This window comes from Heterodontus francisci, chromosome 4 (genome assembly GCF_036365525.1).
Source record: "Heterodontus francisci isolate sHetFra1 chromosome 4, sHetFra1.hap1, whole genome shotgun sequence".
Classification (NCBI taxonomy): Eukaryota; Metazoa; Chordata; class Chondrichthyes; order Heterodontiformes; family Heterodontidae; genus Heterodontus; species Heterodontus francisci.
This window is the reverse complement of record NC_090374.1, coordinates 172,668,052-172,911,844: the sequence shown is the minus strand read 5'-3', so window position 1 is coordinate 172,911,844 and position 243,793 is coordinate 172,668,052. Positions and strand designations below refer to the sequence as shown.

At 43.2% G+C, this 243,793-nt stretch overlaps 2 protein-coding genes across 5 annotated transcripts; one reads left to right on the top strand and one right to left on the bottom strand.

Moving 5' to 3' along the window:
- Window positions 1-305: 305 nt before the first annotated feature.
- megf10 (multiple EGF-like-domains 10) lies at window positions 306-169,789 on the bottom strand. Of its 2 annotated transcripts, none has more exons than XM_068030545.1 (25): window positions 169,484-169,789; window positions 132,505-132,638; window positions 127,713-127,814; window positions 125,593-125,693; window positions 111,058-111,150; window positions 64,422-64,668; window positions 63,447-63,567; window positions 61,132-61,268; window positions 53,781-53,993; window positions 45,661-45,835; window positions 44,750-44,870; window positions 41,593-41,756; window positions 38,473-38,575; window positions 33,398-33,544; window positions 31,812-31,946; window positions 30,396-30,524; window positions 27,128-27,256; window positions 22,006-22,134; window positions 13,469-13,597; window positions 11,374-11,610; window positions 7,972-8,099; window positions 5,724-5,850; window positions 4,282-4,329; window positions 3,382-3,588; window positions 306-1,909 (listed from the first exon to the last, which is right to left on the bottom strand). In XM_068030545.1, the coding sequence occupies exons 2-25, from the start codon at window positions 132,618-132,620 to the stop codon at window positions 1,749-1,751; spliced, it is 3,399 nt and encodes a 1,132-aa protein (XP_067886646.1). In that variant the 5' UTR covers window positions 132,621-132,638; window positions 169,484-169,789; the 3' UTR covers window positions 306-1,748. The 2 variants fall into 2 exon arrangements, with proteins under 2 accessions (XP_067886646.1, XP_067886648.1); XM_068030547.1 differs by lacking the exon at window positions 169,484-169,789 and adding an exon at window positions 157,116-157,135.
- Window positions 169,790-212,996: 43,207 nt separating this feature from the next.
- On the top strand, window positions 212,997-225,915 carry c4h5orf63 (chromosome 4 C5orf63 homolog). Of its 3 annotated transcripts, none has more exons than XM_068028936.1 (4): window positions 212,997-213,420; window positions 215,504-215,630; window positions 217,028-217,084; window positions 223,961-225,914. In XM_068028936.1, exons 1-4 carry the CDS (start codon window positions 213,362-213,364, stop codon window positions 224,138-224,140), a joined length of 423 nt encoding a protein of 140 aa, XP_067885037.1. In that variant the 5' UTR covers window positions 212,997-213,361; the 3' UTR covers window positions 224,141-225,914. The 3 variants fall into 3 exon arrangements, with proteins under 3 accessions (XP_067885037.1, XP_067885038.1, XP_067885039.1); XM_068028937.1 differs by lacking the exon at window positions 212,997-213,420 and adding an exon at window positions 213,612-213,858 and having other exon boundaries at window positions 223,961-225,915; XM_068028938.1 differs by lacking the exon at window positions 212,997-213,420 and adding an exon at window positions 213,876-214,159 and having other exon boundaries at window positions 223,961-225,915.
- Window positions 225,916-243,793: the final 17,878 nt, after the last annotated feature.

Genomic DNA, 243,793 nt, shown 5'->3' with positions numbered 1-243,793 from the left:
TATGGATACAGGAGAAATGCAAACTCTTTTGCTGGGGAAAGGTATAGCATTTCCACCAGGGAGCACACTGAATGCTAAAGTTTTAGTTCATGGTATTGGCAGGGAATATATACTCCTATACAAGGAGTGCACAAAGTTAACATACAAGTGCAGCAGGCTATTCGGAAGGCAAATGGCATGTTGGCCTTTATTGTATGGCTGATCTGTACCCTCATTAAATAAAAATGAAATGGCTGAGCCAAGTGGGTTAATTGTCCATAGAGACTTAGACTGAATACTCTTTCAAGAATAATTTTTATTGGAAAGCTGGTGGCAAACACTCTATACGTAAAAAGTAGCAGATACAAACCTTAAAGAGCAGAAGAGGGATGAAAACATTTAGTACTGGTTTTCATTTGGGGTAAATGAATAAGAATAATACACTTCAATTTTATTTATGATTTAAACTGATAGAAAAAAAGAACATAAATAACATGAGAAAAAGGTTATCATTCAGGTAAAAGAAGTGGTCTTTGTGGGGCAGTATCTTTAATATGTCACAATGCAATATACGGCTACAGTGCAACAGCACTTACAAATTAATGTTACAGACGGGCCAGGATCTTCCACTGTACAGTTTTTTTATTTATTTAGAGATACAGCACTGAAACAAGTCCATTAAACAAGTTACCACTTGTCAGTCAGTTTAACCTGGTTTTACACCTATGTACAATTTATTATACAATAACAAGACTAATAATACTGGCTCAGAAAGCTGAGGCAGGGTCCTAACAACAAACAAAAAATACTCTCTTGTAATGATGAAACCAATGTACAGAAACATTAATCTGAACAGAGAATTAAATGTAAAAACAAGAGCAAAGATCATAAGTAACACATTTTGTAATGCAGACAGTTATTAAAGGAACAAACTCACTGCTTTCTTTACAAATTTATTTGTGATGCACAAGACCAGCTTAAGCACAGCATCAGTTTTATTTTACAAAAAGCTCGCAGATAGGAACAGCAAATGGCTGCGGCTGCACAGATTCAAAGGCATGTGGGATCTGGCTACAACGTGATGGAAATCTCCGTTCAAGAACTGCATTAAACTCCGTTTAATCACTGAACTTTAAGGATTCATCAATTACTTGTGCCATTTGTTGTCATCACTTGCAATCATCGTTTGATTGTTTTTCTTCACACTTTTTCCTCAGTTAAGCCAAATTCTAGGCAAAATATAAAGAACTAAAATATTTCTAAGCCACCTACTTCAAGAAATGATCAATATGTACCATTAAATGTTAGTAATGTATGGAATGATTTAAAAAAAAAACTTGTGGGATTTAAGGAATTACATGGTGGACACGTTTAGAAGGACCTTCTTTCTGGAAAGCACTGGACAATTAAATTAATCTCTGACAATTTTTTTCACAATGTGAATGCCACAGTTTAATATTTAGCCTTGAATGCCCAAATAATTCCCTGTGTCAGTATACCCGACACTGGATTTAATGTCAGTCCTCAAAGACACCTTGGAATAATAAAACAAAAGAAGGACTTTTAAAAAGGGGGAATCGCTTTAGTTGTGTGGTGGCCTCCAAAATTTCCCCATTCTTTATCTGCAACTCGGCTGAGCTCTGGAGTTAAATCATCATCTAAGCACGGCCGGAAGAGGTGGCAAGACATTGGTCAGTGTTCTTCTGACATCTCCCGAGAGAGCTGTTCAACCGTGACCGTCCATAAGTAGTAAATTAGTACCATTTAACTCATTCATTGTCATCCATTTTCTGTGATGGTGAAGGACTGTTTCGGACTGGAAGCAAGTCGTAATGGCACGGAATGTGACTGTTCTTGGGCAGATCGTATGGGTCCTGACCCAAGGATGCGTTGTTGCAGTACATCCCTTGGATGATGCTTACAGTTGGTTCTACAATACAAGAGCATTGTATTTAATCGCTATGTGTATTAAATCTTACCCTCAGCATACATGCTACAGTATAGAAAGTCACACCATTCTCCTTATAGCAGAGAAGGCTAAGAGGAGATTTTATGAAGGTGTTTAAAATCATGAAGGGTTTAGATAGAGAGAAACTGTTTCTAATGGTTTAAGAGTCAGTAACCAAAGGGCACAGATTTAAAGAACCAGAGGCGACTTTGGGGAAAAACTTTTTTTTATGCAACAAGTGGTTAGGATGTGGAATGCACTGCCTGTAAAGGTGGTGGAAACAGATTCAATAGTAGCTTTCAAAAGGGAATTTGGTAAATACATGGAAGAAAAAAATGCAGGGATATGGAGTAGAGCAGGGGAGTGGAACTAAATGGATAGCTCTTTGAAAGAGCCGGCACAGACTTAATGGCTTGAATGGTCTCCTTCTGTGCTGTATTATTCTATAATTTAGAATCATACATCACAGAGGGAGACCATCTTGAGCACATCCCCAAATTTAATTGCTCCACCATTGACGGCCATGCCTTCAGCTGCTTGGGCCTATGCTCTGCAATTCTCTCCGTAAACCTCTCTCTCCTTCTGTAAGATGCTCGTCAAATCCTACCTCTTTGACCAAGCTTTTGGTCATCTATCCTAATATTTACTTACAGAATTTTGTCTGATAATGCTTCTGTGATCCACCTTGGGACATTTATCTGATCCACATTCAATGTTTTCCAGATTAAAGATGCTATATAAATGCAAGTTGTTGCTGTTTTTGTTGTTGGAAAGCTCCTGATCAGTTTTTTAAAAACTCTCTTCCATTTTCCCCAATTAATACTACTTTCGGTACCTGTCTGTCATAGCAACTGTGGTGCTGTTCTGTACTCTGCGTCTTGACACTTCACCCAACAATAAAAAAGTGCACATACTGTAAGAATGTAGCTGTGTGCTTACATTGTCTTAATACAGGATGAAGACAGAACAGGTAATGTCGGCAGAATTGGTTTAAATGGTATGATGCAAATCTTATCACAATGACAACTGTTTTAACACTGGAGAGGAATGAAACTACAGACAATGGAACAGGATATTGACCAGGATGCAGCTCTTATGGTTGTGTGTGTTTATCAATCTGTTTGATGACTTAAAGGCCATAAAATGTCCAACAAAGAGAACCTTAGCAAGAACTAGACAATGTATGCTTATTTTAAAAATGGTATAAAGAGGGATACAAAGCTTCACTCAGTTAGGAATTTTAGCATGTTCAAGGAGAGGTACCAAGAAAGGCCTGGATAGGCATTGCTCACTATTCCCACGGGTTCTTTACACGTCAGTATCTATAGGAATGCGCGAACTGTTCTGCATGTAGTCTTACGATGAATGGTTAATTTGAAAGATAAATGTAGTTAATTGTCAGACATATTTCACAAAGCTGTTACTAAAAGGATGAGGATTATCCAAACACCTACCAACTTCATAAACATTTTTATTGGCTGAAGTGGAGCTTCCAATCTCAGCATACGGTGAATCCCTGCGAGCTGGGGACTTCATCTCAACGTAACCGCACTCTGAGTTTTTGCATGTAAGAACTGGAGGATCCTTGATCGTGGCATATGGATTCTCAGTGCTGTTGAGTGAGCAGGTGCTGGCACTACAGCCTGAACTCTTCACCAAATCTGTGAAATTAAAAATAAATAATTCATCAAAATCAAAAAGCAGGTTGAATTTAAGAATACATCTGACGGCCACAATTTAATTCGGATGGCATGCCACTTGTGGACAATCAGCTGCATAGGGAAAGCACATTAACTCTTTAACTGCTGGCAGCTCCACAGAATTCTTGTGTTCCTTGGGCTGTACAGTTTCTTAGGATTGTAGCTCGTACACCCTGTAATGTTGAGACATCCTCCCATAACATTACAGCAATAATTCCACTCAAATGTCAAGAATAGCTTTATTCTATTCGCATTACTTTGCTAAAATAAAAATTATTTTTAAATATAACACTCAAAATGTTTATGCGGTCTCATTTTTCCCAACTCCTTTTCTCCACTTTCCCTCTTCAATTTTTGGTATTTTATACACAATTTCTCAATATCCCAGACTTAAGATTTTCCGCAACTTATTTTGCTTATTCTTTTAAACCTATATGGAATGATCCAGTACAGAAGGAAAGAGTGCATTTAGCCCACTGTGCCTGTGCTGATTCTTTGAACGAGCTATCCAATTACTCCCATTTTCTCCTATTGTGCGATTAGGCAAGCTAGCTATTTCAGAAGTACTCTCGCCTAATGCCCAGCAGAGTTTATCATAGTTGGAATCTGAAAGGATGAAAGCTTTGAGAGCAGAGAACACATTTAAAAATGTACCTTTGAGAGATTTTCCAACATATCCTCTGTCAATACCGAAAGCGCCACCTGTAAGCAAATAAAAGCACAATATGTTTATGGGCACTAATTACTTAGCAGCTGAGGTAGAATATGGATCATCTGGAGTAACTGCCTTCATTTCTGGGCACCGCACCTCTGCCACGATATATTGGCCTTGGAGGGGGTGCAGCGCAGATTCACCAGAATGTTACTGGGCAAAAGGATTAAATTATGAGGACAGGCTGCACAGAGTAGGCTTCTTTTTCCTTGAGGATAGGAGATTAAGGGGTAATCTAATCAAGGTGTTTAAGGTGATTAAAGGGTAGAGAGAAAATATTTTCTCTGGTGGGAGAGTCCAGAACAAGGCGGCATAACCTTAAAATTAGAGCCAGGCCGTTCAGGGGTGATGTCAGGAAGCACTTCTTCACAAAAAATGTAGTGGAAATCTGGAACCCTCTCCCCAAAAGCTGTTGAGGTTGGGGGTCAATTGAAAATTTCAGAAGGGAGAATGATAGATTTTTGCTAGGTAAGGACTTAATGGTTACAAAACCAAAGATGGGTAAATGGAGTTAAGACACAGGTCAGCCATGAGCTAATTGAATGGCAGAACAAAGAAAGAGCTAAATGGTCTCCTCTCATTCCTATGTAACAGCTTGATATCAGATTATGTCTCGACGAAGGAGATCTCATTGTGATCGCTGTAAATGTTAGAATCAGGAAAAATTCCAAGCTTATTGGGAAGCCTGCTCCAACCTGCCAACCTTTGGGTTTTACAGAGGTGGGACAAGGGGCAGGCAGCCAATCCACTCCCAGGAGGTGGGTTTAAATATGGTAATGAGGCTGGCAGCCACTGATTTAACCTGCTTTACAGGCTGCTCTATTTCCCAGGCCTAATTAAATCCGGCAGCTGAATGGAGACGCTGTCAGCTTCAGGGAGAAGGCAAGTTCCTTTACAGCACTGCTTGTGGGTCTGGAGGAACAAAAGTGCTTCTCGCTGGGCACCCGAGCTACCCCACCATCAGAACCCTCCAATCCCCCACACAAAGACCCCTGTGGTTGGGAATTGGACTCCCAACCCCCCCGCCCCCCCCCCCCACCCCCACCCATCTACCTAGAAACGGGGTCAGGGATCCAATGTACTCCATCCTGCACCCTGCTCTAGAGTCCTCTTACCCAAATGGAATCCAAGCTGTCAATCAGGAGGACTTCCAGGCGGGGAATGCATCAGAGCTAAAGGTTGCCCATGATGGAAAATTCCATAGCATATGGGGAAAGCCAGACTTCTGGGTTTCCTGTCCAAAATCTGCTTCTCCCCTGCCTACATAACTCGCCCCTGTTAATATCCAATCTGTTCTTCCCCAACCAAATCTGAGAGTCATTACATGCACCATTCATTTCCTTCCTGCTTACATTAGCAAAGAAATACTTAAAAATCAGAATACCTAAATCATTCGGGTAGCCACTTTGCTTCCAATCTGCAGGGAGCGTTGCTGTGTAGTCCATAACTGGACCTTGCTTTCCTTGACTCTTGAGATTTTTGATGTTCACAAATAGTTGATTGTTTTTTGTCTGTTGATTTGAAAATGAGTAATTACAATAGGTCAGCAGAAGAATTTATTCTGATCTTAATATCATTCACTATTAAGTTATCGTTTCAATAGCCACAGAGACTACACATCTATTTGCCATTTTTTGTTGAGTTTGTGGCTTTAAATTGCATGGATTATTTGATGATGGATGGAGGGGGCAGGTCCCTTGTGTCCAGGCCATAATTAGCATTGCAATCTGCAGCCTACCATGTGCGCACTCACTGAAGGTGCTCGAAGCTTCTTCGCATTTATTAAAAGGAGGAAGTAAAGAACTTACATTTAAATAGCACCTTTCATGTCCTCAGGATATCCCAAAGCGCTTTACAATCAATTACAGTGGCGCAGTGGTTAGCACCACAGCCTCGTAGCTCCAGGGACCCGGGTTCAATTCTGGGTACTGCCTGTGCGGAGTTTGCAAGTTCTCCCTGTGACCATGTGGGTTTCCACCGGGTGCTCTGGTTTCCTCCCACCACCAAAGACTTGCAGGTGATAGGTAAATTGGCCATTGTAAATTGCCCCTAGTGTAGGTAGGTGGTAGGGAATATGGGATTACTGCAGGGTTAGTATAAATGGATGGTTCTTGATCGGCACAGACTCGGTGGGCCGAAGGGCCTATTTCAGTGTTGTATCTCTAAATAAAAATAAATAAAATAAAATAATTGCTTTTGGAACATGGTCACTGCTGTGGGAAATGCAGCAGCCAATTTTCGCACAGCAAGCTCCCACAAACAACAATGTGATAATGACCAGATGATCTGTTTTTAAGTGATATTGATTGAGGGATAAATATTGGCACAGAACACCAGGGAGAAGTGCCTTGCTCTTCTTCAAAATAGTGCAATGAGATCTTTTATGCCCGTCTGAGAGGGCAGACAGGGCCTTGGTTTAATGTCTCATCCAAAAAGACAGCACCTCCAACAGTGCAGCACACCCTCAGTACTGCACTTAGAGTATCAGCCGAGATACTGTGCTCAGGTGTCTGGAGTGGGGCTTGAACCCACAACCTTCTGACTCAGAGGTAAGTGAGCATGTTAGCTAGTGAGGCGCAGCTGACTCCAAAGTAAGATGCTGGAGTCCCCAAATCCAGTGACTTGTGCTCCTATTGAACTGAGGGTTGCTTAAAATGTAGTAAGTTAGATGTGCCTATTGCCAGGATCAGCTGAGACTGATGCAGCTGAAGAAACTTACAAAAAAAGTCATGGGTCTACAGATATTGATTTTCTACCTGTTTAAATACAGACAGGAAAGGTCCCTCTAGTCCATCAAGCTTGCCCCATACAATTGTGATACCATCACCGAAAACCTTCAGTATAAAGCTATGAAGTAAACTTTCTGAATCTATGCTGGCTGTAACCATCGTTAACTTCTCGACATTTTGGAAACTGATCAGCTTAACATTGTCATAACAAGTCAGATAACACCGAGGTTTTTTTTTTAGTGATAACAGGAGCATTGCCCCATGTTATCCGATTGGGGAAGACCAACGTGAGGGGTCAAAAATATAAGATAGACACTAATAAAGCCAATAGAAAATTCAGGAGAAACTTCTTTACTCAGAGGGTGGAGCAAATGTGGAACTCGCTACCACAGGGAGTGGGTGAGGCAAATAACATAGATACATTTAAGGGGAAGCTAAATAAACAAATGAGGGAGAAAGGAGTAGAAGGATATGTTGATAGGGTGAAATGAATAGCGGTGACAGAAAGCTTGTGTGGAGCACAAACACCAGCATGGATAAGTTAGGGTGAATGGTCTATTTCTGTGCTGTAAACTATAGAATGATACAGCACTGGAAGCCATTCGACCCATTGTACCTGTGGTAGCTCTTTGGTACAACTATCCAATTAGTCCCACTCCTGTGCTCTTTTGCCATAAATACTATGAACCTCTCTGTAACACGCAATGCTCGTACTGCTACTAAAAAGTTGATTACTGTTTAAACAGGCCTGTTTCTTTGAGGCCACAAAGCCTTAGTTACTCTCATTTCTGCGGCTAATTGCTATTGGCAGATTGACAATTGTTAGGAATTGTTAGTAGCTGTCACCCAATTGTAACTGAAACCGCGACTATTATAACTTAGTTTACGGTGAATATATCTTACCTTTCCAGATGTGCTCCGTTGACAGTTGCTGGTGTGAGGTGGACTCCCACATTGCGCTAAAGTGTGGTAGCTTGGGTTGGAGAAATAATGACTGTTTCCATTCCCAGTATTACCTTGTGGTATATTCTCTATAGAAAGACAGTCAATAAGAGTCAGAAAGTACCCTCACGTTTGTAATTCTGCTTATAACCTGTTCTCTGAATCGACTAAGAGTATGAATTAGACCATTTTGATGTGCTACCCTCAGACCGCAAAAGAGCAACAACTTGCATTTTTATAGCACTTTTAACACAGTAAAATGTCCCAAAGCATCTCACAGAAGTGATTATCAAAACAAAATTTGACACCAAGCCACATAAAGAGATATTGGAACAGGTGACCAGCAGCTTGATCAAATGGGTAAGTTTTAAGGAGCATCTAAAAAGCAGTAGAGTGATGTATAGAGTTTTAGGGAGAGAGTTCCAGAGTTTAGGGCCACGTCAGCTGAAGACCACGACCAGTAACGGTAGAGTGATGAAAATCGGGGATGAGCAAGAGGCCAGAATTGGAGGACTGAGGAGATCTTGGGGGCTGAAGGAGGATTTAGAAATGAAATGAAATACAACTTGATGCGACATTAATGCTTTGTGCATCAGAAAATTCTATCTGAGGAGACAATGAGCTGAATATTACGAGCTCTCTAACGTGGGGGTCGTGACGGGGGTGGGGCCCAGAAAATTCTTCCGGGAGAGGCCCGCCTTGACCCCTGACACTGAGAAGGCCCTGCCGCATGGTGGCAGAGCCTTAATTTGTGCAGTAAAATTAATTCAAATGAACTTACCTGGACTGGGCTTCCGTCCCATACCAATATTCCGGCTGGAGGCCGGAAGTCCCGCACCTTTAGATCCCCGTTTGGGGAGCCCAGGCGGGACACTGGTGGGGTGGTGGGGGAAGAGTGAAATTTTCAGGGCGGGAGGGGGGTGAATGGGAAAAACACTTTGTATTGGCTGACGAGATGGTGGGAAGGGGTTGAAGGACAAAGGTCATGAGGTTGGTCGGTGTGGGGGGTGGGGTGGGGGAGTTCAGGTTGAGAATAAAGTTTATTTTGGTTCGGTGGCCCAAAAACAAACATTGGGGGGTGGGGGGCAGTGGGAAAGGGCCCTCCAGCGTTTACTTAATTTTTTAAAGACCATGTACAATAACGTTCTTGTAAAAATTCAAATTTCTTCTTAGGGTTTGAAGCCCTTTAAAAAAGGCTCCGGTGCCTGTGCATTGCCGGGGATGGAGCGGCTGCCCTCTCGATGTCATCGGGGGTGGCCATCCCGCCCCCCTCCATTTAAATGAGCCACCATGCGGGGTTCATCGGCGCAGGCGGACCGCCAACTTCTAAGCACCGTCGCAATTTGCATTTATTTCTAAGCCTCTCTTCAAATAGAACTTTCTGATGCGCCAGTACATTTATGTTGTAGTAAGTCATATTTAAGTCTTCCTCCATCCCTACAATCCTCCAAGATCTCTGTGCTCCCCATCAATTCCCACTCTGAAATGAATTAGCTGATCTCAGGGGGACTGTATATGGCCTCAGTGCCCCTGGATTAGGAAGACAAAAAATGACTGTGGTCATCTTCATCCACAATGCCAGCTGCAAGCACCCATACCTTATTTTTGTTTCTTTCTTATTTTTATTATAATTATTTCCTACATTACAACAGTGACTAACTTCAAAAGTGCTTCACTGGCTATAAAGTGCTTTGGGATGTCCGGAGGTTGTGAAAGGCGCTATAGAAATGCAAGTCATTCTTTCTTTCACCTGGATAGGGTCAGGCTGAGGTGTGATGCCCCCTATTTTGTAGAGGAGATTGAGTAGAATTGGCACCACAATGATGGACTTCAGTTTTGTGGAGAGACTGGAGAAGCTGGGATTGTTCTCCTTGGAGCAAAGAAGCTTAAGGGGAGATTTAACAGAGGTGTTCAAAATCATGAAGGCTTTTGATTGAGTAAATAAGGAGAAACTGTTTCCACTGGCAGCAGGGTCGATAACCAGAAGACACAGATTTAAGGTAATTGGCAAAAGAACCAGATGTGAGATGAGGAGGACTTTATTATAATGCAGTCAGTTATGATGATCTGGAATGCGCTGTCTGAAAGGGCAGTGGAAGCAATGGTAACTTTCAAAAGGGAATTGGATAAAAATTAGATAAATACTAGATAAGGAAAAACAGTGTTGGGCTATGGGGAAAAAGGAGGGAGAGGGACTAATTGAATAGCTCTTTCAAAGAGCTGGCACAGGTACGATAGGCCGATTGGTCTCCTTCTGTGCTGTAAGATTCTATAATATTAAACAGACTGCCAATGGGAAGTGGTACATTAATGACAGGGAGTTAACTGTAACAGTTTATAAAGTCTCTGAATTGTTTTGTTGCTTTGCTATTACAAAACAGATATCCATCATCACTAGTTAAGTGTACTACATCACTGTCAATAAAGAAAAACTTGCATTTCTATAGCATCTTTCACAGCCCCAGGACATCCCACAGTACTTTATAGCCAATGAAGTACTTTTGAAGTTTAGTAGGAAACATGGCAGCCAATTTGTGCACAGTAAGCTCCCACAAACAACAATGTGATAATGACAAGGTAACCTGTTTTTAGTGGTGTTTAGGGAGAGATAAATATTGGTCAGAAGATCTGATGAAACGTCAGCGACCTGAAACGCTAACTTTCTTTCTCTCTCCTGATGCTGCCAGACCTGCTGAGTATTTGCAGCACTTTCAGTTTTTATTTCAAATTTTCAGCATCCGCAGTATTTTGCTTTCAGTTCTGGACATCACACATCAAGGAGGATATATTGGTCTCAGAGGGAGTGCAGCACAGACTCATCAGTATGATTCCTGGATGACGAGGGTTAAATTATGAGGACATGTTGTATAGACTCAGTTTGCATTCCTTTGAGTCGAGAAGATTAAGGGGTGATGTAATCGAGGTGTTTAAGATGCTTAAAGCATTTGATAGGGTAGCTAGAGAGAAACTATTTCCTTTGGTGGAGAGTCCAGAACAAGGGGGCAGAACCTTAAAATTTAGAGCCAGGCCGTTCAGGGGTGACATCAGGAAGCACTTCTTCACACAAAGGGTAGTGGAAATCTAGAACTCTCTCCCTCAAAAAGCTGTTGAGGCTGGGGCTCAGTAGAAAATTTCAGAAAGAGATTAATAGATTTTTTTGGGGGTAAGGGTATTAAGAGATCTGGAACCAAGGCAGGTAGATTAAGACACAGATCAGCCATAATCTAATTGAATTACTGAACAGGCTTGAGGGGCTGAATGGGTGACTGCTGTTGCCTATGTAATAACATTTTTCTGCTCTATAATGAACATTAATGGTTGATTAGGATTTGGCACAGGAGCTTAGCACTGGGAATTTCTCACCTGAAATGGAATAATCCGCATTCATGACTCTGAGTGCAGGTGAGTAGGTCACGGCCGCCATGTTGGTCTCTTTCCCCTTTTGTTTCCGGCGGTACATTATAAAGAGCACGAGCAGGAAAAGGACAATCAGAAGAAGGATGACAATCCCCACCGCAGCTCCAATCTGATGGGAGTCGACAGGAATGGCAGTGCTGGTCCGACTAAGGCTATTGAGATTGCCCACAATTATAACACCAGCTGGAAAACATGACGCGAAAAAGATTGTAAAATGACACAGTATTATCAGCAGAGCAGTAGGCCCAACCACTGCTGGATTGAGTTTCCAGCAACTAAGGCAGGGATCAAATAGGAATTTTCCAAAATATTTTTTGCCTGATTATACGGTTCACTATAACTGCAGGCAGAGAGAACATTGGGCAAAGTAACAATTTGGGGGTGGGGTGCATGACTAGCAGCAGCCACTGCCTCCGCTCAGTAAAGGCAGATGGAACTTCCAACGTTGGGGTCCTTAATGCTGGAAAAGGTCCGCAGCTGTCCACTTAACTGCCTAATTGACACATAATGCAAAAGGCTTTCCCCAAAGGAGGCTAGGTGGGGCACTTGCTGGCTTTCCAGCCGGTGGCTGAGATCCCCATCGCCCACATAAAATTCCCTCCATTGTTTCCCTCACAGAATGGATTTGAAAGTCGTGGACGTCGTTGGCCAAGCCAGTATTTATTGCCCATCCCTAATTGCCCTCAAGAAGGTGATGTTGAGCCACCTTCTTGAACCGTTGCAGTCCATGTGATGTAGGTACACACACAGTGCTGTTAGGAATGGAGTTCAAGATTTTTGATGCAGAGACAGTGAAGGAATGGCGATATAGTTCCAAGTCAGAATGGTGTGTGGCTTGGAGAGGAAAATGCACGTGGTGGTGTTCCCATGCATCTGCTGCTTGTCCTTCTAGATGGTAGACCTAATACCAAAATAGGAGATGTAGTTAATTCTTTAGAAGACCAAAGGAAGATGCAAGGGGAATGTCAAGATGATGCAAGAATGGGGTTAACAAGTGGCAAATAGAATTCAATGTCAATAAGTGTGAGATGATGCATTTTGGTAAATAGAACATCAGTAGACTCGGTAGTGCTGTTGCAGGGCAGTTGGATTTGGGGAAATACAGGACCACAGGACATTAAAAGCAGTACCAGGGGTTGATAATAAAAACAGAATGCTGGAAAAACTCAGCAGGTCTGGCAGCATTTGTTGAGAGAGAAGCAGAGTTAACATTTCAGGTCAGTGATCTTTCATCAGAACACAGGGGTTGATCAGGTCATTTAAAAAAGCTGATGGAGTTCAAAGTTTAGAATATCGAAGCCAAATGAAAATGATGAGCCTTTACAAAACAATAAGACCTCAGTTAGAGCATTGTGCATTGGGCTCCACACTATAGTAAAGATACTGAGCCTTTAGAAAGGGCTCAATAAAGATTTACGTGGATGCTGCCTGTTGGGAGGAAATAGAAATATGGAGAAATACTTAAACATTTGGGTTTTCTTCATTAGCAAACATGAATTATGTGGCAATCTGACTGAAGTGAAACATGAAAGGATAGAATCAGACCATTTCAAACAGGTGAGGGGTCAAGAAAGATACATGATTAAATGCAAGAGATTAGGAACCGAGGGATGGGGAAACTTCTTCACACAGAGAGTCATGTGGCTGTGGGATTCACTTCCGGGGTTACTGCCTGAGGGAGAAAATATTTCAACATTCAGGATTAGGCTGGACAGGCAGATGAACGGAAAGGGGTTGAAGGGATTTGGGAACAGGGCAGGGAAATGTGATTGGAATTATCTGCTCACATGGAGGGTAAAGGCTGACACTGACTGGATGGGCCGAATGGCCCGTAACTTCTATGGAGAACTCCTCTTCCAAAAAGCAGTCTTTTGGATTATACTGAAACCTATTTATTAATACACATGCAGGGATTAAGAGTTCAATCCTGAACATTGTGTTTTTTTTTAAACTGTAAAGATTCAGTGATCTTTAAGGTTTAAGAAGGCAAGCAAGATTGGGAAAAGGTGCAAAGCTACTGCACTGGGAGTGGACATCTTACCTTGGTCACATTTTGAACCCTTCCATCCTGGGCTGCAATAACAGGTGCCTTTAATATGGTCACATGTTGAGTTGTTCAGACAGTCACACACCTGTCGACAGCCATAACCATAGGTCCCTGATAGACATCCTGCAAAACATTGACATCAGGGTCTGTCAGATAGGACACACCAAACATTCCTGGGAGTCTCCAAGTCTCTATAATTGGTCACACAGGATCCATTCAACATTATTCAAGAAACTAAAATACCTCTTACTTATCTAATGCATAGTTTACAAGAGCTTTTGTTGAGTGAGCTTCTACGGTTTTGTTGGAAAAAGGATTTGTATTTCTATAGTATCTTTCACGACCTCAAGCCATCTCAAAGTGTTTTACAGCCAATGATGTATTTTTGCAGTGTAGTCACTGCTGTAATGTAGGAAACGTGGCAGTCAATTTGCACACAGCAAGATCTCACTGTTCTAGTGATGTTGATTGAGGGATAAATATTGGCCAGAATGCCAGGGAGAACTCCTCTGCTCTTCAAAATACTCGTTGGCTGTGGAATCTTTTACATTCACTGGAAAGAGCAGACAGGGCCTCAGTTTAACATGTCCTCAGTTTAACATGTCACCTTCAAGATGGCACCTCTGACAGTGAAGCATTCCATTGGTACTGCACACAGAGCATCAGCCTAGAGTTTGTGTGCAAGTCCCCCTTCTGACTCAGGGCAAGAGTACTATCCACTGAGCTACAGCTTGACAAATGCTGCATTAGTGAAATGACTGCATGGTTGCATTCAAAGATGTGATCCTTATAAAGCTGGAAAACAAAATTTTGCAGTAACATATCTTTCGTAATACTGAACTACTACAGTGATCCTCAAGTTAATCCCTTTTAACTAATTCTTGTGCCTTGCTGTAAATTTATTTTAAAACTGTGCAAAAAAATATTGGGGCTGATTTTCTTCTCTGGTTGTGCCTTACATGTGCAGTTTGCTGGATATAACAGAGCAAGAAATTTGGCGGCGATCTGTCCTGCAGAAAATTTCTCACTGAATCTTTTACATTTACAGATTAAGAGCCAGTAACTTTGCGTGCCCATTATGTAATGGGAGTGAAATCCTGCCTGCAACAGAGAGCAAAGTCAGCATTGGTTTACAAAAGGGAAATCATGGTTAACAAATCTGCTGGAGTTTTTTGAGGATGTAACTAGTAGAATAGATGAGGGAGAACCAGTGGATGTGGCGTATATGGATTTTCAGAAGGCTTTTGATAAGGTCCCACATAAGAGGCTAGTGTGCAAAATTAAAGCACATGGGGTTGGGGGTAATATACTGGCATGGACTGAGAATTGGTTGACAGACAGTAGGAATAAACGGATCTTTTTCCAGGTGGCAGGCAGTTACTAGTGGGGTACCGCAGGGATCAGTGCTTGGGCCCCAGCTATTCACAATACATATTAATGACTTGGGTGAAGGAACTAAATACAAAATTTCCAAGTTTGCAGATGACACAAGGCTGGGGGGGAATGTGAGCTGTGAGAAGGATACAAAGAGGCTCCAATGTGATTTGGACAAGTTGGGTGAGTGAAAAAATGCATGGCAGATGCAGTATAATGTGGATAAGTGTGAGGTTATCCACTTTGGTTGTAAAAACAGAAAGGTAGATTATCTGAAGGGTGATAGATTGGGAAAGGGGGAGGTGCAATGAGACCTGGGTGTCCTTGTACACCAGTCGCTGAATGCAAGCACTCAGGTGCAGCAAGCAGTTAGGAAGGCGAATGGTATGTTGGCCTTCATTGCAAGAGGATTTGAATACAGGAGCAAGGATGTCTTACTGCAGTTATACAGAGCCTTGGTGAGACCACATCTGGAGTATTGTGTGCAGTTTGGTCTCCTTATCTGAGGAAGGATGCTCTTGCCATGGAAGGAGTGCAAAGAAGATTTACTACGCTGATTCCTGGGATGGCAGGATTGAAGAGAGATTGGGTCAACTAGGCCTATATTCACTAGAGTTTAGAAGAATGAGAAGGGATCTCATAGAAACCTATAAAATTCTAACAAGATTAGACAGGCTAGATGCAGGGAGGATGTTCCCGATGGCTGGGGAATCCAGAACCAGGGGTCACAGTCTCAGGATATGGGGTATGCCATTTAGAACTGAGATGAGGAGAAATTTCTTCACAGTGTGGTGAACCTGTGGAATCTTCTACCACAGGAGGCAGTGGAGGCCAAGTTATTAAATATATTCAAGAAGGAGATAAATATAATTCTTAATACCAAAAGGTTCAAGGGATATGGGGAGAAAGCGGGAACAGGGTACTGAATTGGACGATCAGCCATGATCTTTTTTGAATGGCGGAGCAGGCCCGAAGGGCCAAATGGCCTACTCCTGCTCCTATTTTCTATGTTTCTATGTGAGACTCATTAAGAGTATTTTCAATACCACACTACTTTCCTCCATCACTGGCAGGGCGACACAGTGGCGCAGTGGTTAGCACTGCAGCCTCACAGCTCCAGCAACCCGGGTTCGGTTCTGGGTACTGCCTGTGCGGAGTTTGCAAGTTCTCCCTGTAACCGTGTGAGTTTACGCCGGGTGCTCTGGTTTCCTCCCACAGCCAAAGACTTGCAGGTGATAGGTAAATTGGCCATTGTAAATTGCCCTTAGTGTAGGTAGGTGGTAGGAGAATGGTGGGGATGTGGTAGGGAATATGGGATTAATGTAGGATTAGTATTAGTGGGTGGTTGATGGTTGGCACGGACTCGGTGGACTGAAGGGCCTGTTTTAGTGCTGGATGACTCTTCCTGCCTCTCTATGCTGAGAGCTGCCATTGCCCTAAGCTCTGAAACCCCCTCTCGACACCTCTCCGTGTCTCTACACCTCTCTGTCCTCCTTTCACACACTCCTTAAAATCTACCTCTTTGACCAAGCTTTTGGCCACCTTCCCGAATAACTCCTTATGAGGCTTAGTGCGAAATTTTGTTTGATAATCGCTCCTGTGAAGCACATTGGGATGTTTTACTATGTTAAAGGTGTTATATAAATAAAAGTTATTGTTGTTACTGTTGTTGTACCCATCCAAATCTGCATTTGAAACTGTGAATAATTTTTGCTATCAGCGTATTAACACTGTGGCAATATTTATACCAGTTAAAGGAAAGATTTGCAGGGTTATGGGGAAAAAGCAGGGGTGTGGTACTAATTGGATAGCTCTGCCAAAGAGCCAGCGCAGGCACAATGGGCCAAATGGTCTCCTTCTGTGCTGTATGATTCTATGATTCCAATTCTTAGCCAGCCCCATTCCATCAATGGTCTGATTAAAACTGCAGTTGAATCTATCACCACTAGCTGGAGCAGCAATACTAGGGCAGCAAGGACTGAACATTCAGTAATAAAGCAGCTGCCTTCAGCAGCTAATTCTTCCACTCATAAAAGGCATCATTTGATGGGCACAGAACTCCATGAGTTCCTCACATTTAGAGTTCGAGGTGTAGATGGAAATGTAGTGAAGAGGCGACCAAGGAGACATCAGTGAGTGGGGATTCACTGCTCATATTGCAGTCTGTTCTACATTGGAGAGATCAAACGCAGATTGGGTGCTCACTTTGTGGAACACCTCCGTTCAGTCTGCAAGTGTGACTCCGAGCTTCCAGTCGCTTGTCATTTTAATTCGCCACTCCACTGCCACTCTGACCTCTCTGTCCTCGACCCCCTACATCGTTCCAATGAACCTCAAAGGAAGCTTGAGGAACTGCACCTCATCTTTCCATCAGGAACTTTCCAGCCTTCTGGACTCAACATTGAGTTCAACAATTTCAGATCATAACCTCTGCTCCCAGTTTTTCCAGACAGCAGGGGCCTGGAAATAGTTCTGCTGTTAAATCTCCTCTAGACCCATCTTTTGTTCATTTACTTGTCCCATTATCACCCCCTTTTGACTTGAACCATCATCCCTTCTGTCATTTAATCTCTCCTGCCTTCCAACCGTTCACTGACCTCCTCTTTTGTTCTTCACACCCTCCACTCCAATCCACCAACAATTGCCTGACCTTCCCCTGTCTTTGTACTCGTTTAAAAACTGTTAAAATAGCTAACTTCTTTCAGTTCTGATGAAAGGTCATCGACCTGAAAAGTTAACTCTGCTTTTCTCTCCACAGATGCTGCCTGACCTGCTGAGTATTTCCAGAATTTAATGTTTTTATATCAGATTTCCAGAATCCACAGTATTTTGCTTCTTTAAAATTCATTCATGGAATGTGGACATCTCTGGCAAGGGCAGCATTTATTGCTCTTCACTAATCAACCTTTTTGTGGTAATGGTGATGGACAATGCTTCTGAAAACACCATACAACTCTCTCTGCTTAAGTGCAGGTTCATATCCAGATGATTTTGGAAGAAACAGAAGCCTAAGGGAAGTGGATTCTGCCTCAAGAAGAGGAGCAGGGTGGAGGACAGAGAGAGGGGTGGGGGGAGGGGAGACAGACAGAGAGAGTGGGGGGGAAGACAGAGAGAGAGAGGGGGGCGGGGAAGACAGAGAGAGAGAGAGAGAGAGAGAGGGGGGAAGACAGAGAGAGAGAGGGGGGGAAGACAGAGAGAGAGGGAGAGAGGGAGGCAGACAGAAAGAGAGAGGGGGGAAGACAGAGAGAGGGGGGGGAAGACAGAGAGAGGGGGGGAAGACAGAGAGAGGGGGGGAAGACAGAGAGAGAGAGAGGGGGGGGGGAAGACAGAGAGGGGGGGGGGAAGACACAGAGAGAGAGAGGGAGGGAGACAGAAAGAGAGAGGGGGGAAGACAGAGAGAGAGTGAGGGGGGGAAGACAGAGAGAGAGAGAGGGGGGCGGGGAAGACAGAGAGAGAGAGGGGGGGGAAGACAGAGAGAGAGGGGGGGAAGACAGAGAGAGAGAGGGGGGGAAGACAGAGAGAGAGGGAGAGAGGGAGAGAGAGAAAGAGAGAGGGGGAAGACAGAGAGAGCGAGGGGGGGGGGGAAGACAGAGAGAGAGGGGGGTGGGAAAGACAGAGAGAGAGAGGGGGGGGAAGACAGAGAGAGAGAGAGAGAGGGAGGGAGACAGAAAGTGAGAGGGGGGAAGATAGAGAGGGGGGGAGAGAGAGAGAGAGGGGGAGACAGAGAGGGGGGGGGAAACAGAGAGAGGGGGGACAGAGAGAGGGGGGAGAGAGAGGGGGAGGAGACAGAGAGAGAGGGGGGGAGACAGAGAGAGGAGGGGGGAGGAGACAGAGAGTGGGGGGAGACAGAGAGTGGGGGGAGACAGAGAGTGGGGGGGGGGAGACAGAGAGAGAGGGGGGAGACAGAGAGAGAGGGGGGAAGACAGAGAGAGGGGGAGACAGAGAGAGGGGGGGAGAGAGAGAGAGGGGGGGGAGACAGAGAGAGGGGGGGAGACAGAGAGAGGGGGGAAGACAGAGAGAGAGGGGGGAAGACAGAGAGAGAGGGGGGAAGACAGAGAAGGGGGGAAGACAGAGAGGGGGGGGGAAGACAGAGAGGGGGGGAAGACAGAGAGGGGGGGGAAGACAGAGAGGGGGGGAAGACAGAGGGGGGGGGAAGACAGAGAGGGGGGGAAGACAGAGGGAGGGGGGACGACAGAGGGAGGGGGGGAAGACAGAGAGAGGGGGGAAGACAGAGAGAGTGGGGGAAAGACAGAGAGAGTGGGGGAAAGACAGAGAGAGTGGGGGGGGAAGACAGAGAGAGTGGGGGGGGAAGGCAGAGAGAGAGGGGTGGGAGACAGAGGGATGGGGTAGAGAGAGAGGGGGGGAGAGAGAGAGGGGGGCAGAGAGAAAGGGGGGAGAGAGAAGGGGGGAGAGAGAAAGGGGGGGAGAGAGAAAGGGGGGAGAGAGAGAAAGGGGGGAGAGAGAGAAAGGGGGGAGAGAGAAAGGGGGGGAGATGGAGGGGGAAGAGAGAGGGGAGGGGAAGACAGAGAGAGAGAGGGGGAGAAGACAGAGAGAGAGAGAGGGGGGGAGAGAGAGAGAGAGAGGGTGGGCAGAGAGAGAAAGCAGGGGAGAGAGAGAGAAAGTGGGGCACGGGGTGGGGGGGAGACACAGAGAGCAAGAACACTGCACCGGGGGTGGGGAGGAACGCCGCACGGGGGGAGGAACAACACACGGGAGGGAGGAACAACACACGGGGGGGAGGAACAACATACGGGGTGGGGGGGGAGGAACAACACATGGGGGGGGAGGAACAACACACGGGGGAGAGGAACAACACACGGGGGAGAGGAGGAACAACACACGGGGTGGGGGGGGAGGAACAACACACGGGGTGGGGGGGGAGGAACAACACACGGGGTGGGGGGGGAGGAACAACACATGGGGGGGGAGGAACAACACACGGGGGAGAGGAACAACACATGTGGGGGGGGGAGGAACAACACACGGGGGAGAGGAAGAACACACGGTAGGGAGGAACCACACACGGGGGAGAGGAACAACACATGGGGGAGAGGAACAACACACGGGGGGGAAGGAGGAACAACACACAGGAGAGAGGAACAACACAACACACGGGGGAGAGGAACAACACACGGGGGGAAGGAGGAACAACACACGGGGGGGAGGAACAACACATGTGGGAGAGGAACAACACATGTGGGAGAGGAACAACACAGGGGGGGGGAAGGAGGAACAACACACAGGAGAGAGGAACAACACAACACACGGGGGAGAGGAACAACACATGGGGAGGAGGAACAACACATGTGGGAGAGGAACAACACAGGGGGGGGGAAGGAGGAACAACACACAGGAGAGAGGAACAACACAACACACAGGAGAGAGGAACAACACAACACACGGGGGAGAGGAACAACACATGGGGAGGAGGAACAACACATGGGGGAGAGGAACAACACACGGGGGGGAAGGAACAACACACGGGGGGGAAGGAACAACACACGGGGGGGAAGGAACAACACACGGGGGGGGAAGGAACAACACACGGGGGGGAGGAACAACACACTGGGGGGGAGGAACAACACACTGGGGGGGAGGAACAACACACTGGGGGGGAGGAACAACACACGGGGGGGGAAGAAACAACACACGGGGGGAAGGAGGAACAACACACGAGGGAGAGGAACAACACATGGGGGGGGGAGGAACAACACACTGGGGGGAGGAACAACACACGGGGTGGGGGAAGGAACAACACACGGGGGAGAGGAACAACACACGGGGGGGAGGAAATGCTGGAAATGCTCAGCAGGTCTGGCAGCATCTGTGGAGAGAAAACCAGAGTCAACATTTCAGGTCAATGTCTATTCTGATGAAAGGTCATTGACCTGAAACGTGAACTCTGTTTTCTCTCTCCACAGATGCTGCCAGACCTGCTGAGCATTTCCAGCATTTCCTGTTTTTATTTCAGATTCCCAGCATCTGCAGTATTTTATTTTTATTTTTGGGTTAGTGTTCAGATTGGTTCCAGGGATTTAGTTGTTTTAGCAAAATATACAGTAATCTAAAGGCTTAATGTACAAGGAGCTGAGTTTAGTTCACATAAAAGTGAGGTTGCTCTTGATATTATGCACAATGAGCTCTCTATATTTAGAGTGCTGTGGATTGCATGATTCAAAATTGATTACTCAAAGATTTTTTAACCTTAAGTGATTAAGTCATGTCAGTACCACACACATGGACATATATTACCAGATTTTTTTTTAAGATGTGTCCTGTATCTTTGGGTATTAGAAGGAGGAATAACTTTTATATAGCACCTTTTATGACCTCAGGACATCTCAAAGTGCTTTACAGCCAATGAAATACTTTTGAAGTGTAGTCACTGTTGTAAATGTAGGAGGCACAGCTGTCAATTTGTGCACAGCAAGCTCCCACAAACAGCAATCTGATAATGGCCAGATTGTGTATTTTTTTAAAGTGACGTTAACAGATAAATACTGACCAGGATAGGAGAACCCTCCTGCACTTCTTCGAAATAGTGCTGTGGAATCTTTTACGTCCACCTGAGAGGGCAGACGGGGCCTCAGTTTAACATCTCATCCAAACGATGGCATCCCTGAAATTGCAGCACCCTCTCAGTACTGCACAGGGAATTTCAACTTAGATTGTGTGCTCAAGTTTCTGGAATGCAGCTTGCACCCACAACCTTCCGACACAGAGGCAAAAGTGCTACCTGCTGAGTCACAGCTGCCACTGAGTAAGATATTCGCCCCTCTCAATATTTAACTTCTTTTTCAACTTAATAATTGTAATTCTCCACAAATTTCTGATAATGAATGTTGTAAACCAGAGAGAAGAACCAAAAAACATACGAGTACTTTTTGTTTAGCAAGAGCACTGGGGCCATGAAGCTCATTGCTCTTTGCTAAGTGATAGCCCCCAACAATCGTTTGTTCACAAAGCATCTCTCAATTCCCCCTTTTTCTTTTCCAAAAGGTAACTCATGACACAAGATGATGATCCCCGCATGGAATCATAGAATGATACTGCACAGCAGGGGGCCATTCAGCCCATTGCATCTGTACCTTTTTTTCCACTCAAATGTTTTCACCCTTTTCTGCTTTTGGTGCAGATCTCGCCATTTTTCCACTTACTTTGTTGACAGTGTTTGCCCATGAATCCGATGCGACAGGTGCACAGCCCTGAGATGTGGTCACAGTCCGCTCCATTCTGACACTGGCACAGTTCGCCACAGTCCTTCCCATAATAACCTAACGGGCACCCTGCAGTCACAAAAGAAAAACAACATGAAACCGCTGACAAAAATAATTCCAAATTGAATCTGGTGCATAGATAACAAGCCACAATTTGCTGTCAAAGTAATCACAAGGCTAATGATGCTCATGGGGGCAGAAGCATGCTTAAATGTGAAGATCCTAAAGTTGCTGTCCGTGTTCTGCAATTCCGCCATTAGCTTCACAAAAACGGCATCCTGCCCTCAGAGACCCCAGTTTCTTTGAGGAAGTTGCTGAATTTTCCCATTAATTGCCCATTAAACATGCCACAGAAAGTTAAGTCGTCATTACAAGCATAAATACCCTTTTAATAACGGGATAAGATTACTGCCAATCTATCTCTCTGGCACTGAGAATTAACCATTACAAATATGGAGTCTCATTTCTTCAGGTTTTAATTGTTGTTAGAGATACTAACAATGTAACATTGATTTTTTTTTACTTTTCCTTTCTGTCTCTTTTTTTCTCTCCCTTAATCCAATCTTTCTCTCTTTATTTCCCTTTCTGTACCTGATTTGACATTGAATTCACCCACTCTTTTTTACACTTCCTTCTCAGTTCTTACGCTATTAATTTCCCAATTCCACAATCTGACTGGTTAAGGAGATGCCCTGTTGGTTGCCCTGTTCACTCAGGTTCCAGATGCTTGGTTACCATGGCTGCGGTGATATCAGCTGCACTTTCAGCAACTTAGTGGGGAAAAATGTTTTGAGCTGAAGGGTGCAGGAGCAGCTCTAACAGCAGACACCATTAGATGCCGTTATATAATAAATCTGGCCCAATGTAAGTTGTATGTTACTGTATTATTTACAACCACCTTCAGCTATTAACACCAAACAAAATCCATCTCCTGCCTGGTTATGTGGCAGATTATCAGTTCTACTCTGACCACAACAGGGAGCCTATGATCCTTTTCAAACTTCAGGCTGCTCACATATTTCTTTCACTCTAACAGCTTGAAAAAAGTAAACATGACTTTATTTCTCCACATTAATAGCCAATACCACAAGCTCCAAGGCCTGGTTGTGGCCTGGTTCAGCTGAAGTAAATAAACCAAAAGAAAGATGTGTATTTCTATAGCACCTTTCACAACCCAATACATCTTAGAATGCTTTACAGCCAATGGAGTACTTTTGAAGTGTAGTTACTATTGTAATGTAGAACACATGGCAGCCAATTTGCATACAGCAAGATCCCACAAACCTCAATGTTGCAAATAATCTTTTTTAGGTGATTGAGGGACGAACAGGACACTGGGGAGAACTCCCCTGCTGTTCAAAATAGTGGCCATGGGACCTTTTACATCTGTCTGAGGGGGCAAACAGGGCCTAGGTTTAACATGTCATCTGAAAGGCAGCACTTCTAAAAGTGCAGCGCTCCCTCAGTACTGCACTGGAACTGTCAGTCTAGACTTTGCGCTTAGGCTGTCCGAGGATGACTTTCTTCCACTCCAGGGTTGTGGGTCCTTAGGTGACTGAATAGTCCAATTCTGGATCCACACACTCTGCCACAGGTGGGGCAGGTGGTGGTTGATGAGATGAGTGAATGGGATGCTCGAATTTCCGAACGCTCCTTCCACTGTTTGCACCTGGTCGCTGTCTGGGCATGTCGACGTTGCTCGAACTGGCTGGCACTGTCACGGATGCTTCTTCTCCATTTTGGGCAGTCTCAGGCAAGAGATTCCCACAAAGTAGTGGAGATGTCACATTTTTCAGGGAGGCTTTAAGGACATCCTTGTAGTGTTTCCTATGCCCTCCTGGTAGCCTCTTACTGTGACAAAGCTCAGAGTAGAAAGCTTGCTTTGGGAGTCTTGTCTCAGGTGTGTGGACGATGTGGTCCGCCCAGCGTACCTGACTAGCCATGACCAGTGTCTTGATACTGGGGATGTCGGCCTGAGAGAGGACACTGATATTGGAGTTCCTGTACTGCCACTGAATTTGCAGGATCTTGCGGAGGCACAGCTAGAGCATGGCTACCCGATGGGACCCGCGACGTGTGTTGGGTTCAGGTTTGGGTTCAGGTCAGGTTGCTCGTCTGGGTCCGGCATTCGGGCTTGGGTCGGGTCGGGTCGGACACACTCTATCACCACCTCCGGTAAGTGGCTCCAATGTTAATGTACTTTTTGGACTAGAAAAGGTTGTTTAGTTAGTTTTTTTAAGCTTGTGCAGATAAGTAACAAAGTGAAAAATGGAAGGTAGGTTAACTGATGGTCGGGTCAGGTCAGGTCAGGTCGGGCACGGGACAAAATGAAAGGACTCAGGCCGGGTCGGACTCGGGTGAGGTTTCATTTGCAGACCCGAGCCGGCCTTTAGACACCGCTGGTGATACCTCTCCAGGGCTTTGAGATGTCTGCTGTACAGTGTCCATGTTTCCAACGCATACAGGAGGAGACATAACACTGCAGCCCTGTAGACCATGAGATTGGTGCCAGATTTGAGATCTTTGTCGTGAAACACTTTTTTTCTCAGATGACCGAAGGCAGTGCCGGCACACTGGAGGCGATGCTGAGTTTCGTTGCGATGTCTGCCCTTGCTGAGAGGAGGCTCCCAAGGTATGAGAAATAATCTATATTGTCCAGTGGTTTGCTGTGGACCTTGAAAGTCAGGGGGCAGTGTTGCGCTGTGGGAGTAGGCTGGTAGAGGACCTTTGTCTTCTGGATGTTTAGCTTAAGGCACATTCTTTCATGCATCTGTGAATGCATCAATGAGGGCTTGAAGCTCCGCCTCTGAGTGTGTGCATACACAAGTGTCGTCAGCGTACTGCAGCTTGATGACAGAGTTTGGGGTGACCTTAGTTCTGGACTGGAGGTGATGTAGTTGAAATAGTTTCCTGCTCATTCGATAGCGTAGATCTACTCCGGCGAAAGTGCTACCCACTGAGCCACAGCTCACAGCTGAATGATGAGGTCAGATGCTTCTCAAGTTCATGGCTACTACCATAGTGTTCATGCACTGTTATCTCTGAGAGACCATCACAGTCATGGGCTCAGCTAAATTATCACAGAGGGTTTCATACAATGGAAGCAGTGTTTAAAGGTGAGCACAGAAATCACAAAGAGAGTAAGGAAAACCATGCCACATGATAAGGATCGACAGAAGAGATAATGAATTCAGCACAGATTTTTTTCTCATAAATAAAACAAAAATATCTTTGTCCTTGATCCTGGAGTCTTACTGTGTCACATATCACCCAAATCCAAAATGATAAACACTTAATCTGTTTCATAGTGCACTTCCAACTTAAAATCTGGAAGGGAAAAAGGAAGGGAAGGGAAGGGAAAAAGGAAGGGAAGGGAAGGGAAAAAGGAAGGGAAGGGAAGGGGAAAAAGGAAGGGAAGGGAAGGGAAAAAGGAAGGGAAGGGAAGGGGAAAAAGGAAGGGAAGGGAAGGGAAAAAGGAAGGGAAGGGAAGGGAAGGGAGTTGTGTTCATACAGTCTCTTTCACGACATTTGGATGTCCCAGTGTTTGCCTTGGCTTCTCTTCTAGAGAGCGCAGGGGTAGGATATGCAACTCATGATGTGGGCATTCCCCTTCAAATGCAATGACTTGCCATTGACCTCACACACTCCCACAAGGTCTCCAGCAGGTGCAATCTCAGCGCAATGGCCTGGATTGTGGGCTGTAGATTTCCAGGCCTCTTATCTTCCCCTGGCACAGCCACATAGACTCAGAGGAGTTTAACCAGAGTCTCACGCTGCCCCACTAGACATGCCTTACATAAGATGCAAGTTCTGCTAGTTTTTTTAAATCAAGCATTCAGTTAAATCCTCTACCTGTCCCCTGGAAATACTTCCCTTTATTTGGAATACTTGTTGTTAAGGCTAAACAAAAGCACCAGTCTGCAGAGCTCAATATATCAGAATGCCTGAAACATATTGACTGTTTCTGCCTGAAATAAACGAAGCATTTAAGACGCGATGGAGGAACTGGACACGGGACCAGGAGGAGGCCATTCAGCCCCTTGAGCCTGTTTTGCCACTCAACTATGGCTGATCTGCATCTTAACTCCGTCTACTTGCCTTTCTTCCGTAACCCTTAATTCCCCTGCCTATCAGGGAGAGGATTTACTAAAATATTTGAATAAATATTAAGTGATACTCGCTACAAGCAGCAACTTTGAAATTAATACTAATGAAATGGATAATCGATTAATTTTTTTGGGCCAGTTTAAAAGGTGAATGTTTTAAGTGTACTGCATAAAACCTTCTTTTTTAACTCCACTTGAGACAGCAATTAAAGGGCTGTGTTACATTATTGACAAAGGGAGCCGATACTGGAAACGCTCAGGTCAGCTAGCGGCTGGTGGGAGATCAAACAAGTCCTTACTCTGATGAAGGGTCAGTGACCTGAAACACTGGGTGGAATTTTATGCACTCTCCTGAGGCGGGTGGAACATAAAATTGGGTGGGATGGTGGTGAGGAGGGACGTTGCCACCATTCTGCCTCCACCGAAATTTAGACCAGGGCGGGAAGGCGCTTAGTGCCTGAACGCGGGACCTGGCATTGGGAAGGGGTGGGCCCGCTGAGGGCCACCCCCCTACCCTTGCTGCCGACCCACGCCCCCTCGAGGCCCCTCCTGCCCTGATGCACTTTAAGCCCGGTTTCAGCGCCCTGCCTTGTTGTCTGGTCGTTGCAGCTACAGTAAAGGTCACCACCTCCAAAGTGGCGCTGCAGCTACTGGCCTCTGATTGGCCAGCAGCTCTGCAAGGCCACGACTTCCGGTGATGGGGTCCTAAGTCCTATGGAAAGATCACCCCTGTCCAGTGCCTGATTGGCACTAAATTCGGCAGGCCTTCCATAGAAGAGGAGGCACATGGATCTCAGCATCACTTTCCCCCGACAAGACCCTCCCACCGCGAGCATAAAATTCTCCCCGTTAACTCTGCTTCTCTCCACAGATGCTGCCAGATTTGCTATTTCCTGTATTTTCTGTTTTTATTTCAGATTTCCAGCATCAGCAGTATTTTGCTTTTGTTTCCTTACTCTGCGTGCAGTACAGTCCAGTCCAGCCCGGCGTGCACTTGCATTCCCCGTCGTAAGCACTACAATGGGCTCCGTTGTGACAGTTGCAGGTGTGGATACAGTTTGGTCCCCAATATCCAGGTGGACAGGCTGAAGAAACAAATAGAAAGACCGGAGTCATCATCATCATCATCCACCTCAACTAATATTAACTGCATCTCAATTTCCCTGTGAAACTTCCTATAAGAACATAAGGGACAGCGGCTGGAGTAGGCCATGCAGCCTCTTGAGCCTGCTCCACAAGTCAATAAAATTATAGCTGATCCTACCTCAACTCCACTTTCCTGCCCGATCTCCATATCCCTTGATTCCCTTAGAATCCCAAAATCTATCAATCTCAGTCTTGAATATACTCAATGTGTGAGCATTCACAGCTCTCTGGGGTAGGGAATTCCAAAGATTCACAATCCTTTGAGTGAAGAAATTTGTTCTCAGCTCAGTCCTAAATTCTGATGCCTTATCCTGCGACTTTAGCCCCTAGTTCTAGACTCTCCAGCCAGGGGAAGCATCTTCTCAGCATCTACCCCCTCAAGCCCTCCTTTACACATTTCAAATTTTTTAAAGCTCCAGTGAACATAGGCCCATTCTACTCAATCTCTCAACATGTTTAAAGAGACACTTTTGTTTGCAAGACATAGCATTTTCCAAGAATTTTGATTAGTTGTAATTTTAGAATATTAACTGGGATGTGTTGCCTGAAAGGGTGGCAGAAGCAGATTCAATAGTAACTTTAAAAAAGGATCTGGATAAATATTTGGAAAGGAAAAGTTTGCAGGGCTACAGGGAAAGAGCAATGGGGGTGGGACTAATTATGTAGCTCTTTCAAAGAGCCAGCACAGGCAGGATGGGTCAAATGGCCTCTTTCTCTGCTGTAAGATTCTATAATTCTGTACAAATTTTCGTTGCTGATTTTTAATACTTAAATAGAGAATAGGCTTGAAGACACCGCACCAGCAATGAGAGGAAACTACTTCAGTGTCATTAGGTACAGTTATTAATCCAGGGGATTTCAGTGATTAAGGTCATTTTAATTGCAACTGTTCATTTAGTTTCTTTGATTTGTTGTTTCTCAGTCATTTTCCCTGGATATCTCATCAGCATCATTTATCAACAAAAAATTACACTATTCATAGGGTCATACAGCACAGGAGGAGGCCATTCGTCCCATCATGCTTGTGCTGATTCTTTGAAAGAACAATCCAATTAGTCCCACTCCCCCTGCACTTTCCCCATAGTGCTGCAAAATTTTCCCTTCAGGTAATGCATTCCTGTGTAAAAACATTCTTCTCCTCACTCAACTGGTTCCTTTGCCAATTGTCTTAAACCTACGTCCTTTAGTTACTGACCCTCCTACCTGTGAAAACAGTTTCTCCTTATCCACAAAACCCTTCAGAATTCTGAACACCTCTACTAAACCTCCTCTTTACCTTCTCTGCTGTCAGGAGAAGGACCCCAACTTCTCCATAGAACCATAGAAAAATTATTGCACAGAAGGAGGCCATTCAGCCCGTCATGTCCGTGCTGGCTGATAAAACTAGCCGCCCAATCTAATTCCACCTACCAGCACCTGGTCCATAGCCTTGCAGGTTACAGCACTTCAGGTGCATGTCCAGGTACCTTTTAAAAGAATTGAGGGTTTCTGCCTCCACCACCATTCCTGGAAGTGAATTCCAGAAACACCCCACCCTCTGGGTGAAAACGTTTTTCATGTCCCCTCTAATCCTTCTACCAATCACCTTAAATCTGTGCTGCCTGGTAATTGATCTCTCTGCTAGGGGAAACAGATCCTTCCTGTCTACTCTATCTAGGCCCCTCATAATTTAGTACACCTCAGTTAAGTCACCCTCAGCCTCCTCTTTCCAACCAAAACAACCCAAGCCTATCCAATCTTTCTTCATAGCTGCAACTTTCAGGCCCTGGCAACATTCTTGTAAATCTCCTCTGTACTCTCTCCAGAGCAATTATGTCGTTCCTGTAATGTAGCGACCAGAACTGTACGCAAGACTCCAGCTGTGGCCTAACCAGCATTTTATACAGTTCCAGCATTACATCCCTGATTTAGTATTCTATACCTCAGACAATAAAGGAAAGCATTCCCTATGCCTTCTTCACCACTCTATTTACCTGTCCTGCCACCTTTTGGGACCTGTGGACATGCACTCCAAGGTGTCTCACTTCTTCTACCCCTCTCAATGTCCTCCCATTTATAGTGCATTCCCTCGCTTTATTTGCCCTCCCCAAGTGCATTACCTCACACTTCTCTGGATTGAATTCCATTTGCCACTTTTCCGCCCACTCTTCCAAGCCATTGACATTATTCTGGAGTCGACAGCTATCCTCTTCACTATCAACTATACGGCCAATTTTTGTGTAATCTGCAAATTTCCCAATCATGCCTCCCACATTTAAGTGCAAATCATTAATATATACCACAAACAGCAAGGGACTCAACACTGAGCCTTGTGGAATGCCACTGGAAACAGCTTTCCATTTGCAAAAACACCCGTCGACTATTACCCTTTGTTTCCTGTCACTGAGCCAATTTTGGATCCAACCTGTCACATTCCCCTGTATCCCATGGGCTTTCATTTTACTGACCAGTCTGCCATGCGGGACCTTGTCAAACGTCTTATTAAAGTCCATGTAGACCACATCCACTGCACTACCCTCATCAATCCTCCTTGTTACTTCCTCAAAGAATTCAATTCAGTCAGTAAGACATGACCTTCCCTTAACAAATCCATGCTGACTATCCTGATCAATCCATGCCTTTCTAAGTGGCAGTTTATTCTGTTTCTCAAAATTGATTCTATTAATTTACCCACCACCGAGGTCAGACTGACCGGCCTATAATTATTTGCCTATCCCTCGCACCCTTTTTAAACAATGGTACAACATTCGCTCCAGTTTCTCCATATTACTGAAGTCCTTCATCCCTAGTACCATTCTAGTAAATCTGTGCTCCCTCTCCAAGCCTTGACATCCTTCCGAAAGTGTGGTGCCTATAATTGGGTTAACCAGTGGTTTATATAGGATTTGTTTGTATCAATGAAGTAATGTAACAATTAAAAATTCATTGGATTTACAGAGTGCTTGACTTTATGTGAATAAAAGTTCATACAACAATAAATCAATTCGGGGGAGGACTGACTTTTTTTTAATCCCACTTGAACAATAACTTTTTAAGAAATCCACAGGAAATGTCTAAGAAAGAACTGTTGATATTTACATTGGGAACAGTCACTTCCAATCCACCCTGGGTAGCACTGACAGGACCCATCGATGGGATTGCACGTTCCATTGTTTGTGCATGTGCAGAATCCAGCACAACTCTTCCCAAAACGACCGCTGGGACACACTGTAAAACAGAACTGTGAACTTTAGGCTCAGTGTGTGAAAGAAAAATAAACCAAAAACAAAATGGCAGAAGGAGTCATGGTTTTGATTAAGTCGTACTTGCTTATTTAATGTCTGAGAACTAATGTCAATGTGTGCAAAAACATCAACAATGATTTTAAGGGAGATTTGCAAATCATAGAATAAATATATAATCCTATCCCAATCTTTTAATTTTCTTTGTAGATTCCAGGTTAACCAAGCAGTAACTGTCCCTCACTCAGGCTCATTATCTAAAAATAACATTGTCAGTAAATTAATTAGAGAAAATAAGATGCAAACCATGGTTTTTTTAATTCTTTTCAGGTTGCCTATAGTAACGGCGCAAGTCTCAGCCAGAATGGAAATGATTGGGTAACTCTCCTGCCCCCACTCCGGACTCTTGTCAATCACACCTGAAGGGCTGAATTTCATACAGGAGGCCTGGCTCCCAGCGTCAAGCCGAAAAGTCAGGGGGAACCCTGCCTCTGCATTTTTTCTGACCCCTAGTGCGATCCTCCGGTCTTTTGGGGTCAAAGTTTAAGGAGGCGGGATCCCACTTAACTCAATCGCAGGGCCGGCAGCTCAGCAGTATCGGCAGCACCTCCAGAAGTGGTGGCCACTGCTGGTACTGCAGATGCCTTGGATCAGGCCCAGCACTGGAACCTCAGACAAGAGGTAACTGAGGCGGGGTTGCTGGGGCCAGTCCAGAAGGCCCCGGCAGGTGGGGGGTGACGTGGTGGGCGTGCAGTCCAGGGAGAGGGGGATCCCAGGGGGTGAATTGGTTCCCAGTGGGAGTCCTCTGTGTGCCACGAATTGCCCACAAAGGAGGGATGCCCCATCCCCCCACAAAGCCCACAGGGAGGGCGCCTCATTTCCCTTGGCAGCCCCCTCCCCACCCCCCGCTGCTGGTCTGATCCCAGCAGTGGAGGGAAGAAGCCCTCAAATGGCCGTTAATAGGCAACTTAAGGGACTCAATTGGCCTCTAGGTGGGAAGGCCGATGTCGGCCTACCCCGCCCCCGGGAGAATCGGAACCGGCAATCTCAGCGTCGGGTCCCATGGTGGCCATTGCCACTCTAATTCACCAGCCCATCCCCCCACCCACCCACAAAATCCACTATCAGATGAATAACATCCAGGCTGGAGTGTTACAAGTGTTAATAATAAAACTTACTTCTTTTGCATTCTCATTTAACACAAATCAAATGTGGAACTCAACACAAATGGAGACCCGAAAACTTCCAGCACAGGTTTGAAACAGAAAGCTACCTTCATTGCAGAGCGCTCCTGTGAAACCAGGTAGGCAGTCACACTGGCCAGTGACGTGATGACAAGGCCCATTACTGTGTACACAGTGAGGACAGGCCTGACTGCAACGGTGCCCATAAAATCCAGGTGAACAGACTGCAATGGAAATATTATTGATCAAATCCAATCAAGTCAATGGTGTTCAAAATTGCAACATTTTAAATTTAAGACAATAAGAAAACAACACTGAATTTAGCCAATTTGAAGACGCTCCTTAAAACCTGCCTCTTTTACCAACTTTTTGGTCACCTGCCCTAGAAAATCTGCATATGTGGCTCGGTGTCAAATTTTGACAGATAATACTCCTGCGAAGCACCTTGGGGAGTTTTACTATGTTAAAGGTGCTATATAAATCCAAGTTGTTGTTGTATCGGCAATCCTACCAGTGGAAACAGTTTCCCCTTATTTATCAAAATCTTTCATGATTTTGAACGCATCTATCAAATCTCCCCTTGCCCTTCTTCCACCAGCTTACTATCTACGGCCCTGATCCCTGCCCTGGTTTTGGGTTTAGTTACCAAGCCACTGGGACCCTCACCTCAGGGTCAGGTGAAGAAAATTGCATAAGTTCCTTGCCATAGGGCACATGGGCCCACAATCCTGGCCCCATAAGATTTAAATACTTGTTTTAAAAGTTTCCCCAAATACCAATATGCTGCTTTTCCGAAAACTGATTGGTTGTTTTCGGGAAACCAGCCTTTCAAAATTTGACCTGCGCCCCTCCTGTCCCACCGCAGTCAAGTGACACTGCAGTCCAGGAATATACAGGAGCCCCTTGTGCCCAAAACTACATGGGCACAAGTGGCAAGAAGCATATTGCAAGACAGGAGGACTGTGGGGAAAAAGCAGGGGAGTAAAGGTGGAACGAATGGGATTCCTCTAGTCAAAGAGCCAGCCCAGGCACAATGGGTCAAATGGTCTCCTTCTGTGTTTTAGGATTCTATGGCCTGGATATAAACATGCGGGTTGTAAAGGTGGGGCGGGGGGGTTTATGGTGTTGGTGGGCCGGAGTTTTGAATGGACAACCCATCCATTGCATGTGTCTTTTGTCCTTGACAGGTTCCCTGCCTGGATGTCAGCCTGATTGACTGCCTTGGCTCCTTGATGATGGGGCAACTTTGGGGGCCGGGGGAAGCACTCCTGCACTTCTTGGCCCACAAGCAGTGCTGTAAAGGCACTTACCTTTTCTCCAAAGCTTTCCTTGCCTCCCTTCAACTGTTGGATTTCACTGGCCTGAGAAACTCGGTTGCGCACTGTAAAACCCGCAAAGCAGGTTAAATCAGTGGATGCCAGCCTGATTAACACAATTCAATTGCCAACCCACCTCCTGGCAGTGGTTTGGCTGCCTGCCCCTTATCCTGCCTCCATTAAACCCGGAATTTGGCGGGTTGGGGTCAGTTCTGAGATTTTTTAAATTTTGACGTCTCATGCGACCCCTATCTGCCCACTTTTGGGGGTTAAAATTCAGCCCTATGATTCTGAGTACAGATAACTCATTGCTGAAGTACAGAAATTATATCTGGTCCAGAGATTGATGCATTTCTTACTCCGTTGGCAGGTGGTGCCTCTGTATCCTGGTGCACACTCACAGGCTCCATCATCAGGTGAGCAGGAAGCTCCATTCTTGCAATTGCATGGCAGTGTACAGTTTGGACCCCATCGTCCTTCCGTACACACGCTATCACAGTGCATGCCTGAATACAGACGAAAAGAAATCACCGTCAATAAGAGCAACATCAACATTCAACAATTACAGGGCATTTGTTTGATCAATACGAAGCCACTAATGTTATTCAGTTTATTATACTGCTAAGAGTTTCTCCTTCACCAAAACAACAACAACAACAACTTGCATTAAATAGCATCTTTAACATAACAGAATGTCCCAAAGCACTTCATAGGAGCATAATCGGACAAAATTTGACACCAAGTCACATAAGGAGATATTCGGGCAGTTGGCCAAAAGCCTGGTCAAAGAGGTAGGTTTTTAAGGAGTGTCTTGAAGGAGGAGTAAGAAGTGGAGGGGTTTAGGGAGGGAATTTCAGAGCTTAAGGCTGAGGCTGCCGAAGGCCAACGATGGAGCGATTCAAATCTCAAGGCCTCCCTTCCCACCTCGTCCATGGCCCCCTCAGCTCCCTATGTAAGGAGGCTGAATCTTGAGAAGTGTTTTAGAAAAAGAAACTTACATTCCTTCAGGGATCTAGGGCCACTTCCCTTATCTGGACCACACTAGGTGGGGTCCACATCAGGCTATGTGGAGGGTCGTTCATCTGCCTCACTGGGTGTACAATGCTTCCCAGACAGAATTAGCTTTGACAGCGCCACTGAGTCAGGTACACCTATCATGTTCTCATGCTATTTGCCCCACCAATGGCAGCAGTACCTTCCTCTACCTAGAACCTAAGCTATGAAATTCCCTGCCTAAACCTCTCTGCCTCTTTCTCCTCCTTTAAAAGGCTACTTAAAACCTACATCTTTGACCAAGCCTTTGGGAACCTGTCCTAATATCTCCTTATGTAGCTCGGTGTCAAATTTTGTTTGATAAACACTCCTGTGAGGCAGCTTTGAATGTTTTACTATGTTAAAGGTGCTATATAAATACAAGTTGTTGTAGTAACGGGGTTTTGACCCTCATGAGGAAAGCGGTAAACTTCAGGAAACAGTATAACCGCTTCTCCATTCTTTTCTCTAGTCTCCCAGTGGAGTTACAGCAGGAACACCCGAAGAATTTCCACCCATCCTCTCGATGTTAGCTGAACATTAATACTACTCGAGTTGCTGTTTCAGATTGAGAGCTTGACTAAACGCCTTCGTTCATGGTGCTCTCAGTCCATTAATGCAAGAATGCATCAGAGTCAACAAAGGATTAACAGTTCCAAATAAAACTCTTGGAAATAACAGGCAAAAGGAAAACATCTTCTGGTCACGTTAGGGATGGGAACTGAGGAACAGGAGGAGGTCATTCAGCTCCTTGAGCCTGTTCCGCCAATCAACACGACCCTGGCAAGATTGCTGTGCCAGACAAGGCTTTCTGAGTTTTGTTTTTGGAGTTAAGCAGAAAGTTTTCAAATGAATTGCTCATGGATAAGTGTTGATCATCAAACACTACATCAAGAAGGGAAGTACAGGGAAACGGGGCATCTATCTCAGAAAATTGATAAGTTCTGTTTACAGGTGTCATTACAAAACAATAAAAATTAATTTAATAAACCAGAGAGACAAATTATCCAGGACCACACAAGCAGATGTGTCACATAACTCTGTGGCATATTAATGAAACAGAAAATTTTATGCAACGAAAACAATCTTGTCTTTTTTTCTGGTAGCACCAACCAGTGAATGTCTCTTTTTAAATGGAATGCCAGTAAACATCCATCGCAGAGTTTAGACCTTATTGTGTCTACTTGCCTTACAATTGGGCCTGTCTTGTTAGTGAATGAATCATTTGGCCAGAGCTGATGAGAAAGCTGACTGGATCTCACAGAAAGTACGCTGCATTATGTAACAGCGTAAATAAAGCAAATTAGTGAAGCATAATTTTTAAACGGCAGAAAGTTATTTTTAAAAAAATAATGGTTTGCCTTAATTGTGTGAATAACTGTCTTCTTTCAAACAAAAATAAATGAATATATAAATTTTTCTCTTCAGCTGAAGAAAGAAGATCCTTTTGTAGAATCCTTGCATCTGTTGTGATGTTCAGAAGTAGTACGATGATGGAATGGAATGCCAATGAAAAGTACAAAGAACTCTTTGAGACTCTTCCAAGTTGCTAGGCAATTGCATAGTGGACACGATAAACTGCAGCTAGGCAGCGCTCTTAAAAAAAAAATGCACATTAATTTCATGCCCGATGCTTTACACGTGGGGCTCTTAAGTTTAATTCAGCATTCATCTGAAGCCGTAGTGACATGGCATGGGTCAAAGGTCCTATTGTGCAATTGCAGACAACCTCCATTTTCAGTATTTTGAAACCAATCTGTTAACTAATATTATATGGTGTGATGCAAACCTAGAAGTACTTTTAAATCACCAACAAAATTGAAATATATTCCAGATTATTTCTGAAAGTTTGAACTAGCTGGGGCTCTATTCTCTTAGGAAAGAGAAGAGATGACCTAACAGAGGTCTTTAATATTATGAAAGGGTTTGATAGACGTAGAGATGTTCCCACTTGTTGGGTAGACCAGAACTGGGGACCATAAATATAAAATAGTCACTAATAAATCCAATAGGGAATTCAGGAGACACTTCTTTACCCAGAGAGTGCTGTGAATGTGGAACTCACTACCATATGGATTGGTTGAGGCGAATAGCATAGATATATTTAAGGAAAAACTAGATAAACACATGAGGGAGAAATGAATGGAAGGATATGCTGGGAGGATGAAATGAAGCAAGGTGGGAAGAGGCTCATATGGAGCATAAGCACTGTCATGGATCAGTTGGGCTGAATGGCCTGTTTGTATGCTGTAAATACTATGCTATCATATATCTAAACAATGTTGTACAATGTAGAAACTGTCTTTTTTTTGTTAAAACAGGTCATTACAATATTGCACTTTTACAAACAGCTTAATAACTTAGTACACACTGAACATTTAATCCAATAAATCCTACACCCGACATCTCTTTCTTAAGGCGAAGGGAGTTACTTTTATCCCTTAAAATAAAATTATTTTCTTCAGGAAAGTAATAGATTTGGATTGTAGCCCACACTTAAGACAAAAGGCCATTTAGAATAACTATAGCCCTTGCCAAATGATTCCTTCACAGGCATTAAACAGTAAAACTAAACTGAATGCTGTTATAGTGCTGGAAAGCGATCTTTTTCCCTTCCCTATATAATTAGATTGGAATCAATTATGCACTTAGTCAACCTATTCTGCCATTAGCAGGAACAAGAAATGGACAGATTACTCATAATTAGGTTGAATGTTCATCAATGAACAGGGAGTGATGGAGATATTGGGCAGGTGTGGCCTATCAGTGCCTCACTACCCTGACTGTGATTTCCCTCCCTTCACACCCCCATCCACACTACAGTTAGACAATCCGGACATGCGCCCACACGGCAATGGCAGTGAAGGGTTGGGGGAGGCGCAGGGTCTGGGGCCTGAATTCAATTCCCCTCCTTTCAACTTACCATTGCTTTCTGGGGCTGCCAAGTAGAAGATTGTGGTAGACCCCAGGAAGGGATGGACAAGGGTCTTCAAAACTCCCCTGCAAAGGGAGAAAGAGGCTTTGCGGAGGCTCCAAACCTTTACCTGTTGAAGGCCTCACTCATCTGAGGTCTTCAGCGTAACTGGTCTGATCTTTGGGCTACTTTTGCCCTGATTTTGAAGTACCCTGCCGCCTCTTCTGGTGCTGCAGCAGTCACCCTCTGTGCAACTGCTGGGATTTCTTTATAGACGCTCTCCTGGGCAGCCTTCCTCCTGCTGGTGGAAACCCAGCCAGGAGCCTACCCTGCATAGTACATGACCTCTGACTCCAGGAAAAGTGGCTCGGGTTGGTGCGGATCCGGAGAGGTGGGAGAGAGCCTGTTCACACTGGAATTCTGCTCTGAAGAGGAGGCCTGAGACTGGACTCAGGATTCCTGTTAAAATCTTTCCTGATCTTCTGATCTTTGTAAGTTGAGCCACAGACTAGAACCAGGAATCCCCTCCCCCACCCCCCCAACTCCAACCCCGTATTCACCAGTCAGTTGGTTGGTAGCCCTGCTCCTTTTGGGGAATCAGTTCACCTATTCTCTGCCAGATTTCCTCATCCAGGCCTCATTTTCAGCCTTTCCAACAGAAGTCCACAGGAGTCAGAGTGGGAGTAAAGTAGATACATCACAAAATCACATATAAAAAGGTGCAATATGACTCTTTTTCATGGCATTCAAGTCAATTCTTTCATGATATTTTTCATTTATAAACTTTTACTTGTGTTCTTTGTTCCGCACCTGTCCCTCTGCATTATTTTAACACAGCACCGTGCACTCTGAGTACCACAAACTTCAACTTGCATTTATATAGTGACTTCTGGGTTGTAAAACACCCCAAGGCACTTCATGGGAACAATCACCAAGCAAAATTTGACACCGAGCCATATAAGGCAATGTTAGGGCAGGTGGGCAAAAGCTTGGTCGAAGAGGTCGGTTTTAAGGGGCATCTTAAAAGAGGGGAGAGAGAGAGAGATGTAGAGGTTTAAGAAGGGAATTCTAGAGTTTGGGGCCTAGAAAATACTTGATGACCATACCTAATGGATGTAGGGAAGACGTTTCTACTTGCTGGGGAGATGAAAAATACAGGCCATCGCTATAAGAGAGCCACCAATAATTTAAACAATGAATTTAGGTGAAACGTCTATACCCAGAGAGTGGTGAGAATGTGGAACTCCCTAACACATGAAGTAGTAGAGACAAATAGTGGAGATGCATTTAAGTGGAAGCTAAAAAAGGACATTAGTGAGAAAGGAATAGAAGGATATGCTCATGGGGTGAGATGAAGAGGAATGGGAGGAGGCTTGTGTGGAACATAAACACTAGCATGGACCAGTTGAGCCGAATGACCTGTTTCTGTGCTGCAAATTCAATGTAATTCAATTCTTACATTAAAATTGGAGAAAAAATGCAACAGACCTGTCCACCCAGCAAGACAGCGGCAATAACCAGTGGTGGCATGACATCCATCAGCGTGACTGCAGTCACAACGCTCACTGCAGTTCATTCCATAGGAACCATCCTGGCAACCAAAAATACGTACACCCTCATGATTATGTTACAAGTTGCAAAGATAAACAACGAGGATATACATGTCACAGCCAACTGTGTTAACATTAGAGCTAGGCTGTTCGGGGGGGATGTCAGGAAGCACATCTTCACACAAAGGGGAATGGAAATCTGGAACTCTCTCCCCCCAGCCTCAACAGCTTTTTGGGGAACAATTGCAAAATTTAAGATTGGATTGATAGATTTTTGTTAAGCAAGGGTATTACAGGTTATGGAACCAAGGCGGGTAGATGGAGTTAAGATATAGATCAACCATGATCTAACTGAATGGTGGAACAGGCTCAAGGGGCAGAATGTCCTCCTCCTGTTCCTATGATCCATACAAATTAACCAAAATCTTGAGCACTTTAGGTTACTACTGCTAGATAAATAAGAAACCTAGCACCATATTTCACCATCAGGCTTCAATGCATCTCCTCATCTTTTGCCCTTTGTGATGAACCAGGTCAGGCCACACAGCCTGGGCTCCTGTTGAAAGCATGAGTGAATGATTGCAGGTTCATAGCTTGTGCCAAAGCCACTTGTAGCCAGCACTAAAAAGCAAGCAGAGGTTGAATCCCTGCTCACCCCCCAAAAAAATGTTTCCTGTTGTCTCCGTGTTAGATGTCCCTGATCTAGGTCGGCAGCTTAGATTCCAGAAGATGACCACTAGTGTCAACATCAGCAGGTCTGAGGCCCAACTAGCCCATACACTTAACCTGACAACACATCCTAAATTACAGGGATTGAAGTACCAACTAATTCCCAGGCCACTGTGTCAAAAGATGGACTGACGGTGTCTGCACCAATTGTTACACTTATGGGCCTTGGCTAGCAGAGAAAAAAAGAGTGGCCTTTGAGCCAATCAGAGGGATGACTTTCTTGACTGTGGAACTCATGACTCAAAAGAGATGCATATTAAAAATAAAAGAACATGATTTTGGGCTCCCTAGCACAGCTGGTGCTAGCGCGTGTGTGCCAACAGTATGAGGAAAGGTCTGATTGTGGCGTCTATCCATTCCAGCTGATTTGATGTATGTTTCACAAACGTGGTCTGTGCAGGTCCACAGAACGTCTGTGTTAATCACTCCCAGCTGAATATGTGCTCTTCAAAGAGCCAGGCATCCAACTTCTAGGTGAGGTGCTTTTGACTTACCTCTGCTGTGGAAGTACCGTGACTTGTTTTTTTTTTGGACGTTTTGTGTTGAGCTGCTGCATACATTCAGGAAGGTGAGAAAATCTGGTGACACGACTCTGCACAAGGTACGGGGGCTGTAGTTGCAGGGCCTCCATACCACTGAGTTTTTGAGAGCACTTCTCCTACCTCCACCTCAGCCAGGAACAATGCCTGAGGTGACTCAAATTCAACAAGAGGATGGTGACAGAACTGTGACACCTCCTTCAACCCAACCTGGAGCCTCACATCAGGGTGAGGACGTTGCTGCCAGTGGCCGCTAAGTGGCATGAAACTTCTATGCATCTGGATCTTTCCAATTGACAGCGTGCCATGTATCCATGCCATGTGCGAGGACAAGCGATTTCATCATCTCTCTAAGCAGAGAGAAGCAGGATGAGTGGGCATGTGGCTTTACCAGGATAAAGGAATTCCCAATGGTGCAGGAGGCCATCGATTGCTCACATGAGGCTCTGCAGGCTCCCCACATTAACAGGGAGCAGTACAGGAACCACAAGGGCCACCAAACCATCAATGTGCAGTTGGTGCTCAACCATGTGTGTTGATGAATCCTGTCAGCAGCCACAATGAGGTAGTCTGCCGTATTCGTGCTTCCAAGAAAAAACAGAGGATGGCTGCTCAGAGACAAAGACTACCTTCAGTACAAATTGCTGATGAGCCCCCCCACCTCCACATGATCACACAAGGACAATGAACATACAACAATAGCCATGGAGCCACCAGGATATCGTGGATCAGTGTCCTGAAGCAATGCTTCCTATGTCTAGACTGTTCGGCCAGTTGGGGGTGGAGCCCTCCAGCACACGCTGGAACGTGTGTCCAAGTTTGTGGTGGTCTGTTGCACCCTCCATAATATTGCCATCATGAGGGCATAGCTATTGCCACCAAGCATCCAGAAGCTATCGCAGGAAGAGGAGGAGAAAGACGAAGAACAATCAGGGAAGATGTATCCTGGGACCCTTTCACTCCGAACAGGCTGTCCGACAACAGTGCCTGCTAAAACTCCAGTTCCCCTAGGACAACTTCCCTTTACAACCATGGATCCACCATTCCTCACCGTAATACCCATCCATGACACCACCCATCTCAAGTCCCACTGGCCAACATTCGACAATAAAAGCCACCAACGTAAACCTTTCTATTAAACTTTATCCAACAATACATCCAATTATACAAACAAAACTGAACTAATCCCTTGCGCATTTCCTTAGTGTCCGTCTTCCACGTGCCTTTGCCTGTCCCAGTGCTCCTACTTAGTGATACCCCCAGGTTCTACACCATGGCTGGTGGAAGGCTGCTGATTTTCACTGGGGGAGGCTGCAAATGGCCTTAGAGGATGCCCTTGAGCAGCTCTGGGCCCCAAGGGCCCAGATTGGAATTGCACCACCTCAGCATGGGCTGGCTGGCTGAGGGGCAACAACAAGTGGCAGAAAACGAGCTGAGCCGAATTCGTCCCCCAAAGTGTTTGTCTACTTTTTAATGAAAATAAGTTACAGACGGGTTAGAATGTAAAATTAATAGTTAGAAGCAAACTAAAAGATAAAATAGAGTAGAAAGATAATCAACAATTTTTAAGCGTATGCTTTCGTAGAATCGAGTTGCACTTATCCAAATTTTTCCTTGTTAGTATTCCTACAACCAGCATTAATTTTGAATTTAATAAAATTAAAGCTTTATTTGCCAACAAATCTCCAATGTAAAGCAATGTTTTATATGAACTTCGTAGCCATATCTCTAAATATACAGGTTTGTTGCAGAAGATTAATGGAATAATGTGTTACTGACAAACACTCTACCTGGCATGGATCTGCACACTTATCCCCTCGCCATCCTGATAAACAAGTGCAGGTCCCGTCCAGGGTGTTACAGGCTCCTCCATTGGCACAGCGACAAGTTAAGTTACAGCCAAGACCCCATCTACCACGAGGGCAGGGAATCGAACAATCGACTCCGTGCCAACCTGCGAAGGTCAAGACAATAATGATTTACACAGTAACACGGCAACCACACACCTGGGATATCAATGTAAATCAATGCAGTACAACAAATATATTTGACTCGTATGATGTGTTCATGACAGTTGTAGTAATATCCGGAAGAATTTATCCCTCATCAGCTCTCTGAAAATAAATCATCTCCTTTCTCCTCCTTCCCGCTCCAGCAGCAACAACTAGCATTTATATAGCGCCTTTAATATAGGAAAATGACCCAAAGTGTTTCACAGAAGGGCAAACAAAATTTGGCACCAAACCACATAAGGAGATATTAGGGCAGGTGACCAAAAGCTTGGTCAAAGAGGTAGGTTTAAAGGGGCGTTTTAAAGGAGGAGAGAGAGGCGGAGAGGTTTAGGGAGGGAATTCCAGAACTTAGGGCACAGGCAGTCAAAGAAAGACACTCAAACTACAGATATCTGCTATATATTTTAAACATATTGAATGCAACTTAGGAAATCTGAGGCAAAAAATTATAACACATCGATGGAAGTAAATATGAACTAATGTGGTTCAGTTTAATGAAGTTTCCTTTGTGGTTGCTCGGTCAAAATCCTGGAATTTCCTATTGTTGGAGCACCATCGCCACATGGACTGCAGCTCTCCAAGAGGAAGGTTCACCACCACTTGTTCAAGGGGCAACTAGGGTTGGGCAATAAATGCCAACTTTGCTAACAACATCCACATCCCAAGAATGATTCAAGAAATTTATAAAATAGTTTGAAGCAGAGTGCGAATGGATAGGGGTAAACTGGAGTCACAAACAACCAAACAAGGATTTGGTGCAAGTTTAGGCCAGGGTGTTTGCCAGGGAATTTTTTTCTTGATGCATATTTTCTCCAGTTACTGAAGAAGAACCTCAATGACTGCAGGTCAACTTAGGGTTTTGACAGAGTAAATAGGTAGAGAATGCTTTCACTGGCAGGACAGTCGATTAGCAGAGAACACAGATTTAAGATGACTGGCAAATGAACGAGGCTGGGTGATGAGAAGAAATGTTTTTAAGCAGTGAGTTGTGATCTAGAATGCACTGCCTGAAAAGGTGGTGGAAAGAGATTCAATAATAACTTTCAAAAGAGAATTGGATAAATACTTGAAAAGGAGAAATTCGTAGGGCTGTGGAGAACGAACAGGTGAGTGGGACTAATTGATAGCTCTTTCAAAGAGCTGGCACATGCACAATGGGCTGAATGGCCTTCTGTGCTGTATGATTCTATAAATCTGATACTGTATTTTCAATATTGAACTAGAATCTCTCTCCTCTGCTGTGGTATGTGCTATTTTAGCTTTGATTATCTTCGTGGGTTTATGGCAGACTGCCAGAGGCAGCTGTGAAAAAGCATTTTTCCTGCTTCCCCAATTCTCACGAATTTTAACGTTTTGTTTTGATTGGGAAGACAAGTATGCACTCAGAATAGATGGCTTTTTCCCCATAGCCCTACAAATTTTCCCTTTTCAAGTATTTATCCAATTCCCTTTTGAAAGTTATTGTTGAACCTGCTTCCACTGCCCTTTCAGGCAGCACATTCCAGATCACAACAGCTCGCCGCGTAAAAAAAAAAATCTCTTGAATATCAGGTGAGCACAGGATTGAGTTTGACAGTGAAGCCTCCGCCCTTCCCCATTAAAAAGCTGACTGATACTAACTGTCTGGGCTAATGCAGTGAAATTATAAAAGGAGTGCTCGGGGCATTACTCATCACCTATAAGAGGGTTTTGAATAAAATGAATGAAAATGAATTTCTCTGACATGGTTTAACTATATTTAAAAAAACAATAGAGTTCCTTTTCCATAATCTATTTACCAACAGCTCTATTTACATGCAGACTTGGAAGCTGTAATGTGACGCCCACATATCAATGTCAGGGCACCACAATAGCAGCATACTCGCACCAGTTTTCCATACCTACTATCCCAGTATCAGCAAACATCAAATGCTACCCTTGTATGAAACTGGAATTTTCTTTAAAATGCATCAGTTGTCTCCTGGGAACAGGAACAATAGTGAGACGACATGATTTGATTTCTTCACACCCACTCCCATTTGCACGGCAAGTTTTTAAGCATCAATACTTTTAACTACTTTAGTGAGACACTGGATACCAAGTGTACAGTGTTAATGTTCTTTCAAGGGTCAATAATGGTCTCAATCATTTCCAGCACTTGCTAGCCCACACTGGCTCCTGGTTTGCCAAAGCGCCAATTTTAAAACTCTCATCCTTGTTTTCAAATCCCTTCACTCCACCACTGGTAGCCATGCCTTCAGCTTCCTGGGTCCTAAGCTCTGGAATTCCCTCCCTAAATCTCTGCACCTCTCTCCCTTCCTTAAAGAGGCTCCTTAAAACCTACCTCTTTGTTCAAGGTTTTGGTCATCGGTCCCAATATCTCCTCATGTGGCTGGGTGTCAAATTGTGTTTGATAATCGCTCCTGTGAAGGGCCTTGGGAATTTTTACGACATTAAAGTTGCTATATAAATGCAAGTTAGGATGGAAGCTGGTGCCTGTAATATTGACTGTCCTTTTAAAATGGTAAAGAAATAGAGCCTGACAAAACATATTTTCAAATCCTTCCATGGCCTTGCTATCTCTGTAACCTCCTCCAGCCCCACAACCCTCCGAGATCTCTGTGCTTCTCCAATTCTGGCCCCTTGTGCATCCCCGATTTTAATTGCTCCACCATTGATGGCCACGCCTGCAACTGTCTGGGTCCCAAGCTCTGGAATACCCTCCATACACCGCTCTGCCTCACTTTCCTACTTTAAGACACTCCTTAAAACCTACTTCTTTGCCAAGCTTTTGGTCATCTGACCTAATATCTCATATGGATCAGCGTCATATTTTGTTTTATAATGCTCTTATGAAGTGCCTTAGGACATTTTATTATGTTAAAGATGCTATATTCATACGAGTTGTTGTTATTGTTGTTGTATTTCTGTCCTATGCATTGCGGAGCTTCCTTACCTGCTTTACAGGTGCATGAGCCATCTATAGGCGAGCAGACTGCTTCATTTTTGCAGTCACAGATAGAGGAACAGTTGACTCCATTAGTACCAACAGGACAAGGAATTGAGCAATCAGATCCCTGTGAAACAATTGAAATGGAATGCTAGTTAAGGGTTTAAAGAAGTAAAGAGATTCTAAAATTGGGGGACAATGGAAGATATTCTGGAATTAGATATTAATTATCAGCAGAGAAAGAAATGAATTGCTTCAAATCACTCTTCTGCAAAAAAAATCTCTTAAAGAGACAAATATCAGGAAAGGGTGGGGTGCTTTTCTCCGGAAAATGGAAGGCTGAAGGCAGCCCTGATAGAGGTCTTTTAAATTATGAAAGGGTTTGATAGGATAGATGTAGAGAAGATGTTTCCACTTGTGGGAGAGACCAAAACCAGGGGCCAAAAATATAAGATAGTCACTAATAAATCCAACAAGGAATTCAGGAGAAACTTCTTCACGCAGAGAGTGGTGAGAATATGGAAGTTGCTACACAGGGAGGGGTTGGGTGAATAGTATAGATACATTTAAAGGGAAGCTAGATTAGTACATGAGGGAGAAAGTACTAGAAGAATATGGTGAAAGGGTGAGATGAAGAGGCGTGGGAGGAGGCTCATGTGATGCATAAACACTAGCATAGAACAGCTGGGCTGAATGGCCTGTTTCTGTGCACTCAGCAGGCCTAACAGATAGCAGATGTGGGTAATTTTGTAGCATGCTTTTCTGGGATGAAGAAAGCTGTCAACATTGAGGATGTTTATTGGAGGAAAAAAAAGGTAAAGGAAACTGATCGGTTAAATGTCTGTCAAACATTCTATAATTTAAAGGAAAGAAAAAGTCTCAAACAATTTCTTAGCAGAGTAAACAAGTCCTGTTACCTTATATCCTGGGGCACAGATGCATTTGCCAGTTACACTGTCACAGTCAGCCCCATTTTGGCAGCTGCAGATTTGATGACAAGATATACCATAAAATCCAGGGGCACATGTCTCATTGCAATACAGTCCAGACCATCCGGGTTTGCATGTACACTCGCCAGACATGGGGTGACAGCTGTTGAAAGAGGATAAAAGGGGTCTCAGTTTCTTGCAGCATAATTACAGCCTTATGAGCACAACTGTTCTACTTAAAACACTGACTCTAGTTTTTGTTTCCTGTAATTCTCTGCTCGTGGTACTCATTTCAACAGAGAGGGACTATCGTTTTCACTTTTTCTTAAACAAGCCATTACAAAGCCCCAAAGCGAGCTCACTCAGTCAGACGTGAAGTAATACATGCCAAGAAGGTTCGGGGCTCAACGCTCTGTGCTGAATTACCTCATCTCAGCTAAGGTTCTATCACTGTAACCTCCTCCAACCCTACAACCCTCCAAGATCTCTGCGTTCCTTCAATTCCGGCCTCTTGCTCATCCCTGAATTCCTTCATCCCCTCCATTAGCGGCTGTGCCCTCAGGTATCTAGCCCCTAAGCTCTAGAATTCCTTCCCTGAACCTCTCCAACTCTCTCTCTCTCTCCTCTTATGATATTCCTTAAAACCTACCTTTTTGACTATGAGAGCATAAGAAATAGGTGCAGGAATAGCCAAGGCTGCCATTTGTGGCTGCTCCACCATTCAATGAGATCATGGCTGATTCTCTATGAAATTTCCACTTTCATGTCCTATTCCATTTCCTTTGATTCCCTTAGTGTCCAAAACATTCTGTTAGTCCCTGCCCCCACCAAAAAAAAGATTGTGGTCTTCCTGTCCTAATATTTCCTTAATGGGCTTGGTGTCAAATTTTTGTCTGATTATGCTCCTGTGAAGTGCCGTGGGATATTAAAGGTGCTATATAAATGCAAGTTGTTGCTGTTGTGGTAGGAATGCTACAATTCAATCTCAGCATCCATTAATTAGGGAGGGGTGAGGATAAAATGGGATTGGCTGCGATGCCAGGGTTAGACAATGTGCCCACACCCAATCTCCAGGCTTACGCAAGAATAATGGGCACCTTGTCACTGTAATGATGGCACTGCTGAAGGGGTCAGAGAGGAATTCTCCCAAGTATTTTTCTCATTCATTGGCCCTGCCTCTTCCAGGAGTGGGGAGGGTGGGGAGAAAATGTTTAGTCAGGATGGTCAATGTGGGACAGACTTGATGGACGGCTGGACATTTCCTGCCCGCCTATTACATATGTCATAACAAAGATCAAATATGGGGAAAAAAATGTGACTTAACCATACAACATTAAAGTTCGAACACTTCAGACATTCTTACAAAATATGCTATTATAATAGAATTGTCAGCCAGACCATTTTAAGTATCTTCACTAAAATAACAGACAAAGTGAATTTCATTTGAGTGCATTGCTACTATCAGACAGTACAACTTGTCCCCACAGATTCTTCCTGGTACAGTAAAGCTTCTGTTTGAAGCTAGTCAGATATGATGAAATAGGATATTTCCCACTCAAGGAAGAGAGTATTTAAGGATCAGGATCTCAAACCCGAGAATAAGATTATCGTTTACTGGACACCAGTGATCCCTGTGCTCCTATATGCTTCAGAGACTTGGACAACCTACAGCAGGCACCTCAAAGCACTGGAGAAGTACCACCAGAGGTGCCTCTGCAAGATCCTCCAAATCCAATGGCAAGAAAGGCTGTCCAATAGCAGTGTCCTCTCCCAAGCCAACCTGCCCAGCACCAGGGCGTTAATCATCCAAAGCCAGCTCTGCTGGGCGGGACATGTCATTCACATGTCTGACACCAGGTTCTCAAAGCAGCCGTTCTACTCAGAACTTGGTCGTGGCAGGAGACTCTCAGGAGCACAGCGGAAACACTTTAGAAATGTCCTCAAAGCATCCCTGAAGAGATCAAACTTCCCCGGCGACTCATGGGAGTTCCTGGCTCGTGACCATCCTAGACGGAGAAAGCTCATTCGGGAAGGCACCGTACACCTCCAGGGACTTCATTCAGAGCATGCACAGGCAAAGTCAGTTGGAGTGCAGACTACACATCTACCTGACCCCTCAAGCACCACCTGCCCCTCATGTGGAAGAGTCTGCAGATCACACATTGGACTAATCAGCCACCTCAGAACCCATCGAACTGGGGTGGAAGCAAGTCATCCTCGATCCTGAGGTACTGCATAAGAAATGGGCTATTCTTCACACAATTCGACCCAATAATTATTTCCCCAAAACTAAGAATGAACAAGCTGGTTCCATGAACCACCACTGCCACTGGTGAGCATCACTCAGGAGAGAAAGAAAAAGAGAGAGAAAGAGAGCAAGAGAGAGAGCAAGAGAGAGAGCAAGAGAGAGAGAGCGAGAGAGACAACATCCCAGGAAATCTTGCAAGCTCACCCTGTTTTTATTTTAAATCCAACGTCTAAAATCACCAGCCCTAAGCCCACAATTTTCCAGCTGCATCCGTCCCTTCGCAAACCAGGTCTTGATATGTGGGTATGTCCAAAGCATGTATGTGTATATCATGTGCATGTGCCAAACATGCCACATGCCGCAAGCACATTACTAATGCCATGCAAGGGCATCTTGGAAGCAAAAATAAAGACTGAGCTGGGATTGAGGAGAATTCCAGGTCGGATTTGGAAGAGAATGGGTCATTTCTCATCTGCCAAACCAAAGAAGATACAAATTTATTTAGGAAATTGGTTAAAAACCTATCTTATTGATTGTTACACAAAGACTTGATTTCCTGCCTCCACATTTTTTTGTTTACTGTCTTTTTTTCTCTTTTTTTCAGCCACTTCTTCCCTCCCCTCACACTCCCCACTTCCTCCCCGCACCCCCGCCCCCACAGCCTTTGGCAAGCTTCAGAAAGCAATTTAAAAGCTTTTACAAAGGTTGAAATAATGCTTGTCCCATATGTAGCCACCATTTAAGTATTGCCTGCAGCATTTCACTTTGATTGCTCATGCAATTTTCTCCCTTCACCCTCATATTTTTGATAAGCACTCAGTTCTAGGTCCATTTTGCACTGGGATCTTGCCATGCATGGCTAATTAGGGCCAAACTAAAGGAAAATCGGATAATAGTTCACTAGACTTGTTCCTGGAATGAGGGGATCACTCGCTGAGGAAAGATTGAGTAGAATGGGCCTGGAGTTTAGAAGAATGAGGGGTGAACTCATTGAAACATATAAAGCTCTGAAGGGGCATGACAGGGTAGATGTTGAGAAAATGTATCCCCTGGCTGGACAATCTAGAACACAGGGTCACAGTGTTATGAGTGCTTTCACTGTTTTTTTTTGAGGACTTGGGTTTTAAAACTGAAAAGGATTCCATAGATGCTGGACTTCGTGTTTTTGTGTTAAAATAGGTCATCGGAAAGCCTTTTGGACTTGGTTTGAAAACAAACAATTACCGGAAGAATCAAGGAGTGCTAAAAACAAACCATTACTGAAAGTCACCTGCCTTCAGATAATTACCCACTAGGGGTTTTTTAACTTGGGAAAGATGTTTACAGAAAAGTGACGGGTCAAGGTTTATCGGATCAGGAGGCTTGACTCTAGAGATGCTTTTGGTTTCACTTTGGACAGGCAGTTGGGATATGGGCAATAGTTTGAAAAGGAGTAAATGAATCAACCTGCCAAGAACAAACCCCAACTCATCCTGTTCCAGCTCTTTCAAATGCCTGCCAGTTTTTCCATCTCTTTAAGAAGCCCTGAGAAGCAAGTGTAAGAAACAGACTGAAACTGTTGTCATATTTCTCCTGGAAAGCCTGTCCAAACTGATCTTCAAGGTCACCTGAAAAGAATTGTTCTCGGAAGATCCCAGTGACAGCCGTCTATGCGTATTTGGGACACGAAACCAAAACAAAGGAAATCTGACATCTTTCCACATCTCTTTTTTCTTCAAGAATTAGCAAGTATTTGGCCAAAGTACTTTTCTTTGTTTTTTTGTAATAGAGCTCTAAAGAGTAAATCTCTATTTTTTTCAGTTAACCGGTGTGTGTGTGTGTGTGTGTGTGTGTGTGTGTGTGTGTGTGTGTGTGTGCGCGTGCGTGCGTGCGTGTGTGTGTGTGTGTGTGTGTGTGTGTGAGGGTTAAGGTAAAAAGGGAACTTTTATATTTCAATCTGTATATTCAATGCTTTGCTTAGTCACTGGTTAAGACTTGTGTTATAATAAATTGATAATTTTGTTGTTTATTGAAGAAATCTGGTTGGTGTATTTTATTCTTGGATAAAAATAGAGTCTATGATTGACCGTATTGCTAACTGGGGAAAAAAATTAAATATATGTTGTGACCTGTGGAGAAGTGGAACTAGAAAAAGAGTGCACTCCTCCCACCTCGGTTGTAACAAAAGTCTCAGAATTAGGGGTCGGCAATTTAGGACTGAGACGAGGAGAAATTTCTTCACCCAAATGGTTGTCAATCTTTGGAATTCCTTACCCAGAGCACTGTAGATGCTCAGTCGCTCAGTATATTCAAGACAGAGATCAGTAGACTTTTGGGCACTAAGGGAATTAAGTGATATGGGACTGGTGAGGGAAGGTGTAATTTAGGTAGAAGATCAGCCATGGGCCAAATGTCCTACTCCAGCTCCTATTTCTTATGTTCTTAGGCAAGACAGTCACTAAGCGTAATGGGCTCCACCAATGGGGCTATAAAAATAACTGGTAGTTAATTAACTGGAGGCTTGAGATCAAGGGCAGAATTTGTTCAGGAGCTCATCATCAAACTAGTAATTGGAAAAGACAGTGCAGCCGTCCCATGAGAGGTCATTTTTCTCAAAGGTTATGCTACCTGTTCAATGGGCATCTGTTCCCACCTGAAACACCTGTTTTATCAAAGACCACAGCTGTTTTAATCCTCTCAAATAAGCACTTCATTCGGAGGGGGGTGGAGAGAAAGCAAGCATATCAACTGGAAAGCCTGCCACAACCATGGGCTGTAACAAATTGATGTCCAGGATGTGTTTCAGTATGCAAGGCTAGGCCTGACAGTAGTGAATGAATTTACCATGCCTCAATTTACATTTATGACACAGTTACTTTGCTGTTCAAATGATACTGATAGGGTCTAAGCACATTTAGAAACATTTCAATCTTCACTTGTGAAAGTAGTTGCCTTATGCGCTATTGTTCCCTTGAAGAATACGTTTCACGCAGTAACCGACAGGGAGAAAGAGTGCTTTGAAGTTATTCAAGATTGATTTGACATCCTCTGAGAGCTTCCAGATTCACAGACTTTATCCTGTTTGATAAACAAGATTTGTACAGAGCTTCAGTGAAACTCGGCTGCTAAATACTGATTTTTATTATCTGAAATGGAAAATATAATATTTTGTACAGGTGGAAATGAGCACAATCATTTGTTGGCTCACATACATTCATAAATGCACACGTGTAAGTGCGTATCTTATATAGAGAGAGACACAGACAGACTGAAAGACAAGGCAGATGGAAACAGTGAAAGAGACTGGTAGAGAGACAAGGAGACAGACAGTGAGAGAGGCAAAGAGAAAGAGACAGACAGATACTGAGAGGCAAAGAGACAGAGAGAGAGAAACAGAGACAGATGGCTGAATTTTACGCTGCCTCAGCAGGTCGGATGGTGACGTGGGGGCAGCGTAAAATTGAGCAGGAGGCTCTGGGAGGCCTACCCACCCCGTTTCCGCCTCCACTCAAGTTTACAGCGTCGGGCGGGGGGTGCGAAATGGCCCGCCTGCCCGAGACCAATCAAGGCCCGTAAGTGGCCACTTAACGGCCACTTAAGGGCCCTTGCCCGCCGCCACAGGTATTTTACCTGTGGCAAGCGGGCGTGCTAGGGACGTGAAAGGCTGTCCAGTGGTAGCTGCCGGCCTTTCCACGCCCCGGTGGGTGGGAAGCATGGCAGTCAGGCACAGGTTGTCCGCTTGAGGGCCGCCCCCATCTCCCAACCCACCCCCGGGACCTGAGACACCCCCCTCCCCGCAAACGACCACTCCAGCCTCACCAGGGAAGGATCGATCCCCTGGTGAGGCAACCCCACCTTACCTTCCCTCCAGGCTCCCTGGCGTCAGCTGGGCTGCAGTCCCAGCACTGGCCACTGCTCCCGGTGGCGCTACTGGGACTAACAGCTGTCGGCTCACTGATTGGCTGGCCAAGAGGCGGGACCTCTTCCCTCAATTGCGTGGAAGTCCCGCCTCGGAACAATTAAAGCCCGGGAACCCGTAAAATGCGGGATGGATCCCTGGGCTAGGCGGAAGCGGGTTCGCCACCGATTGTTACGTCGGTGTCGAATTCCCGTCTGCCTAAGGTAAAATCCAGCCCAGAGTGAGACAGGCAGACTAACAGTGAGAGATAGACAGAAACAGACAGAGAAACAGAGACAGACAGGCAGAGAAATAGTGATAGACACAGACTTCCAGTGAGAGACAGAGAGAGAAGCTGACAGAGAGACAACAGTGAGTGAGAGAGAGAGAGAGACAGGGAGCCAGAGAGAGAGAAACAGGCAGTGAGAGAGAAGCAGAGAGTGATAACTAAATTAAAATTGTGCAGCTCAAGTGACATTGTCATTGGGTCTGGCCACAGTTTACAGCACTCAGTCATGATGTCACTGAATCAGGACCTCATAACATCAATCGTAGAATAAGAATAATAAAGCACAGAGTGTTTCACAAGGTGGGTAATTTTAGCTGAATCCCTGCTTCGGGATACTGACTAGAATAAATGCAATCCTGGTTTTATAGCCTTCTTGATTTTACTCTCATTGAAGTCACTAGGGAGTATTATTAGCCGGGTATAAAACCGGGATTCCACCCAATCCTGCGAGTTTCCCACACAGCAAGTTAGGTTTAAACTATCCCCAGAGAGTCTGCTTCTCAGCTGCCTCTTATCAGCACCTTCCAAAGCACTAACAGGACAAAAAGGAGGAAATAGACAGACACTAATAAGCATGGCTACCTGATTTTGCAACATTTAAAATGAATTGCTAGTACAGTGGGGTGCACTTTCCTTTTAATAACAAATATGCAAAACATAATTTTTAGAAATTTTTACAAATATCCTGACAGAGGCAAGTAGCTTAGTAAATATTTCTATAAAGGTGCAGCTTAACAAAGCATATTGTAATGGTTCAAGTTCTTCCATGTGACGCAGGGTAAGGGGTGGGGCGGGTGGAAAGAGATTAAATGGAGAAATTGGGTCGAAGGGCCTGTTTCTGTGTTGAAAATTCTATGTAATTCTATCTTCTATACTCACACAGAGCAGAAATATCAGATGGATGAAGGACTTCAGTTACATGGAAAGATTGGAGCAGCTGGGGCTGTTCCCCTTAGACAAGATTAAGAGGAGATTTGATAGAGGTGTTCAAAATCATGAGAGGTCTGGAGAGAGTAGATAGAGAGAAACTGTTCCCATTGGCATAAGGATCGAAAACTAGCGGACACTGATTTAGGGTGACATAGAACCAAAGGCGACATAAGGATAAACTTTTTTACACAGCGAGTGGTTAGGATCTGGAATGCACTACCTGAGAGTATTTGAGGCAGATTCAATTGAGGCTTTCAAAAGCGAATTGGATTATTATCTGAGGAGAAAAAATTTGCAGGGCTACGGGAAAAAGGCAGGGGAGTGGGACTAGTTGAGTGGCTCTTGCGGATAGCATGGACATGACGGACTGAATGGCCTCCTTTTTGCTGTAACCATTTTATGAACCTATAAATGTGGGCAACATTGGTTTGTTGCTTATAAAATGGTCCCATTAGCCATGGTTAAAAATAAAAAGAACAAAACAACCAAACAAACTTACACCACATACAGCAGGATGAACAATACCGGATTTCTGCTTCAGTTAGAGGCAGAGTTAATGCTAGGTTATACCAAACACATTAAATAAAATATGCGCAGAAAAGGGAAAGCAGTTCTTGTACTTTTTTTGGGCATATTTCAATGATAAAATGAATACAATTAACATAGGAGTGACATGTCTATGACCAAGCTCATACTGTAGACATTTGCAAGTGTTATTTTCACACTTTAACCATTGGGTGGTTTCTTGTCCACTCACTGCTTACCTCATTGTGGTTTGTGGATGGCAGGGGCAGCGCCTGTCACACTTTATTCCGTAGACTCTATCTGGACACATTCGAACCTCGCAGGAATCCCCTGTGAAGCCAGGTTCACAGAGGCACGTGCCGTTGATGTGGTAACACTTGCCTCCATTAAAGCAGCTACATCTCCTAGCACAGTTTTCTCCATATGTACCAAAGGAGCATTGATCCTGACACCTTGCAGAAAGTAACACACCATTGGTAAAACAAAATTACAAGCAATGGCAGATTTTTACATCAAGATGGAATTACAAGGAATTTACTACACAGAAACAGGCCATTTAGCACAACTGGTCTATGCTGCTGATTTATGCTCCACACGAGCCTCCTCCCTCCCATCAGCATAACCTTCTATTCCTTTCTCCCTTGTGTAGTTATCTAGTTTCCCCTTAAACGCATCTTTGCTATTCACCACTCTCTAGGTAAAGAAGTTTCTTCTGAATTCCTGATTGGAATGGCCAGCTTCTGTGCTGGAAATACGATGTAAAATTTTTTCCAATTAGAGAATGATGTTCTGAAAACAGAGTCAAAATTTTGGGAACCCATGAGTCTACATTTGGCATCTCAGGCTGATATACACTATTTTTTGAAATAAACTGATCTATTAAAAAAAAAACCAAAACTGGTAACTTCTGTTTGAGTATTTACAAGCGGCAGGGTAAAATGACTGTCACTCAAAATATAGCCTGGACATGATCACAACACAATGATGCATTTGTCTGTTGGCGACTTATTTTGTCCAAGGCTCAAAATTTGGACAAAGCCTACTCTATTCCTGTCGTGAATTGAGAAAAACTCTGTGACATTGAATAAATGATCATCAATGCCATTGAACTGACCCTTTGCTACCGAGGCACAGTTTTGGACAATTTAACAGTGGATTGATGGATTCTTAATATCTGAAATATAATGTGGAAAAATGTGAGGTTATCCACTTTGGTAGGAGGAACAGATGTGCAGAGTATTTCTTAAAGAGTAAGATATTAGAAAGTGTAGATGTACAAAGGGACCTGGGTGTCCTTGTTAATAAGTCACTGAAAGCCTACATGCAGGTGCAGCAAGCAGTGAGGAAGGCTAATGGCATGTTCGCCTTTATTGCAAGAGGATTTGAGTACAGGAGTAGCGAAGTCTTGCTTCAATTGTATAGAATCTTGGTTAGACCTCACCTGGAGTACTGTGTGCAGTTTTGGTCCCCTTACCTTAGGAAGGATATTATTGCCATAGAGGAAGTGCAACAAAGGTTCACCAGACATGTTACCAGGATGGCAGAACTGTCCTATGAAGAGAGATTGGGAAACGGGGCCTATATTCACTAGAGTTTCAAAGAATGAGAGGTGATCTCATTGAAATCTACAAAATGTTTAAAAGGGATGGACAGGATAAATGCAGGTAAGAGTTTCCCCTGGTTGGGGAGTCTAGAACCAAGGGACACAATTTCAAAATAATGGGGAAGCCACTTAGGACAGAGATGAGGAGAAATTTCTTTACTCAGAGGATTGTGAATCTGTAGAATTCTCTAACCCAGAGGGCTGTGGAAGCTCAGTCATTGAATATGTTTAAAGCAGAGATTGACAGATTTCTAAATACCAATGATATAAAGAGATAAAGGGATAGTGTGGGAAAAAGGCATTGAAGTGGATAATCAGACATGATCATATTGAAAGGCTGAGCAGGCTCGATGGGCTGAATGGTCTACTCCTGTTCCTAGGTTTTATGTACTGTCTCTGAAAGCACGAACGTGTTAATGTTTCAATGCAATCTTCCATTAAATTTCTTAAACAGAAACATTTCTCAAAAAGCAAATTAGACTGCAAATGTTTGTTGTCATTAATTCCTTGTCCTCTTGCTCCTAATGACTTTTATCCATAAAAAAAAGTTTTTAAATTTCGATCTTCAACATAATATTCAAAAGACAGGTCAAGGGCAAAACTTTGTTTTTTCTAATACGGCAAATGTGACCTTATGATATGTGAGTCTGAGATCAGTTATTTTATATGGTCATTGGCCTAAATCAAATATATAATGAAAATAAATAAATTGGAGATTCACAACTAAAGGTCTTCATTTCAAGTGTAACAAAGAATTAAAAACATCATCAGATATGCTTGCTCTGTTCAATGGATTAGCTATGTCGGGTGTACTTGGTTGATTGGTAATTTTACAATGTGTACCTATCAAGCAGCAAGGAGAAAGATTTCATGGCTGAAGGTTTCATTCTGCTACATGAGGTGAAATAAATTTGGGTAAATGGTGTCTCCTTAACCAAATGGATCAATTCAATTTGCAGCACAAAGCTCTGTCTAAACTGTACCCAGCTGTAAGATTCAGCATTGCAGCCCAACAAGCGACTAATGAGAGAGAGAGTATTACTTGCATTTCTATTGCGCCTTTTACATCCTTAGGATGTCCCAAAGCGTTTTACAGTCAATGAAGTACTTTTTGAAGTGTACTTACTGTTGTAATTCAGGGAACGCAGCAGCCGATTTGCGCACAGCAAAATCCCACAAACAGCAATGTGATAATGACCAGATAATCTGTTTTAGTGATGCTGGTTGAGGGATAAATATTGGCCAAGACACAGGGGAGAACGACCCTGCTCTTCTTCAAAATACTGCTCTGGGATCTTTCATGTCCACATGAGGCCTTCATTTAATACCTCATCCAAAAGGTAGCAACTCTGACAGTGCAGCACACCCTCAGCATTGCCACTGGAATATCAGCCTCACTTACATACTCAAGTCTCAGGAGGGGCACTTGAATCCACAACCTTCTGACTCAGAGGGGAAAGTGCTACCCAATGAGCCATCACTGACACAAAGGTCTCACTTAAATTTTATAAACCCAGCAATCCCAGTAGCAGCATTGACGCAACACGACCACAACACACATGGACGGTTGTACAGCTGAGTTTCAGCAGTCCATCATTCAAAGCCACAATGTTTGAATCATTTAATCATGAATCACCACATTAAAAGGGGTAAATAGAAAGTATTTTTGCCTTTAAATAACCCAAACTTCTTTTTTTGCTCCAAAATGTAATTTTAGTTGAGTCATATGGAACTAATTGAACCCAAATGTTCGTCCAACATCTGCTCTCTGAAAAGAAACAAAATATTCGACTAACACTAAATACAGTAAGAACACAAAAACAAAATGCATTGAGAACTGCGTGCCTCACAACAAGGACTGCAGCTGCTCAGGAAAGCAGCCCACTGCCAACGCCTCAGGGTGAATAGCGATCGGCAATGCAAGTGAACTTGACAATGGCACCCACATACTGAATAAATTAGATAAAAGCATTTGTGCTAAATTAAATATCAAAAGCTTACTTCTTATGCAACTTGAAAGAAAGCTCAGAGTTTCTCCTGCTCCAACACCATAACTCAGGAAGTGTGGCGGAAACCATGTTTGTGCACGAGTTTAAAATTCTTATCCTTGTGTTCAAAGCCCTCCATGGCCTTGGCCCCTCCCTATCTCTGTAACCTCTTCCAAACCTACAACCTTCTGAGATCTCTGAGTTTCTCCAATTCTGACCTCCTGTGCATCCCCCGATTTCCATTGCTCTACCATTGGCTGTCATACCTTCAACTGCCTCAGCTCTAAACCCTGGAGGTCCTTCCCTAAACCTCTCCATCTCTCCTCCTTTAAAGCGCTCCTTAAAACCTACCTCAGTGACCAAGCTTTGTCATCTGTTCTACTCTCTTCTTAAATGGCTCGATGTCAAATTTTGTTTGATAATCACCCATGTGAAGCATTTTGGAATGTTTTCCTGCATTAATGGCCTGATTTTAACTCTAAGTGAACGGTTTTTAAATAAGTTAAAATCAGGCCTAACAGTGCTATATAAATGCAAGTTGTTGTTGCTACTGTCCTGCTTATGCTTTAGAAGGTGCTTATCAGAAAGAGCTTAGGAGCAGACATTCTGTATAAAACTCTCCCTTGACTGATGCTATCAAGTTATGAAGAGTTTTGATAAAGCAAATAAGGAGAAACTGTTTCCACTGGCAAGAGGGTCGGCAACCAGAGGACATATATTTAAGGTAATTGGCAAAAGAACCAAAGGGGAGATCAGGAAAATTTATTAAAGGTGCCATATAAATCTAAGTTACTGTAGTTATTGTAGCATGATTTAACTCCAACAGTTTTGAAGAATTATTGACCCATTCCATGAGTCAACGCAGATGTATCTTGTAGCCAGTGATAAATTACACAGAAATGACAGCAGGGAGTATTCCTAATAACTACACTGCAGGCTAGAACCTTTTAGATGTAAAAAGCTGAATCTGTTACACTGGGGGCATGTTCTAAGGCTGAGCCACCTAGCTGCATCTACTTCCCCATTAAGTTCGCATCAGTCACTCAAGACTAAAAGGACTAAGGCATGCACTCTCCACTGGTAAATTAGCAATTTCAAACCTGCAAATGTTGCCTAAGTGCATGTTCAACAGCTTAACCAGTGGCCCAGCAGCATTATTGCAGACATGTTAGTGCTAACATTAAGCTTGAGCTGTAATACATCTGGTCTCATAGAGATCAGTGCTGCTTTCCCGTGAGCATGCTAAAGAGTAGACTTTTTGGCTCTTGCTTAATGTATTCTCTGGGTCATTGGATCTCCTTGTTTATAGCTGTATATTGATGATCCAAATATTTCTTGGAGTGGGGCATTTCGCTGCGTACCCCATTAGTTAGACTTTTGCCCGCACCCTTCAGTTTGAACAAGTTTTTGTGCCATAACTTGCTGGGAGTGTGAGTTGATAACAGTGTGATGAGGGCAGTGGGGCATCTGGGACCTTAGTGAATGACTGGACTAACAGTCTATCTCTTTAACCAATGAGATTTAAGGAATGAGAAAGAAACAGAAAGAAAGAAATCACATTTCTATAGCGCCTTTAATAACCTCAGGATGACCCAAAGCGCTTTACAGCCAGTGAAGGACTGTTGTAATGTAGGAAACACGACAGCCAATTTGTGCACAGCAAGATCCCACAAACAGCAACAGCTAGATTATTTATTTTTGTGACGTTGATTGAGGGATAAATATTGGCCAGGACACCAGGGAGAACTCCCTGGTCTTCTTCAAAGTAGCATCACAGGATCTTTTACAGCCACTTGAGAGAGCAGACAGGGCCTTCATTTAATGAGCTGAATTTTATCAGCGCACCGCGCTCTGCAGCAGTGAAAGCAGCGGCCTTCTGACATGGAAGTGCCGCCACACAGCCCCTACGATATTACGCGCGGGGGCTGATTTAAATAGAGGGGGCAGAGCGGCTGCTCCTGATGAAGTAAAGGGGGCAGTCGCCACATCCCCGGCAACGGTAACCCGCGCCACCATGCCGGCACCATTTTTAAAGGACTTCGATGCCCTTAGATGAAATTTTAATAAAAGGGAAATTGGTTAAAACCTCATTTAAACATTTTCTTGGAGGCCCTTTCAACCCACCCCCATATCTATTTTAGGGTCAGCGACCCTGAATTAACTTTATTGAAATTGCAAACGCTCCCCCCACCAGCCTCGTCACTTTTGCCCTTCAACCTCTTCCCACCATCCCCACAGCTAATAAAAAACGCTTTGCATGCTTCCCCCCGCCCTGATAATTTTAGACCTCCCCACCAGTTTCTCGCCTCGGAACTCTGTACGTACGGAGGTCCAAAGGCGCACAAGTTGTGATCGGCGGCTGTTAAAATCGGTGTGGGAGGGCTGCCACCAGCAGGTAAGGTCATGAGCATGTTAATTTTTGTGATTTCCATATTTTAATGAAGGCCCTGCCGCTTGGTGGCAGGGGGGCGGCACTGAGATCTCACTGCCGCCGCTAATATCCAGCGGGGCCTTCTCGGCGTCGTGGGTTGAGGCGGGCCGCTCCTGCTAGCATTTTATAGGCCTCCCCGCCACGACATCAAGGGGCTAATAAAATTCAGACCAATGTCTCATCTGAAGGATAGCACCTCTGACAGGCAGCATTCCTCAGCGTAGATTTTGGTGCTCAAGTCCTGGAGTGGAACTTAAACACACAACCTTCTTACTGAGCAACAAGAGTACTCAAGAGTACTTAATAATGCACTGTGCCACAGTTAAAACTGCAGGGAAATAACTGAGAAGGAAATGGGGTGAATTGGAGTCAAATCAGGGATAGATAAAGAGAAATAAAGAGAGGGAAAGAAAGATTGGATTAAGAGAGAGAGATAAAAAAGACGCAGAATGGAAAAATAAGAACACATTTAAAAATGTAAAATGTAAAATTTTTAAAATCTCTAACAATTTACTAACTGCAGGAATGAGACACCACAGTTTAAACTGTTCCCTTTCTGGGCCGGAGAGGTTGAGCAGCACTGTAGAAACATAACTCTCTTCATTTTAAAAGGTATCTACACTGTTTAATTACCAGCCCTAACTTTCAGTGGCGGGTTTAATGGGTAATTAATGCACAAATGCAGCAACATCTTGATACTCATGGTGAGGCTGAGGGCGAGCTGCTGTCCATGCGAGGTTAATGGTGGAGTAGCGCAAATCATCCAGCAACTTGTAGTGACTCGCAATTCTCAGGGAATCTCTCCCTTGTCACAAGTTGCAGAACCATTTATACATTAATAACAGTGAGCGCCATTAAACTCACTGTTATTTTGCCAGAAAATTCTGGCCCAATGTCTTTTCATGAGTCGTATCATTATTACAAGTATGAAAGTGGAATTGTTATTCCCTGAAATTTAACACTATAATTAGAGTTATGCGCCTGATGGAAATACATACCAAAACAGAAGTAAGCCTGTTACTTTAGAAGGATCAACTTCAAACCAGTTAATCGGACTTAGTAACTGAACCTATTTTGAAGCTGGTCAGCAATTCTGTATGTTATTATGCCTATGTTACCCCTTCAAAAACATACAGCAACAACAACCTGCATTTCTTTAGCACTTTTAACATAGTAAAACCTCCCAAGGTGCTTCATAGGAGTGATTATCAGCCATAATTTGACACCGAGCCACGTAGGGAGATATTAGGACAGGTGACCAAAACCTTGGTCAACGAGTTAGGTTTTAAGTAGCATCTTACAGGAGGAGAGAGATGCAGGGAGGTTTAGGGAAGGAATTCCAGAGCTTAGGGCCCAGGCAGGTGAAGGCACGGCCACCAATGGTGGACTGATAGAAATCGGGAATGTGCAAGAGGCCAGAATTGGAGGAGTGCAGAGATTTTGCAGGGTTGTAGGGATGGATGAGGTTAAAGTGGTGATCGGGGTGAGACCATGGAGGGGTTTAAACAATATGAAGATGTATGAAATTGAATGCCACATTACAATACTATGTTGATAGGTTCCATTACCTCTCTCCTGTGTAGCCAGCTCCACACTGACACTGACCCGTGGCCGAGTCACACTGTCCACCATTGTGACACTGGCATTCCTGTGAGCAGTTGATTCCATATCTTCCTTCAGGACAAGGCTGGCCACACACTGTTCCCTTTAAAAGTTAAGTATTTCAGTCAATCATTTGTTTTTTTTTCAATCATTAAACTTAGATAATTTTTCAAATCCGTCTCAATGATAGAAGCAACTTAAGATGTCCAGATCTGCCTTGAGCTCAAGGGTGAGAACACTGTTTGAGAGAGGGCCAACCATTTTGTTTAAGCAGAAACAAAACGGGCTTTGAGGTCACATTTAACTGTTGCCCCCTTCCGACTATTACTGTAATTAGGAGGATTGCATCACAAAGGCAAATGCATGGCTTGTCAACGTAATACATGTAACACAGATTTGAGGGTGAATATCCTAATAGGCTGCACTGCTGATAGGCAAAAGTAGGAAAACAAGTTGGTAAAATTACCTCATGTAAAAAAGACATTGGTCAGACAAAATACAACTTGGAAATATCTGCAGTACACGTGGAAAAGCAAGGAGTCACTTTGGCTGTCCTCCTGCTTTTGATAATCCAGTCATCAGAACCTGTATTATTTAGTATTCTTAAACCCTGTAACTTCAAAGCACGATATTATTAGAGTTACATTTGACAGGTGATATCTCTTCTCTCTAATATTCAATACTCGGTACCTACAGTGAAATCATACTAATTTCCAAGCCAATATATTTATAAATTTATTAAGTCTAATAGAAACACATTTTTACAACAGTGGTGCAGTGGTTAGCACCGCAGCCTCACAGCTCCAGCGACCTGGGTTCAGTTCTGGGTACTGCCTGTGCAGAGTTTGCAAGTTCTCCCCGTGACCGCGTGGGTTACCGCCGGGTGCTCCAGTTTCCTCCCACAGCCAAAGACCTGCAGGTTGATAGGTAAATTGGCCATTGTAAATTGCCTCTAGTGTAGGTAGGTGGTAGGGGAATGGTAGGGATGTGGTAGGGAATATAGGATTAATGTAGGATTAGTATAAATTGTTGGTTGGCACAGACTCGGTGGGCCGAAGGGCCTGTTTCAGTGCTGTATCTCCAAATAAATAAATAAATAGAAATTTTTGAAAAAACTACCAACTGGATTTCATGAAGACTGGGAGAGAATTGAAAACAGAAGTTATGTTAAACCTGTACTCCAACTGTGGTTAGACCACATTTGGTGCATTGTGCACAGTTCTGGTCTCCATATTAGAAAAAGGATATCGAGGCACTGTGAAGGTGCAAAAAAGATTCACAAGCATTATAACAGTAGTGAGAGGATTATACTTATCAGGAAAAGATGAACAGCTGGGTCTCTTTTCTTTAGAACAGAGAAGACTGAGGAATGACCTGATTGAGGTCTTATAAAGGGGAACAACAGGGTAAACGTAGAGAAGATGTTTCCACTTGTGAGCAGCGGGGGGGGGGGGGGGGGGGGTGGTGCGGGGGGAGTGTGGCAGCGGTGGTGAGGAGTGCGGGAAGACACCAAAACCTGGGGCCATAAATATAAATAGTCATTAATAAATCCAATTCAGGAAAAACTTCTTCACCCAGAAAGTGGTGCAAAAGTAGAACTTGCTACCACAGGGAGTGCTTGAGGTGAATAACAGATACATTTAGGGAACGCTCGATAAACACATGCAGGAGAAAGGAATAGAAGGATATGCTGATATGAAGTAAGGTGGGAGGAGGCTTGTGTGGAGCATAAACAATGGCATAGGATTCTGTGCTGTAGACTTGATATAAAAAGCAAAATACCATTTGCCAAGCATAAACACTACTGATGCAAAGTGGGAAAAGTTTGCACGCTGCACATCTTCAAACTGAAACACCTGCCTTCAAACAGAGTTACCATTCCAGGAATAAATATAGAGTTATAGAGTTATTATGACACAGAAGGTGGCCATTTGGCACAGATCGAGTCCATGCCCCTCTCTTGTGAGAGGTTTTCAAAGTAAAAGCTTTAATAAAGGTGTTAAAAGATGCAAGTAGCAATTCAATGTTATGAAATAGGTATTTTTTTTCAATTTTCAACATTTCCAACAAATTGACTGGCTTATCACCAAGAAGTGACAGGCAACTGATTACATAGAGAAATAGCATTATAAAAAGTTTACATGGGCAGATTCAACTTTAAACGTTGACCTGGAAGCATTACCAAAAATTGCATGACAACAGAAAGTAATGCTTATGCACATGAATTGTGCATATAGACACAAGACTGTTAATAATCAGAGTATATATAGATATAGATTACCATCCATCCAGCAGGGCACGAGCATTCGCCAGTTACGTGGTGACATACTCCGCCATTTTGGCAGGGGCATCGCTCTTCACACTGAGGTCCATGTTTGCCTGGTGGACACAGATCTTCACAACTAGAAAACCAAGCAAAATACAGAAAAATTAATAGACGCATATTAGAACAAAGGAAGTATGTACATTTCTATAGCGCCTTTCATGAACTCTGGACATCCCAAAGCGCTTTACAGCCATTGAAGTACTTTCTGAAGTGTTGTCACTGTTATAATATGGGAAACACAACATCTATTTTTTTTTATTCGTTCATGGAATCTGAGCTGAGAAGGCCAACATTTGTTACTCATCCCTAGTGGCCCTTGAGAATGTGGTGGTGAGCTGCCTTCCTGAACTGCTGCAGTTCATCTGGTGTAAGTACACCCACAATACTGTTAGGGAGGGAGTTCCAGGATTTTGAGCCAGCAACAGTGAAGGAATGGCGATATAGTTCAAAGTCAGGATGGTGTGTGAATTAGAGGGAAACTTGCAGGCGGTGATGTTCCCAGGAGTCTGCTGCCCTTGTCCTTCTAGGTGGTAGAGGTCACAGGTTAGGAAGGTGCTGTTGAAGAAGGCTTAGCGAGTTGTAGAATTAAACATTATTCACTCTCTGGGGCTATATATCCAGGATTATTATTGATATTATAGTTCCCATTTGATGCTACTGTGCCCTACCTACCTACAGCAGCAGACCCAAGTGAGTCACATTCATTTTCAGTAAGTATCATTCCAAATACTATTTATTCTGAATTGTAGATAAGCTGTAAACACACAGCAATATAGAAGAGTCAGGAATTGCATGCAACACTGTTGCTGTCACCCAAGAAAGCAGAAATTTGGAGCTTTTACTGTACAGACATTTTTTTAAATAATAATTACAAACAAAGTTTTTGCCTCACAGAAAATAAATTAAGTGTCTGTTGGAGTCTGTACTCACAATGCACCAGTGTATCCTGGTGGGCATTTACATTCACCAGTCATATGATCACAGGTTGCCCCGTTTTGACACAGGCATTTTAAATGACATCCATTCCCATACGTTCCGGCATTGCAGATCTCCTCACATCGCCAACCTTTGTACCCTGGAGTGCAGAAGCAGGCTCCAGTGATGGGATTACACAGAGCTCCATTCTTGCACTGACAACGGTTGTTACAATGAGGGCCCCAACGGTTACTGTCACATGCTGCAATAGATAAAAATGAGAGAGTGCTCTGTTACACTAGAGTTAGGAAGGCAACAGAAATTTTCAAAGACTTTGCACATAATCTATTTACATAGATGCGGTGAAACTGTAAGAATAAAATCACTGAGTTATTATCAACATGGCATATCAAATTAAGACTTGGTGTACTCATTATCACCAACTCAATTTTTCTATTAAAATACAAGATGACATTAACTTTTTTTTTTAAAGTGAACAGTAATAATGTAACTAGTGCAGTGAGAGATATTCTAATCAGAAAGAAAGGATTTACCTTTATATAAGGACATAAAAACATAAGAAATAGAATCAGGAGTACACCAGATACCCTTTTGTGCCTGCTCCGCCATTCGATATGATCATGACTTATCTTGGGCTTCAACTCCACTTTCCCACCCACTCCCCATAATCCCTCAATTCCCTGAGCGATCAAATTCTATCTATCTCAGTCTTAAATATACTCAACGATGGAGCATCCACAATCCTCTGGGGTAGAGAATTCCAAAAATTCACAACCCTTCGAGTGAAGAAATTTCTCCTCATCTCAATCCTAAATGATTGGCCCTTAACTGGAGGATTTGCCTCCATGTTCTAGATTTCCCAGTCAGGGAAACAACCTTTCAGTGTCTACCTTGTCAAGCCTCTTCAGAATCTTGCCTGTCTCGATAAGCTCAGCTCTTATTCTTCTAAACGCCAGAGAGTATAGGCCCAATTTACTCAACCTCTCATCATAGGACAATCCCGCTCATCAGGAGCCAATCTAGTGAACCTTCCATGACCTCAGGACATTCCAAAGCATTTTACAGCCAATGAAGTACCTTTGAAGTGTGGTCACTGTTGTAATGTAGGAAACGTGGCAGCCAATTTGCACACATCTATGATCTAGCTCTAAGCCACGAGGACTCTCATGGCAGATTGTCTCATAATGAAAGCATGATGGCAGCTTCCCGGATATCTATCACTTATTATATAGAATCCATAGCACAGCAATAGGCCATTCAGGCCAATAGGCCTATGCCAATGTTTATACTCCATACGAGTCATTCACATGCAGAAGAAGAGAATTGTAAACATCACTAGGATATGCAAACCAAGAAGGTGTACGATGCACACTAGCTAAAGAATAATAGAACAAAAGCCTTTCCTAATCAGAAATTTGAGAGGGTTGATTATCAGGGTGACTTTGAGTGCCAAATGAGTTTTATTAATTATTCCCTGCACTTTTGGAAACCCTGTCAGTCCAAGCGCTGTATGGCTACTTCAGTTTGTCTGCTTCTAATGGAAGGAAGTGCATTGCACAGCCCTCCTGAATAGAGTTCAGTGAGCTCAACAGTATTGAGAGGCCACCTAACCAATGTGGCAAAGGTCACTAGATGCTGCCGGGAAGGATTCAGATGCATAGATATTCAAGGTAGTGATTGTGTGCACTATTACAAACAATGCAGTTCTCCTCGTGAAAGAGGGTTGCAGGTCCTCAGTCAAAGGTTTTTGCTGCCAGGGGAAATGCAGCCTTATGAGACACCAACAGTCAAAAAGGCTTCAGTAAAACACCGGGAGAGGTGGGCGCTTCCTATGCAGCTTGGGGGATCGAGACGGTGTCTCAACATTGGAGAGATAAGTATAAAATTAAAAATCAGAGGAGCCAAGCAGGCAGGTCCCTCCGGATAGCCCAATGGGGCCACAGGGGCAGCCTTCCCTGCCCACGGTTCTCTCTTTGGGGCACAGGGCCTACAGCTCTGATGGCGCACCCCCCCCCCCCGCAGGGAAGCCACCCACGAAGTAGGTGTCCTCTCCAAGAGGCGGGGGAATCAGTCCACCATGGGAAAAATGCCAGAGGCTCTGGAAAACTATCCCCAATAGGGGCATTAATCATTCAATTGGGCAGCCAATCAACATCCAGTCCCACAACTGGGAAACTTCCCTGACAGCAGGAATACATCAGGGAACAATTTCAACATGGCTCCCTATTTTCCTGGCACCCACCTTCCATCCCTACCTCCTCCACCTCCAAGACCCTGTCGCAGGACCAGGAAAATCCTGCCCATTAGTTGTGATGCCTCATTCGAACACCCTCCAGATCATCACCTCCTCTTCACAGCACAAGAATAAGCTATTCCCATTGTGTAATGAATGGCTGAAAACCTCCTTGTTGCTGCTCCCCATTCTGCCACCACAACTTTTCCGTAGAAACGGGAACAGCTCTGATGCAATTCCTGACCCATGTCAGCAGTTTAAAGCAGCACTTTGAGCAGAGTGAAGTGAAACCAGCAGCAAAAGCCCTGAATGAACCTCCAGACAGAAAAGAGATCGAATATGATGACAACGTATAACCAAGCTTCAGCAATAGATATGGCCTCCTCAGTATGGTAGGCTCCTTACTGATGCTTGTGCCCATTGTACAGTGGTGGTAATTATTTAGGGTGCAAATTGGGTCAAATGGATTGTATGTGGGGGCAGGGGTGACTGCTAGTCACATTATTTACTAGGTCAATCAGATCTTAAGAGATATTGGGGTTTTTTGGACAGCGTAACTCAAGTGCAGATACTTTGCATCACATTTGAGGCAGCTGCCTTCAAGAACCCATTTCACTCTGCTCACTGTCCCAAAATTGGTGGCAATTTGAAGGGAAGTCCTGACCCAGGAACATCCTAACCAGTCTGTCATGCTACATTTGGTGTTCTACCCCACTGCCAATGTGACACTAGTTATCAACATCACAACAGCAAGGATGATAATTACAACTGTATCTTTCTGACATTATGCATTTCAAAACTATTTCTTAATCTCTGACCTACATTGGCTCCCTGTCAAGCAATGTCTTGATTTTAAAATTTTCATCCTTGTTTTCAAATCCCTCTATGGCCTCGTCCCTCCCTATCTCTGTAATCTTTTCAGCCCCACACCCTGTGAGATTCCTGCGTTCATCTAATTCTGGCCTCTTGTGTGTGCACAATTTGAATCACACCACTGTTGGTGGCCACGCCTTCAGTTGCCTGAGCCACAAGCTCCAGAGTACCCTCCCTACACCTCTCCACCTCACTTTCCTCCTTTTAAGACACTCCTTAAAACCTATTCTTTAACCAAGCTTTTGGTCATCTGACCTAATATCTCCTTTTGTGGCTCAGTGCCAGATTTTGTTGCACAATGCCCCTGTGAAGCACCTTGGGACATTTTATTAGGTTAAAGGTGCTATATAAGTTGTTGTTGTTTCAATTAAATTCACAGCTAAAAGTGGAGCACAATCTCTCGTTGTCCTATGCTGACGTAATAATCATGAGCTGAAGATCATGTGGCCAAAGACTTACGTAACATAGGCATTTTTTGATTTAATTATAATCTGCTTGTGATCACTCGGATCCTCAAGACTCACTTCAATTGTCTCAGTAGAACAGCTCCTAAGGGTAAATTAGTTTGGACAGAGAAGAAACCGGTTTTCCTATATTTCTTCAGTTGGTTAAAAGCCTTGGATATACCTTCAGGATAAAAATTATTCATCATATGAGACCATGTTGACTGCACAGATGACATTTCTCAAGATGTAATCGACATCTTCCTCGGTATTTTGTTTGACTGCAGTCTGAATGCAATCCAATTAAGACTGGATATTCTGTGGAGGCATTCCCTAGGGGGGTTTTCCACTGATAAACCTCTTGTTTCCCTCACATAGACACAAATTATATAAATTTAAGACAGAAAGCACAGGCAGGGCAAACCAACCACCATGAAACAAGGGCCTGGAGTTTCTGCTGGGGGCACATTGGAAAACTGCACCTAGAATGCGCACGACGCTTACCGAGTGATGCCCAGGTTTCCTCACAAGTTCATTAGCATAAGTCTGAACCGATTTAGATCCCTACAGCAGCAGAGCTGAACCGTGGCTTCAAGTCACTACTGGTCAGGTGATTAACCCTGGAATCATGTGATCAAGGGTGCTTGCGCTTCCAGGAATCTGGGCACAATGTGCAGAATGCACCCAAGCGGGTACAATCGACAGAAGCGCACCTTTGCGCCCTGGGGTAGTGGCCAGCTTTGTGGGCAGGGGCGTGTTCAGGTGAAGGAAATGTGAAACTAGCGTAAAAGACTGCAGATACTTGGGCATAGAGTAGTTATAACACGACACACCTACGCTTAAAATTTCATGATCTTTGGCTTGATTTGATTTGACTCCACCCAGATTAAGCTGGTTATCTGGGTAGGAGTCATGTTCAAAACTCTAGACCATGAAATTTTCTATATACAGAAGAACATCATTAGATTCAGAAAACCTGTGACCTACTGCAGCTCTGCAGTAATTATTCTATAGATAAAATACATACCAAATAAAAACAGAAATCCTAAAATACATTTTCCCCTATTCCCAGAATGCTGGTGTCACTGGCAAGGCTAATATTTATTGCCCATCCCTTGAGAAGTGGGTGGTGAGCCGTCTTCTTGAACCATTTTGGTCCATCTGGTATGGGTACACCCACAGTGTTGTTAGGGAGGGAGTTCCAGGATTTTGACCCAGTGACAGTGAAGGAGTGACAATATATTTCTATGTCAGGATGGTGTGTGGCTTAGAGGGAAACTTGCAGGTGATGGTGTTCCCATGCATTTTCTGTCCTTGTTATTCTGGGTGATAGAGGTTGTGGATTTGGAAGGTGCTGTCAAAGGAGCCTTGGTGTGTTGCTGCAGTGCATCTTGTAGATAATACACACTGCATCCACTGTGCGCCTGTAGTGGCGGGAGTGAATGTTTAAAGTGGTGGATGGGGGAAGCAATCAAAAAGCCTGGCATATGAGCTAAATGCTTGGATAAAGATATTTTATATAACTGCAAACTTCTAAGAACTTAACACCAATTGCTTGGTTCAGAAAAATGTTATAGACAAACAAGGGTCAGAACCAACCAAAGGCATAAAGCATTCCCTAGTCATTTTAATAATATTATTGGAACTCAGGTGGAACACAGGGTTAGCTTAAGAATCAGAGTCGATAAGAAAATGATGTGCTCTTATTCTATATTCAGCAACACCAAGTCCTGTTAGTTAGGGATTTACAGGATTTTGACCCAGTGACAATGAAGGAACGGGTGATATATGCCCAAGTTTGGTTGGCATGTGACTTGGAGGGGTTTTGATAGTTTTGCAATGGTCATCATGAATGATTCCAACTCACTCTGGATACAGATGATATCCTTTCAAACAACACTGCTCAATGGTAACATCCCACAACCATTGATCTGAATGGGAGTCACATTGACTTTTACAAATCCTAAATGTTAATTTGACTTACCAATAGATGTAAACAGACTAGGCTGGCATGATGGATATTTCCACGAATGACAAAGCCTTCTCAAGCAAAGCGCTAGGAGATGCATGTATTTTAAATGGTACCTCGAGTCTCTCAAACAATAAAGCAGTCCATTGAGTTTACAGCATGATAATCTATCCTATTTTTCATTCACAACACATCACAGTAGACTTGTGAATCATCCTTTAATAGCTATCAGCTGGGTGGAGTGGTTTATTAAGCTATCCTTGGGTTCATTTTTAGCATGAGCATTCTTGGAAAAAATATAAAACATATTTTTGACTTCTGACCCAAAGGGTCAGTGCTGCAGCCGCATAAGAGAGGAAGGTTAGTATAGAATGAAAAGAGAAGGGTTTGTGTGTGTAAAAGATGATTAAATGGACATATACATCCCTTCAGTGGTTAACAAATGGGGAGCTTATCAGTGGACAAGCTGGGCTGGGTATACTGCTCGTCTCATGACCGTTTTAAAATACAAATCTTATCCATTGTAATGATTTGAGTGGGTTTCCTGTGCTGCAGTAAAAATCTTTATTTGCTGTTAAGCAATCATCCTGGGAGTCTAACTGACTGAGAAATGTATTAGAGATGGCTGGGTGTCATCGTTGGTGTGTGTATCATTTATCCCTGTGAAATCTAGCCAATTCGCCACATTTTAGACTTAAATAAGGCTCATGGCATCCCTTTCATTACTCTAAGAATGGATGCCTCTAAGATTATCTTTGTCCTTTAACCTCTCTTATTCCCTGTCGTGGGAGCATAGCAACAGGAGATGGCCCTTGAGCCTGTTCCGACATTCAGTTAGATAATGACTGATAACTATCTGAACTCCATCTACCCACCTTGGTTCCGTAATCCTTAATACTCATGACTAACTAAAATCTATCAATTTCAGTTTTGAAATTTTTAACTGACACCTCCCCTCCGCCCCCGCCCCCCCCGCTGCCCGTCTCAACAGCTTTTTGGAGAAGACAGTCCCATATTTCCAATACCCTTTGTGTGAAGAAATGCTTCCTGACATCACCCTGAATGGCCTAGCTCTAATTTTAAGGTCATGCCCCTTTCTTCTGGACTCCCCCACCAGAGGAACTAACTCTCTCTATCTATCCTATCAACTCTTTTGATCATCTCTATCAGATCGCACCTTAATCTTCTAAACTCAAGAAAACTACCTTCAATCATAAGGTCAGAAGTGGGGATGTTCGTTGAAGATTGCACAATGTTCAGCACCATTCGTGACTCCTCAGATACTGAAGCAGTCCATGTAGAAATGCAGCAAGACCTGGACAATATCCAGGCTTAGGCTGATAAGTGGCAAGTAACATACGCGCCACACAAGTGCCAGGCAATGACCATCTCCAACAAGAGAATCTAACCATCTCCCCTTGACATTCAATGGCATTACCATCGCTGAATCCCCCACTATCAACATCCTAGGGGCTACCATTGACCAGAAACTGAACTGGAGTAGCCATATAAATACCGTGGCTATAAGAGCAGGTCAGAGGCTAGGAATCCTGAGGCGAGTAACTCACCTCCTGACTCCCCAAAGCCTGTCCACCATCTACAAGGCACAAGTCAGGAGTGTGATGGAATACTCTCCACTTGCCTGGATGGGTGCAGCTCCAACAACACTCAAGAAGCTTGACACCATCCAGGACAAAGCAGCCCGCTTGATTGGCACCCCATCTACAAACATTCACTCCCTCCACCGCCGACGCACAGTGGCAGCAGTGTGTACCATCTACAAGATGCACTGCAGCTATGCACCAAGGCTCCTTAGACAGCACCTTCCAAACCCGCGACCTCTACCAACTAGAAGGACAAGGGCAGCAAATGCATGAAAACACCACCGCCTGCAAGTTCCCCTCCAAGTCTCACACCATCCTGACTTGGAACTATATCGCCGCTCCTTCACTGTCGCTGGGTCAAGATCCTGGAACTCCCTTCCTAACAGCACTGTGGGTGTACCTACCCCAAATGGACTGCAGCGGTTCAAGAAGGCAGCTCACCACCACCTTCTCAAGGGCAATTAGGGATGGGCAATAAATGCTGGCCGAGCCACATCCCTGAATGAATAAAAAAAAATACAAGCCTAGTCTATGTAATCTGCACTCAATTTAAGCCTTTTAGCTCTGGTATCATTCTGGTCCATCTGTGCTGCAACCCTCCTAAACCAGAAGTCCTTCCTGAGGTGCAGTGCCCAGAACTGAATGTAGTACTCCATGTAGGATCTGACCAGAGCTTTATACAACATGTACATTGTTGTGTAGAACCCTGTTCAGGCCACACTTAGAATACTGTCTCAGTTCTAGTCTCCATACTATAAAAAGGAGATAGAAGCACAGGAGAAAGTGCAAAAAGATTTACAAGGATGCTTTTTTTCATTCATTCCTGAGATGTGGGCATCACTGGCTAGGCCAGCATTTATTGCCCATCCCTAACTGGTTAAGAGTCAGCCACATTGCTGTGGGTCTGGAGTCACATCTAGGCCAGACCAGGTAAGGACAGCAGATTTCTTTCTCTAAAGGATATTCGTAAACCAGATGGGTTTTACAATAATTGACAATGGTTTCATGGTCACCATTAGACTAACTCTTTAATTCCAGATTTAATACTTGAATTCAAATTTCACCATCTGCCAAGGTGGGACTCCAACTCATGCCCCGAAAGCACTAGCCTGGGCTTCTGGATTACTAGCCCAGTCACATTACCACTCAGCCACCACCTCCCCATGCTACAGGAACTGAGAAATTGCAGCTATCAGGAGGGATTGAACAGGTTGGGACACTTTTCAGAAAAGCGAACACTTAGAGGTGACCTGATAGAGGTCTTTAAAATTATGAATGGGTTGGGCAGGGTAGATGTGGAGTGAATGTTTCCACTTGTGGGAGAATCCAATACTAGGGGCCATAACTACAAGATAGTTACTAATAAATTCAATAGGGAAATAAAGAGCAATTCCTTTACCCAGAGACTGGTTAGAATGTGGAATGCACCAAGACAAGAGGTGGTTGAGAGAAATAGCTTAGATGCTTTCAAAAAAGAAACTAGATGAGCACATGAGAGAAAAGGGAATAGATAGATATGCTGAAAGGCTGAGATGTGGTAGATGGAATGAGAGGAGATGTGAGGAGTACAAATGCCAGCACAGACTAGTTGGGCTGAATGGCCTATTTTTGAGCTGTATATTCTATGTACTTCTATGTAATCTTGTGAATATGTGGCAGCTGCATCAAGATTGATGCCTGGATTTCTTATTTTTTTTTGTTTTCAGTGAGCAAGGCTTCCGACCTGTTGTGTGGACTTGCAAAATTACAAACTGTAAACTTTATGAAAAGTTCATTGTCATCATATATATGGAAAAGGATTTAAGGTAAGTAAAAAGTGCATTATTAATCATTTTGTATGATTTAGATTCTGGAATCAAGTTTACTTTGAAGAGAAATTCCTTAACTAAGTTTTAAAACCTTTTTTCGGCAACTCAGACAATGGAGTCATCAAAATCACGAATGGTATTCATACAGTAAATAAGGAGAAACTGTTTCCACTAGCAGGAGGGTCAGTAACCAGAGGACACAGATTTAAGATAATTGGCAAAAGAACCAGAGGAGAAGATGAGGAGATTTTTTTTTATTTTACACAGCGAGTTGTTGTGATCTGGAATGCGCTGTCTGAAAGGGCAGTGGAAGCAGATTCAATAGTAGCTTTCAAAAGGGGAATTGAATAATTGCTTGAAAGGAGGAATGTACAGGGCGATGAAAAAAGAGCAGGGGGAGTGGGGCTAATTGGATAGCTCTTTCAAAGAGGCGGCACAGGCACAAAGGGCCAAATGGCCTCCTTCTGTGTTGTATCATTCTCTGATCACCTCGAACCTGGTTTGATAACTTATTTATTTAATAAAAGTGCAGAGAAATTTTAGCAGGATCAGTATTGTCACAAAATGATTCAAAGGGATAGTGTTAAATGTTAGCCTCACACAGAGAAACTGTAACTCTTGACCTCAAAAAGAAAAACAGCTGTAAAGAATCCCTTTGAGTTCATCACCATCATCATATTACAAATCACCAGCTGTTGTTCAGAGACACTGATGTTACTGAAATTTCAAGTAACCTTTATGGAAAGGGAAGGAACTTTCTCAATCTCTTGTGGCATTGGCCAGCTTTAGTCTTAATGTGAAGTGCCGTTAAAAGGATGAGGCTGCATGTGCATGTGTGATTCAATCGCATTTAAATGTCATACATAGAGTCATAGAGAGATACAGCACTGAAACAGTCCTTCATTTTACATTTTCATTAGAAACAGATTGTTCCCAGTGATAGAGGGTATTTTGTTTTCTAAATATATATTCTGGGCATGTGGGCATCACTAGCAAGGCCAGCATTTATAGCCCAATCCCTAGTTGCCCTTGAGAACCTTCCTGAACTGCTGCAATTCGTGTGATGAAGGTGCTCCCAGACAGCTTTTAGGGAAGGAGCTCCAGGATTTTGACCCAGTGATGATGATCGAACAGGAAATATAGTTCCAAGTCAGGATGGGCTCTGGTTTGGAGGGAAACTCGCAGATGGTGGTGTTCCCACGTGCCTACTGCCCTTGGCCTTCTGAATGGTAGAGTTTGCGAATTTGGAAGGTGCTGTCAAAGAAGCCTTGGTGCGTTGCTGCAGTGCATTGTAGATGGTACACACTGCAGCCATGGTATGCATGTGGTGGAGTGGATGAATGTTTAAAGTGGTGGATGGGCTGCCAATCAAAAAGCTTGGCTAAATGCTTGGAGGAAGACATTTTATGTAACTGTAAAGATTTCCACGAACTTAAACAATGGTTAATTAAAAAGTGTTACAGACAAAAAAAATTCAGACCCAACCAAAGGCATAAGCATTCCCTCGTCATTCTGCAACCGAGACAATGTTGAAAGAGGAGGTAAGTCAGAGACTAGAGTGGTTTAAAATTGATAATGATGAAGTATTAGATAGGCTGTCTGTACTTAAAGTGGATAAAGCACCAGGACCAGATGAGATACATCCAAGGATACTGAGGGAAGTAAGGGTGGAAATCACAAAGGCACTGGCCATATCTTTCAGTCTGCCTTAGATTCAGGGACTGGAGAATTGCAAACGTTACACCCTTGTTCAAAAAAAGGTGTAAAGATAAGCCCAGCAACTACAGGCCAGTCAGTGTAACTTCGGTGGTGGGAAAACTTGTAGAAAAAGTAATTCGGGACAAAATCAATAGTCACATGGACAAATGCGAGTTAATTAAGGAAAGCCAGCATGGATTTCTTAAGCGAAAATCATGTTTAACTAACTTGGAGTTTTTTGAGGAGGTAACAGAGAGGGTTGATGAGGGCAATGCTGTTGATGTGGTGTACATGGACTTTCAAAAGGTGTTTGATACAGTGCCACACAACAGACTTGTGAGCAAACTTGTAGCTCATGGAATAAAAGGGACAGTAACAACATGGATACGAAATTGGCTGAGTGACAGGAAACAAAGAGTAGCGGTTAATGGATGTTTTTCAGGCTGAAGGAAGGTTTGTAGTGGAGTTCCCCAGGGATTAGTGTTGGGACCCTTGCTTTTCTTGATATATATTAATGACCCAGACCTTGGTGTACAGGGCACAATTTCAAAGTTTGCAGATGATACGAAACTTCAAAGCATTGTGAACTAAGAGGAGGATAGTCTAAAAGTTCAAAAGGACATAGACAAGTTGGTGGAATAGGCAGACAGGTGACAGATGAGGTTCAATGCAGAGAAATGTGAAGTGATTCATTTTGGTAGGAAGAACATAGAAAGACAATATAGAATAAAAGGATACAATTCTAAAGGATGTGCAGGAGCAGTCGGACCTGGGTGTACATGTGTCTAAATCATTGAAGGTGGCAGGACAGGTTGAGAGAGCTGTTAATAAAGCATACAGTACACAGTGTCCTGGGCTTTATTAATAGGGTTGTGACCTGTCAAAATGAAACATTAATTTCGTCATATGGAACATTATTTTTAAACTGTTACTGGACATTGGACAAACATTTAAAAAGACCACAGAACAGTGGCTGAAAACATGGCTGCACATTTGCATTCTAAAAGAAAGTTGCATGGAGAGACAATGGGAGTACGCTCTGATTCAATTAGCCAGATAGGTTTTGTCAATAGTGATGATCAAAAGACAGTGAGAGTCATTGACTGCGTAAGAGCCAGCATTCCACCGCCGCCCCCACCCCCCCACCCCGACCCCACTGAGAGTGTCAGGTAAGCTTGGAGGAATCCAAAAACCTCGCAGGAGAGACTGTTTCAAAGAGGGAGCTAGTCACATGACTAACCCGCTGGCCAACCTGGGGCTTTTTGAATTGTGCCTGACACAGAAAGGAAGAAACTGCAATTGAACTTCAAGGGGGAAGGTCTCCCTCTCTCTGTCTCTCTCTCTCTCTCACGCAAAGTTTCAGGGACCCACTGAAGTAACTTAAGCCTCAAGACAGAAGACCAGTGAAACAAGTTTGAAAGTGTGTACTGGGCCCCAATGAGAACTGCAAGATTTAACTTCAATCAAAGACTTTACATCCAACCCAAAACCAGTAACTGAACTCCATCTATTACTTCAAACCTTTCCCCTTTAATTATTTCTCCTCCTCTGTCTCTATTTGCATCTGTGTTTATCGCGTATGCATGCTAGCATGGCCGTGTCACATATTTTTTTAGTAGTTTTAACTGAATTAGAGTCTTAAGGTTAATAAACGTACACTTTTCTTGTTTAAATCTGAGAACACCTGCCTGGTTGAATTCTTTGTAATTACAATTAGAGAGCAGTGAGCAAGGAGTCACTGAGGGGAAGCTAAAAGCACTTTTAAAAGTTAAACCCAGTTACGGCCAAACCAGGAAAAGGCCGAAAGGGGAGCCCTAGACACCTTCCTCACCTGATCATAACAGGGCATAGAGTACAAGAGCAAGGAAGTTATGTTAAACTTGGAGAAGACACTAGTTTGGCCTCAGCTGGAGTACTGCGTCCAGTTTTTGGCACCGCACTTTAGGAAAGATGTGAGGGCATTGAAGAGAGTATAGAAAAGATTCACGAGAATGGTTTCAGGGATGAGGAATTTCAGTTATGAAGATAGATTGGAGAAGTTAGGACTGTTTAACTTTGGAGAAGAGAAAGCTGAGAGGTGATTTGATAGAGGTATTCAAAATCATGAGGGGTCTGGACATAAGAACATAAGAAATAGGAGGAGTAGGCCATTCAGCCCCTCAAGCCTGCCCCGCCATTCAATAAGATCATGGCTGATCTGTCCCAGGCCTCAACTCCTCTTTCGGACCTGCTCCGCATAACCCTCGGATCCCCGAGATTTCAAAAATCTATCTACCTCCTCCTTAAATACATTTAATGACCCAGCCTCCACAACTCTCTGAGGTACAGAATTCCAGAGATTCACCACCCTCGGAGAAAAGAAATTCCTTTGCATCTCAGTTTTAAATGTGTGGCCCCTTATTCTATAACTATGTCCGCTAGTTCAAGATTCCCCCACCAGTGGAAACATATTCTCAACATCTACCCTGTCAAGCCCCCTCTTCGAATCTTATATGTTTCACTAAGATCACCTCTCATTCTTCTGAACTCCAATGAGTAAAGGCCTAACCTGTTTAGCTATTCTTGATAAGACAACTCTTTCATCCCAGGAACCAGCTTAGTGAACCTTTTCTGAACTGCCTCCAATGTTAGTATTTCCTTCCTTAAATACGGGGACCAAAACTGTACGCAGTACTCCAGGTGTGGCCTCACCGACACCCTGTACAATTGTAACAAGACTTCCTTATTTCTAAGCTCTAACCCCCTCGCAATAAAGGCCAAAATTCCATTTGGGACCAAGATTCCATTTGGACAGAGTAGATAGAGAGAAACTGTTCTCACTCGTGAAAGGATCGGGAATGAGAGGGCACAGATTTAAAGTATTTGGTAAGAGAAGCAAAAATGGCAGAAGGAAAAGCTTTTTCACGCAGCAAGTGGTTAAGGTCTGGAATACACTACCTGAGAACATGGTGGAGGCAGATTCAATTGAAGCATTCAAAAGGGAATTGGACAGTTATATGAATGGGAAGATGTTCAGGGTTATGGGCACAAGGCAAGGGAATGGAACTGAGGGAATTGCTCTTTCAGAGAGCCAGTGCGGACACGATGAACCAAATGGCCTTCTTCTGCACTGTAATGATTCTGTGATTTTAATAATATTCTTGGAACTCAAGTACAGCACAGGGTTAACCCAAAGAGAGTTGATAAGAAAATTATGTGCTTTCATTCTATATTCAGCGGCATCAAAACTCCCTGTAATTATGTGCCATGAATGTCATTAAAATGCTTCCACACCCCAAGCAACATGTTTTGAAAATTAACCTCCACCGATCTCATAATAGCAACTGCATCCCCACCATAAATCAAATTAATAGTCTGTGCCTTATGCTGATTGTGAACTCTTGATTTAAGTTTATTCAAAATTATTTATTTTTAATCATCACTAAAGGTTACAGCAAAAATAGTCTATTATAACTACAACTTTATTTAGGGTTTGCAAAACCTTTTCCATCTGCATCAATTTCCTTCCCTCTCAAACATGTCAACAACAACAACTACTTGTATTAATGTGGCACCTTTAACATAGTATGACGTCCCAAGGCACTTCACAGGAGTGATTCTGAAATAAAGTTTGACACCGAGCCACATTAGGAGATATTAGGACAGGTGACCAAACTCTTAGTCAAAGAGGTGGGTTTTAAGGAGAAGAGAAAGGTAGGGAGGCAGAGAGGTTTAGGGCCCAGGTAGCTAAAGGCGCAGCCACCAATGGTGGAGTGATGAACATCAGGGATGCCCAAGAGGCCAGAATTAGAGGAGTTCAGAGATCGAGGCAGGTTGTAGGGCTGGAGGAGGTTACAGAGATAAGCCAAGGGAGAGGGGGTGGTAGCGCTGTGGCCATGGAGGGATTTGAAAACAAGAACTGGAATTTTAAAACAGGCATTGCTCAAAAATGGAGTGACTGTGAGATTACAACATTCGATAAATCCACACTCAAGATAGTATCTAGATGGATGAAATGATTTCCATAAAAGCAATACTTTGAGCTGCATTATAGTTCAGCAACAAATCCTCTTTGGAATATTTTTCCAAGTTCCCTACTTATCAGAGATAATTCTGCAACTCAGGCAGTAAGTCTGCTTGATAATATTAAATAAACAAAAATAGTTTACACATTTCAAAAATACTTAAAGGATAAATAGGATCTTTTATGATCACCCACGAGAGCAGATGGGGCCTTGGTTTAACATCTCATCAGAAAGACAGCACCTCTGACAATGCAACCCTCTCTGGATTTTGTGCTCAAATCTCTGAAGTGCGGCTTAGAACGTACAATCTTCGGACTCAGAGGTAAGAATGCGACCACCTGAGCCACAGCTGACACTTTGGGCTTGATTTTTCTAACCCATTCAAAACCCATCCACTTGCACAGAGTTAAAATCTGACCCAATTCCTTCAATTAGCATCAAAATTTTGTTTTTTTTTAATAATGTTTTCCTGAAAGCTCAAATGAGCATCACAAGTACATTAGGCCTTCTACTTCAAGAGGTAATGGAAAAATACTAGAATAATCTTGACAAAGGGAAGAATTACAGCAGTCTGTGGCTGTGTGTCAAGTGAGAGTTTCATAATCAATGCAATGTTATTTGCTTTGCAGAGTTTAACAGGGAGATCCAACAAGTTCCATTTATTCCCTGAAATGTTTCTGTCTGCGAATGGCGAATGCTTATGACACTTCAAGGATTATGATACCTTGGAGACTCACTGAAAAGCATAGCAGGTGGCTTGTCGGCCACATAGTCGCGCAGATTAAAATCCAATTTGGAAAGGAATTCATTTCTTCAATGCACTTCATTGTGCCCCTCAGAACATTGGCATTATTCTACCTCTGGTGCAGTCCATTGTCTTATAGTCATTTCCAAACCAAAAACTTCAAAAATGAAACTGAAATGTATCTGGTTCACGCAACAGATGAACTTGCATTTTTTTTTTAAAGTTACATTTTTGCTTAAATTTTTTTGGAAACAGATTTTGTTTTGCCAGAAACACACAATAGATTAAGTCAGTCCTTCTGGAGAGCGCGGATAATTAATGTTTTGGGCTTGCTCAGAACTGAAAACCGAGAAAGGATCGCGCATATTAATAGGATTAGTAAAAAGGGGGAATGAAGTGGGGGAGAAAAAGCAGAGAACAGTTACCAGTGAAACTATGTTTTCACAAAGTACAAGATTATCTCAGTCAAGTAACAGAAAGAAAATTTAAAGAAAACAAAGGCATTGGAAGATGGGCATATGAACGGCGAGGAGCAGCGACAGTCTGAGGGAAAAGTGAGAAGATGTGAGATATGGAAAATACAGAAAACCTCCCGATTAGGTTTGAAGTAAAAGCATGTTTGAAAATTAAGCTGAAGGTGATGGCGAAGCACAGCAGGAAATCAGCTCTGAAAATAGAAAGATCAGGCTAATACTGAGGGTTCAGTAACATCCCACACTCCTCTCCCTCCCCCACAATAATTTTCACACGCAACCGCCTTTCTCAGTTAAAGTCTCTGGAGCAGACAGCCAGATTTAGTTACCATCTCATTAGCCAGCCAGTCTGAGGGTAATTTACAAATTAAATACCACAGAAACAGGCCATTCAACCCAACAGCTCTATGCTGTGTTTATGCTCCACACAGGCCTCCTCCACCCGACTGATATAACCCTCTATTCCTGTCTCCCTCATGCGTTTATCAAGATTCCCCTGAATTGCATCTATGCTATTCACCTCAACCACTCCCTGTGGTAGTGAGTTCCACATTCTCACACTTTCTGGGTAAAGAAGTTATAGAATTTAATGATCGTTGTATTTACTGCTTTTCTATTTGCAGGACATGATTTTACTAACCATGTGATCCTCATTCAAATTAAATGTCTTAACATAAAATCAATACAATAGCCAAAGTGTGCCCTGCGATGACCGAAGGTCAATAAATATTCATCTGGTATCTTCTGTAAGAAGCACAAGGGCTGCCTTTCAGCTGGCTCATGTACCAGCACAGTCCATGTCCTGTGATCTTCAGTCCTCATGTTTAGTGACAAGATGGAGATTCAATGCAAAACAGTAAAAGGTAATCACAAAACAGTGAGAGTTCCTCTTAACACACAAAAATGGCAGGGCAGGAAAAGTCCAGTGAGTTCATCAAGCCTGTCCCACATCCCACGATGGCTACAGCATCTTGACTAAATACGCCCTACTCCGCCTGAGCATGTAATCTTTTGGGAGAGGCAAAAAAAAAGAAACCCAGGTCTAATAAGTACAACTACTTATGCAATTTGACACCAAGCCATGAAAGGAGATATTAGAGCAGGTGACCAAAAGTTTGGTTGAAGAGGTAGGTTTTAAGGCAAGAACTAGTCCAGCTCCCAAGCTATATAATGGGAATTTTCCATTGTTATATGTGCAGTCAACTGTACCAGAAATTAAATTGTCCTTTGCCATGTGAAGGCTTCCGTCCTTTATAAATATCTGACTCTCCTTTTGCGCAAAGTCACTGCCTGTTTTGGTTCAGCCCTGTCCCGACCTTTTCTCTCTCCATCCATTCAAGATCAGGGATAGGCACCGATATGTGGCCCCATAGACATCTGACAAAATTATTGACTTAGCCACAGACATGGAGGCAATTAAAGTGTATATAAATTGTAGAGCAAATCTAATGCCATGAAAACACAGTCCGATTTAAAACACATTTCTCCCTCTGAAGGAGCCAAGCATACAAACATCAATGGAGAGCAGCACAACTGTATTAGCTAACTAGCTAGCAAGGAAAATAGTATGCAATGCCAAAACAAATTACTTTTGTTGACAGAACAGACCATGTCACGGAGTGGTAGATAGAACTTATCGGATGACCTCTATCGAGTCACACTATGTCAGGAGTGCATCTTCTTCTTTGGCCTCCTTATCTCGAAGGACAATGGGTAAGCTCCTGGAGGTGGTCAGTGGTGTGTGGAGCAGCGCCTGGAGTGGCTATAAAGGCCAATTCTAGAGTGACAGGCTCTTCCACAGGTGCTGCAGAAAAATTTGTTTGTCGGGGCTGTTACACAGTTGGCTCTCCCCTTGCGCTTCTGTCTTTTTTCCTGCCAACTGCTAAGTCTCTTCGACTCGTCACACTTTAGCCCCGCCTTTATGACTGCCCGCCAGCTCTGGCGAACGCTGGCAACTGACTCCCACGACTTGTGTCACAGGATTTCATGTCGCGTTTGCAGACGTCTTTAAAGCGGAGACGTGGACAGCCGGTGGGTCTGATACCAGTGGCGAGCTCGCTGTACAATGTGTCTTTGGGGATCCTGCCATCTTCCATGCGGCTCACATGGCCAAGCCATCTCAAGTGCCGCTGACTCAGTAGTGTGTATAAGCTGGGGATGTTGGCCGCCTCGAGGACTTCTGTGTTGGAGATATGGTCCTGCCACCTGATGCCAAGTATTCTCCGGAGGCAGCGAAGATAGAATAAATTGAGACGTCGCTCTTGGCTGACATACGTTGTCCAGGCCTCGCTGCCATAGAGCAAGGTACTGAGGACACAGGCTTGATACATCGGACCTTTGTGTTCCGTGTCAGTGCGCCATTTTCCCACATTCTCTTGGCCAGTCTGGACATAGCAGTGGAAGCCTTTCCCATGCGCTTGTTGATTTCTGCATCTAGAGACAGGTTACTGGTGATAGTTGAGCCTAGGTAGGTGAACTCTTGAACCACTTCCAGAGCGTGGTCGCCAATATTGATGGATAGAGCATTCCTGACATCCTGCCCCATGATGTTCATTTTCTTGAGGCTGATGGTAAGGCCAAATTCATTGCAGGCAGCCGCAAACCTGGCGATGAGACTCTGCAGGCAATCTTCAGTGTGAGATGTTAAAGCAGCATCGTCAGCAAAGAGAAGTTCCCTGATGAGGACTTTCCGTACTTTGGTCTTCGCTCTTAGACGGGCAAGGTTGAACAACCTGCCCGCTGATCTTGTGTGGAGGAAAATTCCTTCTTCAGAAGACTTGAACGCATGTGAAAGCAGCAGGGAGAAGAAAATCCCAAAAAGTGTGGGTGCGAGAACACAGCTCTGTTTCACGCTACTCAGGATAGGAAAGTGGTCTGATGAGGAGCCACCATGTTGAATTGAGCCTTTCATATTGTCATGGAATGAGGTGATGATACTTAATAGCTTTGGTGGGCATCCAATCTTTTCTAGTAGTCTGAAGAGACCATGTCTGCTGACGAGGTCAAAGGCTTTGGTGAGATCAATGAAAGCAACGTAGAGGGGCATCTGTTGTTCGCGGCATTTCTCCTGTATCTGACGAAGGGAGAACAGCATGTCAACGGTCGATCTCTCTGCACGAAAGCCACACTGTGCCTCAGGGTAGACGTGCTCGGCCAGCTTCTGGAGCCTGTTTAGAGCGACTCGAGCAAAGACTTTCCCCACTATGCTGAGCAGGGAGATTCCACAGCAGTTGTTGCAGTCACCGCGGTCACCTTTGTTTTTATAGAGGGTGATGATATTGGCATCGCGCATGTCCTGAGGTACTGCTCCCTTGTCCCAGCACAGGCATAGCAGTTCATGTAGTGCTGAGAGTATAGCAGGCTTGGCACTGTCGATTATTTCAGGGGTAAAGCTGTCCTTCCCAGGGGCTTTTCCGCTGGCTAGAGAATCAATGGCATCACTGAGTTCCGATTTGGTTGGCTGTATGTCCAGCTCATCCATGACTGGTAGAGGCTGGGCTGCATTGAGGGCAGTCTCAGTGACAACATTCTCCCTGGAGTACAGTTCTAGGTACTGCTCAACCCAGCAGTCCATTTGTTTGCGTTGGTCAGTGATTATGTCCCCTGATTTAGATTTGAGGGGGGCGATCTTCTTGATGGTCGGCCCAAGAGCTCTCTTAATGCCATCATAGATTCCTCTGATGTTTCCGGTGTCTGAGGCCAGCTGAATATGACTGCATAGGTGTTTCCAGTAGTCGTTTGTGCAGCGCCTGGCTGTTCTTTGTGCAGTGCTTCTGGCTGCTTTAAGTGCTACGGATGTTAACTCGCTGGGGGCTTTCTTGCAGTTCAACAGTGCAATGCGCTTAGTGGCTATGACAGGTTCCAGCTCTTCATTACGAGATTGAAACCAGTCTGCATTTCTCTTCGCACTTTTGCCGTAGGTGATCAAAGCCGACTCACAGATGGCGTCTCTGATGTGGGCCCACTTGGTCTCAGCATCCCCTGTGGGAGTGTTTTGAAGGGCTGTTACAAGCGAATTTAGAAATTTTTGTAACAGCTGTGGATGAGAAATTCTGCTCGTGTTGATGCGCGGGTGGCCCTTCTGCTTGGAATGATGCAACTTCTTTGGTCTGATTCTAACATTGCTGCACACCGGGGAGTGGTCAGTGTCGCAGTCTGCACTGTGTAAGCTGCGTGTGATTTGAACACTGTTTAAGGCGGCTCGCCTTGTGACAATGAGGTCTAGCTGGTGCCAACGACGCGATCTTGGGTGCCTCCATGAAACCTGGTGACAGGGTTTAGTGTGAAAGAACGAGTTGGTGATGCAAAGGTTATGATAGGTACACAACTCAAGCAGTCTCTGCCCGTTCGCATTCATCCTTCCAACGCCATAGCACCCAAGGCAGGAGGGCCATGAGTCATGGTCGGCCCCAACCCTGGCATTAAAGTCCCCCAGCAGGAATCGGTGTTCGGTGTTGGGGATGCTGCTAATGATGTTATGGAGTTCCTCGTAGAACTGATCTTTAGCTTCAGGTGGGGAGCAGAGTGTTGGTGCATAGATGCTGAGTAGGTATACTGGACCAGAGGTGGTGAGCAGTCGGATGGACAGTATGCGTTCCGAGCCATTTGAGGGAGGTTCTATCATGCTGAGCAAGGAGTTTCTGATGGCGAAGCCCACTCCATGCTGTCTTGGTTCTTCAGGATCCCTGCCCTGCCAGAAGAAGGTGTAGTCTTGCTCTGCTGGAGAGCCACTCGCGGGGAGGCGTGTCTCCTGAAGTGCTGCAATGTCTACATTGAGTCTACGGAGCTCGTTGTTAATGATGGCGGTCTTCCGAGAATCGTTGATTTGTGTAAGGTCTTCCGACAGGCCAGGACACATAGTTCTGACGTTCCAGCTTGCTAAGTGAAGGGCTGGTAACGTCTTTCCTTTTTTCATGTTGTTTGGTGCGGTGTTTCAGTCCACTTTTCGGGCAATGACCCTGAGCTCCAAGCACCCATTGAAGCAGGTAGACTGTGGCGGGACAGAACCTTATTGACCGGGGGCTGCCCGGTTTGAGGCGGGCGGTAGCTGTCCACTGAGGTGCGATGACCTCTCCCACCGACAAAGGCAACCCGTGGCGCCCAGTTTCTAAGCCAATTTAGCTGGATTTATAACCCGTAACTGCTGCCTTCCGTGATGTTTCAGTCGCTGTGAGGCAACTATGGAGTGACCTCTCCATGGCGCATGCCTGGGCGAATTTATGGAGGTTGAGAGTTGCCCAGTCATCAAAACCCCCTCTCGGCCTTTCTGGTGGGGTCCAAAGGAGTGCAGAGCACGACGTTTGGCACCGGTATAAATAACAAAGAAGGATAAAGAAAAATTACAGCACAGGAACAGGCCCTTCGGCTCTCCAAGCCTACGCCGATCCAAATCCTCTATCTAAACATGTCGCCTATTTTCTAAGGGTCTGTATCTCTTTACTTCCTGCCCATTCATGTATCTGTCTAGATACATCTTAAAAGACGCTATCGTGCCCACGTCTACCACCTCCACTGGCAATGCGTTCCAGGCACCCACCACCCTCTGCGTAAAGAACTTTCCACGCATATCCCCCCTAAACTTTTCCCCTTTCACTTTGAACTCGTGTCCCCTTGTAATTGAATCCCCCACTCTGGGAAAAAGCTTCTTGCTATCCACCCTGTCTATACCTCTCATGATTTTGTACACCTCAATCAGGTCCCCCCTCAACCTCCATCTTTCTAATGAAAATAATCCTAATCTACTCAACCTCTCTTCATAGCTAGCACCCTCCATACCAGGCAACATCCTGGTGAACCTCCTCTGCACCCTCTCCAAAGCATCCACATCCTTTTGGTAATGTGGCGACCAGAACTGCACGCAGTATTCCAAATGTGGCCGAACCAAAGTCCTATACAACTGTAACATGACCTGCCAACTCTTGTACTCAATACCCCGTCCAATGAAGGAAAGCATGCCGTATGCCTTCTTGACCACTCTATTGACCTGCGTTGCCACCTTCAGGGAACAATGGACCTGAACACCCAAATCTCTCTGTACATCAGTTTTCCCCAGGACTTTTCCATTTACTGTATAGTTCACTCTTGAATTGGGTCTTCTAAAATGCATCACCTCGCATTTGCCCTGATTGAACTCCATCTGCCATTTCTCTGCCCAACTCTCCAGTCTATCTATATTCTGCTGTATTCTCTGACAGTCCCCTTCACTATCTGCTACTCCACCAATCTTAGTGTCGTCTGCAAACTTGCTAATCAGACCACCTATACTTTCCTCCAAATCATTTATGTATATCACAAACAACAGTGGTCCCAGCACGGATCCCTGTGGAACACCACTGGTCACACATCTCCATTCTGAGAAACTCCCTTCCACTGCTACTCTCTGTCTCCTGTTGCCCAGCCAGTTCTTTATCCATCTAGCTAGTACACCTTGGACCCCATGCGCCTTCACTTTCTCCATCAGCCTACCATGGGGAACCTTATCAAACGCCTTACTGAAGTCCATGTATACGACATCCACAGCCCTTCCCTCATCAATCAACTTTGTCACTTCCTCAAAGAATTCTATTAAGTTGGTAAGACATGACCTTCCCTGCACAAAACCATGTTGCCTATCACTGATAAGCCCATTTTCTTCCAAATGGGAATAGATCCTATCCCTCAGTATCTTCTTCAGCAGTTTCCCTACCACTGACGTCAGGCTCACCGGTCTATAATTACCTGGATTATCCCTGCTACCCTTCTTAAACAAGGGGACAACATTAGCAATTCTCCAGTCCTCCGGGACCTCACCCGTGTTTAAGGATGTTGCAAAGATATCTGTTAAAGCCCCAGCTATTTCCTCTCTCGCTTCCCACAGTAACCTGGTATATATTCCATCCGGACCTGGGGACTTGTCCACCTTAATGCCTTTTAGACTACCCAACACTTCCTCCCTCCTTATGCCGACTTGACCTAGAGTAATCAAACATCTGTCCCTAACCTCAACATCCGTCATGTTCCTCTCCTCGGTGAATACCGATGCAAAGTACTCGTTTAGAATCTCACCCATTTTCTCTGACTCCACGCATAACTTTCCTCCTTTGTCCTTGAGTGGGCCAATCCTTTCTCTAGTTACCCTCTTACTCCTTATATATGAATAAAAGGCTTTGGGATTTTCCTTAACCCTGTTTGCTAAAGATATTTCATGACCCCTTTTAGCCCTCTTAATTCCTCGTTTCAGATTGCGCCTACAATCCCGATATTCTTTCAAAGCTTCGTCTTTCTTCAGCCACCTAGACCTTATGTATGCTTCCTTTTTCCTCTTAGCTAGACTCACAATTTCACCTGTCATCCATGGTTCCCTAATCTTGCCATTTCTATCCCTCATTTTCACAGGAACATGTCTCTCCTGCACGCTAATCAACCTCTCTTTAAAAGCTTCCCACATATCAAATGTGGATTTACCTTCAAACAGCTGCTCCCAATCTACATTCCCCAGCTCCTGCCGAATTTTGGCCTTCCCCCAATTTAGCACTCTTCCTTTAGGACCACTCTCGTCTTTGTCCATGAGTATTCTAAAACTTACGGAATTGTGATCACTATTCCCAAAGTAGTCCCCTACTGAAACGTCAACCACCTGGCCCGGCTCATTCTCCAACACCAGGTCCAGTCTGGCCCCTTCCCGAGTAGAACTATTTACATACTGCTCGAGAAAACCCTCCTGGATGCTCCTTACAAATTCTGCTCCATCTAGACCTCTAACACTAAGTGAATCCCAGTCAATGTTGGGAAAATTAAAATCTCCTATCACCACCACCCTGTTGCTCCTACATCTTTCCATAATCTGTTTATATATTTGTACCTTTATCTCACGCTCGCTGTTGGGAGGCCTGTAGTACAGCCCCAACATTGTTACCGCACCCTTCCTATTTCTGAGTTCTGCCCATATTACCTCACAGCTCGAGTCCTCCATAGTGCCTTCCTTCAGCACAGCTGTGATATCCTCTTTGACCAGTAATGCAACTCCTCCACCCTTTTTACCTCCCTCTCTATCCCGCCTGAAGCATCGGTATCCTGGGACATTTAGTTGCCAATCATGCCCTTCCCTTAACCAAGTCTCAGTAATAGCAATAACATCATACTCCCAGGTACTAATCCAAGCCCTAAGTTCATCTGCCTTACCTACTACACTTATTGCATTAAAACAAATACACCTCAGACCACCAGTCCCTTTGGACCAGTCCCTTTGGTATGGCTGCAGGAACTGCCAGATGGTGCGAGGGGGGGGGCTGGGACAGGTTTGTGAGGGGGTGAGCTGAGAGGGTGGAGCAGGGAAGGGGAAGGGGGGGGTGGAAGTGGGAGGGGAAGGTGGGAGAAGCGGGTGCAGGTAATAAGCCATTTCCTCAGTTCCCACCATCGACGTCCGGAAAGCTCATCCGCGTCCTTCGGGAGGTGAAGCATCTTTTGACACAATTACAAAGGTGATTATATTCACTAAGGGTTTTTTGATGTGGTTTATATAAAGGCATACAGCATTGCCGACAGTGTGCTGCAGATGCTCTCCGAGCCATCTCCCGCGGGCACTTTGAAGTTGCGGCCGAGGAGCCGTTCGTGGATTTTTGGGTGTTTGGGCCACCTTTTCGCAAGGCTTCCCTGGGGACCCGCTGCTCCTTCTTCTCTTCAATGGACTTACCGCACGCCGTGGCCGCGGACACTCTGGACGGTGAAGACAGCAGGATCGGAGATCAAAGTATCACCAGCTGTACTTTGCAGTTTCGTCCGGATCAATTTCGTTGAGAAAGCAAAGAGCAGGTGTGGCTGGGGGAGGGCAGTGGGCCCAGGTAACATGAACTATCTGTTCGCTTTTAGTTAGGGCTAAAATGAACTGATTTAAAGCGCCAGGGGAGTTTAAACAGTTTAAGAGGGTAGATTGGGGGAGTAAACACTAAGAATGGGAGCAGATGGCCATGGATAGAGTTGAACAGCAAGGGAGCTTCCGAGGGAGCTTACAGCCCAGGAGCCATCTTGTAACTATGTCAGGAGTGCATATTCATCCAGTAAACCATGAAACTCAAGGAGAGGATTGTTATTGTGGTTATTGAGGTGAGGCAGTAGATAAATCAGAAATAGGAAGATGAACTATTTCTCACACTGCTGTTGTCACAAGACAATTTAACCCATAATGGTCAATGTTTGTGCAACTTTTCCAACTGCTTGTTGTATGTGTCTGAAGACAGGATAGCCAACAAAATGGCAGTGATCTCCAAATCAGGAGAATTTTATCGGTTGGAACAGATAGTACTTCAGAAGAGTCCTGTAAAACAGGAAAGCAGAGTGGGACAGGAAGCGACAGAAAGATTAACGGTAGGTAGTCACGACTAGTTTATTCATCTTGACAGACTGTTAAACTAGGTCCTGGATTCTAAAATACAGAAACAACAGAATGTCTCAAGGACAAAATGTCATTTGCTCACCAATGCTAGTAACAAAATTAGATAAACATAATTATAAAGAGCACCCTTCGGTTCCTCCAATAAAGTGATCCTCTTACATTTGCTTATGTCTATATCTCAGTCTATCACTGTAGATTCCGATTCAGCTCTGACAAGATAATTAACAAAAAGGTTTTTTGCTAAAAGTTGAGTAGTTATTCTGCATGTATTATTCAATTACAAACTGTTTAGTCACTATCTGTAAGACTGTACTCCAGACTAATCAATTTATGTCCAAGACAAATCTCTTACCATTAGCAAAGGTGCACTTTTGACTTAATGTAATTATATGATACAAACAATTTTCAAATGACTTTGGCCACTCAGGTTATCTGCCCTCAAATTGGATAGTAAATGATGCACATTGCAGTTACTGAACTTTGACATACTTGTAAAACTTGTCCTTTAATCCAATTAGCAGCAAAAAAAATCAGTTATTGACTGTTTCCAACATGGTCATTGAAACAAATTTTTACTATGTCTTCCCTGACGGTTTTTAAAACTGCAAATGCAGGATGGATTTTGTTAAGGAATCATAAACAGTTCATTATAGATTAAGGTTTATTAAAGCTATCCATTACATTGTATTTATTAACGACTATATATGGGTCAGAAGCATCCTGTTTTCACCAATATCACCATTACACCGCACTCTTGTATTCATGAGGAACTTATAGTGCTGACTTCTGGAGATTCCTTGTATTTTCCTGCCTGTTTTCCCCTCAATACAAGTTCTGAAACAATGTGATTCCAAATGGATAGTAACAGAATTTTGACATTTATATAGAAGTAAAAGTCCAGTAACTTCCAACATGTAATTGAGCTGGTGTCCCAAGTGAAAGTAATGTGTGCCAGAGCGTAGAAATGGAGACATTTTGCTATTTTAAAATGAGTTTGCATAACACAAACCTTTAACCTTGTGTTTTAAAACAACCTAGCTGCTGGGTTATTTTAAAACAAGGTTAAAGGCTTGGAGCTGGGGTGTACAACCTTTTTATATAGGGGGGGGGCACAGTTTTTGACTTACATAGGGGATCAGTGAGACAATTTCAGAAAGGTAAAGGCATTAAAAATTTATCTTGCTATTACTCAAAACAACAAACGTGCATTTTTGTGAAGAAGCTTTAAATGCGAAGACTAATTTATTGATTTACTTTCGTGTTACTACTTTGGACATTGATTTAGTGAGATACCTGGCATTTTCTTTGCTTGCACAAGTAGTCAATGTCTGCCTGTATACTTCTTGTAGCGATGCGGAGTATTCCGGATAGATGTCTATCTGTCAGAAGTGATCTTGATTGCTCTCTCTCCCACCTCTCTCTCTCTCTCTCTATGATCCCTTCCCTCTCCCTCTCCCTCTCCCCCCCACACTCACTTGCCCTCCCCCTCTGTTCCCCCACACTCGCCCTCCCTCCCCCCCACACTCACTCTCCCTCCCTGTCCCCTCCACTCACTCTCCCTCCTCCCACTCACTCTCCCTCCCCCCCACTCACTCTGTCCCTCCCCCACACTCCCTCCACAACTCACTCCCTCTCACCCCACACTCCCTCCCTCCTCCCCCACACTCCCTCCCTCCTCCCCCACCCACACTTTCACTCTCACTCTCCCCCCCCCACACTCTCACTCTCCCTCCCCTCCCCCACACTCTCTCTCTCCCTCCCCTCCACCACACTCTCTCTCTCTCCCTCCCCTTCACCACACTCTCTCTCTCCCTCCCCTCCCCCACACTCTCTCACTCTCCCTCCAGCCCCCACACACTCTCACTCTCCCTCCAGCCCCCACACTCTCTCACTCTCCCTCCAGCCCCCACACTCTCTCACTCTCCCTCCAGCCCCCCACTCACTCTCTCCCTCCACACCCCCCTCACTCTCTCCTCCTCTCTCTCTCTCTCTCTCTCTCTCCCACCCCCACCAACCCCCCACCCTATCCCTCTTTCTCTCTGACAGTTGCTGAGAGCGGGAACGGTGGTTCTGAATTTCAAATACGATCGGGATTTTCCGGCGGACTTTCAACAAAACAAGGAACCCGCCAGAAAACCCTGAATCTGTCCCAAGTTCATAAACTGCTGTTCCTGCTCCCAGCACCTGTCAGCTGTGAATATTGAAAGGGTTGTTAATGAGCATTAGATAAAGATCTGAGCTTGGAAATTCCAAATCAGCTGTGAAACTGACAGTGCGATTTTCTAAAGCCGGTCTGGTCGAAAAGAAGAAGCCAATGGGAAATTTCTCATTTCTGAAATTACCAGTCAAGGACCTCAAATTTTTTACCACAGACACTGGTGTCCAAGTGTGGACATGATGCCGACCCCTGGTCAGGATCAATCCTATTGGCAATAATTAGAGTGACTGCACCGGGTGAGTTAATCATAACTTTGTATGAGAATTAACTTGAAAAATAGAAATAAATTCAGTGGACATGTGCTTGAAGGTGACACAGGTCAGATACAGGGCTACAATGCATAAAGAGAAAGGAAGACTTGCATTTCTATAGCGCCTTTCGCAACCTCAGGACATCCCAAAGTGTTTTCCGGCTAATTAAAATAAATTTGAAGTGCAGTCACTTTTGTAATGTAGGAAACGCAGCAGCCAATTTGAGCAAAGCAAGATCCCACAAACAGCAATGAGATAATGACCAGATAATCTGTTTTAGTGATGTTGATTGAGAGATAAATATTGGCCACAACACCAGGGTGAACGCCTTTCCTCTTCTTCAAAACAGTGGCAGTGGGATCTTTTATGTCCACCTGAGAGGGCAGACGGTGCCTCGGTCTAAAGTCTCATCCAAAAAGACAGCGCCTCTGACAGTGCAGCACTCCCTCAGTATTGCACTGGGAGTATCAGCCTTGCCTTGTATGCTCAAGTTTTTGAAATGAGACTTGAACCCACAACCTTCTGACTCAGAAGTACGAGTGCTACACCCTGAGCCACAGCTAATATCCTCATGCCAAATAATTATACCTTGACAGAACTGTAAACCTCAGATCATTTTGCTTCCCTGAATTGTAAAAAGATGCAGACCAAAATATGTATTTTGTATTCATGTTAAATTCTATTTCTTTTCACTTAAATTATAGCTTTACAATCATTATCTGCAAGCATTCAGCATATTGATTGGTGGACATTAAAATCAGTCAACAACAAAAAAAATAGTTTCAGAAAGGGTGAAAATGTGTTCATGGAAGGAAAGAAGGCAGGCAGTAAAAGTCAGACAGTAAAAGATTCGTCCTCAAAACTGCATAATTTATCCCAATAGATTTCAAACATTGAATATATGGTTTCTCATGCCCTGTATTATCACAGTGTTACAACCAGGTGAGAATGTGTCCAGGGGTCTTTTGCTGTCTTCACCTGGTCCTATTGTGACAGGGTTTTAATTTTAAACATATTGTGTTTTGAGCTCCCCTTTTTGTGAATCCTTGTTCACAGTTTTCAATTATAAGGCAAAGAAATGAGCACACCAGGTTTTAAGAAAAAATGAAATTTATTAAACCTACTTAAACTCTAATACGGTTCATGCCTACGGATATACGACGCGCTCAAGCTAGCAAGCACACGCGATATCCACATGCAGATAGAGACAGAAAAGATAGGATGGAACAGTTCGAGGCAATATCTTGTTAAGGTGCTTCGAGCTCATGGTTTATTCCTTTTGTAAGCAGTCGCTTTTGTCGGGGCCCTGTGTTCTTCTTAAACCTTGATCACGTAGACTATCTGTCTGGGTTTCACGTGTTTTCACAAGATTCACTTCTGTGGGAAGGAGATGGGAGCAGGCAGACAGGAGAGGCTGTATTGCTTGCTTCAGTTCCAGGTGCACGCGGCGTTTTGAGTTTGAATCCTTTGTTGGAAATTCAAATCACAACAGCCAGCTAATCATGTGACTAAAACTGGCCTGACCACTTCTTCTGCGGATTGCGGAAGCAACGACTGGGTCCCTTTTGTTCCAACATTCTAGTACTATGCAAATGTCCTTCCAGCCAGGGGCTTGCAATTTTAAGTTTTAGAGTTCATGTGGTGAAATAATGTGTGCCTCAGTCTTGGTAGGTGGGGGGCTTGCCTGACAATAGCAAAAATCTGTCTATCAGTGCCCACTATTTCGGCTTACTGGGTGGCTGGTGAAACTGAACCAAGCAATCAACACTGTGGTTGAATAGTAGCTAAAGTAATATATGCCACTTTATCTGCAGGGAATGACATTAAGCTCTTGCTCTCATCTTTCTCTCCCTCTGTCCCTCCCTGTGTGCCTCCATCTCCCTCTCTCCCTATTCTTCACTTTCAAAGGATATATACATGAATTATTCATTTCTGTATTCATGGCTGCAAGAAGTTCTCTGCAAAATAAAAAAAGGTGCACTTCCAGAAATAGAAAGTACTTCAACTGGCTACCTATTTGTTTTGAGACATTGAGATTGCCTGATCCCTTATTATATTGAGAACAATGCCAGCGCACAGACACCCCTGCCCTGCAAATTGCACGCAAAGGCTCTCAATCTCTCACTGACCGGCATGTCACCTGTGTCCTAAATGCTCCTTCATTATCCTGGGTCATTACACACACTCCAGATCATGCTGGATTTTTGCTACATACAATAGGATGTTACTCTCCCCAAAAGTGTCACTTCCTCAGTACTGCATTGAAGTCCACGTGGTATTAAACCTACAGTTGCAGTAACCAACTCACTCCTGTGCTCTGATCAGAAAAAAGTTGTGATATGTTGTGAAATTACCCCAGGCATCTGTTTTGATTCCACAATGTCAATATCTGTCTGAAAGCTTGAGTGATCACTTTAAATCTGAGATCGACAGATTGGCTTGCTCAGGGAATAAAAGGATATGGAGCCACATTGCGTGGATGGAGTTAAGATACCGATCAGCCATGATCTCATTAAATGGCGGAACAAGCACGAGGGCCTGAATGGCCTTCTCCTGTCCCTATGTTCCGAAATAGTAAAATATTCAACCACGCCAAGCTAATAGCACTTTGAATGTCAGCTGATGTAGTAACATGTTGCTATTCTGTACACAATTCTTTCAAAAGGTGCTGCCATTATCTTTATGGAATACCACTGGTCAGCTCTTTGTTCTCACAAAGATGTGCTGTAGGACAGAAATATTATTGATGGACGTGACATCAGCGGGAACATCTGCCAAAGACACCCACATATGTTACCAGAGTGAGGGGCATTTTCCAATCAAAAAGCAGAGACTTGCATTTATACAGTATCTTGAATAACCTCAGGATGTCTCAAAACACTTCACAGCCAATGAAGTACTCTCAAAGTGTAGTCACTGTTGTAATGTAGGAAATGCAGCAGCCAATTTGCTTACAGCAAGCTCCCACAAACTGCAATGTGATAATAACCGGATTATCTGTTCCTGTGATTTTGGTCTAGGAATAAATATTGGGCAGGGCACTGGGGAGAACTCCCCTGATCTTCTTCGAAATACTGACCGTGGAACATTTTATGTCCACCGAAGAGCGCAGACGAGGCTTCAATTTAACGCCTCCTCCAAATGACAGCACCTCAGAACAGTTATGGTTTCTGCAATCTCCTGCCCCACTTGATCCATTAGCTTAAGATTCCCTAATGTCTATATGCTGGCTCTGTCCCTTTTGGATCTCCTTCTGCACCTTCCTTGTAGTTTAGTTTAGTTTAGTTTAGAGATACAGCACTGAAACAGGCCCTTCGGCCCACCGAGTCTGTGCCGACCATCAACCGCCCATTTATACTAATCCTACACGAATCCCATATTCCAATAACATCCCCACCGGTCCCTATATATTTCCCTACCACCTACCTATACTAGGGGCAATTTATAATGGCCAATTAACCTATCAACCTGCAAGTCTTTGGCATGTGGGAGGAAACCGGAGCACCCGGAGGAAACCCACGCAGACACAGGGAGAACTTGCAAACTCCGCACAGGCAGTACCCAGAATCGAACCCGGGTCCCTGGAGCTGTGAGGCTGCAGTGCTAACCACTGCGCCACTGTGCCGCCCACTTGTACTGCTGTTAACTCTTGAGTAGCCTTCATTAACGCAGCATGTGGTTAATGTAAATGTAATGCTAATTGGCAAAAGGAACCCAGGGGTAGATATTCAAAATTATGAAGGGTTTTGATAGAGTAGATAGGGAGAAACTGTTTCCAGTGCCAGGAAGGTTGGTAACCAGAGTTAAGGTCATTGGCAAAAGAGCCAGAGGGTAGGTGAGGAGAATTTTTTTTTTACGCAGTAAGTTATGATGAACTGGAATACTCTGCCTGAAAAGGTGATGGAAGCAGATTCAATAGTAACTTTCAAAAGGGAATTGGATAAATACTTGAAAAGCAAAAATTTGCAGGGCTATGGGGAAAGAGTAGTGGGGGTGTGGGACTAACTGGATAGCTCTTTCAAAGAGCCAGCACAGACACAATGGGTCAAATGGCCTCTTTTTGTGCTTGTAAGATTCTATGATTCTATAAAGTCATCATAGAAGTCTAATTAATTGCTGCTCGATGAGCAAAACTTCGTTAGTGCTGGATCAGTGCGTTGAGGTGCATTAGACCTGGGAAAAAGCTGCCAGTTATTTGTGACAGAAATCACACATGCCAAATGGAAAAAAATATGAATTTCATTGTATGAAACTCTGTTTGAGAACTTTTTACCGGACATTTCAAATAACTTTTAAAAAAGCAGAACTGAACAGCTGAAAGTGGCCATGCACATTTGCATTTGAGAAGACAAAGGCTGGCTGAGACACAGAGGTAAATTACCTAGTCTAGCTGGAACAATGGGGGTGTTCATTGATTCATTTAGCGAGATTGGTTTTGTCAATAGTGGTGATCAAAAGATGTTGACACCCTTTGACTTTGGAAGAGCCAAACACTGCCACCCGCCCCGCCATCTGAACAGCCTTGAATTTCAAAGATCCTTCCAGAAGTTGCTGTTTCAAACAAAGAGATGGTCACATGACATACTTGCTGTTATAACACACATTTTGAATTGTGCTTCAGAGTATTCCCTGGCTCGGGTATAAAGGTAAAACCTGACCTGGCCCGAGCCCGAGCCCTTTAATTTTCTTTCGCGCCCCACCTGATCCGATACGAATCTCCTTCATCTGTTCCGGCAGCAGGCCATCCCTGCAGATAGAGTTGCGGGAAATCATGGATAAGCCTGATCCCATGACTTCCCAGAAGCAGTGTCCAGCCCAGCCCGACCTCAGCCCAAATGATGGACTCGGAATTTCAACCCGACCTGAACCTGACACGTAGTCGGGTCTAGTCAGGTTCGTGTCGGGTAGCCAGGCTTTACCTCAGACAGTGAAAAGAGACTGGAACTGAACTCCAAGGAAAAGCATCTCTCTCTCTGTCTCTCTCTCCAGAGAAGACCCAGGGAAGCCACGGTGGCAGCTACTAAGCCTCAAGACTACAGAACTTTACAGATGACCAAGACGACAGATAAAACCTCTCTTTGGACTTTGGGAACCAAAGAAGCAAGCCTGGAATTCTGCACGTGGCCCCAGCGAGGACTCCAAGACTTTAACTATGATTAAGGACATTGCAGCAATATTTGAATTCCTTTTATTACAGACTTTACTTCAATCTCCCAACTCTTTCTTACCCTCTGTATCTATTTGTGTGTGTGTGTGTGTGTGTGTTGCCTCTCGAATGCATGTGAGCATGGATGTGTTGCATATTTTAGTAACTTTAACCGGTTTAGAGTGATAAGGTTAATAAACTTACATCTTCCTTGTTTAAACCCGAGAAGACCAGTCTGTTTGGTTCATTTGTAATTATATTCGAGGAACAGTGAGCAAGGACTCACTGAAGGACGAAGCTAAAAATCACTGTTAAAAAGATAAACTCTGTTAGGGCCAAACCAGAGAAGGGGTGAGAAGGGAGCCCGAGACCCCTTACTCACCTGGTCGTAACATATTCCAATAGCACAAATTCACATGAGGGGAAATACTATGAAATTGCATGCCGGGTTTGTAACCTAGCCTGCCAGGAGCACCTAATCAGGAAGCCAGGCTAATGTTTCCCATGACTTTCTATCCATTAGAATAATGCATGCTGGCTAGAAAATCAGAAAGGGGAAATACTCAAATTCACAATATGCGCTCCCAAAAATAAGAAAAGACTTGCATTTCTGTGGCACCTTTCAGAACCTCAGATGTTCCAAAACACTTTAAAATCAATGAAATACTTCAGAAGTGTAGTCATCGTTGTAATGTATGGCACCCAAAATGAGCACAGCAAGATCCCTCAAACAGAAAAGTTGTGGGTTCCAGTCCCACTCCAGAGACTGGAAAGACAAAACTCCAAGCTGACACACCCAGTGCAGTACTGAGGGACTGCTGCACTGTTGAAGGTGTCGTCTTTCTGATGAGACATTCAACTGAGGTCCCATCTGCCCTCTCAGGTGGATAACCCGTTTTTCAGTAATGTTGGTTGAAGGATAAATATTGGCCAGGAAACCAGTGACAGCGCCCCTGCTCTTCTTCAAATAATGTCATGGGATCTTTTACACCCACCTCAGAGAGCAGACAGGATTCATTTAACGTCTAAAAGATTGTAACTTCCAACAGTGCAGCACTCCCTCAGTTCCGCACTGGGCGTACCAGCCTGAAGTTTTGCGCTCAAGTCTCATTCCAGAGACCTGAACCCACAACCTTCATGACTCAGAAGGCAAACATGCTACTAACTGAGCCCCACCTGACAACTAAAGACCCAATCACCAAAGCTCCACACCAGGAGGGAAATTTCATTAAATTAATATATCAGAGAAAGACATATCTGTTCCTGAATCCACAAGCAAAGTCAGGCTATTTACTTGGCATTGCTGGATGTCAATATTTATAAAGCTTCGACATTTTGGATTAACACATTTGCCTATGTCAAAAAAAACTTCAACTCTTAACTTAATTATTTGATATGGGGCAAAATTGTATTCCTTCTGCCTCTAGGTTTGAGTTATCTTGGTTGTGCTGTAGCAGTATTAGTGCCATGTTTATGCAGCAAGATATTTTAATCACTCCAATTATCAACACAGGAGGAGGATTTCTATGTATTCAATAATCTAATTTCCAAGACCATATTAATCGCTATAAAATATATTGTTGGCCAATAATTCATGGGTATGGGAGAGGAAAATTACTGTATAATGAATGGAGCCAAAGTCATTTCACTATTTTCTTAATGCTACAAAACCAACTGGGACACTTTGAAGGCACAGAAGAGGGTCTATACTTCATTTTCCATGCTTGCCTTTCCAAATATTAAAAAGAAACACAGTCATGGAAACTATGGCACTCAGCTGGGCAGAAGTCCCAAACTTGTATTTATGTTTAGAGAGCTGCAGGATTAGAGAAATGGGCCTCTCGTTTCTGGTCGACACTGTGACCTAGATTTTGTCAACTAGCATTCTTCAATAATCTTTCAGCATTTTAATGTCAATGAGAAGATTTAGTGGATCAGCATTAATTTGAGGGTTTTCTTATTGATCTGGAACAGCAAGGGCTCAAAAGGGCTGCTGAACTACAGATTTAGCAAAATCTCACAACTCAATTTAGTTGAAACAAAACAAAACTGCTTAGTAGTGGCAACTGTAGCTGCATGGGTAGCAATTCTGCTTGCAGTGCCTAGAAGGTTGTGGGTTCAAATCTCACTCCAGGGACTCAAAGAATTATTTCCTAATTTTGCTCCGGAATGGCCTGGTTCTGATTTTAAGATGATGTCCTCTTGTCCTAGGTTCCCTTATCAGTGGAAAAGGTTTCTCTCTAATTTCATCAAGTCATCGTTTGCAGGACTTTCACTGACCCATCTCCTCTGGAGAACTTCCCTTCAAAGCCTCCAACCCTGAACAGCCCGCTTCTACCTCCTTCCCAAAATCCACAAACAGGACTGGCCTGGTAGACTTATCATTTCAGTCCAACTGAACTGATTTCTGCTTAACTCAACATTTTTTTCTCCCCTTGTCCAGTTTCTTCCCACTTACATCCGTGACTCTTCCGATGCCCTCTGTCCCTTTCAGTTTCCAGTTTCCTGGCCCTAACCATCTCCTTTTCACCAAGGACGTCCAATCACTCTACACCTCCATCCCCCACCATGACAGTCTGAAGGCTCTCTGCTTTTTCCTTAAACAGAGATCCAACCAGTCCCCATCCACCACCAACCTCCTCCGCCTGGCTGAACTTGTTCTCACACTGAACAACATTTCCTTCAGCTCCACTCACTTATCATAGAATCACAGAATGGTTACAAAACAGAAGGCCGCCATTCGGCCCACTGTATCTATGCCGGCCCTCTGCAAGAGAAACTCACCTAGTCCCACTCTCCCACCTTATCCCCATACCCCTGCATTTTTTTTCTCTTCAGATATTTATCTAAGTCCCTTTTAAAAGCCATGACTGAATCTGCTTCCACCACACTCTCAGGCAGTACATTTCAGATCTTAACCACTCGCTGCATAAAAAATTTCCTCCTCATGTCACCATTGCTTCTTTTTCTAATCACCTTAAAGTGTTGTCCTCTGGTTCTCAATCCTTCTGCAAATGTGAACAGTTTCTCCCCATCTACTCTGTCCAGAGCCTTCAGGACTTTGAACAATCTTGATCAAATCTCCTCAATTTTCTCTTCTCCAAGGAGCCCTAGCTTCTCCAATCGATCCATGTAACTTAAGTTCCTCATGTCTGGAACCTTTCTCGTAAATCTTTTCTGTAACCTCTCCAATACCTTCACATCCTTCCTAAATTGTGGTGCCCAGAACTGGACACAATATGCCAGTTGAGGCCAAACCAACATTTTATACAGTTTTATCATAACTTCGTTGCTTTTGTACACTATGCCCTTGTTTATAAAATCCAGGATCCTATATGCTTTCTCAATCTGCCATGCAACTTTCAATGATTTGTGCACATATACCCCCAGATTCCTCTTCGTATTGTACCCTTTATTTTATATTGCCTTCCTCGTTCTTCATACCAAAATGAATCACTTCAAACTTCTCTGCGTTAAATTTCATCTTTCATTTGTCCACCCATAACACCAGCCTGTCTATGCCCTTTTGAAGTTTATCACCGTCGTCCTCGCAGTTCCAAGTTTTGCACCATCCGCAACTTTTGAATTGTGCCCTGTACACCCAAGTGTAGGTCATTAAACCCCTCTATACACCTTCCTCCAGTCCAAAAAACAACGGCTCACCATTATTCTCTTTTTTTGACACTCAGCCAATTTCATATCCATGCTGCTACTGTCCTTTTTATTCCATGGGCTTTAACTTTTCTGACAAGCCTGTTATGCGGCACTTTATCAAACGTCTGTTGGAAGTCCAATGTTACGAACAGGTGAGAAAGAGGTCTAGGGTTCCTTTTCAGCCTTCACCTGGTCTTACTGTAACAGGGTTTAATTTTAAACACACCATGTTTTTAGCTCCCCCTTGGTGAATCCTTGTTCACCACTTTCCAATTATAAAGCAAAGAAATCAATACACGCACAGATTTTCTTAGGTTTAAGGAAGAAAGATTGAAATTTATTAAACTTAAATTTAAACTCTAATTCAGTTAATGCCTACGAATACATGACACGCCCATGCTAGCATGCATACATGATGCACACACGCAAATAGGGACAGAAAAGAGAAGAAAAATAAAAAAGTGGAAAAGTTTGAGCCAATTTCTGAAGAGGTTTTTTTGTTACTGTGCTTCGAGCTCACTGTAGAGTCCTTGATTGTAGGTAGGTCTTGCTTTTCGTTGGGGCCCGATATTCTTCTTAAAGCTTGTTCAATGTAGCAGACTTTTCTCTCTTGATTCATCGCTCTTCAGTGGGTATTGGAGTTCCGTGAGAAAGAGATGGGAGCAGACAGACAGGAGAGGAGGTCTTCTTCAGTCCAGGAGCATTCACCTTTCTGCAGACTCTCAGTTCAAACTGTATAATTCAGAAAAAAACCCAGACTGCCAAGCAGGTTAATCATGTGACTAACTGGCTTGACCACGTATGTTTGTGGATTGTATTGGAGCAGGAGATAGCTCTTTTGTTCCAAATGCTGTCTGTTAATATGCAAAATTGTCCTCTCAGCCAGGGGCCTGGCAACCCCTTGTCACAGGCCTTCTCTTCTTCCCAGCAACAATTTGAAATTTAATGTCCATGTGGCAAAATTAATGTGCCTCATTCTTGGCAGGTGGGTGCCTGCATGACACCATGTACATCACATCAATCGTATTACCCTCATCAACCATCTCTGTTATTTTATCCAAAAAAAAACTCAGGCAAGTTGGTTAAATACAATTTACCCCTCAACAAATCCATGCTGGCTTTCCATTTGGCCAGTGACTGTTCACTTTGTCCCAAAGTATTGACTGTAAAAGCTTTCCCACCATTGAGGTTAAACTGACTGGCCTGTAGTTGCTGGGCTTGTAGTTTTTTTTTGATGAGATGTGCAACATTTGCAATTCTCCAGTCCTCTAACACCACCCCTGTACCTAAGGAGGATTGGAAGATTTATAGACAGTGCCTCTGCAATCTCCACACTTACTTCCCACAGTATCCTTGGATGCATCTCATCGAGTCCTGGGGGCTTATCAACTTTAAGTACAGTCAGCCTATCTAATGCTTCCTCTTTATTAATTTTTAGCCCATCCATGTCACAACTGCCTCCTCTTTCACTATGATTTTGGCAGCATTTTCTTCTTTGGTAAAGAAGAAATGCAAAGTACTCATTAGGACCTCAGCCCTGTGTAAGTCCCCTTTTAGTTTGCTCATCAGCCCCAGTCCTCCTTTTACCAACCTTTTACCAATTATATGCCGATCGAAGACTTTTGGATCCCCTTTTATGTTAGGTGTCAGTTTCTTCTCATACTCTCTTTGCTTCTCTGATTTGTTTTTCACTTCACCTCTGAACTTTCAATATTTAGCCTGGTTCTCTTAATCCATCTGACATCTGTCACATACACCCTTTTTCAAGTTCATCTTACTCTCTATCTCTTTCGTCAGAGAGTTCTGGATTTCTTTAACCAAACATCATCTCTCGTGGGAATGTACCATGACTGTACCTAAATTACCTCCCATTTAAAGGCAGCTCATAGTTTAGTTATAGTATTGTCTGCCAATCTTTGATTCCAATTTAACTGGGCCAGATTCGTTCTCATCCTTGAAACTGGCCCTCACCCAATTAATTATTTTTACTCTGGATTGCTCCTTGTCCTTTTCCATAGCCAACCTAATTCTTATGATACTATGACCCCCTAAATGTTCCTCTACTGACATTTGATCCACATGACCCACCTCATTCCCCAGAACTAGATCCAACAATGCCTCTTTCCTCGTAGGACTGCAAACATACTGATGTAGCAAATTATCCTGAACACACTCTAGAAACTCATGCCCTTCTCTTTTTTTTTAATTTGTTCGTGGGATGTGGGAGTTGCTGGCTAGGCCTGTATTTATTGCTCACCCCAAGTTTCCCTTGGGAATGTGGTGGTGAATTGTCTTCTTGAACTGCTGCAATTCTTGGGGTGTAGGTACACCCACAGTGCTATTAGGGAAGGGAGTTCCAGGATTTTGACCCAGTGACAGTGAAGGAACAGCGGTATAGTTCCAAATCAGGATGGTATGTGGCTTGGAGAGGAACTTGCAGGTGGTGGTGTTCCCATGCATCTACTGCCCTTGTCCTTCTAGGTGGTAGAGGTCGCAAGTTTGTAAGGTGCTGTCTAAGGAGCCTTGGTGAGTTGCTGCAGTGCACCTTGTTGATGGTACACACTGCTGCCACTGTGTGTCGGTGGTGAAGGAATCGAATGTTGAAGGTAGAGGATGGGGTACCAATCAAGCGGGCTGCTTTGCCCTGGATGGTATCGAGCTTCTTGAGTGTTGTTGGAGCGGCACCCATCCAGGCAAGTGGGGAATATTCCATCACATTCCTGACTTGTACCTTCTGGATGGTGGACAGGCAGTGGAGAGTCAGGAGGTGAGTTAGTCGCCACAGGATTCCTAGCCTCTGACCTGCTTTTGTAGCCATGGTATTTATATGGCTACTCCAGTTCAGTTTCTTGTCAATGGTAACCCCTAGGATGTTGATTGTGGGAGATTAAGCGATGGTAATGCCATTGAATGTCAAGGGGAGATGATTAGATTCTCTCTTGTTTGAGATGGTCATTGCCTGGCACTTAAGTGGCAAGTAACATTCGTGCCACACATCAGCATAAGCCTGGACATTGTCCAGGTCTTGCTGTATGTCTACACAGACTGCTTCAGTTTCTGAGGAGTCGCGAATGGTGCTGAACATTGTGCAATCATCAGCGAACATCCCCATTTCTGACCTCATGATTGAAGGAAGTTCATTGATGAAGCAGCAGAAGATGGTTGGGTCCAGGACACTACCCTGAGGAACTCTTGCAATGATGTCCTAGGACTGAGATGATTGACCTCCAACAACCACAACCATCTTCCTCTGCGCTAAATATGACTCCAACCAGTGCAGTGTTTTCTCCCTGATTCCCATTGACTCCAGTTTTGCTAAGGCTCCTTGATGCCATACTCAGTCAAATGCTGCCTTGATGTCAAGGGCAGTCACTGTCACCTCACCTCACCCTGCCCTTTATACTATTCCAATCGCATTATGTTCAGATAATTAGAGTCCTCCATTGTAACCATTCCATAATTCCTGAACCTCTCTGCAATTTCCGTGAAAATCTGTTCCTTTACATCTTTCCCACTAGTTGGTAGCCTGTAGAATACAACCAGCAATGTTATAGTACGTCTATTGTTTCTTAGTTCTAACCAAATAGATTCTGTCCTTGATCCCTCTCGAACATTTTCTCTCTCCAGCACTATAACTTTCTCCTTAATCAAGACTGCTACCTCTCCTTTTTTTCCCTTCCCTATCTTTCCTGAACAACTTGTATCCAAGAATATTTAATACCCAGTCCTCCCCTTTTTTGTGCCAGGTCTCCGTTATTGCCACGACATGGCTTTCTGCACCTCACCAACCTTATTTATCACACTTCGCACATTCACATCCATGCACAGTAAAACCTAATTTAGACCTTATTACATTCCCTCTTACTCTGAACCCACCTAATACCTTATTATTTCCTACTCTAGTGCCTTCTGTCTCTCCTAATTCTCTGTGCACCTGGTTTTTCTCTAATATTACCTCCTGGTTCCCACACCCTTGCCAAATTAGTTTAAATTCTCCCCAATAGCCTCGCAAATTGTTCCTGGCTCTGTTCGGGTGCAACCCATCCGGCTTCTACAGTCCAATCTCCCCAGAACCAGTCCCAATGCCCCAGGAATCTCTCCAGTCACATATTCATCTATTCTATCCTATTTCTATACTCACTTGTGTGTGGTACTGGAAGTAATCTGGAGATTACTACCTTTGAGGTCCTGTTTGCTAGTTTCTTTCCTAGCTCCATAAACTCTGCCTTCAGGACCTTATCCCTCTTTCTACCTATGTCCCAATATAGACTATGAGCGATGGCTGTTCACTCTTCTCCACCTCAAGAATGCTCTGCTGCCGCTCAGTAACATCCTTGACATCAAAGGTTACTATGTAAAATAAGAGTTCATGGTTATGGGGGTAACACATTAGCATGGATAGAGGATTGGTTAGCTGACAGGAAACAGAGAGTAAGGATAAATGGGTTATTTTCGGGTTGGCAGGATGTGACTAGTGGAGTGCCACAGGGATCAGTGCTGGGGCCTTAACTATTTACAATTTACATCAATGACTTGGATGAAGGAACAGAATGTTTGGTAGCTAAATTTGCAGATGACACAAAGATAGGTAGGAAGGTAAGTTGTCAAGAGGAGGTAAAGAACCTACAAAGGGATATGGATAGGTTAAGTGAGTGTGGGAAAGTGTGGATGTCCATTTTGGCAGGAATAGAAAAGCAGAATATTATTTAAATGGAGAGAGACTGCAGAACTCTGCACAGTGGCGCAGTGGTTAGCACCGCAGCCTCACAGCTCCAGCGACCCAGGTTCAGTTCTGGGTACTGCCTGTGCGGAGTTTGCAAGTTCTCCCCGTGACCGCGTGGGTTTCCGCCGGGTGCTCCGGTTTCCTCCCACAGCCAACGACTTGCAGGTTGATAGGTAAATTGGCCATTTGAAATTGCCCCTAGTGTAGGTAGGTGGTAGGGGAATGGTGGGGATGTGGTAGGGAATATGGGGTTAATGTAGGATTAGTATAAATGGGTGGTTGTTGGTCGGTACAGACTCGGTGGGCCAAAGGGCCTGTTTCAGTTCTGTACCTATAAATAAATAAATAAAATAATAAAATAAAAATAAATAAATAAATACAGAGGGATCTGGGTATCCTGGTACATGAATCATAAAAAGTTAATATGCAGGTGCAGCAAATGATTAGGGAAGGCAAATAGAATGTTGTCATTTATTGCAAGGGGAATGGAATATAAAAGTCAGGAAGATTTGCTACAGCTGTTCGGGACCTTGGTGAAACCGTATCTGGAGTACTGTGTACAGCTTTGGTCCCCTTACTTAAGAAAGGATAAAATTGCATTCGAAGCAGTTCAGCACTGGTTCATTCGACTGATTTCTGGGATGAGAGGGTCATCTTATGAGGAAAGGTTGAATAGGTTGGGCCTGTACCCATTGGAGTTTAGAAGGATGAGAGATGATCTCATTGAAACATATAAGATCCTGAGGGGTCTTGACAGGGTGGATGCTGAAAGGACGTTTTCACTTATGGGCGAGACTAGAACTCGGGACACAGTTTAAAAATAAGGGGTCTCCCATTTAAGAAATGTTTTCTCTCAGAAGGCCATTAGTCTGTGCAATTAGCTTCCTCAGAGAGCAGTAGAGGCTGGGTCATTGAATGTATTCCAGGCTGAGTTAGATAGATTCTGGATAGACCAAGGGAGTCAAGTGTTATGAAGGGGCAGACAGAAAAGTGCAGTTGAGGCCACATTCAGATCAGCCATGATCGTAACAAATGGCTGAGCAGGCCGGAGGGGCTGAATAGTCTACTCCTGCTCCGAATTCGTATGTTTGTATGTTGATCCTGGCACCAGGGAGGTAACATACCATCCTGGATGCACGTCTGCAGCCACAGAAACACCTGGCTGTTCCCCTAACTATTGAATCCCCTATCATATTGCTTTACCAGTCTTCCTCCTGCCCCACATGGACCAGACTCTGGCTGCACCCCAGAGGAACCAACACTCACCAGCATTCAGAATGGAATTCTGGTTGGCGAGAGAGCAAGATGCACTCAGAGGATTCCTGCACTACCTGCCTGGTCTTCATTGACTGCCTGGCAGTCACCCATTCCCTCTCTTCCTGCATACCCTTAAGCTGCAGGGTTATAAACGCGCTATCCATGAAACCTTTAACCTTGCGGGTGTAGCACAGTGACTCCAGCTGCTGCTCAAGCCCTGAAACCCAACACTCAAGCTGCTGCAGCTGGCTACACTTCCTGCACATGTGGTTATCCAGGACATGAGAAGCGTGTCCTCCAAATAAAAGATGCTGCTTTGGGTACCCACATGGGTCTTAGCTATGCCTGCCTTTTTGGAGGATATGTGGAACATTCTTTGTTCCAGTCCTACTCGTCCCCTCTTTCACCTCTTTTTCCAGTATATTGATGATTGTATCGGTGCTGCTTCCTGCTCTTGCCGCTGAACTGGAAATTTTCATCGGTTTTTCTTCCGATTTCCACCCTTCTCTCACTTTCACATGGTCCATCTCGGACTCTTTCCTTCCCTTACTCGACTTCTCTGTCTCCATTTCTTGGGAGAAACGATAAACCAATATTCACTATAAGCCCACTGACTCCCACAGCTACTTTGATTACATTTCTTCACACCCTGCTTCCTCAAAGGACTCTATTCCATTCTCCCAGTTTCTTTGCCTCTGTCGCATCTGTTCGGACTAGCAATTCAGATAGGTCTTTCTTTTTCCTCAACTGAGGATTCCTCACACCGCGGTTGACAGTGCCATTGATCTTGCCTGTTCTATTTTATGCGCTTTTGCTCTCACCCCTTCCCCTCCCTCCCAGAATGACAACAGGGCTCCCCCTTGTCCTCACCTTCCACACCACCAGCCTCCGTATTCAATTTATCATCCTCTGCCATTTCCGCCACCTCCAGTGTGATGTCACTACCAAACACATCTTCCCCTCCCCTTTGAGCATTCTGAAAGGACTGTTCCCTCTGCAACACCCTGGTGCACTCCTCAGTCACCCACAACATCCTGTCCCTTTCCACACCAGTGCAGGAGATGCAACACCTGCCCTTTTACCTCCTCTCTTCTCACTGTCCAAGGCCTCAAACAATCCTTCCTGATGAAACAGTTATTGACATGTACTTCTTCCGGTTTAGTGTACTGTATTCACTGCTCACAATGTGGTCTGTACATGTGGAAGTCCAAATGCAGACTGGATGACTGCTTTGCGGAACATCTCCATTCAGCCCGCAAGTGTGACCCTGAGCTTACAGTCACCTGGCTTTTCAGTTCTCCAACCTGCTCCTGCGCTGACATTTCTGTCCTTGGCCTCCTACAGTTGTTTCAATGAAGCTCAATGCAAGCTTGAGGAACAGCATCTCACCTTTCAACCAGGGTACTTCACAGCCATCTGGACTCAACATTGAGTTCAATAATTTTAGATCATAACCTCTGCCCCCATTTTGTTTTGTATTTCATTGTTCGTTTGTTTTTTTTTCTCTCATTTCTCTCTTATTTCCTTTATTTTGCATTTGGGTGGCTTGCACCATGAAACCTTTCATCATTTAATCTTTCCTGCCCTCCACCCTATCACAGACCTTCCCTCTTGTTTTTTTTTCCCACCCCTCCCCCCTTTCACTTGCTCACAGCCTATTACATTTCTAACTTTTCCCAGTTCCAATGATAGGTCACAAACCTGAAACATTAACTCTGTTTCTCTCCCCATAGCTGCTGCCAGACCTGCTGTGTATTTCCAACACTTTATGCTTTTATTTCTCTCTAATTTACCCCATCAATTCCTTTTAAAATCCTAAAAAAAAACCTCAATCAAATCACTCTTTTACATTGTATATCCCAGGGAATGCAGCCCTTATTTACGTGATCTCTCTTCATAATCTAACCCTTGGAGCCCTTCTAACATTGAGGATAGTAGCATCGTGGTAATGTTACTGGACTAGTAATCCAGAGGCCCAGACTAATGCTCCAAAGACAGGGTGCTGGTCTCATTAATAATGATCATGAAACTACCGGTTGTGGCAAAAACCCAACTGGTTCACTGATGTCCTTCAGAGGGAGAATTCTGCTATCCATAACTGGTCTGGCCTACACATGACTCCAGATCCACAGTAATGTGGTTGTCTCTTAACTGCCCTCTGAAATGGCCAAGCAAGTCACTCAGTTATATCATACCATTTTCAGAAAAGCACTGTGGGTGTACTTACACCTTCAGTAGTTCAAGAAAGAGGCTCACCACCATGTTCTCCAGGGTAATTAGGGATGGGCAATAAATGCTGGCTTTGCCAGCAACGATCACATCCCAAAAACAATTGAAAGTAATTCTGGTGAATCCAGGCTGCACTCCTTCCAAGGCCAATATACCCTTTGTCAGGTGCGGTGCCCAGAACTGTACACAATATTCCAGATGTAGTCTAACCAGGGCTTTGCATAGCTCTCACAAAGCTTCCTCCCTTTTATATTCTAGTCCTCTAGCTATGGTGTAACATTCCATTTGTCTTTTTGATTATTTCTTGAATCTGACCACCACATTTTCATGATCCATGTACATGGACCCCTAAATCTCTATGGGCCTTCACTCTTCCTAGCCTTTCAGCATTTAGATAACACTTCATCTATCCTTTGTTGTTCCAAAATAGATGATCTCACACTGACCTGCACTGAAATCCATCTGCCATAGTTTTACCCACTCACTTAGTCTACAATGTCCCTTTGTAATTCTATGTTCCTGTTTCCATTCCAGCACATTCTGCTAAAATCAGAAGCTATTGTAAACCCTGGCGATGAAAGACTTGACCTCGGAGTGAAAAACCTACTGTGGCATCTCTGTAAATAGGTGAGTGCCTGAAAACATCTGGATTTTGGTTGGATAAAGGGAACATCTGTTTTTGATTCAAATCAGAAATAAAATGCTAGATATATCTGAATCACACCAAGAGGCATCAAAGCAAGATTCATTGCATTTTTTTTGCAGCAGAAAACCATGTGACATCTACAGTCCAAGTATCTATACTGCTATATAGAAATTCAAAGTCTACTCTAAACCAATCTGCAGGGCTATGCAGTTATAAGGAAAAACAATGGTCCTTTCATTTACTCTGGCTACAATATTATGACAAATGAAAATTGGAAGGAGAAAGTCCAATGACTTTTCCCACTGTTAATATCCAGTAAGTGCTAACACGTTGGTGGCACATTGCCGCGTACAGCTAGATTATACATTGGCTTAGATCTTGCTGGAGTGGGGCATCTTGCTGTGAGCTCCATTAGTTCAATTTTTCCCTTTATCCTTCAGCTTGAACATGTTTTATCCTGTATCTTGCTGGGAGTGTGAGCTGATAACAGCAGGACAAGAGTAACAGAGGTCTGGGACTTCAGTGGGACCAACAGTCTATCTCCTCAGCCGATGAGATTTAAGGACTGAGAAGGAAACAGAGGAATGACAGAGAAGGAATTTGGGTGAATTTGAGTCAAATCAGGTGGAGAAAGAGAAATAAAGAGAGGGAAAGAAAGCTTGGATTAAGAGAGAGAGAGAAAAACAAAGAAAAAGGAAAACAAAAATGTATAATTTGACATTTTTAAAATCTTCAAGAACAATTTACCACCTGAAGGAATGAGACTCCACAGCTTAAATTGTTCCCTTTCTGGGTCACAGAGGCTGATTGGTATTGCATTAACAATTATTACATTGTTAAAAAGGTGCTTACAGTATTAATTACCAGCTCTGACTTAGTGTTGTGAGTTTAATGGGCAATTAATGTGCAAATCCAACAAGTTCTTAAAAATAACAGAGAGGCTGAGGGCGAGATGCTGTTTGTGTGAAGGAAACAGCAGAGAGGAGTAAATCCACCAGCAAGTTCTGGAGATTCACAACTCATGGCATAACGCTTCATCCCCTGAACTCACTGGGCGATTAGCAATTAATAACAGCTTCTGTTACTAACAAGCCATTAATTTTCCAGCATGTATCCAGCCCATTATTGACTAGCTCCTCTTTTTATTAAATACTTCTACACTGCAAAAACAAATATCAGACTTACATTGTGCATCGAAAGAAACTTGTATAAAATTGGCTATCATAACAGGCAGAGTATGAGGAGAAAAAAAAAGACGAGATGGACGTGAGCAGGTGAGATCTTACCACTGGAACAGTTTAGGCCTCCCCAGCCCGGTTCACACTGACAGGTGTTGGGAGCAACGCATCTTCCATGGACACATTTCTCAGCACAGTGAGCTGTTTGTGAGGATCAAGTGACAAGAAGGAAAAAAAAGGAGAGAAAATTAAAGTTAACAACTTGTAATAACAGCTGCTGCAAATCAGCTCAGATATGCTTTGCTGCACAAAAACACCTACTGTTCCTCAAAGCACAACATGCATTTGCGAATTGAAAACTGCAGCGGCCTCCCATAATTTACTTTTCAACATAAAAGGTCTCAACTAAAAGGGATTTTCATCCCAAAATCTTAGTACAAATGCAGTTATTCAGTAAGGTCTGCTTAAGATACTTACATTTTTAATACGAGAGAGAGAGAGAGAGAAAGAGAGAGAGAAAAATGGGAAAGAGAAAAAGAGAAAGGAAGAAAGAGAAAGAACTTGCAGGGCTATGGGGATTGAGCAGGGGAATGGGGCTGACTGGATAGCTCTGTGGAGAGCCAGCATGGAATCGATGGGCAGAATGACCTCCTTCTGTGCTGTAAATGACTATGACTCTGAGACTCTAAGACTTTCATTTACAAAGTACTCTTCATGACCTCTGGACATCCCAAAGTGCCCTATGGACAATGAAGTACTTTTTGAAGTGTGGTCACTGTTGTAATGCAAGAAACAGCACAAATTTTACACAGCAAGCTCCCACAAACATCAATGTGTTAATGAACAGATAATCTGTATTTTTTGTGATGTTGATTGAAGGATAAATATTGGCCAGGACTGCAGGAAGAATGCTCCTGCTCTTCTTCAAAACAGTGTCTGTCGGATCTTTAACATCCACCTGAGAGGGCAGATGGGGTCTCAGTTTAACATCTTATCCAAAGGACTGCACACCTCTGACAGTGCAGCACTGGAGTGTCAGCCTGGATTTTGTGCTTAAATCTCTGGAGTGGAAACTGAGACCACAACTTTCTGATCTAGAGCTTAGAGTGCTACCCACAGAACCACAGATGACACTGTAAAAATGACAATGTCAACATCAGCTCTTTGCCCCGATTCTTGCCAAAGAGAGAACAGTTGGCAGACAGGGTAAATTCATGGCTCGAAAATAAAAGCAAAATACTGTAAATACTGTAAATCTGAAATAAAAACAAAAAGTGCTGGAAATACACAGCAGGTCTGGCAGCATCTGTGCAGAGAAAATCAGAGTTAACGTTTTAGGTCTGTGACCTTTCATCGGAACTGACAAAGGTGAGAAATATAATAGGCTTTGTGCAAGCAAGTGGGGGGTTTGGGTTGACGGGGCGGTGGATGAAGAACAAAAGGGGAGGTCCGTGACTGGGATGAGGGCAGGAGAGATTAAATGACAAAGATGTCATGGAATAAAAGGCAAAGGGAGTGGGAACAGCCGTAAAAGAGGGAATGTTGATGGCAAAATGATAAACAGCTCTGTCCAAAAGCAAAAACTTGAAAAAAAAAAGTTTATGACTAGTGCATGGTTAAAAAAAAAGCAATTGAAATGGCAGTGATGATCTGAAGTTGTTGATCTCAATGTTGAGTCAAGAGGGCTGGAAAGTGCCTAATCGGAAAGTATCGTAATCATGACTGCCACTTTGATTGATCATAAGCTGGTTTATATGTTTTTGCTTTTGAACAAAGCTGTTCATCATTCTGCCCTTAACACTCTCTCTGGACAAAAGCTTTGTCTTTCACAATGGCTATTACATCTCCCTTTGCCTTTTGTTCCATGACATCTTCATCATTTAATCTCTCCTGCCCTCTGCCCTATTACAGATCTTCCCTTTTTTCTTCTTTCACCTCCTCCCACCGCCCCCCCCCCCCCCCCTTTTCACTTGCTCTTAACCTATTACATTTCTAATCTTTGTCATTTCTGATGAAAGGCCACAGACCTGAAACAGTTTGCTCTCCACAGATGCTGCCAGACCTGCTGAGTATTTCCACTGCTTTCTGGTGTTATTTAAGATCGTGGCTCTGTTATATCACCGTGAAAATTCTGCTGTCAATTCTTGCAATAAAATACAACTTCAAATAGATTACATTCGGAAGACAATTTTTCACGGGCAAACTCAATTTGGCCAGAATATCTTCACAAAAACAGTTTTAGTTTCTGGAATTGTGCCTTAAAAGGTTTGTAAAAAAATAAACTAAATTTGAGTTAAATGCTGCAAGGTTTATTACAATGCTTAAAAATTTCACAGCACCAAACACAAACAATGAAAAACAACATATTCTTAGGGATTAATTTTAAAACACTTTGAATTGAATAGTGAGTGGAGGTGCTGAGTTCCAAATATACAAAGTCATTCACTTAATTCATTTGTTAATGAAATCCTGGTTGAAATGTTGATCTCAGTTTTAACACTTCGTGATCACTGATCTCTTTCAAAATGAATATTGGAACCACTTGTAGCTGAAAATAGGATTTCAAGTTATTCAGTAGGGTCTCCACATAACAAGATTTTTCTCCAGTTTACTGCTTTTTGTTGAGTGGTGCTAGAACAATGGAGTAAGAAAGATGGGGCAGGGAGAGACCTACTATTGAATCCCATCCACTAAATCATTCATTGGATATTTCCTCCCACCCCAAGCAAGCTCAACTGTCTCTACTTGACTCCCCCATGATATCAAAATGACAGTGACAGCTTGAGGGTGAGAAAAGCAGCTACTCCTTAGGAAGGATATACTGGCCCTGAGGGAGTGCAGCGTAGATTTACCAGAATGATACTAGGGCTCCAATGGTTAAATACAAGCTAGGATTGTATTCCTTGGAATATATGGGTTAAGAGGTGATTTGATTGAGGTTTTCAAGACATTAAGGGGAACAGATAGGGTAGATAGAGAGAAACTTTTACCACTGGTTGGGAAGTCTAGGACCGTGAGGCATGGTCTAAAAATTAGAGCCAGACCTTACATGAGTGAAATAAGGAAACACTTCTGCGAAGGGTGGTAGAAGTTTGGAAATCTCCTCTGCAAACAGCAACTGATGCAAGATCAATTGCTAATGTTAAAACTGAGATTGATAATACCTTTGGTCAACAAAAATCTAAGGGATTTGGGACAAGGGTATGGATATGGAGTTAGGGTGCAGATTAGCCATTATCTCATTGAATGCTGGAACAGACTTGAGGGACTAAATGTGCCCCCATGTTCCTTCGACCACGGCTCAGTGGGTAGCACTCTTGCCTCTGAGTCAGATAGTTTGTGTGAATTCAAGTCCCACTTCAGCACAAAATCCCAGCTGACACTCCGAGTGCAGTACGAAGGGAGTGCTGCACTGTGGAGATGCCATGTTTTGAATGAGATGTTAAACCGAGGTCCCATCTGCTTTGTCAAGGGGGTGTAAAAGATCTCAAAGCACTATTTTGAAGAAGGGCAGGGGAGTTTTTCCCAGGAAAATCTAAAAACAGATTCTTCTTCTTCTTTGGCTTCCTTGTCTCGGGAGACAATGGGTAAGCGCCTGCAGGTGGTCAGTGGTTTGTGAAGCAGCGCCTGGAGTGGCTATAGAGGCCAATTCTAGAGTGACAGACTCTTCCACAGGTGCTGCAGATAAAATTGGTTGTCAGGGCTGTTACACAGTTGGCTCTCTCCTTGCGCTTTTTTCCTGCCAACTGCTAAGTCTCTTCGACTCGCCACACTTTAGCCCCGTCTTTATGGCTGCCTGCCAGCTCTGGCAATCACTGGCAACTGACTCCCACAACTTGTGATCAATGTCACAGGACTTCATGTCACGTTTGCAGACGTCTTTAAAGCGGAGACTTGGACAGCCGGTGGGTCTGGTACCTGTGACGAGCTCGCTGTACAATGTGTCCTTGGGGATCCTGCCATCTTCCATGCGGCTCACATGGCCAAGCCATCTCAGGCACCGCTGGCTTAGTAGGGTGTATATGCTGAGGATGTTGGCCACCTCGAGGACTTCTGTGTTGGAGATACGGTCCTGCCACCTGATGCCAAGGATCCTCCGGAGGCAGCGAAGATGGAATGAATTGAGACGTCGCTCTTGGCTGACATACATTGTCCAGGCCTCGCTGCCGTAGAGCAAGGTACTGAGGACACAGGCTTGATACACTTGGAGTTTTGTGTCCTGTGTCAGTGCGCCATTTCCCCACACTCTCTTGGTCATAGCAGAGGAAGCCGTTCCCATGCGCTTGTTTAATTTTGCATCGAGGGACAGGTTACTGGTGATAGTTGAGCCTAGGTAGGTGAACTCTTGAACAACTTCCAGAGTGTGATCGCCGATATTGATGGATGGGGCATTTCTGATGTCCTGTCCCATGATGTTTGTTTTCTTGAGGCTGATGGTTAGGCCAAATTCATTGCAGGCAGCCGCAAACCTGTCGATGAGTCTCTGCAGACACTCCACAGTGTGAGATGTTAATGCGGCATCATCAGCAAAGAGGAGTTCCCTGATGAGGACTTTCCGTACTTTGGTCTTCGCTTTTAGACGGGCAAGGTTGAACAACCTGCCACCTGATCTTGTGTGGAGGAAAATTTCTTCTTCTGAAGATTAGAACGCATGTGAGAGCAGCAGGGAGAAGAAGATCCCAAACAGTGTAGGTGCAAGAACACAGCCCTGTTTCACGTCACTCAGGATTGGAAAGGGGTCTGATGAGGTGCCGCAATGCTGAATTGTGCCTTTCATATTGTCATGGAATGAGGTGATGATACTTAGTAGCTTTGGTGGGCATCCAATCTTTTCTACTAGTCTGAAGAGACCACTTCTGCTGCCGAGGTCAAAGGCTTTGGTGAGATTAATGAAAACAACATAGAGGGGCATCTGTTGTTCACGGCATTTCTCCTGTAGCTGGCGAAGTGAGATTATCTGCTCATTATCACATTGCCGTTTGCTGGATCTTGCTGTGTGTAAATTGGCTGCAAAGTTTCTTACATTATGGCTTTGGGCCCTGACAACATTCCAGCAATAGTACTGAAGACTTGTGCTCCAGAACTAGCCATGCCCCTAGCCAAGCTGTTCCGGTACAGCTACAACACCGGCATCTACCCGGCAATGTGGAAAATTGCCCAGGTATATCCTAGAGTCATAGAGTTATACAGCACAGAAACAGGCCCTTCGGCCCATCGTGTCTGTGCTGGCCATCAAGCGCCTAACTATTCTAATCCCATTTTCCAGCACTTGGCCCATAGCCTTGTATGCTATGGCGTTTCAAGAGCTCATCTAAATACTTCTGAAATGTTATGAGGGTTCCTGCCTCTACCACCCTTCAGGCAGTGCGTTCCAGATTCCAAGTACCCTCTGAGTGAAATTTTTTTCCTTAAATCCCCTCTACACCTCCTGCCCCTTACCTTAAATCTATGCCCCCGGTTATTGACCCGTCCGCTAAGGGGAAAAGTTTCTTCCTATCTAGCCTACTAATGCCCCTCATAATTTTGAATATCTCAATCAGGTACCCCCTCAGCCTTCTCTGCTCTAAGGAAAACAACACTAGCCTTTTCAGTCTCTCTTCATAGCTGAAATGCTCCAGCTCAGGCAACATCCTGGTGAATCTCCTCTGCACCCTCTCCAGTGCAATCACATCCTTCCTATAGTGTGGTGCCCAGAACTGTACACAGTACTCCAACTTTGGCCTAACTAGCATTTTATACAGCTCCATCATAACCTCCCGGCTCTTATATTCTATGCCTCAGCTAATAAAGGTAAGTATCCCATATGCCTTCCTAACCACCTTATCTACCTGTGTTGCTACCTTCAGTGATCTATGGACAAGTACACCAAGGGTCCCTCTGACCCTCTGTACTTCCGAGGGTCCTACCATCCATTGTATATTCCCTTGCCTTGTTAGTCCTCCCAAAATGCATCACCTCACACTTCTCAGGATTAAATTCCATTTGCCACTGCTCTGCCCATCTTACCAGCCCATCTATATTGTCCTGTAATCTAAGGCTTTCCTCCTCACTATTTATAATACTACCAATTTTCGTGTCGTCTGCGAACCTACTGATCATACCTCCTATATTCACGTCTAAATCATTAATGTTCACTACAAACAACAAGGGTCCTAGCACCGATCCTTGCGGTACACCACTGGTCACAGGTTTCCATTCGCAAAATCAACCCTCGGCCATCACATCCTGCCACTAAGCCAATTTTGGATCCAATTTGCTAAATTGCCCTGGATCCCATGGGTTCTTACCTTCTTAACCAATCTCCCATGCGGGACCTTATCAAAAGCCTTACTGAAGTCCATGTAGACCACATCAACTGCTTTACCCTCATCTACACATCTAGTCACTGCCTCTAAATATTCAATCAAGTTAGTTAGACATGATCTCCCCCTGACATAGCAATGCTGACTATCCCTGCCTCTCCAAGTGGCGATTAATCCTGTCCCTCAGAATTTTTTCCAATAGTTTCCCAACCACTGATGTTAGACTCACCTGCCTGTAAATAAAAGCTCATGGTGTAGGGGGTAACATTTTGGCATGGATAGAAGATTGGCTAGCTAACAGGAAACAGAGAGTAGGCATAAATGGATCATTTTCTGGTTGGCAAGATGTAACGAGTGGTGTGCCACAGGGATCTGTGCTGGGGCCTCAACCTTTTACAATTTATATAAATGACTTAGATGAAGGGAATGAAGGTATGGTTGCTAAATTTGCTGATGACACAAAGATAGGTAGGAAACTAACTTGTGAAGAGGACATAAAGGGATATAGATAGATTAAGTGAGTGGGCAAAGACCTGGCAAATGGAGTATAATGTGGGAAAGTATGAAATTGTCCACTTTGGCAGGAAGAATAAGAAAGAAGCATATTATCTAAATGGTGAGAGATTGCAGAGCTCAGAGATGCAGAGGGATCTGGGTGCCCCAGTGCATGAATCGCAAAAGGTTAGTATGCAGGTACAGCACGTAATTAGGAAAGCTAATAGAATGTTATTGCTTATCGTGAGGGGAATTGAATACAAAAGTAGGGAGGTTATGCTTCAGCTATACAGGGCATTGGTGAGACCACATCTGAAGTACTGTGTAAAGGATGTAAATGCGTTGGAGGCAGTACAGAGAAGGTTTACTAGACAATACCTGGAATGGGCAGGCTGTCTTACGAGGAAAGATTGGACAGGCTAGGCTTGTATCCGCTGGAATTTAGAAGAGTAAGAGGCGACTTGATTGAGACATATAAAATCCTGAGAGGTCTTGACAGGGTGGATGTGGAAAGGATGTTTCCCCTTGTGGGAGAATCTAGAACTAGGGGTCACTGTTTAAAAATAAAGGGGCCGCCCATTTAAGACAGAGATGAGGAGAAATGTTTTCTTTCAGAGGGTCCGTGAGTCTTTGGAACTTTCTTCCTCAAAAGGCGGAGGAAGCAGAGTCTTTGAATATTTTTAAGGCAGAGGTAGATAGATTCTTGATAAGCAAGGGGGTGAAAGGTTGTCAGAGGTAGGTGGAAATGTGGAGTAATCAGTTCAGCCATGAACTTATTGAATGGTGGAGCAGGCTCGAAGGGCCGAGTAGCCTACTCCTGCTCCTAATTCGTATGTTCGTACGTTATGTCCGTATGTTCATCATGAAGTCTGCAACTATCCTCAGACAGCTCTGTCCCAATCAAGAGGCTCATTTCAATCATTTGAACTCGGTGCCTGCCGATTTGGCAAAGGGCCTCTAAAAACAGGTGTTATGTATATAAATGAGGGGGTTTAATACTTGTTTTAGGCAGTCATCAGGAAAAATGTCAAGAAAGAAAAAAAAAAAAATCGGGCTGCCCAATATAGGGTTGGACATCTTTCTGGTCTTCCTGGCATTGCCCACCAGAAATTAGTTCATTTTTGGCCTTCCAACCCCATTTGCCACCAGTACAATGAGTGCAACGGGGGCCAATTTCTACCCCCCCCCCCCAATATATTTTAGACAACTATGCAAATGATAAAACTGCCCAGTATGCCACCATGAGCTGTTGCAAGGCATCACCATGACTGTTTTTAGGAGTTAATCCAACACTTTATTATTCCAAACATTAGACTGAAATCCCACTCACTCCAATGACAGAACTGACCCAACAAAAATATTTTTGTTGCATTATTGCAAATGGTGCCAAGGGAAATGACACAATCCAAGTCTTAATTTTTTAAAAAAACAAGAGCATTTAGGAATGTGCAATAGAACAAAGAACAAAGAAAATTACAGCACAGGAACAGGCCCTTCGGCCTTCCAAGCCTACGCCGATCCAAATCCTCTATCTAAACATGCCGCCTTTTTTCTAAGGGTCTGTATCTCTTTACTTCCTGCCCATTCATGTATCTGTCTAGATACATCTTAAAAGACGCTATCGTGCCCGCGTCTACCAACTCCGCTGGTAATGCGTTCCATGCACCCACCACCCTCTGCGTAAAGAACTTTCCACGCATATCCCCCCTAAACTTTTCCCCTTTCACTTTGAACTCGTGTCCCCTTGTAATTGAATCCCCCACTCTGGGAAAAAGCTTCTTGCTATCCACCCTGTCTATACCTCTCATGATTTTGTACACCTCAATCAGGTCCCCCCTCAACCTCCATCTTTCTAATGAAAATAATCCTAATCTACTCAACCTCTCTTCATAGCTAGCGCCCTCCATACCAGGCAACATCCTGGTGAACCTCCTCTGCACCCTCTCCAAAGCATCCACATCCTTTTGGTAATGTGGCGACCAGAAGTGCACGCAGTATTCCAAATGTGGCCGAACCAAAGTCCTATACAACTGTAACATGACCTGCCAACTCTTGTACTCAATACCCCGTCCGATGAAGGAAAGCATGCCGTATGCCTTCTTGACCACTCTAATGACCTGCGTTGCCACCTTCAGGGAACAATGGACCTGAACACCCAAATCTCTCTGTACATCAATTTTCCCCAGGACTTTTCCATTTACTGTATAAATTCTGGTCTTGCCAACAATGCCCACATCCCAGAAACGAATGAGAAAAAAAATGAATGAAGCTGTTTGTATATCAAAGGATACTCTCTATTCGTGTGGAATTAGACGGACAAAGTCTTAATTTTAAAACTTCTTAATTCTTTCAAACACTTAAATATTCTGCTACAGTGGATTGCTCTGCTGGTCTCCAGCTTCACTGCATGATAGGATGTGGGTTTATTTTTCATGATTCTGGCAAAGAGACTTGTAGTCTCAACCATGCTATCCAGTGGGAGACATAAGAGGTGACAGATTTTGTTCCGACAAGGAAATATTGGAGGGTGGAGAACCACACCAACAACTTGCATTTATATAAAACATCCCAAGGTGCTTCACAGGAACATTATCAAACAAAGTCTGGCACTGAAGCCACATAAGATATTAGGACGAATAAAAGAAGAAAAAAAGGCTTTTATCGATATAGAGCTTTTCAGGACCTCATGACCTTCACTTTACAGCCAATAAACTACTTTTTAAGTGCAGTTACTGCTGTACTGTAGGAAATGAGCGAGTGATGAATAAGAGTTAGTCCGAGCTGGGATAGTTCTGTAGAACTGTTGCCCACTTCCTAGCCATTGGTTTCAAAACAGGCATTGAAGGAGGTTTAGTACCACATCAAGTTGCCCAGTCAGCTAACAGTGCATAGCAAAGGGGCAAACTGAAAAAGAGACAGTAGAAATGATGTGAGGCAAAAGAAAATTGAAGGGATTTTAAGTAGAAACACAGTCTGCAGAGTAGTGGTGTGCACAACACAAATGCTCACTCTTATTTTGCGAGATGAGAAAAAGGCAACATCTAAAAAGGAAGCTAATCTGGTATCCCTGGGCTTATTTCTGAATCCAAGCTCTTTTATTTCAGTTGTGGGGGGTAAGAAGCCTCAATGGGCTCTGATTTCGTATTCTCAGTATGCAAATCAATCACTGCAGCTATAATACAATAATTACACATTCTGATCACACATGCTGCTACAGCACAGGCAATGTATGGCTCACAATATTAATAAGGTACACTTGTTTTTGCACTTATAATTCCTCTGTGTAGTTTATTCCAAATATGTTAGTTAATAATTGATATTAAGGGTGCCATCTCCAGTTAACAGAATTCATTTCACAGTGCTTGATGTCGCGCAGCATTTTTCTAATTATTCCTCTCACTGTATGAAGTAGGGTTTTATAGAAATGAAGATTATGCAGTCTTAGTAAAAGTTAACAAACAGTTTCGGAAGTGTAACAGCAAGTTACGTGCCGGAATGAAGAAAGTGACAGCAAACTTTATGCAAACTTTGAATTGTTAGCCTTTATGCGAATGTCAAATTGCAATTAATTTTCATGAAAAAAAAAGGGAAAGCAAGAAGTTCGAAAAATATTGTTCACATCAGAACAAAAAATATTTACGGGATGTTAGTAAATAAGAAAATGGCACAACATGTTATTGGTAAGTGATTTAATTTTGACAATTTTGTTTGAAAGAATAAGTTTTCCCGTGTTAAGTGACTAGGCACTTTCTCAATCCTCTTATCTTTGGGGAAATCTATTGTTTGTGATCATGTCCAGGCACAACGATGATTTCTTGAAATCAGAGACACCTGGAGGCTTTTCGATCAATGTTGCCAATCTCCGAAAGAGCCAGCAAGACTCGACAAAAAATTGAAATGTCCTCAAGAATTTCAGTGGAGGCATTTTTTTCAGCGTGATGTACTGGCAGTAATGGTTGACTAGCAACCTGTTGGTGAGGAGGTGGGGGGCAGGGGGAAGAAAATACACTCAGTAAGTGAGAGAGAGAAAAGAGCAAAGAAATGTAATAAGAGAAGACTGACAAGAGAAGCAACAAGAAGGAAAATATGATGAACCCACGATAGAGGAGGAGTTAAGCTGCAGGGGGTTGGAGGGGGTGTTACCTTATAAGAGTCTTTACAAATTATGAAGGGTTTGATAGGGTAGACACAGAGAAAGTGTTTCTACTTGTGGCAGAGACCAAAACTTGGAGCTATAAATATAAGATAGTAATTAATAAATCCAATTGGGAATTCAGGAGAAACTTCTTTACCCACAGAGTGGAGAGAATGCAGAATTCACTACCACAAGGAGTGGTTGAGGCAAACAGCTCAGATGCATTTATGGGAAACTAGATAAAAACATGAAGGAGAAGGATATGCCGATAGCGTGAGATGAAGTAGAGTGAATCATAGAAATTTACAGCACAGAAGGAGGCCATTCGGTCCATCGTTTCCACGGCAGCTGACAAGTAGCCATCCAACCTAATCCCACTTTTCAGCTGGCACTTCAAATGCATATCCAAGTACTTTTTAACTGTTATGTGGGTTTCTGTCTCTACCGCCCTTTCAGGCAGAGAGTTCCAGATCCCCACCACCCTCTGGGCGAAAGCATTTCCTCTTGAATCCTCTCTAAACTCTCTACCTCTTACCCTAAAATTATGAAACTATGCCCCCTGGTTATGGACCCCTCACCCAAACAGAATCGGGCCTTCCTATTCACTCTATCTTGTGGGAGGAGACTCATGTGGAGCATGAGCACTGGCATGGACCAGTTGGGCCGAATGGCCCATTTGTGCTGTACATTATTTGTAATTTTAAGAAACACCAAATTATAATTATAGCTCAAATGAAAAATGTTCCTCTACACATGGGTTACGGCAAGAAAAATGTTCATGGTGTGTTAGTTCATGGTGCCCTTGCTCATAGGGTGCTCACCCCTAAGACTATGTGGGAAAATGAGCACAATAAACACAGGGGAAAACATCCACCTCACACAAGAAGCTCTGATCACCATATTCTATGTTTGCATGAAGTAAGATCGATCACTGAACGGTGCAGAAAAAGAGTGGCATTCGATATTTGAAGCTTATGTGATCAGTTATTATTCACATGATCACAATAAAAAACATTACTTCTAAATAAAGTACTATTGAGAATGAATTATCAACTATAATCATGAGCCAAAAAAAAAATCAAGCATTATGGTGACCAGTGTCACATGTTATAATCGCTTTGTGCAAATACTGTTATTTTTGATCATCTACATACTGGGGTATAGAGTAAAACAAGGCATATAATGTTCTACAAATTTCATGGTAAACAAAATGTCGAGCACAGCATTTAAAGGGTGAAGGCCATTAATGGTGAAATTTAAATAAAATTGCACTGGCACAGCTGCAAGCTACAGCATATTTTTAATCATTTGTATAAAGACCAACAAAATCATACAACACAGGAGGAGGCCATTCAGCACATTGTGCCTGTGCCAGCTCTTTGAAAGAGCCACCCAATTAGTCCCACTCCCCCTGCTCTTTCCCCATTTTCCCTTTTCAAGTATTTATCCAATTCCCTTTTGAAAGTTATTATTGAATCTGCTTCCACCGCCCTTTCAGGCAGCACATTCCAGATCACAACAACTCGCTGCATTAAACAAATTCTCAACTTCCCTCTTGTTCTTTAGCCAATTATCTTAAATCTGTGTTTACTGACCCTCCTGCCACTGGAAGCAATTTCTCCTTATTTACTCTATCAAAACTCTTCATAAACATTCGTATTAAATTGTGCTTGTTTAAAATAAAATGAACATATAAAATTACAGCATCAAAACAGACCAACAGGTCAATGTTGGTATTTATCCTCCACAAACACTCCTGTCCCTATTCTTATGCACCTGCCCTGCTCTCACACTCCATCTCTTTCCTCTAAACATCTTTCTGATCTATTCTTAAATGTTGACATGGCCTCTGCTTCAATCATAGGCTAACAACCCTCTACATAAAAACATTTCTTCCACTTGTAGTCCTGGGTCTCTTGTTATCTATGTCTCTTCATTTTTGACCCCTCATTGTTGGCCCCTCAATCATTGGAATCAGCCTGTTTCTACCTACACTCTCCCATCTTTTCATAATCTTTCAAATCACCCCACAATCAAACAATGATACAGCGCAGAAAGAGGCCATTCAGCCTGTCCTGCCTGTGCCAGCTTTAGAAAGAGCTATCCAGTTAGCCCCACTTCCTTGCTCTTCACCACCAGCCTCCACTCCCCCCCCCCCAAAAGCCCTGCCTATTTTGCCCCTTGAAGTATTTATCCTATTCCTAATCTGTGTGTTTTAATGAAAGCAGCCCCAATTTGTTCAAATATTTGTCATAATTGTATTTCCTCATGCCAGGAATCTGTGCTGGACCCTCTCTAAAGCCTCAATATCCTCCCTATAATGTGGAGCCCAAAACTGCATACAGTACTCCGACTATGGTCTTGCTGGAGTTTCATATCGATTCACTATTACATCCCAACGATTATAGTCTATACCGCTTGCAACAACATCCAGTATTCAGATAGTTTCTGAAAAAGACCTGTAGGGAAATAAATTGATTTGGGATACTTGCTGCTTGTTCGGCTTCAGTAACACTTCACTTTCTAATTAATCAGTTGTCAAGTCTGACAGAAAATAATCAGCATGTATATCGATCTGGTTTCGATTAAAAAGATAACCTTGCCTTTGCAGTGACAAAAGAATTGTATCCGTGTAAAATATACACTACTGCAGGAAGCAGGAAAACAGTCATGGGAGGGATGTTCATCAAGTTGTGGTGCAGGAAAGAGGCGTTAACTTTTATTACAAGCAAAATAAAACCTCTTTTTTTTACAACTACAAAAGCATATTTTCATTATTTAAAAAAAAGACTTGCATTTCTATAGCACCTTTCACAACTTCAGGACGTTCCAAAGCACTTTTCATCCAATGAAGTACTTTTTGAAGTGTGGGCATTGTTGTAATGGAAGAAATGCAGCAGCCAATTTGCACACAGCAAGCTCCCACACACAGCAATGTGACAATGACCAGATAACCTGTTTTCAGTGATGTTGACTGAGGGATAAATATTGGCCAGGACACCGGGGAGAACTTTCCCGCTCTTCTTCAAAATAGTGGCCCGAGGATCTCTTTCCTCCATATGAGAGAGCAGACAGGGCCTCAACTTAACATCTCATCTGAAAGACGGCACCTCCAACAGTGCAGCACTCCTTCAGTACTGCACTGGGAGCGTCAGCCTAAATTATCTTCTCAACTCTCTGGAGTGGACCTTGAACCCAGAAAACCTCTAGCTCTGAGACAAGAGTGCTAAGCCATGGTATTCAGCTAAATCACTTGAGTGGATAGCTACAGCAAGATAAAATATTCTGCCGCAGGAAATGTTCATATTAGTAGGGGTAAAAATTTAATTACAAATGCATCTAAACCAATTGTTCCCATCAAGAATTGTTAGGTCAGTAACAACATAAATGTGAGACATGTGTTCTGCAATAATGAGTAATTATAAAGCTGCAGGCACACACATATTCTGCGTCTGATAAAAGATAACATAAATTTGCTGCTAGCTTGTATGTGAATATGATTCCATCAAACTAAATCTAAAGTAGATTGCATCATATTATGTTGGGGTTCTATGAAGTTAATATTAAAAGGGTAATGCATTAAAAGTAGGGTGCAGGAACATGACAGAAAGTGGGAACTGCCATTTTCAGGCTACACACCCTATTCCTCACCAGAAGAGGCCCCGACAAAAAAAAAGTACCAAATTGTTTCCAAATAAACGCAATACTTACGAACACAGATCTCGGAGCTTTCATAAAATCCCGGACAGCACTGAGAATGACGGCGGTACATTGTTTTCTCGCCACGCCTATAGGCTGTACGATAGCTTATTCTGAAAGACAACAGCCAAGAATGCTGACTTATATTACTCTAGGTCGCGAGCTGTAACAATAATCAAAATGAGCTTTAAATCCCACAGAAATATAATCAGTTATCAGTGAAGACAACATTCTAATGCCTTAACAGGGCAACAAACCCAGCAAAGAATAACAGTCACAGTTAAAAGCTCCAGGTACAATCTTCCCCGACACATTTGCAAGCATTTTATGGTTAATATGATCAAAATTTGCCCAATGCCTGTCTGTGCGCAAAGTTACAATCTTCACTTCACATCTGGAGTAACTGCATTCAATTTAAGGCACTGCATCTCAGGAAAGGAAAAAAAAATGCAGGACTATGGGGAAAAGGCAAGGAATTATTCTTGCAAAAAGCCAGCATAGGCTCGATGGACCAAATGGCCTCCTTCTGTGATTCTATACTGGCCTTAGAGGGGGCGCAGCGCAGGGTTATAAGGGTAAAATTAGGAGGACAGGTTGCATAGACTAGCTTGTATTCCTTTGCACATAAAAGATTAAGGGGCGATCTAATTGAGATGTTTAAGATGATTAAAGGATTTGACAGAGTAGATAGAGAGAAACTATTTCCTCTGAGCGTAGGAGTCCAGGACAAGGAGACATAACCTTAAAATTAGAGCTGGCCTGTTCAGGGTTGATGTCAGGAAGCACTTCTTTATACAAAGGGTAGTGGAAATCTGGAACACTCTCCCCCAAAAAGCTGTTGAGCCTGGAGATCAATTGAAAAATTTAAGAAGAGATTGATAGATTTTTGTTGGATAATGTGATTAAGGGTTACAGAACAAGGCAAGTAAGAGGGAGTTAAGATACAGGTCAGCCATGATCTAATGGATTGGCAGAGCAGGCTGAGGGGCTGAATTGCCTCTTCCTGTGTACTATGTGCAATGTATGAGGCAATTAAGTACGTACATAGCTTGATGCTGGCTGTGGATACACACCATGGAGGACACTGTCTGCAGATAGGGACTTACCATCGATTGCTGTAAAAAGTTACTTGAAATCCAATTCATCATTTGCTGGGCACTTATGTAAACAAAAACATGCTTCCATTGGTTCTCACAATGTACAAACCTATTTTTATTCACAGCTAAGGTGTGGACAGTTTGCGAGTTACCTTAAACCCAAGATGAACATGTCAGATATCTTTTACTATATCTGTTTATTTTAGCCAAAAAAGTAGACACATGTCTAAAAGCAGTTGTAACTGCTTAACAACCACATTTCTGTCTTTTTTTTTAATATAATCTCAGCCAAAAAATATTTTCAACTGGCTTTGTTGATCTGTATTCTTCAGGTTTATTTTAAATATTCATTTGCAGAATGTTGGTGTTGCTGGTAAGGCCTGCATTTATTGCTCATCCCTAATCACAATTAACTGACTGGCTTGCTGGGCCATTTCAGAGGGCAGTTAAGAGCCAACAACATTGCTGAGCATCTGGAGTCACATGTAGGCCAGACCAGGTAAAGACAGCAGATTTCCTTCCCTGCAGGACATCAGTGAACCAGATGGTGTTTTTATGACAATACAGTAATTTCAGGATCACCATTATTGATACCAGCTTTTTAATAACTGAATTTAAATCCCCAGCTGCCATGGTGGGATTGTGAACTCATGTCTCACAAATTATTCATCTAGGCCTCGAGATTACTAGTCCAGTAGCATAACCCACTATGCTGCCATACTTTGTGTGGGGGTGGGCGGGGAGGGGAGGACACCTTCATGGGTACAATGAGGGATCATTATCCCTACAAACAGTAGGGATAAAACTTTGTATTGACCCATCAATGCTGTGACAAATCATCATAACCTTTCATTAAGTTCAACTGGGACACGATATCTGTGAATGAAGCTGATCTTTAATTCGTTATGTGCCATTACAGAATTAAAGATGTCAATATCAAGCTAAATCTTAGGCAAATGCTTAACTTTTGTCTTAACAGCTCCCGCTTTATTTTCTCATGAAGTGATTACCTCAAATTGTTGAATAATGTCTTACCTATGCCTTGTGCATTTGAACCAGTTCAGGATATCAGTGCAGCTGGTATAGTATATCTGATCGTAAGGGTGAGCATAGGATTCCTGCACAGTTACTGAATAGCTTGGAAGGAAAACAGAGTTATTTGTAATATAATGATGAATTCACATTTATTGATGCAATCTTTTAAAGTCCAAACTCTTCAAATGCGACACATTAAACTTTACATGTTTTTTCCCCAATATATATTTTAACAATTTCCAGTGTCTCAAAATACATTTTAGTGAAGGAATAGATTCCACCATTTGGGATTTCCTACTCTTTCTATATTTTTGATTGGGTTTTGCTTCCTATACATAACAATGAATATTCAATTTTTCTCTGATAGATGAATGACTCAATAGATATACCTCTACCACCCAGAATAACAAGGGAAGCAAGAGCAAGGGAACAGCACACCACCTCTAGGATGTCCTACAAGTCACACACCATCATGACATGAAACTATATCTCCATTCCTCATCGTCGCTGGGTCAAAATTCTGGAACTCCCTCCCCGTCAGCACTATGATTGTACCTACGCCACACGGACTGCAGCGGTCGAAGAAGGCAGCTCACCACCACTTTCTCGAGGGCAATTAGGAATGGACCATAAATGCTGGCCTTGCCAGTGACGCCCACATCCAATAAATGAATTTTTTAAGCTTTAAGCAATCCTGTGTACATTTCTCAGATTGTTTCGTTTTTTAAGATGACTAATAACATTTGTGCATCCAATATTAGCCTTTTAAAAAAATATTATCCATGGAATATAAGCATCACCAGCAACGCCAGCATTTACTACCCTTTCCTAACGGTCCTAAGGTGGAGAAGGTGGTGGTGAACTGCCTTCTTGAACTGCTGCAGTCCATGTGGTCTAGGTACACCCACAGTGCTGTTAATAAGGGAGTTCCAGGATTTTGACCCAATGATGATAAAGGAATGGCAATATAGTTCCAAGTCAGAATGGTGTGTGACTTAGAGGAGAACTCAGAAGTGATGGTGTTCCCATTTAACTGTTTCCCTTGTCCTTCTAGGTGATAGGGGTGTGGGAGGAGCTAAACCATTTAGGAATACAGAGAAGTAGATAATTGATCGTCACACAGTTTGATGACAGTATAGAATCTTCAGACATGATAGGGGAGGGAGTAAAAGAGGAGGTGGCATTGCACTGTTGATTAAGGAGTCAATTACTGCAGTAAGTAGGGATGATATCTTCGAAGGTTTCTCTTATGAGGCCATATGGGTAGAACTTAAAAACAAAAAGGGGGCAATCACTTGGCTGGGAGTATACTACAGGCCTCCAGTCATGGAGAGATAGAGGAGCAGATATGTAGGCAAATCTCAGAGAGGTGCAAAAATAATAGGGTAATAATAGTAGGGGATTTGAACTTCCCCTCTTTTAGAGGGGATAGCATTAGTGCAAAAGGCTTAAAGGGGGCGGAATTCTTCAAGTGCATTCAGGAGAGTTTTTTGAGCCAGCATGTAGAAAGTCCTACAAGAGGAGGAGTGGTACTGGACTTAATCCTAGGGAATGAAGCCGGACAAGGGGTAGAAGCGTCAGTGGGGGACCATTTCGAGGATAGTGACCATAACTCTAAGATTTAAGGTAGTTATGGAAAAGGACATAGAGGGACCAGAAATAAAGGTACTGAATTGAGGGAAGGCAGATTTCAATACAATAAAACAGGATCTGGCCAAAGTGGACTGGGAGCAGCTACTTGTAGGAAAGTCTACATCAGACCAGTGGGAGTCATTCAGAAAGGAAATTGTGAGGGTTCAGGTCCAACATGTTCCCGTAAAGGTGAAGAGTAGGACCAACAAGTCAAAGGAACCCTGGATGTCAAGGGATATAGAGGATTGTATAAGGGAAAAAAAAGGAGGCTTATGGCAGATTCAGAGGGCTGAAAACAGTGGAGGCCCTAGAGGAGTATAGAAAGTTTAGGGGGGTACTTAAAAAAGCAATTAGGAGAGCGAAGAGGGGGCATGAAAAATCACTGGCAGACAAGATAAAGGAAAATCCCAAGGCATTTTATAAGTATGTTAAGGGCAAGATGATAACCAGGGAAAAAGTGGGGCCCATTAGGGATCAAAGAGGCAATCTGTGCATGGAACCGGAGGACATAGGTGAGGTTTTGAATGATTACTTTTCATCTGTGGTCACTATGGAGAGGGACGATGCAGGTGTAGTGATCAAGGAGGGGTATTGTGATATACTTGAACAAATTAGCAGTGAAAAGGAGGAAGTATTAGCTGTATTAGCGGGCTTAAAAGGTGGATAAATCCCCAGGCCCAGATGAGATGTATTCCAGGCTGCTATGTGAGGCAAGGGAGGAGATTGCAGGGGCTCTGACACAAATTTTCAAATCCTCTCTGGCCACAGGAGAGGTACCAGAGGATTGGAGGAGAGCGTATGCGGTACCATTATTCAAGAAGGGTAGCAGGGATAAACAAGGTAATTATAGGCCTGTGAGTCTAACATCAGTGGTAGGGAAATTATTGGAAAAAATTCTGAGAGACAGGATTAATCTCCACTTGGAGAGGCAGGGATTAATCAGGGGCAGTCAGCATGGCGTTGTCAGGGGGAGATCGTGTCTAACAAATTTGATTGAATTTTTCGAGGCGGTGACTAGATGTGCAGATGAGGGTAAAGTAGTTGATGTAGTCTACGTGAACTTCAGTATGGCTTTTGATAAGCTCCCGCATGGGAGATTGGTTAAGAAGGTAAGAGCCCATGGGATCCAGGGTCATTTGGCAAATTGGATCCAAAATTGGCTTAGTGGAAGGAGGCAGAAGGTAATGGTCGAGGGCTGTTTTTGCCAGCGGAGGCCTGTGACCAGTGGGGTACCACAGGGATCGGTGCTGGAACCCTTACTAACCCTTACCCTTAGTGTACATTAATGACTTAGATGTGAATATAGGAGGTATGATCAGTAAGTTCGCAGACGACATGAAAATTGGTGGTTTCGTAAATAGTGAGGAGGAAAGCCTTAGATTACAGGACAATATAGTTGGGCTGGTAAGATGGGTGGAGCAGTGGCAGATGGAATTTAATCCTGAGAAGTGTGAGGTGATGCACTTTGGGAGGACTAACAAGGCAAGGGAATATACAATGGATGGTAGGACCCTAGGGAGTACAGAGGGTCAGACGGACCTTGGGGTGCTTGTCCATAGATCACTGAAGGCAGTAGCACAGGTAGATAAGGTGGTCAGGAAGGCATATAGGATACTGGCCTTTGTTAGCCGAGGCATAGAATATAAGAACAGGGAGGTTATGATGGAGCTGTATAAAACACTAGTTAGGCCACAGCTGGAGTACTGTGTACAGTTCTGGTCACCACACTATAGGAAGGAACTGATTGCAATGGAGAGGGTGCAGAGGAGATTCACCAGGATGTTGCCTGGGCTGGAGCATTTCAGCTATGAAGAGAGACTTGATTGGCTCGGGTTGTTTTCCTTGGAGCGGAGAAGGCTGAGGGGGGGGACCTGATTGAGGTACACAAAATTATGAGGGGCATTGATAGGATAGATAGGAAGAAACTTTTTTCCCTTAGCAGAGGAGCAATAACCAGTGGGCATAGATTTAAGGTAAGGGGCAGGAGAATTAGAGGGGAGTTGAGGAAAAAAGTTTTCACCCAGAAGGTGGTTGGAATCTGGAATGCACTGCGTGAAGGGGTGGTAGAGGCAGTAACCCTCAAAACAGTAAAGTATTTAGATGAGCACTTGAAACGCCATAGCATACAAGGCTATGGGCCAAGTGCAGGAAAGTGGGATTAGATTGGATGGGTGCTTCATGGTCGGCGCAGGCACGTTGGGCCGAAGGGCCTGTTTCTGTGCTGTAAAACTCTATGACTCTATGACTCAAACATCCTTAAATGAAGACAGAAAATGCTTGAATGGGAATTAAAAAGTGTAACAAATAGTGCAATCTGTGTGTGTGCAATAATAGTTATATAACAGTGGAACTAAAGGCAAAGACCGAAATATGAGGGCAGGCAACAGTGGTTTATTTTCTTTGTCTAATATATCACTAATTCATCTGACCTACATAACTTGCCCACCTCAAAGCTACCTTCCAACAAGAATTTTGGATCTTTTCCAAAGCAACATAACTTTGATGATGTGTGCAGCTTTTAATCTGCACTTTACTATAGAAAGTATCCTTTCTCAAATCTCTCAATTTGGACAATGCACCTCATACAGGGGAGTGCAGTGAAATTTATGGTGCTTTATTGGTAAGCAATGCAAAAAGAAATATGTCCACCATTAATACTAACCTCATTTATGGGGTTGATAGATAATCTGACTGATAATGTTAGCACCATGAAAATTAATCATTCTATTATAGGGACACATAGAACGTTAAAGAAAATTAAAAGCAAAATACTGCAGATACTGGAAATCTGAAATAAAAATAAGAAATGCTGGAAATACTCAGCAGGCCTGTGAAATTGATGGGTTATATAGCTAGTGTTATGTAGCAAGTTGTATATGCCTATCCAAGTGCTACTGACAGGTGTCTACCTGGTATTACATCCAAAAGGTCTTTGCGTATGCTGTGCCTGAAATGTGAGTTTTCAATGCACTTTGGAACAGGATGTTGTGACCCACTTAGCGTTTTTAAGATATAAATAGAAATCTAAGGACATATACATGCAAAAAACAATGATACATAATCAATACATTTCCCAAGGGTTTAAATCGAATAAACATGACCAGAAAATTAATGACTTCATCAACTGGAAGCATTTCATGCAGGCATGATGTTGACTTACCTCTCCCAGTGACTGCATACATTCGGGTCCTCGAGGTTCAGTGATGCCACATTGTGCCAAAGACTGCATGAAAAGGTGATAATGAGGAAAACACGGAAATGTGAACAAGGAATCATCCTCTCAGAAGCCAAGACCTGTTTTTGAAGAAAATATTTCATCTATTTATTGCATAACACAAACATCTCAAGAAGCTAAACATATTGCGCAACACAAATTACAGCACAGTAGACACAGAATAGCCAGAGCTAAATATCCACTGACTTTCCAAAACACAATAATGACATAACTCCAGCAGCAGTGTGCAGTAGGGTCACAATTTAGATCAGGAACTGGATACATTGGCTCAGATCTTGCTGCAGTGGGACATCAAGCTGTGGGCACCCTTCAGCTCCAATTAATTCTACATTGTAACTTGAAGTGCGAGCTAATAATGGCGCAGTGAGGGTAAGAGGGCATCTAGGACCTCAGTAAACGATGGGACCAACAGTCCATCTCCTTAACTGATGAGATTTAAGGATTGAGAAAGAAACAGAGGAATGATAGAGAAGGAAATTGGGTGAATTAGAGTCAATTCAGGGACAGGACGAGAAATAGAAACAGAAAAATAAGATCGGACAGAGAGGAAAAGACAAAATATGAAAAGAAAGAAAAATATGTAATCATTTTAAATTTGACATTTTAAAAGACTCCATCAATTCAATTCCTGAAGGAATGAGACTCCACAGTTTAAATTGCTCTCATTCTGGGCAAGAGAGGTTGCCTGGCATTGTATTAACACTTATCCCATCGTTAAGAATGTATTTATGCTAAGTTCCACTCTTAACATTGTAGTGAGTTTAATGGGCAATTAAGGTTCAAATACAGCAATTTCTTAAAAATAAGGGGGAGGCCGAGGGCAAGATGCTGTTTGTGTGAAGCAACCAGCAGAGTGGAGTAAATCAACCAGCAAGTTCTAGAGATTCACAACTCATGGCGTATCTCTTCACCCCCTGAACTTGTGTCATTAACACACTTGTATTTCCAGCAAGATCCAGCCCATTGGGTCCAAACTTAGCCACAAGTGTTTCCATCTAGCCTTGTGGGGCAGATTGCCCATCTTGGTCCCCAAGGCCACTGATGGCAAGAGAGGAAAGGAGGGAATGGGGGGGGGGGGCAGAAATTCCTTCCCTTGGGACTTTATGTGTCCATCGTCTCTGGGGAGCTGGCTGGGAGCATTAGCAATGGGTGTGCCTGGTGAAACCCAATGGCACCACCTGGTCTCCTGCCAGAGGGCTCATTCCTTAGCAAGAAATGGTTAGGTACCTAACTAGATTGATTCCAGAGATGAGGGGCTTGTCTTATGAAGAGAGATTGAGCAGTTTAGGCCTTTACTCTCTGAAGTTTAGAAGAACGAGAGGAGATCGAATTGAGGTATATAAGATGATTAAGGGGATTGACAAAGTAAACAGAGAGGATGTTTCCTCTTGTGGGGCAAGAACGAGAGGTCATAGTTTTAGGATAAGGGGTAGCAGATTTAAAACAGAGATGAGGAGAAATTACTTCTCCCAAAGGGTCGTGAATCTGTGGAATTCACTACCCCAGAGTGCGGTGGATGCCGGGACATTGGGTTAATTTGAGGAGATAGACAGATTTTTAATTAGTAATGGGTTGAAGGGTTATGGAGAACGGGCAGGAAAGTGGAGTTGAGGCTGAGGTGAGATCAGCCATGATCGTATTGAATTGCGGAGCAGGCTCGAGGGGCTGAATTGCCTACTCCTGCTCCTAGTTCTTATGTTCTTATGTTCTACCAAAATTGCTCGTGCCTCCTCAATAAGGCAGCACCCTTGATGTGCCCTTAGTGGCATGGAGTCCTTATTTCAACAGATTTCCAGACCACCTTCTTCCTTCTGTGAAATATTACAAAATTAAACATCATTTACAGGACCCAAAAAAATGAAGATTCTTTTTACATTCTCTCATTTTCCCTTAATATTCATCCTTACCCTCAAATACACTTGATGTGCAAACATTGAGAATTACAGAAACAACCAATTGCCATAAACCATGAAGCAACACTCGTGGTTTAAAAAAGCATAAAATTGTGTTATTGCACTTAGTGTGAAAAAAACTATTTTCAAGAACCATTCACTCTATCTCTCCAAGAACATGTGATATTCTCCAGAGATCCAACAGGACTGCTTCCTGGCTATAATTATTCTTTTGAAAGTTGCTTTATAAACGGTATTAATTGATCAAAGGATTGTCAACTTCTAAGCACTTAAGAACTTATAGGAACTTAAAGAAGTTCTTCCTGCAATTATAAACTAAAAATAACCATTTAAAAAAATACTTCATAGATATTTTCTTTTCTTTTTAAGTCAAGCTGCTTTTACTGATGGTCAAATTTACCACATCTTCTGTCTGTTGATGTGAAGACATGAAAGTTGTAACTATTAGAATGTAACTAAATGCAAATGACAGCATCATCCCAGTGATATTCATTTTTACTGATATGTATCTCTCTAACCTCCTCCAGGCCTACAGCCCTCCAAGATCTATGCACTCCTCCAATTCTGGCGCCTTGTACATCCCCGATTTCTAGCTCCACCTCTCTTCCTCTCTCTCTCCTCCTTTAAGTCGCTCCTTAACACCTACCTCTGCAGCCAACCACCTGTCCTACTCTCTCCATATGTGGCTCAGCATCAATTTTTGTCTAAAAACACTCCTGTGAAGTTCCTTGGGACACTTTACTACATTAAAGGTGCTATGTAAATACAAGTTATTGTTGTGCACCTTCCTTTATCTGCACCATTTGCTCAAGTTTTGTATTGTGCTTCCTCCGGACCAAACTGGCTTGATATACCAGATCCACTCTCTCAGCACGACAGTTAAAAGGAAAGTTATAAGAGTTATGGGGGACAGTTATGCAAGAACCTCCCTTGGAGGCCCAATTAGTTGAGTTCACCAGACACAACACCCTTCGAGGAGTTGTCACCCTCGAGGTAAGGACCTCCAATCTCCCAAATATACTCATCTACACTAGTTCCATATTCTGAGCAAAGTGCATCTTTGTTAAGTATCACGGACATTCAGGCAATGAAATTGCATTTATACAGAACCTTTCACATCCTTACGACATCCCAAAGCGCTTTAAGCCAATGAAATACTTTTTGAAATGTAGGAAATGCAGCAGCTAATTTGTAGGCACACACGCTCACAAACATGCCATAGCAGATTCAGTGAAAAAGAGAGTAGTGTACAGTGTGTATATGTCACATGAATGAATCATCACTCTGCCACTATGGGAGTCTTGCATTACAAAATAAAGGAAGCTGTGAAGACGAGGTTTTACTCACTGGGAGGAAGATTGCAGACCACATCGCCAGAGAGATTGGAGCAGTGCCAATAAGCGCATTGTTTATGCTCTAGCAAACTGCCCCTCATGACAACACAGCCTCCTTCACTGGGAAGCAAAACATAGGAACAGGAGGAGGCCATTCAGCTCCTCAAGCTGTTCCGCAATTCAATTAGATCATGGCTGATCTGTATCTCAACACTATCTACCCACCTTGGTTCCAAAACCCTTAATACCCTTTGTCTAACAAAAATCTATCAATCTCAGTTTTGAAATTTTCCAGTGACCCTCAGTCTTAACAGCTTTTTTTGAGGGGTGGGGGGTGCGGGGGTTGGGCGGGGGTGGGGGCGAGGGGTGGTAGGGTAAAGAGTTCTACTGCCATTGAAATCACTCTACTCCAATTTACACTAATTTGGGTTAAGAACCTTTAACATGCCTTAAATGACTTTAAACACAGTCTCTTGTTCAAATATTAATTGAACATTTGTACATTTTTTTCTCTGAATGGAAAACTAGAATAGCAATAAAACCAGCAGCTGAGACTGCTTTCTTGATAATCTGCTGCTGTAATACCCACCTCCATTAGCATTAGCCAGGAAAACATACCTGAACAGCATGCTACTGAACTGAAAGCCACAAAAATAAAGAAAACTGCCTTTTCCTGCTGTATTTGATATAAAAGAGAAGAAAACAGGTTTGAACAGTAGGCTTACTAAAAATATCTTCAATCTCAATTTAAAAACAAAATGGATTTTTTTTAATTTTTCTTCCTCGAGTTACAGCCTTCTATTTTCTATATTAAATTTGAATTATTTGGATAAAAGTCACCAATTTTGCAGCAATAGCCAGCTTATTTAAGTAAACCACAGTCTTAGCAACCAAAATCATACCGCTTCTTCAGGTTACCAGACAGGGTTCGATTCAATACCTTATAATCTTACTGAAATTAGCTTCAGGACCCTGAGAGTTCCACTACATCTCAGTAATTAAGTTTTAATTCGTTTGAGTTATTTTTGGAAATGCTTTACAATTACAGAATTGTGGAGTCATGTAATTTTAACTATTATTTACATTATTACCATGGCATTTTGCTTCTAATGTAATGTTGGACTCCCCCTCAAATTCTCAACACATGTATTTGACCATTGCTTTCTACTATTGACAAGAATTAGCAATGTCGCTTGTCAAAGAAACTTACAGCACAGGAGTCCATTCAGCCCATCATGTCTGTGCTGGCTCTTTAAAAGAGCAATTGCTCTGAGTCCCACACCATCACTTGTCCATAACCCTGTAAGTTCCTCATCCTCAGGTAACTGTCCAACTGCCTTTTAAAATTATTTGCGGAATCAAGCTTCCACCATCTTTTTGGTCAAGCATTCCAGGTCCCGACTACCCGCAGCGAAAAGTTTCTTCCCATCTCCCCTCTAGAGCATTTGCTGATGATTTTAAATCCTAATCTTAACCTCTGGTTTTTGACCCTCACATCATAGAGGAAGGGCTGCAAAGAATGCCCATAAAAAATGATGAACAATGTCACATTAGTGTAAGGGCTGCTCCAGATAACTCAATGAAAATAAATAATCTGAAATTTTTTATGCGTTCTTTGAGGAGTGAGGGGTTCTTTGTTTCTTTTCACAAGTTGAAAGACCAAAATGTATTGCTGGATTCAACAAGCTACATTAATTTTCAGACACCAACAAGCTTGTTCAGGATCAGTAATGTTCGTGTTAGAATTATGAAAATGTAAGGTAACGAGCAAAAGAGCCAGAGGGGAGATGAGGAGGGTGTTAATATATAAATGCAATGAGTTGTTGCAATTTGGAATCCCTTTCAGGCAGTGAAAGCAGATTCAATAGTAACTTTCAAAAGGGAATTGGAGAAATACTTAAAGGGAAAAATTTGAAGGGCGATGGGAAAAGAACAAGTGAGTGGAACTAATTGGATAGCTGTCAAAGAGCTGGCACAGGCATGATGGGCTGAATGGCCTGTGTTGTATGATTCTGAGAGAAGTGGTTTATACTGATGTCTGCATCACGCCCCAGCATTAAAGGCTTGCAGGCAAGAGCAGAAAATCACCTCATTAGAAACACGGTTGTAGGAAATGGCCAAGAGAATTGGGGGAATTTGAGAAGATCTAAAGAAAAAGGGAAAACAGGACTTCTACCTCACATTGTGCAATGCAAAGTCCAGAAAACAAACCGTGAATCAGGGACAACTTGGTCTGCTTTATTCACATTTCTGTAAAGTTTTCAAAGAATAATAGATTTTATTTTTGGAAAATCTCTTTTCTCTGGCACTGTAAGAGACCTCGCCAAATTCATTTTGGCTCTCAGCTCAAAAAAACATTAAAATGGCTGGTATGGGTAGTGGCAATAAAATCTACCTGTAAGATAAGCACATGTGGGAGAAAGGAATGGAAGGATATGTTGATAGGGTGAGATGATGAAGGGTGGGAGGAGGCCTGTGTGGAAAATAAACATCGGCATAGGCCAGTTGGGTCTGTATCAGTGCTGTAGATTCTATGGAATGTAATATGAACAACAGGTTCTGAAGCTGAGCTTCATATATATTGTAAGGGCCAACAGATGGTTGAATTTTATCTTGCTTCTAGTTGTGCTGTGTCTAACCTGACCCAATTGTGTTTGATGATGGCACCCTGTGGCAAAAGCTGAATGTTGTTGTATCCTCCAACAGTGATAGCCATTACCTTTAAAATTAGATTTAAAATTTGTTGTATGTCAGCGAGTTTAGAATGGCACTGCAGAAGCTCCTGTTGATTAACTAGCGTGGTTGGTTAACATACAAAGGGAAAACAAAAAAGGGCTAGAGCAAGGAATATAAGAACAGGAGGTGGTCATTCAGCCCCTTGAGCCTGTTCTGACATTGATATAGAAATATAGCTTAACACCATCTACCCACCTCAGTTTTGAAATTTTCAATTGACCCCCAACTGCTTTTTGGGGGAAGAGTGTTCGAGATTTCTAGTCTCCTTTGTGTGATGGCGTGCTTCCTGATATCACCCAGCTAGGTTATGTCCCTTGTCCTGGACACCCCAGCAGAGGAAATAGTTTCACTCTACCTACCCAATCAATACACTTAGTCATCTTAAATACCTCAATTAGATCACCCCTTAATCTTCCAAACAGCACCTTCCACAGTGCAGCACTCCCTCAGCACTGCACTTGAGTGTCAGCCTAGATTTTTGTGTTTAAGTCTCTGGCATAGGGCTTGAGCCCACAAGCTTCTGATCCACTGGCAAGAGTGCCTGCCCTCTGAGCCACAGCTGACTAGCTTTAGGACAACTTTGGTCAGCTGTTCCTCGATATTCAAAGCAGATGAGAAGGAGTGAACAGGACTCAAAGGCACTCAGAACCTCAGGTTGAACAGTTGGCATTTAATCACTTTTTAACAATTTGTGGAAAGCTTATTGAACTGCCCAAAATAGCTGGTGTGCTCAATGTGTTGTAAATGAAGCCTTTTTAATTGAATTCATTGGCAGTGGGGAACGGTCAGCGCCATTTGCCTGATGTAGATAGCTGTCCACGATACTTTCTAAAGTGCAGACCCTGTTGTAAAAGGAAAAAGACTCTGTCTCCTTAGGTCATCATTCTAACTATTAACTACATGTTTCTGAAGTTAATAGTTTAGTTTTACTTGTACAGAGTGAGTACTGACATCACTGTGTCAGACAATGATTTGGAGACAGGGTGGGACCTATGATAGGGCTCATAGCAAATAGCATACTTATTCAGCAAACTGACTATTTAAACAGAATCTCTATGAACTGCAGCAAACAGAACTCAAGACCAAAACTGCAGCAAAGCCAACTGATAAAAGCAGGACTATTTCTCCAGCAAAATGCAGTCAGTGGAAGATAGTTACACCATATAAATTATGTGCATAAAACACCCAGTCACTTCCAGCAGTGACTGGCAGGGGAATTACCCAATCATTTCCCTTCTGGCTAAGACTTGTAGGGCTTTATTTGGATTTGGATTGGAGGTGGGCAGACGCTAAAAATGGCGTTGCCGGCAAGCGTGCTGGTTCTCCAGCTCCATCCCGCCTCCAGGCCAGGTTCATGGAGGTAGGATTGGCGGGTCAACAGGCCTACCTGTCTGCATGCAGCCGGTAGCTGGCATGGCTCACTCAGCCACTGAAGGCCGATTAAAAGAGGCCAACTGGGATTTTCCAGTTGGCCTCCATGTTCCCGCAGGTGACAAGGGCCAGGCTAACTGCTTGGAGGCAGTCTCCTGGTGGCAGGCCAAAGGGCCGGCACTACAGGCAAGCTTAGAGACCCTCCCTGCCTGCCTGGGTGCTGCAGTGGCTGCAGACCACCCTGTAGAGGGGTTAACATCCTCAACCTCTAACACAGTAGATGGGCCTGGTTGCAAAACCCATTTTTAATTTAAATGTTAAAGAAGTTGGAGAGAGGGCTCCTCCACCTTGAAGTGCCCTCGCCCTTACTTACCTATCACAGCCTGCTGCTCCTTTCAAACTGGCCCTCCAGCTTTGAGAGCCCTCCAGCTGGCCTTAATTGGACGGCATACCCACTCTCTGGCCATTAATTGGCCACCCCGGGGAAAATCACAATGAGTCACTATCGCCCCACACAGTTCAGGCCTCGGACCCACATTTGAGCCTGATGGAAGGTTCAGAAGCCCAGAGGGAATATCCAGCCCGTGGTGGTACTGGATACAGTCCTATTTATATCCTGACAAAGAAATTACAATTGCCTACGAAAGACAGAGGAGTGTTGGGAACTCTCTAGGCAGGAATTTTGCTTTGGGGTCAGAATCCCAACTGCGAGATCAAATGCAGGTCCCAACCCCAAACTGTGTCAGAAAAGGTCACTCGAGACAATTTCCAAGAAATGGCCAATTAATGGATAGAGTGTGCAAGCGGGCTCCCAGTTCTGCAGGGTATATAGGAGGTCCTCCAGCACTGAGAGTGCAACAGCTTCTCGGGGAGACGGTGGCGTAGTGGTAATGTCACTAGACTAGTACCCCAGAGGCCCAGGCTAATGCCCGGGGACATAGGTTCAAATCTCAACACGGCAGCTGGTGGAATTTAAATTCAATTAATTAATAATAAAAATAATCTAGAGTGAAAGTTAGTATCCGTAATGGTGCCACTATCAAAAACCCATCTGGTTCATTAATGTCCTTTAGGGAAGGAAATCTGCTGTCCTTACCTGGTCTGGTCTACATTGGCCCCTTAATTGATTCCCAGACGGTGAAGTTCAGAGGACCAATTAAAAGTGGGTGGGATTTGACATGAAAGAAAAGATTTTCTAAGTATGATGGCAAGATAATTTATTGAACCAATAGCTTAAAGAACCATATTGGTTGATACTTGCCAACGGAGTGAACTGAAATTGGTCAAAATGTAATCTTTCTATACACAATAGTCAAATGACCAGTGTCAATGTTGGCGAAATGGGAGGATATTTCAGTAAGGCCAAAATATAATTTGTGTGGACACAACCATACTCGTGAACCAGGACATTGGTCCCAGTCCTGTTGAGGTGCAACCCATCCCTTTTGAATAGATGCCTCCTGCTCAATAACTGGTCCCAATGCCCCAAGAATCTAAAGCCCTCCCTCCTGCACTATGCCTCAAGCCACACATTGATCCTCCCTCTCTTCCAATTTCTACTCTTGCTAGCATGTGGCACTGGCAGCAATCCAGAAATTACCACCTTCGAGGTCCTTCTTTTTAACTTCCTCCAGCTCCTGAAAATCTCATCCCTCTGGACCCTAGTCATGTGCCTTTGTTACCCTCTAACGCGACACAAGCATGACAACCTTTGGTTCATTGTTTTTTCAAGAATTGACCGGTTTTGTTCAACAAACTTCTGACTCAGAGGCAAGAGTACTTGCAACTGGGCATCAGGATAGAGATAAGAAATCCAATCTATCATTTCACTCCTGAATCACCTCATTGATGACATTTTATCTGTCTGGGGATCAGATAAGACTTCCAAAAGCATAACTTGCCTCAGAGTACAATGCATTTTATCACAATTCTTTCAAACAATTTATTCTTCTCTGAGCAGTTTGGGATTGATTGAAAGAAAGTGCTAAATAATTGAATTCTGCCACAGAAACAGAAGGAGGCCATTCAGCCCCTCGAGCCCATTCTGCCATTCAATGAGATCCTCGGTGATCTGTACCTTAACTCCATCCACCCACCTTGGCTCCATATCCCTTAATACCCTTGTCTAGCAAAATCTATCACTCTCAGATTTAAAAAGATTAGTTAAGCTAGCATAAACTGCTTTTTGTGGGAGAGAGTTCTATACTTCTACCACCCTTTGCGTGAGGAAGTGTTTCCCAACTTCTCTCCTGCAATGGCCTGACTCTGATTTTAAGGCTCTTTCCCTTTGTCCTAGACTCCCCCATCAGCAGAAAAAGTTTATCTCTATCTATCCTATCAATTCCCTTCAAAATCCTAAAAACCTCAAATCAAATCACCCCTTAACCTTCTATATTCCGGGGAATGCAGACTAGTTTATGTAATCTCTCCTCAGTCTGACCCTTGCAGCCCTGGTAATATTCTGGTCATAGTTTCCAAATATTTGCTGCTCAATCGTACGCCACATTAACCTTTTGTGACATCTTTATATTATACTATGGGCTGGGTCAGTTGACACTGATGACCATCAATACTTATTTTTGTTAAATCAAGTCTTCAATCCCACGTAACCATGCATTATGCTGATGCAAATGTATACTTCTAACAATCATTAAATCAGTCTTGTTGAATTTCATTAAAATGCCCGTTGCACTGGAAGAAGTTAATTTCTGCTAAAACAAAAAATAATGCCCGTTTCATACTATATGAGTATTTGCTCTTTCCCTCAGCAAATAATATAACTGAGAATACAGAAATAGATAGGGCAATGCAAATAAAAACTATTTCAAAAACCGCGTCATTTAAACTGAAGGATTTTTGGACTTTTCAATACCAGTTTTAAGAAAACTTAAACATTGACTCAAACCCTGGATTAATTATCTGCCAGAGGAGCTGAATTTGTTTGAAAGAGTTTGTTGAAATGATCTGAGAGGCTACGTGTAAGGAGACCCTGAGAGCCTGTCATAACCAAGTGCTAAGTAGCATCAGTCTATATAACCATGGGACAGAGGGAATAGAAAAGTATTGGAAGGCTTGTACATGTCAGCAAGAATGGCGTAAGAGCAGCTATCTTAAAATGAAGGGAGGGGACTCCACCAAACAGAAGATAGTCTGGACACAGACCAGACGAGCACCGCTCAGGTTGATGATGGAGAATTAATCTCTCAGTCTCCCGAAGCAGAAGAATTGGCCATTCTGGGTTTCAAGTTGTACAACTGACTTGAAACCTGTATACATCTCTATCTATAAAACTTCTTGTATTTTAATGTTAATAAAACCAACTGTTAGAAAAGTTTAAAGTCTTGCTTGACCTTACTTCTGTTTACCCTAAAGACAGTTTAAGGAAGTACTCTACATCCCCAACAAGTTTTTTAACCCAGTTCTCTTCTGTTATGACCTTCCAATATGGATTTACTTGAGAGGAGATTGGCTTCATATTTCATATCAATTGCTTGGCAGATACATCTAATCAAATACCAACTAGTCTTAAACATGCCACATTAAAAACAGGATGTACTCAGAACTCTGCTAGTTAACATCATTGTATTGCAGCCATAACAGATGGATTTCCAAAGCCTTCAAATTGGAAATTTTTGTCAGATAATTAAATAGCTCAGCACAGATCACATCTTAGCAAGTGGTTTGTTTTTAAGGTTTCCATAATTAGCTAACAAAACAATTTTCCATTTGTACCCTGTAGACCACTAATTAATTCACTCAATGTAGATTTTATTAAAGATATTTTTGGTGTATTATACAAGAAATAAATTTAAGTACTCAAGTCAACTGTACAGAAATAACATTTCAACTAATTTTAGAGTGATTGATTGCTATGGTTGGCATAGAACTGTATTTAGCTTTATTTCATATCACAAACTACATAAATGCCAATCAGAACTTAGACTTTGTCAGCTCTGGCTCAGTGCCTAGCACTCTTGCCTCTGAGTCAGCAGGTGATGGGTTCAAGTCCCATTCTCGAGACTAGAGCACAAACATCTAAGCTCACACTCCGAGTGCAGTACTGAAGGAGTTCTGCACTGTTGGAGGTGTTCCTTCAAATGAGATGTTAAACTGAGGCCGCATCTGCCCTTTCAAGTGAATATAAAAGAGCCTACAGTCACTATTTCAAGACAAGCAGAGGAGTCCTCCCAAGTGTCCGGGCCAATTCCTATCCCTCAACCAACATCACTGCAAACAGATTATCTGGTCATTATCACATTGTTGTTTGTGGGAGTTTGCTGTATGCAAATTGGCTACTGCATTTCCTACATTACAAGTAACTGCACTTCAAAAATATTGCATTGGCTGTAAAGCACTTTAGGACATCCTGAGATTGTGAAAGGCGCTACATAAATGGAAATCTTTCCTTCTTTCGGTCTTTGTCCCTGTCACAGTGGATCAAACACTGCTATTTCTACCATATGCAGTTGGCCAAAACTGCAAAACGGATCCATCTGATCAAAGCCCAGGATTGTTCCAAGCTGGCCAACCAAGTCATTTCTCCTACTACACCTCAAACCCAAATAAAGAATCAACAAAGTCAACAGCCAGTCCACCTTCTTGATATCTCAGATACTGCAACATTTATGCAATACAACAAGTTTGACTGCAAATTGTACTTTTCAAAGACGGACCAGAGAGATAGGTTCCAAATAATCCATCCAACCATCTTTGCCAGTGACATGGCAGCCACTAAACTTACATTGAAGGACCAACCATTGACGCACCATCAATTCAATATTTTAACAATTTTAACATTTAAGCATTTTACCGAACCTTTAAATGCAATATTTGGCATAATTGCCATCAAAATATGCAGGCTGTGCTGCTTCAACACTATTTGTTATTCAATAGTACTATTGAGATAATCAGGCAGAAACAATTTATAAAACCATTTCCTAATACAAAGCATTGCTATCTTGAATTTTCCAGCAGAATTTACCTAAAACTCTCCGAAATTGGAACGGATAAATATATAATACATTTAAAAACTTCACTGTCATATAAATTAATTAAACAAATCCATTACTGCTTTCATAACTTGATTAGTTAAAAATGTAATCAAAATCATGAACTAGTTAACTCGTCAGTTACAAACTGTGGTCTGAATTCAAACTGATGTCACTTAGCAAATAAAATGCATGTGATATATTTGCATTATAAAACTCACACAGGTTATAAAAAAAATGCAAGGCTTGTTTTTATTCTTATGTTTGAAAGTGGATATAATTTAGAACTTCTGATGCAATGGATGTTTAATATGGAATGGAATGGAGAATACCCCAAGAGAAAGTTACATGGTTGGAACTTGCAATCTGTAAAATATGAGAAAAGCTTTGTTTTTTTTCTCCCAAAGCATTAGCATCTGAATCCAAAGCTATCCTGTAATCTTCTACATCTTCCTAAATATATGCGGGATTACGTATGTTATGTTACTGGGATAATTAATCCAGAGGACAAGTAGTCCACAAACATAAGCTCAAACTGTACCGTGGCAGTTTAAAAATTTGTATTCAGTTTTTAAAAACCCATCTTAAATACATGTTAGACAGGTTTTTGAACTACAAAGGAGTCAAAGGTTATAGGGGGCTGACAGGAAAGTGGAGTTAAGGCCACAATTAGATCATCCATGATCTTATTGAATGGTAGAGCAGGCTCTAGGGGCCAAATGACCTAATCTTGCTCCTATTTCCTCTGACCTTATAAATCAGGAAAAAAAAGCTGATATCAGGAAAAGTGACCATGAAGCTGTCAGATTGTTGTAAAAACCCAACTAGTGCAACTATTGTCCCTTGGGGAAGGAGACCTACTGTCCTGACCCTGTCTGTCTATATGTGATTGCAGTTCCACAGCAATGTAGTTGACTCATAATTTGCCCACTGGCCGAGCAAGCCCTCATTCAGGTTTATCAAATCACTATGAAAAAGAATAAGAATAAAACCTGCTTCAATCCAGATAGCCCAGTTTATCCTGCAAAGTCTTCCTCGCAAACATCTGGGGCCTGGTACCCAAATTGGGAGAGCTGCCCCACAGCAACAGCCTGACAGTCATACTTACAGAATCGTACCTTTCAGCTAATTTCCCAGACTCCTCCATCATCATCCCTGGGTATGTCCTGTCCTACTGGCAGGACAGACTCACCAGAGGTGGCAGCACGGTGGTATACAGTCAGGAGGAGTAGCCCGAGCAGTCCTCAACATTGACTCCAGACCCCATGAAATCACTTGGCTTCAAACATGGACAAGGAAACCTCCTGAATACCACCTAACACTCTCCCTCGCTGATGAAGCAGTACCCGTCCATGTTGAAGACTGCTTGGAGGAAGCACTGAGGGTAGCAAGGGCTTCCTTCATTATCACTGTGTCAAAATCCTAGAACACCCTACCTCACCAGTACAGTGGGAGCACTTTCACCACATGGACTGCAGCGGGTTAAGTTAGCAGCTTACCTCCATCCTCTCGAGGCAACTCGGGATGGGCAATACAAGCAGCCTTGCTAGTGATGTCCACATCCTGAGAATGAATTAATAAAAACAAGAAGGAGCCAAAGATGCGTCCCTAAGGAACTCCGGAGGAAATGGTGCAGGGATCGGAAGACAAACCATCGCTAGAAAATCTCTGGTTAAGCTCAGTTAGGCAAGAATAGAACAAAGTGTAAGCAGTCCCACTGTGCAGGATAACAGAGGAACCATTTATAGAGTTGAGCTAAGTTTTATTGGGATAGATAAAAAATGCAGATATCTAATGGGTAACTTACAAGCTAATTTCCTGAATACACAAAAGAGATATATATTACTCAATTTCCCAACAATTAACTTGATTTTCCTAAAATAAAGTTATCTTTTCTCTCCAAGTGGGAGCTGTCCTTCAGATTGGGTGACCTGACTACTCCCCAGGGCTTCCACTGGGGTCAATCATTTGGATCCGCTTTAAAAGACAGGCAGTTCTTCCACTACAAATGTTGCAACTTGTATTAAGTACTGGTAAGCAAATAGCACGCAATCTTGAAATAGGAACAGGCAGAGGCTATTCAGCCCCTCAAGCCTATTCTGCCACTCAATTAGATCATTGCTGATCTGTACATCTACCTACCTTGGTTCCATAACCCTTAATATCCTTACCAAATAAAAATCTTATCAACTTCAGTTTTGAAATTTTCAACTGACCCCCCTCAACAAGTTTATTTCCTTCAAGTGCCAATCCAATTTCCTTTTGAAATCATTGATTGTCTCCGTTTGCACCACTCTCATGGACAGCCTCATTACCACCCACTGCGTCAAAAAATTCTTCCTCACATCCCCCCTGCATCTCCTGCCCAAAACCTTCAATCTGTGTCCCCTAGTCCTGGTACCATCAGCTAATGGGAACAGTTTTTCCTTGTCTAATTTACCTAAGCCTGTCATTTTCTTGTACACCTCTATCAATTCTCCCCTCAATCTCCTTTGCTCCAGGGAAAACAACCCCAGCTTTTCCAACCTAACCTTGCAACTAAAATCCCCAACCCTGGAATTATTCTGGTAAATCTCCCCTGCACTCTCACATCCTTCCTAAAGTGTGGTGACCAGAACTGGATTCAATATTCGACTTGGGGCCTAAACAGAGCTTTATAAAGGTTCAGCATAACTTCCCTGCTTTTGTACTCAATGCCTCTATTTATGAAGCCCAAGATCCCATATGCTTTGCTAACCACTCTCCCAATATGTCCTGCCACCTTCAAAGATCGATGCACATGCACCCCCAGGTTCCTCTGGTCCTGCACACTCTTTTGGAACCATGCCATTAAGTCTGTATTGCCTCACTCTATCCCTTCTGCCAAACCTCACACTTGTCTGTATTAAATTCCATCTGCCACTTGTCTGACCATTCTGCTAGTCTACCAATGTCCTGTTGCAGGTTATTCGTATCATCCACACTGTTTGCCACTCCTCCAAGTTTGGTACCATTAGCAAAATTTGAAATTCTACTCTGTATTCCAAAATCTATGTCATTTATACATATATCAAAAAAAGCAGTGGTCCTAGAAATGACCCTTGGGGAACACCACAGTCTACCATCCTCCAGTCTGAAAATAACCATTTACCGCAGCTCGCTGTTTTCTGTTCTTAAGCCAATTTTCATCGAATTGGACACTGACCCTCCTATTCCATAAGCCTCAATTTTGTTAACCAGCCTTTTACGTAGTACTTTATCAAACGCTTTCTTAAAATCCATAAAGTCAACATCCACTGCATTCCCTTCATCAAACTTCTCTGTTACTTAATCAAAAAATTCAATTAAATTAGTCAAGCATGATCTGCCCTTTACAAATCCATGCTGGCTATCCTTAATTAACTCAAAACTCTCCAAATGCCTTTTGATTTTTCCTGATTATTGTTCTGAAACCTTATCCACCACTGATGTTAAACTAGGTCAGACGGCAAGCTCTACAATCTATCAAGGCTGAAAGCAAAGACAAAAACACATTGCATCCTGATCAGAGAATTCCTGATACACTGATGATGTTGCACTAGTCGCTCATACAGAAACTCAGCTACAAAGACTCATGGATTGTCTCTCCCATGCCTGTAACTTGTTCTCCTTGATTATAAGTATCAAGAAAACCATGGTCATGGGACAAGACGTTGTGTCTCCATCCCTGATCACACTAAATAACACCCCATTGGAAGTGGTTAGCAAATTCTGCTACGTTGGGTCCATGGTGACAGGCAATTTGCCCCTTGATGCAGTGCTCGATACACGCAAAGGGAAAGCAGCTACCACCTTTGGCCAACTCACAAAACGTGCATGGGATAACACCAAGCTGATGGTTTATAACGCCTGTGTTTTCAGCACCTTGCTGTATGGCTGTGAAACATGTGCGGCTCACAGCTACCGGGAAAAGAAGCTAATTAATTTCCATCTTTGCTGTCTGCAGCAGATTATGGATATATCCTGGCTGGACAAAATCACAAATGTAGCAGTCCTCTCAAAGGAGAGCTCCCAAGTGTGTTGGCACTACTCAAACAGAGGTGGCTTCGGTGGATCGGATGGAAGACGGTCGCATACCCAAGGACCTTCTGTATGGTGAAGTAGCTGGGGCCAGATGACCAGTGAGGCGCCCAAAGCTCTGCTTCAAGGATGCTTGCAAGAGCGACATGAGGGCTCTAAATGTCGACTATCACACCTGGGAGTCACTAGCTGGCGAAAGAGGGAAATGGCAACACATCCTGTAGACTGCTGTGCACTACCACAACAGGTGCCAATATCAAAAACAACAACTCACAGCGTCACTTGGCAGCTTCACGTGCAGCACTTGTGGCAGAACCTGCCTCTCAAGGAGAGGCAAGGAGTTAGGATACAGATCAGCCATGATGTCATTGAATGGTGGAAAAGGCTCAAGGGCTGAATGGCCACCTCCTGTTCCTATGTTCTTGGTGTGGGTTGTGGCTTGATCAGTAATTGGGACAACTTTTATTTAGTTGCTCACTGTGTGGACTTATTCTGTGCTACAAATATTTGAATATAAAAGTCTGGGCCAGAACACACTCAGGATATCATATAGTAATCACCTTAAAGAAATGAATAGTAATTATTTCCCCAAAAATTTATTCTAAGATAATTTAATAGTCAGTGAGTAACTTAAAAAGTATGTGAACGGTTAGACTGCTACTGAAAGCAGCCAACAGATAATAAATAGCAGATTAAGAATTTTAGTCATGGTTATAATGCATGAGATCTTTACCAGATGGGGCATTTCAGTCAATGATTATGTGACAATTATCAATGAGGACATAATTTGTTTTGGTGGGAAAAACTACAGACAAAGGGGAAAGTAGCACTGTGATAAGATAATTGTGAAAAGAAGAAGCTGTTCTTTGTTATTCATTATACTCTCATTAATAATCATGCCAAAATTGTTAACCTCCATTATTTAACCTTTAAAAAACCTTCAACAGATGTAATCCATAACTGACAGATATAAAGAAACAATTAGGTCAATCTGTTACTTGCATGCGTTTTGTTGTTTCAGAAATGATTCATATGAAAAACCTGCAGTAACACTCCTGTGATCTATATACCATTTTAATCGCTAACAGAGCATTGTAAATCAAGTGGTTTGTTTACTCCAGCTAAACTTGCACCAAATTTGAGAATTATATTAATCTATCAAATTGCACTGGACCAAACCATAAATAATCTCCAACTATTTGATGTTCAATGTTAAGCACACTGAATATCAAGTGCCATTTTTGATCTGCATACGACAAATGTTTTATTCTGATTAAACTTTTGATTGTGCTATGTTTCAATTTTTTTTTTACATGTTACATAGAATTTACAGCACAGAAACAGACCATTCAGCCCAACTGGTCTATTTGGTTTATTATGCTCCATACGAGCCTCCTCCCACCCCTCTTCATCTCACCCTCTAGGCATATCCTTCTATTCCTTTCTGCCTCATGTGCTTATCTAACTTCCTCTTAATTAATTGCACCTATACAATTTGCGTCAACCACTCCATGTGATAGTGAGCTCCACATTCTCTTTGGGTAAAGAAGTTTCTCCTGAATTCCCTATTGGATTTATTAGTGACTATCTTATATTTATAGCTCCTAGTTTTGACACCACCAAATTGGATCATCTACTCTATGTCTTCCTATTGAATCCTTTCATCATTTTAAAGACCTCTGTTAGGTTACCCCTCTGCCTTCGCTTTTCTAAAGTAAATAGTCCCAGCCTGTTCAGTTTTTCCTGATAGTTATAACCTCGCAGCTGTTGTGTATTGCACTGAGTAAACTTAACATGTGTACTCACAGCAAGCAGCCATTATTGAATAAACTTTATTTTCACCTCCCCAAACAGAGAGGGCAACAGAGAGAGCTGTGTAACAAAATGTTCAGCTATGACAATATACTATACTCCTTCACCAGTTAAAAAAAACAACTTATACATTCAAATGTAAAATGGTACATGTACATAATTTCCCAGAATACAATAATACCTGAAATTTAACTGGTTGGATTGCATGTTTTTTGTTACTGTAATCATAACTAAAACATGTATGACCAATATTTCCAGAGTAATTTACAAGTAAAAAAAAATGTTTTTCCTTAACACCAGCATGTCTTTAACAAAAATATCATTTGACAAGGAGTAATGAAAAGAACAACTTATTTCTTCTTTTTCCCTACATACTTTCAATTAACCTATCTGGCTTCTTTCTCTTTCTGTCTGGGTATCTTCTTCATTTCCATTAGTTGACACTGCTCTCTCAACATCTCAACCCTGAACTTTGACTTTGACTACCAGGTCCACTTAATAGTTGGGACAGTGAAATTAGTTGATTCGTCATAATCAAAGACCCTAACTCACTTTGCACTACAGGTGGATTCTGTGATACCAACAAACTTCCAGTTTCTTTAAGACTTGCACTTTCTTTCTAACTTTCACTTGAGACTGTAGGAATTTGGACTATAGGAGGTTTTTCATGTTCTCCCTTCGTCAGAGTTCCTCTTTCAAGCAAATTATCTACATAATACTGACAGAGTCTCTTCTAATCTTCACTAGATATGTGAATGCACCTCGTCTTTTTACCAACTGCAAACACGTACTTCTCATCACCTCAGTGTTTTTTTTACCATGATCTTCTGACCTGCACTGAACTCTCCAAGTTTCATGCCTTGTGCATCATGACTCATCTTCACTCTGTCTTGCTTTTCTCTGACTTTGCTATTGACGTCAGGCTTAAGCAAACTAAACCTTGTCCTAGGTCCGTGTTTAAACACTAACTCAAAAGTGAGCAACCTGTTGTAGACTGTGGGGTTATTTGGTAAGAGAACAGAAAACTATCTAGCTGGTGTTGAAGAGAAACATGGAAATTACTGCCTAGCCCATCACCTAGCAAATATTTCTGCAAAGACCTCTTCACAATTTGTATACTTCTTTCTGCAGCACCATTCAATGCTAGGTGACGTGGTGGTATTATAGTGTGTTTGACTCCATTCTTATCCATTCTCACTCAAATATTTCAAACTCTTCTGACTTAAAGGGTGAACCATTATCTGACACTAAAACCTCTGGTAACCCATAAATTGCAAACCAGCTTCTCAAAACCTCAATAGTTTGGCACTTGTATTGGGCATAGACTCAACATTTATCCACTTGCTATAGCTATCAACCAAACTAAAATACTCTTTCCCTTCCACTTCAAAGAAAGACATGTACTCGTTCCCACGCTTACCTTGTATTTGACCATGGAATGAAAGGAACCTCGGTTGGATTATTTCTCATTCTGAGACACACGTCACAACTTTTCACCAAATCTCTATCTACCTTTGGATACCAAAAATAGCTTCTTGCTACTGCTTTCATATGGACGACCATTGTGTGTTCTTGATGAAGTTCCTCTAACAATCTGTCTCTAAACTTTGGCAGAATAATGACTGTTAAACCCCATAGGAGACAGTCTTGATCTACACTCAGTTCATTTCTACATGTGAAATACTCCTGCAATTTCTCATCATCACACTCTTTAGGCCAGCCATTGATGACATAAGTGAGCACTTTACTGAGCACCAGATCCTTGCGAGTTTCTCCTCTAATTTCTCTGGCAGACACTGGCATGTCATTTGTGTATGTAAAGTATTTCACAGGTAAATCACTGGTTAAAAATGAATCAGTCTTTACTTCCTCGACGTCAGACATACTCTAACTGATCTCTACTGTAAATAACTTGGCCCAGTTTAACCATATTTTCTTAAGACATTTCCTTCCCATCAGGGAGACTTTGTTCTCTCCTACTACTACCACTGGCAAGTAATAGGATTCATCATCATATTCCACCCTAACATTAACTTCAGCTAATACTGGAATACAGTTGTTGGAATAACTAGTCATGTTTCATACCAGTTTTGCATAACGGCATGTGACTTAGGGACTTCTTGTACTCTCCTTCTGAGATAACAGTCACTGCTGCAGCTGTATCAATGATGAAAGTCAGTTGTGAATCTCCAACCTTCATTTCTACTGTGGGCACTTGAATTATATCTTCAGCCCTTTTACTTTCATCTTCCATGTGCTGTTTTCCTTGCTCTCTGATGGAGTACAACTCGATCTTCCTGCCCGATAACATCAACTTCTGTTTCCATATCTATCATATCCAAATTTGAGGGCTTCAAGCTCATGAAATAGCTTTATATCTACCACAATCTCGACCTGGGCCATTTCTGCGACCTGAAGCATTACCATTTCCTCTACTCCTGCATGGCATCTGGATATAAATGACTTTCCCACAGGCATAGAACTTTGACTGGAAACGGGGGCATTTAGATGGTTGGTGGCTACCATGGCAATGGTAGCACCTACATTTCTAACTCTGTCTGTGAACTTGGCTGCCATGGCTTGGTTCCCGCTGAAATATGGTGGACCTCCCATGCCAGTTCAGAAAAAGAACTTCCTTGCAATTTGCAACTATCTCTTCCTGCCTATTCCATGGTTGTGGCCTCATTGCAGGCCTCCTTCCATGTCAGCTTATTTCCTTTACTCAAAATCTGGGCCTGGATTTTACTGTTCTTTAGACCTCCAATGAACGTGTCCCTATGGTTGACTTCTAAGTTTACGCCATACCCACAGTGACGAGAGTTTCTTTAATTCGAGAATATACCTGCAATAGTCTCACTTGGCAACTGTTTCCTTTCATGGAATGCAAGTGAGTGCAATTTCATCCTTAGTTGTGCCATAATACGAGTCCAGAATCCCACTAATTTCAGAATAGTCCATAGTACTGGGCTCATACAATCAACATTCATTAGACACAATCTCAAAAGCATTTGACCCCATCATGGTGCGGAAAACATTTACTTTATCCTCATCTCCTATTTTATTAGCTTTCAGCAAAATGTGTAACATTTGTTTGTAATTACACCAATCCTCTTTGTTAAGGTTGAATTCCCCCATTGTCCCAAAATATGTCTTCAATGCCATTTTCTTTCAATTGCGTATCATGCTAACTCACTGAGTTTTACCTAAACATGATGTGCACCCACAAGGAACAATCTTTTAAATCACCCAAACTTCCTCAAAATCACTTAGGGAGTTCCAAAAAGGGCGTCAGATTGTTCTTCAAACTAGAATTTCTCAAATGAAACGTTAAAAAATTTCAATCCCATCTCGTCACTGAGTAAATTTAACATGTGGACTTACAGCAAGCAGCCATTATTGAACAAACTTTATTTACACCTCCCCAAACAGAGAGGGCAGCAGAGATTACACCTCCACAACAGAGAGGGCAACACAGAGGGCAATATAACAAAATGCTCAGCTATGACAATATACTACAGCACACTGGTACCATTCTTAAGTCATGAAATTGTAGTGTGACATAACAAAGAAAGAGGCCACTTGGCCTGTCTTTAATATTTTTCCACAGATAGAATTTGAAAATTATAGGGGGTTTTTAAAAACATTTTTAAGTGCACTTACAAATTTAGAAAAGTGGTTCATATGCTAAAAGGAAGTGGTTTTCCCTCAGTCTAAATAATAATTTGTTAACATGTCCAGGCAATCAAAAAACACCTCACACCCATTCTGTTGGAAAGTTCTTTGATCCCTATCTAGCGACGAAAAAAGAAGATAAGAGAGAGTGAGACAGAGACATATCCTCTTCGATATAGAGGATTGCTATCACGTTTGCCGAAAGCATTCATGGCCCCCTGTTTAACAAAGTGCTGCATGGCCACTTGTTACTTTTTTATGCATAGTCACTGTTATTTATGTATGCAAATGTAGCAACCAATTTGCACACAGAAAACGTCCCACAGACATCAACGAAATGAATGACCAGTCAGTCTGTTTCTTGGTTGTATTGGGTGAGCGATAAATATTGGCTAAGCTGTGATTAGGTTCATCAGTGCAGGGAATCAAAAACGCTGGAGGAATAGTTGAACACATTGTTTAAATCAAGGAAGAAAACTCACTGATGTGGGGAAACACAGTATATTCTTCATTTTTGTATCAATAGATGATAATGCCTTGCACTGATCATGGCTGTTGCTTTGTATGTTCACGAACCATGAAATAAAGCAGTTTAATGATTCTTACCAAGCTTTGACTCAAGTGTTTGCTCAGCCAGCCTTTGGAGAGATTGTGGTCCAGATCACAAGGAAATACTATTGTTACATCTGTAGGTTATGTTATTACACAAGTAGATGTAGGGCTGGGTGCATAAACTCACAATAAAGATGCTCCATCCACTTACAGCAGTGACTAATGCCATTGATCCCATGGAAGCATCTGTGGCAGAAACCAAATATGTACACTACAAAAGTCCATAAGTTTACTCCACAGTTTATAGAAATAATTCAAAATCCAACATTTTCTGCACAACCATTTGTGTGGATTGCGCTGTACAGGTATTTTTTTTTATTCATTCATGGGAATGTGGGCATCGCTGGCTAGGCCAGCATTTATTGCCCATCCCTAATTGCCCTTGAGAAGGTGGTGGTGAGCTGCCTTCTTGAACCGCTGCAGTCCATGTGAGGTAGGTACATCCACAGTGCTGATTTGAATCATAGCTTCTGCTATCAACATTATAATATGCATGTGAAAGACTTACGTCAACATTTTCTGTGGTTTGCGACAGGTAATGTGCATTTTTTTAAAGTTAGTGCATTTGTAGCAAATCTTATTTTTGTGCTGTTTACTTCAAAATTTGTCATAGCGATCCAAGTATTCTATTGGAATGATAATATATAACTCTTTGAACTGTGTGCAAACTGCAGGAGAAAATTGTCAATTTGCTTTTGAACAGAAACATATCTAGATTTTAAAAAAGACTTAAAAGAAATTATGCAGCAGCTGAGCACAGCAGTCAACTATAAAAGCAAGTCCTTGCGTTTGAGATGACTGACTGTACAGGCTACATGACACAGGACCTCTACAAACAATGACTACTTTGTGCTAAGCTTACATTCTGACCTACCTACAGCATGTTCAGCACCTGCCTTTTCATATGGGTAAGGGGTCTGGGGCGGTCTGCAGTTGATAAATCTGACAGTAATATTTGGCTTCAAATATTGCTATTATACATAGAGCTGTACACACAAAATGTCCTGTACTTTCCATGTTCATGTGTTTAACATTAGCCTAAAAAAATGTATCTGCTTCATAAGCGAACTTTGTTGTCCCATTTTCAGTTACAAGATTCCTACTGGAACTTCCCATTTGGTCAGCTGGATTATGCTGGAATCGGAAGTTTCATATTTTGGGAGTTTATTCAAAGTTGGAAGCAGTTATTCTTTTCCGACATAACCTTATTTTAAGTAAGAAAGACTGGCACTTTTATAGCGCCTTTCACAACCTCAGGATGTCCCAAAGTCTTTTATAGCCAACAAAGCACTTTTTGAAGTGTAGTCACTGCTGTAACGTAGGAAACTCGGCTGCCAATTTGCACACAGCAAGATCCCACAAATAGCAATGTGATAATGAGCAGATAATTATTAATGTTGGTCGAGGAATAAATACGGGCCAGGACACCAGAGAGAACTCTCCTGCTCTTCTTTGGATGTTGGACATGGGATCTTTTATGTCCACCTGAGAGGGCAGATGGACTTTGGTTTAATGTCTCATCTGAAAGGCAGCACCTCCAACAATGCAGCAATCCCTCAGTACTGGCACTGGAGTGTTAGCCTAGATTTTGTGCTGAAGTCTCTCGAGCAGAAATATTGAACAGAATACGTCTGGAACTAAGAATGTGATAGATTTATAAATATCAAGTTGTAATATAGCATCTGAAATTTCCTTAGAAAATGCTTTTAACACTCAATATAATTGATAGTTTGTTATTTATCACGAAAGCAGATATAGAATCATCAAAGTCTTACACAGAAGGAGGCCATTCAGCCCATTGTGCCTCTGCTGGCTCTGCAATTAGTCCCACACTCCCTGCTCTTTCCCCATAGCCCTACAATTTTCTTCTTCAAGTATTTATCCAATTCCCTTCAGGAAATTATTATTGAATCTGCTTCCCTTGCAAGCACAGCATTCCAGATCACAACAACTCACTGCGTAAAATAATTTCTCAATTCCCCTCTGGTTCTTTAGCCAATTACTTTAAATCCATGTCCTTTAGTTACCAACCCTCCCAAAAACAGTTTCTCTTTACTTACTCATTGATTTATCTGTAGTATCCATTTGTTAGCCACTGAAGGCAAATTTTCTTCAAATATTTTATATTGAAGACCGTCTTTGCACTTTTTCTTTGTGACTGGAAGGATTTAAATTGACGGGTACTTGCTCAGGGACATTTGCTCCTTATGATATCCGTGAATATGGGTTTAAGGTCAAATTACATTGATTGATGTCCACCAGCTCCCAAGCCGTAACACAGCTGCAAAACAAAATCTCAACAACTGCTCCACAAAGGAACAAGAGGGTCTCCTGTCTATATTATGGCTAATGAAATGTGCCCCTGGCTGGGATTAAAGTAATACAGCACTGAAAACATTTTCATAATCCAAGACTGCGCATCGTGTTGCTTTGCAACCCACCCCTTCCTTCACTGGATCCATGTTCTATTACAGTACCTCCTTGGTGTTAATGCTGTTATCTGATTTCAGACAAAACACGAGCACAAGCCCAGACTTTGTTGCTATCTTTAGACCCTCTTACAATGAAGGAGTGTTATCAATGGCAGTTATGTGACAGTCCCACCATCTATAGCATCCTGTTATATCAGAGATCAAAGACATGATATCATTGAAGATCCAATACTCCCGTCAAGTAATTCATGAATTACCACTTTGCTTATAATTAGAGGCGCCAAACCCAATTTGTTCCCTTTCCACTATGGGAACCTGGGCCTTCAACAGATATTTGACTATAGCAGTGGCAAGAAGTAAGATGATTAAAAGGTAATTGGCATACAGAGCTCATGGGTCTCTATTTGAGCACTGCTCCCTTCTGGAAGGCTCGATATAAAAGCATTTCTTCTTACAGAATATGTTAACATAATTCTTTATTAACACCAGAAATTGGAGATCACAATCTTGGACCTTGCTGAAATTTGAATAATCTGTGGTAGTATCTATTCATAAGGGTTGTATGATTTTGCTGTTAAAATTCTATGTTAGCATCTTTCGAATGAGGCATTAACCCCTCTGCCTCTCAGGTGGATGTAAAAGATCCCGTGGCACTATTTCAAAGAAGAGCAGGTGAGTTTTCCCCAGTGTCCTGGGCAATATTTATCCCTTAATCAATTTCACATAGAAAACAATTCATCTGCTCATTATCACATCGTTGTTTGTGGGAGCTTACTGTGCACAAATTGGATGCTGCCGTTATTACATTACATTACATTACAACACCAATTTTGAAACAAGGGCCAGAATTGCAAGAGAAAAAGGTTGTTTTCTGCCCCCTTTGCTTTCTGACTTCCTTAGTGTCAGTTACAAAAAAAAATTATCCTGTGCAGGTCAAACAGCAAAACAGCACCAGAGTTAACCAGAGATTGTATAAAATGGAAGTTCTTGTGCAATGAGTAACTACAAACAGCAAATATCTATTGGACATATTTCTGTCACAATGTGCCACAGAAATAATGACAATTGTTCTGAAGTGTTGCCATTTTTCAACTATACTGCAATAGCTTCAGACTGTAATAATAATTTCCAATAATATTAATTTAAAAAGCTACAATGGCTGATGTGCCATAATTAAGTGAGTGAATAATTAAAGTCCATTTTACCATCACTGATAATCATGCCTTGCAGCTCACTTCCCATTTAAGCCCACTTTGTGTTGCATTGAGAACTTCTGGAGATTGCCACAAATAAAAGTCTTTTCTTAAATTCTTGGCATAATTCGAATGCGAGAGACTTTCAAAGACTCTCAATAAAGGTTGGAGTGCAGCTTGTTTTTTAAAGAATGTTGTCTTGCTTTGAATAAACACAGTCTGTCTGGTCTGGCTGTCAGCTAGAGAAAGCTTGTGTTCACCTTACTCACTCAGCTGAGCTCTACAATAGTGACCAATTTTCCACAAACATTTTTTGGTAATGAACAAACCACAGCAGAAAAAATAAATTGACCTCCAAAACGGATTAGGTGATATTTTGACAATTCTATTAACCATACAATTATTGTTCACTAGCTCTGAAATGCAAAAGAAAAGCCCTAAACTCTTTGGGTTCTATATTTAAAACTCCTGAACCAAAGCAAACTATATATAAAATATATTTTATACTCCTTAAAAATTTACATGAGCACACAAGTTCAAAACACCACCATAAAATGTAGAAATAAAAACAATCACTGTCTGTTCAATATTACTGATTGATCTGGAAAAGCTAAGGAGCAGATTCGTACACGGAGTTTAATACGTCTCAGTCAAATTGTCGCTTCTATGAGTAAACATACAGGAGCAAAATAAGAATTATGTTTCCAACAATCAATAAATCTTTTAATTCTTAAATCCTAACTTAATTTTCATATTATAGAAGATACTGTGACTGTATATATAAAGTAAAACCCCATTTAGGAAAACACAGCTTAAAGTGTTTAAATTCATTTGAGGCTGAGATTAAAATAGACATCAATATCACAGAACAGTGTACTGCAGATGGTCCAAAGCCTTTAAACAGCTCACAATTTTCTACATAATCATTACTTTTGTTACAGATATGATATTATTGACCACAACTTGTTTTGTGGTAGAGAGAAGATCAAACTTTATTCATTCAACATTCTTTAGCTACGCACATTGCATCTAGTCAGTGATGCGACTGGTCTGCATGTGATACATGGTGAGATTTAGAACATTCTCATCCAGTGTTTTTCCCTGATTGAGTGGTTGCAACATTATATATAGACTTTCTGGTCATCATTATGCTCAAATAATTATTTAAGTACAAGTGCCATTTAGAAATGACATCTATCTTTGCTTACTATTTATCACATATAAAACACAGATAAACTCAGTGCAAGTACTAAGACACTAAATAAGTCTACTGGCCACATTTAGTTTTGACAATTCCAGACTCCCTTCAGGCTGCCAAGTTGAGTGTGACCACAACTGCCGTGCATTGCCCACCAGCCGTTAATAATGCCTCCTTTGTGCTGCCGTCACATGAACAGTCTAGCGCTATGATTATTTTCACTTCAGGCTCATTGTGCGAAGCAAGCTTTCACATCAACCAATTCCACTGAGCTTGCTTTAGGAGGATCACTATGACTAAAATGTTTTCACCCCATGGCATTCAAGAGCTTAGCAGAGAATTTTACGGTTTCAGAATCTCTGAATAGTGCTTGGCTTATTTTTTTTTTTAAATTTCACCATACCAACCTAACCGTTTTAAACTGATCAGGGGAACTTTGCACAAAGTATACATTGGCTAATGCAAATTAAAATAAGTAACTGTTCCAGATCATGTTAGTTTGTCCATTTTAAAAAGTACTGAAGTACAGTACATACAAAGCAAAAAAACCTACATTTTGATTAAACGCCAGTACAACATGCAAAGTTGAATAATCTAAAAATGGAGATGTTTATTGCTGAGTACTTGCTAGCCAAGTATTAACTAATTTTGTGTTGTTTTACGTAATGAGAGAGAGAAAAAAAACACTCCCTTGCAGCTTTTGAAGATTTAATTTCAGAAAGTTTCTTTTTGACAGTGTCATTTTGTGAATGGGATTAAAATGGCCTAATGTTAAGCAATGACTGATTTTACAAGTTTTTCTGTGAGGGATTTCTGAATAACAGATTGCCTCAAATGAAAAATATATAACTGACAGCCAACACAAACCAATTATTTATTGTTTAAAACCATAAGCTGCAATTATGCTACCACATTTTGCATGAATGTGGAGCAGTTTCTGGGGTGCAATGCTTGATCTAACTAATGAGAGCGTTTAAGTTAAGTGGAGAGATATCCTCCTAGGACAACTCCAATCTGGTGAGAAACTGGCTCTGAAAGTGTTCAGTCTGTTGGCGTTTCATGAGCATTTTGTAAATTTAGAACTGAGTCTTGTTGATGTAATGAGAAAGCAGAGGAACCCATTCACTTTCTCCAACATTACATTAACTGTCAGGACAGAAAGCAGATTCTTTTAGAGTTCTGTGGCTCAGTAGGTAGCACTCTTGCCTCAGGATCAGAAGGTTGTGGATTCAAGTCCAACTCCAGAAACTTGAGCATGTAATCCAGGTTAACACTCCACTGTATTAGTGAGAGAGTGCTGCACTGTAAGAGGTGCCATCTTTTGGATGAAATATTAAAGCAAGGCCCTGTCTGCCCTCTCAGGTGGGCATAAAAGATCTCAGGGCACTATTTTGAAGAAGAGTAGGTGAACTCTCCCCAGTGTATTGGCCAATGTCTAACCCTCATTCAAAGATTATTAAAACAGATTTTCTGGCCTTTTATCACATTGCTATTTGTGGGATCTTGCTCTGTGCAAATTGGCTGCTGCGTTTCCTACATTACAATAGTGACTACACTTCAAAAAAGTACTTCACTGGCTATAAAATGCTTTGGGATGTCCTGGGGTTGTGAAAGGTGCTACAGAAATGCAAGCCTTTATTTCTTTCTCTGCAGTCACCTGCAACTTACAACTCTGTAGCTTCAAACTACTGGGTGGAACAAGTTAGACCCATTTTGCCAGCTTTTCAGGCATAAAACAGGTTCAAAAATCTGCCGGGTCTTTCCAGCATTTCTTGTTTTTATTTCAGATTTCCAGCATCCGCAGTATTTTGCTTTTATTTTAGTGTTTAATTCACTGCCACTTCTCTTCCAGGAATACCTAACTTGAAGAAGTTCTGCTCTTCTCTCCGACGGGATTTTCATTTGTCTCTTGTACCTTGATCACCTTCATTGCTTTCTATTTCCCTCCTGGTGTTTGATAAAGTGTTTACCAAAACTCGTTTTCACAGCCACAGCTCCTTCCTCAGTGACTGTCTCCGGCTCCGACTTATTCCACGTGGATTCCAACTGAAGTTTCATCCTTCATATTTTGAATCCACCCGGGTTTACAGGTATCTCCGAGAAATACAACTTTCCTCGGACTGCTGCTCTCGCCGCATCCTGAGTTCCACACTCAGTGCCATGCGTCGCCACATGTACACACTGGACCTTTCTCTCTCTCCAGGAGCACCACCTCACCTTATCTCAAAGCTGTTCTACTCCACAGTTTCATTTCATCCTTCGTCTTATCCGACGCATTAACAAAAAACTTATTTTCTTCCTTTCAGGTGTTAAGGAGCGCAAGCTCCAGCTGATGGGGACTCATGCCCCTCCAGATCCTTCTTCCCCTTCACTTCCCTCTGACCCCATCCCTTCTGATCTGACCCCTTGCCATGTATTCACTACACCTTCGCCATGTATTCACTACACCCTCTGACTTTCCCCATCTCTTGACGTTGAGCGATCTGTACTCAGCAAAGGACTCAGTTTTATCCCCTTATGCCCCCACCTCAATGAATTTCGCACTCGGCATGATGTTGAGCTCACTTCTTTGACCAGGTGTCCTCCCCCCAACCAATAGACCATTCACCCGCTTCCAGCATTCTCCCTCCGCCTGGACCCTTCCCTCTGGCCCCTTACCCGTTCTTGATCTTTTCATTGAAAACTGTCAGTGAGACATTGGCCGTCTCAATTTCTCTGCCCCCCTCACTCACTCTAACCTGTCCCCCTCTGAACTTGCTGCACTCCATTCTTTCTAACCCCGACATTGTCATCAAACCTGCAGACGAGGGTGGTGCCGTTGTTGTCTGGTGTACCGACCTCTACCTTGAGATGCTCAGCGCCAAGTCTCAGACACTTCTTCCTACTTCCCCCTGGACCATGACCCCACCACCGAACATCTAGCTACTGTCCAGAGGATGGTCACTGACCTCATCTCCTCTGGAGATCTACCCTCTACAGCTTCCAACCTCAGAGTCCTGCAACCCCAGACAGCCCGCTTCTACCTCCTTCCTAAAATCCACAAACATGATTGTCCTGGGAGACCCATTGCTTCAGCCTGTTCCTGCCCCACTGAGCTGATTTCTTCCTATCTTGACTCTACCTTGTCTCCCCTGATCCAGTCCCTTCCCATCCGTGACTCTTCTGATGCCCTTCATCATTTTGACAATTTCCAGTTTCCTGGCCCTAACGGCCTCCTCTTCACTATGGGCGTCCAATCTCTCTACACCTCCATCCCCCACCAGGACTGTCTGACGGCTCTCCACTTCTTCCTTGAACAGAGGCCCAACCAGTCCCCATCCACCATCACCCTCCTCCACCTGGCTGAACTTGTTCTCACATTGAACAACTTCTCCTTCAACTCCACTCACTTCCTTCAAGTAAAAGGTGTTGCTATGGGTACCCGCATGGGTCCTAGTTATGCCTGTCTTTTTGTGGGATATGTCGAACATTCCTTGTTCCAGTCCTTCTCAGGCCCCCTCCCCCAACTCTTTTTCCAGTACATTGATAACTGTATCGGTGCCGTTTCCTGCTCTCGCCTCGAACTGGAAAACTTTGATCAACTTTGCTTCCAATTTCCACCCTCGTCTCACCTTTACATAGTCCATCCCTGACACTTCCCTTCCTCAACTTCTCTGCTCCATCTCTGGGGATAGGCTGTCCACTAATATTCATTATAAGCCTACCGACTCCCACAGCTACCTCGACTACACTTCTTCACACCCTGCCTCCTGTAACGACTCCATTCCATTCTCCCAGTTTCTCCGTCTCCGACACATCTGCTCTGATGATGCTACCTTCCACGACTGTTCTTCTGATATGTCTTCCTTTTTCCTCAACCAAGGATTCCCCCCACATCCAAAGGATCATCCTCCGCCATTTCCGCCACGTCCAGCATGATGCCACTACCCAATGAAGCAGCGATTTACTTGTACTTCTTTCAATTTAGTATACTGTATTCATTGCTCACAATGTGGTCTCTTCTACATTGGGGAGCCCAAACGCAGATTGGGTGATCGCTTTGCGGAACACCTCCGCTTAGTCCGAAAGCATGACCCCGAGCTTCGGGTTGCTTGCTATTTCAACACATCATCCTGCTTTCATGCCCACATATCTGTCCTGAGATTGCTGCAGTGTTCCAGTGAACATCAACACAAGCTCGAGGAACAGCATCTCATTTACTGATTAGGCACGCTACAGCCGGCCGGACTGAAAATTGAGTTCAATAATTTCAGAGCATGATGGGCCCCCCTTTTTATTTTTAATTTTTAGTTATTTTTTTCTTTTTTTTTTGTTTATTTTATATTAGTTTGTTTCATCATTCATTTTTTTACCATGAGCCTACCCACTTTTTTTTCATGTTTGTGATTTAGGCCAGGGCTGTTCATTTGTCTGTCAATTAACACCCTCTCTGCACTGACGCTATGTCTTTCAACACACCATTAACATACCAGTTGCCTTTGCTCCATGACCTTCTGGTCAGTTATTCTCCATGACCCTCTGTCCTATCAACACCTTCCCTTTTGTTATCTCTTGCCCCACCCCCACTTTATTTGCTTAAAACCTATTACATTTCTAACATTTGCCAGTTCTGATGAAGGGTTACTGACCTGAAACGTTAACTCTGCTTCTCTCTCCACAAATGCTGCCAGACCTGCTGAGTATTTCCAGCATTTCTTGTTTTTATTTCAGAAATTACCAATTTTGTATAACCAGATCCTGCGCCTAAAATTATTTGAACACTATACTGGCTTGAGCAATATTCAGACGTTCTATTGGCCACCTAAAACTGGCATTCAGTCCCTTGTATATTCCAAGCAAAGAAACATTTGCATTTCTGTAGCACCTTTTGCAATCTCGGGATGTCCCAAAGCACATTAAAGCCAATGAAGTATTCTTTGAAGTGCAGTCAGTGGTAAGGTCTTAGATACAATAATCAGGGGAAAAAATCAACAAGCACTTGGAGAGGTTTGAGTTAATTAGGGAGAGCCAGCACAGATTTGTAAAAGGAAGATCATGCTTGACTAACCTTATTGAAATCTTTGATGCAGTAACAAAGAAGGTCGATGAAGGGAATGCGGTGGATGTTGTCTAAATGGACTTTAAGAAAGTGTTTGATTAAGTATAACATAAAAGGCCAGTTAACAAATTGAGGCTCATGGAATAGGAGGATCAGTGTTCAATTGGATTTTTAAAAATTGGCTTAAGGATATAAAACAGTGAGTCATGGTAAATAGTTATTTTCAGACTGGAGGATGGTAGACAGTGGTGTTCCCCAAGGCTCAATGCTAGGACCACTGCTTTTTTGATTATATATTATATAAATGACTTGGATCTTGGAATACAGAGTAGAATTTCAAAATTTGCCAATGATACCAAACTTGGAGGAGTGGCAAACAGTGTGGAGGATACAAATTGCCTGCAACAGACACAGATAGGCTAGCAGGATGGGCAGACAAGTGGCAGATGGAATTTAATACAGACAACTGCCAAAATGCATCAGCTGGTACAAGGGATAGAGTGAGGCAATACAGACATAATGGCACGGTTCCAAAAGAGTGTGCAGGAGCAGAGGAATCTGGGGGCGCATGTGCATCAATCTTTGAAGGTGGCAGGACATATTGGGAGAGTGGTTAGCAAAGCATATGGGATCTTGGGCTTCATAAATAGAGGCATTGAGTACAAAAGCAGGAAAGTTTTGCTGAACATTTATAAAGCTCTGTTTAGGCCCCAACTCAAGTATTGCACCCAGTTCTGGTCACCACACTTTAGGAAAGATGTGAGGGTCCTTGAGAAAGTGCAGAAGAGATTTACCAGAATGGTTTCAGGATGGGGATTTTAGTTACAAGGTTAGGTTGGAAAAGCTGGTGTTGTTCTCTTGGAGCAATGGAGATTGAGGGGAGATTTGATAGAGGTGTACAAGATTATGACAGGCTTTGACAAGTTAGACAAGGAATAGGGGACACAGATTGTAGGTTTTGGGAAAGAGGCGCAGGGGGAATGTGAGGAAGAACTTTTTTTTTTACGCAGGGGGTGATAATGACCTTGAACTCGCTGCCCACCGGGGTGGTGGAAGCGGAGACAGTGATTTCAAAAGGAAATTGGATGGGCACTTGAAGGAAATAAACTTGCAGGGTTATGGCTATCAAGTGGGGGAGTGGGACTGACTAGACAGCTCTGTGGAGAACCGACATGGACTCGATGGGACGAATGGCCTCCTTCTGTGCTGTAAATGACTCTAGTCGTGCTGTAATGTAGGAAATCTGATCACAGCAATGTCCCACAAACAGCAATGAAATAACAAGCGGATAATCTGTTTTACTGATGTTGATTGATGGATAAATATTGGCCAGGACACCGGAGCGCTCTTCTTCAAAATAGCACCATGAGATCTTTTATATCCACTTGAAAGGGAACACAAGGCATCAGTTTAACATCTCATCCAAAAGAGAACACCACAAACAGTGCAGCACACCTTCAGTACTGCACTGGAACATGAGCCTGGATCTTGTGCTCAAGACTCAGGAGTAAGATTTTAACCCACAACCTTCTGACTCAGAGACAAGAATGATATCCAATGAGTTACAGCTGACAGTAACAGGGCCTAATACCTAGAACATGGCCCTATCTCAGAAATCTGTCAGCACTATGCACACTTCCTTCCTATAATAAAAGTAAAATACTGCAGATGCTGGAAATCTGAAATAAAAACAAAGTGCTGGTAATACTCAGAAGGTCAGGCAACATCTGTGAAGAGAGAAAAGCAGAGTAAATGTTTCACGTCTGTGACCTTTAATGTCACAGACCTGAGACATTAACTTTGTTTCACTCTCCACAGATGCTGCCTGACTTTCTGAGTATTTCCAGCACTTTCTGTTTTTATTTCACTCTTCCCTCAGTTATTCAAGTTCTTAGTGTGACCTTTAAAGGGGTCGCTGGAAGCAGCTAACAAAAAGGTGTATCTTTCAATTTTAACTCACTCCTACTGCTCCTGGTTCCACAGCATTATTACAACTGCCTGTGATGGGTCCCATCCCTTCCAATTCTACCCCACCCCCAATCCCTCCCCCCTAGACCTGCATCGGAGCGGTCCTAAGGCCAATTAGAATTGGTCAGCTGGCTCTGGATGTCCCATTAACCCTCACAGCTCACTGGAATTATGCTGATGAGGCGGCAGCAACAATGAAGGAATGGAAATATATTTCCAAGTCAGGATGGGAGAATTGGAGAGGAACTTGCAGGTGGTGATGTTCCCATGTACCTGCTGCCCTTGTCCTTCCAGGTGGTAGAAGTCGCAGATTTGGAAGATGCAATCGAAGGAATCAGAATGTTGTGCAATTTCAATCTTAAAAGATATAATGACTTAATACTTATGCGTTCCTTTAAGCAAATTCTGTCTTAGATAGCATTTTAGGTTGAGCACAATTGACCATTTTATATCTGTTTTTTCATATGCAATATCCATTTTTTTCATGACAATTTTCACATTCACTCAAGTATGGATCAATTAATTCTGCCGATGTAACCCTGATCCCTTTGTTGTGAACAACTCATTTACATCTGAGCATGCCAACAACTTTAATTTATACAGCACCTTTAATGTACTAAAACGTCCCAAAGCATTTCACAGGAGCGTTAACAAACAAAATTTGACACTGAGCCACATGGGACAAGTGGCCAAAAGCTTGGTCAAAGAGGTAGGTTTTAAGAAGTGTCTTAAAAGAGGAGAAAGGGGTATAGAGGTAGAGAGGTTTAGAGAGGGAATTCTAAAACTAACAGTATTTACTTCCCAGAATTAAAACCTCGCCTGCATTAAAATACTCAAAAACCACAATGCAAAATATTGTTGGCTAAATTTACACATGAGAACAAGAGTGAGCAATGTTAAAAGTTTAAAACCTTCACAAGCCAAACATTTTTAAAAATCTAATATTTTACACATATTAAGTATCAAAATTAAAGAAACAGAAATATGACTTGTACAGAGTGCAATAACATTGCCATGACAACCAGGGGCATTGCCCTGAGCCCCAACTATCCATAAATTACAATGGTAGGTCTTCCAGACTTCCACATATATGGTTAAAACCGAAAATGTGTCTTCCTTTTAATAATGCTGTCCACAAAATAGCAACAATGCAGAGTAAAGAGAACATTGGCGTGTGTTAACAAGACCTACAATGATAGCAGTAGTTTGAGTCCTCTGCAGAGTCTCAATGACCATGAAGTCAATCAGTTGGGGGAAATCATCTGACTTCGTTCCCCAATCTCAATCGCTAACCACAACATCTACTCCAACCCCTACCCTGTCCCTTACCACTAACCCCAACCCCAACCCGCACCCTTAGCCCCAAACATTATCCCAACCTCTAACCCAAACCCTAGCCCCAGCCCAACCTCAACCCATAGTCCCAAAGCCTAGCCCCCAACCACATCTCCAATCCCAATCCTACCCTCTCTGCCAACCTCGAATACCTTCCCCTTACCACTAATCCCAAACGTCTAGCCCCCAGCCCAATTTCAAACCTTAGCCCCAACCACCAACTCCAACCTCTACCCTTACCACTAACCCCTTAAACCTTAGTCCGACTCCAACACCTAAGCTCCAACCCCTAGACTATCCCCTACCCCCACCGCCAACCCTACCAGCTCCAAAAGTGGAACAGTGAAGGAATAACTAAGATGTGTTATGAGATAATTATTTTACAACAAAGCAACCACATGCTGATGGAAGCTTTTCACCAACGTCTTTAAAAGGATGCACTATTTTCCACCTGCATTATTGCAGCGGTCAGTAACCCACCCTACAACTTGGTTCTGACTGTTCACTTTTCTAGTGAAACCCTCATTGGAAACACTCCCCATGACCTCGCATTATGGGAACGCGCTTAACCGGGCCGGCGCGCGTGCACGAGGGGAGAGGTGGTCTCCCGGGCACGCGCATGGCAAATTAATTTCCCCTTGTTCTGTAATTGACTGTCCCAAGCTCTTGCAATAAGGACCGGGTTTATTTATTGTTACTGACTTATAGTAATTCCCATCAACTCCAATTACTTCTTGCAGACACATCTCCCCCTCACACCCATCCTAGCCCTTTAATGCAAAGCACTGAGATTTAATATGGAAATGATTAAGTTTACGATGCGATGGATGTTAACAGGAGCCCTGATGTATACAGACATTTTTTAATAAAAATTGGAAATGCAAAAACTTTCCATCCGAAGAAACAGTTTTTCTTGGCTGTTTCTTTCAGCTGTCTCCTGCAAAACACACAAACCTCTCAACCTGACACCTCGAACTCACTGATGTAACATTAAATAAACGCAGCTCCAGTTCTGCCACTGTTCAGCTGCTTATTAAGTTTGTTCTTGATGCTAAGGCTGTTCATTCTTAATATTTTTTCCAAGTGTTAACCAACGAGAAACTGAATTATTTGCACATTAAAAACATCTTAAACTCTGAAGAAGTTCTTCCGACCGTGAGCAAAGAAAATCACACGGATTTATGAATTGTGCAAAATTTCAGGTTAGGGGTTTAAAACAAAATTAAACAACATTAAACATTTACTGAAGTGCTGCAAAACTTACCTCGACATGAGCAGTTAACTGTGTAGTTCCTGAGGGCTTTCTCTTCTCTGTTACTCATCAGCTAGTCCTCCGCAATTAAATCCTTCCTTTATTCTGGTCTCCACTCCCCAAACCCAGAGTCTTAAGAAACAAAGATGAGTTTGGGCACAAAGTTGGTGTTTTGTCGGAGTAGAGTCCGTTAATATTAGGACCATTTAAGTCCTGTATTTCTCCTCCTCCCACAAGAGTGTTCTGCAGTTTTGATTTGAACTGTCCTGTATTTTGACTGAAACTTTGCGCTCTTGTGACAAACGGGGACTTCCCTCCCACGACTCGCTAGCGCCAGACTCACGCCAGTGGCTAGCGCCTTTTCTTAATAAAACTAGGAAGAAGAAGCTGGGTGATCCCAGTGTCATCAAACAGACGAACAAAAACCCTAAGGAAATTGATCCCTTTTCAAAGGGGCGCATCTCATAGAGAACTAACATGTAAAGCAGAGAAAACTTTATCAAATTAAATAATATTACAACTAGTAACCAGCAAGCACTCCTGTACCGACGTTGCCCTCTTCTCCTTTGGCCTCCTTGTCTCGAGAGACAATGGGTAAGTGGTTTGTGGAGCAGCGCCTGGAGTGGCTATAAAGGCCAATATTAGAGTGACAGGCTCTTCCACAGGTGCTGCAGAAGAAATTGTTTGTCGGGGTTGTTACACAGTTGGCTCTCCCCTTGCGCTTCTGTCTTTTTTCCTGCCAACTGCTAAGTCTCTTCGACTCGCCACACTTTAGCCCCGCCTTTATGGCTGCCCGCCAGCTCTGGTGAACGCTGGCAACTGACTCCCACGACTTGTGATCAATGTCACAGGACTTCATGTAGCGTTTGCAGACATCTTTAAAGCGGAGACTTGGACAGCCGGTGAGTCTGATACCAGTGGCGAGCTCGCTGTACAATGTGTCTTTGGGGATCCTGCCATCTTCCATGTGGCTCACATGGCCAAGCCATCTCAAGCGCCGCTGACTCAGTAGTGTGCATAAGCTGGGGATGTCAGCCGCCTCGAGGACTTCTGTGTTGGAGATACGGCCCTGCCACCTGATACCAAGGATTCTCTGGAGGCAGCGAAGATGGAATGAATTGAGACATCGCTCTTGGCTGACATACGTTGTCCAGGCCTCGCTGCCACAGAGCAAGGTACTGAGGACACAGGCTTGATACACTTGGACTTTTGTGTTCCGTGTCAGTGCGCCATTTTCCCACACTCTCTTGGCCAGTCTGGACATTGCAGTGGAAGCCTTTCCCATGCGCTTGTTGATTTCTGCATCGAGAGACAGGTTACTGGTGATAGTTGAGCCTAGGTAGGTGAACTCTTGAACCACTTCCAGAGCGTGATCGCCGATATTGATGGATGGAGCATTTCTGACGTCCTGCCCCATGATGTTCGTTTTCTTGAGGCTGATGGTTAGGCCAAATTCGTTGCAGGCAGCCGCAAACCTGTCAATGAGACTCTGCAGACACTCTTCAGTGTGAGATGTTAAAGCAGCATCATCAGCAAAGAGGAGTTCCCTGATGAGGACTTTCCGTACTTTGGTCTTCGCTCTTAGACGGGCAAGGTTGAACAACCTGCCACCTGATCTTGTGTGGAGGAAAATTCCTTCCTCTGAAGACTTGAACGCATGTGAGAGCAGCAGGGAGAAGAAAATCCCAAACAGTGTGGGTGCGAGAACACAGCCCTGTTTCACGCCACTCAGGATTGGAAAGTTTCAAGATGGCTCCTGGGCTATAAGCTGCCTAGGAAGCTCCCTTGCTGTGCAACTCTATCCATGGCCATCTGCTCCCTTTCTACGTTGCCCTAAGGTCACGGAAAGCCTCAAGTGTACCAGCAGACAGACACCACATACTCCTTCTCCAGGCAATATGCCAATGACATAGGCTGGCTTCCCCAACTCATGCACTGTTTTTCTCGGGGACTAGGGAACCGGGCTATCACTCATCAGATTTTAACGTTTCATGAAAGACAAATATCGCTTACACTTTCTCTTTTTTTTAAAAAAAACGATCACCCTTTAAACAAATAACACATATTGCCTGGATTTTGCAGCAAAGGTAACACCTTTGAGAGGCTACTGGCGCTTGCTGTTATTAAGGAGTATTTCGAACAACAACTTCCAGGGTATGCACATGTGTGGTTAAATGTGGAAATCAGGAAGTTGCTGTCTCAGTTGCCTTGCTCCTCAACAAGCGTCGTTGCATCCATACCTCACCAAGTGATTTGCAAACACGTGGAATGGAGTGAAGTACGTACGTGATAGATACCCGCTAAACTCGCCAGAAAAAATTAGGGTTCGCCATTCCAGTATAAATACATTTTTCATGGAATGATAAGTCTTAATTACCACTGAACAACCTCTCTGGCACTGAAAATTAACTGTAACAAGTGTAGAGTCTCATTCCTGCAGTTTTTAATTATTGTTGGAGATTTTTTTTAAGAATTAATTTTTTTTAAACTTTTTTGTTCTGTCTCTTATCTCTCTCTCTCTCCCAATCCCATCTTTCTTTTCCTTTTTTTTGCTTTCTGTACCTGATTTGGCATTGAATTAAAAATTCTAACTGACACTTCCTGGTTTAGACTCTGTGAGTCTCTGTAAGGATTCTTCAGTCTGATTGGATAAGGAGACTCACCAGTGCTTGCCATGTTCACACAGGTTCCAGGTGCCTGTAGTGGGTACTGTGCTGTTTTGGATTTCTAATCACAGCAAGTTCCAGTGCAAAAGTGCATAGAAAGTCTGTGATTAAGTGTAAGTGTAATGCAAGGCAAACACTGTTCATTCGCTGCTGACCGCAATATCTGGCCCATGGAATACAATATTTCCCAATGATAGATTTTTCAAAGTTAAAGATAATGGAGCATGTAGAAGTTATGTATGTCAAGAGGAACTATTATTATTCTGGTCTGAACAACAACAATAGCAAAAACGAGCCCTACAGTTTTGCACTTTTGAGCAATAATTCTGAAAGTTGCCACATTCAGGCATTACATCATCTTAGAGAGAGGACTCACTCAATTAGTCAATCGTTCGAACTCAATAGGCTACATCAGTGAGTTAACATGCAGCCAGGTTCAAAGTAAAATACTGACCACTTACATAAAATGACAAGAAATCGGCATCCGAATAATCATTTCATTTTGTGGTGTTATGCTTCTAATTAGGCAGTGATCAGCTCATAACCCTGATAATGGTCATAGTTTCCTTCCTCAGTTTGTGAAATTGATATAATGGCACTCACAATTCATTCAGCAACTTGTTGCAAGGGAGAGATCCCCATGAGTTGCAAATTTCCACAAGGTGCTGGAAATCATTCATTCCACCATTAACCTTGATCAAACGACATCTCGTGCTTAACCTCCCCATGAGTTTCATGAAGTTGCTGCATTTGCGCATTAATTACCCATTAAACTGGCCGCAGAAAGTTAAGTCTAGTAATTAACAATGTTAAGTAGCCTTTTAATCACATGATAATTGTTAATAACTGCCAACCAACTGCTCTGACCCAGCAAGTGAACAATTAAAAGTGTGGAGTCTCCAGCAAAATCAGAGCCATTAACATATTGTGTTTGCTATGCTACATGTGGGTGGTAGTGATATCCGTTAGCTTGATGTGGCAACTTTATTATCAGGCTGTTTCGATAGCTGAGACCTTGAGTGTGTACCATGAAGAGCTTGAGGTGACATCATGTCCCTCAAGGACAAAGCTTGGCTTTAACAGCTACTCAACCTTGAGGTCTGTTACATTGTTGAAGCACATTCCAAATTACGCTTTATGTATACTATCTAGCAATAAGCAAACTTCTTATCCTGCATTTGGTTTATTAATATTTTTCGTGGGAGATGGAAGGATTGCTAATCGGGTTGTCATAGCAAATATTGTCAGGCCAGGAGTCTTATTGTATTGTTTGGGATTAGGCTACAAGTGGTAACAGAACTTTTTATAAGCTGCTCATTATTTTCACAAGTGGTTTCGTACTCCATGTACACTTATACAAAGATTAGGAGAAAAAAAACAATATTCACAATTGACAATATTTTGAAAAAGGGAAGAGAAAGTAATGTACGCAAATCAGAATTTTGTGAAAAAGAAAAGCACCTATTATTTGATAAATAGTGAACATTGGTACAAACATTAGTCATTATGATACTAAACTAGAAATAGAGAAAGAACAAGAAAAAGCAATTCAGTCCAGCCTGCATGTTTAATGGTGAGTCAGGCTCATGGACTGGTGTTACAAACAACTGCCTTTATTTTCATCCCATCTAAGGAATCTCTTGAGCAATATTGTGAATCAGTTAACATTTTCTGCACTAATTGTTGCTCCTTTGTTTTATGAACAGTCGGGGCTTCAGTTTTTCCCCCAGCAAGTTAAGAATCAAAACACAAAAGCAATTGTTTGTAAACTTGCTTATAGAATTTAGATTACGAATGTATCTGACAAAGCAGCATTATATTATTTCACTCATCACTTCTTTATTTTCACTGATATTCATACATAACTGTTGCTCCTACATTACAGTGTCTTTCACTCATAAAGTAATGTAGACAGAAAGAAAGAACTTGAATTTATATAGCGCCTTTGTATCTGGCCTATGCTCCTCTTGGGAATGCTCAATAATATCACAAGGTGCAAAATTGGTGCTCCATCCTTTCATAGGAACATAAGTAGGAGCAGGAGGAGGCCATTTGGCCCTTCAAGCCTGCTCCACAATTCAATAAGATTAAGGCCAATCTTCTATCCCAACTCCACTTTGCCACCCGATCCCCATAGCCCTCAACTCCCTTTCAATCTGACATCTTTCACCTTGCTATGCAATATATAATCACTCTCTCCAAAAAGTAAATGTAAGAATGAAACATGATTGCTAAAATACTGTCACAATTCCACAAAAAGGAAACATTTAGGGAACTATTAAGACAGCCAATAGCATTTGAATTATTTATCAAAGCGTATGCCAACAATGATATGATGTCAAATCATCACAGACAGCAAAGTGCCTACATGGATCACGGGATAATGAAACATGATGCACAATAACCAGAACAAAACAATGCAGGTAATATAATAGAAACATTTACTCCTTGTACTGAAAGTGACTTAAATTGATTGCAGACACATGATACGTACATTTTCTTTTGTATTATTTTACTTTTAATGATTAAATTGTGGTGGGAAGCAGAGAGAGGAAATCTACACTTCTAAGACATCCCTGGTAAGAATTAGTGCTAAATACAAACACCGTTTTGTTATTCTGGGAAAGCCAGATAATAGTATCGATATAAAGTCATCAAACTTCAAATTCTTATTAGTGGGAAAGGCTGCCCATTTCTTATCCAATACCAAAGCAGTTAATGGGGAAAAGGCAGGGGAGTGGGACTAGGTGAGTTGTTCTTGCAGAGAGCCAGCATGGACTCAATGGGCCAAATGGCCTCTTTCTATGTTGTAACTATTTTATGATTCTATTCCAGGTAAGACAGTGGCCTGTTATGCATTCCACAGTACCAGATAAACAAGCTTGACAAACCATAAGTTGAAAACATTTATCCTGATCAATGATAGAGTACAGTTTGTACTTAAAATCAATAGATAGAGTACTTTAATAGGGAAGGAGAATGTGTTAGCTCTCCACAAACTTATGATCATTTTTTTCACCTTCCCTTATTTTTAATTCATCATTATCAGCAGGCTTACAGGTTTACAGTAACTGCACAAAGCAAATTGTGTTTACATCATGAGATTCCAGGAATTTTACTAGGGCTTTGTAGATCAAATTTGACAATTCCATCCATCGTTTGATTGACATTACATAACGTCATACCCAACAACATAGAGCATTGTTTAAGGGAAATTGTTGATAAGGGATGGATGAGAGAAACAATGTAGATGAGAAATTGTTTCTTGGAGGCATTGCTCAGAGAGGAGTTTATACACTAAGGTGGCATATCATTTCTTGCAATTGAATTTTCAAAACCAACCAAGCATCTGACAAGAGGGAAATCATTTATGAAGTTCAGTAAAAAGGAAAACTAAAAATAAGTGTAAATTACTAGACAACAAATGTCATAAGGCATAATTCCATCCTCTTTCAAAAGGAATCTAAAAGGCTGCTGATAAGAAATCACGTTCCAAATTTGGTGAAAATCTGAAGGATAAATCTTCAGCAGTTGAGACTCTTCACTGTTAGCAATACAAGCAAGATGGAGAACACATTGCTCAATTTATATTATCAAAGGTGAGAAAGAGTTGTCTACAAGTATTGGTGAAGAACATATAAGATACTGCGATGACAAACCAAAATTTATAAAAGGAAAAAAAAAGAGTTCCACATGTACTTTAAAATACGCACATTAAGGGGATATAGTGCCTTTCAGAACCCCAGGTTGTCCCAAAGTGCTTTTACAGCCAATAAAGTACTTTTGAAGTGCAGTCAAGGCACTGTCAACAAAGCAACCAATTTTATGCACAGCAAACTCCCACAAATAGCAGTGGGATTTATTTTATTTAGAGATACAGCACTGGAAACAGGCCCTTCGGCCCACTGAGTCTGTGCCAACCATCAACCACCCATTTATACTAATCCTACATTAATCTCATATTCCTACCACATCCCCACACCACCTACCTATACTAGGGGCAATTTACAATGGCCAATTTACCTATCAACCTGCAAGTCTTTGGCTGTGGGAGGAAACCGGAGCACCCGGCCAAACCCCACACAGTCACAGAGAGAACTTGCAAACTCCACACAGGCAGTACCCAGAATTGAACCCAGGTCGCTGGAGCTGTGAGGCTGCGGTGCTAACCATTGTGCCACTGTGCCGTCCTGATAACAACAGTGGGTTTTTAAATAGTCCCTTGTCTGGACATGCTGTTTATACTTTAAGATTACTCAAATCACTGCACGTTGTCAAAGACCGAGTCCTATGAAATAAGACAAACACTAATAGACACATAAAAAGATTAGTTGTAAGTAAATCAATCCATGCTAATCCTACAAACACCCCTGCTATTTTTCAAAATCGTTCCATGGGATCTTTTACATCCAACTGAGAGGACAGACAGGGCCTCGGTTCAACGTCTCATCCAAAAGATGGCACTTCCAACAATGCAGCCTTTCCTTCAATACTGCAGTGGGGGTGTTAGCCTGGATTTTGAGCTCAAGTCTCTGGACTGGGACTGATAGCCACAACCTTCTGTTTCAGAGGCAAGAGAGCACTACCCACTGAGCCACGACGAGCACCTACTTAGATTGGCACTTTTCCAAGCATGCTGGGTTGGAAAGGGTGAAGAGAGATACTAAATTTTGTTTGATTGATGAAAGTCTGGTCTAACCATACAGAAGACATAGCCATTTAATTATACAACTGGATTCAATTACACACCACTTAATAATTTGTTTCTATTTTCAATACAGCTGTTTGATAATGACTAGGCATAACATATGGTGAGTCAACAAACCTCAAATTATCGTAATATTGCAATACAGACATACACGCACACTATATATACAAATATAAACATTTAAAACATTTAAAGGGACAGCTTGACGGCCACATCAAGAAATCAAACTGGGATCATTCTAGATGGGGCAATTGCCCAGATGCTACATGTACTGAGAAAAGTCATCCTGATCTAATGCTAATTTAAAAATGGATATAAATCTTGTCATGAAATAAGAATGAATATTGCTGTTTGGGGAGCTTGCTGTGTGTAAATTGGTTGCTGCATTTCCTGCATAACAACAGTGACAACACTTCAAAAAGTACTCTATTGGAATAAATTTATTGGGATGCCCTGAGTACGTGGCAGGTGCTATGTACATGCATGTCTTTATTGGTGCAGAGGTGAATATGAAATTAAGTTACATAACTCACTGTATGGTGCTAATGAAGGCTATAGGTATCTCTGAAATGTAAAAGCACCATATTCTCAGCTTTAGAGTAAATACTCTAACTGCAAGACTCAACAGCTGAATTAACAAATTGGTCTTCTTTGAAATAGTGCCATCGGATCTTTTATGCCCACCTGAGAGAACAGACAGAGCCTCGGTTTAACATCTCATTCGAAAGATGACACCTCAAAGAGTGCATCACTCCCTCAACACTATACTGGGAGCATCAGCCTTGATGTTCGTGCTGAAGTCTTTGGAGTGAGACTTAAACCCATGACCTTCCGACTCAGAGGCAAGAGTGCTACCAGTGGATTCATCAAGGCCGCTGCTGTTGCAATGCCACTTCTGAGCAGCAGCAGACCTTTTTCACTGGCATCAACAGCTCACCATAAGTGTCAGCCATGGCTCATTTGGGAAGCACTCTCTCCTCTGTGGTTACGGGTTCATAGAACATAGAACATAGAACATACAGCACAGAACAGGCCCTTCGGCCCACAATGTTGTGCCGATCCTTTGTCCTCTGTCAAGGACAATTTAATCTATACCCCATCATTCTCCTTTATCCATATACCTATCCAAAAGCCTTTTGAAAGTCCCTAAAGTTTCTGACTCAACAACTTCCCCGGGCAAGGCATTCCATGCCTCGACCACTCTCTGGGTAAAGAACCTTCCCCTGACATCCCCCTTATATCTCCCACCCTTCACCTTAAATTTATGACCCCTTGTAACGCTTTGCTCCACCCGGGGAAAAAGTTTCTGACTGTCTACCCTATCTATTCCCCTGATCATCTTATAAACCTCTATCATGTCACCCCTCATCCTTCTCCTTTCTAATGAGAAGAGGCCTAGAATGTTCAGCCTTTCCTCGTAAGACTTATTCTCCATTCCAGGCAACATCCTGGTAAATCTCCTCTGCACCCTCTCCAAGGCTTCCACATCCTTCCTAAAATGAGGCGACCAGAACTGCACACAGTACTCCAAATGAGGCCTTACCAAGGTCCTGTACAGCTGCATCATCACCTCACGGCTCTTAAATTCAATCCCTCTGCTAATGAACGCTAACACCCCATATGCCTTCTTCACAGCCCTATCCACTTGAGTTGCAACTTTCAATGATCTATGCACATAGACCCCAAGGTCTCTCTGCTCCTCCACATGCCCAAGAACCCTACCGTTAACCCAGTATTTTGCATTCATGTTTGTCCTTCCAAAATGGACGACCTCACACTTTTCAGGGTTAAACTCCATCTGCCACTTTTCAGCCCAGCACTGCAACCTATCCAAGTCCCTTTGCAGACGACAATAGCCCTCCTCGGTATCCACAACTCCACCAACCTTTGTATCATCTGCAAATTTACTGACCCACCCTTCGACTTCCTCATCCAAGTCGTTAATAAAAATCACAAACAGGAGAGGACCCAGAACTGATCCCTGCGGCACGCCACTGGTAACTGGGCTCCAGGCTGAGTATTTACCATCTAAGACCACTCTCTGCCTTCTATCAGTTAGCCAATTCTTAATCCAATTGGCCACATTCCCCACTATCCCATGCCTCCTGACTTTCTCCATAAGTCTACCATGGGGGACCTTATCAAATGCCTTACTAAAATCCATGTACACCACATCCACTGGTTTACCCTCATCCACTTGCTTGGTCACCTGCTCAAAGAATTCAATCAGGCTTGTGAGGCAAGACCTACCCCTCACAAAACCGTGCTGACTGTCCCGAATCAAGCAGTGTCTTTCCAGATGCTCAGAAATCCTATCCCTCAGCACCTTTTCCATCAACTTGCCTACCACCGAAGTAAGACTAACTGGCCTGTAATTCCCAGGGTTGTTCCTATTCCCTTTCTTGAACAGGGGCACAACATTTGCCACCCTCCAATCACCTGGTACCACCCCCGTCAGCAGAGAAGATGAAAAGATCATTGCCAGCGGCTCTGCAATTTCATCCCTTGCTTCCCATAACATCCTTGGATATACCCCGTCAGGCCCGGGAGACTTGTCTATCTTCAAGTTATTCAAAAACCCCAACACATCTTCCCTCCTAACGAGCACTTCCTCGAGCTTACCAGTCTGCTTCCCACCGTCCTCTTCAGTAATACACCCCTTCTCATTCGTAAATACCGAAGAGAAGTACTCATTCAAAACCTCACTTATCTCTTCCGGCTCAACACACAGTCTCCCGCTATTGTCCTTGACCGGACCTACGGTCCCCCTGGTCATCCTCATATTTCTGACATACGCGTAAAAGGCCTTGGGGTTTTCTTTTATCCTACCCGCCAAGCATTTTTCATGCCCTCTCTTAGCTCTCCTAATCCCTTTCTTCAGATCCTTCCTGGCCATCTTGTATCCCTCCAGAGCTATGCCTGTGCCCTTTTTCCTCAACTTTATATACGCATCCTTCTTCTTCCTAACAAGACTCTCAACCTCTCTTGTCAACCACGGTTCCCTCACATGACCATCCCTTCCCTGTCTGACAGGGACATGCTTATCAATGGCCCCTACTATCTGCTCCTTGAAAAAGTTCCACATTTCGACCGTGCCCTTCCCTGCCAGCATATGCTCCCAACTTATGCTCCTCAGTTCCTGCCTGACAGCATCATATCTACCCTTCCCCCAATTGTAAACCTTGCCCTGTTGCACATACCTATCCCTCTCCATTACCACAGTGAATGCTACAGAATTGTGATCACTATCTCCAAAGTGCTCGCCCACCAACAGCTCTATCACTTGCCCTGGTTCATTACCTAGTACCAAATCCAATATTGCCTCCCCTCTGGTCGGGCAGTCTACATACTGAGTCAGAAAAGCTTCCTGGACATACTGCACAAACACTACCCCATCCAAACTATTCGATCTAAAGAGTTGCCAATCAATATTTGGGAAGTTGAAATCCCCCATAATTACTACCCTGTGACTTCTGCTCCTTTCCAAAATCTGTTTCCCAATCTGCTCTTCCACCTCCCTGCTGCTATTGGGGGGCCTATAGAAAACTCCCATCAAGGTGACTGCTCCTTTCCTGTTCCTGACCTCAACCCACAGTGCCTCAGTCGGCAGATCCTCCTCGAAAATTCTTTCAGCAGTTGTTACACTATTTCTAACTAACAATGCCACCCCCCCACCTCTTTTACCACCATTCCTAATCTTATGAAAACATCTATAACCAGGTACCTCCAAAAACCATTCCTCCCCCTCACCTATCCACGTTTCAGTGATGGCCACAACATCGTAGTCCCAAGTGCCCATCCACGCCTTCAATTCACTCACCTTATTCCTGATGCTTCTTGCGTTGAAGTATACGCACTTTAACCCTTCTCCGTGCCCATCTGTCCTCTGTGACAGTGCTACCTTCCCCAATACCTCACTACACTCTTTGTCTTTCTGAGTGGACCCACTGGTCCCTGGATTACAAGTCCGGTTCCCATCCCCCTCCCAAACTAGTTTAAACCCTCCCGAACAGTACTAGCAAACCTCCCTCCCAGGATATTGGTGCCCCTCTGGTTCAGATGCAGCCCGTCCTGTTTGAACAGGTCCCATCTTCCCCAGAATGCAGTCCAATTATCCAAGAACTGGAAGCCCTCCCTCCTACACCATTCCTGCAGCCACGTGTTCAGCTGTGCTCTCTCCCTATTCCTAGCCTCACTATCACGTGGCGCCGGCAACAAACCAGAGATAACAACTCTGTCCGTCCGAGCTTTCAGCTTCCAGCCTAACTCCCTAAACTCACTTCTAACATCTGTGCCACCCTTCCTTCCTACGTCGTTAGTGCCAATGTGCACCACGACCTCTGGCTGCTCCCCCTCCCCTTTAAGGATCCTGAAGACGCGATCACAAACATCACGGACCCTGGCACCAGGGAGGCAACAAACCATCCGTGCGTGTCGCCTGCGCCCACAGAACCGCCTGTCCGTACTCCTCACCATCGAGTCCCCGATGACTAGTGCTCTCCCATTCTCCCTCCTTCCCTTCTGAGCCACAGTGCAGGACCCCGTGCCAGAGGCCCGGTCACTGCAGCCTGCCCCCGATAGGCCGTCCCCCCCAACAGTATCTAAAACTGTATACTTGTTGTTGAGGGGAACGACCACAGGAGATCCCTGCACTGACCTCTTCCCACCTCTAACTGTTACCCAGCTGCCTTTGATTTGTGGAGTAACGACCTCCGTGTAGCTTCTATCTATCAACCCCTCAGCTTCCCGAATGATCCTCAGTTCATCCAGCTCCAGCTCCAATTCCCTAACACGGTCTGATAGGAGCTGGAGACGGATGCACTTCCAGCAGGTGAAGTCGGCAGGGCCACCGGAGGTTTCCCTCACCTCGAACATTCTGCAGGAGGAGCAAGACACTACACTGGCTGCCATTTCTTTTATTCAATTACCCCTTAGTTAAGTACAACTATAGATATTAACAAAAACAGTAAATAGCTTACCTGTTCAGTCCTTTTTGGCTAGAGGAGGAGGGTAAAAAGGGTCTTATTATTCAAGTCCCACTCCAGAGACTTGAGCACGTAATCTAGGCTGACACTTCCAATGCAGTACTGAGGGAGCGCTGCACTGTCAGAGGTATCATCTTTCAGATTAGAGGTTAACCTGAGGCCCTGTCTGCCCTCTCAAGTGGATGTAAAAGTCCCTATGGCTGGCACTATTTTGAAGAAGAGCAGGTAAGTTCTTCCCAGTGTCATTGCCAATATTTATCTCCGAACCAATGGCACTAAAAACAAATTATCTGGTTATTATCACATTTCTGATTGTGGGAGCTTACTATGTGCAAATTGTCTGTCGTGTTTCCAATATTATAAGTGACTACACTGCATAAAGTACTTCACTGGCTGTAAGGGTTTTGGGACGTAGTGAGGTGGTGAAAGACGTTATATAAATGCAAGTTCTCTCCTTCATTCCACATTTGAAAAGTAATTTATCCTGTGCTGTTTCTTCTAAAGTCAAAAAGAGTGTCTTTCAGCTCATGGATGTTTGAAGTGGGAATGATGACAAACGTTGTGGTAAGGGCCTGGCTCACTACCTCAGGGGTTGCGTAACAAGAAAAGGGCGCGTGATATATCACTACACATACTTCAGATATCTTGATGCACGGACAATACATGGCATTTTCCATTGCACAATGCGCTCATTGTTTTGCGTTTGCTGAAATACATTTACTTAGAGAAGGTAGGGTATTATAGTTATACAAGTGGGTAATCCACCCCTCGCCTGCTGCTTGCATGTCACCATGCTGTCTGCAGATTTCCAACTCATGATCTCCATGAAAGTGTCATTACAGGGAAGAAGTTTGACCTCGTCAGTTTCTCAATCTGTCTGAGCTCTGTTCCTTCAGTTGAAGGAAACTTTTTTTTGATAAGGGGAAGATAAATCTCCACTGAATTAACAAATAATGTTGGGGCTGGCTGTGCAGATTAGGCTGCAGATCAGTTTTATGCATAGCTTACCTCAGTTATAAGGGACCTTGCCTACAAAAGTTTGCAAACTGACCGAATACTGGCCTGTTGCATGTGTAGAATTATAGTCAGTCTTTCTTAACTGTTTCATTCTGTTGAGTTTTGATTCATTATTTCACGGTCGCATTTGTTGAATCAAATCAGGTTAACTATACTAAATAAAACTTATTTGATATTTGTAATTTACTCTGTCATACTTTGCTACCTATGAGGAAGATGCAAAGAGGCAGTAAAGGAATATAGACAGGTTAAATGAGTGGGCAAAGACATGGTAGATGGGATAAAATGTGGAGAAGTGTGAAGTTATCCACTTTGGTAGGAAAAATAGAAAAGCAGAATATTTTTAAATGGTGAGAGCCTGGGAAATGTTGGTATTCAGGGTGGCCTGGATATCCTTGTACATGAATCACAGAAAGTTAACATGCAGGTACCGCAAGCAATTAGGAAGGCAAATGTATGTTAGCCTTTACTACAAAGGGATTGGAGCGCAAGAGTAAAGAAGTCTTATTGCAATTATGTATGGCCTTGTTAAGACCACACAGGGGCGGCACAGTGGCGCAGTGGTTAGCACCGCAGCCTCACAGCTCCAGCGACCCGGGTTCAGTTCTGGGTACTGCCTGTGTGGAGTTTGCAAGTTCTCCCTGTGTGTGCGTGGGTTTTCTCCGGGTGCTCCGGTTTCCTCCCACAGCCAAAAGACTTGCAGGTTGATAGGTAAATTGGCCATTATAAATTGCCCCTAGTATAGGTATGTGGTAGGGAAATATAGGGACAGGTGGGGATGTGGTAGGAATATGGGATTAGTGTAGGATTAGAATAAATGGGTGGTTGATGGTCGGCACAGACTCGGTGGGCCGAAGGGCCTGTTTCAATGCTGTATCTCTAAACTAAACTAAACTAAACACACCTGGAGTAATGTGTAAGTTTTGGTCTGCTTACCTAATGAGGGATACACTTGCCTGAGAGGGAATGCAACAAAGGTTCACTCAACTGATTCCTGGGATGAGGGGATTGTCCTGTGAGGCAAGATTGAGTAGGCTAGGCCTATCTTCCCTAAAGTTTAGAAGAATGAGAGGTGATCTATAAAATTCTAAAGGGACTTGATAGGGTAGATGCTGGAGGGTTGGCAACCCTAGGACGACTGAGTGTGGCCAGGGGTTGGGGATGGGGGACAGAAATGGAAAGAAGGAAATGGACACTCCAAATAATTGCTATTAAGATATTATGTGACATCAGGCTTCATGGAAATCTTAGCTCCTTCACATTGTGAAGCTTCACAAATATAGTCATCAAATAATCTAAACTATCACTGTGTTAAATATTAAATAACACTTCAAAACTCCAAATACAAAGGAAAGATGGTGCATTATATATCTTTGCAATGGATTAATAAAAGGTTTTAAACATCCTTTCATTATATTCTTGGAATAGCATTTGCAGCCTAATATCCTACACATATCTTGGAAGAAGCATTCATTAGTTAGTTGAGGTTTTGTGGCAGTGCCCACAGAGTGAGCAGATCGAGTGCAGCATTCAGGTCAAGCTGGATTAGGGGAGAAAAAAAGTGGAGAGGGGCAAACTAACACTCTCAGGGAGGGAGTGTTGGTGTTGACATCCAAGATCAGTGAGGGTGTGGCGGAGAGACAAAGGTAAGTGGATTAGTGGAGGGGAAAATATATATATAGGGCCGATAAAGTGGCTTAGATGGGTAGCCAGGTAGTCTGCCTGATGGACTCAATTACACTCCTAGCAGACCAAGAATTCTGCCTAATGGGCTATAAATCATGGACAGGTGAGAAAGAGGCCTTAGAAATTCCACAACACCGTATTGTCAAAGATTTTACACCAAGCCACGTAAAGAGTCATTCGGACAGGTGACCAAAAGCTTGGTCAAAGAAGTAGGTTTTAAGGAGCATTTAAAAGAAGGAGAAAGAGAGGTAGAGAGATTTAAGGAGGGAATTGAAGAGCTTAAGGCTTTGGGAGCTGAAGGTACGACCGCCAATGTTGGGGTGAAGGAAGTCAGGGATGTGCAAGAGGCCAGAATTGGAGGAACGCAGAGATCTCGGTGAGTTGTAGGGCTGAAGGAGTTTACTGGTACAGAAATTCTCGATGCTTCAACTGTTCTTTGCTCAAGTAACTTCTCAAATCTGGGCTAAAGTAAAAATTAACCTTTGCAAGCAAACATTGGGATTACCAGTTACTTGTTTTGTCAATCTTTACTGTCCATAAAGCATTTATCTTTCATTCTCATTCTTACAATATGCATTCGGGTCAACCTGAGGTTTCTTTAACCCAGTTTCAGGTCAGGCTTTTTATTATTGAAGTGGCTCCTCAATGTGCCACCTATAGGCAGAATATGTAAAGTACATAATGAAAATGGATCTACATTTGGCAGAGCCTGCTAAATGAGTTTTGAAACGTTAACTCTGCTTCTCTTTCCACAGATGCTGCCAGACCTGCTGAGTGAATCCAGCATTTCTTGTTTTTGTTTCAGATTTCCAGCATCCGCAGTATTTTGCTTTTATATAAATGAGTTTTGAATATGTTTTGAAATGGATTGTTACAACAAACTCACCAATTTTAATATTTAATGGCTAATAAAGCAAATACCATTGTGAAACCATCTGCCTCCACTTCTCCAAGTTCATCAATATGTCAATAACATCAGCAAATTTAATCAAAATGCAACTCACACGCCCATTTCTCAAGTTGTTGAAACAGAGCTCTTCAGTATTTGAACAAACGCCACAATCGATTGACGTGCAATGTTATTGCGGATAAGTCATGGTGCTCTCTGGAATGTAAATTGTGAGCTAGGAAAACATAACAACCCAATGGTGTTATGACCGAGGCAAGAGCAATGCACTGTCAATTCAGTCCCATCACTCCACAGGTCGCAGCACATTATTAAAGTTGTCCCACCCAACTGGAAAACAGCCAAATTAAACACTCTAGTAACCCCCCAGAATAAAACAGACAAAACCAGGTATCTTTAGACAACAACAAATTAATTATTTATTATAAACTAAACCTTAAACACTATTAAGATAAACCTATGTCTAAAGACCTTATAACTTCTTATTTTAACCTAACTCCCTCATTCACACACATACAGTCAAAAATCATGAGTTAACCAGTTTCTTTTTAAAATAATGTTTTAAAAATTAGCTGTTTCTTAGGAATAAATAAATAAATGGGTTGTTAGTCTTTGTGGGCTATGTTCCTGATGGGTGAGGTATCCTAGTGTAAAAATAATCAGATGCCACTCAAGGTTTCTACGCAGATTTGATGAAACAGACTTTTCTTGATAGGCATTCAAAGCACTTCGGCTGTAGTAGGCATCAAACAGTTCTTTAAACAAGGAGTATAGCAATGGGTGCTTTCAAATTTTAAAACCAACAGTCTCTCAGTCAAAACTTCACTGCAAATTCCAGAAAACACAATCAGTCAAGGGAGCTTCAATCTTGAAGCAAAGACTTCTTGAATTGGAAGTAAAGAAAGGAATTTTGCTACCTGCAGCAACACAAAGGGTCTCTTCAAAGGGTTTTTCCTCATCAGGCAATTAACATGCCCTGTAGCTCATTGTAGAATTTCTGCTGAGAGAAATAGACAGCTCTTTCCTCCAGTAAGCAAGCTTCGCTGGTGTCTCTCTAAACTGGTTTTAGCTGGTTTTTCCACACAGTTAAATTGAAACATTATACCATGTGACCTCCTCACTCCTGCTGTCACCTAGGTAACAAGTGCAGCTGGCACACTGTTCTCAGAAAGCTAAACTTCTCTCTCTGTCTTAAAGGTACACTGTTTTTAACAGAGTCCTAAAGGCACACTGTTTCAAACAGAGGAGAAAAAGAATACAGCTTTGTGACAATGGCAGCAGATTAATAGAGGATGTGTTTATAGATGCGGGGTTGCCAACCCTCCCGGATTCCCTTGGAATCTCCAGGAATTGAAGGTTAATCTTTAGGTCATTGCTGTAACCAGTCCTGTCAAAATTCATTGGGGTGTTAAAAAAAATTGGGTTTTTTACATTTTCTTTGAACATTTTCACGTATTTATTATAAAGATATTAGCAATGGGATAAAGGCTGCTGATTGGATGATTCTTGACTGTCAAACAGAGTCTGTTTGTTTTCCAATTGGCATGGGAAGTCGGGGTGTCATGAGAATAGACGGGCTGAATTTCACAGACCCCCCCCCCTTACGTCGGGGATCTTGGCGGGGTGGGGGGGTGGAAAATGCCTCCGGGAGAGGAGAGGGGACGGGAGCCCCATTTAAATATTTAAATAAATTAAAATCTATGAATGAATTAACTTTATGCTCCTGCTGTCTGTCCCGGTGCGATCTTCATACCGGTGGCCGGCACTCTGGCGCCTTTGGATCCCCATCCAGGGAACCAAGGTAGAACACTGGTGGGAGCAGGGAGCAGATAAGATTCTCAGTGTGGAGTGGGGGGGGAGCAGGGTCAAAGTCATATCACCGGTGTAGGGGATGGTGGGAAGTGTTATAGTGTAACGTTTATGTACTTTGTTGGGGGTGGGGGGGGAAGGTCAGGTGGACAAGGTAAGTGTTTTGGGGGGAGAGAGGGCAAGTAATTAATTTAATTCTTATTGGGGGGTTGGAAGAGGGGCAAATTAAATGTATTTAATTTTTTTTATTAAGTCTTTCTTTAAGTATGTAAAATGAACGGTCGGGCTCAAAGCCCTTTAGAAACGGGTGCACGTCATCAGGTGGGCGGTCTGCCCCGGCTATTTAAATGAGCTGCCATGTTGAATATCACGGCGGTTCCACGACGTGTGGCCCGCCTTTGTTTTCGCCCGCTGACGATTTCGGCAGTGGGACCATAAATTTCAGCCTAACTTGTTGGGTAACCAATGGCGGGAGACTGGTGGGTGTGGGGTGGGGTAGGGCACGGCCAGTGGAGACAGGAAGTCATTGATTAAACCTCCAGAACTCCATCCAACCAGAGTTGATAACCCTACTTGGATGGAACTAACAATATTCATGAGATAAAACTGCATCTTCAAATAAGATTTGGATAAATATTTGGTTAAAAGGCAGTTAAGAGGGATGATAAATAAAAAATGAATAAATATAGTCATCTTTTGAAATCTGGGACTGACAAGATGGAATATAATGATCTTTTCAATCCTGCACATTTCAATGCACTTGCCATTTATGTGATATATAAATGCATAGAAACACATTAAAACTGTATAAAATGCTGATTGGGCCACAGCTGGAGTATTGCGTACAGTTCTGGTCACCACATTACAGGAAGGACATAATTGCTCTGGAGAGAGTACAGAGGAGAGCTACAAGATTGTTGCCAGGGCTTGGAAGTTGCAGCTATGAGGAAAGATTGGATAGGCGAGGGTTGTTTTCCTTAGAACAGAAGAGGCTGAGGGGTGATTTAATTGAGGTGTACAAAATTATGAGGGGTCTAGATAGACAGGAAGGACCTGTTTCCCCTAGCAGAGAGGTCAATTACCAGGGAGCACAGATTTAAGATGATTGCTAGAAGGATTAGAGGGGACATGAAGAAAAACTTTTTCACCCAGAGGGTGCTGAGTGTCTGGAATTCACCGCCAGGGACAGTGGTGGAGGCAGAAACCCTCAACTCATTTAAAAGGTACCTGGACTAGCACCTGAAGTGCTGTAACCTGCAAGGCTACGGACCAGGTGCTGGAAGGTGGTATTAGATTGGGCTGCTAGATTTTTCGGCCAGCGCTGACACGATGGGCTGAATGGCCTCCTTCTGTGCCGTAATTTTTCTATGGTTCTATTAGTTTTTGACACGAACTTGATTCTCTTCTATGATGGAAGAAAAAAAGACTTGCATTTGTATAGCACCTTGAACGACCTCAGGATGTCCCAAAGCACTTTAGAGCTAATGAACTACTTTTGACGTGTAGTTGCTGTTGTAATGTAGGAAACATATCAGCCAACTTGTGCACAGCAAGATTCCACAAACAGCAATGCAATAATGACCAGTTAACCTGTTTTTTAATGATGTTGATTGAGGGATAAATATTGACCAAGACAATGGGGATAATTCCTCTGCTCTTCTTCAAAATAATATCACAGGATCATTTACATTCACTTGTGAGAGCCTTGGTTTAATATCTCATCTGAAAGGCAGCACCTCCAACAGTGCAGTATACCTTCAGTACTGCACTGGAATGTCAGCCTAGATTTTTGTGCTCAAGTCCCACCCTTAACATTCTGACTCATAGGCAAGCATTCTACCCAGTGAGCCAGAATGGCTGCTGATGAACAGCGCCATTGCTTTGAAAAAAAACCATCCAATTTAGTCTTAATACATCATCTGGAGATAACAGTTTAATATTTATTAAGGTTGAATGGCAGAATATTTCAAAACAAATTTATGCACATCTGAGGCTGAATTTTACACTTCATGGCGGTGCACTTTGAACTCAGCAGCAGTTCTGCACTGAGTGGCCGCCGCCGAGCCCCCATGATATTATGCGCGGGGTCACATTAGCATCACTGCCGCCCTCCCCTCCCCCCACCCCATATTATATGTGGAGAGGCAGGATCTCCGGTGCAGTGAGGGACCTTTTGACAGCTATGCAGTAGGCGCTGGGGCCCTATTTAAAGCGCCCCAGCACCTGCTTCCTGACAGCTGTCAAAGAATGCTTACCTCACTTTTGAAGAGTGAGGCTGCTTACAATGTGGCAGCAAAGCAGAAAGTGCTGCAGAAATCCAACAGGTCAGGTGGCATCTGTGGAGAGAGAAGCAGAGTTAACTTGTCCAAGTTCGCAGGCCTGATAGTTAACTCTCCTTCTCTCTCCACAGATGCTGCCTGACCTGCTGAGTTACCCCAGCACTTTCTGCTTTGCTGCCACATACTTAACCTGCTGTGTCCCAGTGTCCTGTGAAGTTGCGATCCTCTTCTTCCTCTCAAGTGTAACATTCCTTCTTGTAGGTGTGCCGCACCTGGGTAAATAATCATAATTTCACACATTCCAGACGTGAGACTTAAATGTACCATAAAAGGCAAATACACAACAGAAATAAAACCATTATTGAAGAATATCTACAAACTATGGGCTTCTAATCATCTGACTGTGAAAGATGTAGACTAATATGAATTTGGAATCTGTATTCATTTCTCTGCTAATTGTTATGTGAAAATACATGTAACAGCAATTAAACGATCTTTGTAAGGAAACAGGAAAATATGTTCATATTCTAGCTGCATTGCATACACCAATAATTATGATCAGCTTCTGCAGAAGCAAAGTGTTCCTGAACATGTGACAATGTGTAATAGTTAAAAAACCATGACAACAGCACAGATTTCCTCACTAGTCCTGCATTGTTTTTCAAACATGTGCAAGACAAATCTTGCAGCCAGAAGTTAGAGCAGTTACATGGTGGAGTCAGCTTTGCAATGAAAGGACCACACCAAGAACCGAGGATGGCAGAGGGGTACTCTAGGGTGGCCCACAGTTCAGCGAAGCCTCACTCTTCTCCAGGCTGTGCGGGCAAGGTAGGAGGTCCTTTTCACCAGCGACGGTAAGAAGAGGCTCTCCCACCTGAACAAGGCAGTCTGGCTGGAGATGGCAGAGGAGGTGAGTAGCCATGGGGCCATCCGGCGTCAAAGGGTCCAATGCCGGAAGACGATGAACGAGCACTCCCCCAGCCAGCCGGGGCCCTCTAGGCCTCGTGCGCACAGGGTATGACCGCCAAAGGGCAATCAGGTCAGCAGCCTTCCTCCAGTCAGGCTGCTAGCGCAGCTGTTGTACCGAGAACTGGCACTCACAAGCCTTTACAGAGAACACACTGACCCAAATGGGAATGCATGGGTGTCACAGCAATGTAAATACGTCTTTCACTAAATGTTCTTCAGCAACATGTGTATCCTTTACTCTGTGTTAATGAAGTGTGCCAGCATGTCGCGTCAATGTCACATCCCTTTGCACTGTTGGCCATTCAGGAAACATCATTGCCATGCCAACATTACTCATAAGCATCTCCACGGATGCAGTGATATGGACATTGGCTCAGTCAGCTGATGCCTCGAATGGTTTACACAGGGATGCTGCAGATGTGGACTGCTGCATAGCAGGTGAGTAAGGGTGATGTGTGGCTTGCAGAGCTCATGTCGGTTCCTATGGAGCAGACACCCTTTGTCTGATAAGCCACTGCTGTACATTTCTAGCTCACTGCTAGTCCTGCATGCAGAGCCTGGGTGCCCTTTGCCCTCCCATACGTCTTTCCTATTGTAGGTCCTCATAGTCCGAGAAGGAATCCTGTTGATGTCTCTCCTCATCATTCCAGGCCTGTACCCTATTGGGTGCATAGTTGTGCAGAGCACAGCAAGTAACAAAGAAAGGAGCTGGCCTTTTTGGCCCGTAGTACAGGGCATCACCTTATCCGTACAGGCATTGGAAGCTCTTTTTCAGCATGCCGATTGCCTGCTCAATGGTGGCTCTTGTAGCTCAGTGGCTGACGTATCTCTCCTTTGCAGCAGTGGTGGGGTCTCTCACTGGTGTTGGGAGCCATGTCTGCAAGGGACAGCTCTTGTTTCCAAGAAGCCACCCATCCATCTGAGCCAGTTCAGTGAACAGCAGTGGCAGCTGGGACTGGCGCGGGTCCCAGGTGTCATGGCAGCTGCCTGAGAAGTGGTCACAGATTTGCATGAAGCATCTGTGATGATCACATACCAGCTTCACCTAGATTGAGAGGATTCCTTTAATGGTAACGTCTGCAGGTGGTAGCCTGGCGGGAGGCCTGATGGCCACATGGGTGCAGCCAATGAAAATTAAAAGCTATGGTTCTCCAGCAATGGTGCCGAAACCGATGGCCGTCCGAGCCTGGCTGTGAGAGTCCATCCTGAAGCGGACATACTGATTGGCCCTCCGGTGCAGGGCATCAGTGACCTCCCTGATGCAGCGTGCAGGGCTGACTGCGTGATCCCAAAAAGGTCTCCGGTGGGCCTCTGAAATGCTGCATAAGCGTCAAGCTTAAGAACTGCTGCCACTATGGGGACCGAAGGCATAGGATGTCCACCGCAGCCCATGGGATGCAGGTCATTGTTGAGCAGGGTACAGAGACGTGCCACCACCCTCTCTACATGTGCAATCGTCTCTGACACTGGTGCTCTGACATCCGATGGCATGCCATTGGAGCCTGTAGATGCACAGCGACCGTAATGGCGAGCTCCCCTTGGGGGCTTCTGCTCACGAGTGGGGGCCTCTACATGGATCGCACCTGCCTGTTGATTTTGCCTCCGGCGCATATGGATCCTCAGGAGGTGCGGATCACACAATGTAGGATGATCCATACCCATTTCTATGTGATAAAGTTGTATCCTTTATTCATTCCAAGGTTCCTAACAGGGCAGGGATTGATGTTGATGGGTACATCAGGTGCTTTCATGGTTCAACTATGTGGCGTGGCATGGCATTGCCCATCTTGGCCAACACTCAGTGTGACACAACATGACCACATCAAGATCCTACCAGCTGCAGCGATTGTCCCCATCATTCATATAACCTTAATGCTCCTGCCCTTTCTGGAACCCTCCCCACACACAGGGTAACTGGAGTGTCATTGCTCCTTCACACACACAAACAAACGCAGTGCGTACACTGTTTACAGAGTGAGGGTACATGGTACCTCCCTTCATGTCTGCAGAGCTTTCCCTCCAGCAATCCCAGACACACTCCCTCCTCCCTTCCAGAATGCAGAGCTGAGACCCCTGTAATCCCCCTCCCTCCCACCTCCTTTTAAGAATGCAGAGCTGAGACCACTGTATATCCAGACTTACCTTCACTGTCCAGTACTCCAGCTGCTGATGTCCTGTCTGGTTTTCTGTTCGTGAACGGGACGGCATGTGACGGCTGCCCCGTTCTACGTAAAATTTGGAAGTGTGGAGCGAGAGGGGGCAGGCTGCATAATCTGGAGAGGTAAGTAGCGTTTTACATATTCTAATTGGGGTGCCGCCGCCAAGCGCCAGGGGGGCGGGGGGGGCTGCACCAAGGTCCCCCCCCCCCCGTCGCAGTAATATGTGGCGGGCTCTTCTCGACGTCAGGGTTCGAGGCGGGCCTCTCTCCACAGAATTCTACGGCACCCGTCACAACCCATGCCATTGAGGAGCTCGGAAAATTCAGCCCCTAATCTTGCCATGAAAAAATGGGCCAAGTTATGATCGAACTGGATGTATTATCATTTCAAATATGAAACCAGTGCTCCACCAGTTGGTGTACCGAGGTAATTGCTGTAGTTACTGTTCCCTGGAAACTCAGAATCTGAGAGGCGGTGTCACTCAAAAGGAAATACCCGTCATCTACATGCTGGCCTAGCCAGCGATGTCCACATCCCACGAACGAATAAAAAAAAAACAAAGAGAGTATAAAAACCACTTCAGACCTACCACTATCTAACTTTTACCCAGTTCTGACAAAAGGTCATTGACCTGAAACATTAACTCTCTTTCTCTATACATAGACCTACTGAGTATTTCCAGCATTTTCTGTTTTTATTACTAACTCTAACTGGGGCACTTCAATGTAACACAGTGGGTGGTTCTCATTCAGCAAAGTAGCCAGTTATAAAATACACGATGCGGTAAAGAACAACATTTTTTGAAAAGCTACATGCTTGCACAAAGTTATGCGGGTGCCTTTTTAGCTTTATGATTACAGAGTCTTATCTCATTGCCCCACTATAAACATGAATAAATACACAAGAACATCTTAAATAAATACTAAAAATTCAAAGATTCATGCGGAGCTGGTGGAAATGATATTACCTCAGAGGTGTGGAGTTGGGTGGTGGGAGGGCTTTTGAAGTGAATGCTTCTAACTTCCAGGACCAAATCTACAAAAATATACCATGTGCAGAACAGTTCCCCAAAACATCACAACATTCAGAAATGTTGAAAACTATTAAGTAACCATGGATCAAAATTGGCAATGAGGCCCACTCAAGAAAAGACAGAAAGACTTGCATTTATAAAACGTCTTCTACGACCTCAGGACTTCCCAAAGCACATACAGCCATAGTGCTACTTTTGAAGTGTAGTCCCTGTCGTAATGTAGAAAATGCAGCAGCCAATTTGCATAGAGCAAGCTCCCTCAACCAGCAATGTGATAATGACCAGATCATCTGTTTTACTGATGTTGGTTCAGGGATAAATATTGGCCAGGAGACTGGGGAAAACACCCCTTCGCTTCTTCAAAATAGCACCATGAGATCTTTTACTTCCATCTGACGGACCAGACAGGGACTTAGATTAACATCTCACCTAAAAGAGAGCACCTCCAACAGTACTGCTCTGGGAGTATCAGCTTAGAAGTTTGTTCGCAAATCTCTGGATCGGGACTTCAATTCACAATCTTCTGACTTAGTCATGACAGTGCTTACCGGGCAGGGGAGAAGTCTTGATTTCTCCCAGGACGAGTGTAAGTTCGGAGTTGCGAGTGTGAAGATCTTTGAGGACAATGGCGGATTGAGGGCAGAGTTGACGAGGATGACGATGTTTGAGTTCTGCTGGGATTGGCCTAACACTAATACAGTAACGACTCAACGTTTGAGCTACGGATGCTGCAAGTATCCGAACTCCAAGCCAAGGAGTGCACAATACTGTCAGGGTGACAGTGAAGACTTCGAATAAAGACGTGCCCGTGAACCGCACCTTTTTTGTGAAGCGGGTCCTGTTCGAGTCCTGTGGTTTTGAAGCCACGAACATCTTCTGCCTGCAGGACATTCCCAGCAGCAGATACTTCCATGTGATGTTTAAAAACGTTATGAAATGCGTCAAACCCCTGAACATCTTCAAGAAGAGAGGAAGCCAGGCACCACAGTCCATCCTCACTGCGGAGCCTTTGTTTACTCTGCCAATGCAATGCAACTCGGTGGCGTACAACCCCCTTATCCCTCTGCTGGATGTGCTCACCTTCCTCGGCGGCTACATTGTGTTGGTTGGAAACAACACGGAGGTCAAGGACCCTTTTGGGATCTGGACAAGCCATCGACAGGTCAGGGTGATCTTGAAGGTGGATACCAATGAAGCCATCCTCCACCCTCCTTCCAGCTTTGCCACTGGAGGAAGTCAAGGTTATTTAGTGTACGCGGGACAACCCAAAGTGTGTCGCAACTGAGGCAAAACTGGTCACTTGGCCATCAACTTCAGTGCAACGTTCTGCTGGAACTGCAAGCAGGAAGGGCATTTGACAAAAGACTGCGAATAGAGCAAGTGCTGCAACCTGTGTGGGGTGGGCAGCCATCTTTACAAGGCCTGCCCAAAGACGCTGTGCTACCTATGCGCAGGCCATTAAAGCAGGAGCAACAATCAGGGCTGCTGCACCCCATCCTCCACCAAGACCCTCGGTGCAGAAGATAATGGGAAAGAGGGCATGGGATGCAACCAAAATGTGAAGGACACTTCATAAATTGGCCAAACCCCTCAGCCTCCTGCAGAGAAAGCAGAATCAATGGAAGAGGAAGCAGCACCAGAACAACAAGGAGAGTGACAAATTGTGAAAAGTAAAAATACAAAAAGGAAAACAGAAAAGAAGGGGAAAGCCACCCTGCAAACTAGCAGCTTCCCAGACAGATACCAGTGACTGCTCCTCCTTGGATGAGGAAAGGCAAGAAAGCCATCAGCAACAAAAAGAGCAGCAAAACACCAAGGAGGTAGAGGAGCCAAAGGGCCTCAGCTGAGAAACACTGGAAGCAGCAAAGGGCCCAAGGAACACCTGCTTCAGGACGCCAGGAGCAGCAATGCAACTAGTGGGTGGCGCAGTGGTTAGCACTGCAGCCTCACAGCTCCAGCGACCTGGGTTTGGTTCTGGGTACTGCCTGTGCAGAGTTTGCAAGTTCTCCCTGTGACTGTGTGGGTTTTCGCCGGGTGCTCTGGTTTCCTCCCACAGCCAAAGACTTGCAGGTTGATAGGTAACTTGGCCATTGTAAATTGCCCAAAGTGTAGGTAGGTGGTGGGAGAATTGAGGGAAGGTGGGGATGTGGTAGGGAATATGGGGTTAATGTAGGATTAGTATAAATCAGTGGTTGTTGGTCAGCACGGACTTGGTGGGCCAAAGGGCCTGTTCCAGTGCTCTATGACTCAGCTCTGGGAAAGCAGGAGCAGCAATGGCCTTCACAAGGAACAAAGTGGAACAACAGCATCACCTGAGCACAAGGCAACCCTTCCTGCGTACACGAACCCCCTGACGTCACCCAGCCAGAACATCACTCCTGTGATGGCAGAGCAGGATTGATTTTTCTGCCCTGTGTCATGTTCCTGTACTTCTTTTTCAGAATATGCAGTTTGCCTTTAAGGCTTGCAAGGGATCAGTATTGCTTTAAGAGCCTGCAAGCCTTAGGAGTTATAGGAAAGTGCATTTTCGTTGCCTTAGAAACAACCATTTGGAGACTGCGATTCAAAGAGTGCATTCTCAATACCATGGAAACAGCCACTGGGAGTGAGCCTGATGCCATACATTTGTTACAATTCAGTTTGAACTTGCCGTTAGTAAGACAGTTTGAACGCAGAGACAGAAGACAGACAGCTGCTGTGTCAGCACTGAAAGACAGCTCTCAACCATTTAAACTGAAGGAAATAGGATTTTTGTCTGTTTTATTATCTTTCAAAACTCTAAAAAGTCAAGCCAAAACAGAGATCTCTGGTAGTTTAAATTGAAGAAACGGAAGTTAGACTGTGACAATATTTTATCCCATAAAAAAACTCTAAAGTCAGATTGATTCCATTGAAAGTGTTTGCAAGTTGTTAATTGTTGAAATTTGCTGGAGAAGGAAAGCATCACCAACTGAAGTTAGACTATGGACTGTTCTACTGTGGAAGAACCTTTTTTCCCGCATTGAACAACATTCTGCGAGGGACTTCGAACAACATTCTGCGAGGGACCTCGAACAACATTCTGCGAGGGACTTCGAACAACATTCTGCGAGGGACCTCGAACAACATTCTGCGAGGGACTTCGAACAACATTCTGCGAGGGACTTCGAACAACATTGGACTTCCAACAACATTGGACTGTAAATTTGCAAGGACTCTAATTTTTTCTATTTTAAATGTTGTTTATACCTTCATAGTGTTTAAGAATTTAATTCTTCTAATTAAAGAGTTAATTTATTGATTTAAAGACACCTGGTTTGGTTAGCGTCATTCGGGGGTTAATAGATGGTACAATTTGGTGGGTCTTCCTTTAATTTGGAAAGTTTTAAAATGATATGTTAGCTGATCTGTGGAACAACGGGATTGAATTAACAGTGTGTTGGTCCCACCACAATCAGAATCAGAAACTGGAGGGCATTAGCTATGAGGAGAGGTAGGATAAACTTGGATTGTTTTCACTGGAACGACGGAGGTGGAGGGGTGACATGATAGAGGTTTACAAAGTTATGAGCGGCATGGACAGAGTGGATAGTCAGAAGCTTTTTCCCAGTGTGGAAGAGTCAGTTACTAGGGGATATAGGTTTAAGCTGAGAGGGGCAAAGTTTAGAGGGGATGTGCGAGGCAAGTTCTTTACACAGAGGGTGGTGAGTGCCTGGAACTTGCTGCCGGGGGAGGTGGTGGAAGCATGTACGATAGCGAAATTTAAGAGGCATCTTGACAAATACATGAATAGGATGGGAATAGAGGGATACGGTCCCCGGAAGTGCAGAAGGTTTTAGTTTAGGCAGGCATCAAGATCAGCGCAGGCTTGGAGGGCCGAATGGCCTGTTCCTGTGCTGTACTGTTATTTGTTTGTTCTTTGTATATTTTGATTGGGGACACTGACGGGAGCGGTTGGTCATAACACGAACCCCCCCCCCACCCCCCACCTCCCATCTCCCCCCGACGTCACCCAGACATAACAGCACTCCTGTGATGGCAGAGCAGGACTGGTTTTTCTGCCCTGCGAAAGTGCAACAGTTTGCAAACACCACAGGTATGCAGGAGCATACCCAGGAGCTGGAACTTGCATTGACTTTCGGACTGGTAATCTAAAATCTTTAACATGGTTTTAAAAATTGCCTCGATTAACCTGCGTAGTAGTAAAGCCACTACGTGATGTGTTTCAACCTTAGGTTACCTGGTGTAAGGGGAGACTGGCCTATGGGGATCATGGGATACTTGGTGTAAAACTTAGGTCCCTGAAACTTGAGAAAAGCTTGTCTGTGAGACACAGGGAATCACATGAATAATCTAATAAAGAGGTTGACGAGGTGAATAATATGATCAAGGAAGGATGATCAAGGAAGAGAGTAAGATGGGAAGGTGATGTAATTAAAGAAACAGTTTGTCTAGTAAACCTCCTGTAAACTGTATAAACTGACTGCTGGAACAATGTATTAGCAGAATGCCCACAATCATTTGTGAGAGTAGGACTTCTCCTTGCATGCTCATAATAAAGATCACTTGTTTGAACAAGACATCCGACTCTCGAGGTGTTTTTGGGTACTGGGGAAAGCCCTCACCCCGAACACCTGGCCAAAGTCAAAGCTGACCTGCTATTCTGCAGGAGTGTGCGATTCCACACCTCAGCACTTACAGGCAATGGTCAAGGTGGTGGTTCCATGGGCCATCGATCTGGTCAGGGGGAATGATTCCCATTCCACTGGCCTGAGTATTCTGCTGCGGGGAGGCAACTTCACCATCTCCAAAGTTAAGGAGGTGGTGACTTTCTCATAGCAGACATTAACGTACAACAATGCTCTGCTCCGGTACTCCCTGGCTCAAAATAGCGAGTGGCTGACTGTCCTCCGGCAGCTCCCACTGCTGCTGGCGACATCCAGACCGGTCATTCTAGGCGATGACTTCAACTGCATCATCGATGCAGCTGGACAATCCGGTAGAGATGTCAGCAAACTGGACGCCATGTCCAGACTCCTGATGGAAACAATAAAAGATGCCAAGCTTCATGATGTCTTCAGCAACCCTGCAGATGGAGCGCAGCGTCGATACACCAGGCCAAGACTGGATGGGTCTGCCTGTTCCAGGATTGACCTCCTGTTGGAGCCCCGTGCATTCAAGGTCAGATCCACTGACGCTAAGCCTGTGCTCTTCTTTGACCACTGCCTCCTACTGGCCAACTTTCACTTACAAGATGACCAGCAGGTTGGCAGGGGACATGGAAGCTGAATGCAAAACTGCTGACCGCAGAGAACATTGAGGAAGTCAAAATGGATTACCAGGGTTGGACAACCATGAAACCCCTCTTTAAGTCTCCAACACATTGGTGGGAAGCGATCAAGGTGAACATAAAGAGGTTCTTCATCCTCAAAGGTGTTCAGAGGACAAGAGAGAGACAGAGGGAAATGTCCCGACTCCAGAAAAGTATGCAAAATCTGCTCCGGCTGCAGTCGATGGGGGTCGAGGTCAAGGAGGATCTCCAAGAGGTGAAGAGCCAGCAGGCCTCGCTCTTTGCCATGTAGGCCTCCAAGATCATCTTCCGGTCCAGAGTCCGCTCCGTTGAGCAGGATGAGATGTGCTCGCATTTCTTCTTCCAAAAGGTTCACAGAGAGTGCTCTGTGTTCAGTAGCCTGAAGGAAAAGGACAGCTCGGTAACGTCATTGCAGTCTGACATACTAAGGATCAGCAAATCCTCTTATGCCAGGCTGTACGATGTGAAGCCCACAGCCAGCACGGCCTCCCAGTCATTCCTGCCATCTATCATGGAGGTCTTAGATGTCAGTGCGCGGGAGAGTCTGGACAAACACGAGCTGACAAATACTGTCAGGTCCTTCGAGACGAGTAAAACTCCTGGAAGCGACGGCTTACTGGTTGAGATTTATTCGACTCTGTGGGACTGGATCGGTTTATTGCTCATCCCTAATTGCTCTTGAGAAGGTGGTGCTGAACCGCCTTCTTGAACTGCTGCAGTCCGTGTGTGGTAGGTACACCAACAATGTTGTTAGGAAGGGAGTTCCAGGATTTTGACCCAGCGATGGTGAAGGAACGACGATATAGTTCCAAGTCAGGATGGTGTGTGGCTTGCAGGGGAATTTGCAGGTGGTGGTGTTCCCATGCATCTGCTGCCCTTGTCCTTCTAGGTGGTAGAGTTCATGGGTTTGGAAGGTGCTGTCTAAGGAGCCTTGGTGAATTGCTGCAGTGCATCTTGTAGATGGTACACACTGCTGCCACTGTGCGTCGGTGGTGGAGGGAGTGAATGTTGAAGGTGGTGGATGGGGGTGCCAATCAAGTGGGCTGCTTTGTCCTGGATGGTGTTGTGCTTTTTGAGTGCTGTTGGAGCTGCACCCATCCAGGCAAGTCAGAATCCATGAGGGAAGGCATCATCACTCTCGTCTACAAGTGGAAGGGGGAGAGGGAGGAAATCAGAAATTGGCAGCCCATCTCACTGCTTAATGTAGACTACAAAATTCTGTCCAAAGTCATCACCAGTCAGGTCAAGTCTGCTCTGGAGTTGGTGATTCAGCCCGATTAGGCCTGTACTGTATCTGGCAGAAAGATCTCTGATAGCCTCACACTACACAGGGATACGATTGCTTATGCATGGGACAGGGGGGTGGACACCTGTCTCATCAGCTTGGACCAGGAGAAGGCTTTTGACAGGATATCACACACCTACATGATGGACCTGCTCTCCAAAATGGAGTTTGGGGAGGGAATCCACAATTGGATTCAACTGCTCTACACAAATATCAGTTGCACAGTCTCAATCAATGGGTGGGAATCGGGAAGTTTTCCGATCAAATCTGGAGTCAGACAGAGCTTTCCTCTCTCCCCCTGTCTTGTTTGTTTGCTGCATCAAACCCTTTGCTGAGCCCATCAGGAAGGATGTGGGCATTAGCAGGGTGACAATCCCAGGCAGCGGAGGCACACAGGTGAAAGCCTCTCTGTACATGGACGACATCGCCATCTTCTGCTCGGATCCACTGTCCATTCGCAAGCTGATGAGCTTCTGCGACTAGTTCAAACTGGCCTCGGGAGCCAAAGTAAATCGCAGCAAGAGCGAGGCCATGTTCTTTGGGAACTGGGTCAACCGATCCTTTGTTCCTTCACCGTCAGACTACCTGAAGATGCTGGGGATATGGGTCGGAGGGGCCGGGGCATGCGCCAAAAATTGGAAGATGCGTGAGCCATGGTAAAACACAAACTGGGCACGTGGGAGCAACGTTCTCTCTCCATTGCGGGTAAGAATCTGGTCATCATGTGCGATGTGCTCATGTTGTGACTGTATGTGGTGCGGCTCTGGCCCATGCCCCACTCCTGTGCCATGGTAGGCACCCGAGCCATCTAACGCTTTATCAGGAGATCGAAAATGGACCGTGTCCACAGGGACACAATGTTCAAACCTCGAGATAAAGGGGGAAAAAATGCACTCAACGTTGCCCGCATCCTGATGGTCACCTTTGTGTGCATTTGCATCAAGCCATGCGTAGAACCCCAGTACGCAAACTCCAAGTGTCACTACATGCTGAGGTTCTATCTGTCCCCGGTGTTGCGAAGGATGGGTCTGGCCACATTGCCGAGGAACGCTCCATCGAGTTGGACTGTGCCGTACCACCTATCCTTCATGGAAATGTTTGTGCAGAAAAACATCTTTCACCACAAATCCATCAGGCAGTGGTCTGCACGGGATGTCCTCAAGGTCCTACGGGAAAAGGAGATGGTGGATTCTGTCAGATGCTTCCCCGAGCAGACTGTCAAAGTCATTTGGCAGAATGCCTTATTGCCAGAGCTTTCAAATAAACACCAAGGCGTAACTTGGCTAGTGGTGAGAAGGGCCCTCCCCATCAGATCCTTCCTGCACTCCCGGAATCTCACCGCCTCTGCATGCTGCCCTCGAGGTGGCTGCGGTGGGGAAGAGACCATCACCCATTTCCTTCTGGAATGTGCGTTTGCAAAGCAGATCTGAAAAGAGATACAGTGGTTTTTGTTGAGGTTCATCCCGAGCAGCTTTGTAACGCAGGAGTCTGTGCTCTACGGGCTGTTCCCAGGGACGCACATCGAGATAAACATCAACTATTGCTGGAGGCCATCAACTCCGTGAAAGACGCTCTTTGGTCTACCCAAAACTTGCTGGTCTGCCAGCGCAAACAGTTGTCCACGACTGAGTGTTGCAGACTGGCACATTCCAAGGTCCAGGACTACGTGCTGAGCAACACACTAAAGATTGGGGCAGCTGCCGCAAAGGCTCAATGGGGAAAGGCCACTGTGTACGGATCTCCCGGCATAGAATACCGAAGGGCTGGAACCTGTGTGAAACCCCTCGGACTGTATGCACCAAAATGTTTTTTGCGATGTAATGCAAATGTACATTGCATATAAAAATGGAATGGCAAGATTTGTGAGGCACCTCATGTTCTGTATTGAAGGAATCTGATCTCTATTGCACTTTCCGAAATGTCAAACATGAACTGTTTTTGTAATTTTTTTTTTACAAATTTTTATGAATAAAATATATTTCTGGAAAAAAAATCTTCTGACTTAGTAGTGAGTGCTACCCACTGAACCACAGTTGACCTGAAGAGAGATAGAATTGTGCTGCAGAGAGGAAAGGATGGACAATAAACTTAAACATTGTAGTGCCTTCCATTTCTTGAGGATGTCCCAAAGAACTTCACTGTCAATTACATTTTTAAAAATGTACTGGTTGTTGTAATGTAACGAACACAGCAGTCAATTGCACGCAGCAAGGTCCCACAAATAGCATGAGATAAATAACCAGTTAATCTTTTAATAGGGCAGGTCTCTCCAGCAACATTTTTTTATTCAATCATGAAACTGCTAGCCATTGTGACATCTCACTTGTTATGGATGCACAGAGGGTGGCACAGTGGTTAGCACCGCAGCCTCGCAGCTCCAGCAATCTGGGTTCAGTTCTAGGTACTGCCTGTCTGGAGTTTGCAAGTTTTCCCTGTGACCGCATGGGTTTCTGCCAGGTGCTTTGGTTTCCTCCCACAGCCAAAGACTTGCAGGTTGCTGGGTAAATTGGCCATTGTAAATTGCCCCTAGTGTAGGTAGGTGGTAGGAGAATTGAGGGAAGGAGGGGAGGTGGTAGGAATATGGGATTCATGTAGGATTAGTATAAATGGGTGGTTGATGGTCAGCACAGACTCAGTGGGCCGAAAGGCCTATTTTAGTGCTGTATCTCTCTCCATGACTCTAACACAAGATTTTGGTCTGAGTCAGTGGTATACCTGGACAGTCAGTGTTCGTTGTCATGACTGTGTAAAACTGACAACAACTTCAGGCATCCGTTCATTCGCAGTTAAATGTGGAAATTCAGAGCTTTCAGGCATATCCTGTTGCTCCACGAGGTGCAATGTTACAGTCTTTGCAGATGCAAACAACACAGAATCAGTGATTTGATGTGAATTTCAGCTTTTTATGCACTGTTCTCACTGTAAAAACCAAGAAAAGGTTAGGCCTTGTTGACTGGTGTGTAACTGAGTTTTTAATGGCATACTAAGTCATAATTATGGCTGAGCGACCTCTTTGTCCCTGAAAAATGAATTTTACAAGTGTAGAATCTCATTCCCTCATAAGAATATATGAAAATTCCATGATGTTTTTCAAGAATTATCTTTTTTAAGGTTTGTTCATGATATTCCAGTGTTCAAAGTATTAATCCCATGTGTATGTCCCAATCTTTATTTCACTTTCTGCATAATGGTTAAAATGTGAATTAGATTCCATGCTTTTAATTCTAGGCCCAAATGGCGGATGTCAGTGTCGAGCACTGCGTACTCGAATGTCCTTTCCATTTCATGGAAATGGGCATGCAGCTTCAGTAGGCATCCTTTGTAGGTGGAAGAAACATGCACTTCACTCCTGTAGCAAGTATGTGTTAATACTGATAACTCAAAAAATATGCAACAACCATTATTGCCTAAAATGCAACATTCTGCTTTTGTCAGAATTTGTTCATATTTTGTTATAATTATGGTTAATAAAACACATTTAGTCTCTTTATATTTAATAATGATCACAGATTTTACACAAGTATGTATGTTTGGTGAGTTCGGTAAGTTCTTTTTCTTTGCTCAACAGCCCTTCTGCTGACAGAGAATAAGTTATTAATTGAAACCTTTCATATCAAAAAAAGCATCAAATTTTATTATTTTTTTGTTCATGCCAGCATTTATTGCCCATCCCTAATTGCCCTTGAACTGAGTGGCTTGCTAGGCCATTTCAGAGTCAACCACATTGCTGTGGGTTTGGAGTCACATGTAGGCCAGACCATTAGATGATCTTTTTGTTTTTAAATTCCAGATTTATTGATTTCAAATTTCACCATCTATTATGGTGGGTTTCAAACTCATGTCCCCAGAGCACCAGCCTGGGTCTCTGCATTGCTAGGCCAGTGACATTAGCACTACACCACCCCTTCAAATGCATTGAAGTTAGTGGTAATATGTCACAGGAAAAATGTTCCAGATTCATTTCTGGGCACCACACCTCAGGAAAGATATATTGTCCTTGGAGGAGATGCAGTGCAGATTCACCAGAATTACACCTGGGCCAAAAGGGGTCATATTACGAGAACAGGTTGCATAGTCTAGGCTTGGACTCCCTTGAGTTTAGAAGACCAAGAGGTGATCTAATTGAGGTGTTTAGGATGATGAAGGGATGTAATAGGGTAGATAGAGAGAAACTTTTGCTTCTGGTGGGCGGAGCCCAGAACACGTGGGCATAACCTTAAAATTCGAGCTAGGCCACTCAGGGGTGATGACAAAGGGTAGTGAAAATCTGGAACTCTTTCCCAAAAAGCTGTTGAGGCTGAGGGTCAATTGAAAATTTCAAAACTGAGATTGATAGATTGTGTCGGGTAAGGGCATTAAGGGTTACTGTTAGAATTTGCCTGAGTCCCAAAGTTAACCTGATTGTCAGAATTTGGATTTGGGTTAACAGAGATGCAAACAGCAACCATAGCAGACATGTTGGCTACATCCCATGTCAAGGTGTGAGTATCGGATATTATTCAGAACAATGGAAACACCCAAGCAGTATCACTTAACTATTTGGGATTGTCGAGGTCATCCAGGTCCTTTTGTAAAATTAACTGCTCAACAGTTAAGCCATCAAGACAGATATTATGTAAGTCTGAAGGTTGGGTGGGTCAGAACTCACTTCAATATACTTTCTCTGCATCATGTGATATAACTCATAAAGAAAGGGTACAGAAATATCAAGAGACTGCCCTTTCTTGGGGGAGAACACACAGGACAGCTGAAGGGAGAACATCTAAGAACTCACAAGATTGTCAGAGAGACATCATCTACAAGTTTTATCACCTTGAGTTTGCAAGAAACAGTTTGTTTGAATCTATTTTATAACCATAATAGTTATTAGTGTTATTAGTATTCGTGTCTGAGTAATAAACTTGAATTTGGATAACACACTCGAGTCTGAATCATGAGGAATTATTTAATTGTGTTTTAAAGGATTTCCTAACAGTTATGGAATCAAGGCAGGTAAATGGAGTTCAGATACAGATCAGCCATGATCTAACTGAATGGTGGAACAGGCTTGAGGGGCTGAATGGTTTTTTCCTGTTCCTATATTCCCAACTAGCAGGTATTTAGGAAAGGACAGAAAGTTCTTAATGCTATAAAAACAGAAAGTGCTGGAAATACACAGCAGGTCTGGCAACATCTGTGGAGGGAGAAACAGAGTTAACGTTTCAGGTCTATGACTTTTCAGCAGAACCGTCAAAGGTTAGAAATGTAATAGGCTTTGAGCAAGTGAAAGGGGGGAGGGGGGAAGAAGATTAAAAAGGAAGGTCTGTGATAGGGCAGAGGGCAGGAGAGATTAAATGAGAAAGATGTCATGGAATAGAAGGCAAAAGGAGTAGTAACGGCAGTAGTAAAAGACAAAGCATTTGTCCAGACAGTATTAACTGCAGAATAATGAACAGCCCTGTCTGAAAGCAGAAACATGAAAACAAGTTTAAGACTGGCACATGGTTTAAAAAAAGCAATCAAAATGGCAGTCATGGTCTGAAGTTGTTGAACTCAATGTTGAGTCCTGAGGGCTGTAGAGTGCTTAATTGAAGATGAGGTTTTGTTCCTTGAGCTTCACTGGAAGACTGCAGCAGGCCGAGGATGAAAGCAGGGTGGTGAATTAAAATGGTGAGCAACCGTAAACTCGGGGTCATGCTTGTGGACTGTCCTGGTACAGCCATCATTTCAGCCTGTTCCTGCCCCACTGAACTTATTTATTCCTATCTTGACTCTACTTTTTCTCCCCTCGTCCAGTCTCTTCCCACCTATACCCGTGACTCTTCTGACATCCTACGCCTTTTCGAGTTTCTTCACTTGGCCATCCAATCTCTCTACACCTCCTTCCCCCACCAAGACGATCTGAGGGCTCTCTGCTTCTTCCTTAAACAGAGGCCCAACCAGTTCCCATCAGCCACTATTCTCCTCTGCCTGGCTGAACTTGTTCTTACATTGAACAACTTCTCCTTCAACTCCACTCACTTCCTCCAAATAAACGGGTTGCTATGGGTACCCGCATGGGTCCTAGTTATGCCTGACTTTTTATGGGATATGTCAAACATTCTTTGTTCCAGTCCTATTCAGACCCAACAAAAACAAGAAATGCTGGATTCACTCAGCAGGTCTGGCAGCATCTGTGGAAAGAGAAGCAGAGTTAACGTTTCGGGTCAGTGACCCTTCTTCGGAACTGACAAATATTAGAAAAGTCACAGATTATAAACAAGTGAGGTGGGGGTTGGGCAAGAGATAACAAAGGAGAAGGTGCAGATTGGACCAGGCCACATAGCTGACCAAAAGGTCACAGAGCAAAGGCAAACAATATGTTAATGGTGTTTTGAAAGACAAAGCATTAGTACAGATTAGGTGTGAATATACTGAATATAGAACATCAGCAAGTGCAAACCTGAAGAAAAACAACCTGAAAAAAACAGTGGGTAAGCAAACTGAACAAACTAAGATGAAATGAAATAAATGCAAAAAATGTAAAAAGGAATGCAAAAAAAAAGGAAGAAAAAATAACTAAAAATGAAAGTAAAGTGGGGGGCTGTCATGCTCTGAAATTATTGAACTCAATGTTCAGTCCGGCAGGCTGTAGTGTGCCTAATCGGTAGATGAGATGCTGTTCCTCGAGCTTGCGTTGATGTTCACTGGAACACTGCAGCAATCCCAGGACAGAGATGTGAGCATGAGAGCAGGGGGGAGTGTTGAAATGGCAAGCAACCAGAAGCTCAGGGTCCTGCTTGCGGACTGAGCGGAGATGTTCCGCAAAGCGGTCACCCAGTCTGCGCTTGGTCTCCCCAATGTAGAGGAGACCACACTGTGAGCAGCGAATACAGTATACTACATTGAAAGAAGTACAAGTAAATCGCTGCTTCACTTGAAAGGAGTGTTTGGGGCCTGGGATAGTGAGGAGAGAGGAGGTAAATGGGCAGGTATTACACCTCCTGCGATTGCAAGGGAAGGTGCCCTGGGACGGGGACGAGGTGGTGGGGGTAATGGAGGAGTGGACCAGGGTGTCGCGGAGGGAACGATCCCTTCGGAATGCTGACAGGGGAAGGGAGGGGAAGATGCGACTGGTAGTGGCATCACGCTGGAGGTGGCGAAAATGGCGGAGGATGATCCTTTGGATAGGGAGGCTGGTGGGATGAAAAGTGAGGACCCCCTTCCCCCAAATCTTTTTCCAGTACATTGATGACTCTGTAGGTGACATTTCCTGCTCTCATCCCGAACTGGAAAACTTCATCAACTTTGCTTCCAATTTCTACCCTTCTCTCACCTTTACATGGTCTATCTCCAACACTTCACTTTCCTTCCTCGATTCTCTGTCTCCAACTCTGGGAATAGGCTGTCTACTACAATTCATTGTAAGCCCAATTCCCACAGCTACCAAGACGATACATCCTCACATTCTGCATCCTGTAAGGATTCATTCCATTTTCCCAGTTTCTCTGTCACCATCACATCTGTTCTTATGATGCAACCTTCCACAGTAGCGCTTCTGATATGTTTTCCTTTTTCCTCAACCAAGGATTCCCCCCCCCCCCCCACTTTGGTTGACAGGGCTCTTGACCATGTATGACCCATTTCCCGCACTTCTTCCCTCTCCCCTTCTCCTCGCTCCCAGAACTACGACAGGGTTCCCCTTGTCCTCACTTTCCACCCACCAGTCATTTCCAGCACCTCCAGCATGATGACACTACCAAACACATCTTCCCCTCCCCTCCCCTGTCAGCAATTCAAAGAGACCGTTCCCTCTGCGACACCCTGGTCCACTCCTCAATCACCACAACACCTCGTCCCCTTCCTATGCAATCGCAGGAGGTGCCCTTTTACCTCCTCTCTCCTCACCATCCAAGGCCTCAAACATTCCTTCCAGATGAAGCAGTGATTTACTTGAACTTCCTTCAATTTAGTATACTGTATTTGCTGCTCACAATGCGGTCTCCTCTACATTGGGGAGACCAAATGCAGATTGGGTGACTGCTTTGCAGAACACCTCCATTCAATCTGCAAGCATGACTCCGAGCTTCCAGTTGTTTGCCATTTTAACTCACCACCCTGCTCTCACGCTCACATTTCTGTCCACACCCTATTGCAGTGTTCCAGTGAAGCTCAACATAAGCTTGAGAAACAACCTCATCTTCCAATTAGGCACCTTACATTTGGACTCAATATTGCGTTCAACAACTTCAGACCATGACTGCCAATTTGACTGTTTTTTACCATGTGCCAGTCTTAAACTTGTTTTCATATTTTTTGCTTTCAGACAGAGCTGTTCATTATTCTGCCATTAACACTCTCTCTGGACAAACTTTTTGTCTTTCACTACAGCTATTACTACACCCTTTGTCTTTTGCTCCTTGACATCTTTGTCATCTAATCTCTCTTGCCCTTCGACCTATCACAGACCTTCCTTTTTACTCTTCTTCCCCCCATTCTCCTTGTTCACTTGCTCAAAACCGATCACATTTCAAATCTTTACCAGTTCTGATGAAAGGTTATCGACCTGAAAAGTTAACTCTGTTTCTCTCTCCACAGGTGCTGCCAGACCTGCATTTTCTGTTTTTATTTCACATTTCCAGCATCTGCAGTATTTTATTTCCATCTTACTGTTGTTAGTATTGTCATTTCTGAATGATAAAGCTAACAGCCTTTTTCCTGAACCCTCTTCTGATACCACAGTGACTGACTCCATGAGAGGTCATTATGGGAAATAAAACCCCAAAATCTTTGAAAGTGTGTTTCCATCGAAATTTGATTGGACAACTGGATGTTAATTTTGACACAGCATTTTTATTAATTATTAAAACAAACTCAAACTTCACTTTCTGTTTTGTGAGTTTGTTCCACGCTGAAGGATTTCTTCAGCCTTACCAGCAGGAAGTTGGTCAATCAGAATTCACCTGTAATGAAAGCAAAATACTGCAGCTACTGGAAATCTGAAATAAAAACAGAAAGTGCTGGAAATACTCAGCAGGTCAGGCAGCATCTGTGGACAGAGAAACAGAGTTAACGTTTCAGGTCTATGACCTTTCATCAGAACTGGCAAAGGTTAGAAGTGTATTAGGTTTTAAGCAAGTGAAGTGGGGGGTTGTGGGGAAGAGAACAAAAGGGAAGGTGTGTGATAGGTCAGTGAGCAGGAAAGATTAAATGACAAATATGGGGCAAAGGCAAAGGGAGTGTTATTGGCTGTGGTGAAAGACAAAGCATTAGTTCAGAGTGAGTGTTAATGGCAGAATAATGAGCAGCTCTGTCCAAAAGCACATGAAAAACCAAGTTTAAGGCAGGCACATGGTTAAAAAATAAAATAAAATAAAACAATAAAAAAGGGATGGGCAACGAATGCTGGCCTTGCTAGCGACACCCACATCCCATGATTGAATTTTTAAAAATTTTAGAACTTAATACTTTTAGATAACTTTGCCAAGCTTTCATCTACTGAGGACTTGTGCGATAGCCTTATTAAGTTGGGTTAAGCCTACACAAATGTGAAGAGTACCATTAGGTTTAGGAACTGGAACCATTCCAGAGCACCACTCTTTTGGTTTTATGACAGGAGAAATGACTCCCATCCTGGTCATCTCTTCTAGCTGAAGTTGGACTTGCTTCATTAGTGGGTGTGGTATCTTCCTAGGCGTGAAATGATATACAGGTATAGCACCATAATGCTATATTCAGTCTTAAGTCTTCCTAGACCAGTAAATAATTTCAGAAAATCTTTTTGGACTCCTGGATTCTTGCTTCTTAATTTCCTCCATATTCCTGATAAGATGAAGGTCTATACAAGCTCTTCTACTTAATAGAGAAAATTCTTGATTCTGTAGAACATACAGTGTTTCCAACATCTGCTTTCCCTTGTACTGGAGTGTTGCCTGCAGCTTTCCCTTGACTTTCAGTTCAATCCCTCCTGGACCATGTAACTGAGTGTCTGTTGGTTGCAGGCAATGCATTGATAACCACAGATCGTTGTCTGATAAAACTGTTATACTTGCTTCAGTATCTAGTTTAAAGTTGATGTTATGTCACTTGACATACATATCTGCAATCCAAAATGCATGATTAGGGTCATTGATCTCACCAAGGAGGTTTTCTGATTTATCTTCCAATGGAGATTGTTCAACTTCATTCATAGCTCTATGCTTGGAGACTTTTTCTTTAGAACCTTTGAAAGTAGAGGTTTTACTTTGGCACATCTTCCCATAATGGCCAACTTTCTTACAGGGGAAGCATTCTGCTTTGGTTGCAGGACACTATTCGCACCTGTGGGTCTTTTTGGTGCCACAGCGCTGGCAGGATTTCATGGCGTCTTGCACTTTCCCTTCCAAGTGTGCCTTCTTTTCTGGTGTTTATTTTACAGTCCTGTGCTTAAGGAACTATATGGTCATTGGAGGTTTCCTGAACCAAGGTTTTTCTTCACCTCTCATGATTGCTCTCTTCTGCTTATGAACCTCTGCTTGTCTCATCTGCTATTTTTAGGGTGAGGTCTTCCTTAGACTGCAATAAATCTGATAGTGATTCATCAGCAATACCTACTGCAATGTGGTCTTGAATTACTTCTGATTTTAGGCCTCCATATTCCCATCCTTCAACTAGCCTATAAGTCATTAATAATAGCATCTTTCGATTTACCTGGTTTCTGGACCCTTCTGTTGAGTTTGGCCCTTTCTAGAATCTTCGTGTTCCTCAGGTTGAAGTACTTATCAAAGGCTCTTAAGACTTCATCAAATTTATCTGATGTCTCATTAATGCCTTGACTTGTGTTACAGCTGAGGTGGGAGGAGTGCACTGTTTATTCTAATCCCACTTCTCCACAGGTCACAACATATATTTAAATTTTCCCACTTACCGATACGATCAATCATATACTCTATTTTTCCCAGAATAAAGCACACCAATCAGGTTTCTTTAATAAACAACAACATTATCAGTTTATTATAAAACAAGTCTTAACCAGTAATGAAGTAAAGCATAAACACACAGATTGAAATATAAAAGCTCCATTTTTATCTTAGCCCCTCTCAAACACATACACACATATACACATACACTGGTTAACTGGAAAAAAAGGGATTTTTATTTTAGAGCTCTTACTAAAAAAAAAATACTAAAAAAACACCAAGGCTGAATACTTGCTCATTCTTGAAGAAAAAAGAGAAGATATGGAAAGGTGTTCTTTTTTTTGGTTTGGAGTCCCAAATGCGTATAGACGGCTGTCACTGGAATCTTCCGAGATCAGTTATTTCCAGGCGATGGTGAATATCAGTTTGGGTAGGCTTTCTAAGAAATGCAGTAACAGAGATTTCAGACAGGCCTTACAGCAGAAATGTGGCAACAGGGGTTTCAGTTCCCACACATTCGATACGCAGGGTTTCTTCAAATACAGAAGGAAAGAGGAGACTGACACACTAGATATGCAGGGTTTCCTTCCAAGAACGAGAAAGAGATGAGCTGAGTTTCCTTGGCAAACAGAAAACCAACTGTCTTCCAAGCAGTTTACACTCCAACACACTGTTCAAGGCAAAAACCAAAACAATGTCACATGATTCAAGCCTCCTGACCCCTTTAAATCTTGACCTGTCACTTCTCTGTAAATATCTGCTCCAAGTCAAAACAAGCTGGGTAATTATCTGCAATCAGGTGCCTTCCAGTAAGGGTTTGTTTACAAGGCAAGTCCAGGAACCTTCTGACGACCTCTTTTAAAAAAGCACAAAGTTCAGCATCTCTTCAAGTTTCCAGATGAATAAATGTCCATAATTCAACTATAAGTCCTTAAAAACATTTTACAAAAAATAGAAGCATTCTCATACCCCTTGCAATAACATTGTCTGCTATTGATCCTATGGAGTACAGCAAAGTGTTGACTTGTTCTGATTCAGACTTGTTGTCTAACTTTTCTCCACAATGACCGGCTTTGAGTCTGATTTGGTCCTTCCATGTGTTCAAACCTCTCTGGTAGTGTAGATTTAAGATCCATGGCTTCTCTAAACTTTCTGGATAGTTTTCTTATTTTAAGTTTTCCTTCCCATACTGGAAGTTTTCCCACACTTTTCAAAAGTTTTCCTGTGCTTTTCAGTCTCGCGGTCGCCACATGTAATGGCGCCAATCTCAAATCCACCCTTGATAAAGATGTTTGCTTTTTTGGTACTGCCTGCCTAGTGTGCCATTAGAAACAATTTTGTACGCTTTTTTAAGGGTTGCTCACCAGATCCCCGACCATTGCTTGGTTCTCCAACTCAAAACCTGCAATCGCTGGACCGGGATTTTTCTTCACACACCACCACACCGCTATGGTGCAGCCTGAATGCCTCTGCAAGCCAACTCCCTGACTCTCTGCCTCGCGCACAAAGCAGCTCTGGAGCTCTTCACAGCCTCTTCTCGAGTTCTGCAATTTCAGGTCTGTAGTTTTTCAAATTTTTCTGAGTGTTGTATGACAAGTACCACTGCTGTTCACCATTGCCACCATATGGTATGTTTTGTTTAGTCTGGCTCGCAGGGATTTCTGAGTCTTTGGTAACGTTGAACCATAACTGTTTATTACTTTTAAGCAACTTTACTTAAACATGTCTAACTCCTCTGATGGTCACGATGCTTGGTCCTCTCCTTAAGTCTCTCTCTCATGTGACCTCGTACATCATCACAGTGGGAGGTGTTACTCACACTGTCCCAGACATTAACCCTTTCAAATCCATATACTACACTATTGAATCTGCTTTCATCGCTAAGTTCTTGATCACAACTACTCACTGCCCTCTGATTCTTTCGTCTTAAACCTACGTGCTCTAGTTACAGAACCTCTTGTCAGTGGAAACTGTTAATCCTGCTTTAAATGTTAGCTATATTAAGCATAACGTAGAAATTACACAGCCGGATGAGAAGCTGCCTGAATTTGAAAGAGTATTTCATTATCTCAGGTGTTCGACAATAGGAATCTCGAGTTTTAAAATCAGAAACGAAAATTAAACTGCCATCCACGGTGTACAAATTGTATACAACAACTACTTGTAAGGTGCAAAGACTGTACGGGAATAATACAATAACATTTGGAAATCGCAAGCGAATGTCATGTGATCGGGTATCACATGATCAAATGTCATCATCAGATCTGCAAGAATATCTCAGTTGGCAATATCCGGCACATGTAAGATTAATTTTATCATTAGAAGCATGTTTTGTTACAGCACACGAACTCTCCATAGATTCGATTTAATTTTAAGTTTAAAAAACGTTAAATTCTGGAAAAATGCAAATGATTCGATAATGCCCAAGCTAAGAAGCAGGATTCCACGAGCATTGTCTCCGGGCCCCTTTTTGCTATATTTTCATTCTGCTGGGCTTTAAAAAGGTGATAAAATTGTGCTTAAAACATTTGATTAGCAGTCAGCCCTCGTTACACACACTTCCGTACAAAGGACAGAGTAGCAATGGTCACAACACGGCAAGAAGTGATTGGTTTTACAGTACTGTGGGTGATTGCGCCGCTTGCTGATTGACCGTTGCACCGACCCTGGAGCTGGGCGGCTGCTGGTGATTGACAGATGGGCAGAGACTAGAACACGGCCCGGAGTATGATTGACAGGTGGGCAGAGACCAGAACGCGGCCCGGTGTGGGCTCTTACCACATTGTTGCAATGCTACATTACCTGTAGTGCAGAATGCTGAGGAACAGGCGCTAGGGGTTTAAATACTCTAAATAACTACTCTATATCGTTAAAAGCGACCAAAGTCTAGAATGTGGTGATCTGAGGGATTGTTTCTCATCTTGGGGATTATCAAATGACATGTAATTCCCAAGAATTTGGCATTTATTTTTAAACTTACATATACTAGTAGCAAAGTTGAAGTTTGTTACTGCTCTGTTACAAATGATAACTTTAACGGTAAGATCAGTATTGCTCATAAGCACAGAAGGTGGCCATTTTGGCCCTTAAAGCATATGTCTCCACTCCAGGTTTATCCACTGCAGCCTCGTTTTACCTGTTCTTTCCCCTATTTAATATTTTTCTCTCACCGTGTTTTTCATTTATGGTGATATATAGCCCTGTGTTCTCCTGCCATTAATCCTAAAGTTATGCCACTTTGCTGTTTCAGTGACGTTGGTTGAGAAAGGAAAAGAAAAATTTGCATTTATATTGTGCCTTTCACAACCACCTGACTTCTCAAAGCACTTTACAATCAATGAAGTACTTTTGAAGTGTCATCATCGTTGTAGGAAATGTAGCAGCCAATTTGCACAATGCAAGCTCCCAAGTACAGCCAATAATTTTAGCAACCGATAAGCTGGAGTACAAATAGATTCCTGTCTTGAGCATATGTAGATGTTTTTATTTCTAAAATTGTGGACAAGGACTAGGACTTTCACTCTAAGAGTCTTTGTTATAGATATTGGGCCGGATCTTGCTGGAAGAGTAGTGCTATGTTAACGACGAATGTTATTATTAATGTGTAAATTGCCCGGTGAGTTCAGGGGATGAAGAAATATGCAGTCTTTTGTGAATCTCTAGAACTTGATGGGCGGTTTACTCCGCTATGTAAACAGTATCCCGCCCTCAGCTTCCCTGTTAGTTTTAAGAACTTGCTGAATTTGTACATTAATTGCCCCTTAAACTCGCCACAGAAAGTTATAGCTGGTAATTAGCATCATAAGCATCCTTTTAATGGCATAATAATTATTAATGCTAGGGAAACAATTTAACTGCACAGTCTTGTTCCTTCAGGTTGATTTTTAAAATAGCAAATTTTTTCTTTTCCTTTGTCTTTTTTCTCTCTCTCCAATTTTTCCCCTCTCCCATTTCTTTTCTTGTGTTTGATTTAACTCTACTTCACCCGATTTCCTTCTACATCGTTCCATTGTTTTTTTTTCTCAGTCCTTAAATCTCATTGATTGATTAAGAAGATGGACTGTTGTTTATGTCATTCACTGAGGTCCCAGATGCCCCATTGCCCTCACCGCGCTGTTATCAACTCACACTCTCAGCAAGATACAGCGCAAAAACATTTCAAGCTTGAAAGTTGCGGGATAAAGTCTAACAATTGGGGCACACCCTGAGATGCCCCACTCCAGGAAAATCTGGGCCATTTAGATTTTTAAAAATCCTGCGGAACCAATTCTCTGCACAACCTATGAGGATTATGATGTTATTGTAACATGTTCATTTAAGAGGCCGAAGTGTTATTGATCAGCAAATCAATGTGCAATCTAATGATATTTTCATTATTTTCAGTGACACTGGAGCAATGTATTTACCTCACTGTTCAAAACTTGGGCAATCATCGAAACCTGTATTGGAATTTTTGTTAAGAATGTCTACACTCGAGAAGGATCTGCCTATTTTAACGCTGTTTACCAAGGTACGATACAAACTGACTGTACTTCATAGAATTGTACAGCACAGAAGGAGACCATTTGGCCCATTGTGCTGCTGCCAGCTCTTTAAAAGAAATATTCAGTTAGTCCCACTTCCTAATGCTGGACAATGGATTAAAGGCAGGACTTCAATTTTCCACAGGGGATTCGAACAATAGGTACATGAACAGAATTGTTTTTTCTGGCTTTAACAAAGAATGTTGCAACCTTATATTCTCCTAATTCGCCTGGAAGAACCATCTTGGAAAATTAATAATCTGCTTTGGTGCAAGGTGAAAGCATTGATTTTACTTTGTTCTGACCAAGTATAAACGGCTTCCCTTTTAAATCCAATTGAATAGATGACAGGGTGGGAGAACTGTGCTATATTTCACTATCATAGTGACAGCTGCTCAAGTTGGACAACATTCATGTGGATTTGTTTGCAATTTAAAAAAAGAAAAATTTCTCTCGCCTTGCCCTATCCTTTAAGCAAAAGTAAAGAGGGTTCAACTGAATTCCATCTTTTACATATGGGTCTAAATGGTCAGCAGTGTTAGGAAGGTCCTCATTTGAGAATCATTTTCAGGAGGTTTATGTTTAGCACCATACCAAATTCATGGCTGTGAAAATGTGTCATGGATGGTAAGATCTCGGCTGCTGTGTGAAATCGGCCATGTTATGAACATCGCACGTTTTACTGATTGGCACAAAGCTCAACTCACTGGTAGATGAGCGAGGGCTTCTGGTACAGTGTTGAGAGTAGCAGTGTCAAAAAACATTAACAGACAAGTGAGAATGCCAGAATGATTAAATCAAAAACAGCCACAACCATTACTGCAGCATATCGAGTGAATGAATTTGAAAGCCAAATTCTGCATGTGGATGGTGGTATACTGTTTTGTACAAGCTGCAATGTTTTGTTGGATCACATGGACAGGTGTTCACAGCGCAGAGAAAGGGAATGAAGAAAGAGACAGTTGCAGATTGCTGCAAGCTCACATTCAACCAATTCAAAGAATGTCACTGATTTATAGTCAGTTTTTTTTTGAGTGTACAATAAAAGCCATTTGAAACCAGAAGCCTTCTTTGTCTTTTTTTGTTTTAAATAGATCATTTTAATGGTTTGTTGCGACGCCGTGAAATTTACAATTTAAATATGTGAAATCATGAAATTCACAATTCTTAAAATGCCGTGACCATGAAATTTATGAAATTTGACAGGACCCTATTTATGTTAAAAGTGCAAATCATCATTGTTGGTATTTCACTGTGTTCAATAGCTTGTACAAACTCGTGGATAATATAGTTTCAATTACATGTTTAATTAACTGGAATATTTTTACTGTATTTTAGTTAATAGTTATTTACTAAAGCAAAATTTTAATTTTTATACCCTTAGGATTCTTGCACGCTTTGTGAAAAAGCCAAGGAGATGTTGGAGCCCTACAGACACAGGGTATGAAATTAAATACAATAACTAACCAACTTTCAAAATTAATCTAGTTTCTTAATAATTTCCTTCCTTAAAGTCTTCTTCATCTTCAGTGGGGTCCGAGTTTTTTTTAATCCTAACATGGGATATGGCCATCGCTGGTAGGGCCAGAATTTGTTGCCCAACGGAGTGGCTTACTAGCCTATTTCAGAGGGCAGCCATATTGCTGTGGGTCTGGAGTCACATGTAGGCCAGACCAGATAAGGATGGCAGATTTCCTTCCCTAAAGGACATTAGTGAACCAGATGGGATGTTATGACAATCCATGATAGTTTCATGGCGCCATTACTGAGACTGGCTTTCAATTCCAGATTTTTATTAATTAATTGAATTAATTAATTAATTGTATTCTTGTTTTAATCAAGAGATTAAAAACTCACTTGTACATAAAATGATACCTTTTTTTCCAAAATGGATTTAGTGTCTTCCATTTGAGTTCAATATTGAGGGAACATTTCTGGAATACAATGAAATTGCAATTTTCATTAATCCACAGGGTATTTTATGGATACTGTAGCATAATGGTCATGTTACAGGACTAGTAATCCCGAAGCCTGGACGAATGATCCAGTGGACACATTAATATGTAGCGGTAATGTTCCTCTTTACTACAGGATATGATGCAGTGATAACTTGAGGACATTTTTATAATGTGCTTCAACATTAAATAGGCTTTTGCACATCAAACTATAATCGCTGCTCGCCAGAGTAAATTGGAAATAAGTGAAAGCTTTGTACTGAGGGGAGGTGGTGGCATAGGGGTAATGTCACAACTAGTAATCCAGAGACCCAGGCTAATGCTGTCAGGACACCTGTTCAAAACCCACCCTTGCAGCTGGTAGAATTTAAATTCAATTAATAAATTAAATTAATTAATTAAAAGTCTGGAATGGAAAGCTAGTCTCAGTAATGGTACCATGAAACTATCATTGATTGTTGTAAGAACCCATCTGGTTCACCAAAGTTCTTTAGGGAAGAAAATCTGCCATCCTTACCTGGTCTGGCCTACATGTGACTTCAGACCCATTGCAACGTGGTTGACTCTTTACTGCCCTCTGAAATGGCCTAGCAAACCACTCAGTTATCAAGGGCAAACATGATTTCCCTTTCATAAAACCATGTCGACTCTGCCTGTTTTCCATTATGATTTTCCAAATTCTCCTTCTACTACTTCCTTTATAATGGATTCTAGCATTTTCCAATAACAGATGTTAGGCTAACTGGCCTATAGTTTCCTGCTTTCTGTCACCCCTCTTTCTTGGATAGAGGTGTTACATTTACGGTTTTCCAATCTGCTGGGATCTTTCCAGAATCTAGGGAATTTTGGACAATTACAACCAATGCATCCATTATCTGCAGCCACTTCGTTGGATGTAATAAGCCAGGTGGATAAAGGGGAACCAGTAGATGTAATGTATTTGGATTTCCAAAAGGTGTCACATAAAAGGTAGACACACAAGATAAGAACTCATGGTGTTGGTGTAATATATTAGTATGGATTGAGGATTGGCTAACTAACAGGAAAGAAAGAGTCAGGATAAATGGGGCATTTTCAGGTTGGCAAACTGTAACTAGTGGAGTGCCACAAGGAACACTGCTGGGGCCCCAAATATTTACGATCTGTATTATTGATTTGGATGAAGGAACCATGTGTATGGTGGCCAAATTTGCAGGCAATACAAAGATAGGTAGGGAAACAAGTTGTGAGGACACAAAGTGTCTGCAAAGAGGTATTGATAGGTTAAGTGAGTGGGCAGAAATTTGGCACATGGAATATGTGTGTCCATATGAATCACAAAACGTCAGATGCAGGTACAGCAAATAATTGGGAAGGCAAATGGAATGTTGGCATTTATTGCAAGGGGGTGGAACATAAAAGTAGGGACGTCTTGCTACAACTGTACAGGGCATTGATGAGACTGCACCTAGAGCACTGCATACAGTTTTGGTCACCTTATTTAAGGAGGGATGTACTTGCATTGGAAGCATTTCAGAGAAGGTTCACTAGGCTGATCCTTGGGAAGAAGGGGTCGTCTTAAATGGAAAGGTTAAGTAGGTTGGGCCTACACTCATTGGAGTTTAGAAGAACGAGAGGTGATCTTATTGAAACATGAAAGATTCTGTCGTGGCTTGACAGGTGTTATGAACAGGTGAGGAGGGGTCACAACGCACCTCTCTTGTCCTTTTCCTTGTTTGACCGCAAAAGAGTTTATTCCTTTTTAAAACAGTGAATGTGCTTACCACTTCAGTGAGTGTTTTCCCTTTTCCCTTTGTTGTAATCATAGAAGAACCAATCAGACAGATTTTCTTAACTTTGAACAAGAAAGAAGTGAGTTTATTGTACTTAAAAAAAAAACTCAAGCCCGATCTAAGTAAAATATTAAAACTACTCTAAACTTTCATTCAGACACGCACACGTGAATCACACACAAATAGAATACAGAATGAAAGGAAATAGTTTGGTTTGGGTTAGAGTCCAGAACAAGTTAAAAAATAATATACAGTCTGTGGGGTCGGGTAATTCCTTTGTCTTCTGGCTGAAGCTGTGATCTTGAAGTCTTTGGCTTGGTGGAAGTGCACTTTGTGGCTGGCCCACCTGGTTTAGGTTTTTCTTGGAGACGGAATTGTAGGTGGCTTTCCTCCCCAGTGTCTCTGTCTGTAGCAATAGTTGACTTGGGGATTCCACAGTTGCAGACAGGTTTTAAACTTGCAATGTTTTCTTTAGAGAGAGACACAGCACCACTTGGGTCTGGTCTGGCTAGCATTCAAGGCTTGTCTGCTTCAAAGTCTCAGGAACTTGTCCTTTTGCAAAAGACGGTTAGTTTTTCCACATATAGGGGGCAGTGACATGATTGTCCAGTGTCCTTTTTTACAAGTTAGTTAGATTTGAGTCTAGGTATTTTCAATCTCTCTCTTGAGTCTCATTGTTTCAATGTTCACCCCTGGAGGTATGACTCTGCTTTAATGTTCCAAGATGGCTTTGAATGTTTTTCCATTAGAAGTGAATCTGTTAGCTGTTTCCAAATTCATGAGACATTGTCCTAGATGCAACCTAGTTAGACATGCATCTCCAATTCGATGTCCTGGAATGTGAGGTATTTCAATGCAAATTGTGGTGGCAATCTTGACTGTCAGCTTTTTAAAAACGTAACTGTGGGATCCCAGCTCCTTTTTAAAAGTTTAATGTAAGTTTCCAACCGATGAATTTAAAAATCCTCATTTGGTGTAGCATGTTTTCTTGACACCTCCGCACCATGCGGAATGAAATGTGACAACAGGAACATTTCTTTACAACAAAACACATTCATTGTCAGACACTCACTTTTCAAACTCACGGTGCTATAGCTAGGCTCTGGTTTAATCTTTTCTTTTGGGATAATTTTGCATTGAGTTAGACTCTGGACAACGCATCAGCCATCACATTGTTTTTTTCCTGCAATGTGTGTAATTTTTAAGTGGTAGGGTTGTAAAAGCAGGTTTACTAATGTTCAGAGCTGCGAGCGCTGGTTCATTGGTTAGAATGGCTTTTAACCTGTTGAGCGCTGTCGGCACCTCTCTGACCACAGTACCTTTGCTTTTTTCTGCTGTAGGTCTGTCAGTGGGGCAGCTACACTGCTAAAGTTTGGGACAAACTTGCAGAAGAACCCACAAATCCCTAAAAATTGCATTATTTCCCGTTTGGTTGTGGGAACAGGAAAATCTACCGGCGCCTGTACTTTTGCCGCCCTGGGCAGCACATGCCCCTGACCTACAACATGCCTTAAGTAGGCTACTTGAGCTTTACCAAACTCGCTCTTTGCAAGGTTTACCACGAGGCCAGCTGACTCTAACCTTCGGAAAAGGGCTTCTAATTGGTCTAGATGGTCCCCCAGGTCTCACTGTATACTAGCAAATTATCCAGGTACACTACAGTGTTGGGTAGGCCAGCCACTATGTGATTCATCAGCCTTTGCTGAGGCATTCCTTAATGCAAAAGACATCATTTGGCACTGGAATAGGCCATCTGGGGTGAGAAAAGCTGAGATCTGTTTTGCTTGGGGTGTTAAGGGAACCTGCCAATATCTTTTTAGCAAGTCTATTTTGGTTATGTAGGTGGCATTCCCTACTCTATCAATCCAGTCTTCCAGGAGGAGAATGGGATAGGAATCAGCTCTGGTCACTGCATTAACTTTCCTGTAATCAATGCAGATGCTTGTTAAGCCATTGGGCTGGGGCATAAGCACAACTGGGGAACTCTAGCTGCTTTGGCTGGGCTCAATCAGCTTGTTTTCCAGCATATACTGTATTTCCTCATGAACCTGGGTCAGTTTCCTGGGCCTATGCAATAGGTGTTCTGTTTTATGGGAGGGGTCTCTCCTGCATCCATATTGTGTAGGGGTAGGGTTGTGCACCCTGATATGTCTCTGCAGATTTATTTAAATGCTGTGAGCAGCCTTTGTGGGGCTTCCCTTTATCCTGCATTCAAGTAGGAGAGTATGGTGGCTAATTTTCATAACATTTCAGTGTTGGCTAACCAGACAAGTGGGTGTTCAATTTGGGAACCCCGTGCCCTGATCTGATTGGACCTTGGCAGGAAGCCCATATCGGGTAAAGAATTGAGTTAGCTGCGATAGTTCTTAAGCTTGATTAAAGAGATAGGTTGTAAGAAGCACCTTACATGAGGAAAGCAAGGGAGAAAGGTGGAGAAGTTTAGGGAGGGAATTCCAGAGTTTAGGGTCCAGGCAGCTGAAGGTGCAGCTGACAATGGAGCAATAAAGTCAGGGATGCGCAAGAAGCCAGAATTGGAGGAGCGTAGCAATCTCGGAGGGTTGTGGGGGAGATTACAGAGATAGGGAGGGGCAAGGCCATGGAGGGATTTGAAAACCAGGATGCGAGTTTTAAAATCAAGGCATTGCTGGACCAGGAGCCAGTGTAGGTCAGCGAGAACAGAGGTGATGTGTGAATGGAACTTGGTGCGAGTTAGGTGACGCGTAGCAGAGTTTCGGATAAAGTCAGGTTTAACGGGGTGCAGGGTGGGAGGCCGGCCAGAGGAGTTGCGCTCAAAGTGAGGTTTGATCAGAATCCCGGACAGTTTGATCATGACTACCTCAAGTTTTATTGTGCTGTTTTGGCAATATAATAAAGTGCTTTAATTGCTTAGTTGATTAGACACACTGAATGCTAGATTCGTCTCTGCTTCATATTTAGCCATTTTGAAACTATTTGCGAAGCACTTGTGCTCCCTTTTCTCCTTCCTTGTGTAGGACCTAACATTTGTCCACATTAAATTAAATCTGCCGTTGTGTTTTCCCATTCCCTATTTGATCCAACTGGTTTTTCACAGGATGTCTCCTCAGATTCAGCCACCTGTTTTGCTATTTCTACAGATCTTACATTGAACTTTTGGATCCCTCATCCCCCAGACCTTTAAAATAAAACCTAACTCTTTGACCAAGCTTTTGGTCATCTGACCGAATACTTCCTCATGTGGCTCCGTGTCATATTTTGTTATATAATGCTTCTGTGACGTGCTTTGGAATGTCTTATGTTAAAGGTGCTATAAAAATATAAGTTGTTAGTGTTGTTACACAGAGGGAGCCCATTCGGCCCATCGTGCCTGTGCCAGCTCTTTAAACGAACCATCCTGTTAGTCTCTCTCCTCCTTGCTCTTTCCCCATAGCCCTACAAACTTTGTCGTTTTCAAGTATAGATCCAATTGCCTTGTGTGATCCCATCTTAATTACAGATTTTTGAAATAATGGATTGGGGAGGGTCTCAGCATCAATGCCTGGATATCCCTCTTAGTCCTTCCCTCCTCAACCTCCAATCCCCACCAACACTGCATTTAAAGCACTGTTTCAGTGCTGTATCTCTAAACTAAACTAAATACTTGCTGCTTTCCACTGCTCAGCCATTTCTTAATCCATTCGCCTTCTGATTCACCATTGTTTTTGAGATTAAGTAGTATCCCTTTGCCGACAGCTTTGTCAAGAGTGTGTAGGACATTCAGCGGTTTAGCCTGGATGCCACTTGCTCAAAAAATATCATGGTGGTTCTAGTGAAAGATCCCACCTGAGGTAAAACCAACCTGTTGTGCGTATCTGGGACTTGCTGCTTTTTATAACTTGTGATTTTTCCCTGTCTTGTACACATCCAGCACCAGCTGTATCAGCATCAACCCAACTGGTTCATAGGCTCAAAGCCCTAAAGTAAAGAAAACCAACAGCTTTTTTTTTTCCTGGTACATCAGATATAAAAGTGAGGTGGGCAATTTTCGACAATAACACTGAATATTCTTCCTCAACAAAAATCTATCAACCTCAGTTTTGAAATTTTCAGTTGTCCTCCAGCCTCAACAGCTTTTTGGGAGAGTGCCAGATTTCCACTACCTTTTGTGTGAAGAAGCGCTTCCTGACATCACCCCTGAGACAGCCTTACTCTAATTTTAAGGTTCTGGCCTTGTGTTTTGGACTCTTTTTTTTTTTCCTGCCTCCCCCCCCACCCAGCCCCCCACCACCAGAGGAAATAGTTTCTATTTACCCTATCAAATCCCTTAATCATCTTAAACACCTCAATTAGATCACCCCTTAATCTCCTACATTCAAGGCAACACAAGCCATGACTGTGCCACCTGTTCCCATAACTTAACCCTTAATTTCACAAATGTATAGAATTTACAGCACAGAAACAGGCTATTCGGCCCAACAGATCCATGCCAGTGTTTATGCTCCACGCGAGCCTCCTTCCACTTTTATATTGTATCAGCATTTCCATTTATTCCTTTCTCCCTCATGTTCTTATCTAGATTCCCCTTAAACTTAATTTCAGATAATGACTGTGTGATTATCTTTTATTTCTTAGTTTGTCCTGCAGGAAGTAGACATCACTGTTCCGGAAAATTCCGTCTGGTATGAGAGGTACAAGTATGACATACCAGTCTTTCACCTGAATGGACAATTTCTGATGATGCATCAGGTCAACTTTAAAATCCTTGAGAAAAGACTGGCTAAACTGGAGCAAGAAAAGAACTTAAGGATGTGAAGATTCTAAGTGTGAATTGACACAGGAAAATGCAAGATAGGACTTGGTTGAATTGTAAATTTATGGATTTCATAAATAGAGGTATTGAATGCAAAAGCAGGGAAGTTGTGCTGAACCTTTTTAAAGCGCTGGTTAGGCTGCAACTAGAGTATTGCCTCCAGTTCTAGTCACTGCACTTTAGGAAGGATGTGAGGGTCCTTGAGAGGAAATTTACGAGAATGGTTCCAGGGATGAGAAAATTCAGCTGCAAGTTTAGGTTGCAGAAGCTGGGGTTGTCCTTAGAGCAAAGGAGATTGAAGGGAGACAGAGGTGTACTAGATTATGACAGTTTAAATATGGTAGATGAAGAAAAACTATTCCATTAATTGATGGCACAAGGACGAGGGGGACACAGATTTAAGGTTTTGGACAAGAGATGCAGAAGAAACGTGAGGAAGAACTTTTTTACGCTGCAACTGGTAATGACTTGGAACTCGCCACCGACGAGGGTAGTGGAAGCAGAGACGATGAATGATTTCAAAAGGAAATTGGATGGGCACTTGAGGGTGTTACGATCAGGTGAGGAGATGTCAAAGGGCTCCCCTCTTTACTGTCTCCTTGTTTGACCACAACAGGTTTATTTCTTTTTTAAGTGGACTTAGAATTCAGTGAGTGTTTAACTTTACACACCATGATCATAAAACGAGCCAATCAGACAGGTTTTCCCAGCTTTAACAAAGAGGTCAATTTTGTTGTACTTAAACTGATCTAAGTAAAACACTCCAACTTTCACACACCCACAAATAGGTTACAGAGTGGGGAAGGATAGATTGATCGAATTAGAGTCCAGAGAAAAAAAAGGGGTATACAGTGTCATGCAGGCCCCCACCTGCCAAGCATGAGGCATATTAATTTCACCACATGGACATTAAATTTCAAACTGTTGTTGAAGTGAAGAAAGGACTTGCTTTACAAAATTGTCAGATCTTGGCTGGAAAGACATTTGCTTATTAAAAGACAGTGTTTGGAAGGACAAAGCAGCCACTCCCTGACACATTCAACCCACAATGGACCCTTGGCTGGAAAGACATTTGCATATTAACAGACAGTGCTTGGAACGGACAAAGGACCATTCCCTGACTTATTCAACCCACAATGGACTTTTGATCACCAGACGTTGAAGGGGAGTTTGCATTCCAGGTTGACTGCCAAGATGGCTGAATACACAAACAGACATGGTCAAACCAGCTAGTCACATGACTAACCTGCTGGGCAACCTGAGTTTTTTGAATTTTACAAATAGTTTGAGAAGAAAGCAGAATGTGCCTGGACTGAGAAGATCTCTCCTGGCTGGATCGCTACAGCCTCTCCTGACTGCCTGCTCCTGCCTCTTTCTCACGGAACTCCAAATTCACTGAAGACACATGAACCCCAAGAGAGAAAAGTCTCCTACAGTGAACTAGGTTTAAGAAGAATACTGGTCCCCATCGAAAAGTAAGATCTACCTACAATAAAGGACACCACAATGAGTTTGAAGAACCGTAACCCCAAAAAACCTCCTCAGATATTGCCTCAAACTTTTCCACTTTATTTCTTCTGTTTTCTTTCTGTCTCTATCTGCATGTATGTGTCGCATGTGCATGCTTACGTGGGCACGTCATGTAGCTGTAGGCGTTAACCGAATTAGAGTTTAAGTTTAATAAAATTTCACTTTTCTTCTTTAAACCTGAGAAAACCTGTTGTGCTGGTTTCTTTGCCTTATAATTGGAAAGCGGTGAAAAAGGATTCACCAAGGGGAGCTGAAAACAACTGTGTGTTTAAAATTAAACCCTGTTACGGTAAGAGTAGGTGAAGGCTGAAAGGGAACCCCTAGACCTCTTTCTCACCTGGCCATAACCACAGTCTGTGGAGAATGGTGACACGGCTGGGTTCAGGCTGAATTCAGTGGTCATGCGACCCTCCCCTGGTGGGCTTCAGGTTTGAAGATGTGAACGGCTAATTTGGTGGTTCTCCGGGAGGCAGCAATGTGGCTGATTTCCTTCAAGGGGGTCTCTGTTCTTTCCGGAAACTTCTCAAAACTCTATAGCTCCACCCTCAGGCTTAAGTAATTAAGCACAGTGAACAGAGTAACACAATCAAACACCGATCAATTAAACCATTGAACATTGTAGTCTGCAGGAGGAAATATGCCTCTGTGCTCACAGTCAGCCGGCAGCGTTCGAAGCTTGCAAGGTTTGAGTGGTTGGTCTCCACCAGTTCAATCTTCAGGTTTCCAGTCGGTGGATTAAAAAAAATCATCATTCGATATAGCATATTTTCGTGACACCGCCACACCACACAAAATGGAATGCAACGACAGGAGCATTTCATTGTAAGGTTCGAAATTTAAAAAAATAAACTGTACGCATACATTCATCTTCAAACATTCATTTCTCAATCTCACACTGCAATAGCCAAGTTCTGGTTTAGTTTTTATCTGGAATGATTCTGAGCTGAGATAGACTCTGGATAAAGCATCAGCTATCACATTGCTTTTCCCTGCAATGTGAGTAATCTTTAGGTGGTAAGGTTGCAAAAACAGGCTCCATCAAAATAGCCTTTCACTGTGGGTTTTGAATTTCTCCACAAATGTCAAAGGATTGTGGTCAGTGTAAGCTACGGTCTCGCTATATCCATTTCAGACATTTACTTCAAAGTGCTTGAGAGCCAGTAATAGTCCCTGAGTTTGCTTCTCCACGATAAAATATCTCTTTTGATGTCTGTTTCATTTTTTGGAGAAATACCCAACTGGTCTCTCAATGCCTGACTCATCATCTTGGAGCCGGACGGCTCCTACTCCTAGCTCACTAGTGTCAACTGTCGCTTTAAATGGTTTAGAAACATAGAAAATAGGAGCGGGAGTAGGCTATTCGGCCCTTCGAGCCTGCTCTGCCGTTCATTATGATCATAGCTGATCATCCAACTCAGTAACCTGTTCCTGCTTTCGCCCCATACCCTTTGATCCCTTTAGACCCAAGAGCCATATCTAATTTCACAGGCTCACCACTCTCTGGGTGAAGTAATTTCTCCTCATCTCAGTCCTGAAAGGTTTACCCCGTATCCTGAGACTATGACCCCTGGTTCTGACTCCCCCACCATCAGGAACATCCTTCCTGCATCTACCCTGTCAAGTCCTGTTCGAATTTTATAGGTTTCTATGAGATCCTCCTTCACTCTTCTAATCTCCAGCGGATATAGTCCTAACCAACTCAATCTGTCCTCATACGTCAGTCCCGCCATCCCAGGAATCAGTCTGGTAAACCTTCGCTGCACTCCCTCTATAGCAAGAACATCCTTCCTCAGATAAGGCGACCAAAACTGCACACAATATTCCAGGTGTGGCCTCACCAAGGCCCTGTATAATTTCAGCAAGACATCACTGCTCCTGTACTCTAATCCTCTCGCTATGAAGGCCAATATACCATTTGCCTTTTTTACCGCCTGTTGTACCTGCATACTTACCTTCAGCAATTGGTGTACGAGAACACCCAGGTCTCGCTGCATATTTCCCTCTCAGTTTATAGCTGTTCAAATTGTAATCTGCCTTCTTGTTTTTGCTACCAAAGTGGATAACCTCACATTTATCCACATTATACTGCATCTACCATGCATTAGCCCACTCACTCAACTTGTCCAAATCACCCTGAAGCCTCTCTGCATCCTCCTCACAACTCACCCTCCCACCCAGTTTTGTGTCATCTGCAAATTTGGAGACATTACATTTAGTTCCCTCATCTAAATCATTAATGTATATTGTGAATAGCTGGGTTCCTACCACCAATCCCTGCAGTACCCCGTTAGTCACTGCCTGCCATTTGGCAAAAGACCCATTTATCCCTCCTCTTTGTTTCCTGCCTGCCAACCAATTTTCTGTCCATTGCAATACACTACCCCCAATCCCATGCGCTTTAATTTTACATGCTAATCTCTTATGTGGGACTTGGTCGAAAGCCTTCTGAAAGTCCAAATAAACCACATCCACTGGCTGTCCCTCATCAACTCTACTAGTTACATCCTCGAAGAATTCTTGTAGATTTGTCAAGCATGATTTCCCTTTCGTAAATCCATACTGACTCTGCCCGATTCCACCACTGTTCTCTAAGCGCTCTGCTGTAAAATCTTTGATAATGGACTCTAGAATTTTCCCCACTACCGACATCAGGATGACTGGTCTATAATTCCCTGTTTTCTCTCGACCTCCCTTTTTAAATAGTGGGGTTACATTAGCTACCTTCCAATCTGTAGGAACTGTTCCAGAGTCTATAGAATCTTGGAAAATGACCACCATTGCATCCACTATTTCTAGGGCCACTTCCTTCAGTACCCTGGCTTGCATACCATCAGGCCCTGGGGATCTATCGGCCTTCAATCCCATCAATTTCCCCAACACCCTTTCTCTACTCATACTGATTTCCTTCCGTTCCTCTCTCACTAAGCCCTGTGTTCCCATCTCTGTGTTAATGTTTGGAGCTGCCAGCACCGGTTCATTTGTTAAGATGGTTTTTAGCCTCTTGAAAGCTATTTGGTACCCCGCTGAACACACTATCTGCTTTTTTCTGTAACAAGTCTGTCAGTGGGGCGGCTATAGTGCTGAAGTTTGGGACGAACTTTCATTAAAACCCACACTTCCCCAAAAATGGGATCGGGAAAATCCATCACAACCTGTACCTTTGCTTCTCTGGGCAGCAATGTCTTTTGACCCACAACATGCCCTAGGTAGGTTACCTGAGCTTTAGCAAACTCTTTGTAAGATTTACCACTATGTCAGCTGACTGTAACCTTCGGAAGGGGACTTCTGACTGGTGTAGGTGGTCCCCCCACTTGTCACTGATCATCCAGGTACACTACACAGTGTACTACACTACACAGCCAGCCACTACCTGGTTCATCAGCCTTTGGAAGGTGGCTGAGGCATTAATCCAAATGACATCACCCGATACTGAAATAAGCCGTCTGCAGTGACAAAAGGTGAGATCTTTTGAGCTCAGGTGGTTAAGGGAACCTACCAGTATCCTTTTAACTAGTCTATTTTTGTTATGTAGGTGGCATTTCCAATTCTAGTGATATAGTCTTCCAGGTGCAGAATTGGGTAGGAGTCAGCTTTGGTCACTGCATTAACCTTCCTGTAATCAATGCATATCCTTGTTGAGCCATTGGGCTTGGGCACAAGCACATCTGAGGAACTCCAGCTGCTCTGACTGGGCTCAATCAGCTTGTTCTCCAGCATGAATTGAATTTGCTCCTGAACCTGGGCCAGTTTCCTGTGACCTAAGCAATAGGGATTTTGCTTTATGGGAGGGGTCTCTCCTACATCCACATCATGTAGGGCTAGGTTTGTGCACCGTGGTTTGTCCCTGCAGATCCCTTTAAACCCTATGAGCAGTCTTGTTAGGTCTCCTCTCTTCTGCAATTGAATAGGAGAGTATGATGTCTAATCTCCCTAACATTTTGGTGTGAGCTAACCAGATGGTGGGTTCAATTTGGGAATCCTCCAAGCCTCCCTCTAACTCATCCTCACAGTCCCTTTTGCCCTCCTCTTTCCTGACTGCCTGACAGACCTCTGCTTGTTTGTCCCTTTCCCGGCTATGATACCATTTTACCATATTGTTGTGGCAAAGCCTTTCCTATGGTGACAAATAATTCACCTTGCTAATCCTCTTTATGACGCTGCACAGGCTACTGAACTAGGCTTTCAGGGGTTCACCCTGTATTGGTAGTAGCACTAATGTATAGTTTTCAGGCTGAAATATTCTGGCCTTGATATGTTTATCTGCCTGCCTTTTCATAGCTGTTTGGGAGGATTTTAGGTGTTCCTGTGGCACCGCACAGGCTCTTGTGAGCCGCTCATGGAATGTGGAGATGTAGCCTAACATGGAAGGCTCATCCCTGTGTCCTAAAAACCTCTCCTTGATTAGTTTAAGAGGACCTCTCACTTCATGTCCATAAACTAATTCAAAGGGACTAAATCTAGTGGACTCATTTGGTGAGCCCCTGGTAGCAAACAGAAGAAATTCCAGCCTTTTGTCCCAGTCATGGGGTTACTCATAGCATTATGCCCTGATCATTGTCTTTGGGGTCTGGTGGTACCGTTCCAAAGCCCCTTGTGACTGTGGGTGGTAAACTGAGGACTTTCGCTGGGTTATACCCAGATTACCCATGATCTGTTGAAAAATACTGGACATAAAATTTGTACTCTGATTCAACTGGATCTCAGCAGGCAGCCCATATCAGGTGAAGAATTGGGTTAGCCCCTCCATATTACCTGGGCAGAGATAGTTCTTCAAGAGTTAGCCTCTGGAAATTGGATAGCCACATCCATAATTGTGAGAAGGTACTGGTGGCCCCCTTTTGTTGTCTGCGGGAACCCCACACAATCCACCAGCACTCTGCTGAATGGTTCTCCTAAAGCTGCTATGGGAACTAGGGGTGCAGATTTTATTGCAGATTGGGGCTTGCCCACAACCAGGCAAGTTTTACAGAACTTCATCACATCCTTGTGGCGGTGTGGCCAGTAAAAATGCTGTCTTATGCGGGCTTGGGTTTTTTGGATACTGGCATGTCCAGCCATTGAAACTTGGTGGACTATTCTCAATATTTCCCCGTGGTACCTCAACCACACCATTACCTGGTGAGCCAATGTTCACTCTTCATCCGCAGGTCTGTGAGTATGTCCCCACTTACTCATCAGCACCTCCGCCTTTAAATAGTTGTACTCTGGAACTCCCTCTGCTTCAGCTTCAGTTTGGGCAGTCTGTGCTAACTTTTTCAATACTGGGTCGGCTTTCTGAGCCTCGACCAAGAAAGACCTGCTGAACACTTCCTTTGGTTCCTCTAACTTCCCGAAGAAGGTTTTGGATAACCAGACAACAGAGTCATCCATCTGCAGTGCCAGTTCAGCCTCCTCCTCTGATGGAGCTTTTTTGTTCATGGACCGGGTCACCACATAGTCGAAGAAAATGCCAGGAAGCTTCTCCTGTAACTGCTATGTCTCCCTGACCTCGTTTGGCCTGTCTAAGATCACTGGGGAAGCTACCGCCTTCACCCCCGCCAGGTCATTACCAAGGAGCAGATTGACCCCGTCTACAGGTAAACTAGGGAAAATCCCCATGGTTACTGGTCCTGAAATAAGGTCATACTCCATGTGCACCCGATATAAGGATATGGGCATATACCTTCCCCCGATATCATTCACTAACACTTTGATATTCAATGCATCTCTGGAGGAAAGGTCATGCCTTTTCCCAGCAGAAGGGATTGGGTGGCCCTTATATTTCTAAGTACGACTATAGGCTTACTTGCTTCACTTGAAGAGTATGGGTCACTTTTCCTTTGGACACAAAATCCTGGTAACTCTCAGCGATTTTGTTAAGTTCTCCTACACTCACAGCAGTACATTTACAGGGACTTACTGTCGCAGTTGGAGCCACAGCCTGATCTGCTGTGCTTTCCAACAGAGCCCCTTTTCCTGCACTGGTCTGGTGTACCCTGACTAATCCTATGGGTTTTCTCCATAACTTCCAGCAGTCAGCTCGAGGGTGACCTGTCTTGTTGCATTGGAAACATACAGGCTTTCAGGCATCACTCCTGTTCTCAGCACCTTCCTTTTTGACCTAAGGAGGGCCCCCTGTGCTTCCAGATTTCCCTTCTTGCCCATGGCTGTTCATCCTCCTATCATCTTCCCACCTTCTATCCTTTTCAGATTTCTGGAGGTGACCAGGGAAGGGTTTCCTTGGGGCAAAGGCTTGTGGACAAGCTCGTAATCAGCAGCCAAGATTCCTGCTGGTTCTTGGAACCTTTTGTTCCTCCACGTGGGTTTTAATGGAAAAGGGAAGCGAGTTTTTGAACTCCTTAAGGAGCATTGCCATTCTAAGGTTTTCTATTTTAAGCACCCCCATCCATCGGTCGAAAGCGAGTTGCTTAACCCTTTCAAATTCGATGTAAATTTGTTCAAGCTGTTTTCAGAAAGTTTGACATTTTTGGCGGTACACCTCTGGTATTAGCTCGTATGCACTTAGGATAGCATTTTTACTCAGCTCATAATCTGATGAGATCTCCTCAGGCAACAGTAAATAAATGTCATGGGCCTTTCCTCACAGAATCAGAATCACAGAATCCTTACAGTGCAGAAGGAGACCATTCGGCCCATCATATCCGTACTGGCTCTCTGAAAGAGCAATTCCCTCAGTTCCATTCCTCTGCCTTCTCCCCATAACCCTTGCACATTCTTCCTTTTCATGTCGAATTCCCTTTTGAATGCTTCATTTGGATCTTCCTCCCCACACTCTCAGGTGGTGCATTCCAGACCTTAACCACTCACTGCGTGAAAAAGTTTTTCCTCATGTCACTTTTGCTTCTCTTACCAAATATGTTAAATCTGTGCCCTCTCGTTCTCGATCCTTTCATGAGTAGCGACAGTTTCTTTCTATCTACTCTGTCCAGACCCCTCATGATTTTGAATACTTCTATCAAATCACCTCTCAGCCTTCTCTTCTCCAAGGAAAACAGTCCTATCTTCTCCAATCTACATAACTGAAATTCCTCATCCCTGGAACCATTCTCATGAATATTTTCTGTACTGTCTCCAATGCCCTCACATCCTTCTTCAAGTGCGGCGCCCAGAACTGGACTCAATACTCTAGCTGAGGCCAAACCAGTGTCTTATACAAGTTCAACATAACTTCCTTGCTCTTGTACTCTATGCTCCTACTAATAAAGCCCAGAACACTGTCTGCTTTATTAACCACTCTCTCAACCTGTCCTGCCACCTTCAATGATTTATGTACATATACACCCAGGTCCCTCTGCTCCTGCACCCCCTTTAGAATTGTACCCTTTATTTTATATTGTCTCTCCATGTTCTTACTACCAAAATGAATCACTTCACATTTCTCTGCATTGAGCTTCATCTGTCACCTGTCTCCCCATTCCACCAACTTGTCTATGAAGTTCTACACGATCCTCCTCACAGTTCACAATGCTTCCAAGTTTCGTATCATCTGCAAACTTTGAAATTGTACCCTATACACCAAGGTCTAGGTCATTAATATATAACAGGAAAAGCAATGATCCCAAAACTGATCCCTGGGGAAGTCCACTACAAACCTTCCTCCAGCCTGAAAAACATCCATTAACCACCACTTTTTCTTTCCTGTCACTCAGCCAATTTCGTATCCATGTTGTTACTGTCCCTTTTATTCCATGAGCTACAAGTTTGCTCACAAGTCTGTTGTGTGGCACTGTATCAAATCCCTTTTGAAAGTCCATGTACACCACATCAACAGCATTGCCCTCATAACCCCTTTCTGTTACCTCCTCAAAAAACTCCAGCAAGTTAGTTAAAAATGATTTTCCCTTAAGAAATCCATGCTGGCTTTCCGTAATTAACTCGCATTTGTCCATATGACTATTGATTTTGTCCCGAATTATTTTTTCCAGAAGTTTTCCCACCACTGAAGTTAAACTGACTGGCTTGTAGTTGCTGGGCTTACCTTTACACCCTTTTTTGAACAAGGATGTAACGTTTGCAATTCTCCAGTCCTCTGGCACCACCCCTGAGTCTAAGGAAGACTGAAAAATTATGGCCTGCGCCTCTGTGATTTCCATCTTCACTTCCCTTAGTATCCTTGAATGCATCTTATCTGGTCCTGGTGCTTTATCCACTTTAAGTACAGACAGCCTATCTAATACTTCCTCTTTATCAATTTTAAACCCTCTAGTCTCTGACTTACCTCCTCTTTTAACATTGCCTGGGTTGCATCTTCTTCCTTGTGTTACGACCAGGTGCGAAAGGTGTCTAGGGGTCTGTTACTATGTTCACCTGGTCTTATTGTAACAGGGTTTAATTTTAAACACACTGTGTTTTGAGCTCCCCCTTTGTGAATCTTTGTTCACAGTTTTCCAATTATAAGGCAAAGAAATGAGCATAAACAGGCTTTCTTCAGTTTAAAGGAGAAAAGTGAAATGTATTAAACCTTAAACTTAAACTCTAATACGTTTAACGCTTATGGATATACAACGCGCCCTTGCTAGCATACACACGTGATACACATGCAAATAGGGACAGAAAAGAGGAGAGGAAAAATAAAGTAGAGAGGGGTTTGAGGCAATATTAGAAGAGTTTCTTCTTTACTGTGCTTCGTACACACTTGATTATAGTTAGTCTTGCCATTCGTTGGGGCCCAGTGTTCTTTTTAAACCTTGTTCAGGTAGGAGACTTTTCTCTCTTTGAGGTTCATGTGTTTTCACAAGGTTCAGTTCCTTGGGAAAAAGATGGAGGCAGGCAGGACTGGAGAGGAGGTTCTGTTCCAACCTTTCTCAGTTCAAATTCTCTGTTGGAAGTTCAAATTCAAAACCTTCAAAGTCAATCAGTCATGTGACCAAAACTGGCCTGACCACTTCTTCTGTGTATTGGAGAAGCAACGACTGGGTCCCCCTTGTTCCAACACTGTCGGTTACTATGCAAATGTCTTTCCAGTCAGGGGCTTGCAATTTGAAGCTTTAATGTTCATGCAGCGAAATCATGTGTGCCTCAGTCTTGGCAGGTGGGGGTTTGCCTGACGCTTGGTAAAGACAGATGCAAAGTTTTCATGTAATACCTCAGCTATGCCCTCTGCCTCCAAATGTAAATCCCCTTTCTGGTCCCTAATTGGCCCCACTCCTCCTTTTACCACTCTTTTACTATTTATATGCCTGTAGAAAACTTTGGAATACCTTTAATGCGAGCTGCCAGTCTCTTTTCATGCTGTCACTTTGAACAAATCACAAAGAACAGTACAGCACAGGAACAGGCCATTTGGCCCTGCAAGTCTGCACCGATCTTGATGCCTGTCTAAACTAAAACCTTCTGCACTTCTGCAGACCATATCCCTCTATTCCCATCCTATTCATGTATTTGTCAGGATGCCTCTTAAACGTTGCTATCGTACCTGCTTCCACCACCTCCCCCGGCAGCAAGTTCCAGGCACTCACCACCCTCTGTGTAAAGAACTTGCCTCGCACATCCACTCTAAACCTTGCCCCTCACACATTCAACCTATGTCCCCTAGTAACTGACTCTTCCACCCTGGGAAAAAGCTTCTGACTATCCACTCTGTCCATGCCACTCATAACTTTGTAAACTTCTATTATGTCGCCCCTCCACCTCCGTCGTTCCAGTGAAAACAATCCGAGTTTATCCAGCCTCTCCTCATAGCTAATGCCCTCCAGACCAGGCAACATCCTGGTAAACCTCCTCTGTACCCTCTCCAAAACCTCCACGTCCTTCTGGTAGTGTGGCGACCAGAATTGCACGCAATATTCTAAGTGTGGCCTAACTAAGGTTCTGTACAGCTGCAACATGACTTGCCAATTTTTATACTCTATGCCCCGACGGATGAAGGCAAGCATGCCGCATGTCTTCTTGACTACCTTATCCACATGTGTTGCCACTTTCAGTGACCTGTGGACCTGTACGCCCAGATCTGGCTGCCTGTCAATACTCCTAAGGGTTCTGCCATTTACTGTATACTTCCCACCTGTATTAGATCTGCCAAAATGCATTACCTCACATTTGTCCGGATTAAACTCCATCTGCCATTTCTCCGCCCAAGTCTCCAACCAGTCTATATCCCTGCTGTATCCTCTGACAATCCTCAACACTATCCGCAACTCCACCAACCTTTGTGTGGTCCGCAAACTTACTAATCAGACCAGCTACATTTTCCTCCAAATCATTTATTTTGCTTCTTTGCTTCTCTTACTTGCTTCTTCACTTCCCCTCTGGACCTTCTATATTCAGCCTGGTTCTCAATAGTATTTTCTACCTGGCATCTGTCATAAGCACACTTTTTCTTCTTTATCTGTCTTTTTCCTGTTAGATTGCTTTGTGATAACAGTGTCCAGCTCTCTGCCAGGCACTTCAGCTGTTTTGCACGCTTTTCAGATGAGATGAAAAATGCTTCCACATCCCCCTCATTGAACTTTGGTATCTATTGGGAGAACTTTAAGAGATCAGCACTCGGTCCTGAGCTAGGGGTAGTTTCCTCATGAGCGGTGCCTTCACTGGGTACTTTGGGTCTTCCCCTATTCAGTTTGAGCTGCCTTTACTCTTTTTCCTGCTTCTTCTGGAAAGCTTTGTCTTTCTGTCTTTCCTGGAATTCTTTCTTCTCCTTTTGTTCCTGTCTCTCCCTTTCTTTTTCTTTGAATTCTAGCTCTAGTCTCTGCTGTTCTAGCTGCATCTTTGGTAATGCTATTCTGTCTGTTTCAGATTCTATGCCTGTCTTCGGTTCTTCAGGTTCAATATTAAAATGATTGGCCACACGTTTTAGGATTTCAGGTTTCCAAGTTTTTGGATGGATGTTTATCTCTAAGTGCCTAGCTATATTCCTTCACTCTTCAACGGCTAGGGCCCAAGTTACTTCACTCTTTTCTAGGAAGGTACTGGCCTCAAATATCGACATTTTAGTACTCTAGCACTAAACCACAAGAAAACCTCTATTGAAATTTTTAAATTTATTGCTAGGGATCAATTTGGTTTCCCACTTCCAATTTTTCATTTGTCTTTAGGTTTGATCTCAGATGTAGAGACCCCAAATTTCTGGTACGATCAGGTGAGGAGGGTCAAAGGGCTCCCCTATTTTCCCTCTCCTTGTTTGACTCCAACAGGTTTATTTATTTTTTAAGTGAATATACTTGCCAACTCATTGAGTGTTAGACTGTTTACATGCCAATCAGACAGGTTTTCTCGAGTCTAACAAAGAAGGAGGTCAATTTTATTGCACTTAAACTGATCTAAGTAAAAGAATAAAATATGTTCCAACTTTCACACACACACAAATAGGTTACAAAGTGAGGAAGGGTAGATTGGTTGAATTAGAGTCCAGAGAAATAAAATGGATATATAGTCTATGGAGGTTGGTGACTTGGCTGGATTCAGGCTAGATTCAGTGGTCACACGACCCTTTTCTGGTGGTCCTGAGGATTCAGGTTTGAAGATGTGGATAGCTGATTCAGTGGTTCTCCGGGAGGCAGCGATGTGGCTGATTTCCTTCAAGCGGGTCTCTGTTCTTTTCGGAACCTTCTCGAAACTCTATAGCTCCACCTTCAGGCTTAAGTAATTAAGCACAGTGAACATCTGATCAGTGAACAGACTAAAACAATCAAATACAGATCAATTAAACAACTGAACACTACTGTCTGCAGCAGGGAATATATCTCAGTGCTCACAGTCAGCAGGCAGAGTTCAAAGCTGGCAAGGTTTGAGTGGTTCGTCTTAGAGGCCTTTTCAGGTCGGGAAAAAAGAACCCGGCCTGAGTCCCTCCGATTTTGCCCCAAACCCGACCATCCCTTTACTTACCTTCCGACTGGGAAACTCCACAAAGCTGCAGTGCATGTGCGATGACATCATAGTGACATCACTGGCTCACTGCGCAGACTCTGTTTCGTCCTGGACTCCCAGCTCAGGTGAGTTTCTTAATTTCAATACTTACCAGCAGAGCACTTACCGTGTGTGTCCGGCCTGACCCGACCCGAGCCGAGCCCAAAAGCTGGATTCGGAAGCTGTTCCCACCCGACCCGAACCCGACACATGTTGTCGGGTCCCTTCGGGTTCGGGTCGGGTAGTAGGCCTCTAGTTCGTCTCCACCAGTTTAATATTCAGGTTTCCAGTCGGTGGATTTAAAAAAATCATCATTCATCATAGCTCGTTTTCATGACAAGGGGAATTAACTTGTAGGACTCATGGAGTGGGACTCACTGGATTGCTCTACAGCGAACCAGCAAGGACTTGATGGGCCAAATGGCCGCCTCCTGTGCCATAATGACTCTAAATACTGTCAATAAAAATAAGTACCATGAATATTATTGAATGTTTCTGGTAATATTTTAAAAGTTCATTGGCTCTTGTTGCAAGAGCTTTTTGCCATTCACAAATTTGATATAATTCCAACTTCCTACAGCTTTTAAATTTCTCAAACCATTTCCAAAGTATTCATTTGTTATTTTGTGTGCATAAAGGACAGTACATAGGAACAGAAGGCCATTCTGCCCCTCAAGCCTATTCTGTCATTCATAGAGTTGTACAGCATAGAAACAGGCCCTTCGGCTCACCGCGTCCATGCCGACCATAATGCCTATACTAATCCCACCTGCCTGCATTAATTCCATATCCCTCTATGCCTTGCTCATTCAAGTACCTGTCCAGATGCCTCTTAAATGTTGATACTGTTCCTGCCTCCACCACCTCCTCTGGCAGCTCATTCCAGATACCCACTATTCTTTGTGTGAAAAATTTACCCCTTTGATCCCCTTTAAACCTCCTCCCTCTGACCTTCAATCTATGCCCTCTGGTTTTAGTCACCCCTACCATGGGAAACAGACTCTGGCTATCTACCCTATCTGTGCCTCTCATAATTTTATATACCTCTATCATGTCCCCTCTCAGCCTCCTTCACTCCAGGGAAAACAGACCCAGCCTATCTAATCTCTCTTTATAACTCAAGCCCGCCAAACCTGGCAACATCCTTGTGAATCTTTTCTGCACCCTCTGTAGCTTAATCACATCTTTCCTGTAGTGCGGCGACCAGAACTGCACACAGTACTCCAAATGCGGCCTAATCAACGTTATGTACAACTGTAACATGATGTCCCAACTCTTGTACTCAATGCCTCGGCCAATGAAGGCAAGCATGCCATACGTCTTCTTTACCACCCTGTCTACCTGTGTTGCCACTTTCAGGGAACTATGTATTTGCACCCCAAGGTCTCTCTGCTCAACAAGACTCCCCAGGGCCCTGCCATTCACTGTATATGTCCTGCCCTGGTTTTAACTTCCCAAAATGCATCACTTCGCACTTGTCTGCATTAAATTCCATTTGCCAATCCCTTGCCCACTTTCCCAGTTTATCTATATCCTGTTGTAACCTGAGACAACCTTCTTCACTGTCCACTATACCACCAATTTTGGTGTCATCTGCAAACTTACTAATCATGCCCCCTACATTCACATCCAAGTCATTAATATATAGGACAGACAACAGAGGGCCCAGCACCGATCCCTACGGCACACCACTGGTCACCGGCCTCCAATCTGAAAAACAACCCTCCACTACCACCCTCTGCCTCCTATCACCAAGCCAATTTTGTATCCAATTTGCTAGCTCACCCTGGATCCCATGTATTCGAATCTTCTGGACCAACCTACCATGCGGGACCTTGTCAAAGGCTTTGCTAAAGTCCATGTAGACAACGTCCATCGCCCTGCCCTCTCAATCCTCTTGGTCACCTCCTCGAAAAACTCAATCAAATTCGTGAGACATGATTTCCCACGAACAAAGCCATGCTGACTATCCCTAATCAGACCATGCCTTTCCAAATGCATATAAATCCTGTCTCTCAGAATCCATTCCAATAACTTTCCCACCACTGATGTAAGGCTCACCGGCCTGTAGTTCCCTGGCTTATCCCTGCTGCCCTTCTTAAATAAAGACACAACATTAGCTATCCTCCAGTCTTCCGGTACCTCACCCATGGCTAATGATGATACAAAAATCTCTGCCAGGGCCCCAGCAATCTCCTCCCTTGCTTCCCATAGCATCCTAGGATATACCTGGTCAGGCCCTGGGGATTTATCCACCTTAATGCGCTTTAGAACATCCAACACCTCCTCCTTTGTAATGTTGATATGCTCCAGGATATTGCTGTTCCCTTCCTTGAACTCACTAGCTTCCATGACCATCTCCACAGTAAATACTGACGAGAAATATTCATTTAAGACCTCGCCCATTTCCCGTGGCTCCACACGTAGATTACCACACTGATCCTTAAGGGGACCTACTCTCTCCCTCGCTACCCTTTTACTCTTAATATACTTATAGAATCTTAGATCATTAGATAGAAAGTTAGATCATGGCTGATCTGCATCTTAACATCATTTGCCTGCTGTTCATATTACCTTTATATCTTTATCTGATAAAAATCTATCAATCTCATTCTTGTTGAGTTTCAATTGATCCACAGCATCCATCCTATGGGAGAGAGTTCCAGATTTCCACTACCTTTTGTTTGAAGAAGTGCTTCCTGACATCACTCATGAGTGGCCTGGCCCTGATTTTAACGTTATGTCTCCTTGTTCTGGACTCCTCCCACCGGAGGGATGGTTTCTCCCTATCTACCCTAACAAATCCTCGAACCATCTTAAACACCTCTATCATGTCACCCACTAACCTTTTAAACTTAAAGGAAATCAGGCTTCACCTATGTAACCTGTCGACATAATTTAATCCTCTAATCCATAGTATCATTCTGGTGAATCTGCACCGCACCCCCCTCCAAGGTCAATATATACTTATTGAGAAGCGGTGCCCAGAACTGAAATCAATATTCCAGTTGGGGCCTAAAATAGTTGAGATACCTGAGAAAGTTGTGAAATTTGGGGTGACAAAATACCAAAAGAGCCCCTTGAATAATTGAGGGAAGAAAATTCTTGAAAACAATTAATTATGCCAGAAAAAAATCAAAACAAAAATAAGCAGAACTAAACACAACCTTTCCATTATCTTTTCAGGTCGACGACTCTTCATCAGACCCGGAAGAAATGATTTAACAGGTTTTAACAAGTGAAAGGGAGGAGTGTGGGAAAAAGAACAAAAGGGAAGGTCTGTGAAAGAGGAGAAGAGAGGAATTAATTGTCATAGAGTTATACAGCACAGAAACAGGCCCTTCAGCCCATCGTGTCCTTGCCGGCCATCAAGCACCTAACTATTCTAATCCCATTTTCCAGCACTTGGCCCATAGCCTTGTATGCTATGGCGTTTCAAGTGCTCATCTAAATACTTCTTAAATGTTGTGAGGGTTCCTGCCTCTACCACCTCTTAGGCAGTGCGTTCCAGATTCCAACTACCTTTCTGGGTGAAAAACGTTTTCCTCAAATCCCCTCTAAACCTCCTGCCCCTTATCTTAAATCTATGCCCTCTGGTTATTGACCCGTCTGCGAAGGGAGAAAGTTTCTCCTGACAAAGCCATGCTGAATATCCCTGATTAATGCCTCTCCAAGTGGAGATTAATCCTGTCCCTCAGAATTTTTTCCAATAGTTTCCCAACCACTGATGTTCAATTCACTGGCTTGTAATTACCTGGTTTATCCCTGCTACCCTTCTTGAATAATAGTACCACATTTGTTGTCCTCCAGTCCTTTGGTACCTCTCCTGTGACCAGAGAGGATTTAAAAATTTGTGTCAGAGCCGCTGCTATCTCCTCCCTTGCCTCACATAACAGCCTGGGATACATCTCATCTGGGCCTGGGGATTTATCCACCTTTAAGCCCTCTAACACAGCTAATACTTCCTCCCTTTCAATGCTAATATGTTAAAGTGTATCACAATTCCCCTCCCTGATCTCTACACCTACATCGTCCTTCTCCATAGTGAACACAGATGAAAAGTAATCATTTTAAACCTCACCTATGTTCTCCGGCTCCACACACAGATTGCCACTTTGATCCCTAATGGGCCCCACTTTTTCCCTGGTTATCCACTTGCCCTTAATATACTTATAAAACGCCTTGGGATTTTCCTTTATCTTGCCCATCAGTGTTTTCTCATGTCCCCTTTTCACTCTCCTAATTACTTTTTTTAGTATCCCCCTACACTTTCTATACTCCTCTAGTGCCTCTGCTGTTTTCAGCGCTCTGAATCTGCTATAAGCTTCCTTTTTTTTCCTTATCCAATCCTCTATATCCCTTGACATCCAGGGTTCCCTGGACTTGGTGGTCCTACCCTTCATCTTTACAGGAACATGTTGCTCTGAACTCTCACTATTTCCTTTTTGAATGACTCCCACCGGTCTGATGTAGACTTTCCACAAGTAGCTCCTCCCAGTCCACTTTGGCCAGATCCTGTTTTATCATATTGAAATCTGCCTTCCCCCAATTCAGTACCTTTATTTACAGCCCGTCTTTGTCCTTTTCCATAACTACCTTAAATCTTACAGAGATATGGACACTATCCCCGAAAAGTTCCCCCACTGACACTTCTACCACTTATCCAGCTTCATTCCCTAGGATTAGGTCCAGTACTGCCCCTTCTCTTGTAGGACTTTCTACGTACTGGCTCAAAAAGCTCTCTTGTATGCATTTTAAGAATTCCGCCCCCTTTAAGCCTTTTACACTAAGACTATCCCAGTTGATATTAAGTAAGTTGAAATCCCCTATTATTACCCTAATATTTTTACACCTCTCTGAGATTTGCCTACACATCTGCTCCTCTATCTCTCCCTGACTGTTTGGAGGCCTGTAGTACACTCCCAGCAAACTGATTGCCCCCTTTTTGTTTTTAAGTTCTACCCATATAGCCTCATTTGTGGAACCTTCTAAGATGTCATCCCTCCTTACTGCAGTAATTGACTCCTTGATCAACAGTGCAATGCCACCTCCTCTTTTATACACTTCCCTGTCACGCCTGAAGATTCTATACCCTGGAATATTGAGCTGCCAGTCCTGCCCCTCCCTCAACCATGTCTCTGTGATAGCAATAATATCATAATCCCATGTGCGAATCAACGCCCGCAATTCATCTAACATAAAAGCAAAATACTGCAGATGCTGAAAATCTGAAATTAAAACAAGAAATGCTGGAAATACTCAGCAGGTCTGGCAGCATCTGTGGAGAGGGAAGCAGAGTTAACGTTTCAGGTCAGTGACCCTGCTTCACTGACCTGCAACGTTAACTCTGCTCACTCCACAGATGTTGCCAGACCTGCTGAGAATTTCCAGCATTTCTTGTTTTCATTCCCTTAATTCATCTGCCTTACCAGTAAGACTCATTGCTCTAAAATAGATGCAATCCAGCCTTGCATTTTTCACTTGTGCCTTAACAGGTCTATATTTTCTCTGCCTTCCAGACTGACTCAGTTTCTCTTCTATATTTGACTGTGCATCACCCCCTCCTGTACCTCCACTCTGTATCCCATTCCCCTGCCAAATTAGTTTAAACCCCCCACCACCCACAACAGCACTAGCAAACTTCCCAGCAAGGATGTTGGTCCCGTTCCGATTCAGGTGCAACCGGTCCAACTTGTACAGGTCCCACCTTCACCAGAAACAGATCCAGTGATCCAGGAAACTCAAGCCCTCCTGCACCATCTCTTCAGCCAACATTCATCTGCTCTATCCTCCTATTCCCATACTCACTAGCACGTGGCACCGGGAGTAATCCAGAGATTACAACCTTTGAGGTCCTGCTTTTTCGTCTGCTACCTAGCTCCCTAAATTCTTCTTGCAGGACCTCATCCCTCTTTTTACCTATGTCGTTGGTACCAATGTGTACCATGACTTCTGACTGCTCAGAATGTCCTGCAGTTGCTCCGTGACATTCTTGACTCTAGCACCACGGAGGCAACATACCATCCTGGAGTCACGTTTGCGGCCACAGAAATGCCTATCTGTACCCCTTATGATAGAATCCAGTATCACTATAATTCTTCCACTCCTTTTCCTCCCCTGCTGTGCACAAAGGACAGTGTATAGGAACAGGAGGCCTGCCCTCCACTCGACAACAGACCTCCCCTTTTGTTCCTTTTCTCATCCTCCCCCCTTTCACTTGTTAAAACCTATTACAACTCTAACTTTTCCCAGTTCTGATGAAAGGTCATCGACCTGAAACA

Excerpts from the sequence above, each read along its gene's own strand:
- megf10 (XM_068030545.1), bottom strand. The coding sequence starts at position 132,620 with ATGATTCCTTGTTCACATTTCCGTGTTTTCCTCATTATCACCTTTTCA. Across the intron at positions 31,947-33,397 it reads AGGCACCACCTGCCAACGGA|TCTGTTCACCTGGATTTTAT; the intron begins GTAAGAAATGCA and ends TTTCCATTGCAG. Across the intron at positions 22,135-27,127 it reads TGGACTGTACTGCACGCAGA|GGTGCCCGTTAGGTTATTAT; the intron begins GTAAGGAAACAA and ends TTGTGACTGCAG.
- c4h5orf63 (XM_068028936.1), top strand. The coding sequence starts at position 213,362 with ATGATCAAATGTCATCATCAGATCTGCAAGAATATCTCAGTTGGCAAT. Across the intron at positions 215,631-217,027 it reads TTTTAACGCTGTTTACCAAG|GATTCTTGCACGCTTTGTGA; the intron begins GTACGATACAAA and ends TTATACCCTTAG. Across the intron at positions 217,085-223,960 it reads TGGAGCCCTACAGACACAGG|TTTGTCCTGCAGGAAGTAGA; the intron begins GTATGAAATTAA and ends TTTATTTCTTAG.